Here is a 224,273-nt window from a genome sequence, read left to right on the forward strand (position 1 = left end):
TTATAATGCCATCTATAAAAATTAAATTTCTTACCCCGAATGAAGCCATGCAACCTCAATTCATGACGCTTTCACCATCATGTTTAACTGTAGGACGTAAATTTTTAGGATCCAAAGCAGTATTAGGCTTTCCCCATACAGTACGATGGCTGTCACTGCCAAAAATGTTGAGTTTTCTTTCATTACTAAATATAGCTTTCATCCGAAGGTTATTGATCTTCACTTGATGAGTTTTTGCAAACTTCAAATGCTTTTTCTGAATTTGCAATCTGATGAACGGTTTCTCTCTAACAATGCGACATTTATATCCAGCTTGACTAATGGCGTTTCGTGCAGTTTCAGCACTAACACTTCTGCCTATGATTTGAAAAGTTTCTGCAACAAACTGGAAGAACCATATGGTCGCAGCAATCTAAAGGAAAGTGTTAAAAAAGTTTGGATTTGGATTGAAATTCCATTTTCCAGCAGGACAACGAGCCCAAACAGAATGCACGTAACGTCAAAATGTGGTGTCTTTTTCATTGAAAACAGCAGTTACACACACCACCACAGTACCCCGACATCAATGCCATTGAATATTCATGGGCCATACTAAAAAGTGGATCAAAAACTCGAAATTAGAAACAAACCCATTTAAAACAAGTGTTGCAAGAAGAATGTAATAAAATATCTTCAGATACCACCAAAAATTAGTCGAATCGGTACCATGACGTTTAGAGGCCATTATAAGAGCCAAAACTAAATATTGACATGTTCTTTCTATACGAGATATTGCAAAAATTTCATTAGTGTATTCTCAATCTTTTGAGACAAAATTCTGCGCGTGTTTATTTAAAATGCTTCTGAAACTTTTTAATTTAGAAGTTTTTCCTTGATTTTTCTTTATTTTTACTGTAAATTAAACCATTTGTTATGTGTAAAAATAAAAACATGTTTGCTCTTCCCGGTAATGTGTTATTTATAGTGAAAGTTGGATTTATCAAGTAAACTTAAGGTGTACTCTCAATTTTTTGAGCCACTGTATATATATGGATGATTCTTAACTGCTGAAGGAAAGGCAGAAATATTACAACTCAACTAATCAAAAGACTTTTCGAAACCGAAACTAAAGTCGGCGCTTACTTGAACGTATTGTAAACTTCGAGAAACGTTGGAATGCAAGTTGAATTGCAAATTTTGAACGGTAAGTTTTAATAGAAACTTTAATAATTTTTTAAGATGTTCTGGTATTTTTTAAAATAAAATAACGTCATAATTCTATATTTCTCTTGTGATCTATAAGTTATGATTAATTTTTAAATGTAATTACTAATGAAGTCTCTTTATTTTCATGTGTAGTAGTTAAATAATTAATGATTTAGAATATTCTATATAAAATATCAATCTATATTATGTAAAGTTCACGAATTCTATCATGATCAGTTCAAGAAGTTAAATCTTTACCTAAATCTGATGGCAGATGAGCAATTAAGAACTGAGATGTGGTATAACAAAGAACAATATATATATATATAAACAATGAATTCAAATTTTTATTTAAAATGATTATAATAATAATCTTAGTTTATATTGGACTAATTTTATTAGGAGATATTGAATTATTTCTATTTTAAATGAGTTGAATATATTACTTTTTTAATTGGATTATTTTAAATAAAAAGTTACTTTTTAAGGAATTATTTATACATATTGCATCTTCCTCCTTCACTTAATGATATTCATTTGATTACCTTAATTGTCATAACCATATGATTAACTTATTGTCTTAGAGATTTCTAATAATGATTTCTCTTTATTTGGATAAGTGATAAGCAGAAGAAATTAAGTAATTTGTTTCTAATCTGATATATATCCCTTATTAAAATAAACTTGGAAGAGGGATCTTAATGTTAATCTTGGTGTTATATTTTTAAACATATGATGAAGTACGTTCAAATATCATATCACTCCTTCTATTTTTTATTTATTTATTTTTCTCTCATATTTACTTATTTTGTTAATATTCAGCTAACGATAGCTCAGTTTCTGCTTATTTCAATTTTCCATTTATATTAAGAGGAATTGTAAAAGTATTATCATATGCATGTTAGAAATCTTTTTCTTACTCATAGTACAGATTCATAACATAAGATCTAAAGAAAGTTATTAACATTAAAGATTTCACATCCTTCACAGTGCTAATTTGTGGATTTTTTTAAAAAGAATTTCTGAAGTTGTATCATTTCCATGTCTTATCGTATCAATTTATGTACTCTAATATTTATTGCCAATGAGGGTAGTTAAAAATAGTTAACCATATAAGCAGTCTAAAAAGACCATTGATCGTATTTTCTAATTATATTGACAAAAAGTAAAAACAATTATTTCTTTCCTGTCTGGACTAAGTGTTAAAGTGGAATAAGTGTTTCATTTATTCTAAATATTAATGATATGATATGGTAAGCATTGGTTAAATTTTATATACTAATGCTTAAACTATTGCATTATGTAGATGGTGGTTGACTGAAACAAATAATCATTATTCAATTTAGAAATAATTCATAATTATTCTAGTATTAAACATTTTCTTCCATTTTCAAAATGAATTGAGTTAAAACAGTACATCAAATAATTTGTAATCCTTTCATGCACCTCAATTTTATGAAATTTAATGAATTTCTATTATTTATCTGTTGTTAACCAGTTTTCTTTTGTCCTCTCCAAATTAATTTTTTACAGGTAAAAAAAATTAGAAAAATTAAAAATTGTGTTTGATATAACAAATGATAAATAGATTTTTGATTATGATCAAATTTTTGCATATTATCTGAAAAATTAAATATTCTAAAACGGTCATTGTGAATTAATTTCTGAAGATTTTATTTATTTGTATTTTGTCTACTTTTTGGATTTAATCAAACACAATTGCTTCTTTATCATTTGTTTGATAGGATATTTGACTGTTTAATTGTTGACAGTAAATTTTTCAATATTTAATTATATTAAAAAATAATAAACATTTATATGTTACTTGTTATATTATATTTCAAAATAATATTTTTTATTCCTTCTAGGTTTTCAAAAGAGCCAAATATTTGAATACCATGAAAGTACAAGAAATATATGAGAATATCAATCTAAAACTTTTCCACAGCTTACTATCAATGTATTCTTGAATATGAAGTGAAAGTTTTCATTATATGGAAGTCAAGAATAATTATAGTTTGCCTTCTCATATAGTTGCACATTTAATGATTTAAATTGCCAAACACTTTTCCTAAATATGAATATGCAGCGACTTAATTCATCTTTTGATGTTGTTTTGCAGTATAGACAGGAAATAGATAAGCTTTCTGAAGTATGCATAACAAAACTTTATTCCGAAATAGAAAAGAAGAAGAACATATTGATGGAACCAAAATATTCTAAATATTTGGAACAACATATATATAATTTGTCATTACAGTTAAAACAGTTTGAAAAAGTTATTAGTAGTTTAAAAGCTCGACTATCTTCTGTTTGTACCTCAGGGCTTGCAGATGCCATTCAGTGCTCAGGAAAGATTCAAAATGAACTTTTGTATGAATGCAAATTATTTGAAAATTTCTTTCAAGCTTATGCATTTTGTGATGATGTAATACATTATTTAAAAGACAATGGAGTGACTATCATTGTTGCAGACAGTTCCTTTTGTTTTAACATGGTTTTACCACCTTTAATCCAAGTTATGTTCCCACAAAAATCTGTCATATCTTGTGAAAATTGTGATATTTTGAAACTGAGACTTAGTAATTGGTTATCTAATTTTTTGGGAGAAAAAATTAATACAAATTTATTTAATGAAAAAGAACTTGCTAATGACATGTTGTGTCTTAGTGAAAAACAATTGCTTAATTACTTTGTAGATAGTAGATTTGTTGTTAAGCAAGCAGTTGTTATTTTTAATGTTCCCTTGGTGAGATCAATTGAATCTGATCTTTTGCTTTCATATCTTCGAGATATGATTGTGGCCAATAAAGGTTCAAGATTGATTTTATTAATATCACCTCATGCAGATTTAAAGAATTATAAAAAATATTTCTCTAAAATAAGAAGTGGTGTTCAGGTATTGAAAACACCTTGCATTTCTTTTCCTGTCAAAACTGTTTGGAAAAAGAACTCTTTAACTCCTTCAGAAGACTATGTTTCTGAGGTTAATCATACTATCACGAGTATCCTTGCACTGCATGATTTTGGTGACATTTTAGCATTTCTTCCAGATTTTAATGATTTGAAACAAGCTGAGGAAATGCTGAGGAAACAATTAAAAAAATTTCATTATAATGATGTAGAGTATTTTTTAATTTATGAAAATGCCTCTTATAATTTATACAATAATCTCTTGTTTAGTTCAAAAAGAAAAGTTTTTCTTACAACTGACTGTTCTGAGGCAACTATTTATCCATCTGTGAAATTCATTGTTGATAGTGGCATTAGAAAATCTATGTTTTATGACTATTCATTAAAAAAGGAGGCTTTAAAAAATACTTTTATTTCCTGCCCAAAAGCTAAGCTGCGAAAAAATATGGCAGGGAAATTTGATAGTGGAATTTGTTATAGAATCTATAACAAGGAGAATTATATCATGGATATGCCAAAAAAAGATTGCCCAGAAATGTTAAGACTGAATCCCACCAATACTTTAATTAAAATAATCCAATATAGATCTGGCAAAACCTTGCAGTTTGTAGAATTCTTTCCAAATCATATTTTACATGATGTAGTAAATGATCTACAAAAGTATGAGGCCGTTAAAGGTAATAGTTTAACTCCAATGGGAAAAGATATGGGTAAGCTACCTTTTCAGTTAAAATATTCAAAATTAATTCTATTAGCTTTGAAAAAAGGATTTGCTTTTGAATCAGTGGTGCTTGTTGCATTCTTCTGCAATAAACAAAGAATTTTTTTCCGTACTGGAAATGAAATGCAGCAAAAATTGATTGATGCTATGAAACTTCAATTAACTGTAAATGAGAGTGATACCTTTTTGTATCTTTCCATTTATAAGGGCTGGATAGAAAATAATTTAAGCTCTGATTGGTGTAAAAAACATTTTATTAATCCAATTACCATGAAAAAAATACATTCTTTTGTGATAGAAATTTGTAATATTGTATATAATTGCCTTGGAAAAAAAATTATTTTGGAGTTTTCAGACTTTCAAAATTATTATTTGGACTTTACTGAAATCCTGTTTGAATGTTTTTATTCTGATTTATGTGTTTATACAGGCCATTTAAAAAGTGGTTATAGAATTTTATCATCTTCTCTCTTAGCTTCTATTCATCCAGAATCGGTGATTTATCAAACTGAAAGTAAGCCACAGTTTATTCTTTATGATAAAATGATTTGTAACAAGACAGTCATGTTATTTCATATTACAGTTGTGCCTATTGATATAATTATGAAGGCACTAATGAATGGTATGCTACCATATAAAAATGAAGACTTATTTGATGCAACACTAACATGCAGGACAATTGAGCCTGTTGGAGAAGAACTGATGAATGATTTGTTGCTTGGCCCAGATGGAAAAAAGCTGAGAAAAATTGAAGAAAGCATTAAAAAGGAATGTGGTAGTGATTTGATTTTTTTAGAAGTGTCTATAAATAAAGGATGTGTTTATGTTTATGCATTACCAGATTACATTGATTTTGCCCAGTGTTTAGTTCAGGATATTTTGAAAAGTAAATTTGATGGTATATTAAGTGAGAATCAGTTGGAAATTTTGGAACTTAAATATAATCAAAATAAAATTTGTTTTGAAATAAATTGGTCTAAAGGCGGTATAGCTACAAATCTGTATCAAAAATCTCAAGCTGAAATATTGAATACTTTTTATCAAGATCAGACTGACATAGACATTTTAGATAATATCACTGATGTCCAATATTATCCTTATCAATTATTTATTGCTTGGATAAGGCGTCCTTGTTCTGGAAAAGGTTATGTTAATTTTAATTCTGCAGAACATTTCAGGATTGCACGTAAATTAGCTTTGAGAAGGATTAGAATTTTTGGATGTGATATATTCATTCAAGCTAGTAACAAAAGGGAAAACCAGTTATACATTACAGGTTTGCCACCTGAAACAAATGCTAAAAAGTTAAAACAAGAACTACAGCTTTTAATACCTGATTCCTTGATTGATAGCATTGAATTAGAATATAAGCCTCCATTTACAATGACAGAGGATGATATAATTGCATTAAGATCAATGATAACTGATGTATGTAAAGAATTTACTGTTCTTGGTGATTTTGATGTGACTGTTCCAAAGCCAAATCCCAAAGATCTTGATATGATACTCTATATTGATATGCTTGATAATGAAGCATTGACTTTGATAGCTGAGGTATTGTCTGGCATTGTTGTAAAAAATAAGAAATTCTTATCTAAAATTCTTTATAACCTTGTTGTTAAATGCAATAAAGAACTTTGTAAAGTTCTAAAGCATGCTTTCATTGCTGAATTGGAACAGGTCAAACAGTATATTAAAAATTTTTCTGAAAATGATGATAATTTAGAAATTGGTTTCAGTATTGATTTAGAGAGTGAAGAGAAAGCATTGATTAAATTATCATCAAATAATAATGAAATATTGTCTTTTTTGCATAGGAAAGTTAATGATTTATTAGCAGGAGATATGTTAAGTTCAGAAACAATCAAGGATTTAGAAAATATTTTTTTCTATGGTGGGCAAGTATGGCTTAAGAATTTAGAACAAGCTGAAAATGTACATATTGTGGTAGATAATAAAATGAAAACACTTACTTTATATGGATCTCATGCTGCCTGCGATAAAGCTAAATACCAAATTGCCCTGTTTCTTGAAGATGCTGAAAACCATGCGATGCAGACTATTTCTCTAACTACAGAATTAAATAGTAGTATGTTATTAAAAGCAATCATCAAAAGATATGGTGTGAATTTGGATAATTTTATTCAATCTTGTGATCTACATTCAGCTACCTTGGATATTAAAGCACATCTGCTACTTGTTCGAGGCAGTGCAAAAAGTATTGAAAAAGTAAGCATTAAAATTTCTGTACAGGAATGATAGATTATTAGAAAAAAAAAGATATTAGATAAAAACAAACATTAAATAATAATTTGATGCATTTCAAATAGTTTATTATCTTTTTATTATATAACCCTTACATTCACATTTGCTAATAATTTCATAAGCAATTCCAAAAATGTAATTAAAAAAAAATCCTATTTCATTAGATTATTTCTTATAGAGTTCTTCAAAAGGACTATAGTGTAACTGCTAAGCTTAACTAATTGTTTTGAGGTTTTATTGGAATTTTGTGTTTATAGTTGTGGCACATTTTAAAAAAATTGATATAGGCAATATCTTTTTATTTAAATTTCCAAATATTAAATTGGTCAAAAGTATACATGCATATTAACAGCTAAAGGATAGACCAAATTCTACTGAACATACAAAGGGTCCATGCATGAAAGCATTTAAACATTAAGCTAGCCATTACCATCTTGAACAAAATACAAGTGTTGTGCTGGGCTTACCTCCCTCCTTATAATTTGTCTTAAAGAAAAAATGGCATAAAATGAATTGAGACAGATTAAGCCCTCGACATGCCATTCAAAAGTTTTTCTGTGTTTAAGTATTACTGTGGCAATTTTTTATATTATTAAAAGTATGAAAAAAATATCCATCTGCTTCTAAATATATTCTGGCTTGTTGAATATATCTGAAATGCTGTCCGTCAAGTTTCCTTCTGCTTAGAAATTTTTTTAATATTAAGAAAATTGGGAAAACTTTTAATTTGAATTACATTTGTTTAGGAAACGAGTTAAAGTATTATGGCAGGATTTCTCAAACTATTGCAAAAGTGTAATAATCATCGCTAAAAATATATTACATTTTTTGTGAGGGGAGGGGAGGGTTATAATTTTTATTCAAAAAATTAAAAAGATAGTCCAACTGTATATAAATGGGTGTCTCTTTTCATGCTTTATTTAAATTTTTATTATTATGATAAATATCCCTCCTCTTTAATTGGTATTAATCATAGTGGCCTCACTTGTCGTATGGTATTACAACTGTGGGGTAATGATTTTTCTGAAATTTAGAAAATGAATGTTGGATAAGAGACATATTTTTTATTTTGGAAAGAAACACATCAGCTTTTAGATATTTCATATGAAAAAAAACTCATGAAAGAGTTAAAAAAAAAAAAGATAATATGCAAATTTTAATTTACATAAAAAGATGGAACTTCTTAAAAAGTTATTAAATTTTTAATGCATTTCAAAACATTTTTGCAAAATTAGAATTTCAGTCATGCATTTAATTAAACGTAAATATAGAACATTTATTCGTTTTAAATATGACTTATGTTTGAAATAAATGAATATAAAGTCTGTCATATTAAATTTTGCTACAATGAAACAGGCTTAGTTATTAAATTTATATATATAAGAATTTGAATTTAAATTTATATTTATAAGAATATATCTTATTTGCTGTCATGTATTTATTACCCACTATTTACATCAGTATAAATTATATTTTCATTATAATGTAAAAATTTCATTTATGAACATAACTGAGTAATATGTTTCATATTTTAATTATAAAACTCCATTATATGTTAGTTATTTATTTGAAAATAATTTTATGTATATAATATGTTATATAATCTTGATTCATTTTGCAAAAGTTTAAATTCTTATTATATTCAATTTTCAAAAAGTTTAATATCTTATTATAGGATGATAAGATGGAAGAAATTAAATGGTACAATAGCAACGTTGCCTCTAGTACCAGACCTGAGTAGGAGAATGAATATTCATGAATTTGAATGGACTTTGATTAGCTGCCTAGCTTTTCAATAAACACTGTTCTAAAATGAATTATCAGTAGAATCTCCAGTGAATTTCTGATCCAGAAATTTTACTAGTATTTTAGGTAGTAAAAAAAAAAAAAAAAAAAAATACACTTTGTATAGTATCTACACTATCAGTATTTAAGTATATCAGTATCAGTATAGTATCTAGACTATCAGTATTTAAGGATATTTCTCTCATAAAGTAAAATAATCTTGGAATGATATAACAGTTCGTAATAAATTTGGGGAAAATATCAACATTTTACAAATTTAGATATCTTGATTTGTAAATAAAAGAAGGAAAGAAAAAAAAAATGAGACTCTATGCTTACATTCTGGCTACAATATGCCTGGTGATAAACAAGCAATAGTAACATGAATTTGATATTTGAAATAAAAGAAGTTATCTCAATGATACATTCAGATTTTTTTCAGTTGTAATTAAATGCTTTGTTATTTACTTTCTCTACATATTTTTAAAATTGAATACCTTCTTTTAAATAAATATCCCCAATGTGTATTGTAAACAGTATTTTTTAATAGTTCTTATGTTGAATATTTTCATAACTCTGATTTCCACAAAATAATGCTAATCAAAACTTTGTTGGAAATAGGTTTCTTCATCTCTACTAGGTTCTTACCTGTCATTCTTACAATGCTGAATACTTCACCTTATAAATCATAAATTTTTTGATAAGCACTTCAGTCTGAAGATTCAAATAGAGGATAGAGAGATTAATGTGTTGCATGTTGTATTTCTTTCTTAGAGTAATTATTTAATGAATGTTTCTTTATGTATGTAATTACAATTTTTCCACCAGTATTTGTGGAACAGTGGTAATCTTCCTGCTTTCAATAAAAAATCACATGCTTTTTTACATGTTTCATAAAGAAATATTTTCTCATTTCAAAGGATGTGTTATCAATATATATTAAAAATATATTCTGTTATATTAATAAAAATAAAAATAAGTAAGGAGAAGCTTGTCACTGGTTATTATATGAATTAAATGATGATAAAAATGTTTTTATTATAAAATCTTCCATAGTGAGAAATACCTAATGTTCTTAGAAATACCTGTACCTTTTCACAGACTTAGTTAACTGATATTTTTAAATTTGTAACAAGTGTAACTATGAATATTTTTTTATGAAACTCATAATAGGAATACATTCAAATATTTTTCTTTTAAAAGGCAGAAGAGTGTATTAAGGCATTATCTAATGAATTAGATATAGTCATCCCTGATGTGGAACAGTCGCATGAAATCTGCCCAGTTTGTGTCTGTCCAGCATATAATTTAACTTTTCGTCTTGAACACTGTGGGCATTTATATTGTCTTGAATGCATACAAGCTCTAGTTGAACAAGCACAGTTTCCTCTTCGTTGTTGTGCTGAAGTAAGGATCAATTTTTTCTTTTCATTTTTTTATGTATAGTGGTCATGATGTCTATTATAAAGATTTGTAAACTTGAATCAATTGATTTGAAATTTATTTAGTTTCAAAGTGTGGAATTCTCTTTTAATTCTTTAAGTACTTCCAAATACCATTCAGCTTTCAGCTTCATTTGAAAACATTTCAAACAATTAATAATGACTGACTTATATAGATAATTATTATAAAAATCACCTTATGTAACTCCTCTTTAAAAGTTGTGGGAAAACTTTAAGATAAAATTAAAAAGAACATTAAGCTTCTTTTTAATTTGCAAATTATCATCCAGTTTTTAAATCAGTCATATATGACTTGTATAAATTTTTCAAATAATAAGGGGCTTCATTTGCTAGTTCTCATGTTTTTTAAATTACATTTTACATTGAGTCAAAGCAAAATTATAGGTCATGTCAATATTAAGTAGAATGATTTATATTTCAAAGTACAATGTTCAGAAATGATTTATTCAATATATAGTTTTTACTTAATTTCATAATTTTTTATGTGCACTCAAAATAATGCACATAAATGTGCACATAAAATTTAATTCTGTATCTCAATCGTTGAACTTGAAGCAAGAAGTTTAGAAATTTTTAGTAATAAATGCCGCCTTTCCCTATTTCTAATAGAGTTACTATTAGTAAATGCAAACAACTTTAATTAACCATATTCGTATTCTAAGGACAAACGGTTAACCAATTAATTGTTCACTCTGTAACTCTATTTTCTTCATTTTAAACAATCATAAATGCAGAGATAAATGCTCCGATTTGAACTACTTGAACTGTATCATTTGTTTAGATCAAGACAGGAAAAAAAAAAGTATTTGGAGCAGAAACTTCTTTTTTTTATTATTAAAATTTATAAGCACTAGTATCAATTTATGCCTGTACTCACAATTTTTTTTAAACTAGTTTACTTAACAATAGGTCGAAAACAGAAGCTATCAAATGAAATACTTAATATTTTGTGTCTTCTCAAAAATTAAAATTTCGAAATAAGAAGCTCATAAAATTCCAAATTGTTAGAATGGTTCAATGACTGTATCCTAACAAATTTTATGCTTTACTGCACTGGATGATTATGCTGATTATGTCCCTGCTAATTTATTTTTATGTGTATGCCAACCAATAACTTGTTGTGATTCAGTAATAGGTGATTTATATTGTCTGATGGTAATGTTAGATATCTTGTGTAGTTAGATTCACATAATTTTGCCTCCCAAGAAATATATTTATCTTTATTAAGTTACAAAATTATATTATAAATTTAATTATATTAAGTTACAATTTTTTTTTATTTTGGTGTTATAGAAATTATCAATAAATGGAAAATCCTCTACTAATTTTTCTAATTATAGTCTTTTTTAAAAGCATTGCAGATATGAACTGCTTAAATTAATCAAAATCACAGTATAACTTAGTTCATGGGTTTAAATTCTTTGATTTTAAAGGTTCTATCATTTACAAGATACATATTTTAAAGACTACAAGATCTTTTATTTTACTTTATTTTCAAATAAAATATTTTATAAAATTCCCTTTTAAAAAAAAAAAAGATATTATTTATTTGCCTTTTTTTAATTCCTAGAATTGCTCTAAAGACATAGTCGTAAAAGATATCAGGAAAATTCTGAAAGATGATTCTGTTAAGATCAAGACTTTACTTGAAAAATCCATGAAGGATTATCTTGAAAGGAACCGAGAGAATATTTTTTATTGTCCAGCCCCTGACTGTTCAATGTTTTTTTATAAAAAGGAATTATCAGATAAAGTGAACTGCCCTCTTTGTAAAAATGACATTTGTACCAAGTAAGTATCTAAATTTTAAAAGAAATGATTTTAATGTGAATTTTAATGTTTTAATCAATTTCATTTTTATTTTAAATGCATGCTAAAATTCGATGCATTGATTATTCCGAAAAAAATTATCTGTTCTCAATTTATAATGGTGAAAAATAAATAAATTGAGCAAATTTATTAACTCATATTGAACTTTAAATTTCAAGTGAGACTATTGAGTTTTAAAATCTAATAATAAGAGTTAGTTAGTGAAAGTAAGTTTATGCAAATAATAAATATTTTGTAAGATTTCAAATTTTGATTTAGTTGAAAGTAAGAGGAAGTCATGTCTTAAAATAGGGTGATACAATATACATATGTTTAACCCTTTCTAGGGCCGTGGGAAGTATGCTTCCCACCAAATTTTTCAATCTTTGTATGAAATTATGTAGGTTGGCATAAGTTCTGTCAAATTTTTTTAGTAAGTCAAAAACTTAGATACTTCAGTTCTTTATCTCAGACAAAATGATGTGTCTTGATTTGTTACTTAATTATTAATTAACCAAATTAATTAATCAAATTAAATTTATCTAATCAGCAAGCTAAATGAATCCTTTTTCTTTTTCTAATTTCAAGCCTAAAAATATTTTAACATAATATGACTAGAAAAAAATTGCCATTTAAAGGGTTAAACCAGTAGAGATGTTACATTTTATAGACATTTTTAAATGCTTGTATGATTTCAATATATAGAAGATGGAGATTTCTTGGCTGAAGAAGAAAGAAATCTCAATTCTAAATCATTTTGATTTTGAATCTTTTTAATCAGGAAATGTTTCATTTCATATTATACATAAGCATTGTTTGGGATGAAAATATTTCATGTCAATTTTTAGTTTAGTAATACAATAATATAAGAATTATTTTCGTGTGTTTTGTAATTTAGATTTTTATAGCATAAATTAAGCTTTGAATTTTACTATCAGTTATTTAGGTTTATTAAAGTATTTTCAAGATTTGCTCATAATCATTGTCCAGAAGAAAAGAAAAAATAACACGTCTGTAAAGAGAGAGAGAAAAGAAAATTCTAGCTTTTTGAATATATTATTAAATCAGTTTCGTTGATTTAGCATTGTAAATTTGTTTGTGATAAAGATAAAATGAGCAATTTTAAAGACTGGAAAGCAATTTTAATTTTTATGTTAAATAGTTTACCTGAAAAAAAAATGTTGCACATAAAATTTTTCTATTAGCCTTTAATGTGAGGCTTTTTTTTTTTTTAATTACGTGGTAACAATATCAGTCATTAGTAATTTCTGAACACTTTATTTAATTAGAAATAAAATAGATATTTTAACTGGATAATGATTTTAAAATATAAGACAATTTCTCTAAAAGCCATACAATATCTCCACTCCAGTTGTGACCCATAGCTGTTTTCAAAACTATTAGAGATGGCTACAAACTTCCCATTAAAATGATGCTTTATATGATATAAAGATTTAAATTTTATGTTGTTTGAATCAATAAAGATTTTGCCATCTAGAAAAATCTAAATTTCAGTTCAATCATCCGACCTTATTAGTCATGTTTAGTAAAATTTTTTGGATACTAATATTTTCTTTTTTTAAAATTCATTCTTCATTTATTAAAACTGACAAATTTGTGAAGCTTTGAATTTCAATATTTGAAAACAATAAGCTTGGGGGAAATGATATTCAAAGCTATATAATTTGGTCAATTTTAGCTACAGAACAGTGCTAATTTTTAATTTAAGATGTTAAAGTATCAAAAGCATTAGATTAATAAGACAAGGTATTGTATGAAAATTAAAATCTCATAATTTTTTAGATCTACATTCATTGACAAATAGTATAAATTATAATTCTTTACTTGATTCTGAGCATTTCTCTGCTACTAGCATGTGTTTTTTTTTCAATAATAGATAATTATTAGATAGAATGGAAACTAGATATGTACTATAGGGTGAAATAAAAATGGACTTAAATTTTTTTAATATATATTTTAGTTTGGTAATAGGGTGAAAAATCTGCCTTTTACAGATTTATTTCAATTTTTTTAAAAAAAATTTGGTTGCAATATTACACAAAGTGCTGCTAAAAGCTTGAAATTTGTAAAAAAATTGAAATAAATAAATAAAAAAATGGACAATTTTAAAAAGGGCTTTTAAAATTTTTTCTTAGATTTTAATTTGGTAATAGTGGAGAAAAGTTAATTTATAAGTTAAAATTTTTTTTAAAAAATTCGGGTTGCAATACAACAATATCACAAGGTGCAGCAAAGAGCTTAAAGTTTGTAAAAAATTGAAAAATTATAAACTTTTATAAAATATTTTTATGAATTTTTCATTTATATTATATTACAAAAGATGATTTTAAATACATATATAAGTGTCACAATTGGAAAAATTATTAATTAGAAAGTATAATGATAATAAAAATATTTTTTATGTCAAATTTTGTGTTTCTTCTGTATTTTTAACGATTATAACTTAATGATTACAAATGTTACAGCTGCAAAATGTTTGTTGCTACTCCATCGCCTCATTAAACTGTTTTTTTCTTAAATTAAATTCGGGCATATTCATATGTGAATCAATTTTTGCTCTTATGTATCCTCCTCTTGCGATTGAACCACAGATATTTTGAGCCGATTTGGTCACCAGTTTCACAGCTCTTTCCACTGCTTTCATGTGACAAGAATAGCGTGGAAAGTAGATAATCGAGTTCCCTATATTATTTGGTTCAGCTTCAAATGCCTTCTGTATAAAGTCTTTGAGAGAGTCACTCGAAACATGTTTTAGCAAGGGGGGTTCAGTTATGTCATTTTCAAGCTATGAGATAATGTCGATATAATCCTTTGAATTGAAGTTTATTTTGGGGACTTTAAACTTCCTGACTCTGTCTTTATTTACTGTTCTTGCTTTTAAATCAAGACGTAAACCAAGTTTTCTTTTAATTTTACTTTCCTCATTTATCATGGACAAAAGCATATTTTCTGAAGCCTATTTCTACCTATACTAGTACCTATTTCTTTGAATAATCTGGTTTATAACCTTCTTCAGATCATCATAGTGTGAATATGAGACAAGATTAAAAAGATGTTTGGAACCATAAGTACATGAAGGTTTTAACTTAATATTAAACCCCACAGTTACCAGGGAACCCCACCCCTAGTAATTTTATCTCTTCTTGTCTCATATCTGTTTGGTTCTGTTGGATCTGCTTGGTTTGTCTTTTTTTTTAAAGAACACTATTGTTCTTCGCCATAGTCATTGTCGCAAGTAATCGGTTCTGCTATCTAGTATTTTTTGTCCTTGATTAAAATTAACTATTCTCTGTAGTTCTTTACTCTTTCTTGCTTCTTTCTTTCTCATAGTGCTTGTGGTAGCAATATCAATATTACCTATAACTATTTTCCTGTTAGAGCATTGATCGTTTAGAATCTTTCTTTTTTTCCCCCCATAACTTGATATTTTTTTCTTCTTTTATTCAAGTCAGCAATATCAAATAAACTTCTAGCTTCTTCTCTAAATTCTGTGAGGTTGGAATCAAACGTATCTTAACATTTTCTGCTTTTAGACTTTAATAAATTCCTGTATTTAGCATGATAAGCTTTTATTATTTGTGAAATTCTTTTGCTAAAAGCAATGTGAATAGAGGATCTGGACCATATTTGTTCTATTATGGGAACTAATGTGTCACATATTTCACTTACAGAAGGATCTTTCTCTGAAGCAATTTTGAGGTTATGCCTAATATAACAGTAACACTAAATCCGTAATTAGTGAGTTCAACTTCAAACAAATCACCAAATTTCTCAAAAATAGAACACTCCTATATTGTCTTTACTAATTTAGACAGAGCCATTTTAACTCACAACAAAGCACACAAACTAAGTTACGTTAATCAGTTAAATAAATAGACTCGGTGGAGACGCCAACTCAACTGCAATTCGGCAAAGCTCCTGATTTGAAACCAGCCCTGTCCTTATCACTGGACACAGACAAATCTCTGCCTTACCTCAATAATAACTGCTCTGGCGATGACTCAATGCCATGTCATTGCAATAATAAAACTGTTTTTATGCTTTTATTCATATGACAATGCCTATTTGAAGCCTTTTATTTCATAATTGTGGCGCACAAAAATCCTTAAAAAGTTGCATAAAAGTAGTTTTATGAAACTGTAACGTCCTTGCGGCACCTCGAGATGTACTTTAATAAAGTTCATGATTTTTATTTATCTTATCTATACCAAAAGGCAACTTTTCCACGCCATTACAAATTAAAAATCGAAAATGGATTTTTTCATTCCACCCTAATTTACAATCATTTAGTATATGTTTCATTCAATTAAGAGGTTAAAAGTTAGTATATAAGTATTCTTATAGTGATTTTCTACTTTTTGTATGTATGTTTTCTGCTAATTTATGTAGCTGAGGCATTTAGAAATTGTAAAGTTTTAAAAATAGTTTGGTTAAAAAAACAAAACAAAAAAAAAACTTTAATTTCAGCTACATTATTTGAATAAAGAAAAAAAAAATTAAGTATAATAAAATTCACTGTTGCATGTATGAGAAAACAAATTTATGTTTCTTTAACTAAAGTTTTTAAAATTTATTTTTATTTAAGGTGCAATGTCATATATCACGGAGGATATACTTGTGATATGTATCAGAATTCAAAGAAAGACCCAGACTATTCATTTAAGGTATTAAATGTCTTTTTTTATCTCTTCTTTTTTTCTAAAATAAAATGTTTAATTGGATGAGTTTTAAAATTTCATTTTGAAATAACATTTTTTATACATGTAATTTATTTTCAATTTTTTTAAATATATGGAGATAGAATTACAAATACTTTGTTAATGGAATTGCATTTTAATTGCATAATTCAATAATTATGGAAAAGTAAGACATTCTTAATTAAAGTAACTTGTTTAGGGAGAAAAAAAAAACTGATTTCACCTGAAACTGTCAAACCACAACAACATTTAGTTCATTGAATTTATAATTTAAAATTTTATCAGATAAGTTTGTTTCTATTGCTAAGTTTTCACTCATGTTGATAAAATAGTTTTTCTGAAAAAAAAAAAAATCTTAAATCTAAAAGATAAGAGGGGGAAAAAAATTGAAATCAAATTAAAGTGTAAAATTTGCTAGTTTAACGTATCTTTATCATTACTCAGTCAGTTTATAGAGCACTGTAATATTTTGATAAATTATTTCACATTTTTCATTTCATTTTACCATTTATTTCACAAACATGAATGCATGATGAAATAAAAAATGCAGCCGAGAGGTTATAAAATAATGAATTGTGCCAAACGTTGAGAAGTGAAATAATATGATGAAATGAATAATAAAATGAACAAGTTTATACTAAAAGTGCTCAATATATTAAAAGTATTGTAAAATTATTGCATAAGAGAAAATTAACCAATCTCAAAAATGATAAGATTCAGTAAAGCTGAAATAAATATTTATAATTAAATGTGTTTTATCTGAGTTCAGTTTAAAAAAAGTATGTAGTAGGTCTGAAACTACTATATGGCCCATGATCTAGGGACCCAGAGCAAGGAGAAAAATATTGATTTTTATTTTAAATACTTAAACCTTTTAAACCAATATTTATGTTTTCAAATGGAGAAATTATTTATTAATTAGAAACAGAAATATTTCTAATAAATAAAAAATGACACTTCTGAATGCATCGATGATTAACCCTTATGTTGTCAACTCTACCACCAGATGACATTCCTATATAGATGAGACTAGAGATTTGTTAAAATGTATTAGAAAGACAATGGCACTCACGAATATGGTCTAATAGAATCCTGTAGTTAAATGTTCTAAATGAACATAACTACAGGATCTATAAACATAACTACAGGATTCTATAACATAAAGTATAAAATGGCTAATCAAAGACTTAAATCAATGTTTTTTTTTAATCAAGAGGATAAATTAATGATTAAATGTAATATTAATGTCTATATTATTGCAGGAGAGTTTCCAGCAATTGTGTAGTACTGGCCACCTTTGGCGACCATCGGTTTGCGAGTATTAATGATCACTAAAATTTTCAATTAAATATTTTGTCACTTGATCTCTTAATAGCTTTTTCTGCAGAATATTTTAAGCTTCAGATTTTGATAGTTATATAATTCAGTCATAATATTATGTGGGCTTTAAGCAGTTCTGTTCATTGTATTACTTATATCTCTTTAATTTTCTGTCAGTGCCCATAAAATTTCACCTTTAAATTAGAGTGGAAATGTTAAACTGCAAGTGATATAAAAGCACTTTTTACTGAAACCAACCATATCTTTTTTTTAAAATATGAAAATTGAAAGCAAAGTCGATCGGCATTAAAGTTGTATGTGCACTCCAAATAATTTTTGTAATTTATATTATAATTTAAAGAATTATTTTTGTATTAATAAATGTACTTATGAAAAAATTATGAAGTTTTAATTTTACACAGTCCATTTATTCTAAGGAATCATATTCTGCTAAATACAACTTTCAAATAAATAAGTAAACGTTTCTATTTTCTGCAATCAAATCTGACCGATTTATGAAGTTTTTATGTATCAATTTTAGAACAATCCACTTTTTCATAATTATAGGCCAATTACTGTTTAAAAACCTTGGCCGAAGATTGGTGTATCTTCTTTATACTACTTATGCCATTAAAATGGTTTAAAATCGCTAGTTTTTATAGAAGATTGATATTAAAATTTCTTAAATTAGTCTATGTTAGTGATAAATTTAGTTGATTGAATTTTTATTTTAGAATATTTTGTTAAATATAATTCAAAAGGCAAAGGACCTATGTAAAAATTTAAAATTTGAAAAAATAAATTTTCTGCTATAATATTTACAGAAGTTATAGCCGAAAAACGCCGAAATTTTGCTTAATTTTTAATTAATGAAAATTCTAATTAAAAATTTAAGAAAATCACTCCAAAGTGCACTTTTTCAGCCTCCTAGGTGTACACATGCCAAATTTGGTAGCTGTAAGTTGAACGGTCTGAACGCCAACAGACACACAAACATTTAGTTTTATTATAAGTATACATTAAGAAATTTGAATGTAAAATTTTTTGAAAACTTTCTGTTTGATTAAACAATATGAAATTTCTTTAATTATTGAGAAAATGATCAACTATAATTAAAATAAATAGATAGTTAAGATTGAAGAAAAAGTGAAGCTGAATTAATATCTGTTGCTTCTAGGTTCACAAATTCCTGGGTATACCCTGGTATATGGTACTTCTCTTGGATTCTAATAGCAATATGTTGATAATAAAATAACATAAAAACTTTATACTTTCACTTACACATAAAACTTATAACTTTAATACTTTCTTAGATATGTTAAAGATAACTTGTACTTAGTGTAAAGATAACTTAGTAGGACTGCTTAAAGCCTTCTTAAGCTTTAAACATTAAAAGTTTAAAAAATTGTGGAACATTTTTTTACATGTATATTATATGAGCAACTTTTTGAATTTGGAAGATCATGATAAGGTAAATAAAACTTGATGATTTCTTCTCTAGAATTAGATATGTGTTTACCATAGGTTGATAATTTCCATACTAGAATAAAGCATATGACAGCACTGCTTTTTGCATATGCAAAGTGGGTTTTTGGTGAATTTAAGCCTCAAAATAGAAATAAACATTATTATGTGTAGATTTTGATTACTTAAGCTCATTTTTCTGCAAATAGAAGCAAAATAAAAACACTTGAAGGTATTTTTAGTTGCTTTAAAGGCTGTTAAAAATTATGTAGAAAGATATTAATATCTTTCTTGATAACTTTGTGTGATTTTTTTAGTATCGTATTCCTTTTTCTAGTGCTTACTACAATTTAGGATTATTAAAATGTTTAGTGAAATTAAAATTTTTGATAATTACACTTACAAGTAAATGATTCACAGAAAAAGAAATGGCTATTATGTTTCACATCACTCTTGTAAATCAGAAGCACCCTTTCAGTAAATAGTTATTTGTCTTAAATCACGATAAATTTATTTTTTAGGTATGGCAAAAATCTACTGTGCAATGTAAGCAATGTCCAAGATGCAAAACTGCTATTGAAAAAATTGCTGGATGTAACCGTATGACATGTAGTTCTTGTAATGGAACATTCTGTTGGATATGTTTGCAAGCATTTGCCAGTGATAATGAAGTTTATAATCACATACATTCTGTTCATAGAGGAATGTTATTTATTTAAAATAATATTTAATAGTCATATCTGAAAAGTTATTAAAATAATAATAAATGATACCTTGCCGAAAGCCTTTTATAATGAATTATTTTTTCATAAATTTTAAAGCTTTATAAAGAATAATTCATTATGAATTAGTCATGTGAATTATGACATGAAAATCTGATTAATCCACATGCATGTCTATGTTCATACAATAGTTAAATATAAATATATAGCTTACAAATAATTCTGAACTTGCATATATTGGAACAATTTTTCTTAATTTGTTATTCAGCATAATTATATTAATTTTTAAAAAAATTGAGCGATTTGATAAATTTGTCTTTCAGGTGTGGCAGAAAACTACTACTCAGTGTAAGCAATGTCCAAAATGCAAAACAGCAATTGAAAAAATTGCTGGATGCAACCACATGACCTGTGTTTCTTGCAAGGGATCTTTTGATTGGGTGCGTCAAGGAATTGCACCCTCAAAATGAGTTTTATTTTTTTAAACGTTCTCATACTTGCATAAAATAGCATTGAGTGTACATGAAAAGAATTCCAATTTTATTAGTGCATATGTAAATTCTTCAACTTGATTCTACTCATCGATTATTAATTATATTTGTTTCTGATTGCATAAAATTTCTAATAAGGGATTAGATTTTGAAATTACCAAGTATTAATCCTTTTAATATGATCTTATAATTAAAATGATTAAATGTACTAATTTTTTTTATTGTTTTAGAACAAGTTTTATCTTAACTTTTAGCTTTATAATTGAAAATTTCTGCGATTCACAATTTTTGATGACAATATGTTATTTTGTGATTTTATATGTATTTAAGTGCAGAAAAAAAAAAAGTCATTGTATATGTTTATTTTAATAAGATTGATGCTCCTTACTATGGCTATTTTTATTGTGTGTGTGTGTAATATATGAGTTCCAATTTGCATATAATACAGAAATCTATGGATAATAAAAAAATTACCAATATTATATTATATATATAAATGCTTTTCCAATAGGGCCTTTATTTTAAAATAAAATTAGCAAAAATTCTTGATGAAAGCTTAAGGAGATACACCAGGGTTAAGTTATTTCAAATTATAAGAAAATAATATACCACTATTTTTCAAGAATTATACGAAAATTAGGATTTTTAAAAAATCTGTTAATATCATCGCTAATGAGCAATAATAATCACTTCTATTTTCTCACACTCACAAATATTATGAAAAATAATATTGGGCTTTGCACCCAATATTATTCAAAATAAAACAATCGGAAATAAACAAAAATTTCAATGAGACTCATTTATTCTATTTATATATATATAAAAAAGAACCAGTTGGAAAATATATAATCAATATACATGATTTACAGAAAGTCATATGAACATGATAAACTTCATAAATAACATTTAACTGAAAATCACTTGTACAGTTCACATTATTCATCTGGCAAACACAAAAATCACTTCCGGAACATGAAATGGAAACAATATGCAAAATAAATTACTGGAAACAATATCATAAAATTACTGTGTAATGTTATTTTTAAATGGAACATTTTACTGCTTCCTATATCTCTGTATTTTAATATTAATAGCAACAATCTTGAATTTCATTGATTTATTACTGATTGATTTGGAAAAAAATCTTGGGAAATTGGTTCTTCTATAAACAAAATTTTATAACTTGCCATATTAAATGTTTTTCAATTGTTAATGAAACAGAAGAATTTTTTTTAAAAAATATGTAACCAATGTTCATAATAGCAAAAGAAGGTTATGGAAATAATTTCAAATAAAAAGGCCATTCTAGAATAATGACTTAAAAAGAGCTAAAGTCGCTAATATAGAAGGAAATTAACAGTAGAAAAATTTTAACCTTCAAAGCAACACAAGTTTAATAAATTAAAAAATAACATGCAAAACAAAACTGATTGACAACACACAAAGGAAAAGCTTTTCATTATTTCAACTTAAAAAGCAGTTCACAACAACAAATGTGACTGGTCCTGTCACATTTTACTTATTATGTACAAGAATTTACAAATATTATGTACATAAATATAAAGCTCTAAATGTTTCGTGATTTAAAACTACATATTTTCAAACATTCACAATAATTACAAGCATTAAAATAAAAGAATACATATTTTATAATGATCTATATTAAAAAAAAATCAAAGAAAAATTGCTGTCATCTTAGTTAAAATCAGAAGTGCAAAGATAATAAAATGAATAAAAAGGAAATTAGGTTAGAAGTATTTACAGTTAACAATGTTGATACTGATGTACTAAAAATATACATTATTGCTCGTTTTCTTCTAACAATTTGCATAGTTATTCATTTGGTCAATTTGTACAGCCTTCTGTTTCCATTTTAATAAAAAAAAGTAACATTAAAATAAATTTAGTCCATAATAATTTAAGAAAATATGCAATTATTTGTATGAGAATAAGGAAATAAATATTCTCCTCTCCCCCCCTTTTTTTTACTTCCCATTATGCATGATATATATGTTATATTAATAGGATTTGAGAAATTCCCCTTATCATGGAATTCATCTGCTACTTCAATAATACCCTGTTAGATAATTCTGCACATCTACTTTTTGGCTTTACTCTATAAATGATAGATGGTTTATTGCTAATGAAAGAATAGATAACCACATTGGTAGTATAAAAAAAATCACAGATCCTATCCTTCTGTGGCTTCAAAATGGGGACAAACACTTAAATGTTTTAATCAGAATATCTATTTTGAAGGAGATATTTTATCCAGACTTTAAACTGTCATTTAAAACATTAATTCATATTATTAAATAATAATAAAAAACTGAAATTAGAATTATCTAATTTATGTATATAAAAAATGCTAAAATCTGTTCAACTTTTGTGAAACAAGATTATCATAAATCCCACATATATATATGTTTGGCATCATTCTTTTTGGAATTTATCACTTGCAGAGAGCAATCTGTAAGTGACAAATAATAATAATAAAAAAAAAATAAGTAAGGTCTTAAAAACCTTATTTATTTTTCTCTGTTTTATAGTTTTATTTAGGTTAACAGGGGCCACAAAAGTTCAACTACAGCCAAACAGTTTTATTGAGAAGAGTTGTGAAAACATAGGCAGACAGAACAACTCTAGTCATTAAAATTTATTACATAAATCTGTACTATTTTTTTAGAATTTTCTCAAAAAGAATAAAAAAACTTAAAAATGATAAAAGTATGATTAAATTAAACATTAAAAAGCTGCTAATTTTTATGTACTGTAAAAAATTTTAATAGAATTTTACCTTAATTTTTTTTAATGTGATAAATACATAACAATTAGGATTTAAGATTTCCTATTATTATGAGAAGTTACTGCAGTAGCAAGTCATTACATAAATATTACTTGCAAAGAATTGGATAAAAGTTGATTAATCTCAAAGTAATTTTCATCTTTGAAGTTTAATTTTTGCATTTAATCTCTTCTCAAATAAGCATTTTTTAAAAAATTGCTTGAAAATTAACATAAGTTAATTAAAGTTACCATAACTTGGGAAGATATTTAAACGTAACATAAATAACTATGCATAATTTTATTTTGTTAACAGATTTTATTTTGGAAAAAAATAAACAGATTTTCTAAATGTTAATTATGCATAACATTCTTTATATTAACAGCTATGTATAAAAAAAGTAGACTCCATGAGCAGGTTTAATTACACTTATGTAATAGATATTGATTTTTGTAATTATTATTTTCATATTTGGGATTTTGGAAGAGTATGAACATATAACCTCGTTTTATAATCGGCAAGAAATACTAGCCCCAAAGTTGTTAATTGCTTATGTTTTAGCCGGGAATGACACGAAACCATTCATATCATTTATTATTCTTAAGTATAAAACTTCGACAAAGATGTAATAATTTTCTCCTCTCAAGTAAGTACTTAGTATTGCTTTTAATATTATTGCAGTGAGTAAAACGTTTAAGAGTACTTTTTATAAGAAACATTTTGTAATATTTGGAACTATGAAATATCCATCAAAAAGCAGCATCTTACTAGAATTATCTTTTCTTTTTTTTTTGTGAATTCTTTATGAACAAATAATGAAAACAATTATTCCAAAGTAAATATTCAAACACAAATTTTGTTTTTATATATAACTTTGGAAAAAACATTTTAACTTCATTTATCAAAGCATTTTCTCCTTAACATTATATTCTGAAAAATCACAGCTTAATAAAAGGCAGTCTCATCTAATTCATTTTAAAATTGATAAACCTGGATAATTTATATAAGCTCGAGATTTTATTTCTTGAAAATCTCAAACAGTTTTCATTATTTAATCAATATGTACAGTAATTGGCAAAATTTTGGAAAGCTGCTGATTTCAGCTATGGAATATTATTAGATTTTACTTCTAGAGTGCAATACATGTGAATAAACTGCCATTTCAGATTTAAAAACAGAATAACAAAACAATACAAAAATAGTTTTAAATATTAAGATGCATATGTGAGTTTTAAAAAAATTATTTGACAGGCATATAAAACTGCAATTTTTCTTTGCCATCTATAGCACTTGCAGTAGAATATTTTTTTTTAAATGAGCATTTTCATTGTGCTTTAAATATTTGCCGCCACTCTATATAGCTACAAGAATAAAAACTATTTACAAGTAACCTAAAACTACTCTGCATATATTACAGGTATTTTATAGGCATTAAAATTTTTGGGCTTGTCATGCGTCGTCTCAATTTGCAAGAATCAGCACTATTGGTATTATCTAAAATGTTGGATGAATAATTTAAGTTTTTCAAAGCTACTTTGAAGTTCTTGCCTTTTACAATCTAGAAGGTGCTTTTCTTTGAGGAGTTCCTATAAAAGGTAAAAACAGTAGAGTTAAGAAACAATAATTAAATAAAGTAGAAAACATTTTGTTGCATTTATTAAAATTTTATATAATTAAAAAAACGAATAAAAATTTAAGTTCTCTTCTGTAAAATTTCTTACAAAACTATAGATATATGTAAAATATTCCTTGAATGAATGGATCATTTCTTTTTGTATTAGGCATAATATAACTTATTTAATACAAAACAAATTTTATTAGTTAGTAATTAAATTTCAAACTTCACATCAAATATTTATTAAATTGTATACCTTAAAATATAGAAAGATTTAGTTACAGATATGTTTGCTCATGCTTTCTGCAGAAAATGTAACACAACTTATCTCATTATAATTATATGTCTGTTTTAACTACAACATTACTGAATGGTTAAAATATATACAAATTTCTTTAAAAAAAAAAAAAAAAAAAAAAAAAAAAAGAAATTCAAAAATTTAATGAGAAATTCTACAAATATCATGCTTTTGCAGATAGTTGTTTCTATAAGCACTACAATTTCAATAAAGGAAAGTGAAATTATGGAAAATACAATAAATATTATAAGGATTAAAATTTATATCTCATGTAAATCTTAAAGTTTAGAATAACTATTTTAACATTAAAAATTTACATCATGATAACAAAGAACCAAATTTTCTCATATTTTAATAACATTTTTTTTTAAATAACAAGAAAAGAACTCTTTTAATGAGAACATGTTAAAACTGATGTATGACCTTTACCTCTGTTTTCTTTCGAAGGCACTCTACTTCAAGATTTGATTTTTCATTTAAGGCTTTTAACTTTTGGCAGCTTTCAGTTAGAAATTTTTTCTCTACATTTTGCTCTAGAAATAAAATAAAAACATAATTGCATACATTTTTTCCTCCACTTATGAGTTTAAAAATAAAACAAAGATGCAACTTTTCATTTTATATATATTGACAAATTGCTAACAGTAAATTTGAAAGTATGTTAGGAAACAAATAATTATTTCATTTTCATAATTTTCAGACATATTGCCAAAATAAACTTATAGTCCATAATTTATTGCTAAATTTCATTTATTTCTTTCACTTGACCTAGGCAGCAAATTATTAAATATTATCACAAATATAATAATATGTATAACACTATTTGTATCTCAAATAAATTTGACAATGTAAGAACTTCAAAAGCTAGATATATTGGTAAATTTATTATGTGTTGCAATATTAGATACTTCAGAAAAAAAGTTGAATAAATGAATATTTATTTTTCCTTTTATTTAAAATAAAGAAAGAAGTCTCTTCCTGAATAATCCAAAATTTATCAGAAAAATAATTTAAAATAAGAAGGAAATTAAATCCCTAATAAAAGAGATGAGCATTTTGATTATTAAATATGAAATTAGAATTTTCATGTTATCTCTTCTAATAATAAAGATAGACAAATGTATGTTTTCTTGAATGTTGGCAATTAAAAAAAATGTTTTAATTTTCAATTATAGATTACACTGCTGCCCTGAAATACAAACCGTTATTATTACAGCATCAACTATTTAATCACATGATTTTCTTCCATGAGTGAAAAGAAGAAGGATTTTGTTTAATATATATTTACATTTACATGATGAATAAAAAAGTGAAATACCACAAATCATAAAAGATAAATATATAGGATAATCATGTTTTTAATAGTAATATGATGTCATGAAATTGGTTTTCAATAGCACATTGAACAAAACATATACAAGATTATTAAAATAACAAGTCTTTGAAAATTCAATGCTTAAAAATAGTTTGCTGATGGAATAATGGATATGAAGTTATGTTTAAGAGATTTATCTAAAATCAAATGCAGCAAGCCAGCTGGTCACCAAAGTGGCAATTTATTAATAATATTAGAAACAGCCAGAATAGCAAAACCAAAAAAATATGCATTATATATTTTAAGAAATTAGATCAAATATTAGACATAAAGACATGTTTTAAGACAAATTTTGTGCAAATGAACAAAATAGAAAAAGCTAAAATATTTTCTTGTATGTGTAATTTGTGGTCATATGGCAGAAGAAAAGCATGAAGGATCTACTCTAAAGATGACAGTTTGAGAGAGGTTCTCCCATTCACTGCATTCCAATGCATCAGCAACACGTATTTAATTTCCATATTAGGGGAGTTATGAACATGAATCTCCCATTTCTTAAACATCTCTCATTTAGTTCCAATTTTGAAACCCCCACCCCACCCAAAAAAATTATCTTTCATGAGGAGCAATACTAACATATTATCCTATGTATTTATAGCTTCTCAAACTTATTCAAATATTAACATTTATAACTGTTTACTTAAAAAAAAAACAATCAATATATAAATGAAACAGAGCTTTTATTTATTTAACAAAAAAGTTAAAACAATTTTTGGAAATACAAATATTTAAAAACATTCTAAAATACAGAATATATGATAATTATCTTTCAAATATAAGAGTAATTAAAATATTTTAAATATAGAAATGATTGTACTTTATTAAATATAAATAAAATTTTACTTTTTTAGAATTATGAAATTATATTTTTCTTATTAAAAAGTAATAAAATAGGCAAGAACAAATAATTGCCGAATTCTTAAAATTTATTGAATCTTATTGAAAAAAAAATATTTATTTTTAATATTTTTACTAATTAAACAATTTACCAGATATATGGCACTCATATGACTCCATTATAGCTTCAATTCCAGGCCATCGGAGAGGAGGCTTGCATTCGAGATAAAACCAATCTGACTTTTCAGATGTTGCACTAACAGGAGATTTTTGGAATGAAGATTCTAAAGGAACAATAGAAGGGACACTCTTCTTTTCAGCTGAAAAAATTAAAATAAGCATTAACACTACATGGATATTAGCTAACTATTTAAATATTTGATAAAAAATAGTATTATTTAAGGTATTAGATAAAAATATATGCATTGCCATATCAACCAAGACTGAAAAACAAATTCTATAATTTAAAATAAAATTGAAAAAAGAATTAGACTACAGACTTCTATAAATGATTTAAAAGAAGTTGATAAAACAAGTGATATCTCTCTACAAGAAATAGAGACTATAAGTTTCATCATTTCATTTTCATTTGTGAAACATTTGATAATCTGAAAGTAAATTATATTATGAAAGGAGTCTCTCATTATCACTTAGATTGTGCTTTGCTGCTTTCTTGATCTACTTTTTAAATAAAATTACATTTAGACCTGCCATTAGGTTCTTTCTAAGGTTAGTAATTTTCATACATTATCCATGAAGTACCTGTTTACATTATCCTTAAAGTAAAATATATAACACTGTTGAACGTCTCATGATCACAACTTTTAATACCCATTTTTGTTTCTCAGTCCCAAATTTGCCAGTTGGAGGAGTATCTATTTTAACCTCTTGGGTCATTGTATATTATTTAATGAATTTTTAATTGCTCTTTTGAAAGATTAAAAGCAATTGATAAATTATTTATGATAAATAAATTGTACTTCAAGGCAAAAATATTTAATTGCATGGAAAATTTCAAAATATTCAAATGCTGTTTGTACATAATTAAGATTATAAAATATATTTTATGTCATCCACTCATAACTGTTAACTGTGTTGTTACAGACTATAATTAATCCAGCTTATGAGACAAGTAAATTAGATTTTTTTAAAAGTAACATTAAAATTTTTAGAAAGCTCAACAGAGAGAAAACAGAATTTTTAGTTATTGCCTTCTTAATTTGGAACACAGGTATAGTTATAAATTCTGTAAGTTAATGATTTGAATACCTAGTTGCATCTGAGTTGTTTGCAGCACAGAATTATGGAACTCTTGAACAAAATCCTTGTTCACTTGCCGAACACGGGGATCCTTCGCTGCCACAATAGAAGGACTTTTGTTTTGAGCTGCTTCAGAAGCATGAGGTACCACTTGACAGGTGGGGATAAGAGGAGGAACTGGAAGTGGTACTGGGGAAAAAAAAAAAACAAAAAAAAAAAAAAAAACAGGATTTAAAATTTAAAGGAGGCAATGATAAAAAAAAAAATCATATCAATCACTCAATAGAAGAAAAAAATTTAGCAACAAACAAAAGAAATAGTCAAAAGCAACAGAGAAAACTGTTAGCAACTCTACAGCCAAGCTAAATAGGCTTTATATAAAAGTGGTATTAGTTTTATGTAGATCATGGGGAAGAGAGCAGTTCATTATTGGTATAAAAAATTAGTTGGAGGAAACTGGTAGAGTATCAATGTTATCTCCTTAAAAAAATTTTTTTTAAAGAATAAATTTCTATTTTACAATAAGACATTATATTCTCAGTACATTCTACTACTATATTTAAAAAAAAAAAAATAAATAAATAAATAAAATCCAGAATTATATTTTATTATGGAAGAATGAATAGAAATAGCACTAACTATGAAGAAAATATTCTGAAATATATTAGTAATATACTTTAAAGAAAATGTTAAAAGTTTTTTTAATATTTACTCTAAAGTAACTGAACTGCTAAATTCAACTATGCATTTTCACTATTGTTCCACTACAAAGATGAAAATGCGGATTACTTCAATATCTTTATTGCTGCATATCTTCTAAACTTTAGAATAGTTCCCACTTAAATAAATTCGTCATTCAAGGGGGGGGGGAATCACACGAGACAAAATCAGATGATTAAGATGGTAATGGAAACATTGGAATGTGATGTTTTGACAAGCAATTCAGAACTAGGATGGACTTGTGAATCAGTATTTATAATCTCATCTATAGCACTAATAAGTTAGCCTGTTTTATGACATAAAGTTTTGAGTTCTGCAATTTGAACGGGATAAAACATGTTTAAATTAGTTGATTCATGTTTATTTCTTATTAGTATCTATATGATTCCTGAGACACTGTGTTTGTCAATAATTATTTTTTTCCCTTCAAATATTCATTAGCAAAACAGATAACACTTAATGATTTTAGTAGAAATAAACCAATTTATAATTAATTTAAAACAAACAAGTGAAGATATTAAACAAATTAGGCAGATATTTACATATTTTGGGAAATATTTACCTGTTCTCATAGGAGGTTTAAGAAATGAGGACAACCTTTGCATAGATGCAACAGCAGACTTTGCTTCTTTCAAGGAAGGCTCATTTTTATGCAAACTTACTCTTTCAGGAACAGCAAACCTGGATAAACTCTCATCCGGATTAACATTAGGTTTCTTAGCAGCATCTTGTTTCACATCATCTAATATGTTACAGCCTACAAATAAAGAAATAAAAATAATGCTTTCTAAAGTATGTAAAGCACCATTTACAGGTTTCTCACTTTTAAATTATTTCCATTTATCTATTAATTCCTCACAACTCAATTTGTAACCATTTGATCAATTGTTTTTTATATTTATATAATTAAAAGCTTTAATTATTTGCCATTTTCCACACTGGTTTCAAATATCACTTTTAAAGAGTATATAAACTATGATATTGACATTGGGATTATTCACAACTTCTCAAAAAATAAGAGAAAAATTGTATGATGTTAATTTAAGTAATAATAAAGTTATTACATCTTCCTTAAAAGAGGCAAAGGACGCTTAAAAAATTTTGAATTTATTTTGTTTGACAAATAAAATTCTATAAATTTAATTTGATTCATAATATCAAAACTGTTACTCATATACAATCAATGTATCAGATATAAAAGATTTGTTTCAATTAATCACCTAACAATATGTATACAAACTGCATAAAATAAGAAATGCAAATTAAGCAATAAAGATATGACTATGCTCACTTTATTATATTCAAATCACAAGTATTCAATTTTAAAATTTTATTACTGTTTTCAATATTATTTAATAAAGTACTAGCACTATTTTAATAAGTTTGAAATCAAAGCTTACTGCTTTTTAGATTATATACCCTTTCATTTTCATATTACTTTAAATTAGACCCTTTAAAGACTTACAAAATTGCTTTATGGTAATTGCTAAACAATCAAAATAAACAACAAAAATACCCTTGTTTTTTAAAATCCAATATTGATTTCTCTAAGAGATTTTACAAAATATCATGAAACATTTGCTTCAATTTCATTCAAGATAGGATGTACTTGCTTATTGTTATTTCATAGAAGACAAATAATACTAACATTTTTAATATTAGAGAAAATTGATACTGAATTATGCATAACACTTTTGTTATGCATAATTCAGTATCAGGTCACACGCTTCAATATCAGTTTATGCACACTTTTGTTATAACACAGTTTTTCACTGACAACTTTTCTATTTTTTTTTTCATTAGCTTAACCTTTTGTATTGCAGTTTCCTGAAAACTATTGTTAAACAGACCTTGTAATTTTGAATTATGATATCATAACATCAGCCATGCATTGAATTCCTTTGCAAACTTAAAAGATTTATTTGATTGAGATTCAAACAACCAGAAGCCTTGAGAAAAAGGCTTCAGAAACCAATAGAACACAATACAAACATAAAAGGTAATCATAAAAAGATTTGACTGAAGTAAAATTGACAGAAAAAGAGGTTGAAAGAGTTAACTTGCATTACAACATAAAAGAAAAAAAAAAAAATCAGTTGCATGGCAAAAATGTACACAACAGTTTAAATAAAAACAAAATATATTTACCACGTTTACGTAAGTGTGATCCTTGCAACTCAATACATCGCTGGCTAGGAGGTAGAAGTCCATACCTTCGAAGTTTTTCATCTTCCACAATTTTTATTATATTTTCTCGTTCTAATAAAATAAAAATTAAGAGGTAAAACTTATTAAGAATTACTATTTAATGAAAAAATTATTTAATATTGTATAATAACTGATAATCAAAGAAAACCAACTTAATATACATAAAAAAAAACTTTTATTTTCTAAATGGTAATAATCAGTATAAATAATTCTGCTTTTACCATGAATATAAAATAATTTTCATTTTATCAATCAATAGTATTTTTATACAAATCAATAATAATTTAAAGTTATTCAAAAACTAAATTTTAGTTACAATACTTAAAAAATAATTTAATCTAAAAATTTATTAAAATCATAGTAAATCAAAAGTTATTGTAGATTTAAGTTACAGTGAACTAAAATTTGTAAAAACAAAGAATTCCAAAAGCACAAATATATAATAATGTGAGGTTATATTGTTCTCAGGTTAACTTGAGATAAAACAGAAAAAAATACAATATTTTTTTAACAAATACAGAATAATACATACCTTCTTTTTCATCTGGAGGTAAATATTTTAAATCTAATGCTCTTAAAAATTCAGTTTTTGCTTGAAAATCTTCAGAATAGCATAATCGACTGGACAGTTCAGCCAAATGAGCAGAATCATATTCTATTATTTCCTCTTTTTTAACAGAAGAATCTTCAACTGGACTCAAACTCCTTTCTCTGAGTGCTCTGTGACGCCTAATCCGCTTCTTAAGTTCAAGTGCTGCAATCACACAAATAAGTTATACATAAAAAAAAAAAAAAAAAAAAAAAAATCAAAGTTGAAAAATTGAAAATTTTGACTTACCTTGTCTTTTAGAATCAGTAACCAACCCAAAGTAAAACAAGAATTCTGATTTCTAAAAAAGATTTTATATTTAAGAAAAAGCTCCTAATTTTAAAATACAATAATATGTATATAAAATGCTATAGCCAATGAAAATTGAAACAGCTTAAAACTGTACAATTAATAATTATGTTCTATAAAACAGTCTTGAACATAGTCTTAGAGTGCTTATAAATGAACGTGATAAATTAGAACATGCTTTCATTTAACACAGCAATATTTGATATTTTAAACAGCAAAATATATTTAAAATACAAGCAATTTAATTTCATAAAGCTCTTTCTACAGTTCTATGATAAATAAAAACACAAACAATATAAATCATCAGACATTCAATCACCTTTAATTTTATATATTCTGCTAATTTTTGTCATATATCAAAGAGTAATATTGATGCAATTTTTCAAAGAAGTGAAGTAAATAAAAGATACACATTTGTCTTAGCTTTATTATTTGTACTTATTTTCTTAAAAATAAAACAAATAAAAATAAAATTTGGCTAGATTCAGAATAGATAAATTTATAAAAGATAGCGTAAAAACTCAAAATCTTTACAAAAGAAGGGGAACTAAATGAAAATATCTGCATACGGTAAAATTACATTTAACAAAATATATTTACTTTTGGAAAAAAAAAAAAAAAAAGAGAGAGAGAGAGAGAGGTTGGTTGGTTGGTTTATTCGGGTTTAATGGTGCAAGAGCCAAAGGTAGGCTATACAGCGCCAATCGTATGGTTTGAGATGATATCACGTGAGAAATTTAAAATTACATTAAAGACCAGGTCAGTAAAACAGCACCAATCAAAACATGAGAGACAAGTTAAGCAAAATAAGTTTTAATCTATATAAAATGATAAAATCCAATAGCTTTTAAAAAGTTAAAAATATACAGATGGGGAGGTTCTCCCACTAATTCTCGTATGTTAAGTGAAGTTGAGTTAAAATATTTAATGCAATGAGAATTAAAATCGGGGCACTCAGCTAGGATATGCGAAAAAAGTTTATTTTTAAAAAAAATGCAGCATAGATAAATTTCATAAGCTTTCCTTCCTATTAGATAAAAATTTTAAAATACATAATCATCTCATTTATCACATACAATATTTCATTATAAGAATAATATAGCTTATAAAAAAATAAATATTTTCCATCCTGCAGATAAATAAATTACAAATAACTTAAAATGTAAATGTTAGAAAGGTGTGGCTTTAAATAAATTGGTGGTCATGAAATATTAATCTTTTTCCTCAACAGTCAATCTTTAATTTCGGGTATTATGACTATACTTTTTATATTTTATTTACTAGAATGGTATAACAGTTGTATTAGATAATGATTTCATTCTCCCATGAAGCTAATATATCAGCCTTTCTCTCCTAACTATATAACAGATAGCTTTAAAGTCCTGTACCTCACTTTATCCACCCCTTTATGTATTATATATAAATTTATAATAGATGATAAGGGAAGAGAGTTTTTATCTTTCAATGGCACTGTTCATGCGAATGTCACTTAACGCCAAATTTGACAATGTTAAAATTACGGCAACCCCTTTACCCGCCCTTCCGGTCGAGTCTTTCAGGAGTTCATTAGAACGTTGACCCGCATCGGCTCCCCAGTCCCCGCAGAAGCTGTAAACAACTTCAGTTTGTAAGGCTTAACAAAGCCAACCGCAATGCAATACCGCAATCAGCCATGTATTATATGATCTACTCACCGCAAAAGGAGTGTATATAGTGTAAATAAAGAAGTTTAAGCAAAAGTACAGTCCACTGCTCACTTCGAATCACCAGGCACAAAAAAAGATATAAATATTTTTTCTTTGCAAAAATTCCTATTTCATAAAAATCAATTTCCTCTCATCAGAATATAAAATATACAAATGATGTATACTGACACAGAGTTATGCTTAAATTACTGGTTTGCAAGTAGTAGTTAAAAAATAGGATTTACATGCAACACGCTTTAATTAAAAGATACCCCCCACCCCCCAAAAATTGCTGGAAATTCCTGAAAATATATGAAAGAGAGGGGTAAAAAAACCAGACAAGGCATCATTAACCTAAATTTAACATAATGAACAATAACGGCAATTCTATTATTGAAAAGTTGCATAATTCTATATTTCTGATAATGCAAAAGAATGAATGGCACATATTTTTATCCATGAAAAACATGTGCTTTTGATAAATTAATAATGTATTTTAAAACTTACTTTTGGATCAGATTCAATCTTTATAGGGGGCCCTTTTCTAATAGTTAACAATTCTTTTAGCTTATCAGATTCTTCCTCATCAGATTCTATTCCTGGTTCATCACTCTCTTCTTCAATCACTCCATCTTTTCTCAGTTTTCTCAACCTGGCTTCTCTGGCATCTAAAACACTCACTATCCTTTCAACAGGCTCACTGAAAACATGCACTTCGTTTTCATGAGAAGACACATCCTGATTTTTCAGAACCCTTGTGAGCAGAGGTTCTTTTGCCTTGTATGTTGGTGGATAACCATTAGAGTCTCCCTGATATAAATAAGGATGTTCACTGAGCATGTAAGGTGGCATTTTACCACTTGAAGAATCAGTATTTAAGCTCTCATGTGATTTTTCATTGCTGGGGACTTTGGAAGGAATTGTATAAGGTTCTTGAGCAGAAAATGGTTTCTTGTTTTCAGATTCCAACTTGATTGGATTTTCCCACTGATTAGATTCAGTATTTAGAGAAAAATAGCTGTTATTGTTACAAACAATATTGTCTCTGGCAAATATGCCATTGATTTGGGAATCGATAACTGAACCAAGACTCAGAGTGCGAGTTTCAACTAAATTTGGCTTTAGATTGTCCCGTTCAATGAAGTAAGGATGTGTTTTTGAGTGAGTAGAAACTGGAATACTAGGTTCTGAGTTCTCCATATGAATGGGCGGCTTTTTCTCATTTTCCTAACAAAGGAAAACAATTTCTAAATATAAATTACACAAACATCAGTCACTAAAACAATATGTATATTATATTTTAACAAGGATTTTCAAAATGAATTGTCTCAAATATAATTACTTGAAATATTAAAAATATTCTAGAATTATTGCATAAAAGAAAAATAATTGATCAAGGATTATTTTAAAAATGAAGAAATCTATATAAATAACATTTATAATATCAAATTCTTTCAATTTTAATCTTATAGATACATAAACTGGCTGATAATTACAATACCAATTAAAAAATTTTTCTTTTTCATAAAAATGGTGTATCTCTATAAACATTGATTATATAATCTGCATACAACCACGTTCTATCAAATATGTATATATCGAGAGTTTGCAAAAATACAGGTCAAGATATTTTTGTCAAACAGATTGTCAATGAACAAATGAATTCAAAATTTCATACACTATGAATATAGTAAAATATTTGCCTAAGAATAAGAAATGGGTTTTAAGATTATGTACTTTCTTTATATATGGATATGTATATTTAGATTTTTAGTAAAAACTTTAGAAACATTTATTGGACAAAAATTATTCTTACACCTTTTTAAAAAGCAATATATTATCTTTTAAATGAAACCAACTTCATTACCATAAGATTTTTCAAAAATTTTAACGAACTTTCTAAAATTTAGTTTAAATGCAATTTGTAAGAATTAAATTCAAACCAAATAACTGCTTGATCAAATAGGGAAATTACCGATACTTAATAACTAGGCAACAGTGAGATTCTAAATTACCTTTATATATTTTTTTATTTATTTTAAAAATATTTTTGAATCACTTTTTCATGGTTTTAAAGGAATTGTGAAGTTTATTTAATTATATTAAGAAATTACAAATGTTTAAATCTCCTGGCATCTTCTACTTTAAGAAAAAGTTTCGTATTTTTCCGTGATATTTTCCAAAAATATTACCTGAAAAAAACATTAATTGATAGTATATTAAAGTTTAAAAAAAGATAGTTTTCAGATATATATAAATGTCATTTTCACAAGATCTGTTTCTCTCCTTTTAATAAAGCCTTCAAAATTAATTTTATACAAAGTATGAAATATTATTATTTTGTTTAAGAGCACAAAAAAAAAAAAAAAAAGAAAGCATAACAATTTATATCAGGAATATCTTTTGATTTAATTAATTTTCATGTTTTTTTATTAATGGAAAATTAGCTATTTAATGAATTGTCTCACAACTTTCTTAAAATTTAATGAATGAGAGAATTTTTTTTTAAATATATGTAAAATTAACTTATGGAGCAAATTTTAAAATCAATTGGTTTAATTGTTATTCTCCTTTTAATTATTACAACATGTCAGACAATATAAGAATTTTATGTACGATAATATTTAAACAAAAATAGTTTTTTCATTAAAAAAATATATATAACATACCATTTGCTCCAAGCATATCAGCTAGCATTATAAACAAGAATATGTTAAATTTAACTTAACCAAAAAATTATAAAGTTTTGGATTTCAAGGACATTTGTTAATAATATATCAAGCTTATGAATCCTTATTAACATCATATTCTTAATTGTCACATATTACAATATTTTGACCTATGTAATATAAAAGAGATAAACTAAAAAATTATTGGAAAGATAAAATGACAAAAGGTTCAATCTAATAAAATTCATATCTTATATGAAAATACAAGATAATTACTATATGTCACTTAAAAATTTCATTCAATTAGGAAAGATAACTGAAATTCAGAAAACATATCCATAATTAGATTTACCATATTTATTTGATAATGCATTCTATATGAAGAAGAAGAAGTATCGTTTTCCTTTCTATAATTCATTTCCCTAATATGATTTGTGTTTCTTAGATGCATATTTCCATTTATGGCATTACTTCCAGGCCTAGACATTCTAGAACTATATTCATCTTTTGGAGGCAAATTGTTTTCCATGTGAGCAATAGATGTGGCTAAATTTAAAGGAGTTGTAGATGTTGAGGTAGGCGGAGACATACTTCTTCCATATTCACGAGGGGTACCATGAGTAATTGATCCCATATGACCTATAAATAAATTTAACCATATATATTATAATTAAATTTTATTTGATTCAAATTTTCAGATCTGCATAGAATTTAAAAAATTTATATTAGTAATAGGTGAGATTATATTTGAATGAATTATATGTTTATTGCACATTATTAATTCTTTCCAAAAAACTAAGGCAAATATAGCAAAGACGATTAATATCACTATAAAAAATTATTTCATAATATCAAGATTTTATTTATCTTATCTCAACAAATCAACAATAATATACACCCTCTTCATTACTATAAACTGCAGTCAATATATGTCAAATATTGTGCCAGTTTAGTTGTGGAATTAATTGATTATTTACACATTATTTTACAGAAAAGTGTAAAATAATGTACATTTAGATGACATACATGCTTATATTTGTCATGTGATTCATGAAAAGATTGAAACAATTCAATACACAGAGTTACCATAACCACTCTAATCATGGGAAAATAGTTAATTTCTAAATTACTAGATAGTCATAAAAAATGGGAAAAAATGGTGTTAGAATCAATATATGTATTGCTAAAAAATTATGAAGTCTAAATTTATATACAGTCCACAGGTCTAATAACACTTAAAAAAAAAAAAAATTCTATTATCATCACAGATATCTATACTCTGCAAGCATCTAAAGAAAATGGACTGAAAAATTAATTTTATGTTCACAATGTAAATGAGATGTGCAGCAATATGAGTCTATCAGGAATGAAAGTATTGGGGATTACTCAAGTCCCTTCAGGGGTGGTGGTGAAATTTATATCATTCTATCTCCTTGTGAGAAAAGTTAAGGCAGAAAAACTTCTTCAAGTGTAAAATAATTTATTTAACTCACATCTTTTATGTTTTATTTTTGTAGTACATTGCTCCTAGAAAAGGTAAAAAGCTATGAATTAAATAGCATTGACATTAACAATTGAAAGTTGCTATAAGATAATTTTAACTTTGTGATTAATAAAGCAGATAATTGACATTAAGGAAAAACTTCCATTCAGGCAGACAAAAAATAATAACAATAATAATAAAATGGCAGAAGGAAAAACTGAAAATGAATCAACTTAAATAATATTTTAAAAAAAAATAAAAATAACTGCCACTTTTGTAATTTTTTTTTTTACATTTATCTATTAACATTTTATTGATCTTTTTAAAAACTGGACTTATTAAGAAATAAACTATTAAAAAGGCATTTTTTGCCACAATAATATTTCCATACAGGAAATCTGTGCCATGTAAATCTGGTGAATAAGGCAAATTGTACTAAAATGTTGGGAAAATGAAATAACCTATTATTATAGTATCATTTAAATAATAAAATATTTGTATAATTAAAAATGGCAAATTGGGTCATATTTATTTTTTGTTTTCTGATTTATAGCCTGAATATTTTTCATGATTTGCATTTAACAAGAACAAATTCTGAATAAAATTTCTAATAACTAAATTTTATTCTTTCAATTATCATTTAAGTTAATCAAACTGATTGCTATTTTACTTCCTATTTGTCTCACATTGCTTGAAACAAAAATTTATATATTACAGCTTGATAAATAATAATAATAAACATCGTTCATAAAACATTTTTTTTTACTTCTTAGTTACTTTAAACTGGAAAACAATGAGCTTTAAAAAAAAGCCTTTACAAATTATAGAATTCTTAACTCATACGAAGATTTTTGATGCTCCTTGTATTTAAAAACATAAAATTTTTACCTTTATTAAAACACTAACCTTTTTCCTCATTTGATGATTCTAATCTACTGGAAGAATGGTGTGTATTTAAAGGACTTTGTCGTATGAGATTTCGTTCTTTTCGCATGTATTCTATTTCACGTTCTCTTGATTCTCCTTCTTCACGTTCTGCGTATCTTTCATGCTGATATATAATTTCACGTCTTCTAAACATGCTGCTGTCTTTTGATTCTTCTTCATCCGTATTATATCTTAAATAATAAATTAATTATGAGTGATAACAGCATTATTACAAAGTTCAAACATGTTCTCTTCAAAAGCAACTTTTTTTTTAATGAATTTGAAAAATTTTCACTTTTACACATCAAGATAGATAATTAACTAAAAAAAAATAAGACTTTCGAATTAACTTTTCTGTTTTAATGCAACACCACAGTAACGAACATATTAAATCAAGTTAGCTATGAAAATTTTTTCTATCAAGACTGATGGCAGAAAAATATTTAAACAATGAAGTTTTAATCTATCTTAAAAAACGGTTATTATACTTGGTCATGTTGAATTTCGATTTACTCAAACGCTGTCCAATAATCGAAAAGCAAATTCTCAATTCAAATTTAAGCCCACAAATTTTGGAATCAAAGGCTTTTAAAGCATCTTTTCCCATTAAAAAAAAGAACAATGAAGAATGGTAAGAATTTTTAGAGAATAAGTGAATTTTACAAAATTTATTGCTCTAAATAAATTCTTGAAGTGTCAAATTTTAATAAAATGTAGAGAACAGATATATTTGAAATAATTAAATGATATCATACATTTTAATCTCAGGCTATTTGTGACATGAAATATATATCTATGTTGTTAATACTTATTTCATTCAAAACACGCCTGATAATTTCAAGTTAAAATTTGCAACATCAAATGGGAAAAGGTTATTTCAAATTGTATAAAAAGTGAAAAACTAGACTTTTAGAAAGTATATTTAGTAAAAAAAGTCTAAAGAGTTACAAATGAAGAGTAATATATGAATATCATATAAATATAGAAGAAAATAAATCATAATAATCACACTTATAACAAAAAACACTAATAAGAGACATCTTGTATATAAAATAAATGAAAAATAATGGGAAAATAAAGTAGAACCTTGATTATTAAAACCTATATGATTCCATGCCCCTCTAAGCTGTGCTATACTAAATGAGTGAACTCTACATTTTTTTAAAATAAAATTAACACATTTTACAGAAAGGGTATCAACGTTGTTATTAGTGTTGAGGTTTTCAATGTAAAAGCTTGTAAAAAATCATTATTAACAGGCTATCAGGAAATTATTTGAAAATAAAATAAAAATTCAGTTTAATTCTTAAACATTTCAATGGCAAAGTAAAAAAATTCTATGCATTTTCATAAAGAAAAAAAAAGGGGGGGCACTCTAAACATGTTTTACATTTGAGGGCAGGTTATTCTTAAAAAACCACAGAGAAAATATTAAGTAAACTACAACAAAATTATAATAACATATAATAACATACACAAATCCTTTCATCAATGATTGATTTTTGAATAAGTTAAAATAGCACTTGTGGACTTTTTTTTACACTGCCAAATAAACAATTTTGTAAAACCTCATAAAAAGAAATCACAATTATGAACTGAGTTTTAAACTGTTTGAAATAATTACAATCATTATTAGTCCAGATAATAAAAAATTCATAATATACTAAACTTTAAAAATGAAATCAATAACTGTAAAAATATCCAGATAAAAAAATAAAATTGCAACATACTTTAAATTTTTGACCAGAAAGTAATGATTGCTTTGATATCAGTCCTGATGTAAAACATTCACAAAATGCTAACAATATATCCAAAAAACTAATAATATATATTTTTCTTTCCAACATTTTTGTACTAGTAAAATAGTTGAAAAATGCACATTAGTTCGCAATTAAACAACTTACCTAGAGGTAGAGTACGAGGAACTATTTGATGATACAGGCCTCATTGATTGGGAAATCAATTCAGGAGGATACTGATTAGGAGGATAAAGAGGAGCTCTAGGATGAGGAATCATGTTAGTGGGAGGAGGATAAGGCATTGAAGATGGGCGAAGCAATCCATAACGTTCCATATACATTGATTCTTCTAACCTACTGAAGTCAGTTGAGATTTAGTAAGAAATTTAGCACACATAGCATGTAACAAAGTTTGAATGTTACTTTTAGTTGGCTGTGAAAATTGAAACTAATTATTATTCTCCAAGATATACAAATGCTACAAATAAATCGAAAACTTTTTCTTAAAACTACAGATAATCATTTTTTTAAAAATTGTAGTTTTAAGTAAATGAACAACTTTTCTTATATTCGTTTTTTCCCAGGGCTGTTATACTTTTCTCCCTCAAAACTCTTTTTTTTTTAGATGTTAATTTTTTTAAAGAAAGACAGCGTGTAAACTTCAATTAAGTATTAATTAATCATAATTAAAACAAAAATTAACTGAAAAGTTATTTTATAAGTTCTTATGACCCTTTCAGATAGATATGCCGAAGGATATTAATAGTGCTGAGGATCACAACCCACCATTAAAAAAAAGTTAGATTTAGACAAAGCGTAGGGAAGTGCCTCAATAATATATCTGGAACTAAATAGGAAAAATATAACAAAACGATACACGGAGTTGAAACGCAGGAAATCTAATATCAATAAGCAATGTATTAAAAAAAAAAAAAAAATGACAAATGAATGCTAACTTTAAAATTTGTTCTTTTAACACTATGAATGCATTTCATGTACTACATATTAAGAATAGACTAATAAGATCGTATTGTCTCATTAACAACACATAAAATTGAGCAATATCTGTGCTAATAATAAAAGGGTATGTCTGGAGGTGCTTTTTCCTGTCTGTCGGTATTCTGCAGGCCAAAATATTTGACTGAAAGTTATTGAATTTTTACAAATAAACTTTGGAAAGTGGGAATATGCATTTACTAAACTCTAATTAAATAAAAACTAAGCAAATGTTTTTTTGGGAGGGGAGAGGGTTCCTTTGCAATAATTTGACAGTCGAATTGGTTAATGCCTCTTACCAAATTTCCACAGCACAGGAAATGAGAGGACATCCTACATTGACTAATTTAGCATGCATAAGGCTCATGGTGGATATTTGATGGAACTGGGACTCAAATCATGACTTTAGAGTCTCACAGCCAACATGCCATCCAATTCAATTAATTTTTAAATGATATTCAAATGATGCAATTTTCTCGCAACATACAGAGTAATATATTTTAGCAGGCGATTAACACATATCAAACCTTATTTATGTCCTTCATTCAAGTCATAAAGTTCAAAATCTAATAATTAATGTAGTTGAATCATACAATTTCCATATAATATGCACTGAATTTCAATAATAACAATAAAGAACACAAGAATTTTTAAAATATGGATACTAAACAGGAAAACAAATAATGGTTTAATATAATGTAAATAGTACATAAATTTAATACAAATAGTCATAAAGGACAATATTTTTACTTAAGTGTTTAACAGATAATGTTAAAGATTAGCATACAAGTGTATTAAATTTCTACAATTTAGAAATGTTTTTTAACACTTTTATGCAATGTTTTTTTTTATTATTATTATTATTTATTGGTGTCTCGATAGCTAAGATATTCTATATAAAGAACTAAAACCCAGTGAATATTCTTAAAATAAAGCTGATTTGAAACAATTTGTCTAAAATATGTACTGTAATGCATACCATTAATATGCATATTTTTTAATAAAAATGATCAATTCTTACATATTTACTGTAATAATGCAAGATAAATTTTATGTAATATAAAAAAATAATTACCATGAAAATGCAGGAAAATAAATTTAATTTTTAAAGCAACAGAATAGCGAGTTTTTATGCAAGAGTATAAAAGTAGTAAAATTCAATACCTATAAGACTGTGGTGGCATTCTAGATGACTGTAAAATAGAAGGATGGTACGCATAACCACTCATTGAACTTGGAGGGGGTGAAGGATTGTATCCTTGAGGTGGAGTGGGCCTGCGTTCTTCGGAATTTCTATATGGTTGAAAACCTCGTGACAAGCTGTGATCTTGCCTCAAACTAAAACAAAGCAAAAGAACAATTTATTGATTGAAATTTTAAAATTCTGAAAGAGTCATGTATAATCCAATATTGATTTTACAATAAAATGCAAGAGCAGCTTTTCATCAATATGTTAGCAGTGCATAAATATTGGCATAGATTCTCATAGTTTTCCGTTAGTGTAGCAGCTAATGGTAACTTTGGTGTTTTGACAGATTTCCAATAAGGTAGATTAGGCAGCTGATTAAGGCTATTATGTTAAGAGAGGGATGCAAACAGGTCAATTAAAAAAACTATTTCCATAATTGCCAAATAAATAATTTTGAAAAAAATTACAATTTTTATGAATGATAAAAAAAATCTGGATAATATTAACCTTTTATCAAATATAACTGACCATGTTCTCAAATGTTTCATTCACTTTATTACAATATTTATAAAATCAATCATATTACTAAAACCAAACTACCTGCTTCAATAATATTGTTTACAAATGTAGACACCAGGTAATTTGCAGCCATAATAAATAATTTTATTAAAAAAAAATACAGCAACAAAATCACAAAAAGTAATTTTTTTTAAATACTAACCTAAAATAAATTAATAACATTGGACCTAGGACCATAAAATACCCAAATCTATTACTGAGCAATTTTAAGTTATGAATCAGAAATTTTCAGATACATGGTTGTTGTTTTTGTAGAATGTAGCATGCATGTTGGTTGTTGTACAATTAAAGGAAAAGGGGCACTTTCTGTGTACTTTTTTAGTCAAATCAGCAGAAAAGTATCAATGAATCAATTTGTAACAAAGCAGAAAAGTCAAATAATTCAACTAATACCGAGTCAAATTTTTCCTTCAATTTTTTTTCTGCTATAAAATATATGAAATCAGTAATTTAACTCATTTATTTGAAATGAGCATGTTTCAGAGAATAGTACTCGCACACATACTGTTCATAATTCACAAGAGAGTAGTATATAAAAAAAACGCACTTGCTGTTTGTAAATAAACAGATTTTGCCATCTTTTGCAAAGGTTAAATCTCTCATTTAACTCTGCTTCTATATATACAAAAGGAAACAAAACACACAAAGAATAATTAAGATTTAATACAGAGAAATTTGGTTCAATACAATTAATTACTGAATTTTGATAAAATATTTCATGCAAATATGGTTTCTTTAGTAATTTGTGTTATAACTATATTACTGAGAAGTAGGTATCATCAAAACGTTCACAATGCAAATATTTAATTTAAAAGTCATTAGTAAAGCTCATTGCCACTTCATACTGATATAAAGACAGGTTTACATTAAGTCAGTTATAAGATCCCAGTAAGATCATACATGTGTGGACAGGAGACTCATGTGCTAAAAGAACAGATAATAGCTAGGGATTGTCTCAAAGGGACAATTACTTACTGATCTACAAATTTTTTACATGTGTAATCTTACAATAATCTTGTAACCAGTTTAACTTAAGTAAAAAAAAAACTACTTAATAGCCAGCTAATATTGTAACAATGACGTGAAATGGCAGCTTTTGTTATCAAAAGAAAAAAGTGATTCTGTAAGTGAGGTAAAAACTCTTTGTGAAGGTAAATACACATCAGTAAGCACACACAAATTAAAAAGATAAATAATGAATGGAATATATTCAATGTTCTGTATAATTTAAAAAACCTTATTGATGTAAAATATACATATTCAAGTTTTTGATTTAAAAAAAAATAGTTAATTGATAAAGATTCATTATATACCTAGGTGGCAAATTAGGTGGTCCTAAATGCTTATTTCCTGAAGTCATATCACTTCGCTTATCATTTGACGAACTTATTAACTTGGAATTCTCCATCTTTAGACTCACTGGTTCAACAATACTTCCATTTCGATGAGTGTTTGAATAACGTCCCAAATCTAAAGCCTAAAAAGATAGGAGAAATATAATAAGAAAAAACTGAACAAACAAAATTCAAAGTAATAAATATTTAAAATCTAACATGAATTCAATAAGCACATTAAAACATTAGCATATTAAGCACCCTTTATTCATGTGACAGCAATTGTCATCAAGTATAAATGTTACCACCAAATGATTATCATAATTAATTCAACAACTGCTAAAATGTGACTTATAGTTAAAGATAATATACTCTGAAATAATGGGAAAATCCATATGATATTACCAGTAAAATAGTCCTCAATAAAACCCTGGGATGTTTAAAAACAAATGGCAAATATTGTTTCCACTCTATTAATTGATATTCTTCTGAGGATGAAAATCCAAAATTTAAAATGAAAATTGTTCCAAATGCATTCAAAGCAAATTTTTTTAATAACCATTGGATGTGAAGTAGTACATATTACAGGTACATTCGCTGACATAATACCACGTTTCTCAAAAAATGAGTATCTAATTGAAAAATAAGCCTTAAAATGATTTTTCAGGGTGTTTGTAATATAAATCTTCATTATGATCATCAACTTACGGTTACCATAATTATTGCAAAATGACCAGTCAAAGAGCAAATATACCAAACATGCTCACTCGGTAAGTAACTAACATGACTGACAAATTAGAACCATCAACATTCAATGAATTTTTAAAAGAAAAATCTCCATCTTTCAGTAAGATAAGAGAAGAAGATACCGCTATTCAGTCAAGATTATTTAAAGATTTCCAGTTTAAGAATTTTACAGCTTTCTATTAAGAAAAGTGGTTGGATCAAATGGACTGAAAATGGTGCTAATTTCCATCATTAGGTGGACAAGGAAAATGTTAAAATAAATAAATGTGGATTATATTGGGAACCATTTTTCCGTGAGTTGGAAAAAAATAATCTGTGAATAAATTGTTGACAGAAAAGCAAAATGTTAATAACAGTCCTATACAGCGGCTGTTATTTAAACATTTATCCTTGATTTAGCAACTCAGTCAGATAAAATGTCAGAACAATTCAAAGTATCATAACACTTGATGAATGTGCTTCATGCAGTAAAATAAGCTGAGAATTTTTCCAGTGAATAAATATATATTCATGAAAAAATAAGACATTTCCTGTAACTTAAGCCTTTAGATATTGTTTGGAGCAAAAATTAATATAAAACTGGATATTATTTTTGGTTACATCAGATTAGGTTCGGTTAGTCGTATTAACATCTCATCTAAAAGCAATACTTGTGCTATTTTGGGATGGACCTTGTAATTTTGAACTCAGGTTAGATGGCACGGACAACTGAGTTGGCACCACCTTTTAACTTCCACATCACACCATCGGGAGGGCATTTGGTGTAGACGGATTTAGCATGCACCAGAACCGCTAACATGGCGATTCTTTGATGGAAGCGGATCTCGAACCTGGAACCCTCCAGTACTGGGCTCGAGATCTTACCACCAGGCCACTGCCGTCCTAGGCGTTTACTTTTGGAGAAACATAGTAGTCACACAGAAACTTCTACTGATTGTTACCTTGAATTATCACTAACTGCAGTGTCCTGAATACAGACATCCTATACCATTAGTGAATGATGATTGAACATAGCAAATTGCATTCCGATTAGCTAGGAAAAAAAATATTCAGTGGCTCAGCTTACCTTCCCATGTGAGCTTTGTGATGGCGTAACGGATGGTGATGGAGATCCATGTCCAGGCGGGTTGGGATTATGACTGTTCATGTACATCGGCATTGGAGGATGCTGACGATTGTGGATGGATTGTTGGTTGGATGAAGGAGTGGATGCTGGAGAAATAGGAGATAAATCTTTTTCTGCGAAGAAAAGTACAACAGAAAATTATTATTTATCAGATAAATTTAATTCTTTAATAAACAAGAGTACCATTGCATATGTGTTTCATTTAAACTTATTTATAATTTTTTTAAAGTTGAGCTTAGAGTTTATTTTTCAGCTAAATGCTGCAATAAAGTTAGTTATATGCCAGACTTAATAAATAAACATTTGAAGACATCGACATACAAAATTATCAGTATTAGTAAGGATTACTCAGAATCTGTTCCAACTTCATAAAGTTTTCTTAAAGCATTCAGAAACTGAAGTGGAATGCATTTATTCATTCCATTATCTCTAAAGATGTAAAGAAAAAACGCGTTTTTTAAAAATATTTTTTAATTAGTGATGAATCGACATACATAAATCAGAGGGAGGGTCTCCCCAAAACTATCTCTAATAAACTTGTCAGAATGCCTTGCATTGCACTGGCGTACAATAGTTATACAATATTACTTTTACAATACTTATACAATAATACTTTTGGCGTGAATTTAGCATTTTTACTGAATCTATCGTGTCATTCATTTCGAGTTATTTGGCGATTAATCGCTGGCATGCATTAATAGTATTGGAAAATTGAATTTGAGCTTAGACATATTTTTCTCTACCGATTAAAATAAAAACTTGACACAAAACTGCATTTGTAGCAACAAAATTCTACACCAAATTTGATATATTTAAGTCATTCTGTTTTTAAAGTATCGCGTTTACATGTTTCTGAAAGTGCAGACCGACAGACAGTCAACCCTTTGTTAGTTTTGTCTCAAACTTTGATTGGTGTACATTATAATGTGTATACCGGATAATGTTAAATGTGTGTACTGAATTTTATCTATCTAGCACCTTCGTTTTATAATTATAATGTTAACTTATATTCGAACAGTCGGACAGACAGGCTTCATCTCAACGGATTATACACAATTTTTTATAGATATCCACAAATTTGGTATAAAGAGCATACACTCATTTTGAAACCGTCTAGTTCAAAGCATTTTTTAGTTGTCTTTATCACAGATAGACGAACCGTTTCCAAAAATGTGTTTTTCGAACTCGGGCAGATCTAAAACGAAGAGATTCATCAAAGTCTCGAGTTCGTATATATATATATATACTACATTTCATGTTATATTAACCTTTTACCCTACAGCTGCAAATAATGAGTCAGAGGACAATATATTGAAGTGATGGTGATAAACCAACACAAATATTCACCTGCAATGGGATCAACTGCTTGCTTTGCCAGTTTTCTGAGAGCAGCAGCAAAACTTGAAGTTCGTGTGGCATTGAGTGCTGGATTAATGCTGTTCGTAAATGGAGAGAATCCAGCAGCTGCATGAGGACCGCTTTGGTGAACTGGAGACATGACATTACGAACTGCAGATTTTGATACACCGTAGGGTGCTGGAACTGATAAATGCGAGGACGAAGGCTTCAGACCATGAGGAATACCTAGGAAAAAAATAATAAAGATATAATTTTATTAAATTATATCTTTCTAATATAATTAAAGATTATAACTAGAAGCCCTTTTCAGTGTGAAAAATTAGTGTTTAAAAGAAATGAATTCAATGAATTTTTTATATCAACTATAGTCATTATTTTCAAAAGTTAGCAAAGTTTAACATTATATTAACACATGAAAATCAGAGAATTTAATATTCAATGTTCAATATTTAATAATTTGAACATTGAATATGAATGAATTTAATCTTATATTCAATATTTAATATTCAAGTTTCGAATTCTTAACAAACAAACATATCCTATGATATTGTACCATAATTACGTATTGGAAATATAGTACGATACTAAAGCGTACTTTTTATTAGTAAAGAATTAAACGCTTTGTTTATTTTGAAACTCCGCATACCAAACAGTCCATGATATCATATAGCATTTTAAGTTGAATGTCTACATATTAATAAAACATTGTGCCTATGTGTGGGTAATTTTTATATGAATTCAGTTTTAGTTTAATCTTGATGAGATTTTACATATGAAATGAAATGTAATTTGGTAAATCTGGTTGTTTTAAAGCTAGAGAAACACCATTGTTGATTGGACACTGAACTTACTTTTGAACTTCTCAAAATTCAAAAGTAAATTCACTAAAAGTTAAGAAAGATTCTGATGGTTTTTCTGCTATATCTTCTGAAAACATTATTTTACAAAATTGATTTTTACACCATCTTAAAAATTAGCTTCTTATTGGAGCCAATTTCATTTCCGTACAATTTGTCTCCAAATTTAAATAAATTTTTAAAATTGAATCTTATATATACTACTTCTAAGAAATTTTTTATTGTTGTGATGATATTCAATCTAATTTTGTAGTTTTATGAAATGATTCAATCACGTGTTTGGCTAAGACTAATAATAATTTATTGCTTTATTTGGATTTAATTAAGTAGAAGGATTTTCATTTCATAGAATATATATGTATATATAATTTTCGTATGCAGTAAATTGAAGTAAATGCATTTTATCTAATTTGAATATTTCAGTCTTATAAAATAACAATAAGTGAAATTTTATATAAATACATTCAATATTATAAATTTAACCAGTAGAGGAAGCCAATATTCTGGCAGAACAAGCTGTTGTCAAAGTCGTCTATGTTTCAGAAAAATAATATTAATTAATACTTTTTTTTATAATACAGTTCAGTTATTAGTCTCTCAAAACATTTTGACAAACAAAAAGCTAACAAACACTATATGTCCAGCTAACAAGACTATTTGTAAAAATATATTATTACAATTATGTGTTTATGTTTTTTCATATACATTTTTAAAGAAGTATTTCATATTTGAGGAGAAAAAATATATGACAAATATTAAACAATGGCGATGTTTTTCATCAGAATTGCCGAAACTTTTGAAAACCAGAAATGATTTGATTATTTTTAAATTATTATTATTATTATTATTTATTTTTTTGAATCTTAATTACAAGCAAAAATTAATCTGAAATACTAAAATTTAATCAATATCTCTGCAAATTTAAATGTTTTAACTTCATTACGAACATTTAATCGTATATGAAAATTAAATATAATACGTAAGATGAAAAATACGTAATACGAAAAATAATCCACAAGTATTTGGATATAATCTAATATTGCTGCAATTGACCATCTTACTGTACTACGCATTAGACAAAAAAAAAAAAAAAAAAAAAACATTTAAAGTTCAATAAATATAAGAAATACTTAAACGATACTATTCAGAATTGAATTGTCATTTCAAAGATAGATGGGTGTGTGATTGCCTGTTTCCAAACATTTAAGAATGTCTCATTCAAGATTTCTGTTTCCACAGTAATTACCGACTGATTCGCTGGTATAACGTTTGGTTTGGCAGCTACCAGAAGGGCTACTTTGGTACAGACTTTGACATTTTAAATCGTAGCAATTTACTAAGTATCAAATTTTAGATGGATATGGTAAAACAAACTTTGGGTGATTTTTAATTGAATCTTTACAATAGATTTTGTTAATACAACAGAATAAAATGTTCTTGCTTTTTGGTAACATTTAGCCGCGAAAGAATATAGAGACCAAACAAGGCAGCATTTTATAAATAAATTATAAACAATCAATATCTTTACAATGGATTTTGTTACTATAACAGAATAAAATGTTTTTGCTTTTTGGTAATATTCAGCAGCGAAGGAATATAGAGATTATACAAGGCAGCATTTTATAAATAAATTATAAACAAGTTCAGAATGAAATAATGATATTTTGATAATGAACTTAAATATATATTCGGCTTCTAATCTCTAATAATAAATTAAAATCAGTTTTAAACAGATGTTTCATATAAATAATAATAAAGATTTGAGTATGCTTTTCTTTAATGTTCAAAGAAATCCGAGTGAATATTAATTTTTTTTTTAATAACCTTTTGCATTTAACGTTCCGATTTTCAAAAAAAGCGTCAAAATGACAATGTTATGTCCCAAAAGTTTAAACTCACGATAAAACATAGTAATCTGCATTTGAAATTATAATTATTCAACAATTACAAATCAATCAAATTTATATTCAGGTTCCTTCTCTCTTATCTCCATTACCTCGCATCAACAAATAAATAAATATTCCATAATTCGAATCAAATTTCACTTACACACAAATTAGTATATAAAGATATATTAAGCGACTACAAACAATTCCAGATGACGTTAAAAATTTTCATCAAGTTTTCGCCTGAAATACTCCAATAACAAAAAATACAAAGTTAAAACATTGACTAAACTTCATAGCACCTTGAACCTGAAATTACCATGGTTCAACAACTGCAAACCAACAAAGTATTAACTCAGATTCTCCCTATCTCTTCCCCCTCTATCGACAATAAATTAAAAATCGGTGCCAAGCGTTACACAACTCTAGCCAAATGTTTCATACAACAACAACAAAAAAGTAAGCAAATATTTTTTTCGTGGATGCAATGGGATGACGAATGCTCTCAGCAAAAATCCCAGTCGCGAGGCCCTAAAGCGAAACGTTACATCGCTGCGCTTTTCCCGCAGAAAATGTCAAGAAGAACGCGAATGATTAACGATACGTGCATCCTGTAAGCGGTTCAGTTGATGGGCGACCTGTACGGCATTCATTATCTTTCAGCAAATATAAAGGAAAGGAGAGGAAGACGAGCTTAAAAGACCATAATTCTTAGCGGAACAGATTGAAGGCGATTGCGATCAGAGCGCAATGCCTCCTCCACCTCCAGCGAAAGCGGTTGGGTGCTTCGATAAGTATGTTAAGAGGATCAACGGGCTAACATTGAGACAAACAAAGATGGTGAAGACTTCATCTGCTGCTCACCACCGTTGGTTCGGAGATGAACGAGGTTTCTCTTCAACAGAAATTCATCAGAGGTCTTTTATAAAAAAAATCGAAAAATTAAAGTGCATGCAACGTCAGAAGTTTAAATTAAGTTTTCCGCTAAACGAAATTCAGTTTAGTTACATTAAACATGTCTGCTTTGATTCCATACTGAAGTTGACATATCGAGGCCATAACACATTTGGTCTGAATATATAAACTTCAGGCTTGTTTATATATTTAAAGTGGGCTAATAGAGCCGCAGCCCAGGATGCCATTAAGACACAGATGTACAAAAATGTATTCATTATAATTTTGAATATGTCAAAAGCATGAATATGATTAGATCTTGTAATTAGGTAGCCACTAATTTTGTTGTCTTGTAAAAACACACATATCAGATCAAAAAAAAAAAAAAAAAAAAAAAAAAAAATCGGGCAGGAACTACCAAAGAGAAAATTCTAAACTGTAAGTGCAATAGAAGTTGCAATAAAATAGGAAAGCTAGTTTACAAACTCCTATTTTGAAAACGTACCAATTTGCACATTTGTAAGGTATTAAATAAGAAAATGTTTTTTTTCCTCAACTATTTTATTCGACAAGGTTTTTTTTTTTTTTATTAGCCCATGGAATGATTCAATTGTTCTCAGACGGCCTAGGTAAAAGCCAATGAGTTTGGATTCTGTCGAAATTGTGAACAATAAAAGGGCGATGTCTGTAACGCACTCACTTTTTTCACTTTCTGTAATGCAATTTAGCTTTAATGTTTAAGGTCTACTTAATTTAATACTTATATAAAGAAGAAGAAATAGGTTTGATAAGATATATGAAAGGTAAGATGTAAAGTATAGCATATAAGATTAATGCTATAACGCCACTTGGAACTCTAGGATAAGAGTTTTTCAGTACCTCTGGAATTCTAACCGTTTACTTCTTGTTTTAGAGCACCACGAGGGCTATGCTTTTTATTGGACGTCGCAATTTCGAACCACAGTCAGATGACAACACCCGAGACAGCACATATTTTTCAAATTTCCAAATCAAACTAAAGACATTTGAACTGAGATGGAAGATCTTTAAAAAAGTGAGGTTCCGACTTTGGAAAAGAAGAGCAGTACCAGATTCGAAATCTGATTTCACTAAAAATCCATGTATGTGGACATGCTGCATGTTGTAATTTCACGGCGAAGATCACGCGTCCTCTAGTTGGAGTAATGTGGAGAGCAGATGCTGGCTTAGGTGCCAAGGTCATCATTAAATCATAGCTTAAAATTACACGTGAATATATTTTGATACCTTCAATTAGTCATGTTCCATTTGCTGATACTTGTTTCGACCTCTTATAAAATTAAAAAAATGTATCCAACAATCGTGTAATGGTTTCCACTAATATTTCAATGAGTTAGAATGAGTATTCTCAAACTGCATGCCATGATTTTTTTCGGTGGATAAGCACAAAGAGAAGATTAGCAAAATTTCAATTAGCACAAAGAGAGGATTTAAAAAATGTTCCCTATTAGGGACATGAAAAGTCTGATAGTTTTTTCATAAAAGTTTTCAACATTAGTAGGATTTTTTACAGATATTTATACAATTAAAGTAGGCATATCAACAGTAAGGCATTCTTCCAAGAATATGTTCTGAATTAATTTAAAATGCTTGCAATGGAATCGAACTGAATCTTTTACAATTAATCTAATACTAAATATTCTTTTTTTTTTTGATAGAAGAATCAAGGTTAACAAATAAGTCAAGAATAACAACTGAATAAACATTTAGGCTTTTTAAAAGACGGGTTAAATTTTTTCCCTTAAATTAAAGCACAGATATTCGCAAGTATAAGCACATCTAGAAAAAGCAAATGTATGGAAGTAAAGTTCCAAATGACACAATGTTGCGTTTTAACACTAATCACGGAAACCACCAGGTCATTCCAATTTCTACCTCCATCCAAGGAAAAGCTGTTGAACTCTGTAACAAACTTGAATTATCAAAGAGCAATTCAAGACCATCATAGGTCGCCAAATTTGATTAGAAGTAACAAAATTGATAATAAAATTAGCATTAAACAATCAATTGATGATGAGTTTTGGCTTTTGAATATCTGCGTGAAAAATTACAATTAGATAACATAAATCAAGACATTACAGCCCGCTTTCAACAGTTGATAACCAAAGATAATTTGTAATTAACGTGACATTTCTTACGCCAAAACTATCATAATCATGAAGATTAAATCTATATTTTGAAGACTTTTCTAAAATCCACTCTTCCTCCTTGAAATTGCTATTTTGGCCAAAAAAAGTGCCCACTTCCACTCCACCGAAGATAAATATGATTAAAAAAAAAAAAAAAAAAAAAAAAAAAAACATTATTTTGGCAAACGCGAAATTCAACATATCTCAATATGCTTTTTTCTTAACTAACTTTCTCACAAAAACAGTCTAGATGAATCAGATGCAGTGAAAATTTTCGCCATGTTATAACTCAAGTATTACACTTGTGGCTTGTAATTAGTATTCAAACTAACATGAAAGCTAATCACATTTTGCACGACTTCAAATTAATTTTGAAGCTCCTCAATAACTGTCAAGATTTTATAACAAGAAAAACTTTCGATAAGAATAAGATCATAAAAGCATATGTAAAAAAAAAAAAAAAAAAAAAAAAAAAAAAGCAATCAAAATTAAGTACAATTTGACATGAAAATCAAATTTAAACAGACATTTTCATAAGGAATTATTTCCATATTTGGAAGCACAGAAAACCTTAAATTATTTCGGTGGAAGGGCAGGCCGGGTAACAAATAAACCGGACAGGCCGGAGTTTTATAAATGCTCATTTCCTATCCCACCATATCAATAAAGACACTGTCAATTACCCCTTATTCATTTTTCCCCCCAGAAATTTTAGAGCAGTTCAACATTTCACAAATGTCTATAATATATTGTACTCACTATATTTCAGAACCGTATTAGAGAAAAAGGAAGTTCAAGAAATATTATGCCTATTTTTGTTACAAATTTTAATGTTTAAATTAAATGTAAGAAACATAAAATTTATATTGTACTATATGCATGCATACATTAAAAAAAATAATTAAACATTAATGCAAAATGAAAGGCTTGGTTCTATTAAAATTTATTTAACTGTTTACTGATAAATGAACAGTAAAATAAGCTTAAAGAAATAAGTTAAAGAGATAAATGACAAAGATAAATGTAATGAAAAAAGTCAAAATTAACAATCTTAATTTTTTTAAACAAGTCTAAAGTCATGGTAATATAAATTATTCCGTTTACCAACATGGATATTTTTTTTAAGTCGAATAACACGAAGACGGATAGATAATGAAGTTATTAAACTTGTTTCTTTAATGAAAATAGAGCAAGAAGAGATATAGTGAAATCGATTATTTTTGCCATTTCACCTCTTTTTTTATATTATAGTTTTAAAAATAAACCTGTATTTCTATAAAAACTGATTTTTTTAAAGTTTTCTTTTTCATCAATCAATAGAGACCCCGTTTATTTGCTCCCTGATAGCCTTTAACATGCTTGCCATATGCCCTATTAGTTTCAGAAAATTCTGATTTAAATCAATTAGGCGTTAAAAAAGCAAACTGTTTTTAACATTTGGTTGATCAACATATTGATTCGATTTTTCAGAAAACCAGTTTCTTGTAATGTTTTCGCAGTTATAAATAACCGTAAGAATGTTTTCCTTGCCGGACGGGAATGGTCAGAGGCTTTTTCTGGGAGCTTCGACCTGATTTTGCCATTCTCAAAGGTAACGAAGGGTAACTCTTCCAAGATAAACGATCCTGCAAACCTGCCCTAAATATTTTTATTGAACTAGATCATTAGAAACGGATATTTTTATATTAAACTGAACCTTCAGCTGGTCAAATAATTGATAAAGATTCTCTGATATCCTGATTTGGTCCGATCATTAAATTTGAACTAAGTAGAAAAGAGAGGACAACATTGCGCAATAGTTTATCAGGAAAGCGGCACGTTTGTTTATTCATGGTGATTCATTTTGTATCTTTCCATCTATTTTTCATGCAATTTCTAATTATATCGGAAATCCTTATCATTCACTTTGATCAACAATAACCGTACTCACCTTTCACATACATTTATTCATCACCACGGACGAGTTAACTCATTATTTATTTGATTTATAAATAACATTATTGGTAATAATTCAGTTAGAGGAAAACTCTGTCATGCACTGTTAGACCCAGTAAAAGGTTCTGAATGTGATCATAATATGTTTAAAATACGAGAACATTCAAAAGATTTTAATTTTTAAACTCTAATGAGTTGCCTTTGGCGACCAGTGGTTCGACCAGAATACTATTAGCATCATATTAACGGCTCAGTTATTGATGATGGGGGCTGCGTCAAGATTTTATTTAGCAATATTTCTTGAAAATGGAGGGCAGGGGGAGGTGAGTTTTTCCGAGTTAAGCAACGAAGGAAGTAAAATAAATAAATAATAATAAAATCTGAAAAACGCACTCGGAGGGGGTGGAGGAAGGCGGAGAATAAAATTTTCAATTTCTGGACAAACACTTTTTCAAATCACGGTAAGATCACGATTTTTAATCGAAAACACATCATCTTCGCCAATTTTACGTATAATTCCATGAAATTTTTTCTAGAGATTTTGTTAAATCACAACGTAAATTTTTCTGACTGGTCTTTTTGGGCGATCTTTAGTTTTTGAATTATTTTTAAAATTTACTTGTTTCTCCACTAGGAACGACTTAACCTGTCTGAATAAATTCAACATAGCCAATTTATTATAAGTATACACTACTTCATTAGCTATACGAGATTCCATTTTGAATTTAAATGACTTAACCCTCTGACCACGTAATTTTTAAAAATCACTAATTAGATTAATTCAGACAAAGTGAACTGATACTGTATATTACACGATAGTAATGTGATATAATAAAAATCCGTAACTGTAAAAAACAAACACTCTAAATTGCGAAAAACGCAAGATGCAATAAAAAAAATGGACCGATTGTCAAGCCGCGGAAATCGCGGGATAAGCAGCTAGAGGGTTAAGAGGAACTTTATAAATTAAGCAATATAAACTCTGCATATGAAATAGGAATTCTTTAAGATGTACGTACACACTAGAAGATTTTTTTAAAAATTTTAACTTTAAAAATCCAGTTTTTTTCACAGGAGGTCATAAATATATGTTTAAACTCATTTCAGTGAGAAAAAAACCATATTACACTAATTATTAATTAATTAAATAATATTTAATGAGCTAATTAACCTATTTTTTGGAACATGATATCTTAAATTCTAATTTGTACAGACACACAATTCTTGTTGGAAATTATGCCTAATATTAGTCTTTATGTTGTCTGTATCAATCAAGTTATAAAAATATTTAGTTTTTTAATAAACAATTTTTTCATCAACGATGAATAGAAAAAGCGAGATTTTTTCTGCAATTTTAACTTTTAAACAGCTATTAAAAATTTATTTCTATAAATATAACTTTGATGGAGGCACAAAACATTCGCTATTTCATACAGATTATTTTGATATATAAATAACTGTATTTGGTTCATTTCTTCTTGAGTTATGATTGTTTGAAAGAAGCAACATAGTGGAAAAATATCATTCTTCATAAAATGTTTTAAAAACACTGTAACTAGAGTTTTTAATGAAGTCACCTCAAGAAAAATAATTATAACTCGAGAAAAATTTCGAATATTGACAACATCTTGGTATCGTTTAAAAGCTAAAGGATCAGAGAACATTATTAAACAATAAAAAAATATTCGATATTTTGAACGATTTTCGAAATTTCAAGTGTGTACATACACCTTAAATTGTTTTAGCTATTGTATTTTAACTTTAAAACGTGTAGATATGTGTACTAAGTCATTTATTTGCGATATAATCATTAGTAGCTTTATACATAATGTCATCCTGAAATGGCATTGTTAATAAATTTGATCGACATTTAGTGAGAGCGATAGTGAACTGGCATTTCACGCACGCGCTGCATGTCTTAATCATTTGCTTAAATAAATTATATTAAGAGAACAGTTCTAGAAATTCAGGTGAATAAAATTTCACTGCATTACCTCAACTTTTTTAACCGAGATTCTTCACAACAGATTCTTCTTTATGCAGCGATGGAAAAAAAATATGGAAATTATACCAAAAGAAAAATATTATTTAATTTCTTTTTTTAAGCAGAGAGGGTTATAGGTAAAAAGTTCGTGAAACATCGAGTTTTAACACTCATTTCAACATTAAAATTTATCGTTGGAAATAATAGGAAAATTTAATATCTAGATAAAAAAAAAAAAAAAAGGAAATGGCACTAATGGTTTAATAATAGTTTTGAGTAGATCATCTATGAGATAAGGATTTTTGAAATTTCAATTTTCTGAAACCTTTTTCATTCATACAAAAAGTCAAATACAAGCATTTTATAGTCTTTGAATAGAAAAACAAGTATATTTGACTTGCCAAATTTAAATGAATTTTTAAAAGTTTACTTTAAAAGCAAACATTTTTCCTGACATTCATGTTTTCCAGAACTTATTCAAAGCATTTTTACTAAACAATATAAAAAGAAACTTTTAATATGAAAATCACGAACATAAAAAAGGGATGTTTTGGTTTCAGTGAAATATATACTGATTTCAGCTAAGATTCGCAATTATTTATTTTTAACGGAATTTTTATTCATAAACGAATATTTTATAAATAATTTCAGTAATTTATGTAAGAGAACTAAAATAAATAAATTCTTTACAAGTTGTTTCATGGCAATGCATGAAGTTCGGAAGGAAAGAAAACAGCGTCTTTGAAAGACAAGGTTAAGATACTAAAGAAGTGGAAAACAGCAAAGATAACGTGATGTAAGTTTCGGACAAGTATTCTTTTATTTCATACAGAAGCAGTTCATCAAAGAAGATTTTTAAAATTTTTGCAATTGCTTTTTCTTCTAAAAGTTTAGCGCTGTAATTTTTCAGATTACAATTCTGATACGATCCAATGGTAATTTCAAAGACTATTTTCTGGTAGGAAGGGGTACATTTTTTATTCCATTGTAATATACATATTCATAATGCATGACACTATTTTCATTACAGCAATCTTCCATTCCCACTGATTTTCAATTTTTTTCGAAAACTTATTTTTAAATACAGCCAATTTACACAGCATGCAAATAATAATACTAATAAATTATTTAATAATAAATTGTCATAGCATGACGAAAAATATTGAATTCGTAATGGAAAGTGAACTAAAATTCCGCATTGTATCATTATTTATTTAGCAAATAGCTCATTTAAAAAAAATGATGGATTAAAGTAAAAAATTGTACCATGAAGAATTCTTCTGTCCAAGACAGCTTCTCCTATATTTATGACCATAAAACTAAATTGCAAAATTAAATGTAATTTCAGTTTGTATTTCGGTTTACAGTATCTAAGCTAACAATGAAGGAAAATGTAAACGTATGTGTGAAAAGGGGGGCTCTACTGGATAGATCGTCTGTTCCAGAACTACCAAATTTGAAGCAACTATACTTGGATAAGAGCAAGTGCACAACTTGGAGCAATATTTTAAAATTTTAATTAATTAATAATAAAGCGATATTTTGACACTTTTCTGCGATAACTTCAAAAAATATTGTTACTCCAAAATTATTTCTATACCTAATAAAATTCAAAAAAATATACCAATTCTTTGCGATGATGGTAATTTCATTTTAGTAGAGTGTTTTCGATAATTAAAAAAAATTAAACAATTTTTATGCAAAATTTGTTGTAATGGCTTTGCATAATTACAGAAAAATTCAAAACTTTTTAATTGTTTAATCAAATATTTAAACGCTTCTTTTTTTTTCTTTCCGAAATTAAAAAGGTAATGATTAAAATTCTGTTTACATTATCAGGCTACCATTGTGGCGATCAAATGATTCGCTAGCAGCACTGGTTATGTTTGATTTCAATTAATTCTTTTATAAACAACTAGATACTTATAGTTTCTTCAGCAAAATATATTGAAATTTCAAACTGATACAGGAATTTAAGTAGCATTATTTTACTATTACTGTCAACACATATATCTTTTTAAAGAAATGAAGTGAAATGTCAACATTGAACGAAAACTGCAATTATTGTCATTGTCTAACATTTAATACCCAATAAAGTACATATTCATAACTTGAACTTCTGTGTTTTATGAAATATTTTCATGATTATTTTGAATCAATATCGAAATATATAAATTCGTCTAATGACCAATCAGTTTATACAAATGTAGTAGAGGAGACCCTGTATTATATCCAGATTAGGGCAATCTTAAACTTTTGATAATGAATTTTAAAAATCTTTTTCTCTTTATTTTCTACTTTGATGTTTTCCCCCAAATGATTTTTAAATCAGTGGATGGAATGATATTCAAATAACACCCATCCACCCCACCCCCCCCAAAAAAGGACTTTCGCTAGAATTATTTAAACAAATTTTTAAAAATTAACGAGGTTCATGCGTTCCATTAGTAATAAAAGGGTTAATTTGTGCCACGTGAATAATCAAGTCTGCAGCGAAAAATAATAAAAGTCATGGCAAAATACCATATTTATGCCCCCCTCTCTGTTCTTGCTTCGCTTTGAAATATTTTAATAATTAAACATTTCACTGCGTGTTAACTTTTCGTAAATACTTTTTATTTACATTGGATTTCATCTAATGTCCTTCTCTTCTCTTCACAAGCAGGTGACTTGCATTAAAATTTAGAATATATGGCGACTTAAGTAAAATCGCAGCCTTAGAACATCAAAAGTCAACAACACTGCCCCCCCCCAAGGAAAACTTTGACAGAAATTCCTATTAAAAAAAAAAAAATCCCCAAAAAACCAGAAGAATTTTTATATTCAAACAAAAACGATGGCCAAAACCACTTTCTTCAAAATACTTTTCGAAGACAAAAAGTAATCATAAGGAAAATGAAAACTAATCTCGGCAGGCTCTAACTCAACGTAAACCCAGAAATCAAAGCAAACTATTCATTCAAAAGATAGACATAGAACACTGTGGAAAAGAGTGAGTGAGAAGGAGGGGGGGGGGGGGGAGAAGAAAAGAAAAGAAAGAAATCTCCACTCGCGTGAGAAAGGTATACATTAATGGAAAACGTTTTCTTTCTTTTTCGCTGGTTGCTTACGTTCCGTGCTCGGCAGAGCATGCAGTGAGCACCACGGTCATTATGCCCGTCCTATGTTACAGAAAGACTAAGAAAGTCGACAAAAATAACATTTCCTATTTTCTTAGGAGAAGATTTTCATCAACCGTGACAATGCTTTTAAACTGGAGTTTTTCCACAGGTTTCCAGTTTTTCTAGTCGGGCGAGATAAGGTTTAGAGGATGGTTCATTTATTTCAATGTTTTTCGAATGCGAGTTGATGGCATCAATTTTGTCACTTAGAAGGGATGCACTTGAACTGCATTAAACTCCCTCCTAACACCTCCTCTGCCGTACCAAAATCATCTTTGCAGTACAATATATTACTTTTAAAGAGGACACTGAATAACAAAACGAAAAAAAAAAAAAAAAAGCGTAGAACATGTTACAGTTAATCCTTTTAATACCAGTTTTTTTCTTTTCAAAAATTAAGATAATTTAGGGCTCTAATGGGTCAAATAAAGTATAAATAGCTATATTCTGTTAAAAAAAATTAACTATAAGTGCAATTTTGGAGGTGGAATATATGTGCCCCAGTAGTCTTTTTAAATGTGACGCGTCCCATTGGGGTTGAGGTGACCATATAAAATACAGTGGGGGAAAATTGCACTAACATACGAATGCAATTACAGAAAACCATTAGGTCATGCACTTCGATAAATTTCCCTCTCCCTTAGAGTGATTTAAAAATCTCAGTGGGACATACACGTTCCGGTGGGGTGCAAAGGGTTAAATAAAATTAATTTTCAGTTTGAAGGTTGAATGAGAATTTTAAATATCAAAATAACCAAATTAAAATAAACTGTCGATACTAATGATCGAAACATACTTTTATGTGAAAATAATTATTAATTTGAGATACTACAATGTAATCCAAGCAAGTAGTATTTAAAGTAACAGGCATTTTACAAATTCCTATTTGGAGTTAATTTTATTTTAAAATCTTTCCAGAACTTAATTCAAATTATTTTGATTTAATTTAATTTAATACCTTTACGAACGAATTTATATAATAAATTACACATAAAATATCTAACATTCCGTGATTCCATGCACAGATCAAGAGAGTCAAAAAGGGTATTAATTTTTTAAACAATTTATACAAATTGTTTTGTTTTGAGGTGACTGGAGTACACTATAAAGAACTGAGTAATTTTTTTTTTTTCATGTTTAAAAAAATTCTTGAAACGTAAGATTTTTTAAAATGTTTTTTTAATTCAATTTTATTAATTTTGGCTTGAATGGAATGAACAATAAAATTAAGGATCCGATTTCGGATATCTCCTTATGCGAATTTAATGCGGGTATTATTTTCTTTTTTTAATGTTTTCGTCTAATGTGAAATAAAAACGCTCCATTTTATATACAGACATAAGGAAAGTTTGTCTGAGTTGTCATATATACTAAGAAGGCTGATCATCAAGTGAACTTGCAAAACTTTAAAACATTCATAAGAATAATTTTTACTTTCTCGTATACGAGATATACAAAGGGAAAGTCAGCCATCGGACTCTCCGACCCGCCACGAAGGCGCACGGATTTAAACCATAAAACTGAATGACCGGACCGCCGCAACAGCAACACTGGCGGGAACTGTGGTTGAGTCCTAAGGGCCATCACCGGCCACGATACAACCCTCCCCGAAGGAAGTACGTCCCGTCATCGATGGGAGGAGTCAGATCCCCTATCTATTTGTGTACCCTCCAGGGTGGTGAGATCCAACCACCATGCCGGAAGCATCTCATCCTCATTACGAGGTGCCCCCCCCGGGGGTCTTATACAAAGGAAAAGTATTCTACGCATAAAAAAAAATTCAAGTCGAGATTTTGAAGAATATTCACTTTTAGACATCCCTAAGTCAGAAAAATATATTTTTGCAATTAGGTCTGTCTATCACAATAACTCAAAAAAACTTTTTAGATAGAAGAATGACATTTCGTATACGGTCTTTACATCAAATTCGTAGATTTCAATCAATTTTTAAATGAAATCCATTCAAGAGAAGTCTATCTGTCCGAATATAAGTTAGCACGGCAACTGCAAAACGAAGAGAGCAAGATGGATAAAATTTGGCACATAGATTTAACAATTAAAGTGAATATTATAATATATATATATATATATATATATATATATATATATATATGATCTTAAATCAAACTTGTCGAAGGGCTGACGGTCTGTCAGTCTGTACTTTCACAATCATGTAAATATGACAACTTAAAAATGCAATAATTTAAATACCGAAATTTGGTATATGGTTTGTGACCGTAACTGCAGTTCTGTACAAAATTTTGGCTTTAATCGGACAGAAAAAAAAAAAAAAAAAAGTGCCCTAAATACAGTTTTGTTTTTCTGGTGCTTTCGTAGCAATAACCTTCCAGCGATTAATCGACAAAGATCTCACTTTAAATAGGTTCTTTCGTAAAACCGTTGTTCGCCAATGGCATAGAATTTATATTACACAAATATATTTATTGAAGAATATGTATGAAAGTTTCGGAGAGTCCACTTCCACTGGTTTGATATTTAAACGATACTCGATCATAATATGAATAAATTCTAGTACCTGCTCTAATAAATCAAATAAAAGAAAAAAAAATCTTAAAAATATCAGGAGAAAAAAAAATCTAGAATCCTCGATCCCTTCTTAGATAATTCCTGCCGCATTTTTTGATAATTGGTCCCTGTCACATCATCGCTACTTATTGAAGCGAATCTACTGGGGGTCGCGGCTTACAATTTACGAATCCCTGGTCTAAAACATAGTACAAAATAGTTTCTATACCAACGGCGATTTTCAAATTAAATCTGTCCTCAAGCACTCAAGTTGAGAAGTGCTCAGCCACCGGCACTTAATAAAACAATCTAACTAAAGCATGGGGTCAGAGTTCACAGTTAGGAAGATTTGGTTTACACCCAACTAAAAATGCTTCGAATAGCCCCTAACGGCAATCACGCAGCGACAACTAAAAAAACAACAAAAAAAAGAGACACATCATTAACATTAAACAGCGCTAATATTAAAGCCTCGCGTATATCCAAAGCAGTCCAGAACAGGTATCCACTTTCTATTAAAAGCCATCTTTTAACATCAGGGTTCAAATAGAGACAGAGGCGACGACTATTATCCTGACCCGGGGTGGCGTGCCCCCGTTTTCAGAGAGAACCCGTCGTCGTTAAAAACAAGCAAATATAATAATAAGTCTCTCAGAAAAGGAGACGGCACTGCGGAGGAAGGGAGGTTTTCATCCGTCACGAAGAGAGCACAAGGTCGGGGTTAAAGGTGAGAGCGGGGGCAAAGTAAAAAAGAAAGAAAAAGTAGGCTCTTCTTTTGATGGAAAGCAACGGCAGCTGTTTCCACAGCAGCAGGAAGCCGAGGAGGTGGATGGATGAATGAATGAATGGAGGTTACGGCGTGGTGCGCACAGGGTTTGTGTGTGTAAAATCACATAGAAATGTGTTAGGTGAAAGTGGCAGGAAGTTGAGATTCGTCATAAATGGTGGAGATTGGAAATGTGGCGAGGATCTGGGTAGTGAAAATCATTCAAAAATTTATTAGGGTGTCCCATAAGTTTCTTTCCTATTTCTAATATGAAATGAAACACAATATTTACTGTTTAAGATATTAATTATTTTGTTACATAAGAACCTTTTGCTCTATTACTTTCTTCCATCTCTCAGGAAGCCTCATTCCGTCATCTTTCCAAAATTGTTGTGTTTTGGACAAGAAATAATCCTCTAGATGCACTTTTATTTCGATGATGGATTTAAAGTGCTTATCGCGAAGAGAATTTAAGGACAGAAAAAAGTAATTATCAGATGGAGCGAGATCTGGAGAGTATGCAGAATGCGGTAAAACATCCCAACCAAACTGTAACAGCTTCACTCTTACGACTAATGCGATACGCGGTCTCGCGTTGTCACGATGAAAAGCAACGCATCGTGGGTTCATTAATTCTGGCCGTTTTTTGTTACGAGGAAGGAGCTCGTAGAAAATTACGCCTTTCCAATCCCACCAAATGGACAAAGTAACTTTTCTGGGGTGTAGTCACGGCTTTGCGACAGTTGAAACCCTTTTGTCCTTACACCAAGTGCGTTTTTTATGCACATTTTCATATAAAATCCAAGTTTCGTCTCCAGTGACAAGCCTAGGATCCTAAAAAAGGATCCTTTTGCGCGATGAAAAAGAAACTTTTGAGACACCCTAATATTTGTTCGCTTTTCATAACATCGGTTGATTCCTTGCCCAGACTTTGATGATCTCATAAGATTAAAAATAAAAGCCATTTTTTTAATACTATCTCATCCTATTATCGCAATTAGTGTATGATAACTTTTTGTTGTTCCGAGAAATTGTAACTGATATCGAATGATCGCTTACAGCTGTTTTTTTCTTTCACATTTCTAACTGCTAGAAAAATCGATTAGTACGCATGTCGAAATTCTATGTAAACAGGAAAAGCGATCTTAATAGAAGTTCAGAATTAATCTGCGCTCTTATTATTATTATTATAAGCATTACGTGGAAGTAGAGATTAAAAATAAATATCGAAGCCTGTCCATTTAGCATTATTAAATAGCAGAATATTTTAGTATACGGAACAGTAGCGTATAGTTGCCCAAGGCGCCATGTGGACAAATTATTAGAATTTTTATGCCATTTTTTTAAAGAGAAATATTTAAAGGGAGTGGAAAACGGCAGGCCCTGGGAGCCACTTACCTTTGTTATGCAACTGCATTTGGCATTATATGTAAAAAATTTTGGTTAATACTTGTAGAAGTTAAAGACCAATTTTTTTAAATATTACACTTATTATTTACAAATAGTGACAAACAAAAGTTTTTAAATACACACAGAAAAGGTAAAACAAAATAAAAAATACATTTAATGAATAAATCAGCCATTGCTTTAAAGACCATTATTATGCATTTAAAGTACTGGCTAACAGGTTCATTCAGTGCTTTTTTTAAAATAAGGATTTATAAAAATGGATGAATAATGTGATTCATAGATTGAAATATTATAACATCCAGACCATTTACATTAAAATAAAAATGAACAATATAGCAAAAACATCTGCGAACGCGTAACGCAAAAATCGTTTCCGAGATAAGCCACCAAAGACTGGATCACTAAGATCTAAATGGATAAGTAAAAAATGAGTATATTTACAAAAATATTTCGGGATTATTATAGTTCTAGCAGCTTTCAATTTAAGCAATCATTGCTATACAATGCCAAAAATTTTACTTTCAAATGTAAATAAAATTTTCAAGAATTTAAAATTATAAACATAATTTCAAAGGAAAATTTGAATATATCAAAACGATTTATCTGAAATCAAATATAACCAATATATCAGGCAAACCAGCTGGCACACTTGAAGCGATTAATAACAAATAAAAGTAAAAATTTCAAACTGTGAAAAGTAACCCATTTTGGTTACATAACATATAATATCACATCGTTGAACAAACACATGGAGGATGTACTTGAAGGGGAGGAGGAAAAAAAAAAAAAAAACACTGCTCAATTCTGGAAAAGAAATGCTCTCAAGTATATTGGCAAAATTACCAACAAAGAAATTCTAAGACAATTTTGCTATTTAACATGCGACTGTAAAGAAGAAAGTTATGGCAGGGAGATTTAAGTTTAAAGATAAGTGGAATATATGCCGAGAATTTTGTTAACTAGTAGTGGCCATGTTTACATGTGCCAAAATCGAAGTAGAAAATTCTATTAAAATTTGAAGGCTTTTCTTCTGATTCTTAAGCTGATTAACTGCTGCATACAAATATTAAAGAATGTTAAAACCGATAGTCCTTTCAGAGGATCTAAACTTATTCACTTGAAAAGCAATGTAGACGAGGCAAAGAAGCCATGCAAAAATGTAAGCTATTCCTTAACTGCAGTAAAAATAGTTGCGCACAAAATGAATTTGTAGTTGACGAAAAGGCCATAAAGACTGACACGAAATGACTGTATCCAAAATAGTAAAAGGTTACGATATTCATGTGTCTTAGTACCTTGACTGTTAGTGGCACGAAAGCAATGTCAAAATGAGAAGAATGTTCTGATTGGTATAGAACATATTTTTTTTACCCTTTATACGAGTATCGGCGAATTAAAAGGATGCCTTCACACTACCAGTGGTTGTATGATGCATTCAGTTGTCTCTTTTTAAATGCCTAGGTGACAGACGTCTACTTTTCTATACCAAATATCGGTTGGATTACCGGATATTCATACATTGTATGCGGTCTGCTTTTAAACGCGACAACACGCATTCTTTGTGAAAGTTTGACTATTCATTCAGAGCCATGACAATAATGGCAAAGAGTTGTGAGATATGGTGTTACTCAATTGTATGCGGTCCCTCTGACAATAAGAATATTAATGAGATATGGCGATGATAAAGTGACTAACGCGTTGAGCGCCATGCCACCTATATCTGAGTTCTGGCAAAAGTTCACATTCAGTGTAGAATTTGACGCGAGTTGAACACACCTATGTTTCGTTTATATCTTTTTGTTTTATCACGTTGTTCACCATGTGGATCGCCTGTGATTTCACCTACTGGCTAATTATTCTTGTTTCTAATATAATTAAGAAATAATAAAACAGTAGAAATCATATTAGATGGTGGTTCGAATCACAGGCATGATTTATGGCAACGACAATATTAAATTTGATTGAAACACGTTGGAAGTTCCAAAGCTAGGCGATTAATTTTTATATGGAGGTAGACGGCAATTTTGCATCTTCTCTATGCGTTGCACTTGTTTTGATATTTTTTAAACTTCTCGATCTACAAAAGTACAGTTTAACGTAATAGTGTACTTCCCCTATATTGCTACAATAGTCTACGATAAATCTCTCAGTCTCTGATACCCTACGTTTAAAGGAACTGGATAACTCCTCGTTTATTCACTTTGGTGCAAACTTCTAATGGAGTGGCTATGAGCCTTCAACAGAAGAACAAGCGCAAGTAAGATCACACTTTCATAGCATTATCACAACAGTAAAGCAATAAAATAAGCAAGGGCAGAAGTCAGGGTGCGCAATGCAAGAAAAGTTATGGCGGAAAGTGTAAATAATTTTTGATTTATCTTCGTAGTTGAAGTAGAATGCTGTCTAAGAATCGTCATTTAATGCCTAATACAATTGGGATGGCATGTATTTATTTCAGTGCAATTCTGCATATCTTTAAAAAACGGATGTGTCGCTTCATCATTTTTTGATAAGGAAATCAGCAATTTGGAAATTTGAAGGAAATTTAACAAGAGTTATGAATAACGGTAATCTACTGACCAAGCAACCTAGAGCTAGAATAATAAAAACCATATTGTAAACTATAAGAAATTTAAGGATAGGTAACATACTTTATGTATTTGGTTCTTTACTGTTGTATTTTGGAAATTAAAAATCACAATGTTATAAGAATGTAGCCGAAGCTAATCAACCCCACACTCTTGAATGGTTCTTGAAACAAGAATGTCTTTAATGTTTTGCTTGTATTTAAAGACGAGTATGAATTTAAAGAATGAATCTAAATTGCAAATGGAAACAATCTTGACGTTCTAAAGCATGTTTGCTGAATATATATATATATATATATATATATATATATATATATATATATATATATATATATATATATATATATATATATATATATATATATATATATGGTGTACGGTCTATTTAAAATTTTAAAAAATATTTAAATCATAAAAAAAAATGTTCTTGTTGAAAAGGTGTAGCTTTTACATTCAGTTTTTTTTTTTAATATTATTGTTGTTTTAATTTTTCTTTGTATCTTACAATTGTACACAAGAAAGCTCTTCTTGCAATTCCATATGTATTTTAAAAATCTTGAATATTAAGGACATCAGCTGAATTTCAAATTAACCACTGAATAAAACCACTTTATTCCACTGAAATGAGAAATAATACAAGCTAGTAAAAATTTAAAAGTAGTATACACACTTCGTAAGCTTTCGTTTGCATCCGATGGTCAAGAATTTAAATGATTTAATTATATGACAGAAAAAACAATGCTATTGAGATGATTTGTTTCAATTTCTTTTTGACCGCACAGGTGACACAAAATGCAAAAGTGGCATCGTCATATAAATTGTACGATTTAGCAAATTGGAAATGATTAAATCAGACATTCAACTTGAATACCATGTTTTTTTAGAAGCATTTCTCATTCCATTAAATTAGATTAATGCATTTATTTTATTAAAGAAATGCCTCATTTCGCTGAACAAAGCTTAATTAAATTATAAAAATATTAGACAAAAATTTTAAGATCCCAATTAGAGCACAACTTTTAATAAATTCAACCGATGCACACAAAACTCACAGATAATAAGGTGTTTACGAGATTCAAATTACTAGAATCCGGGATTATACTTATTATAGGGATTTTTGAAGATACCATTAGAATAGAGCCCATTAAATAAAACCCACATAAGTATAAAAGAAAAAAAAAATGTAATAAGCTAAAAATGTGTAATAAAAATAAATCAAATCTGAATCAAAAGTACTTTACAAAATTTTTAATCTGATAAACATTAAATAAAAGACTGAAATAATAAAAAGAAAACGATTTCCAAGCGCTTAACATTTGAAAAAAAACACCGAAGTAAATGTTTTATATTTCACTTCAATATGAGAAATAAGTTTCTTGTGTACATTTTTATAATGTTAATCAAAGTTTGTTAAATTGAGCTCTGCCTCTGATTTCTTTATTGTCCTTTCATAAAATGTCTTATCACTGCTTGGCGTGGTTATTTTTAACCCTCTCCAAACGATGAACAGAATTTAAATTCATTATCAATGCTATACATTCATTCACCATTAAAGCGTCATTAAAGCTATCTAAAAAAAGTTCATGACACTTAAAAAATTATTTCAGTATCTGCTACTCCTGTACACTCTCTATGGATCTCCAAGCCTCTGCCTGAATACTAAACTCCTGCTCAATTCGCAAAGGGCACTCCCCGACTCACTGCCACCAACCAGACCTACAAAAACGATTGCTAATCTGCCGTACACATAAAGAACGAACGAAAAAAGGAAAAAAAAAAAAAAAAAAAGGCGAAGGGTAGATAAAGCGAAAACTGGATAAACAGGGCAATAATATATGTCAGGAACCACGGTCATGCCGCCGATAATGCCCAGCATCGAGCGACAGAGAGCGTGCATATCCTACCGGATGATCCTTTCGGCAAGGTTATAAACCGTGGATCACTAGTTAGAGTGATAAGAGTTGAAAAAATACGGATGGTTGGTTGACTGGCTGGAAGATAGCAGGCAGCACCGCATCCAGAACAGCTAAAGCGAGGGCATTCGTAATCTAATGGGGGGAGAGAAATGGAGAAAAGAATATATAAAAAAAGAGGTATGCACCATATGATGTTATCTACAATATTGCTGACACAACGGCCGGTCACTGACTGCAATGTCGCAGTCTCTTAGCTTTTATCAAAGTGAGTCCGCACGTGACGACAGGGTTATGCGCAGTACACTTTGGAGAAAATTCTGTTGGAAATCTGATCAGTTGTGTTGCTGAATGTTGTTGGTTCACCAGAATCATTCATTCTTTTAGTTTCGATTTCTTGTGCCTGGCGATTTGAGTTTAATCTTTCTGTTGATAACTTCTGAACGTGGATCTGACAAATTTTTTTTTTACTTTCATCCATGGTAAGATACAATGAAAAACACTGTAATCACACAACAATTCAACCTTGAGATTTAGAGAATCTTCTGGTTCTAAAAACATTTTTGACATTGTATTAGCCTGTTAGTCTGTAACATGATAGTCTATAAACGAGACAAAATAGAGGAATCAAATAAGTAGTTTTAACATTAAAATTACATTTTTTTAATGAAATTTTGGACAAAATCTGTCAACAGGCACATAATTAGATTAAATTTTGCCTTCTAAGCCACTTAGGCGATTGATGGAACTATCGGAGATCCCATCTCTGAACTTATAAAAAATAACTGGTTTTATTGCTTTTAATTTAATATCTGTATAAATAATTTTTAAGAATCAAATATTAAGATAGACCAAAATTAAACAATTCATAGAAAATCACCTTCAAAAGAGCTGGTTTCTATACGCTAAGACTAAAAGAATAAAAATGTGTGTTGTATTTAATTTTTAAAAAATAATTTTTAAAAAGATTACAAATTTTTTAACGCATTTTAAATTAACAAAAACAAATCTTATCAGGACTACTGAACTGTGAATCATTTTTTAATTGAAAAAAAAAAAATAGAACAAAACCATTTGAAATCGAATTTTAAAACGTCTTAAGCATTACGGTCTGAGATTTAATTTTATTTTAATATTTATATATTCGACTGTCCTTGTAAATGAAATAAAAGCATATAATTCGGATAATCTGAAATTATCTCTAAGCCTCGGGGGCCTCTAAAAAAATTACCTATTTTGCCTATTTCATAAACCTGAACATGCACAGTCTGGTCTGTCCAAATATATAAGAATACAATAACTCAAAATGTAATGAGCTAAATGAGTGTATTTTATTATATGATTTTAAACCAAAATCGAATATATATGTCTAATTTCAAATCAAATCTATCAAAGAGTTGGCTATTTATCAACCAGTTGATTCGTTTGTATCAGAAAGTAATAACTCAAAAATGCAATAAGCTTAATGAATGAATTTCAATATAAGGTTTTGAACCGAAATTATAAGCCAATATCAAATTTTGAACGTAATTAGACGAAAAGAAGAAATTCCAAAATGCACATTTGATTCTCTGTATTATACTACAAAGTTCAACAGAGAAAGTGCCTATTGTATAAACACACGAGAAAGTCGATGTAATAACACTTGTACTCTTTTTTTGGTTTAATCTCATTTTAAAAATGGAAACTCATTACATATAAGGAAACTCATATATAGATAATGATGCGAAAGAAGCAGCAAGAATAATTAGAAACTTAGATAATTAAGTGAATTCATTGTCATGCACAGCACATTGAAATCGCTGTTCTTATCTAATTTTGGAATCCACTGCGCATCTAATAGTGCGAAATATGACATCACAATAGAGCATAAGACAACCTCCAGTTAAGGACATTTGTAATTATGTTGTGTGACGTTAGTTGAATAGCCTCCAAGGAAATCCAGTCTAATTCTAATAAACTAAAACTTTAACCTAGTGTAAATGCTAGTAGTAAGCGGGGGGTACATAGGCGGCAGAGTTGAGTTGTTTTCCTCCTGTTGCTTCCGCCTTCCCCGCCATCTGGGTTGAGCTGTTTTCCTCCTGCTGCTCCCCCCTTTCCCCTTTCCTTCCCCTCTGAGTTGAGTTGTTAATGTGCTACTGCCCAGTTGAGTTGTAATTTGCTGATGTGAACTGAAGTGAGCAGAAGATGAGTGACGTCATCCAAATGCCCAGTCTAGAAAGTTTCAAAGTTCCTTCGTTGCAATTAGATCAATTACAAGTAATAGTAATTAGTTATAATTAATTAAGATTACTTGCAATTGATCTAATTGCAACGAAGGAACTTTGAAACTTTCTAGACTGGGCATTTGGATGACGTCACTCATCTTCTGCTCACTTCAGTTCACATCAGCAAATTACAACTCAACTGGGCAGTAGCACATTAACAACTCAACTCAGAGGGGAAGGAAAGGGGAAAGGGGGGAGCAGCAGGAGGAAAACAGCTCAACCCAGATGGCGGGGAAGGCGGAAGCAACAGGAGGAAAACAACTCAACTCTGCCGCCTATGTACCCCCCGCTTACTACTAATGCTTCCTTAATTTCATAAATTGCCTTTTGAAAGTTTTAATAAAAATTACGTCGAAATTTATTTCTAAACAACAGGAATCTTCATCCCTTTCATGTATTTTTTAATATTACATCTTTTTTTAAGATGTATTAAGATATTCTGCTACAAGAAACTTTTGCACATTCTGTAAAGAACAGAATCATTTATGATGAATTTACGTCACAAGAATCATATTTATTTTGTTCAAAATTATGCAAAGTATTTTTTTATTATTCAACATTAAATATCTACTTCATGAAATAAACGACAAGTGAATGTATCGAATTAGTAAATCTTTCACTATTTTAATTCATTTGCGACATGACAAAAAGTTACAATCTAATGCTGATGTGTTTTGAGCAATAAGAAATTTGGTAATGGAAACAATTATAGTGAATAAGGCGCCAAACACATTTTGTTAAAAAACTGCAGGAAATTGATTCCTTTTTAAATAAGAATTTAAATGTCATTCGAAAATTAACTTAGGACATTATTTAATCAGATAATCATAAGAAATCAATAGAAATATTTCTCCGACTTTCTCGTTTCTCGACACGTTACGTTTAGTTTTGTAAAGTTTTAACATACTAAATCAAGTGTAACTTTAAAACTCTTCTCACAAAGTCCATAATCTCATAGAAATAAATGGTTCTGGTGTCTGGATGGATGCTTAAAAGGCAAAACAGGCAATTACCTAGAGCGCCTCTACAGTTTTACAGAGAGAAAAAGAAAGCTCTCGATGTTTTTCAGAAATATTTAAAAGTTATTTAATTTATGCTTTTATTTAATTATAGAGAAAATGAGCGAAATCGAACTTATTCCAATTAAAATTAATTTTGAAGCATTATTTAAGTAACATTCTTAACCCTTTCGCCATTCTCTCCTGTCCGCGAGAATTTGTTTTTCTTCTGTTTTTCGCCGCATTAGAACTAACAAGAAATAAAAACTCAAACAAGTAAACATTTACAAAGCATTTTAAACGTTTAAAAGCTTTAAAGTGTAAAAAAAACCGCTGGCACTACGGTCGCCTTGCAGAAGTTTCACTTGAACGCGCTAGTCGCGTTACGAACGACTAAGAAGTTAATTAGTTATCATTAGCAAGTTTTATGTTATTTTATAACTCTAAAAAAATGTAATCCTTCATAACTTCCAAAAAAATGTTATATCCTATTATTAAATATTATTTACAATATATTAGGAAAAATTGTCATTTTTTTTATTATTTTGCTTTTAAATTAATTTTGAAATTTAACTGAACATTTTTTATAAGCGTCAACTTTTCAGAAGCTTTATCTACAATGAAGCGTTTTGCTATATCATTTTGTCAAAATTTGCTACTTAAAACTACTTATATAAAAAATAAATTAAAATAAAAAGAAAATTGATTTTTAAAGTTAAAAGGGGAAAAGTGATGAAGACGATTTAATCTGGCCCTGGTCATCAATACAGTGTTGCAAATTTGAGTTCATATAAAAAAGACTAATAGACAGTCTACTTGTGGATTTAATATATCTGCAATTTAGGTGTAAGAATAATATATTAAAATGTATTTATCCATTTTTTTTTTTTTTTTTTTTTTTTTTTTTTTTTGCATTTTTGAACTATTATATTCATAAACTGAGCGATATAATTCCTTTTATTAATAATGAAAAGGGAATCAGGATAATGGGCATTTGAAGATTACAACTATGTTTACACTTTTTCATTGCATATTTCGCATACGAGAAAAACATTTCGGACACGAATCATTACTCAAATTGAAAGTTCCTCCGTTCATTCATTTGATTAATCATTAATCAATGCTTATTTATTCATTTAATTAATCAATAATCAATGCCCATTCATTCATCTAATTAATCAATAATCAATGCTTATTCATTCATCTAATTAATCAATAATCAATGCCCATTCATTCATCTAATTAATCAATAATCAATGCCCATTCATTCATCTAATTAATCAATAATCAATGCCCATTCATTCATCTAATCATTATTCAAACCAATGTTCACTCAAATTCTACTTCAACGTTGAAATGTCTTCGGAAGATGTCAGAAATTTAGATTTCATCTTTTTAAGAATTTATTCATTTGTTGATTTATATACTAAACTATTTGGAGCTAAGTGGGTTAAAAACTATTACAACTTTTTGCTTAGCTTTTTATACATGGTGAGATATATTTGAACTCATTTCGAAAAGTTAAAGTTACTCATAATCATATATTTTAATATTTTATTTAAAGCTCTTCATTTAGTTCGTAATGCTATGCACCAACAGTAAATACGCAAATAAATGTGAACAAAATTATACAAATCAAAATGCATCATTAAGTTATATGTGTTGCTGTGATTACGGTTGATGCATCGTGTGATGCAGTGAATTTTTGTCATTCATAACGGTAGGTGTTGTTTTGCTTTGAATCAAAAATTTATTTTATAATAGGAAAAACATGTTATTCAATGTTTTATATTAATTTTGAAGCTGTGATGCGGTGGAATTATATATACCCCACCCTGTAAAAAAGGATTTATAGAAATGTTAATATCATTTTTTTTTCTTATTTTGTGTAACGTTCTATGTTAAATAATTAATATGAATGTTTGTTTTTCATTTCTATCTATTATATAAAATAATTTTATGTAAACATAGCATTTTATTCGCTCTGTGATTGGTAGATAATGAGTCACCTGATCCATGACATTTTTGGTTTATTTTTTACCCTATTATTTGCAATATTTACTGAAAATTATTGTTACGTCATTATATCGTCATTTAAATCGCACTTGACAGTGAAATGGTCAGAAAAAAAAAAGTAAAGCTTTAACCAACGCCAAATGAGTTTAAAATGATATTATTTGTTAATTCTGCTTTTAAACACACCTTTGTGGCAACACTAATAAATAAGTTTCCAGTTTGCATACTTTTTTCGAGTAACAGAAAGTTTTCGTCACTCGAATGAATGTTTGAATATGTAAGCAATACACATGTTAATCCTGCATTGTTTGCCTGAATAGTAATGGGGCCTCCAGAGATATCAGAGGAAGTAAAAATACAAAGAAAGACCGAGTGAAAATCTGGCAATTTGAAAAGAAAAGCTGATTGTGAAATTGGTAAGTTTGGGACAAAATATGGAATACTGGTTCAGTATTTAGATATCGGAGATAAAAGCAAAAAACTCACTGTGGGTCTTTGAGTTTTGAATCTGAAGTAGACCGATCGGAAAAAGTATATTCTCATCATGGAAAGATTAAGTTCCGGCATTGAACGAATGGCCAATAGAGTTTAAAAACTTGCTAACAGAAACTGATGAACGTCGAGTACAATAGCGGAAAACATCGGGCTTGGGGGGAGATAGCGAGCCATCCCCTAGTTTATATTAATTAAAAAAAAATTCTGTACAACTAAGGTATTATTTTTTTAAAAATCATGACCTCAAAAAGAGTGAAACAAGATAATAGATATATTTTACCACAAATAGAAATTCACAAAATTAATATCCACAACAGTCGAGAAACTTCGAGAGATAATGACATCAACAGGAAGTGGAAATGAACGGTTAAATTCAATCATTAACAAGAACAAAAACGAGCCAAGTAGTATGCCAGGTGTTTAAATGCTCCGTTACATTTATGATGAAAGCCACACGCAGAAACAACTGTCTATGATCAACACAACACATTTAAGTCACCTGTGCTAACAACTAACTAATGGAAAGCAACTCAGCCTTGAATTAGATGAATTTGAGTATGCAGGAGGCCACTTTGCAAACTCGCAGATGTGCACCCAACTGCGCATAGCTGATCATATTAGTAGAGTATTCCTGAAAGTGGCAATTATTTGACATGACAGAGCAACCTTACTTTTATGTGGTTACATGGCTCACAATGACGTAAATTCTAAACAAATATGAACGCCTTTTTAAGAAAAGCACATGCGTTAAATCCTTAATCAGATATCACATGGTCAGACTTATGAACTTGTTGATTTGGCATTTAATGAATGCCTTATAAAAAACAATATTATATCTCAATCTCTACTAATAAAAAAAGGAAATGTATGGCTGTGTTTTGTGTTGGCACTGTACAGAACAAAGCATTTGACATACAGATAAAAACATTTGCCCAAATATATCTTGAAAATTCGGAATGTGTATCTCGGGCAATACTTTTTGAAATTTTAATTAAAAGTTGAGTAACGTTTAGAGGGCTCTCTGCGAAAACTCTCGAAAATACAATTGCAAAAAACTGATTTGTACAACATTTTAAAAGCTGTCACTTTAATGATACAAGATTATTTGCCGTGTAAATTTTTTTCAGGATTTTTTTCCCCTTTAAAAAGTATTTCTTGCATAATTTTCAACAATGCATTTCATTATTGCAAAGAAATTCAAATCGTCTGCATTGCTTTATCAAATATTTAATCAATTAAATTTATTCTTTCTTAAAAATTGAAAAGATTCTGCAAATTATTTTCGCAGTTTACATGAAGAATCAGAAAGTGAGAGATAAAGAAATAATTTAGAAATTTCTGTTTTTAATGCTACTATGGTGCCACATTTTAGTTAATTATATTAACATCCATTTTAAGTAGCACTAAAGCTATTTTACCACACTAAAGCTAACATCCTATTATGTAGCAAATAATTTTGAGCCACAGCCATATGACGAGGATGACACCTGAGTTGACACACCAATGGTTGGAAATTTTATTCCGAAGGATTTAACATGCACTAGATTTGCTTACACAGCATTTCTTCAGTGGAATCTAACTCGACTGCCAAAACCTTACACTTTCCAAAATGCGAAAGAAATTATAAGTTATATAATTAAATGTATCTTTGAATCTCACAAATTAATGTTGCAATTTCCCTTTTTAATTTTCCAATTTACACGGGCAAAAAAAGTAGCGAATATCCCACTCCCCTCTTTTCTTAGGTGGGGGACGTAAAAAAAAAGTTTTATAACTTTTTTTTTTTTTTTTGCAGAAGCTTTGAGATGTTATCTATGAAACCATATAAAGTGGAATATGGCTAATTCGACTGAATTTCCTATTTAGCATAATAACAGCCGCATTCAATTTTGATTAATTCGAAAGTTTTGGATAATTCGAATTTTTATTTGGATCCTGTCAGCTTCGAATTATCCACGCTTTTTAACATGAAGTCTCTCAAGTAAAAGAGCGAAAAGCAGCTTTAAAGCTTCATAGAAGAGCATTGAATGGATATATATATGCTATATCCATAGTTAGTAAATATGACTTTATTATAAAATCAGTACAATTAAAATCGTATTAATGGTAATAACAGTAAGAAGCTACAATGAGATTCTGAGTTAATCCAGTGAAATAGTCGATGTAAAATAATGAATATTTCAAAACTACAAATACAAATTATCAATCTTCATTTCGAAAATACTTTTAAAAAAACAAAATATGTCGAGAAGCAGTAAGCACAAAAATCATTCAATTTGCCTCAAAGAGTTTGAAAAATATTAAAAAATGATAAATATTGCTTAAGAATAGTTTAAAGAAATTCTCATAAGTACCTTTAACTTCAAAGACACAAAACGGGAAACACGAATACTTGTTTCAGATATAAATGAAACCACCTGCCTATTTCTATTCACGCTGAAAACATCGGAAAACGCCGCAGATGGGCAAACGAAATAATTAGCACAAAAACCGGTTACATAATGAGAGGGTGACAGTCCAGAATATTTCATAGATGTTGCAAGGAAAGCCCATATTTTAAAAGATTTCTTAGATCTATGCTTTTCACTATATTTTTTTATCTGTGTAACTACATTACTAATACTTCCATGCAGACTATTTTCATAACACAATGTCAGTTTCATATTATTAGCAAGATCAAATATGTTTTATGAAATGCAAATTAATTAAAACTTGAATAAATAAATAAATAATGGTATATAATTATAAACAAAGGTATTTACTGTTTTATATCCTGAGGCGACCATTTTTCGAAGATTCTAATGGATGATACACGAGAGAATGTGCGCATTTCCGGAATTTACTTTATAGTTTAAAGTAAACAATAGTCCGAGTTTATTTTAGTGTTAAATGTAAACATCCCCTCCTTTCATCTTTCCTCTCAACCCTATTTTGTCGAATTAAACTCATCCTAACGCATGCGCAAAAGCACGAAGATTTTAGAATTCGTTGGCACACAATATAATAAATATTTAACATTTAAAAAAAATGTTTCACATAATTCTTTAAATAATTAAACATATTCCACATTTCAAATGCAGTTAACAGCAGTACAATACAGTCACCAGCATATAATTCCATACACTGTTAATTTAATTCATTTAACAGATAAAATCATTTTTGATGACATGATACAAGTTTATTCTACCATTTTGGAACTAAAAACATTTAAAATTCTTAAGCAGAAAATAATTAAAAACAAAGCAAAATTATTTATTAAATGTTCATAAAAGTTTTAATTAGCATAATCTGTGTACCAAAGAGCAGAAAAACTATGCATGCCGCCTTTAGTGCAGAGAAAATGATGATTGCTTTAAAACTCTGAGTTACACATTTAATTGAATTTCATAATATTTCTTAATCGCATGTTGCAAGATTTTTGCTTTTTATAATGCACGGGAAATAAAAATACGTGTCTGCGATACACTAATTAAAATTTTAATTTCGAGGATAATTTTAATTAAAACATTAATTGCACAGTTAAAAAACTCAGCAATAAAATTCGATCTTCAAGACGAAAAGTAATAAATACATAGTTTTAAATAACCAGTAATTAACTTTTAAAAAACTTAATTGAAAAAAAAAAGAGGCAATGATGGTAGTGATGCAAACAAGAATTAATATACAACAATGGTTGATATACTAAGCCAATAATTAGAAAATCAAAATATGCAAGAAATTACTGGAGGGAAGAAAGAACATTGGCATTAACAACCACTACTTAAATTAGAAACTTGCAGCAGATAACAAACGATGCGAGCAGCTTTGGATAAATAAAATTGCTTAAAGATCGGTCCAAATGACAATCAAAATCAATCCATTACTAATGTGTAGTAGTTCATCCGTAAACATAACGACTTGCACTCACTTAGTTTCAACACTTACTTTTGAAAGTAAAAGATGGCGAAATAAAAAAATAAATAAAATAAATAAACAAGCAAAAATAGTTTCCCATAGGAAACAGCAACCTCTTTAACTTCGCTAAAACCTCCTCCTCCATCCCAAACCCGTAATAAAGTTTTCTACATCGAAAGAGACACCGCAATAAGAAAATGTTAGAAAAGCAGCGTGCATTAAATGCGGCCAGGAGCGCTTTAAAAGCAATTTTATGCCTCAGTTACTTTGCGGGAGTTAAAAATCGTCCAACCTGAAACGAGAATTTCCACTCACCTGAATGTAGATACATGGTGTCGGTGTTGTAACAAAAAACTGTTTCCAGGTTCTTGGTCAATTCCTCTTAAAATAAAATCGCATGTGATAAGGTAATCCAATGATCAAATAACTGGCATATATATCCACATGTTAGATAGCAAGTAGTTTATTGCAAATCACATACCATAAGTAAGGCCATGAGTCAATCCATTAGTTACAATATATGGAGAAAGAATTAAGACACATTGAAAATGAAGCAGAAACACACTCTTCTATTATGATGCTAACCAAATTGAAACGTCCTGAAGATAAAATGTAACAACATGAGCAAAGATAGGTTATAACCGTTTGATAATAATATCATCCACATGAGCAAATTATCACGGCTAGTTTTAGTTAAATTAGGTTCATTTGATTAATTCATTCCAAATGATTAATGGTTCAACAGTCGACCGAACAGGATCCAATCTTGAAAATAAATAGCCAAGCACACCGTTCTAAATCAGCGGAACAACGCAAGGTTCATTCGATCACGGTCCAGCCACCGGTTCTACACAAAATAAAACAACTCTTTCCTTATTGCAGGTGATGGTTCATTAATCTATTCTCGACCTTACAGCAGCATCCGGGCATTCTCGCTCGATAACAATGCACAAAAACAATAACGAACGGCACAGACCAGCAGCGCGACAAAAACGGCACGTTCCGTCATCTCTTGCAGAGAAACTGCTTATGAAACTTCCCAGCAGGTCCATACGTCTGTCTGCATTGCTGGGCTCCCTTCGACAGCTGGTAGGTCTTGGTTTGCGAAGAAGGGGGGGGGCAGTGGAGATCCGATGCAGGGGGGGGGCAGGTAACGACCCCACGAGAGACTTCCCCAAGAGACGAATTTCATTCATTCTTGATGGTTTTCTTTTTCTTTTTTCCATTACTTTTTTTTTTTTCCTTCTCTTTTCCATCCGCAAGCAAGCTCAGGGGTCGTGAAAGGTATATGTTACAGGAAACGCTTAACCTCGTCACCGCCACTGCTGGTTCGATAGAACCAGCTGTCGGGGAACTTCCACCGGAACGTTTTGGATCAACGTAAACAGTGCACCGACTCGGGTGGTGTGAAGGAATATACAGCATCTGCGGTGACTTGTGGAAAGAATCCCCTGCTCCGCCCCCTCAGTAGAATCGGAGCTCTCGAATGATTTTGAAATAACACACATGTTGGTAAACAAACTGTACTGAAGTGATTATTTTTCTTAGACGCAAATGAGGATCACCTTCGACGAAGAGCCAGACCACACGGTATGATTTGATTTATCATACCAGATTTGATCTTATACAGTAAATTCTCGAACAAGTAAATATGGCCAATTCACTTTATTTTCGCCTACTAAGAAATTTTAGAGTAAACAAATATATATAAAAAAAAATAATCGTGTGTAATCTGTAAGGCTATTTTACCAATCCTGATTAAAGCTGCTTTCTCTCATTGACTTCAGAAATTACAAATAATATTATGAAACACTTCGACAATGAAATTAATTTGATTACGGCTTCAACAGAATTAATTCTTAGATAATTATTGTTTTAAGATCTAATGTACCACCAGTTAACAGTGAAAAGAAGGTAGACATAATTTCTCAACAAATATTTCGCCATAATGAAACCTTAGATATTTCGATTTCGTAATCTCAAGCTACAACGAAGTGGCTTGATTTAATTAATTCAAATTAAATTGATTTTTATCTAATAAGTTAAATCAGTTGCTCTTTTTAAATCAATCTTGATCCTAAAATATTTTAATATAACCTTAACCCGGGGGAAAAAAGCTTTTTAATGGTTTAAAATTTGCTTTCGTCTTTCACGCGTTTTTTTTTTAAATAAAAATATTATATAAAAAATCAGGAGTGTTTGATTATATAAGTGAATTCGATTATGAATAGATTCGATTAAGTCATATTAATTGTGAATATTATTTAATTTTTTCTGAATTTTATAATAGTTACAAAATGATTTTTAATTTCAACGGTCATAACAAGCACACAAAAAAATAATAAATAAATAAATAAAAAATAAAAGCACGTATCATTTCCAGTAGATGAAAATGCAATGCGCTTGTAAATACAAGAGGGGGGGGGGATAAAATTATCGACTTTTTAAAATTGTCTATAGAAAAGTATCTTTTATTGATTTTTAGAGTTTTAGGATTAAACGGATTTTTCGTTAAACATGTAATCAATGAAAAATTTAAAATGGTAATAGTAAAGCTTATTTAAGGACTACTATACACTTTTAAATTCTTTTTCAAATATTTGAATCCTGGGAAATAAAATGTTTGAATTATTCATTTGGAATAATTTTAATAATTACTTTAAAGTTAATGTCTCTTTAAATAATAATTAACAAAACATAAACTATTAAATGAAATCAGTTATTCTACAAGCATTAGCAACATCTAAAACGAATATGATTCATTGTTCTGATATGTTTCATGTCCGGGTAATTATTTAAAATATGAATCATACATTAAAATATTCATTTATAAGTATACGTATGAAGACATGATTTTTGAAGATAAAATAAGTTTTTAATTGAATCTAATTTGTTTTCAATTTAATAATGATACACTCGTAGGAAATTATATCCCAAACATTAAAAATAATAATACAAATTTCTTCCTCTTTAAAAATTATTTTCAATACGAAAGTTGAAATGAGAAATTTCACAGCAAAATTAGGATTTCTGAAAGTTGTTCATTCGGCATTGGAATTACAATAATCACCAACGAATTAATTTTTAACAAATCAAAAAATATTAGTTCAATTTTTTTAGAAGTATTATTAAAGAAGTATTTTTTTAGAACTATTATTAAAGACTATAGAAAAAGAACAAAGATTGGCAAAAAAAATCAAATATTATTAAAATAACAAATTAATAAACACAATCAAAACTCGAATAGAAAATTAACATTCTAATTAGTAATAGTTCATAGTTTCTCACAAACAATATATTTTCAACTGAATTAAATTTTTTTAAAAAAATTCTTCACAGAGGGAAAATTCTATTGGTAGTTAATTAAAAGAAAGTAATAAGAAAATAAACTTCTTCTAGAAAAATAACGGAACACTGAAAAATTTTATTACGAAAAACAGAACTTTAAGCCAAACACTAAATTGATGTGAATTTATCCAAATATTAAATTTAATAAATTTCAAAGATTTAAAATTATTATTGAAAATACACTGCTACGATTTTAAATTATTTTCTCTAATGTTAATAAAATTATTGCATTCTATACTATTAATTCAAAAATTACAAGGATTTATAAGTAAAAATATTATCTATGATTCTTAATTTCAAACATTTAATATTTTCGGCCGTAAAATTTTCTACTGATTTAATGAAATAACTAATAAAAACGGAAGAAAAAAAACAGTCCAAAAGTATGCAAAAAACGTAGAAAGAGAGAGACACTAAAAATTAAACGGGAAAGAAAAAAAATATTCGCGCATATTTTAATAAGAGCTTTCAATGTTTAAACAGCTATAAAAGAAAAAAGATAATTTTTAGTTGAACGATAACTACCCCAAACTATCATTTAAAAAAGCAATATTTTGAAGACTATAATTTTGAAGGTTAACTATTTTACTGCGGCAGTAATTTGCATGAGTTCAACGTCACGAACTTATAAACATTATCATCTTAAAAGTTTTTATATTATTTTTTAAAATGTGAAAAAACTGCTCTAAAAGTAATTACTTTAATGACAGTTTATGCTAAGAAATCCAATATTATAAAAAATTCCATTATTACAATCATAAAAGTATTTTCTGTCTCAAAAACAAAAACAAAGCGACGAGCTTGAAATTAGAAATCAAGGCGAGGTTAAAAATTTGTTTTTCATATTTTAAATATAAACAAGCACACTCAAACACAAAAATCACAAACAAATAATATATACATATATGAATTTATACTCAGAAGTGCACAGATGATTTTAATTTCCTGATAATACCATCTGATTTAAAACTATAAAAGCGCATGAGTAAAATAATGATTAAATTCACTGACGATAATTTAACGAACAAGAATAATAATAATAAAAAAAAAAGAATACAAAAACATTTTTATAAACAGAAAAATGAACTGATAATGCTTTGGAAAAAAAATATTGCAAACGATATTTTAATTAAAAACATTTTTTTTAAAGATGGTTGGCATCAAGCGAATAATATTGGCAAAAGATAAGTTCAAGCAAAGCAACCAACGTAACAATAGCATTCAAATCATATGTAAGAGGAGGGGGATATGAAGATGAAAGAGGGACAATGCCACGTGAGCGCTGAGTGACCTATGCCCTCTCTCACGTCAGTTCAGAACGGCAGAAAGGAAAGAGAGGGATAGAGATGGCTAAAATATAACAAACTAAAAAAAAAAAAAAAAAAAAGGAATGGTTTTGTGTTTATACATAAAGCGGTGAGTGGAAGTTGGATCTGGATAGCAAGCATCATACATTACAGACAGAAGAAGAAAAAAAAAAGTTATACAACAGCATCAGAAAAAAAATAAGCGATGAAAACAGGAACAAAAAAGTAGCAAGACTAGTGTAGGGGGTCAACGGGAACTGTGAACCGCAAAAACCACTTACGGTGTTTGACCGTCTATTTTTCCTTTCTATTGTCTACCCTTTAATGCAGTAAGTGACCTCCGACTTCACCCCACATTCTTTTCTTTTTTCTTTTTTTTTTTTTTTTCTTTCTTTTACTCTTTCCCCTTTAACAGTTTAGACGCAACGACATTCCTTATCTTTTTTTTTTTTTTTTTTTTTTTTTTTTTAAGCTATAGGAATGAAGAATGGGTTAAATATTTGGTGTAGATATATTATCTTTTATTTCGAAAAAGCTGGATTAAAATGTTATGCAAATACTGCTTCCTTTAAGAAAAATATATTTACTAAAATGGCAAATATTTGTTACGCAAAATAAATGAAATTCGCCATTAATCGTTTTACGAATTTAATAGTAAATTTATTAATATTTTGAAGTCAAAAATCCCTGTTAAATATGCGCGAAATTTATATTCATTAAACCTGTAAACAATGCTATATCTATATGCATAATACTTATGGATAAATCATTACTAGTAGGTACAGTATCTATAAGATAAAACGTTTTATTCATAGATATTACATCTGCTGGCAATTGCATGCCATCCATTAAAAAACACACAAATGCCTCTTTTATTTATTTCTTAGTAATGACTATTTACTTGTTAAAAATAAAATAAATGAAAACTGGGATAATCGATGACGAATTAAATCCAGGAAGAAATATTTAGAAATTCATTTCTCGGGGACCCCCTTTTTTAAATCTCTAACTTCCTATATCGGACTTTTTTATTGGTCTTAATTATTTGTATCTGGTATTTTATCTTTTCTTGTACTTATATTATTTACTTTAATCTTGTGCTTTTATACTTTAAATTATTCGTTTAAAAGCAGTATTATGATTTTTATTTCTGACAAAATATTTAATTATGGGGTCCTTTAGATAGAGTCGGTTTCAGTATTTGTTATCGAAATTCAAATTTCAAACAATATAATAATAATAATAATAAACAACGATCACAATTGAAATGCTATTATAAGGAAAAATCTATCATATTAACACAATTTTAATGCTAGTTTTAAATTACAAATCGATTTTTTTTTCAAATATAAAATAAAATATATTTACGATAACAAAATAATATAAAACTAGTTAAAGATAATTAATTAGAAATATTAGAATAATGTTTTAACTCGGAAATTTACAAATTATTTAAAAAACCAAACACTTATTAAATTTATATTTATTCAGAGGATCAATGGGTAGGAGGTCATTTAATAAGATTGGATGTCAATCGGGCCACTAAAAAGATCTTTTTGGCTAAGCCATTTGGTACCCGAAAACGAGCGAAACTAAAACTTAGTTGGGTTGACTATCTTGTAAACTGTTAACAAATTACAAAGCCTTAGTCAAGAACAGAACGGCATGGAATGGAATTCTGAGGCCCATCCGGGAGTATCGCAGGTCGAGCCACTAAAAAGATCTTTTTGGCTAAACCATTTGGTACCCGAAAACGAGCGAAACTAAAACTTAGGTGGGTTATCCTGAAAGTTATTAACAATTTAGAAATCCGTAGCCAAGAACAGAACGGAATGGAATGGAATTCTGAGGAAGACCAAGATCCATCCGGGAGTATCGCGCCCATGAAGAAAATGAAGAATATTTTAGCATTTAATAATCCCTGATTTGAATTAATTTGTGTGACGGCCTTTGTAAATTCAATGAAATAAAATTAATATACTCTGAAAATATTATAAAAGAATAAATAGAAATCGCAAGGGCTCCCAGGCAGTTGCCTACTTTGCTTACTTAATAATCCGACCACAAGGATAATCCGAGACATTTAATTCAATTCCTCGACAAAGATTTTAAATCCGAGACATCTACTCAATTGGCTTAAGGACAACAAATCGGCAATTCATTCATAAATCACCCTTCACACAGAGTAAAACCCTTTCCTCCTTAATTAGAGACAAAAAATAATTACTAGAAACACAGTATTTCCCAAAGGGGAACCAAATGGGAACGGATGTCATACACACAGCAATTAGCACAAGCACAACTGTCCCTCTGTCCACGTAACACAAACCGTGCAATAATCTTGAATGCGATTTATAGCCATTAACAAATAAGTGACACACCCTGCTGATAAGAGCGAGTCATAGGTGGCAGATGGCAAGATTCATCACACAATGAGATGCACTTGACATCAAGTCAAGAGTTCGCCACCAAATTGCGACTTCCGCTCCAAACAGATGCCGTCAACGGAAAGAGATCGGAGAGAAGTCCTTGTTGTTATTATTATTTTTTAAGGCTTCATTTACGTGCTTACAAGATGGAGTCTGCATGGTGTTTAATTAAAATAATTTTAACGGAACAGATGTGCGAGTATTTGGTGTTGTAATCGAATAACATAAGTAACATCGCGGAGTGTTTTAGCCAGATTTTCAATCCTCAAAATAGAGGAAATCGCTTTAGATTTTCTTTTTTCTTCTAATACTTATACAAAGCAAGGTTAATAAAAGAAGGTACAGGTCTTTAAAAACTGTTTGATAACATATGATTTACATTTATTAGTACAAATCTACCATAACAGGCAATATCGAAATAATGGAAATATAGAAAAAAAAAATGAAATTTATTAGACACATGGAAAAAAAATCTATAACCTATCCCCACTCCCATACATTCGACACTTTTTATGAATTTTCTACTTTCAACAGATGAATAGTTCTTGTACATAAAGTAAAAATTTAAAAGCCCGAACAAATATTTCGCATAAAAAAAATCATGCATAACTAGTAGATATATTGGATCTTTGAATTCATTCACAAGAAGATAATATTAAATAAGAAGAAAAAAACATTTAATCTATTTTTAAAGAAATGGAAATTTTTTCTCAATTCGATTTTTGTTTTCGATGAATCTCTTTTCTTCTTCAAAGTCAGATTTTTACTTTAAATTCTCTCCAATTTTAAATTTCTTATAACGATATTGATTGGGAAATAGAATATTTTAAGAAGGGAATAAAATTTCAGGCAATAAATAACAAAAGCGGTTGTAAAATAAACAAACAGCAAAAAATATATAAATTTCGACAAGAACGGAGTTAATAATTTTGAAAAACTGCATTATTTAGTTATTAAATATTTTTTTTAGAAAAAGTCTATTCTTTGAGCTATTTTTTTTTTCTAAAATTAACTATGCATAATGGTTTATAGAAAGAAAACGAAGGAGAACTATTCTGTTATATAATAAAATTTCTATACATCGAAATTTTTATACATAGAACTTTTTTTCCCATGATTATTCGATACATATAGACAAATTATATATTGTCCAATTCTCTTTTGTTTGTTATGAGAAAAAAAAATATGAAATCGCAAAAGAGAAAGGATAAAGATGAAAAAGGCACGCAGATCCATTATGTAAAGTGGGAGGGTTGCTGACTTTTATGAATGTCTCTTCAGTAAATTGAATAAAATATTTAGAAAATTTATCATTATACATCACTTGATGTTGTGGTTCTTTTGTATATACATAATGAATTTTTAAAATTCCAGAGCCAAACATATAAAAGAGCAGGCAGCATTGTCATCACATTACCATCTTTACATACGCAGCCCAAATTTGGGGGCTTGCTGCAAAAACTCATCGAAATAAAATTCAAATTCTGCAAAACAAGCTTCTCCGTATGATCACCAACGCACCTTGGTATATCCGTAACGACGTAATTCGAAATGACCTCAAAATAGAAACCGTCGAAGAATACATCACTAAACTTTCCAGGAGCTTCTTCCAAAGGATCAATGATCACCCTAACCCCACCATAGCTCAACAAACCGATTTCGCCCACTGTAACGGCAAATACAACTTTCCTTATGCCACCACCAAATGGTCCCTTCCTCTCAAGCCTCCGTAACATTGTAACCTTGTCCAATTCTCCCCCTGCTTTTCTTACTGCACCAAATCACTTTTTGTTCATTATTCACCTGTTTTTTGCACCCCATCATCGCTCTCATCTCACCTGGTCTCATGACCACACTTAAAATGCTGTTGTAGCCATAATTTCTCAGGGTTTCAAAGTCAGGTACCACAGTCATATTCATACTGAGTAGAAGTGTTTTTCACTGGCACTCAACGAAAAATCCAAATTCAGAGTCATCACATTAAGAAGTAACAACAAATTTCATGAGATAACGTATATGTGAGTTTTAAGACGCTGTTGATTTTGTTTTTCTGGCTTGTCTGAATTTTGTAAAGTTGTGTGAATGTGTTTTAATTTCGAATACTAAGTTTTTCTTAATACTCTTCCAATTATATATAGATTAATATATTAAATTAATTATTTATTCGGTACTTATTTTGACAATCCCCGCCATTGAATTTATTGTCAATTTTGACAAATTCGACAAACTGGCCGCGTTGCCAATTTGTCGAATGGCAAAACTGCATTGACGATTTGGTGCAGTCTGAAAACTGCCAAATAAACCCGGAGACGCAACCATCTTAGCGAAATCCTGACATTTTATATATAATGAGGCATGGAGATCTTAGGGTAATCTGAAAATTGCCTTCTAAATATGGGGGACAAAAATTGACAAGTACTATATAATCTTGCTTATAAAAAATAAGGTCTTGAAAAAAAAAGGCCAATAGACTTCGGTACTACAATAATATTGAAATATACAAACAAACAAGTTCCAGAAGTTCAAGAATTCAAAAAATTTTAATCCCACATAGGTGATATCGATTATAAAAAAGATTCTACTATATGATAAGATGAATTCGTAGAAAACTTCGTTATCGCATTCACAAATCAATGAAACCAATAAGAATGATAATTAAAAAAAATGTTAACTGAAGGTATAAATGTCACAATTATCGAATTAGAGTAAAAAATTAATAGTCGATGTGAACTCAAAAGATTTTATATTGATGTGATCAATTTACACTCAAGCGAAGTGTACGGCACCCATTTTATTACTTTCTACATACAAAGAAATAAAGTATTAAAATTGTCAAACCAGCAGGCGTGATATATCCAAAACTTTCTTGCGCACTCTCTAATAAAGATGTTATCAGAAAGAATGCCTTACATAATATTGGTGTACACTAATTAAGAAATATTAATTTTTAGAGTGAATTTAGAATTTTTACTGAATCTATCGTGGAGAGTTTTTCGCCGATTAATCCCTGGGATGTGGTTAATAGTATCTGAAAACTGGAATTTATGTTTTAGATATTTTTCCAAACAGATTAAAATCAACATTTGACACAAAACCACACTTGTAGTTCATAAAATTCCAAACCAAATCTGATATATTTAAGTCTTTGCGTTTTTGAGCTATCGTTTTTACAAGTTTCTAAAAGTATAGACCGTCAGACGGTCAACCCCTTGTCGTATTTAGCTCAAACTTTGATAAGTGTCTATACTATAGACGTTAAATCTGTGTACCGAATTTTATCTATCTAGCTCTTTTCATTTTGTAGTTATTGGGTTAAATTACATTTGAACCGCCGGACAGACAGACTTCCTCTGAACCGATTTTTGCTTAAAACTTGATAGAAATATACAAATGTGGTATAAAGACCGCATATCAAATTTCAACCCTTTAGCTCAAAGCGTTTTTGAGTTATCTTTGTCACAGACAGACAGACGGACATTTTCCACAAATTTGTTTTTTGAACGCAGAGGGGTTTAAAACGTGGAGATTCAACAAAATCTCGAGTTTATTTTTTGATAATTACAATACTTTCTCTATTACTACATATACGAGAAAGTAAAAATGAGATTTTGATAAATCTCAATCATTTAATATGAGAAACAGTTTACTATGTCTATCTGTCTTTTGAATAAATGAAATAGACATATATCGAGAGCATTTTCTTCAGGACATGAGATATTAGCAAATGTTTTGCCTTTTTTTTGCACGAAAACTTTGGAGGAAATTAACCACTCGGGTACCTTTGAGGCTAAGAATCGTCGTCCGTTTTGCCTAAATCACGGATGACGATTTTAATTCGTCAATAAAACTTTAATTTCACTTTATTTGTTTTTTATGATAATAAATCTAAGAGAGCTTTACCCTCAACGCACTTATATATACTTCTCCGTGTAAAAAATTTCCAAACACAAAAATCCTTTAAAAAGTATCCATGTCCAAAAGGACAATCCGAATAAAATGTACACCAACATAAAATTAAAAATTTCACCTTTTCATCGATATGAATGTCACTTTTATGTAATTTTTCTTTCAACTTTCATTAATTCTTTAGAAAATTTTACGCCGATGATTTTGAAATAAAGAAATTAGTAAGTAAGTAGGTACTTCTTTATAGGACAACATTAAAACTTTGAACTATTCAACTACCGTTTTTTATAAAAATTTCTTATTTCAAAACGTAGTATATTTTATACAAATGGAGTTTCTATATTAGAAACATTGTAAAGGGTGTCCCAAAATTAATGCAAGAGTTGAATTTTCCATCACTCGCGCAGTGGAGTGTTGGCAACCCTACTAAAAATCATTTGATAGCTGATAGTTTAGGATTAGTAAAAATGGAGAGTTATACGATAGAACAACGTGTTAACGCAATGTTTAAATTTAAAAAAAGTTTTTTTTAATTATATTTTTATTGAATCAAAGTACACGGGATAAGGTTATGTATAAAATGACACATAATGCAAATGGCCTCCACAGCTTTGCTGGCATATATGCACACTTTTGTCGAAATTTTAAAATGACTATTTTGCATAAATGTGGCTGAAATTTCGTTGATGCAGCATTGCATTTAATCCTTCAATGCACGCGTGCTTGTGGGCTTATTAGCATAGATTTTTGACTTCAAATAATCCCATAAAAAAAATCTAGTGGTGTTAAATCACACGATCTCGGAGGCCAATTCTCAAAATTTCGAACTGTTGTTGCCAGACTTTCATTACTTGTGAAATACTGTTCAACAATGAAAACACGTAGTTCTAACGTTTAATACTCCATTTTTATTAACCCTAAACTATCAGCTGTCAAATGGTTTTTTAATAGGTTTGCCAACACTTTACTAAACGAATGGTGAATAATTCAAATCTTGCGTTAATTTTAGGACACCCTTTGCATGAAAGGATTTTAATAAAAAGTAAAGTCGGGTATCTCAACTAGTAAGAAACTAATATTAAGATAATATTAAATCATATATCATTTAAACAGAATTTAACAGCAGCTGTAAAAAATGCACAGGGATCAGCTGTTGAAATAAGAGCTTAATTAAGCACGTCGGGACATGGCGGGGTCTAATTTATTCAAAACTGACCCTGTTGCTTCAAACAAAACACATATCTCAGAATCAATAATGAATATTAAATTGTTAGCCACGCATTATATAAGCGTAATTTATTCAAATTGCTTAGAGGAGCAAAAGTCCTGGAGCTGATATCTGTAATCTGGAGCTGCAGGAAAAGACGACAATGTTACAAAAGATAGTTCGTCTAGCACGAGCAAAGAAGATGAACAACTAAAGGGAAAAAAAAAAAAAAAATTCCACTTCGCTGAGAGAGAGGACAGCTGCAAATCTAAAACACCTGGCACAAACGAAAGTCACCAGCAAAGTAACGATAAGGATAATAAACAAACACACATAAATATAAGCTCAGGTAAAAAAGTATCAAAAAAGATCCGTCTGGTTTTAGAAGGAAGAAAACGAATAATAGAGAGGAGATGGAGCAAAGTTTACAAATCTAATAGCATTTAAAATATTTTGACAAATATTAACCTGCCACAGTGGTCTCCCCAAAACTTTCTCGCATACTCACTAATAAATTGGTATATAATAGTTATAAAATACTGCACATAATAATAGATATGAAATATTAACTGTTGGCGTGGATTTAGCATTTTTACTGAATCAATCGCGTCATTCTTGGCGAGTTATTTGGCGATTCCTAGCATGCGTTAATAGTATCCAATAATCGAATTTGTGTTTTTAGACACATTGTTCTCGACCGATTGACACAAAAATTTTATTCAAAATTGCACTTGTAGTCACAAAAATCCATACCAAATTTGTAAAATTTAAGACACTATGTTTTTGAATTATCGAGTTTACATGTTTCTGAAAGTACAGACCGACAGACAGTCACCTCGTAGTTGGATTTGGCACAAAATTTGCCATGTGTCTACACTATAGATATTAAATCGATGTACCAACTCTTATCTATCTAGCTGTGTTCGTTTTGTAATTATTTTGGCAACTTATATTCGAACAGACGAATTTTCTCTGAACAGATTTCACTCAAAATTTGATAGAAATCTGCAAATTTTGTGTAATACCATGTACCAAATTTCAACCGTCTAGCTCAAAGCGTTTTTAAGTTTTGTCACAGACAGACGTTTTCTATTAATGTATTTTTCGACCTCAGGAAGGTCTAAAACGTGGAGATTCGTCAAACTCTGGATTTCGAATTTTTTTACGATTACTAAACTTTTTCTATACTACGTATACAAAAAAGTAAACAATTAAAGAAAATTGTGCATTTAATTGATGTTTGGTTCGTATTGACAAATGCTTCGAATCTTTAAAGAACATTGTGAGTGATTAGCTGCATCTCCAACTGACACTAGAGGGAACAGTTATAACAAGAACATTCCCTACAGATCAACAGCGAAGTCTTGTATAAAAGGATAGGTCTGCCGCTATGCATAAAATACAATTATTCCGTCACAATCCTCTTACGGGTCCGACAAAACCAGCCAGCAACTAGAGAAAACATAGGTATTTTTTCTTTCCTTGCCTCAATTTGAGCGACTGAATTATGCTTGCGTTTAGGCATTGTTAAATCACTTCTATGAAACAAATAGGAACTTAGCAAGAATATATGTCTTAAAATTTTAAAAAAAATGAATTTAAGAAAAATAATGGTATAATAGTCAAAGTTGATACTAATTTTAATGCCTTTATTTTTAAAAAAAATTCATAACAACTGTAAGAAATATTGTGTAAAGATGATATTGATATCATTGAAACGTTAAAATTTTGCATTTTCAAGCAAATGATACAAATGATCAACGAAAGGCTGATATATTAAACAATGCTTATATAAATTAACCAATGCTTAAATAAGTTAATCAATTTACAACCCCCCCCCCCCACACACACACAGAGAGAGAATGGGCAGAAAAAATTATTTCGATAAAAATTTAACCATCATAAAATTTTATATATTTTCAATGGTACTAATTTTATTTTTATATCATTAATTATTCAGATAATTTAACGTAAATCATTTTAAAACAAGAAAATTTATAGATACTTCTTTATTAAGCAACGTTAAGACACTGAACTATTCTACTACTATCTTTAAAATTTCTCTTTTATTTCAATACTTATGCCTTGAAAAGGATTTTTATAATACTTTCTATAAAAGTAGTTACAACATTTATCATATTATTAATCAATTATACCAATTTTAAGGATTTTAACTTCGAACATCGTCGGGTAGACCAACCAGTCACTGTATAAATACCAAACATTAAAAACAGATACTCCAACAGAAAACAAAGTAACTTTAAAATACTACGTTTCGCTTTCTACAGGAAGCTGCAAAATGCGTTTTTCTGTTGTAAAAGAAAACAACGGAGGAGTTAATCTCTCAACTTTCTCGTGATTGTGCGCATTGGGTGCTATGTATACATGCAAGAATTAACAACTAATTTCTAATAGATAATATATTCAAAATAATTATATTAAATTAATTGATAACCGGTTGTTGACCAAATAGTTGATTAGTTGATGAAATATTTTATACTCGATGCTGCTGGCGGTAAACAAAATTCTTGTATTATTAACGTAAAAACTATTCTAGTATAAAATATTATATTATTGTCTATCATCTAAAATCTTAATCGACTGCTTTTCATTAAGATCAATTGAACCAGCCAATTTTTAAAAACCACAGACTGCTAATTTTCTCCATAAGTTAAAAGTTTTAATTATATTAGTACTGCAAATTTTGTTCCTAAATGCTGAAGTATAAGAAGATTGTCGCCGTGTGAGCGATTGACTTGAGCTTAATTTTAAGCTTGATTAAATGATTGCTTTAAGACCTAAAAAAGCATTGCCAAAAAGACATATTGAAAGAAAAGAGAATTAAAAAAAAAATTGCGGTAAAGTAGCCTATCAAAGCAGCGTTAATATATTTCCTTATTTAAAAATCGTCTGCTTTATTTTTTTTAATCACTGAAGAAAATTACCACAGAAATTAAATAAATTGGCTCTGTTTAATAGGTAAAATTTTGCATTAAAAAATACATTTGGGGGATAATTTCAAAGTTACTGTGTGGTAAAAGAAAAAAACGTAAATTTGTTAAATTGTAATTAATTGAATATTTAATCAATTTTTGTACTTCGAATTTTTTCTAATGTCTTTAGAATAATGTGTGCATATAACATCTGGCCGAATTCGGCTCAGTTGTTTAAGAGGAGGCATGGAACATACATATACAGCCACAATAACTTTTATTTACATAAAAGATTTGGCACAGATTCAGAAAGAAGGTGTGAACACTACATATGAAATTTCATTTATCTAAGGCATTGCGTTCCTGTGTTAACGTGTTCAGATACATTTAAGAGTAGAACACCGAAAGATGATCAAACCGCAAACGGATTTCGCCCGAAATTTCATGAAATAAAACAGCTTTGATGATAAAATCAAAGGATAAATTTGATCCATCTAGCTTTTGACGTTTTGAGGTTAGTGTGTTCACATGTACGGCGTGGGCGTCTATGGATGGATTTCGGCAAGAATGTCAGGATCACTGAAATCTACAATTTGGATGTAAAGACATGTCAAATAATACCAATATGTATTGCGACGATTGCGTGCTCAAGGACTTATAAAATTTCAATAATGATATATATATATTTGACGCAGACAGATCTAAAACTAAATAGTTCATGAAAATCTCGATTCGAAATATTTTTTTACAGTTACCGTACTTTTTTTTTCTTTGTTAATTCCAGATAAAAGTAAGAAAAAAAGAAAATATAATGCAAAAAGGTATGTAAAGTAACATATTACTAAACGTTAAACACACACACACGCACGCGCACGCACACACACTTTTTTACTCGTTTATCAATTTCAACCTTTTATCTTTATCTCTAGGAATAATAACAATAATAAATAAATAAAATGTGTTAGCGCTCTACAGGGCAAAACGTTTGATCTGCAGCATCCAAATTAGGTGCAGAAATATTTTTGAGAGTGAAATGCGGATTTCGAGGCGATTTTTTTCTTCTTTCTTTTCTAAAATTTTAATTCATTAAAAATAAGGCAAATTTTCAGCATTTTTTCACGATAATTCTCGAAAATATTACCACGCAGAATTTATTTTAAAACCATACCAAATTTCTTTTCAAACATCATTTTAATGATATTAATTTAATAACTATGCATTTTTGCCACCTAAATTTTAATAACTTTCACCTTTTGCAAAATTTTCAACAATTATTTTTTGCAATAAAATTCAAACCATTTTCATTGCTTCATCATATATTTAATCACGTGATATTTTTTCTATTATTCAAGGAAGAGAAAGAAAGGCTATTTTCTTGGTCAGTTTACATAAGGAATCAGTAAGTGAAAATACAGAACCCTGAAAAAACAACGTATAATCAGAAGATAGTGGATATAGATATTCACATTTTTAACTGCATTAAGACATAAATAAACATATAAGGTGTAAAAAGCTGCTAAAATCACACAGCTACAATATCTCCAACAATTTGATGCTAAAAAAAGTTTATTATAAGAATAATGAACATCAAGTTATAACAAATTTAATTAAAAACAATTTACGGCGAACCAAAGTCACCGAGGGCAGCTGGTTTTGAACAAATATGCTGTTTACTATAAAAAAAAGTTCAGTCTTAGCCATGTTTATCCCTCCTTCCAAAATGATAATTTTAATTCTTTGAACAAATACATATTATTTGAAATTAAATTAACCCACGTATTTTCCATATTTTATGAGAAGAAAAAAATTGCCTACACACAAAGAAGACGGGATTTAAATCATCATGCATTTTTTTAAAACCAAAATAACACACTCGATCAACCCTGTAAAAAACACTTTTTTAAAAAAAGGCTTGTATTTTACTAAGCAAATAATGACAGATTTGAACAAGACAGATCTTGCAGCTCGGACGCTTCGCAATCAGCCACACTCTGTTGGAGGTTAACGTTTTAATCCCATTAAAGCGGTTTACCCTTTCACATGCGGTGCATTTCTGGTGACGTAAATGTCACCACATGACCCAATTATTAAGCACAGCTGCTCAAGCAACACAATTCATCTATTTAATATCGCAACCGTCAGCAAATGATTCTTCGCAGAAACAAGGTTAATGTATGTCCCGATTCTGGGTACACTAAAATAATTATAAGTGAGGAATCTGATGGAAAGGTTCTCAAAGGAGCTCCGCACAGCCCGCAATTCTGGAAAAAAAATTAAGATGGAATATTATATCTGGTATGGGCAAGGGTCGGTATTCGCAGCTTCCAAACCATAAGTGGATTGTACATAAATCTTTGGAGCAAAATCTTTCTCTTAAGGTTATCTTTAAGAGATAATATATCATATTCTATTTCATAGAATTCATATAATATGATCAGTTATTTAATAAAATTTATATAAAGAAAAATGCTTGTATGTCATATATACAAATCTTTAATTTTAGCTAAATCTTGACGAATTTTGGTAAACGCGCTTTTCAAGGTAACAGAAACCTCAAGCATTTTCAAAGTTAATTAAAAATTAAGCAAGTTTTTTTTGGTCTCTGACAGCTAAATCTTGCGAAAATATTATGTAACAAAAATGATTTTATATTATTTTAAAACTCAAATTACAACAATTACAATACTTACAACTTAAGCAATTACGTTTTTTTATGATACTAATTTCGTTTTACGTACAATTTCCCCCTAATTCTAATAATTTCTGAAAATTTAGTTTGATACAATGTGTTATTAAGAAATTCAAACTTACTTCGTTCTTCCATTAAACCATTCAGTCGCAAACGTGTGTCAATGTCAAAACTATGATTTAAAAAAAATATATTATTTGTACATTAACTCCGACACTTTCGCTTTTATTCTGCAGTATTTACACCTTTTAATTTTCACGCAAAGCAATTTGTAGAAGACATATGAAATTAAATTTGTATCAATCATCAATAATAAGATGAAATTTTTTTTTAAAAAAAAGCATTCCATATTAATATTTTAACAGCCAGGTGAGTCAATATTTCAATGAACAAGCTTTAGGCAAATGTGGCTAGTTAAAATTAAACCTGCTAGTCTTTCAGTCATATGTTTAAAAAGCATATTATTCAAATAATTATTCTGATTTTCTCATATGCAAAGCATACTAAGTCAAAGCTTTGCAATCTTCTAACAATTTTACTTCTGAAAAATCTCCACATTTTAAATCTCCGAGACAAAAAAACACTAATTTGGGATTATGACTGAAGGTGAAAACATTCATACAGAAGTTATCAGATAGATACAGATGATATCTTGCACTAATTTTAATACTAGAATTATAAGTTGCTTCAAATATTGGAAGAAATCTATCAATTGCATTTTTGTTAATCAGTCCATCCGTCTATCGATAAATAAGAACCCACGTCAATTTAAAAATGCAAATATTAAATAAATAAAATTTGGCATATTGTCTCCAGAATTGTCGATTAGTGCCAGATTTTGGATCAAACCTCTCAAAAGATGTTTGTGTACCCGTGCGCATGTGAATGTTACAACTCAACCAGCGGGAGTGGACCTCTCAAAGTTATCTCGCATTCTGATAAAAATGTTATACCCCTTCCCTGCCACAAAATTGAAAACCTTGGGTTAGGGTGCGAATTTAGCGTTTTCAGTGAATTCAGAGAATGATCTTTGTTGATAAAATACTAGTACGCGGTTAATACACAAGTACCTGAAAATCGCATTTTAATGTATTTTAAGTGCCTTTTTTTCGACGGAATGAAACAAAAATTGAACACGGAACAATTGCAGTCACGAGATCTCATACCAAATATCATTTATTCCAATGCTTTATATTTTATAAATACCGCGTTCACAAACAGATGCAAGGATTTCCTCCAAAATTTGATAGAAATCTACAAATTTGATACTAAACCCATCACATTTTATCCGTTTATCTCAAAGCATTTTTTGAGTTAGCGTGTTCACAGATAAACGGACGAACAGACAGACAAAATTCCAAAAGCGTGTTTTTCGAACTCAAGGAGATCTAAAAAGTGGTGATTCGTCAAAATCTCGAATTCGAATTTTTTCACGATTACAATATTTCTTCTTTGCATGCTTCGTTTCCGAAAAAGTAAAAACATCACAAAGAAGATAGATGACACTTTGTATATGTTCTTGACACCAAAATTACCGAATTGTATCAAATCCTGTAACATTTGTTGCTCAGTGGGCAGAAATTCGAAACGCATACTCGATTTATGTAACAAAACTAAGCATAAAAGCTTCTGTAAAAGAATGCGAATAAATCAAATGAAGAATATTCATACAATTAAATTAGTATCATACAAAAATAATTTTTAAATTTTAAGATAAAGTAAAATATTTTCGAATGTTATCGAGGGAAAACTCGGAAATTTCTGTGATTTTTAATTAATCGAAACTTTAGTTCAATTGGGTGAATTGTAGTTTAACCCTCTTCTTCGCAATTGGCGATAACGCTCCTTTTAATTTATAAAAAATTACATTAAAACACAGCCACAAGGCGTACACTTTTAACCTCTAATTGCAACGAACATATGTATATTTTCCCAACATTGTAAAACGACACACACACATTTTGTAGAAATGATTACATTATTAGATAAAGAATGTTAAAATCAAGTAAGAATTTTTTTAAAAGTTATTAAATAAAAGCACAGGAAACAGATTGTAAGGAAAATGTAAACTTTCTAATAATTTTTTTTAAAAAATCTTATTAGAAAGTTACTTACTTTAGCTGATTTCATTAAAATTAAGGCAGGGAAATCATTACAAGATTATATTCATTAAAATTCAAATAAATTAAAAAAATCAAACAAGAAACTAAAGAAATTTCCGCTATGCAAATATGATTTTGATTCGTCAGACAATATTTCCAATAAAAATCAACTATTAACATAGTCTTACAAGGCGAATGAGAAACATTTTTTTTTTTTAAACTGTCGATGAGGAAGAAATATAAGGAAGAAATAGGAATTGGAGAGGAAAATGATAAACTGATATGCGAACTTTTAAAATGATTTAATTATGCAAAAGTTCATTCAGAATACTAAAACTGACATGTATGATTTATAATTCTCCATTCAAGGCCTCGATTAGTTAAATAAGTATCATAAGGAAACCGGATTTAACAATAGTTACGAGCTATAATCTTAGTTAACAATAGTTAGGCGCGTGTACTTAGCGAAATTATGCATTATTATCGTGGCTCTTTTATCGGATTTAAACTATTTTTCAGGAAACAATGCTTGAAAAAAAATATTATATTTGAAAAATTATTTTCCCTAAAGAAATAATTTTTCTGAAAAATGTCTAGAATTAATTCCTACTAATAATAAAAGTGAACATGTGTATGTTTTTTTTTGGAAATATTTATTAAAAAATTAAAAATTCTTTCCCACGATTACTTCACAAAATATTATTTCACAAAAATAAACTATACACTGTTTCAAATTTTTTTTTAAAACTGTCTTTTAAATTATATAAATTTAACAGTCGTGCGAATTTTTCCTAAATTTTAGCAGCTTTTGAAAGATTTTTTTTAAACCTAATATTCAAAAATCTATTACGTTATTGCGCTGAAATTCAAATTGTTTTGATTGTTTCATGAAATACTTAATCGCAAGATTTTCTTTTATCGTTGAAAGCTAAAGGAGGATTCTGTTTGATTCCAATGTTGTTTACATAAATAAATGAAGTTACATCATGAAACTTAGAAGAGACATGTAAACTGCATTTATATTTGAATGGTACTATGATGGTATGGGATAGGTCTCCATTAAAAAGGCTTATGTACACAATAAACAGAACTCAAGTAAGACAAAAAATAACATGGCTTTAATGTCACACAATTTGGTGAAATCATGGATATGAAATTACATAAAATCAATATTTCCGGTGAAACAGATAACCGTCTGAGGAGACTAGTTTTAAATAATTCAGAATTCATATATACCTGCATTGATTGTTTAACTCTGATATATATTTAGTACCACAGTTTTTTTTTTTTTAATGTTGCAATGGCATTTTTGATCATATTATTTGTCACAAAATTCATGAAACCGAAATTCATTCGTACATTTTGTATTTTATAGTTCAAAATGTATTCAAGCATTTGAGAAAATGCAAAATAAAATTTGCATCAAATCAAGAAATTAGCAAATGCAAATATAAAGTATGGCATGTAATTCTGACACTAAAACTGTAGTTTTATATCAATTTTTCGATAATTCCTGCTACCCATAAAAAATGTTTAAAATATGACAAATTGTATGAAAGAAATTTTGGAATTGATACTAGCATTAAAATGCTTTTTGTGTCAAATTTTGAACAACTTCCATCAATTTTAAAATATCTTGCTCACAACTCGATTAGATTATTATTATTTAAAATACTAAACAGAAATGGACCATACAAAGTTTTAACATGAGCATTATTATTCGAGTTGAAAATATTTTACATACTTTTAGTTATTGCGTTTATTTACTTATGCGTTACCATTTGTATCCCAGATAAATCCTGAATATAATTCGACAAATTTAATTAAATTAATATCAAATTTTAAAGTAACACACGACTATTTTGTGACGGACCTCATACTTTTTAAAAGCAGTCATTTGACGAGGACGATACTTGACCCTGCACTTCCCACTTCAAACTTCCATGCCACACTAATGTCAGAACATTTCGCCCCGATGGATTTAACCGCATCTGACCCCTTATACAGCAACATTTATTTGCTGAATCAGATTTCAAAATTAGAATCTTCCACATTTCCACCAGGCCATCGCAATCATATGCACTGGCAAAGAATCACTCACGGAAAAGGTTAATTTTGGATGTTTTTCTAGATGCCAATCTAGATAGTATAGCAGCTAAACGAACAGACACTATAACTTTTTTACCATATCGCTGCTCACAGTGCAAAAGTTTGCATATAAAAAATAAAATTTGTTGAATATCTGATTGATGAAATGAAGAGGCAGTAACAAGTTGATTTCATCTAAATTTAATCATCTGAATTTAATTACGACTTTTTGTACTGCGTACAACAACACAAATCAGTACAAAGAAGAGCACAGGCGATTCATATACTTCAATAACATCCATTCAGTTATATCATAAGTAAATCCATCAACATCTTACATTTCTAAATAGAGTCCCGAATTATTTCATTTTTTAGCTATTAATTAGAAACCCATGTTTAAAAAAAGACCGGGCACATTTAAGTACTAACAAAGATACCAAATAAATTTATCGTTAACTTTTTACCAGGCATGCAGTATCATCATCTTAATATGACCAATAAGGATATATCATCATAAGAGAAAAATAATTAATAAGTAAACTAAATTGTACCATTTATTTAAACTAAATTGTACCATTTATTGTACCATTTCTTACTAATTATTTAAATTGTCCATTCGTTTTTCATTAAATTCCTGATCAAACTTTGTCGAATACTCCAACGCTTGCAACCGGGATGGAAATTTAGAAAATCTAGCCACTTTCGTTACATCTAGAGTTAACCTTTTGAAAGTAGTATCATTTATATGCCATTAATGCCATTGCCATTAATTCTTTTCGCGTTTTTTACTAATAATTATATTAATGTTTATTCGTTTTGTATTAGTTTCTTTTATATATTTATTTATGGTCAAATTTTATCCAATACCCCACAGCAACCGTGACTAAAATTCAGAAAACCTGACCAATTTCATTTACAGTTAACCTTCAGCAAATCCTCCTAGACAGACACCTGTTCAAATCAGATTACGTCTCACACTAATACACAGAATAGACACGGCACGAAACCCACAGAGCTGTCAGAAGACATTACAGTTCTCATCATTTATTCATTAAAACGTGCTCATTTATTTATATATTCTTTGCGACTGCTTCAAAAGTAAATAAATCCAATAACCAAATGTTGCACTTCAAACCATTATAATCGATAAACATTAATAAGTTTCTTAAAAAAAGAGAGAGAGACTATGGTTGTATGTCTGTAAAGATCGATGCAGATCGCGTGTTCAGTTTGACCGTCAATCCCTCCCTCCAGGGGTGTGTGGACCCTGACCTCCGATTACACGATGGCAATCTCTCAATTCCGTTTCTTTCAAAAGAAAAGAACGGGAAAAGGGGAATGGTAGAGATACCCAAGTTAGGGCTAGAACCACGCCTTTTTTTTTTTTTTTCCCTGTCGTGACAGTACAATCTAGTAGAGACAGATTGTTGTTTTCATTTTTCCGAAAAATATGTTAAATAGCTAGTACAAGCATCAAAGAAAAGAAAAAAGCAGATGGACGGTACAGTCATTGACCACTCAATTTGACAGAAAGTTATACTGACAGAATTACAATCAACTAAATAGTTTTGAATAACATGCAATGCATTTGAAATTAATTGAAAATTTGAGCAGAATCTTTCTTTAAATATCAATAATCGATATTTATCGAAATTAAACCGATCTAAACGAATTATTTTATTTCTTAAAGCTATTTGTGCGAGAAAAGCCATTCATCAATGATTCGGTTTTTCTTAGCTTTCGAAATATCAACAGAATCCTGATTATATGTGCCTTTATCAACACATGTTTCTATTAAAAGAATCGATTTTTAAAAAGTTTTTTTTTTTTTTTTTTTTTTTAATAAATTCATGGAATGTTTCAGAAAAGAATGTCAAAGCTGACACTGGAGTCGATTTTAAAGATGCGTTGGCTTGAAAAACTCACACACGAACAACCTATCCGGGCGGGTACAAGATCCGTCAATGCGAAGGCTTGTAAAAAGTTGTCTTTAATAAATCAACAAGTAATTTAGAGGGGGGGAAACAAAACACAATTCCTTTTTTGGGCATTTTAACAGTGAAGTGGAAAAATTTCGTGACAAATAACACTGTAATTGTATTGGAAAGTTTCGCGTTGTTGAATGAATTTTGAAATTTTCTTTGATTTTATTGTTTATGAGGGATATTGGAGGAACAATCATATATAGCTTCTCTACGTCAAGCAAATGGTAAAAGAAGTAGATTATATTTTTAAGAAAACACTTATTAAAATATAAAAGTAAAAGAATCATGATAAACCCAAAAATAATGAAGAGGCAAACAAAAAAAAACGGGCAATGTTGTAAAATTTCAGCATTTTAAAGTGAAAAACTATTCTAAATTAGGCAAAACGCTAAAACAGAATTAAAAGTGTTACGCGTAAACAGAAGCATTAAACATAAAATGAAGTTAGAAAATGCTAAATGAAGTAAAAAACGCACATCGTTTAAAAAAATAAAATCTTTCTTTCCATATGCCACATTTAAATAACCACAGGATAAATACAAGGAAAAAGCGAGTAGTAACATTCGTGGATTCACTTATCAAAATGAATAATATTTCAAAAATTCACGTAACAAGTTTTATAATTAATAAAAAATATTATTAAGATATTAAAAAGGTTGGCACTTGACAATTAATTTTTATAATTTCATATGAACTAATTTGGAAAAACCCGTCGAAATAAAAAAAGCCATGATTTAAAATTTAGTCTACATTAATCGAGGTTTTATTGTATTCTCAAATTATATTGTTATAATAAGAGGTAAGCATAGTTGTAGGAAAAATTCTATTATTTGTAATCTGTTTTCCATCTGTGATACAAAGGCAGATGTATTCAAGTGCAGTAAGCCTTTAGTAATAATAATTGTTAAACCAGAGGACGAAAATGATGTAAAAGAATTATTTCTACGCTACAAAAAATCTTAAACAAAAGGAGATGCAACTTTGGCTTGGTTTAGTTTGATTTGATTTGATTCATGCAAACCATGAGCTATTTCTGAACGGACCCCATTCTCCAAACTTCCACTCCACACTAACATAAGAAAGGTTGACATCGGATAATAGATTTAACGAACTCTACATCCATACATATGACGGATCTTCATCGGAAGAAATCGAAACCCTATCACCAGATCACGGCAGCGCAGACATATTTTTGAAGCAATACACTCAACACACGGAATAATGGAAGTGTGATTTATTAACTGCAATAAATCACAAATTCTGTTTTTTTTTTTTCTTCCATCTCAATAACAACATGCACATTATCCCAAAAGGGTATTAAACAGCATTTTTTCATTTTTTACCAGACATTAACACTATTATCTAAATTCTTCCACAAATGACATTATTGGGAAATCAAATTCAAGCAGATCCTTTTTTGCAATACTGCCTTACTGGTAGGTTATTTCTGAGTTTTTCATTTCCTCTTTTTACGTTTTAATTCATACATAAGTGTAATAGCGATATTTATAAACATTATTTCTGATACGGGTATAAATTTTTTAAAAAATTCATAGGAAATGTTTTTTTTTAAGATAAGAAAAGAATTCAAAAAATACATGGTCAAAATCGCAAAAAATCGGTGAAATAATACGTGTAACTAATCCAATTTTCAGTTAAGAAACACTATTAAGCTAAATTCTTTTTCGAAAATTTTATAACTTGTTTTTCAATAATTTTTTATTTCAAATTAAAGCAAAATATTCTCAACACTGATTCTTGGTTTCTGATACACATTCTCTGTGTCTCCAGGGTAATTGTAAACCTAAGGCAGAAAGATCATTCATTAAAAGTACGCAGTTTTTTTCTCTCCTTTATTAAAGGAATATAATATTTCTTGCAAATGGAAGGAAGCTACGACCATCAATTCTAAGTAAATATATCAAAAAAGCTAAAAGAAAGTCGCTGACAATACGCAATCACATAGCATGAAGCACAAACGAATGATTGCATTAATATGAAAAATTTGCCAGCGAATATTTAACACGTGAATGCAGTAATTCCTTGATTTTTGCTGTACACATTTATTTCACCCGATATTTATCGCAGACGAAGCAACGCCAGATCACAATTTTTCTTAGCATTGAAAACTTGGCTTCAACGAAATCGAAAATTCTGACATAAAAAAATCTTGCAATGCGGCAATCTTTGCAAAAGTTCTTTAGAAAAAAAATATAATTATATATAAATATATAAAGACGGCATCACTATAATATTTTATTTTTGAAACAATTTTCTTGGAAAACGAGGAAAATTTTGAAAAATTGCAACATCAAAATCTCATAATTAAGGGAAAATACTTCAAATATTAATATTCTTAAACTGAAATAAATTAACAAAATGAAATAATTAGCATAAGCATTAACGAACTTAGAGCTAAAAATACTCCAATAGATTTTCACCCCTTCCATCCTCCCCTTTTTTTCTCTCACTATCTCTTTCAAAGATTATGTTAATGAGTAACGAAAATTTTTAAATCGTGAAATGCAATACTAATTCAAGCTATTTGATTGTCGCAATCGCTCTCGAAAGAAATTAGTATCGATTTCGGCTGTTTGAAAAATCTGTTAATTATATGAAGGAAGTCATAATACAATGAAATTACATCAGCTATAAATGACCGATTCGTTTTAAAATTAGGGCAATTCAATCTTGCTAAATCAACAACGACGTAATCATTTGCATTCCAAATGGTTATATGATGAATAAGTATGCTCAATTGAATACTTATTTTAAAAATTCTTTTAATGTTCAAATGTTTAGACTGTTAATTAAATAATTTTTTGTAATTAACTTTCAACATTTTCTTTCTTGAATTTTTTTAATTAGCCTAATATAATCATTCATTTTCAAAATCAATATGATCAAGTTATTTTGATATCTAAATAGAACATAAAAAAAAAAAAAAGAAACTAAGAACTTTCGTTCTACCAAAAGAATTAATAGAACAAAAAATTAATGACTAAGACATTATAGAACGAAAAATTAATGATCCATTTAACATTTTAATGTTAATTAAAAACATTAAAAAATCATACCAGTTCTTTATTTCAAAGAGCGAAAAAAATTCTAAATGTTGTCACATGCAATACCATGGGGCAAAAAATGCCCCATGGTATTAATACATAAGATATATTTCAATAATAAAAATGATATGAAAAATACGACGCTAAGCAAATAGTGTAAATAGAATGATAAATAAAAATATATACCATCAGAGTTTGGAAATACTAAAATAATCTTTTAAATATTTATTTTTTTAGATTATTTAAAACATTCTATTTACAACATTTCGTTTTTTTTTAAAAAAAAAAGGCTAATTCCCAATTTTTGTAAGCCTTTAAAAATTATAAATTAAATTCTAGTAACCTAAAAAATTATTAATTAAAATATTAAATCTAGGAATCAATAAAAATTTAAAGAATATATTTTTTAAAAAGAAAAGAAAACGTTAGAAAAGATTACTCATTGCTTTCAAACGATGAATAAAAATGAAAAATGGCATGCAAAATAAATTACAACGATACAGTTTTCGTGCAGGTAATAATTACTTCGAACACCTGATCTGAATAGTTCGCAAGTAAAAAGTCATCAACCACGTGGACAGATATATAAAACTATCATTTAAAAGAAGCATCACTTACCTTGCAAAGCTAGATATTCAAAGTATCCAAATGGCCTAGGAACAAAATTATCTTTGGCTGCGAATAAATTATTAAGAGCCATCTCATATAAATGACTTTAATGAGATAGCGATTCGATAATAATCCTAAATAATACTTGAAAAAAACCCACACGACATAGAATCTACGACACTGAAAGCAACTAGACTAGATTTACTAATAATCTGTCCAACATCTTCAACAGAAATTAGAAAATCAGAGGACTAGGAATTGTTAGAGGCACCTACTATGAAGAGGAACTGGTGTTGTATCAGAGCGTGCAAGATAGACAACAAAACACAGGATTAGATTCGTCGCGACCACATTTGGCGACTTAGCGCCAAGTAAATCGTCCACTTGAAACAATAACAAAAACAATTTAAATGGATGAGAAAGAATACTTTTTTTTTTTTTAAATTTCAATCAGTTGAGAAATCGTCACCGTCTTTTTTTCATCCAGGAAAAAAATAAAAAAATAAACAATCGACAGACCATGAAAAGTAATGTTTATAAGATCGCAGGTGAAAATAAAAACATCTTACTAAACTTTTTGACTTTGTTTTAAGACTTGACAAACATTTTAAAAGTGCATTCTGGAAATAATGAATTAGAACAGCTTTTACTCATAGAAGTTCAATGAATGAAACATGAAAAATGAGTGTTTTAAGGATTATATAATAAAAATAATAAAAAATGATAATAAAATAATGATTATTAAAAAAACAATAAAGGTAGAGTGTATCCAGAAATTAAAAAAAATAAATAAACAACGGGAAATATGATAAATGAAACTAGAATTAAAATAATAATATGTGCTAGGAAATATGGTGCTTATAGCCAATTCAGCCATAACATTAAATCGAATTTATTACATTTACTAGATTTTAAGTTCTCTAGAACTTGTTCCTCTTAACCAAGAAATTCCATTACCTTAAACATGACCTGAAGTTTGAAAGAATTCAAAATTTAGATAAGTTACAATTTCAAGATGTCTAACTATATTCTGATTTTAGCATTTTAAACATACAGAAATTAAAGACACATTTTTTTTTTTTTTTCATTTTTTAAAAATTAGCAATTGAAATATCTTATCCTCCCCCTTGTTATACTTTTGGAAGTATACTTCGTTGTTTCTAGAAGATTTTATCTAAATTAAAATAAAAGTTCTGTAATTTCATGAAACTGATCATTGCACAATCAAACTAGATCAACTGTGTATCCGCAAGCAGTGAGGCTCATGGCTTACCGGCAGAGTTTGACATTGTAAATCTACGGTTTGGAAGATGAAAATTAGTAAAAATCAAGTTTATTTCACAAGTAAAACCGTTAAAAAAACATCCCTTTGAATTAAAAGCAATGGTTACATTAATTAAAAAAAAAAAAACAAGTTCAATTTCAAATAAAATAAGAATTAACAGAAAAAAAATAGAATGTATTCGAATGGGAAACAAAATAAAACAAATTAGACAACAGTTATAAAATTACAAGATAATTTTTCTTATAAAAAATGTTTAGAGTTAAAAAAAAAAAGCACAATATCAAAACATAAAACATCGTTTGCCGAAACATAATTCCATAAACAAAAATCCATTAAAAATACAAGATATATATAAACAAATATTTGAAAACCGCCATGTAAGAGAAACATTACAATTAAAGAAAAATATTTGGTCTTTTAAATAGGATTATTCCAGGAATAGAATATTTTAACAAACTTCAAAATTTCCAAACTACAAATTTTCTGAAGGTAAAATAACTAGAGTAAAAAATGTTATTCCTATAAACAAGGTTCCCAAACATTTGGAAACCTTTTTTAATTCGAAACATTTCAAAAACAAAGCACCAAATAAATTTAGGAAAAGAATGGGAAAAAGATGCACAACATGAAATCGTAGAATAAAAAAAAAGTAAAAAGTAAAAACTTATATATTTATAAACATGTTAAATATACAGCACACTAATATCTTTGTTATTCCCAACTGATCACTGACTTAGAAGAAAGTGAATAATTATGCTTAAAAGAAAATAAATACAGGATACATTTTACACATGCTCCAGAGTTACAACTTATTTCAGAATCTAGCGATGATCGCAATTGAATGATTTTACTCCAAAGACGTGATGAATAAAAAAAGCACTTTTTTTTTTGGAGTTCTCTATTAGGCAGGTTTTTCTTTTAGCAATTTTTTCGTATGTTTTGAGATTTTCATTTTCTTTTTGAATAGTGCGCTTTTATTTTCAATTATGAAATTTTCAAATGATTTTGTATTCTTAATTTTTTTTTATCCTTAAAATCTTAGTGGGATTAGTAGTTAGGGTGGAACAAAAAAATCAATTTTTGATTTCTTAATTTGTAATAGCACAGAAAAGTTGCCTTTTGGTGTAGATAAAATAAATTATAAATCTGAAAAATATTGGAGTAGGTCTTGCGGTGCCGCAAAGACATTAAAGTTTCATTAAATTGAAATTTTTGCTACATTTTAAAGTTTTCTTCTTCTTCTTCTTTTTTTTTTTTAACGAAATAATCAATTTTTGATTTTTAATTTGTAATATAGAGGAAAAGTTGCTTTTTGGTATAGATAAGATAAATAAAAATTAAGAGTATATCTTGAGTTGCCGCAAGGGTGTTAAAATTTCATAAAAACCCACTTTTTGCACGTTTTTAAGGATTTTTGCGTACCTTGCTTATGAAATAAAAAAGCTTTCATTAAGCCTTGTCATATGAATAAAAGTATAAAAACAGTTTTACTATTGTTGTTATTGGGGTAAGGTGGAGATTTGTCTGCATCCGGTGACAAGGACAGAGCTGGTTTCAAATCAGTAGCTTTGCCGAATTCAGTTGTGTTGGCTTCTCCCCTCCGTCTAATGTGCAACTGATTTGCTAGTTTGTGTGCTCTGCTGTGAGTAAAAATGGCTCTGTCTACATAAGTGAAGACATGACAAATATCGGAGTGTTCCATTTTTGGGAAATTTAGTGATTTGCTTGAAGTTGAACTCACTACTGACGAATCTGGTGCTACTGTTAGACATAACCTCAAAATTACTTCACAGAAGGATCCTTCTGTAAGCGAAATATGTTACACTTTAGTTCCCATAATTGAACAAATATGGTCAAGAGCTTCTATTCCCGTTGCTTCTAGCAAAAGAATTGCACAACTGATAAAAGATTATCATGCTAAATGCAGGAATTTATTAAAGTCAAAAGGCAGAAAATGTTCATATAAGTTTAATTTCAACCTCACAGAATTTAGAGAAGAAGCTAGACGTTTATTTGATATTGCTGACTTGTATAAAAGAAAAATAATGCCAGTTATGGAATAAAAGGTTCTAAATGATCAATGCTCTAACAGGAAAATGGTAATAGGTAATATTGATATTGCTACCACAAGCGTTTTGAGGAAAGAAAAAGCATGAAACAGCGAAGAACTACAGAGAATAGTTAATTTAATCAAGAACGGATAAAAAAACACTAGTGAATCAGAAACGATAACTGGCGACAATGACAACGCTGAAGAACAAATGCGTTCTCTACAAAAAGAGGCAAGCCAACTAGATCCATCAAATAGACAAGAAGCGATGAAATTACCAAGTGCCTGTGCGGTTTAATGTTAAGTTAAAACTTTATACAGAAGGCATCTATCTGAAGCTGAACCAAATAGTATAGGGGACTCGATTATCGACTATCCCTGGCTTCCTTGTCACGTTTGGTTTGGTTTGGTTATATTAACGTCCCGTTTGAAGCAAAACTAGGGCTATTTTGGGACGGACCTCGTCATTTTGAACCGCGGTCAGATGACGAGGACGACACCAGAGCTGCCCCCCCCCCTCCACACCAGCGGGAGGACGTTTGGTCATGACGGATTTAACGTGCAACAGACCCCCTTACACGACGGTTCTTCGGTGGAATCGGGTCACGAACCTGAAACCCTACGGTTCCGAAGCCAAGACCTTACTACCAGGCCACCGCGGCCTGGCTTCCTTGTCACATGCAAGCAGATGAAAGAGCTGCGAGATTGGTGGCCGAATCGGCTCAAAATGTCTGTGGTTCAAACGCAAAAGAAGGACACATAAAAACAAAAATTGACTCAAGTGTGAATATGCCAAAATTTAATTTAAAAAAAAACTGTTTAATGTGGCAATGAAGTAGAAACAAACACTTTGCAGCTGTAACATTTGTAATCATTAAGGATACAGAATTAAGAAACGCAAAATTGAACATAATTTTTTTTTCCCAATTGTAATGCTTATATATGTATTTAAAATCATCTCTTGTAACATTATATGAACGGAAAATTCATAAAAATATTGCATCAAAGTTTATAATTTTTTTACAAACTTTAAGCTCTTTTCGGCTCCTCGAAATATTGTTGTATTGCAACCAGAATTTTTTTTTAATTCTTTTTGAAACTAAAATCTAATTTTTCATCACCATTGCCAAATTGAAATCTAAGAAAAAATTTTAAAGGCTCTTTTTAAAAATTTCCAATTCTGAATTTTTTTTTTTACAAATTTAAAGTTCTTTGCGGCACCTCAAGATAATGTAATATTGCAACCAAATTTTTAAATATTGTTTCTGAACCTAAAAGGCAACTTTTCCGCTATATTACCAAATTAAAATCTAAATTCAGGCCATTTTTGTTCCACCCTAGCATCCATATTTAACCACAGACAGTAACAATGAAGAAAGGTAGAGCATTACATTCTTCAGAATAATTTTGTCGCTACACATTTATAAGTCATTTTCAATTAATTTAAACTAGCTTGGGCATATAATGCATATCTTTTCATTAATTTAAAATGCAGAAAAGTTATATCTGAAAATTATCATAAAAATTTAGAAATACTAACATTTTTTTAAAACTTTTAATACAGTGTTTTAATATCTGAATTGAGTTCAGTTTAATTAAGTAAATGTCTGATTCAGAAGCTACATGAAGTATTAGAGCCAGAAATTGCATTAAACTAATTTGAAACATATCTCACCAATTTGATCTGTTATGAGACAGAACCCGAACAAGTACCCCTCCTTTTCAAACTCCCGTTGAATCCTGGCGAAGTTAATTTGTATGGCGTTCTCGAACATGTGACTATTCAGTCCGGAACCGTAACTATGCTTTCTCACTATCGTAGACATTCAATATTGCAAGTTTCTGAACTAACCTGTCGTTATCAAAAACACTAAAAACTTTGAAAATTCACAAAATTTAGTATTAAAGTTCATTTATTTAAAAAAAAAAAAAAATCCAAAACCACTTCAGTTACATTCCTAGTCATGTTTTGTAGTCAAAATAAATGCAGTTATTTTGGCATCGTAGGGGTGAAAATTGTCACGGTTCTGTTCTTCATCATGACTTGTCCTGACCTGTTTGTCCTAATTCAATTGAAGCAATTAGAATAATTTTGACTGCTCTTTAAAAAAAATATATGACAGTAGAAGAAAATTTTAAAAGAAAATTGCGGCTGGCGAAGATGAGGAGAAATGCTTGCAAAAGAATGCTCTCAAACTTAAAATAATTTGCATAAACGAGTTCTTTTTCAGAGCAAAAAGAAAGCGGAATGCAAGGCTGAGAACAAAGAAACAAAAATTCACTTAAATTGCCAAAAACCGAGCGGTAACCCATTTAGCATAAAATGCCATTAAGACTTTTTAAATCTCGAAGTCATAAGACAGAATTTTTTAAAAAAAAGAGCTTCCAAATACTTTGAAAGTATTTATCTTAAAAATTATCGCGGTAAATTTTTCTATTTATATTTATAAAAATTAATTAGATTTTGATAAGTGTAAATAAAGTCAGCGGAAAAATTATGCCTTACCCTTTTCTTACATTGTCTTTATTTTTGTCATAGAGTGAACAGAATCGAACATATACGCATATCTTTTAACCCTTTAAAGGGCCATTTTTTTTCTAGACATATTATGTTAAAATATTTTTAGGCTTGAAATTAGAATAAGAAAAGGGATTCATTTAGCTTATTAGATAAATTTAATTTGATTCATTAATCAATTTGGTTAATTAATAATTAAGTGACAAACCAAGACACATCATTTTGTGTGAGATACAGAACTGAAGCATCTAAGTTTCTGTCTTTCTAAAAAAATTTGTCAGAACTTATGCCAACCTACATAATTTCATACAAAGATTGATAAATTTGGTGGGAAGCATACTTCCCACGGCCTTAGAAAGGGTTAACATAGTTTGAAATCAAAATTCCGATGTATATGTGCGGTTTTGATGACACAGCATATACAAAATTTCACTTACCATATACACTGAAATCACGTTTTGAGTCATTATGATTACAGATTAACAAACAAATATAATTCTTTTTTTTCTTCTTTTTTTTTCAGATTGTTGGTATGCTTGAACAAAGCAGACGAATAGGCAGAGCAACAAGTAATCAACTATCAAATAGATTTGATCTAAAATTTGATAAGGATCGATATGACTAATGATAAAATTGTACGCTAAATTTCATTAATCGGCTTCATTGCGTTTTTGATGGTTGGTTGGTTTATTCGGGTTTAATGGCGCAAGAGCCAAAGGTAGGCTATACTGCGCCAATCGTATGGTTTGAGATGATATTGCGTTTTTGAATAACGGTGTTCACATGCACATAGACAGAGAGATAGAATTCCCGCGAACGGATTTCACTCAAAATATGACATAAGATGCAGCTCCGGTGTAAGAACTACATGAAAAACTTCATTCATCGTTTTTGAAACGGTTGTATTTAAAGAGAAAAAAATATATATAATTTCAGAAATGCCCCCCCCCTTTCAATAATAAAGTTTTCTCCATCATAAAAAGTTAATTTTCAGTAAATTATTTTTTAATAAAAATTTATAAAATATCTGCATTTGTAAATGAGAAAAATAATATACAACTGTAACATGCATGAAATATTTTATACAAAAAACTTCCGAATACATGCAAAATCAATAAATGCAGACACACAAGGGTGTGGCAACATTAAGCGGCGCCCAAAATGCAATCCCCCTCCCCTATCAAAGCTGACTGATGGAATAAATAGCTCTAAAACTCTGTATTTATAATATATCCAAGGGATGGTTTTAGATGTATTTACCGTCACTCACCCTTTAACATCGTTACTTTACAAGCAATACGGATCGACAGATCGAAAAGAAAAAAATATAAGCATTAGTACGCATAAAATCAAAACTGGTTTGTATAAATTTGTTTATCGATTGCAATATTAAATTTGAAACCCACGTGATTTATATAACGCACATCCGCTTTTAAAATCTTTCAAAATATCAAACCTCAAATTAGAAACTGAGTATTCATATAATTGGGCTGAAACGAAATTCGAAAATCTTACTGATCAATATTTATACATATTTCATCATATTCAGTATCATATTTTGTATCATTAAATCAATATTACAAAAAATACGGCAAAGATTTTGGAGTTTCTCACGGTATTATTTTTAAAAATATAAATGAGTTAAATATTCTGTTAAAATAATCAATAAAAATGCAAAAATGCAAAAACACTCATACGAATTTTAATAAATTTAACAAATTTTAAGCTCCCACATCGCTGGTCAAATTATTTTACAAAATTTATTTTAATATTGAAAACTAACCGTTAGAGAATAATGACATTCTTATACAACAGGTTACCGGTTAATGAACAGTTCCAATTACGAAGAAATTGAACACAGTATACTTCACAGAGCAAACATACAAAGTAATAACAAAAAATTATGTTGTTGTTGTTGTTTCTTATGACACTTGCCACGGACAAGCCCGCTGTTCGAAGACAGCCGATTTAAGACTGAGGGAGAACGTCTCTTGTTTTTATAGTAGCGCCAAATAGAGCCAAGAGTACGACTTAGCTACTTACGCATCACTCATTCGCTTGCACAGCCCCTTTTTACAGGAGGGCACATTCACACATCTCACAGATAGAACAACGGAAGAACAACCATGCCCAAACCGGGACTCGAACCCGGGACGCCCAGATCACGGGGAAGACGCGCTACCCCTATACCAGGACGCCGGCACAAAAAATTATACTTTGTATAACCGTATCGTACTACTATCAGCAATCGCCATCCAAAAAGAAGGGAACAAACAGAAACAGGATACAAGAGGATTGTCAGAAACAGTAACGGACTCGACAGATAAACATCATTTTAAACAATTTCTGATATGAGATACTGAATTATTGTGTACATAACCTTTTTTGAAAGTTTCGACTTCGTTTCTGTTCTCTGAATTTTTGCAAATGCTTTACCAAACTTATTAAAATACAAATGATTATGTTGTTGACAAATGTGGATATAAAGAGCAGTGTTCAGCATAGAAACAAAATAAGGTATGTGCATTATTGTAACAACATATATAAACCACTGAAGTAATCTTCCTAAAACTGTCTTGTTTACTCTCAAATAAAGGTGTTATCCCCGCTTCCCTTTATATAAAACTAAGGATTTCGAGCAATATCATGAATAAGATTTTTATTTGCAGATTCTTGTGCATGCACTCTTATTTTGTGTTTCGCGATACGACAAATAATAATAATAATAATAACTTTGCCATTTGGGCATTTTTTTCCAACCGACTAAAATATAAATTTGGCATGAAATTACAAATTTTGTTATAAGCTCATACATCAAATTATACGAGGGCAATTCAGAAACTAACCTCCGGTTGATTGAAAAAAATACACCAAGTTAAGTAAAAATATTTTAATATATACATCTTACAACTACATCTTTGCACTATTTTTCGACATAGTCTCCATAACGATTGAGGCACTTATCGTATCTCTTCACAAGCTTTGAAATTCCTTCTGCATAAAAATCACCCGCTTGTGCCTTGAGCCAGCCTGTGACCGCATCTTTGAGCTCTTCGTCGTCATCAAACCGCTGGGACCCGAGCCATTTCTTCATACGCATGAAGAGGTGATAATCGCTTGGCGCCAGATCTGGGCTGTAAGGTGGATGGTTGAAAACGTCCCACTTGAAGGACTCAAGAAGGGCTGTTGTTCTGCGAGCAGAGTGAGGACGGGCGTTATCGTGCAAAAAAACGATACCGGAAGTCAGCATACCACGGCGTTTGTTCTGTATAGCCCGTCGTAATGTTTTTAGTGTTTCACAGTACACGTCTTGATTAATGGTCGTCCCACGTTCCATGAATTCAACCAACAACACCCCTTTGGCATCCCAAAACACCGTTGCCATCAGTTTTCTGGCAGAAAAATCTTGCCGGGCTTTTTTTGGTTTGGTAGGCGAATCTGAATGTGCCCACATCTTTGATTGTTCTTTTGTCTCAGGGTTCACGTACTTAATCCAGGTTTCGTCACCGGTCACGATTCTGTTTAACAATGGTTCTCCTTCGTCCTCATAACGTGACAGAAAGTCTAATGCAGAGGCCATTCTTTGACTTTTGTGGTGGTCGGTAAGAATTTTGGGCACCCATCGTGCACAGAACTTACGGTAACCCAATCTTGCTGTCACTATCTCGTACAAAAGAGTCTTAGAAATCTGTGGAAAATCAGTAGACAACTCCGCCATTGTGAAACGTCGATTTTCACGAACTTTTGCATCAACTGTCTGAACGAGTTCGTCAGTCACCAAGGATGGTCTACCACTCCTCTCTTCATCATGAACGTTTTCTCGTCCACTTTTAAATAAACGTACCCATTCACGGACAACTCCTTCACTCATAACTTTTGGTCCGTACACGGCACAAAGCTCACGATGAATAGCTGCTGCAGAGTATCCTTTGGCTGTAAAAAACCTTATAACAGCACGCACTTCACATTTGGCGGGATTTTCTATTGCAGCACACATTTCAAACTGCCACAAAAACTAAACTAGCGCAGGTACGATGTTCACTCGACTACGGCTTGATGCCGACTGACCTGCTGAGCGTGTGAATGCACAGATGGCGCGCTACTCCCCCCACTACCCGCACTGTGACCAATCGGAGGTTAGTTTCTGAATTGCCCTCGTATTTAGGTCGTTGCATTCTTGAGTTTCTGTGTGTAAATTCAAACGAAAGAAGAGACAGACAGACAATCAATTCTTCGACGAATCTTGTTCAAAATTTGATATGAATCTATACATTTAAAAGGGAAATCTGAGTACCAAAGTTTACCTTTCAATCTCTTTACGTTAGGTAGTTATCGTGTTCAACTGTTCAATTTTGAGTCAGACTTCCTTAAAATGGATTTCGTTCAAAATTTAATAATATAAATCTACAATGAAATTTAAAGTCCACAACTGAAATTTTATTTGTCTAGCTCAAAGCAGTTCCAAGTTATTGTCCTCACAAACTGACAGGTCTAATTTTTGAAATTGTGTTTTTCGGACTCATAAAGGTCTAAAATGTAAAGATTCGTCAAAAATTGAAGTTCGAATTTTTTTAAAGAGTTTAATATTTTTCTTATTGTATACTCCGCACAAGAAAAAAGGTAAAAAACAGTAAATACAAAAAAAAATGCATTTATTACCAGTAAAAATTTATGTTTGGGGGGGGATCGAATTATTATTAAAAATCTATGAAACATGCATCTGATTTTTATATTTCCGCAAGCTATTATAAGTTGTTTAACTGAAGCATGGATCATTACAAACTATTATATCGTTAAATATTGATACTGCAAAAATGAATGCGAAAAAAAAATTGGCGAATTGGCGAGATGGAAAGCTATCTAACGCCAACCGCACCAAAACCGCCGGCACGAGATGTCGCCGAAAAGGAGCAATCAATGGACTTACTTTAATGAAGCCGCGATGGAAGGGGGGAGGGGCGCACAAGCGTGCGTGAAGTCGAGCGGTGACAGTGGTAGGTGCGCGCGCAGTCATCGAAAACGGCAGCACTCACGCGCGAAGAGCAGGTGTGTCGGTTCCCATTCCCGAAACGAGTTCGGTTATCGCAGGCAATGGAAGAAACGGAAGGTTATCAGTTTGGGGAGAAAAACAAAAAAACGCGACCACTGAAGATCAGGGGGTCGCATATATGCGCTGGGGTTCCCACACACAGCCATCAGATTAACACTTTTCCTCCCTTAAAAAAGTTGGCAATGACGTATGCACGCTCCGAACTTCGCCAGCCGTTGCGTCAGATTAAATATTTGCTTTTATCGAGGGTGATAGGTATCGGCAGAGATATATTAAGAGTAGCGGCAGATTTTAAACAGTGGTTTGAACGATTTAAGATGCACAGAATTATTTAGTAAAATAATGATTCAAATTGTTACTTCCGAGTGAAGTTTTTGCCCGATTATATAATTCTAATTTATTTAAATGATAGATGATTCATTTACCTGATCACAATGTATTTTCAGTAATAGTATTTAACAATTATAGGTTATGAAATTACGACTTTAAAACGCTTAATTTCATTAAAAACACGCAGAAACGTAAGATTTTTTTTTTTATATATACCTGGATAGCTGATTTCAGGCACAGCAACCACGCTTTAGTGTCTAATATTCAGATATAATCAGTGGAAGTGTTTTAACCTCGACTTCTTCACATGCGCAGACAACATGACTTCTTTTCGGTTTTCGTTGAGAAAATCAGAATTCCTGGAAGTACTATGTGACTTGGGGTGGGGAGAGAGGAAACAAGGCACCTAGAAGATCATGGCAAAATCCACAAGCACAAGTCCGGGCTCGACCCGACTTTCACGCGAACTGACTTAACATATCGCATTTTATGTATCGTAATATATTGAAAAAAAAAAAACCTCATGTGAATTTTGGATGCCTTCTTTTAAACAAAATTTTAATACAAATCAACAGTTTTTGTCAGAAAACTGCAAATTTCATTTAAGTTCCGCGCTGCGTTATCGCGTTCAAATTCACGCAGATATACAAACCGACAAATGGTCTCCCTGAAGACGGATTTGCCCGCACATCTACATTTATGATGATAAAACGAAATACCAAATTTCACTTATCCAGATCTTTTGCGTTTTTCGAGCTGTGGTGTTCGTATATAAATGAACAGACAGACATATCTTAGACGCTTTTCTTCAAAATTAGAGAGAAATTCATACATTTAATATTGGGACTATATTTGAAATTTTATCTTTCTAACTCAATGCATTTTTGAGTCACATACTGACAGACGTAATTTTCAAAAATATGTTTTTTGGATTGAGGAAGTTCGAAATGTAAGCGTTAAGATCTCAAAACAGAATATTTTGAAGATCACGATACTTTTTTTTTCTGTATACTACGTATAATAGAAAGAAAATATCTCTTTCCTGTAAGAATACGACATATTTTCACAAAAAATAGAGGTAATAGAGCATCTAGGAACACTTAGGCGATGATAACTAACAGCTTTGGACCACTCCAATTTTAAAGATTAAAAAAAAAAAAAAAGGAATACTTCAACCATTTAGCGAAAAAATTAATTATTTGCCATCTAACAACTTAATTTTAAAATGAGAAACATTTTAATTTGTAATTCTAATTATCAATACGCTGACATTGCAGTCAGCAACCAATGGTTAATACTTATCTATATCGATGCTGTCTATACTTTAATAACTAAAAAAGATTAACATTATACAACAATATGTTTCTTATTTTGAATTTACACAAACCATTAAAATCAGTTTAGTTTAGTTTAGTTTAGTTGTATTAACGTCCCGTTTGAAGCAACACTAGGGCTATTTTGGGACGGACCTGGTCATTTTGAACCGCGGTCAGATGACGAGGACGACACCTGAGCTGGCACCCCCTCTCCACACCAGCGGGAGGACATTTGGTCAGAACGGATTTACCGGGCAACAGACCTCCTTACACGACGGTTCTTCGTTGGAATCGGGACTCGAACCTGAAACACTCCGGTTCCGACCTTACCACCAGGCCACCGCGGCCCACCATTACAATCAGAATAAGGAAAATAGATAAAATAAAAATTAATTTTGTATCCAAACTTTAATTAAAATTAATTAGAAAAACTACAATTGTTTAATTTCTTTGTTAAAAATTGTTACAGCAATTTAAAAATATAATTATTAAATCAATTTTATCCTTTTTTTAAAAAAATTATTCAAAGTTGATTTTTAGAAGGAAAAAAAGTCAGTATAATAAACTATAGCATTTATGGATTAAAAGGTACTGACGAGAGTTATTAATTAAGAGTTTCGCTTCCTGCAGAAAAGAGAAAAAAGTTGAAGAGTCGTAGAACTTTTCTTGAAAGTATATTAAATGATAATATCACTCTGTCAACAAAGAATTAGAACTGCCAGAAAAAGAAAAAAGAAAACTGTAGCGCTAGTTTCAATGTGTTTTGCAGGCTTATATCCCTGTATTTTTTTAAAAAAACTAAATATGAATGTATTTGCTTTATAACAGATATTATACCTTTAAAGAAATACGACTTTTCTCCTTCATAACTAAACAAGTTTTTAATTTTTTCAAGTATTTGTTTCTGTTCCTTACTATGCAATATAAAATTTTCTACAACTCCACATCTCTACTAATAATAAAGATGAATATGTGCGTGCGTTGATGCACTACAGATCTGGTCGGTAGACATAGAATTGCAAAATTGGGCTGAATATACTTGGGGAAATAGAAATTGACCGCTCGTAGGATGTTTTTAAAAATCAATTAAAAAACAAAGCAAAATTTTGACATTTCTCCGCGGTAACATTGCAATAGAAAAGAGAAAATATATATAAGAAAATATTAGATATAAGAAAATATAGATATAAGAAAATATTGCAATAGAAAATCATTTTTCACATAATTGACAAATTCATCTACTTAATGATGCCACTTTAATATAATAGCAGGGCAAAAATTCGCTGGATTATAATAATTTTTAAAAAAAAATTTTTTGACCAAACTTTTATTAATAGATTATACGGTTACTCTAAAATTCAAACCAATTTCATTAATTTATAAAATATTTAATCGCGTGATCTTCTTAAATTGTTGAAAGCAAAGAGTAAAAATATTTTATTTAATATCTATGTAGCTCACATGATGAATCAAAAAATTAAGTTATAATACTGCAAAAATTAGAAAATAAATGAACTGGACAACTAAATTTTTAAGCGTTATGATATACAGATCGTGACTCTTACTAGGATAGTTCATCATATATACAATGAACATATACATATAAGACTATCAAAGTAACAAGGCGTTAATATCTGTTATAATTTGATGCTTTAAAATATTTTCTAGGCTGAACCATGAATAATAAATAATGCATAAAAGATTTAATTGAAAGTAAGCACATTCAAAATTCCCAACGAACCAACTGGTCGCCAAGGCGGCTAGTATGTCAATAAATAAATTTCGAAGGTCGATTACCAAAATTATAAGATAATGATATATAATAATAATATGGCTAATATATTGAACAAATAATTATGCACATTTTTAACAGAAGCGAGTTACAACCGCGACATTATTAGAAGGCATTCCGTAATCATGGATTTTGTTATTCCGCAAAATGTGAATTTCTATAGCATATTTCAAATAATTTGTTCTCATACTAACATATAAACGACAGTGTATGTTTCCTTTATTAATTGTGAGTTATATAACAGCTTAAGTTGTATCGAACATTTTCCGAACGTTTCAAGAGAGTCCAAGAATTTCTTTATCTTTGTATCTATTGTACTGAATATTTTGACAAAATAGCATTGATTAATTCACTTAATTAAAAAATGAATAATAAATGTAAGAACAAAAAAAAAATTGTTACAAAATAATTCTCTTAAAATATAATTATAATAAACAATTCATCAAAAACTCACATTCTTTTTGATTCATTAAATTTACCAAAACTACTTCGCTATTTAAAATCTTATACGAAAACAAAATTCAAATTTTATTCATGTTTACAAGCGCCTTGCATTTAATGTCGTGGGAATCAAGATTTCATTCATTAACACTCATTAGGAATATTGAATTTTCGAAACAGAACACACAATTAATCCTAAATAAAAAAATATTTTACATTGTGTGATTATTTAATTTTTACCAAGTCAAACTGTTTTTTAAACTTAAAAAAATGGTTAATAATTATCACAGAACAAAAAATAAGTAAAACTATTACAAAATAATTTATTTAAATAACAATTTTAATAAATACTTCAATAAAATTCGTTTTCGTATTAATTGATAAAATTAATCAACATCACTTCGCTAAAATAAGCAATACAAAATAATTTATTGCACACTAAAGTGACAAAAAGGCCAAAACTGTTGGTGAAATTCATACTGAAAATTAATAAATATTGGTTTCCGCCTAAGTGTTTAGAATAAATAAAAAAAAAAAAAAAATCACAAATCAATAATAATAGAATAGCGGATATACTGCTACTTTAAAAATAGTGTTACAGATACAAAAATTAAGGCATATTTTTAAAAGGTATATCTTTAAAAAATGAAAAGGCAAGCCGTGTTTTTTACAAACTATATACAGTGTGATTTAAAAGTCCTTGGGCAAACTTTAAGAGTAGGTCATGTGTACAGAAAGAAGTAATTTTCCAACAGACAATGGAATCGTAAAGCAAAGACGATTGATCCAGATTATTTGTCAATGAATTAAGTAAAAAAAAAAAAAAAAAAATGATACACTAGATAAAATATACAACACAAGTTTAATGGAACACAAATTTGGCAAAAGCACAAACAATACAAATACTTAAATAACAATTTCAAGACGTTTATCACTTCGGACAGAAAATCCTTTGAATACTTAAATTTTCTAAAAGTTTGTTGTGGCTACTAAGCTCAATTTGCTCTTGTATCTCTTATTTTGCATATAACTTGTAATAATTTTCATCATGTAAATGAACTTCGTGAAATTGTTTACCATTTGCATTATACTGCATACTTTGTTATATATTTCTTTTAATTAAATAACTATTACAAAGCCACTTTAACAAACGCCTTTGGGCTCTGCGAATCTATTTACAAAATGTCATATTTCAGCGTGTCGGATTTGTTTTTACGGTTTTCTAAGGAATTTTGAATCTCCCTGCTGTTTTTGAGATCAAATGCAATCAATATACAAATTAGAGGGGGGGGGTTCTGGTTTAATATGAAAACATAACTGTCGTGGCTGGTTCGTGAGTGCTTTCAATAAATAGGCAAATAGAAAACTTAACAGATTTATTTCAGATTCGTTCGAGTTACTCTGCTTAGTAACTCCTTCTCCTCCAAGAGCCAACACTCGAATGGCATCACTCTTTTAATTACACTCGCGCTAGTTGCCTAGCGCCATCTATGAACGCTTATTTTCTAACGCTTCAAAATCCAATCACTACAATAACATTGCAATTATAAGAAATGCAGTACTATCAAAAAACTATCAAAAAAATGTAGCGTATAACAAAAAAAAAAAAAAAAAATCAAAGGAAAACTTCTCGATTAAAACAGAATATGGCATCTATTTTCTACAGACTAGTTTTAAAAAAAAAGTGATTCTGTAAAAGACATTTCACTAGTTTTCCAAAACAAAAAACACATTAAAGATGTTTGGTCAATACGAAATTCCGAGCAAACTATAAAAAGAGAAACAAAAAGAATTTTAAAAAACATCTCGGCGTGATGGGGATAACCAGCAACAGATATAATAACTAAAATCGCGCATTCCCTCTCCCCGAAACTACTCTTATAAACAATGACTTTAAAGAGGCATATTATTACACATTTTACATGGCCTTCTCTTGAAAGAAAAACATCCACATCCGCTTTTAACTACTATTCTCTATTCGAAAAACGAGCCTTTGGACCCACCTAAACCCCCATTTCTTATTAAAAAAAGGTCAACATTCGGCTTAATATGTTTTGATTGGATCTTATTTTAAAAATAAAATTTGATAGAATTCCATTCAAACTTCGAAGAATCGTTCAATGTTTATTAAAACCAGAAAGCAATTTAAAAAAAAAAGAATGAAATGGAATTAGAAACATAAACAATAAAATTTAAAAGATGCATAAAATCGAAAAGAATTGATCGCGCAATTTAAGCAATGAGAATTCATTAACTGGGCTTATATAAAAAAAACGAAACAGTAAATAAATTCCTTTATCTAACATAAAACAAAAATATAATAATTCATTTTGATTGATTTTAGAGTGAATCGATAATCAATCAAAAATATTACTCATGTAAAATCCGAAGGCAATACAGGTTCAGTATTTAAAAAGTAGTAATCCCCTAAATGTGAGAATAACTATAACATTGCGACTCAAAGATTTGTAAAGAGTTCTACTTAGTTGCAAACTTGCCATCGATTCTCAGACAGATGAGTGCATTTGCTGAAGAGGAGAAATGTTTGAAGCGTAGAAATTGTAATAAATACGACTGCGTTAACTTTGGCGCATTTTTGCCCTGCTTCTATTATTGATATAACTTCAATCATGTGTTATGAAGAAGTAAAGTGCAATACGCCTAAATCTGGAGTGGATATATGAGCTAAACCGATCACAAAACAATGAAAATGGAATTCATTCCCATGTCTTCACGAAAAACGTATATGCTCATTATTTTATATTATAACAACATATCATTTCTCTTCCTATAGGATATGCAATGGATTCCAAAATTCTATTGGCACATTTGTGATAGTAAGAAATTCACTCCTTTAAAATTATAAAATGCTGTTTTTAGATCGCAGAAAAATTCGAAATCCTTTCTTTTTGTATTAAAATCATCTTGTGGTTCAAATATACCTCGCTAAATTTTGTAGAATTAAATACTCAAATTTGGATTCCATTGCGAATATAAAGTTGCAGTATCCTCTCCAATTATTTCAAAAATTTATTTATCCTTATTCTCACAAAGGTTGTCGACAATTCTTTATAAAAATTCAATTTTCTTATCAAAGCAAAGTAATAATTTTTTAATCACTAACTGCAACTACAATTTTCTTTTCTCCCCTGAAATCTTAATTCTTAAGGGTGTTTGAAGCGTTTTCACCTGAAGACAGCAGGATAATCCTTCAGTACACGTGTCCAAATGACGTATAAGCAAAATAGGGGGATGGGAAACCTGCGTTATGCGTTACAAAGCTGAAATGTCTCCCTTAATTTAAAAAGTAAAAATCAGAAATTACTAGTTTTTCAATATATGTTGTTAATGTTGTCCTGTCCACTCCTTCAATAAATTTCTCTCTCTCATCGGATTTGTTTTTTTAATCATATAGACTCTTTGTTTATAGCATATTATTCAAACAGTTCGGCTACTTCTTTTTTTTTAAGAATCAATTATTATATCAGACAATTTTTTCGGATAATATTTTTCTCTTTCCAGATTTGGATAATTTTTCCAAACAAAATAATGCATATATTTTGAATTAAATTAATGAGCTAGTGACACAGCAATCATTGGAAATAGACATTGGAAACAGATTTTAAATCTTGCTTATTTAATAGTATTAAATAAGCAATTCATCAACAATTTAATAGTATCAAATTGCTAAAAAAATGTATTGTCTGGCTTTGAAAGTAATAATTTTGAGTTTAGATTTATATACATCCTTTCTGGAGCGACACGAAAATATCATACCTACGTTAAGTTTTGGGCAAATGCTAATGAAAAAAAAAAAAAAAATATTTGCAAAATTCAAAAGGGAGCATATTACGAAATAATGAAAGAATAATTTATTGCCACTGTATTTTAATATGCAGTATATGCAGCCACTGTATTTTAGTACACATAATCATTTGCTTTATTAATATATATTTAATTTAGGGATTACAAATGTAATCCTGTAAGCCCAATATAACCTTTTAATCTTAGAGGAATACAGGGAGGAAATAAAAGAGGGGGATTAAAAATTAATAATAAGTCTGTTACTGAATATTAGTTCTAAATGCGAACCATCAATGTCGTTTTTCATTGACTTGAGAATATTAAAACTTTCTAAATAAAGACAAAATTTCAACAGGTTTATATTAAGGGCCAAAAAAATGTAAAATTACAATGTTCTCAATAATAAATAATTCGCAAACTGAAAAGACATGATTTTGTGGTGCTGCCATCTGTTGCACGTTCACTAAAATGATTGACATATTCAATTAATGGAATGATAAAACGTCATCCGTTTTAGTTAAATGAGCGTACTTGCATTTTTTTCAAATGCAAATCACATATAATACTCAGAATATTAGATTTTGTTTAAAAATTTCATAAAAACAAAAATATTTTCAGATAAAAAAAAAGAAGGTAAGGAAAGGTAAAAATAATACCTTAGATTCACACGCAAAAATAACACAAAAACAACACTAACTTCAGCACAGTTTCGCCAAAAAAAAAAAAAAAAAAAAAAAAAAGAATAAATTGTTTTTATAAAAGTTAAACGTAACATTTACAAAGTTCCTTTCTGATATGAAAGATTTGGATTACTTACCTAATTTTTTATCCATTAAACAGGCAATACATACATAAAATTATTTTCATATCAAATATATTCTGAATTAACTTTAATTTTAAAAATATATTTTCTAATCACATTCTTAAGTTCGAAAATTTACATATATAAATATAGAATAAATTAATAATTGTCATATCTTTATAAATCAGTTGTGATTCAATCTACGAATCTGATTAAAATTAAGAGAGAATTTAAATAAAATTTCAATTTAACATCTGGTTAATTTTCACCATTATCTAAAAAAAATAAGACATTTTGTTTTTTAGGAGTTCGTTGCCGTTTTGTTCCAACTAAAAAAAAAATGCATATCCACAGAAATGCTTTAAGGATATAATTTTTCATACACTTTTTTTAAAAGATTTAAAACGTCTAAGATGGTTTAATTTTAGGCTTATAAGTTTAGAATTTTAATTACTCGATGCACAGACAAGTAAATTAAATAGTTAATACAATTTAATCGCACTTACTTGATTCATCTATATGGAGATCATTTTCACCTGGCTGAAGAACAGACATAGAATTTTCTTGCTGAAAATAAATAAAGATATAGTTAAAACTCAACATTAAAATATTTCATATAAAATAAGTTCTAAAAATATCCAACATAGATCAATGCTGGGAAATTAGGATATCATTATAATAAATATATATCAAATGTATTTGAACACCAAAAAGTATTAAAGTATATATATACAAATTTTAATGTAGAAAAAAAAAATTCAAAATTATTTCTTATTATATTTGAGTATAATATGATAACATTCTATGTAGCAGGAATATTTTTTTAAACAAAATTCATCAACTTTTCTTCCAGTCTGATTTCAACATTTCAATCTGATTTTAATACAGAACAAGTATGTTTTGCATTCTACTTTAAAAAAATAATTCGCAAAGGAATTATTTAAAATAAATAAAAAGAAAAAAAATCGTTCAATCCAGAAATTATTTTTATCGATAATTATTTTGGAAATTTCTCAAATTAAAACACAATTTCAAAAATTAAAAGTTTCCAAGTAAATACTCCTTTAAAAATAATTTTATTACTAATCACTTTGTATAAAAGTTTTTTTTAAGCAAAATTTGTTGAATTCAATCTCTTTTTCAAAAAAAAAAAAGATAAATAATGAAAAATATTGGATTATGATATAGTATACTAGCTTACGCTGAAAATAGAGGTTAATGCATCAAATATTCATTTTCAAATTTATTTCGTAAAATAACGAATTGAAAAATCACAAAAACGATTTTTCTATAACGATTGTGTACTATTGTGAATTTCAAATAAGCTATATATTATTTATGTTGCAATACAAAAATAAAATATTTTACAACGCTTTGCTTATGTAACAACCCAATTGTAAAAAATTGTTGCAAATTTTTTCCACGGCCATCATCTAAAAACAAATGTTTTCAAGAATACGACGACCCGACGTGGCGCCATCTATGACTTTAAAAGAGTACTAAGAATTCCACAGAAAAGTGGTTGACAAAATCAAACTGAAATTATTTACGAAGATAAAAGCAACATTTTAAAAATGTTTCATAGAAATTTACAAAAAATAAAATCTGGAATAAAAAATGATTATTATGATATTCCAAATCAGAAAATTAATATCAATAAATGAATAACTGAAATTACATACAAAATTTCGATTCATTTCATTACGAATGATGGAGAAACATTGCTTTATTGCCAGTAAGCTTTACCATACCTCTAATATAATGGTCAGTACTCGAGTACAATGGTACTGACAAATTGTCAATATCCAAAATATCATTCCAAAGACAATTATTCTGCTCACTTCTATTCTACTTCTGGTTTGTGAAGCATATCCACTCTTCGAAAACGATTGATGAAAGCAGACTTTTAAAGATTTTCAGATTATACTTTTAATATATTTTACTATGCATTATAATGTCAGATTAAATCATTAATTAGAAAAAAATCTTCAATATGATCACAGAATGGCAATATTTATATTTATTCCTCTTCGAGTGTAAATTACTTCACAGGATGAAAAAACAACTTCACCAATTACTTCCTTTATTTTTTTATTATTATTATTATTATTATTTTAAGTACTAGGAGTTTTTTCACATCATTTTTGTGGATGGAATTTAGAATTACTTCTTATTTCTATTCACAATGAAGTTTTAACAGAAAAATGTTGGATTTTCATTTAAAAATTATGGTCAATTGCAAAATGTTTTTATTAAAACGTTTGGTACGTAAATGCATAACATCCATCATTCAAAATATAAGAAAATCAATAAATTTCACAATAAAAAAAAAGAAATTTTTTAAAGAGTTGCAGCAAATATGAAGATTTACTGGAGGATGGACGTTCAGTTCCATTTTCTTTTAATGTTTAACCAAATTTTAATTACAGAGATAATTCAAGTTGACAAATTAAGCGGACGGTGGACATAATTAGGCACATTTGCAAATTATTCATTTAAGATTATGAAATTTTTTATCCATATGTATTAAAATATAAATACGTCAAATTTCTTTAAAGAACATTTTTTTAACAAAATATATTATTTTTAAAAAAATATAAAAAATTTAATAATTTCAAAATATTTAAGATGATTTTTTTCTATTATTTTTGCTAATTACCCAATGTAAATTTATTTGGAATAATAAAACTGTGTATGATGTTATAATTACAAAAAATGTTAATTTTTTTTAGAAACTTTTTTATGCAACTTACTGAATTTTCATAGGAATTTTATGTTTTTAAGAACTAAAATTGACTTTTATCTAAAAAAAAAAAAAAAAAAAAACCGTGAAATATAAAATGCATACCCTATTTTCTTTTAATGTTTAGCCGAAATCTTTATTATCAATTCTATTTAATTTCTTAAAAAATTAAGACACTTGGAACATTTTAAAAATATTTAAATCTAATTACAATATCTCGAGAAAAGTCACTGAGATGTATTTTTTTAACTCTAGGCCCTTTAAATATTTATTTCATTGAGTAATACATTTTATAACACTATTTTAGTTAAATATAAGCATATATTTTGGAGATGAAATGATAAAAAATAAAATTTAATGTTTTTCTCCATTTTTGCTTATTTCCATGCCCACTGTCCCCTTAAGGAAAGCGACACGGTGCATCAATATGCGAAATTAAATAATCCTGAATTTATTAATGGAATATTTCAAAGCTATTAATATTTCAAGCATCAGAAATTGAATATTGAATCTATATTTATAATTAAAATAGTTTTTAATTCCTTAGCGAATTTTACAGCGGTGTCGACGAATACATGCAAAAACAACGCTCTGTACCTGCGAAACCGCCATTCTGAACTTTCTAGCACGGTTTACTTCAATTGTCATTGATTGAAAATGGTGCTTCTTATTTAAAGCAGGCTCTTCTGTGTAGATCAAGATATGAATTCATGTACAGCAAAAGATATTTAAGCATTCTGAAGATCTCCACACTCACCCCCAACCCTCTCCAATGAATAAAACAAGAATTTTCTCAACTGAAAAATTCGATCTACATGGAAGGATCTAAACAAGGAAAACAGCTCACTCTAATCACTCAAATAATTTTATACTAAATATCTAGAAAACCAAACTCCGGTCGAAAGTTTTTTTTTTTTTTTTTTACGGAAAAAATATTAAGATACGAATCGCATACTGATGACATATGAATACTTTTCAACCTTACTTACATATGAATTGGTTATTTTAATGGGAAAAAAAATCATGAATGCACTTAGTTCAACATGGTATTCGAAATAACCCGCTCTATTGTAATAGTCATTTTACAGTTTATCTATAATTACTTATATTTTTGAACTTACACTCAATTTTACTTTGGTGAAATCGGGTCCGAGATATCTGTATATGACATTGCCAGTATGAGAGTAGATAGAAAACAGCTCTACTAATTAAATATAAGAAATGGTTTTGTATGTGTGTGTGTGTAAAATCGCATTTTTTTTCAGGAAGGATAAACTTAAAAACCAAAAATATTAAATTGTAGAGGAATGAAGATCATTATGATCCGTTCAGTGGAAGCAAGAGGACGTATGTTTTCGGGAACATTTCTTTAATGATCAATCACATTTCACACAAAACAAACACAAATCACGAAGATAAGACATTCACGCGGACACCTCTTTATCAGAACAGCATCTCATCTCATTATAATTACAATCGCAATGCACTATGGGATGCGCGTACCTAATCAGGCATCGTCATCTATTATCCAAAAGAGAAAGAGTAATACAACTGCTACAAAATATAAATACATAAGTAAAAAAAAATTAAGCAAAAGAGTGACTCAAACCGAGAACCCGCATCATTCATGTTGTTCTGGCCACTATACTGCACTGCCCACACTTTGAAGCGGAAGTAAGTTACATATAATTATTCTAATAGATAGTTATAATTTTTTTTCCCCGGTATGTGTGTGTGTAAAATCGTGTTTTTTCAGGAAAGGCAGGCACCTTTATAGATAAACTTAAACAGCAAAACCTTGTCTAAATGTAAAATTGGATCCAAATCGTTAGAGCCGCTTTCGAAATACACGAAATATATATACTATATAAGAATTGCTGATTTAAAGTAAAGTAATATAAAATACCATGTATAATGCTTTTTATTAAAAGATGGGCTAAAACTTTATGTGTAGAATATTTCATAAACAAAAATACAAAATTTACTAATGTTATGCTCTGTCATATGTTCATAGTAAACACTTCCTTCACATAGACTTTTTTTTCTCTCACACTGAACAATGTTTTCCTCAAATATCACAGTATTACAATGCTTAGTACTATAAATTTAAATATTAAATAAAATTCAAGATACGGGCACAAACAATTTTCTGCTATGTTTTGGACGTGTAAAATAGTTGAGAGCATGCATGCATTCTAAAAAGTATCGCTCATCACTAATCGTGGACAAATATGATCCAAACATGATACAGAACGACAAAAGTTATTAGTGGTTTTAGAATTCACATTCCTATCAAGCAGTTGCATAATCATATCCAAATACACAAGGTCAGACTAATTTTTTTTTAAGGGATTAGTAAGGCGAGATTCCAGGAAGTTTTAAACGCCAAAAATCAAATCTTGAAAGTCCTGTTTTTCTTTGTGTATTTTACATACGAGAAAGTAAAAAAAAAAAGTAATATTAGATATCAATAAAACGTGCATATTGACTATTTGATTGAAAGTTAAGGCTGCTCGAATTTAATTGAATGTCTCATCTGTAAAAAGATTAAAAAAGAAACTGATGACCTCAACCAGCATGCTGGTTGCATGTTTCGCAAAACGGATTCTTTGTGGGTTTTTCTAAATGTGTCAATGCTTTCGACCTAATGGCCTTAAAGATTTCTGACATCACATGGGCTTTGAAAAAAATAAAAGTTTTCGTTTCCTGAAACTTTACATGAATTCGAATAGAATAATTAATTTCTATTAAACATAGATCACAATACAAATCATTTTAATTCTGAGACATTCATCAGTGAAAGGAAAATTTGGCTTTAGTAAATAATGAAATTTTAATTTCTTATTAACGAAATTTTAAAACCGAGAATAACTAATTGAGATTCTCATAAATTATTGCTAGTGCGGGATTTCTGATTAGGCAGCTGCCTAAGACAACTGCGTTAATGGGGGGGGGGGAGGAGAGGTCAAGTTAAAATTACAAAACAATTATTATTGAAAAAAAAAACTGTGAATTAAATAATTAGCATTTTTGTGAAGTAGAAGGGATTAAGTTCCTATCTATTTCAACCTGTTAATTATCACAGTATTTATAAACATTGAGTCTCTGCTTAAATAATATTGTGTACAAACATGGATGCCATCCAATCATGAGTTATAATTTTAAAGAAATTAAAATATATGCATTTTTACAAAATTACTAAAATAAAAATATATGGCCTTTAGTAAAATTTTATCTCGTTGATCAAGTTAAAAATATGCTGAAATGAGACTAGTTTAGTAAACGAAAGCCCTCATAATGTGAACAGTACAGCAAAGCAATTTCGCCATTATTTACTGGCAAATGTTTATTTTATCACAGACCATACTTACTCTGGTAGAAATAGAAATATCACTAAGGGGGGGGGGGGGTTAAGGTTATCTAATTTTAAATAATGGTTAGAGAAAACATAACAACAAAACTGACTAGCATCTCTAAACTTCTATGTTACACCAATTTTGGGGCATTTGATCAAAGATATCAACAGCAGGTCACACACACGATATGAGACTTAGTATCGAACTTGAAATCTTCCGCTTCAAATCGAAATTTTATCATCAGACCATCATTCAGCATAGATTCTTATTCTTTATTAGCCCTTTGTGGTCCATTGATTTTGTTAGAGTTATAGCAGCTAGGTTTAAGTTAATTTACAGAACGAAATAAGCTAAAATTGTATAAATGGAAAAATAACACAACTTTCATTTTAGGCAAACTAAATTTAAAATTTTGGACAGTGAACTTATTCAACCAAAATGTGATACCCAGTAGAACTGGACAGTGGACCGAAAAGGGCTAAATGCTCTAGAAAAGTAAGTTTTTATAGCCTCCAAAATTTACATCTGATACTTACAAATGATATGATTCGACTAAATAAAGCAAATAGCACGCATTATAAATTCGCTAACACTGAATAATTCAGTTGAAAATAAATTTATTTACATTTATTTTCCAATTCAGATACAACAAATATAAAATTATTTTAAAGCGCACCTGAAAAATATGCTTTCCTCTATCTTGTTCAGTTCTTAAGAAAAAGAAAAATAATTTTATGACGAATGTTTTTCTGGTGGTATGTTTAATATATGATATATAATCTTGAATTAAAAAAAAATGCCAAAAATTATCTATGGCGTTACTAAAGAAAAGTTGTTGTAACCGGCAGTACAAGGGGGGTGGGGGGGTGGAACTTTGTCCAGGAAAAAATAAACAAACATGTAATGAGAAATATATATATATATATATATATATATATATATATATATATATATATATTAATGAATATTTTCGCAGACGATAAATTTATCTAAATTCTTTTCTTTCACGCGTCATTAACCTCAAAATATAACCTACGTTACATTCAAAATTAAGCAGATTCCAATGAAATATGCTAAACTCCATTTTCTTTCAAAATATTCCAGTAACATGAACGCTGCTATTTGCGTAACAATAAACTTTGAAATGATGTCGATGTAGCTGATTTCAACGATTAAAATACTTTACAAATGACTCAGTTAAATCCAAGGTTCAAAAAAATAAACAGCACCTGACAAGAAACTTGAAAGATAAAGTCATTTTCTGTTCTTTCCATAAAAATCTTTTAAACGACGAAAAATTAACTCGGTAATTTTTTTTTATATATTTATTTATTTTGCATTAAAGGGATTTTTTTTTCATAAGTTTTACATGATCTATTATTTTTACAGTAAAAATGAAGGACATTATATGTTTATCGAAAATCCGTTTCCGTTCTTATCAACCAAAAGAAATCAAGCACCTACTGGTTATGCGAATCATTCGCTTGCAAAATGGAATTATTTGGGATAAATAGCAACAAATGATGTAATCTTCTTCACAATTGAGATCGTAGCCAGTGGATATAAAAATTTAGATTTTTGTTTAACAAACAGTTTGCGATAATGACAATATTGTTCTACGGGGCATAAATTTCTTAGTTGCGTTTTCAGAAGATTTTCGAGTTAAAATAAATTCATATTGCAAACGAATTTTTGGACGAATAATTTATTACTTAGCTGAATTCAAGAATTTTATTTAAAAAGAATACGAATTTTAATTGATATATTTAGAATTTAGAAAATCGTTTTCTTTTAAGAAGTAAAAATCAACAAATATGAATGCGAGCAGTTTAGAATAATTCGAAGGATTATCTTTTTTACAGAAATGCTATTTTTGATATTAATTGGTTATAAGCAAGTAAACAAATTAGAAAATTTATAAATTTTTAATACTATAAAATGCAATACAGAAATCTATTATTAATCTAAATCTTTAAATTAGAAATATTATTAACGTCACATGCTTTATGCTTAATTTCACTTAATTCATGTTTAACCATAATAGGCACAATTCCGAACAAAAAAATAAATAAATTTTGCAAGTCAAAAAAATAAGGTGAAACAAAATAATGGAGAGGGGGAAGGGGAATTCACAAAAGATCAATTACAAAGACTTGCTACGTGAGTGGAATTCATTTAGGAAAGCTACAGGAAAATCGATTGCCAAACGATTCCCCTGAGGAGAATTTTTCTTTTTGGCAGACGACTTTTTCTAGAAGAAGCGGGAAAGGGGGGAGGTAATAAAAGTGGGAGGGGGGAAAAAAGAAGAAAGATGAACGGGTACAGAATCGATCTCCGCTATCTAGGGATCCAACAGCGTTCGATTTTACCTTGACCTCTTTTCGGAAAAGACGAAAAGCTAACGGTAGTGCTATAAAAACGGACGAGTAACTTTCACCCCGCTTGCAGACCTACCGTTTGACCTTAATTCTAGAATGTTTGGAAAGTGGGAGAGCGTTCAGGCAGTAGGTCACTCTCAGGCGGACTCGTTCGAGCAGGACACGTACAGCCAGCCGTCGGTGACTGGCTTTTGTCCTTCGATATTTCGGCACGCTGGCTACAGTGGATTGTTGTATATATTTAAGGGATTCATTCCATCACGAAAGATTGGAATGTCCAAATTATATGAATGGAATTGCAGTAATTACTCTTTGATTTTCTTTTCACCGTAGATGATTATCTAATTTAATATACATATAGAAAATGTTAATAATCATTGTCGAATTGTAACCAGTAGTACAATGGTACTGAGGGGAGGCAGAGAACATAATTAATATGACGTATAAACAAGGATGGAGCTTAAGACTTGTTTAACGGCATTTTCTATCAGTAAAACTTTCCAATAAAAATCTTACATGCTTTTTTCTACATGCGATGGTATAAGAAGATCGGATTAAATAACGAAAATTGTATTCAATGCAATGCAATAACGTCCAGTCAATCATTAAATATTGACATAAATGGAATTCTAGAAACAGATACTTCCATCTTCAAACAAACACGACTTCATTTTTCCTTTGCCGATTTCATATAAAAATAAGTAGTATTTTATATAGTAGCAGGTATTAAACTCACGGCCAGCAAAGGATATATCTGTAGCCCAACAAGCACAATATAACAAGTTGCCTAGGCGACATTATGGCCTCCAAATTTCCAAAGAATTTTGTGCAAGAACTATTAATGTGCGACAACACGTTAATAACGAAAGCTACATTCACTAATAGAAATTGCTACTGTTATTATATTGATACAACCCTCCCCTCTCCTATCAATAGTAGAGTATCCTAATGTTGATAGTACAGTATTGTGATAGTTTATAACTAATATGCTATCAGTATTCTTATACTTTTGAAGAACTATTTATTAACCAGAATCGTTGAGAGCTTCCTGAGTTGTCCCACCAGGGAGCACTTCAAATAAGCGGATGAAAGATTCTCATTTCCCAGTTGAGCGCAAGAATGGAATAGAGTAAACTACCCACATTTCAATGATGGGTCGTATTAATGTATTAGGGATAAACGTATGCGCTGCTCATAATAAGGGTCCTAATGCGTTCATAAATATCCTTTTAAATTTTGGTGCGATTCGACTATTCAGATTACCCCGGACGCTAGGCAAGGTGAGGGTGATTCCTTATGGTTACAAATAAGAGCAACTATTTCCGTGAATTATAGGAAATAAGTCTCCTGTAAGATCCAGAATTATTGACAGTCAATATAGATTAGTTTTGAATGTAATTACTGTAGATAAGATATCTCTTATAATAGAAAACATGGCAGCAGAGAATATTCACCGCCAGAGGGAAGAATATAACATTTTTTTTTTTTTTTTTTGCAGCCTTATAAATGTAGACCTTATTTAATTGATCAGTGAGCATTTGAGTGTGACTCTTTACTATATAGTCATCTTTCTACAAAGTAAACTATCATATACAGAGACAAGAAGATGATCACTATCTTTAGGTTTAGCATACTCTAATATAAAAGAAGATTTCTGTTAGGGATCGCTATCTATTTCAATTTGATGTCAATGATTAGTTTTGATTTCAGTTTCCGTGAATATTATGTATAAAGATCTCACAGAAGGAAAACAAGGTAAACAAAAAAGAGAATTGTTTGATGGAAAACGAGATAAAGTCAAATGACATTTAAAATAAAGCCAAATGACAAATTTGAGATGCTGTTAACAGAATAGCAGCCTATTTAGACAGGCACATCTTCTAGCTCATACAGATAAAATAAGTGAAAAAATCTTAAATTATGCTGATAATGAGAAGTTAATCACATTATCGATGATTAAGAAAATAATTGTGCATTGATAATTATTATCACAATAATGGATCAAATGCAGTTCTTTAGTAATAAACAGAATGCTCCGATCCATTTGTTAAACGGCCCTACATGACATTACACTAATATGAAAATGTAAGGCTTCGTGTTACCTTACGCAGTATAATGAGGTCGTGTCATTTTTACTCCAATTATGATAAGCAATGAAATTTTAAAAAACAGCAAGGGAGGTCCCCCAAAACTTTCTCGCACTCTCTTTAATAAAGGTGCCGTCACAGATATCGCTTTACATGGCCTTGGCGTACAATAGTTACGAAAAATTAGCCAATAAACGCGAATTTAGCATTTTCTTGACTAGTTTCTTGGCGATTAATCTTTCGCACGCAGTTAAAAATATTCGAAAATCGAATTTGGGTTTTAGACGTTTTTTCCCGATCGCCTGAAACAAAAATTTGACAAAAATATACACTTAAGAGTCACAAATCTCGTATCAAAATTCGATCTATTTAAGACATTGCATTTTTGAGTTATCGCGTTTAGATGTTTCTGAAAGTCAACCTCTTGTTGGAATTGGCGCAAAATTTTATAGATATCTACATTATAAATGTTTAATTCGTGTACCGAATTTTATCTACTCCTCTTCGTTTTGCAGTTATCATGTTAAATAACATTGGAACAGTTGCACTTCCTCCGAATGAATTTTGATCAAAATTTCATAAAAATAAACAAATTTGGTTAAAGATCGTATACCAAATTTCATTCGTTTAGCTCAAAGCGTTTTCGAGTTATCTATCTTTATCACAGACGGACAGGCAAACATTTTCCAAAAATGGGCCTTTCCAACTAAGAAGATTTAAAACATAAAGATTCATCAAAATCTCGAGTTCGAATTTTTTGACGATTACAATATTTTCTCTATATTTCGTATACGAGAAATTAAGAAACTGAGCCGGCACACTCTGTCTGTCATCAAACGGGTATAAATTAACTCCTTTTCCAGAAACTTTAAAATAGCGACATCCTTGCAATATATTCTTTATTCTCAAATACGGAAACTTCCGCGCTTTTGCGCATGCGCCAGGCGTTGGCCTCATCAAAATAGGGGTGAGATGAAAAATGGAGGAGGAGATGTTATCATTTTATAGAGGCAGATAATAAATTCCAATTACCGGCGGAATTAGCAATCATGAAAGCTGTGTATAGTTCGCAAAACTGAACTTGGCCATATGGACAATAAATGCATAAACACTGAATTAAAAAAAAATACATTACGACTCAAAATGAACAAATGGAAAAAAAGATCTGAAAAAAAATGCATTTAATGACACGAAATGGCCTAACTAAAATACCGCAAATGCACACATCTACACTCATGTCCAAAATTAAGGTCACAAAAAGGTTTTTCAAAATAATTCTAAATGGCTACCAGTAAAATTTAAACAAATTATATTTTATATATTGTGAAGGACCGGTAACACGATATTAACCTTTGTTGTGGGAAAAAATGTTGTTTAGCATTAGTTTTTGAGGAACTACTGAAATTAGACCATTTAGGCATCTGGGATTTTTGCCTGTAATTTTGTGAATATTGCATTAAAACAAAAAATTTAACCTGTTTCCGATGGGAATGAGTTCTCACAATTGTTTAGACGATTCCTTGAGATGGAGAGCCGTTGGCAGGCTTGAAGCTGAGCAGTCACAAGCGGAGGTGGCTCGATGGTCACAAGTGGCACCGAAAGTGGTATCCAGGTTGTGGAATCAATTCCAAACAAGTGGTACTGTAACAAGTGGTACTGTACCAGGAAGGCCGGCCAAGGCCGTCTCAGAGCAACGACGCCTGCACAGGATCGCTATTTGGCATTAAGCGCACGACGGCATAGGCTGACAAGGGCTCCTCAACTTGCTCGTGACCTTGCTGCTGCGTCTGGAATAAGAATTTCCAGACAAACAGTATACTGACGTCTTGCAGAAAGGGCCCTTTATGCCCAGCGACCAGTTGAGTGCGTCCCTTTGACTGCATCCAACAGAACAGCCCGGTTGTTGTGGTGCCGAACACATCAGTCATGGGCACAGCAAGAATGGGGGCGCGTTCTTTTCAGTAATGAGTCGAGATTTACCATACAGAGTAACACTCGTCGAATCTTCAACTGGAGAGAGCGAGGAGCTCGCTACATCACTCCTACGTAAAAGAAATAGACAGATTTGGTGGTAGAGGAATCCTTGTCTGGGGTGGCATAATGTTGGTCAGTCGTACACTACTGCACGTCTTCGATGCGGTTACTGTCAATGAACATCACTATAGGAATGAAATCCTTGAAGCCTATGTGAGGTTGTTTTGGGGTGCTTTTGGCCCAGACTTCATGTTTATGGACGATAACACGCGTCCACACAGAGCCCAGATGGTTGAGGATTTTCTTGAGGAAGAAGATATTCGACGTATGGACTAGCCCTCGAGGTCTGCGGATCTCAATCCTATTGAACATGTTTGGGATGGTTTCGGAAGAGCCATTGCACAGCGTAACCCCCCACCTAATACCCTCCAAGAGTTAAAAGCCACGCTTTTGGAAGAATGGGCTTTGTTGCCCCAAGCACCCTCATAAACAGTATGAAAAGCTCGTTGTGAAGCCTGTATAGCAGTGCACGGTGGTCACACTCCAAATTAGACAGGCTTTTCCCGAGATAAATGTGGATTTTGTGCGATAAATGTGGATTATCCTCCCTTTATCTCTGATTCATAATGTGACACTTTTTGATATACCCTGTTTCTTAATTCCCAATTAAAATCTTTTCCATGTTATTATGTGTCTATGTTCTTTCTTCCATTGTAGTGTACCTCTGTGCCAAATTTCGTGGCAACACAGTGAATAGTTTTTCATTTTTCGCAGATTTTATGTTTGTGACCTAATTTTAGACATGAGTGTAATTCATTGCATATTACCCCTATGCGAGATAAAACCCTCCAGAATAGATATCATCGGTTTCCTGAAACGAAAAGCACTCTCAAATAATTTTGTACTCAGCAAATTCAGGAAATATTCTAGAACAAAAATAATGCAAGAACTTACTTAATAAATACATTTTTTAAAAAAATATACAAATGTTAACAATAAATGAAAATCTTTAATTTTAATTAATTTAATATGTATTTTCGATAGCAAAAATCATGATTTCTGTCCTTTTTGTCAATAAATTCAATTACCGTTTATGAGAATATATTCGAAAAAATCAATAACATTTCACACAAAATAAAGGAATTTTTAGGAAAGCATTTCAATGTTATTTTAATTAAATAGGCAGAGGAAAAAAAGAAGATCGGAACTGTTTGTAACAGGATATTTTTATTAACATAAAACAAGTGTGGTCCTCAACCGTTAAGTAGGTCACAAAACCGATACCTGCCATTAAACAATAAAAATGAAATAAATTGTAGATATGCTTTCATTAAATCATATTATAGTGATTATAAATACAAAACAAAATTATTAAACTTATTTAAAAAATGTATTAAGTGGGTGAGGTCCAAAAATTTTAAATTTTAATAATCTTGCTTTTTTTTTAAGGCATGCCGTCGTTTAAATAAAAGATTAAAAAAAATAACTTGCAAACACTTTGTAATACGTTTTATTCTTGATACAAAGATTTTATTTTTAATACGAACAAAGGAGAAAAACAGGAAATAAAACTCTCTACGTGAGGAAATGAACTGCGATGACCCTCGAATAAGGAAACCTGCCTTTTAAAATCGATTTCTTATCTAGAACGCAGGAAACTATCGAAAAAGTTGAAAAGTTCGTAACTGATTAATATAACGCGTACAAATATCAAAAGGCATTTTAAAAAAGGAAAAATGGCACAGTTGCCAACCTTTCACATCAATCAAACAAAGGGAGCGGTCTGCTCGAACTTTTTTCACATATTCTAATAAATGTACTTGCGTAGTGTTAATGCAGTTAATACACAATAACCAGACTATGGGACATATTTTAGACGCCTTTTTTTAAAATCAAAAACTGAAATTAAAATTAGACACAGAATTACAATTGTGGACGAAAAAAATCACATAACAAATGTCATATATTCAAATCATAGAGTTCTTTTTTTTTTTTTTTTCCCTTTACATGCTTGTAAAAATACAGATCGACAGACGATCAACTTCTTGACAGATTTGGTTCCAAATCTGATAGGGATCTCCATTTTGGATTGCTATATGCATGTCAAATTTTACCTGTCTAGCTTTTCTCTTGTAGTTATTAATTTAAATTATATTCGGACAGCCGAACAAACAGACTACCTCTGAATGGATTTGATGGAAATCTAAAATTATAGAGTACAGACCGTATATAAATTTCATCTGTCTAGCTCTAAGCTTATTTAACACACAAACATCTTTTATTTGGTGATCGAGCTCCTCTTTGCTCCAGATGCCAAGATATTTTAACAGTTTTTCATATTTTAATAGAATGTCCTGATTTTGATCTTCATCGTTTAAATTTTTTTAACTACTCATCACTGGACATGCGAACGTTGCTGGGGTAAAATCCTCACAAAAACATTTTTAAGTTTTTAAAAGCAACTGGTTTTTACCACTGCATCTAAAACTCTATTTTAATTTCTATCAAACACATCACCGCATTGTTCTACAGTTCTATCATTGAACTTACTGCACCTTTTACGTTATTATTCGCTCTTTGAGCTTTTATACAATTTTAATTTTCTTATTGACCATATATATGGCGCAGTATAGCCAATTTTGGCTCTTGTGCCATTAAAACTAACAATCCAATCCAATCCTCTAAGCTTATTATATTGTTCACTGACGAATAGACATTATTCCAAAAATGGTTTTCTTCGGATTCAGGTAGGTCTGAAACGTAAAGGTTCGTCAAAATCTCGATTTGAAATTTTTACACTGTGCTTAATCGTTATGCATTTCGTATCGAGAAAAGAAAAGAAAAAAAAATACTGAAAGCATAGATTACATTTCGGAGTCAAATCGTTAAGCAAAACATGAAGTGGTACACAAAATAAAAATAATTCCTAAATACGCATTTCATTTGTCCGTCGATTGGATAAAATTTAAAAGAAAAGAAAAATGTTACGAAAAAGTTCGCTACGCACACATGATGCCCAATACAAAATATTAAACACGCAGGAAAAAGATAAATGCGTACGCACCATCTGTATGCATGTATGCATCGCGTGTAGTACATTGCGAAGAGTCAGTCTAAGCTGAGAAACGAGACAGAGAAAATGTACTTAACCTTTTGCTTGAAATTAAAACTTAATTGATTATTAATTGATAATTTATATATCCCCCCCCCTCTAACTATGGGCTGCTACCAGAACATAACTATATTCATTAATATGTTGCAAAAGGACTTTTCCCAAATTTCCGCTCTGATAAGCACGAACCCGTATTCTACAACGCCGTATTATGCTTATAATATTCCTCAGATCTAATTATTACTGAGTAGAAATTCAGCAAATGGATAACAAAATAAGGATCTATGGAAAAAGTCCTATCCTTAAAAATAGTCAACGAATATCAACCGAAATCTACCGCATACTTCACAAATGATTCATAAAATCATAAGTCGCAGGATTTCAGACAAACAGAAGGTAGTAAATTTAAATTCAGCTGAAAAAAATTTCACAACTTCAACTTATCTCTCTGCCAAGGTCATACCTACTACGCAATTTTTCCAATACTAAATATCTCACATTTTTACACGTAATTATTTTTGTAACATTCAACAGGTGATTTTAGTTGAGACAGACATAATAAACCTTGAATGAATTTCTTACATAATGCAGTCACCGAAAATTTCAACACCGAAAAGTCTCCGTTGATAATAAAATACCATTTTTCCAGAAATAATATTTAATGCGGTAATCGTTTTAAAATCATAAGGAATAAAAAATTTTAAATAAAAAAATGAATTAATTCATTTCATTATGTTACTCTCTTTTTCAATACAACTATTCATTGAAATAAAACTAAATAAATTTTGAATTTTTATTCATATTTTTTTAATATTTTATCAAAAACAGTTTATTTCATAGAAAAATGAAATCTACACATATCTTTGCATCCATGAAAATGTTAATTAGATTTTAATATTTTTTAAAGAGTAAAAACATTTATTAAACAGAAAATTCAAAAACTAAAATCACTCTGTATAACCGATATTCTTAACCTGTATATAAATGTAACTTATATACCATCAATCTGGGCTTTAATTTCAATTTCACCCGATTCAAATTTATCATTGGTGATGGATAAAATGGTTGGAGAGTCAGTGATATGACTTACGTTAAGTGATTCGCGTAATGGATTGAAGGACTTAATTTACCATTTAAGAATTTTAAATTTATCTTCCAATTCAAGTGACATGTCTAATCTTCCAATAAACGGAGCCTTATATTTTACTGTGCCTAAATATTATTCAAAACGTCTCTATAATTCTAACAACGCTCCTTCCAAGTAATGGCATCTAACAATATCAACACATTGTAACACGTTTAAGGATGTAAGGATCTGGCTTTCAGAGTCTAATTTCAGTAACTTTAAGAATTAAACGTTAAAATGCAATATAACGTGAACATCACGCGGCTAAAATAAACGCTTCCTCAGCTCGATTTCCATAAAATCTCCTTTTGAAAATACATAAGTTCGAAATGTCTTTCCGTGCCCTCTTTTCTCTGATTTCTACTTTGCAATGGTAAAAGCGTTGACCATTGGTAATTCATAACGAAACTTCAAAGGCTATTAAAAATTTAAAATACTATTTAATCACGAAAAAATAAAAAAAAAGTTAACTAAGTTAGCTAACTTACTTGCTTTCTAACTAATTAACTAAATTAACAAAAACTCCTTTCATGTTTATTTATCAAAAGTTATATTGCATATACATTAAAGATTTAAAAAATCGTGTTTAATTCAATTTCAAATTGATCGACGGAAACAGTAGTGTAAAAAAAATTATTTTCATTCATATTTATTCGAGGTTATAAATTATTTTTAAGAAACTTTTAAACTTTTTAAAGAAACTTAAAACTATTTCATTCTAAAATAAGGAAAATGAACACATTCATTCCAGTAAATATTTTCTAATCCTAAACCAATAATTTAAATTATTCTAATATATTCAGTTTTTTAAGAATAGTCTGTTAATTTAAATTTGCTTTTTTTTTAATTCCGAAAAATAATAGGTTTTAATCATAATATTATTTTTAATCCATTTATAAACTCAGAATAAATGTTGTTTTAATAACCGTTTCTATTGAAAGCTCCATATCTGATGTTTTAATATGGGATTGTTTAATTCATCAATCTTTTCATAAATACCATGCTTAGAGAAGAAAAGGAAGCATTTTTGAACCTAGAGGGAGCACTTTTGCAATGATTTCATCAACACATAAGATTTAATGGGAGCCGAATTTTTTTTTAATCGCATATAGCCTTGATAAAAACAAAATATATATATGTATATATTTATATTAATACATGATTCCAAACCAATGTAGAGAGATAGAACTAGTTAACTATTTATAGAACTATATCTTTTATTTACGTTTTTCAGCTGTTCGAAATTTAAAAAACAAAAGCAAACGATTATTTTTCTTTCTCTACGAAGACGGAATGCATGTTCAGAAAAAAGCTTTACAGAATTCAGCTTCTTACAGAAGGAACTATTCAATTTATTTCCTCCCTTATCTGCATGGTGTAAAAAAAAGAAATCTCAGTTCTATTTCCAGCAGAAAAATTTTGATGCCACTCTAAACTAGCGAAATAAATGACAAAAAGAAAACATTTGTTCATGATCAGTGGACAAAAACTTGAATTAAATATAGTTATTAAACAAATTTTACTAAAAATCTTTTTAAAGGGATGGTGGATTCTTAACAAGTACTTTTGTGAATTATTGACTTAGAGTTATGAAATTTATTATGCATAAATGCAACAAGTATCTTTTAAAAAAATAACATTTTTTTTTAAAAAAATTATAAGAGGTAAAATTTTCAAAAATTTCAAAATATTCTAAGTGAGCTAATTTTTCACTTTTTCTTTAATTTTTCTTATTTATTATCCTATATAAATTTATTTGTAATAAAATTGTGTATGATTTTGTAACTCCAATTAAATATTAATTTCTAAAAAATAATTTTATGCACACTCACTGGATTTTCATAAGAATTTTATGTTTTTCTGAACTGAAATTAATTTTTAACTATTTAAAAAAACTCAAAACATAAAATGCATACTCTGTTTTCTTCGAATGTTTCATCGAAATCTTTACTATCAATTTTATTTAATTTCCACAAAAATTAAGACATTTGTAACCTTTCAAAGATATTTAAATCCAATAAGAATATCATATTGGGAAAAGTCATTAATATATACCATTCTCTCAACCCTTCAAATATTCATTTTATTAAAAAATACATCTTATAATGTTATTTCAATTGAATATAAACATACATTATAATGATAAAATAATAAAAATAAAATTTTATGCTTTCGCTTATTTTATTGTCTCCTATCCTCTTAACCGAAAGTGATTCTGATAGCAAAAGATTGTTATTTGAAAGCTAAATAAACTCATTAAGAAGTAGGTGAATGTTTCAAGTTAAACTCCATAACTGTCTTTCATGTAATTAAGAAAGAAGTATCTATTTGGAAAAGTTGAAACCTTCCAGTGATTTGACTAAACTCAAATCAAACAATAAGAATAGATAAAGACATTTTTGAAGCATATCATCACAATTTTTAGAAAAAAGTTATATTTTTGAATTTTTTCAGATCCACTAAAGACCTAAAACATATCAGTTAAAATCCCCCCCCCCTAAAAAAATAATCTGTTTACATAATTTATTAGTTTCTAAAATTCCAAAAATGTTTTGGATTTATTTATTTATCAGTCTGTGAACACGATAACTCAAAACATTTTTATCTAGACCAGTGTTTCTCAAATGTGGTATGCGTACCCTAAGGGGTACAATAAGAGTTTGGTGGGAGACAACTGAGGCGAAAATCAACCCCTGGAAAATCATGTGACTCTGTCCAAAATGAAAGAAGGCCCAATCGTCTGTGGTCCACTGTCCTTGTTTGAACTTAGACATGAACTTCAATGTTTTCTTAATGATAGATTTGAGTTGAGAAATTGTTTACATGACTGGAAATGGCTTTGTAAACTAGAATATTTAGCAGATATATTCTCTGTTTTAAATTGTCTCATCGTTACAAGGCAAAGGAATTTCATTGTTTCACATTCAAGATAAAGTGAACGCTACCATCGCAAAACTAAATTTATGGCAAAAGAGAGTTGGTAGTGGAGAAGTAGACTCGTTTCCTTCTTTTCATGAGTTTATAACAAGCTCTGCTACTAAAATTGATGCTGATACTCTGAAATGCATAACACAGCATTTGGTGAGTTTGCAAGTGGGCTTGAAAAACTATTTCCCTGATTTAAACAAAAATATTGAATGGATAAGAGATCCCTTTGACATCGACACAACATCCATGCCAGAAGATTTGACACATGCAGAAGAGCAATTGTTGAAATTGGCTTCAGGCAGATTTTTGAAAATTAAACATAGGGAGAGTACCTTAACATCATTCTGGTTACAAATGCAACATGTGTATCCGGTCTTAACAGAAAAAGTTATTAAATACATCTTGCCTTTTCCAACTTCATATTTATGTGACGTTGCTTTTTCAGCGTTTCTAGAGATTAAGTCGAAAAAAAGGAACAGACTACTGGACGTGGAACCGCATCTGAGATTAAAATTAACAAACAGGGAACCAAATTCTGACGACCTGCCATCTCAGCACAAACCATTTCATCCTTTTCATTGATCCAAATAAATGTTACTTACAATATAGCTTTTATTTATATTGTATTATGAATAATTTTATTTCTCTTTTCTTATTATTTTGTGTGTCACAAAAAAAAAGAAAAAATAAATATATTTTTGATTGTTATTAAAATACATCCCTTTTTTTTTTTTTTTTTTTTTTTGATGAGGGGTACTTAGCGTTACGAAAATTATAGAAGGGGTACACATATGTCAAAAGTTTGGAAAAAACTGATCTAGACTGATGAAATTTGATATATAGTTACTACTCCAAATTTGTAGATTTCTACAAAATTTTGCAAAAATTTTAATCTTAAAGGCAATTTGTCTTTTTTTTTTTTTTTTTTTTTAGCTGTCCGAATATAAATTAAAACTATAACTACAAAATAAAGCCAGATAGATAAATAAAATTTGGTACACGGATTTAACATCTAAAGTGCAGATTCCTATCATATTCATCAAGGGGTAGATAGTTTTTTGGTCTGTTTTCTCATAACTATGTAAACGACGTAACAACAACAACAACATCAAAAAACATCCAAAACACACAATGTGCTCTGACGCTTATCTTACAACAGCATTCCAGAGATTAATGGCGAAAAGAAAGTACTCAAGATCGTGCACTAACAAGCGCCTTCAGAACTATTATTCGTCTATGGCATACGGTTAATAATAGAAAAATATATTTATTACATAGTATACGAGAAGGTTTCGGGGAGACACCTGGAGATTTCATAACCCACAACACCCACTTATATCCTAGATGTGTTTCTCTATACCGAGAAGGTACTATTTAAGATACCTAAGTTCCCCTTGCCTAAATCGACATGCGTCAAAGAAATCCCTATCAGAATCTTATAGTAAAATCACTGAAGGGAAAAATTTCGGTCGCGACTCTGCTCTTATGTCGCGGTGCAGCCTGACGCATCTCTTATATCTTTTTCTCTTGTACAAATTATGACTTCAGTTGTGAAGTAAATCGAAGTTAAAATTTCAAAAGTTTCTTCTTTTCGACCATGCATTTTTAAATTATATTGTAATTACGTTCATGCAAATATGTTTATATTATATTATATTAAAAATTGTCTAAAATTCTAATCAAAAATTCAGATGACTCTTAATTTGGCAACATTAAAAAGACAATTTTGTTTTTAAGTTTTGAAACGGTATAAAATAAATTTTTGCACGATAATATTTTAAGAAGTTATAGCTGAAAAACCCCAACATTCAGCTTACTTTTTAATTAATTAAATTTTAAAAAATTCTCTCCGAGGTGATTATTTCTACTCTACAATGTGTGTATATATATATATATACGATAATTTTATTGTTGTAGACCAAACGGTCTGGACTGCAAAGTGCCAACACACACACAAACACATTCATCTTTATTAGTAGTAAAAATACAGAAGTATAAGAGAAAATTTCAGGCAGAACATTCCCTTTGGTTTTCATAAGTAAGCGCTTTTCTTGTTTTGTTTTCCCTCAGTATAGAAAATGGAGATACAAGCGGACGATTGCCAGTTTGACATAAAGTACCGGCATCTGGAATTTCTTGATACGTGAAAAGTTATCGAATCGAAGAAAAAGAGATTTAAAAATAAATCTATCAAGCTACTTTAATTACGTAACGAACGGTCAAAAAATACTGATACATTTTCCGGGGAGGGAAGGGGGGATACAGATAACATTGATGCATTCTTTTGATACAGTGATGAAGTTCAAAAATAGCTTTCCAGATTGCGAAACTCCAGATAAAGTATCAACGATTTCAAGCCATCAGATAAGATATGTAAAAGAATCAAAAATTCGACTAATACGTTACTAGGGAAAACAGAACTAAGGGAGGGGAACAAAGAGTATTCCAGTTTGTACTTTATAATTGTACGAATTGTATTAGTATCCTTTGTACGAAATCACTAAAATATTCTATTAAGATATTAATTTAAATATTTAGAATTAATTTTAGTTTGTTTGCATTTCGCGTTACCATCTAATAACAATTTTGAACAAATAATTTACTATAAACAGAGATGTAATGCTTCTCCAATTAGCAAAATTGATAAGTGTATGTCTCGTTTTTATTTTATATTTTATCAGATGTATATTTAAATTAGTGGAACTTGGTTCATTCTAATATCTTTCATCGGAATTCTCCAATATTTTGAATCTTTTTTTCTTTTTTTTTTTTGTTCCTGATTTTTTGAATTTCTTTTTAAAAATCCTTCAGAATTCGAATTTATTTTAGATAATACAAAGTCAATAATAAAAATTCCTTTCATTTCTAAAATATTTTAATTAATTAAATACATCTGTATCTTGTATTCCCTGTGACAGTAAATGAAACATTGTAGGTGACTTTATAATGTAATATTTCAGAATAACAATAAAAAAATTATGATGTAAATTTCCCTGTTTATTTAAAATTTTTAATTCGCAAATATTGCATTCGAAGTTTTCAATACTGTTGTTTATCTAAACCACTAATTTTTAATAGTAATTATTATAATTTTGTACCTAAATTTACTGTTTGTTTACTAATTATGTATTATTTATTAATACAGTTAATTAACTACTTATTATTTTATTAATATTTTTATGAATACTTACTATTTTTTATTAATTCGAATTAAAGAAATCTAGAAAAGGCAGCAAGGATTTATTATAAATAAATCATCACTGCCTTAATTCGAAATTTTAAAGAAAATTAATTTTTTGTTGAGGCCTGAAATTCGGTCAGAATCTACTCCATTCGCTATGATTATTGAATACTTAAAATTTTTTAACTTTCTGCGAGTTGTCCAAAATCTAAAATTGAATTTTCAGATTTGACAGATCTCTGTGTTTTAGACTCCCGTAAAACAAAAAACAGAAAAAACAACAGAACATTTTTGGAACTATATGGTTTGGTCTGTCAATACAACGTCCACAAAAGCGGACGAACAACATTAATGTAAGTTGGCATCAGCTATATCTGTGTCACATTTTAGACTAAATTCCTCAATGCATAAACTGTATAAATGTAATGATATTTTAAAATCTAATTTAAATAATTAATTTCCTAATTTTTAGCTTAATTTTAGCCCATATTAAATTCATTCTAAAATATTCTCTTATTTCCTGATCCCATTCCACTCTTTTTTTATTTAATTAATTCAACAGACGTTCTATAAAAATAAAAATTCACACGCTTCGAGTGAAGGGATAAAAAATTGCCAAGCCAAGCAAATTCTTTTAAAAGATCCCTATAATTCCCTTGCCTAATTCGACACGTGTAAAGAAATCCCTATCAAATCTCACAGTATGTATCATCACAGGGATACATCTTACATCAGTTTTTCCTCATTTCGCTCTTGCGTCGTTCTGTGTTGATGTGCTCGTCGCTTCTGCTTGTACATAAATCATGCCCCCCGGGATGGAATAAAGCGAAGTTAAAAAATGTCTCTTCTGTCTTCGGCTACAATTTTGTTTAAAAAAATTATGTTTACATACATATATATAACGTCAGAGCAAATTTTGGTACACGATCTTGCCATCAAAATTGTAGATTTGTATAAAATGTTGGACCAAATCTATCAGAGGTTATAATATCTATTTTAACTGTTTTAACTATTCTAGAATTCGAATTTTTTGATGATTATAATGTATTCTTCGAATACGAGATGGTAAAAAAGACAAATCGAACAATTAAAATTAGACGGAGTTAGTAAATATATAGAAGTTAGAATTTAATAAATATTTCATAATCTATATTTAGCTGCACGAACACAAAATAACTGCAATAATTAAGAATTAGTGAAAAAAAAAAGAAAAAGAAAGAGGAATTTATTATAAGTGAACTCTATAATAACGCATCATCAAAAATAATCAAATAGAGAAATTTGAAACCTTAGAATAAAAAATAACGAAGCAAAATTTTCGGTAATTCGGTTTCCTATTTAGAGCACCTTTCAAATCTGGGAAGCAGCAAACTACCACTATTCTAAATTCAGGAAGAGGCCTAAAAAGGGGTAAAGCGACTTAGCAGGTGTATCATCAGCTGTTTTTAGAATGCGCGAAGTGGCTTAGTCAAAAGTTTTTATAACAGAACAGAACGGATTTCAAGTATAAAGAATCCAAGCTAACAGATGATAGATACTTTTTCAAGGCATGGAATGATTGAAAGAAACAATTATGGTGAATTTAAGCGTATAAATTTTACATTTCTGCATAACAATAACATTCTTTTCAAAACAACTCTCAAGGGCATGCAAGGACTATGTAACAAATACAAAAAAAATGATGAGCGGTACATTATGAGAATAAAGATAAAATATTTCAGATTTTATTTTTCATTTTGTTTAATTGCAAAACAGTTTCACAAATTCTAGAAAATAAAAAAGAAAATTAAACTTAGGAATTTTTTTTTTTTTTTTTCTCGAAATTTTAAATGCTTTACCTAATTTCATCAGGAGAGGATAAAATAAAACCCTAACAAAATATAAAAACGCCTTTAAATGTGCAAAACTGAAAATGGATAACTTCCATAATCTTATCCGTTTATACGAAATCTATAATCTTCAAATACCTTATCGAATCTATCTCAACAAATCAAACTAATTCTTACAAAGGAATTTATGTAAATCAGTGAACTTCTTAGAACTAAATGTGAATTACCTAAAACAATTATGTCCTATAATCTGTATTTCACAAACAATATTTAAAATTAAATATATTACAATGTTTCCTTATAAAAATAGACACGAAACCACTACTTTTGGCAATATGACTTAAGATCACATCAGATTATATCATAAGCTTCTTAAAGCAATCAACATGTGTAACTCGTTCAAGGACATACATCTTTACACAGAGGGAGCGTGGAAGTTTAGAGAATTGGGTGCTGCCCGATCACTGCGCAAAATAATGAGAAGCATCCCATAATAGTGTAGCTTTAATGGAACGTTTAGGCTAATTAAATTTAATCTGTAGACGAATACATGAAAACAAAAATTTTTAGGAATATCCAAACAAATTCGTGGCAAAAATGCAAAGAGCTGGGGGGGGGGTAAATAACTCTTTTCTTTTTATAATTTAAAATCGATCAGTGAGCAATAATTGAAGAGATGAGGTTCTTCAAAGTATATTCGGTCAAGTATATTAAAGTATATTCAAAGTATATAATTTAAAATATTCGAATAATGAATAAATTCGAATAATCTTTACAAATAATAAAAGAGAATATGTGTGTGCGGATATTGGCCCTCTATGGGACAATTTATTAGTTATCAAATCTAGTACAAATTTATATGGAAGGGCAGGAATGTGCACTTCAAAACTATGTGTTTGAAATTACAATTAAAATTTTGAATTAAAAATTGAATGAGAATTTTTGGCGTCTTCCCAGAACTATACAATTTTAAACAATTTTTATACAATTTTAAAAGTTAAAAAATTGCGTATTGCGTGCGTGTGTGTATGTGTTTTTGGTTTCCAACGACAGGTTTCATTGTTGCCAAGAAATTCAAACGTCTTCAATGCTTCATCAGATATTTAAATTGGGCGATTTTCGTCCAAAAGCTAAGGAAGCTCGCTTCAAAAATCACAAAGTGAAATTATATTACCTCAAAAAACAAAGTGAAATCTGAAATAAGCTGCCCAGACATTTGAATTTTTAATGATACTATTACGTCATTAAATTCGATTCTAATAGGAAGATCAAATTAATTGAGCAGGTTTAAAGCTATTAAATAATATGGCTTTGATGTCTGCCACAATTTTGATGCTTACTAATATTTTGTTGAAATAATGATGAATATTAAATTAGCATAAGAAATTGGATTAGAAAGAGCAAAGGTCAATGATAACTAACAAATAATATTTTTGACGTTAAAAATTTCAAATCTCTTTAAAAAAAATTCGACTTTTTTTTTCAATTATCATACTCAATGAAAAAATAAAAATAACTAATCAATAAATGAAAATTTACAATGCAACGAAATTCGTACTCAAAGAGATTTCTCGAGGACGTATTTTATGATGTTTAAATGAAAGCAATAGAAGTAGGAGGTGAACAATAACAAATCCGATTGTTAAGATACTCAATGAGATGTCAATAGAAATATATCAAGCATCAAATGCCAAAATTATCTCACTTTTAACAAATATGGTGCCGCGGTAAAAGGGAAAAATTTAACCCGAATATGACCTTGAATGAGCCCCAACAGTATAAAACATCTAAGAATGATAACGGGGGGAACTGAAACGGATGTCAGTGGCATTCCCCATAGATAGGAAAAGGCTTTTTACAAGCAAGGTCTTCCCATCCCAAGTGCAAACTTGGGACAGCAAGGCACCAGTGTAATCTTCAGCAGCTTGATCGTAGGGTTAAAAAATAGAGGATTAGTTGGGCGTGATACGACGGTCTATAAGAATTTTCAGAAGACAAATATAATGGATTTCTTCACATTTAATGATATCAGAAAAGTACACACGAAGAAGGTTATAAATCCGTGCCCATGCAAGCGAACTACGCAGCAAATCTAATAGAACAATTTCGATTTTTTAGAATTCCATAAATACGGAATAAGTCTACTACAAGGCACTTGAACTTCAATTCAACAAGGTGGAAGTGAACATAAAAAATGCAATAAAAGATCTTTTTTTTTTTTTTTTTCATTTGAGAAATTAGTTTTTGATTTTGTATTTAATTTAATGCACTATGTTTTCATGTAAAAAAAAATCAAATCGTTCAGAATTTAAAAAGTAATTAAATTTAGGAAGTGAATTGCATAATGCAGTCAATGAATGTTTATGTAACAATCAACAAAATTGCCTCATCAATTAAATTTTGGAATCCATCATGCAGAAGAAAAAAAAGGCTATGTCAAACGCAAACAGGAAATTATATACAAGACTTCACATTCTTTAGGTTTGTTGCATGATAATGAAATCATATGAATTGACTTCCCCAAGATGATGAATGGAAGGGGGAATTCAATGTAATATACTATATAAAATCAATCATATTTTTTTGGATATGAATAATAAAAAATTAAATATATATTTTAATTTTTTTAACATTAATAAATTACTTAAATAGTTATAGAAATTAAAAAATTCCCTTACACTTAAAAATTTTATATTTATTTATTGCTTAAAAGAACAGAGTAATCTATTTTTGTTTAAATTTATCTATTAAATGAACTAGACTTCTATATTAAGTCTAACTCTTATTTTCCTCAATACAAAAAATATTTTTAAAAACAGTAATTAAATCAACATATGTATATGTATTTGATATAGAGTATTTGGTGCCTTACAGTATAGTATAGTAAGCTGAGTAAGTACTTAAGATATCTTCCTTTTGATAAATTGGATCAAAAATTTAACACAGGTCAGCAATATCAAAAAAGTAAGACACCAAACTTCATTTAGAGCTATCGCATTTACATAAACATGAATATCATCTGTTTAGCTGGTCAAATTTTTTGAATTATAGTGTTCATATCCACTAAGATCGAAACCTTTCTCAAAAATATATTCTGTCGAAAATTTTGATAAAACTGAATTTTTTTTAATGCATTTCAAATTGCATTCATCCAGCATGTTGCAATATTGAGTTCCCACATTCAAAGGAAATCAGTCAGACAAGTGTAGCTCTAACCCCCCCCCCCCAATTTTGGAAATTTCAAATCAAGGAGATAGATTCATAATATCACATAATTTAATTAGTAAAATCTGTTCTCTAAGAATGCTTACAAGAATGTAACAGGCAAATAATAATCTAAATGGGGTGTAATAAAAAATTGGGTCAGCTATTTTTTTTTCTCTTTATAAATTGAATTAATTAAATTTTGCAATGAGAGTTTTCATTAATAATTGTTTTGAAATAATAAATGTAACTGCATATCTGATACAATAATTATCTTTTAAACAGAAATGCTCATATTTCTAAGATATCTTCAAGATTATTTTTTAATTCACCCAAGTTTAATATCCTTTTTATATTAAATAAACTATTTCCTAAGGTCTGGAAGAATTTTCCATCCTTGGAAAAAGTAAGTTGGAATGTTTTAAAAATTCATTTATTATATAGAAAACTGAACTGAATAAAGTTTAAAAAAAGATTTCAAAAAGCATTATTGGGGGGGGGGGACTCTTCTTGAAGAAAAATGACAAAGAAAGTTTCAAAAAACTTATTTAATAAAAAAAAAATACAGTCCTTGAACAATAAATTACAAATACCTGTAGTAAATAAATTATTGATGACAAATTCAGACTGTAAGTAAATCCAATAAAGACTTTTCCAAAAAACAAAACAAAAAAAGGTAACAGGCAACAAAATGCATGTTCAATTAATGTGTAGGTATTTCTAAACAAATCTAATAGAAAAGCAATAGACTTAGGACAAATTCTATAACATTCCATAAGTGAAGAAAGACAGGATTGAAAAAATCAAAGACTGCACATATGTAATATTAAGATTATATTTAAACTAGAATGATAAAATGCTATATATAATCATTTATTAAATTATAATATGTCTCCAAGAGAAATAAAACAAATTCTCTTAAAAATCTATGAAGTATGAAAAATTACAAAATGAATAGGAGCACTTTTGAATGTTATGCATGCCAGTAATTAATTGCCAAAGATAGCATGACAACAGACTCTTTCATAACTAATGCTCATAAACAGCACATGATTAATATATCTGAACAGGTAACAAAAATAATTTTAAACTGATTATATTTGTTACCCAATCAATTTTCGACACTTTCCATTACTGATATTCTCATTGTCAAGTTGGAATGTTACCACTATTACATTAGCATAAAAGTCATTATTAAGTTTTCACAAATTTTAGACTGCAGCCCTTACTAATGGAGAAGTATATAATTTTTAATTTGCAAGCATTTTAATTCATCATAATACTGATAGACTAAGATTTTATCAATTTTCATATATCTTGAAACCTTTTATAACTAACCATAAGCGAGAATTTGTAAAATTTTTAAATCAAGAAACAAAAGTAAATTTAGCAGAAAATATTCATCAATACAAGTAAAGCTATTCCAGGTAACTGAAGGTCCGAATAGAAAAGCATATGCATGCCACATTTCTCTGTAACAAAAATATCTATACACAACTGAATAAATATTGATACACTGATTTATTAATAAACAATAACAGCAATGAAAGAATGTTAGTGAGTTATTTATAAATGTAGAAAATCATATATGTGTAAGAAATCTAAATGAATTTTTCTAATTTCATTTAGATTTCTTATAGAATTTTGTATATATTCTTATACAAAATTCTATAAGAAATTTTTTATAGAATTTTGTATATATTCTTAAGTTTATGTAGAGTAAGGTTTTTTATAGAATTTTGTATATATTCTTAAGTTTATGTAGAGTAAGGAACACTTTTAAAATTAGAACTTTTGTATGATCCTACAGTAAACCAAGCATTTAAACTCGCATAAAACATGCTAATTTTTTTATCGACATATAGCAAGCTAAGTTTCTGTCAATGGTGCACTAACATAATGATTACTTTTGACAAACTAAAATTTAAGTTATACTAAATTCTATAAAAAAAACCAAGAAATTTGTTATGCTACTAGAAATGTAAATTAATGATATATTTAAACAAATATAAAGAACTAAGTTATATTAACAGTCAATTATGAATTCATCTAAAAAAAACTATTTTAAATTACTATAGTAAACCTTAAGAAATCTTACCAGAATCTGACATCCTCTACTGTTTTCATCATCAGGTGGTGGAGGCAATACAATCCAATTATATTTCCTCATTTCGACAGGAACTTTCATCCTCTCAAAATCTTTCCATTGTGAAGTTATTGACTCAAAGCAAGTTTGACATGTTAAAACACATTCACCATTAAGAACTGTTAATGCACCCAAAGGTCGCTTATGTTCAAGAAGGAATGGAAAGTCCTTTACTGCTATAGAACATACACGTTTTCGGTACGTTGTAATGCCACAAATATAACAGACATAATTATGAGTATTATAACGACGGTGCCATCGATTTTCATCTTCTGGGTTATTTGACATTTCATAAGCAAGCCACTGAGACACCAAGGAATGATAACAAAACATACAAACTAAAGCACTGCCATCACTAGTCAGTTTCTCAGCACCATCAGGAACTGGGTGCTTTGAAAGAAAAGGGAAGAAAGGCACATCTTCAGGTGTCTTTTCCATTCTCATGTCATTTGTTGGCATAGTTCTGATAGGATATGCTAGGTTACTAGTATTCATTTCACCACAAACAAAACAACCAATTGGCACTGAAAGAACTAAAGGCCGAACAAATGGAACATCTAAAGGTCCAGTTATACGAGGTACTGGTTCATCCACACTAGACTTCATTGAGATACCCTTGAGATCTGTTATTTGTGGACTGTTTGCAGAATTAGACATTGCTGATGTAGAAATAGTGATACTTGAGATGGGTAATGTGTTAACAGTTGTAAGTAATGGTTCAACATTTGATGAATGTTTTGCTAAATCTACTTTTAAATCAGGAGAAGACACCTGAATGTGAAGAGCACCGCTAGTTTCACTAACTACGCCATCACTGCCGAAATGTATTGTTCGATCTCTTTCAGATTTGGGAGGAAATATTTCATACTGCCTCTGAGCATGCGGAACACGAGCAGATTCAAACACATCCCACTGATTTTTTAAACTAGAAAAACATTGATTACAAGCAAGGATTCGACCATACTGATCAGCAAAGCATTTAACAAATGATCTAATAGAAGGAAAATACATGCAGTTCTCTCGTGGCACTGTTTCCAAAAAGCATGCGTTTTCGAGACTGAGTGGACTTTCACACAAACTACATGCATTAACAGATGCTTTCTTAATTGACAATTTTTGTTCCTCTTCAACATTTATGGTTTTGGAATGAGTAGGATGTGAAACAGGGTGCAGTGAAGTCACCATACCATGACTGCTAGCAATTTGCAACTTTGAACCAGGTATTTTGTACTGTCGTTGATTGATTGGGATGAAGGCATGTTCAAAAGCATTCCACTGATAGCTTAAGGAAGTATGGCACTGGCTACAGACTTTGACTCTTCCATGATTATCCATGGGAAATGCAGCAGATGGTTTAGGCAAGCTTTTAATAAAAGGAAAGTACATATCACCCGTAGGAATTGAATTGACATAAAACAAAGATTCAGTCACAGTTTCACAAAGGTAACATTCTCTCCTGCTTTCAACAGCGGGTTCTGGAGCATTACCTTCCAAATGCTGCCGAAGTACACTGGTATTATCACATATACTTTCATTATTTAAAGTCTTGTACTTACGTTGATCTTCTGGTGTTTTTGATACTTCATAAACTTGAAATTGACGAAAAAATGACTTGTAACACAACGAACATACAGCAGCTTTACCATTAGACAGTTTATTGGCACCAGGATGTGGCATTAAATTCAAAAGAAAAGAATAATATGGCTCACCATCCCCTTCAGGATATGCACTGATAAATCTTTGAACAGATGTTTGAGAAACCATTCCACAAGTATAACACACAAATGATTTATCTTTTGGTTGAACTTCTTGTTTTGAAATGTCGAATTCAATAGAAGGAATTTTATACACACGTTCATGTTGTGGAGTATTTCTTCTTTGAAAATAATCCCATTGTTGGACCAAACTCAAATGACATTGATTACATACATGAATTCTGCCCTCTGAATCTACAGGTTTAGCTCTTGGTGGTTTGGGATGAGTAGCCAGACTTGGAAAAGTAGGACAATTACGCATAAACTTCACAAACACAATCGTAAGAGCCTTAGTTTCCTGGCCACAAGTGTAACAAACTTCAGAAATCACTCCAGGAGAAGCAGTGCTAGATGATCGAGATGGCGTTCTGGTAGACATACTTAAATCTAAAATATTACTCCCTAAACTTTCTGGTTTTTCAGAACTTTGGTTAGAAAAATTGAAAGCATTGGAATAGCTTGGTGCATTATGTTTAGTTTTTATCACATCTAAATCGGAAGAATGGTGACTTTTGCTCTGTTTTGGCTTGGAACGACTATCAATATCGATAGCAGCATTGGATGACTCGAATAAAGATTCATAGTCTTGTTGCAAATTTAGATCCATTCCAGCAAAAGGGCCACCATCAAGCCTTTTTAACCAGTATAATCTTTTATTGTATGGAGTCTTGGTCTTTTCATAAGTATCCCACTGTTGATTAAGGAAGGAATAACAAACTAAGCAAACTAGAACTCGTCCATCAGATCTCATACTTTCAGCCCCGTCTGGAGGCTGATGAACTTCTAGGAAAGGAAAAAAGGCATTATCACCATAAGGCTTCGAATAAATAACATATTCCGCTCTGGGTCCTGAGCATACGTAACAGCAGCTCAATGGTCGGGGCTCTTGTTTAACTAGCATTTCTCTTAGAGTTGTAGAAGTCATTTTTCTTTCAAAATCTTTTCATGACAAAAAAACAACAAATTATCACATAAAATAAAAATTAGATCGCTCGTGTAATTATTACCGAGCAATCTCGAACGTCTGTAAAAATAAAGCATGAAATTTTTCAGTCACGTCGCTGTCATAGTATTATTATTATTCATGGGCAGTGTGCATACAAAAAAAAGAACTCTCAAAAACATTGCCAACTTTCGACTTGAAAAGTGAAGAGCAGAACTTTCACAATCATTACGAATACAGCACAACCATATTCTAAGCAAAATCCATGCTGGTAGCGTATACGGCTTCTCATTTATACAGAGTAAACACAAACACGAGTTATAAACAACGGAACATACAAACACAACGCCGCCATCTTCCCCAGACAAGTTTACCAGATCATTGGGCTAAGAAGATCTCAAAACTTTTTTTTCTCCTTTAATCCTTATGAGCAAAGCAGAGTCACGTGATAAAGGTAACATTTTTTTTAAACCCTGCATTAAGCATAGGTTGAAAACCAAGACAGCAGAATTTTGTTCCAAGGAAGAGTCTTTCAATAATTTCTGTTTAGCCTGCCTTCTGATATATCTAAACTAGATAGTTTCGTAAACATTGCTAATTTTTGCATCCCTATGAAGAATCATTTTTACAAAAGTTACCGAAAATTCTTATTATTTCCAATTCATCATATTCCCTGTCTTCATTACATTGAACTTGCTTCCAAATTTCTGTCAGCTGATGATAAGTCTACATTCAGAAATTTCGAATCTACTATGTAGATAGATTCAAAAAGTATCCACTTCATCAAACTTGATTTTTGTAACAATTATTTTTCTTTGCTAAATAAACTAGTTACCTTGATGCAACACTAAAAGCATTAAGGAGGATATCTTGATGATAAACTATTAAGACACTGCGACTTCCATATTTTATTTGATGAGTCACCAGCATGAGAAAGATTTAATACAGATTTTATATGAACTATACGCTCATATACGATGAATCTTATAAAAATTCTGCATGTGAGAATGCCTAGTATGATCTCAAGGATAAAGTTTACTTTAATATTATTAAGAAATACTATTGATACATGGACTAGATGGTATTTGAAAGCTTGAATTTTTATTCAAGTGTATATGAAACTTTTCTTTTGGTTTATATTCAATGAATATACGGCTTTAACAGTTTCAAATTAAACTAAATTAATAATAAATTTTAATCTCGGCATGCTGGTAAAAGGAAATGGAACTTCTGTATTAGTCACATGCCAGGGATTAACTGCCGAAAAAAATTAACAAAGATATCATGTTTACTGCAACCAATGATTAGTTACCAAAAATCGCCAAAGATGTCATAATATTCAATTGGCTGTTTTCGCCGATGACCTGAAGTTAAATAAATTTTGTTCATGACATATATTAAGTTCACCGATAACATCAGGGCCGAGTTATTAAATAGGCAAAGTAGACTATTGCCTTCCCTATTAGTATGAAATACCCTGCCACACTGTAACGATATCCTCACAATGTTATCCGGAATTTAAAATATCGAAGAACATAGATGATATATCAGGAAATATCATATGCTAATAGAACAGAGACACAGCAGTTTTAAAGCTCCCAAATCTTTGAGATTTTTTGTGATATTTTTAGAATATCAAAGTTTTTATTTTCGTTTCATTTATGCGCTATGTGCGTTCATTCTATTCATCTATACGCTTTCATTCATTCATACGCTATGTGTTTGAACATGATCAAATCAGAATCAAGTATCTTTCAAATACATTATACAACATTGTGCTTAGAAGTTTTCAAATTCTCTTGAAGATCATTCTGTTGTAAAATTTTCTTATTTAACAAGATGTCTCGAAAGTTAACAGTTTTATAAAATTTTGCAAAAATATTTAGAATGATTTTTAGAAAATCATTTCTAATTTTCTTCAAGGTATTGTTGTCGATGATGCTGAAATCAGGATAATTAAATTGTAAGAATCTCATAAAATATAAATTCAAATATTAGCAATCTTTTGGTAGTCGTTTGAAGAAACTAAGTCGCTTTTTCAAATATCACTTCTTTTAAATAACTCTTTTTATTTACAAATGACAAAATTTTTAATAATGAAAGATAATTCAAAATCAGTATCTGAATAAAAACGAAAATTAAGAGGGTAAAGTAGACGAAAAATCCGTTTTCAATCAAATGCAAAATAAATTACAGTGAATTATTTTGAAACTAAATTAGAGAAATTGTGCTCCTCTCCCTCTTGTTATATTTGTCTTGTCTCCCCTCCTTCGTCGGCAAAGCTCTGCCGTCGCCTCTGTACATTTATTTCAGGAAATATATACATGTTCAATCCAGCTTCATAGCAACACGACTATTTTTGCTATGGAATGGATTGAATTTCGTATTTATTACTGAATGGAAACCAGTTATGTATTCTTCCTCAGTCTAAATTAAAAGTTGGATTCTTACAAAAAAATTAAGAATTTCTGTAAGAATGGCAAAATAACTCTTACTATTAATATTCATTTTACTGTTACAGTTTGTTTCCGTTACATATGTGAGCTAGATATTTATTATTTCCGAGATATGATCATCACTATTTTTGGCATTCGTAATATGTGGTCTGATAAGACAACATGCCTTGAGTGCCATAGAGTGTCAAAAAGTTTATTATATTCGAGAATGATTATTTCCAACAAAACAAAAATAATATTTTACTTATGCATTTAAAAAAGGAAACGTAAATAAAAATATGCCGAATATTTGTAATAATGATTTTTTTTTATACTTGGCAAGGCTTTGGTAGTTTTTCTTTTTTCTTTTTGTTATGATTTATAGCCGTCTATGACGTTTAGTAATGAGAAATCATTTTAAAAAATAAAAATGGCTACTAAATGTTTCTTTGGACTGAAAAAACAACTAAAATCAGTAGAAAATTTAAACTAAGAATTTATAAGACTCTTATTATGCCTGTTCTGTTCTATGCATGGGAAATGTGGACTTTTAACTTGTACACTCAGTGTTCTTTGAACATGTTCGAGAGAAAGATCCTTAGAACTATCTTTGGTCCAGTACTAGAGAGAAGATATTGGCGAATTACATTCAATTTTGAATTATAAAAACTCTATAGGCAATCCAGAGCATTGAGTTGTGATGGCTTGGCCATATCTGGAGAAGCTCTGAAAACAGCGGCCTCAAAATAACAACTTTTAAAAGTCCTATGGGATCAAGGGCCAGAGATGGCTCCAACTAGATGACTGGATGATGTGGGAAAAGACCTGAGTGTTCTGAGGATAAAGAAGTGGAGGGAAGTTATGGGGGACAGAAAGTGCTGGAAAGTGCACGTGGTTGAGGCAGCCAAGGTCTGCAAGGGGCAGTTGTGCTCATGAAAAAGAAGTCATTTTAAACAGAAAATTTGAAGGGCATGAAAAGTACTACACTATTAATAAAGTTGTTAGTAATTTTTTTTTTCTAAATTGATTTTCTATTTATTTGTCTTAAGCACTACAGTAAATTTGCTTAAATCATTCTTATAGGAAAATATATCTAGAAACCAAAATACGATTTTCATATCTTAACAACCAGATTTTCACAGCAAACGACTAATCTCTATCTGTATCTCTACTAATAATACAGATGAAAATGTGTATTCTTGTGCGTTTTGGCGTTTTACAGGACTGATTGTTAGACCTAGAACTACCAAATTTAGTATAGATATACATTTAAAGGCAAAAATATGCAGTTAAAGCTGATTTTTTTGAAACTTTAATTAATTAAAAATTAAAAAGAATTCTGCATATTATCTAGATAACTTTCAAAAATATCAAAGCACAAAAAGTTTTTTACATCATCTTAAAAAATTTTTTTCAATTATACTTATTTTTTGTCGTATAATTTTTTATATTTAATTTTAAATATATATATATATATATTTAGCATATTTTATAACAATTTGTTCCGATGTTGAATGACATCCAAATCGTTTTGTTCTCAGTTGCTACGACAATTTCATTCTGAATTTTTTCCAGTATTGTTGATTTAGATGCAGAGCTCCAATTGATATTATTTATTTTTTTCATGTTGAGTAGATTTCAGAATATAGCATGCTTTTCATTTTTTTATATATATATATTTAAAACTAAGGGTTAGTTTCAGAGTCAAGCAGTGGCTAAAATTTTCTAACATTTAGCCAGTTTTTTCTGACTCTCTTTCCTGCAATATAATTGAACGCCTAAAGATCTAGAAATTAAAGTATATATAAAGTGTGATAGGAGATAACCTCAAATCTTTAGAAAATTTTTAACTTAATTTTGCTTTATCAGGAATGATTATAAGCAACTTTTTGTTTGTATTTTGTAAAATTTGCATATTGTCACTTGTTTCCTTTCTGCATTTATTGATTCACATTCCTAGTATGGATGTTTCAGAATATAATTCATCTTGGCTTATAATTATTGCAGAAGCGTTTCTAAATTTTTTATTATTTCGAAAAATTCGAGATGTATTATTGGCACTAAATGTTAGATACCCATAATCAGCATATATCTTAATGTACGATCCCCAGTTTACATTTACGCAAATGCAATAAAATGTTATTTGTAGATTGTCTAGAGCAGGGTTGGCGAACCTTTATGGATCAACATGCCATTTTTTTCTAAAGAAATATTCAATGAGGTATAGACGTGCCGTTAAATAATTTTGACTTATAGTTATTGGGAAAATAATGAAACTAAATACTAACAACTCAAAACTCTTTCTTTACTACCAAAAAATACATTTTGCGCTGTATAGTAGTAAATGTTTTAGTTATGTGTAATTCAAATTAAAGTAACATTAGCGTGACTTCTGTTGTTGCAGATTAGATGACAAATATATTATGATTGTAAGGTAATACTTTTAGCAGAATGGATGCTGAATTGGGAGTCATCTGCCAAACGCTTTCTAAGCGAATCTTTAATGTTATTCATCTCTGTAAATAATGACTCGCAGACATAAGTAGATGAAAATATGGTTAAAATAGTATGAGACAGCTTCTTCAAACAGTTAAATGTGTCTGGAATCGAATTACATGTTTCAAAAATTCGTTACTGTCGTTTTTATTTAAATGTTTGTTAATCTTTCTGTTTCAATGTATTCCAACTTTTCTCCTCTTTCAATAAATTTTTAAATCCATATTAAACTAGACTGGAAATCAATCAACTGCATTTCAAATTCTTCAATTTCCAACCAATCGAATTGGGACAAATTCAATTTATCAAATGAAATCACATCTGGGTACACAATAAACTTCCGATAATTCTTTGAACCGAGAAAATCTCGCTGAAAATTCCTTGATTAAAGAATCAATTACGGAAATAAATTCTTTAATAACTTTTTCTACGTCTGGTTTCTCTCTTCTAAATTTGATATATAATATTGATATTTTTTTCATGTTTGGGAAGTGATATTTTTGATATTTTTTTTCAAGTTTGTAGTTTCTTATATCGTTTCTGAAAACACGCGGTTTAGCGACAAAACTGCGAATGAGATTCATCACGGTGACAATTTTTTTTTATTTGTGCCTTGAAGTTTTACGGTCAATGGATTGAAATATTGGCATTAACATCAATTTTGAAAGTCACTTAATATCCAATAATTGTAAAAATTGTTCAATTTCCCCCTCATTTTGCAGAAACAGTCTGATTTCTTTCAAGCAGTCAACAAACCTTTGAAGTATGTTCCCGCGGCTCAACCAGCGAAAATTATTATACATTAGTAAGCCATTATACACCGAGTTGACTTCATCCAACAAAGCATCAAACTTTCGTTTATTTAAAGCCTGCGACTAAGGATTGCAATACCGGTATTTTGAGCCATTTGTACAATTTTGTAATACCGGTATTCACAAGTTTAAAAAGCGTTTCTTCGGTATTTACTAGAAATTTCTAAAATTGTCTCCACTATATGTTCAGGGATCGCCAACATAGCAAAATAGTATACGTTTTTGTTTTTATGTCTCCCTAACGCGCGAAATTAATTATTTAATTAACGGCTTAATTAATTGCTTAAATCTAAATTAGTGAAACACGGATTATCCCTGAAAGAAGATATTGTATCCATTACGACTTCTTCTTCTTGCGTACAGCCGAGCACCCCGCCACCACTGAACGTAGCAGTATCGACAGGATTTGTTGTGGCCGACTGCTATCTTGAGCATTGTCCATCCTTGCATTGACCGATTTGTCAAACTGACATTCTCCTCGAGGTAATTGGCCACAAAGTGGTCAATTAATGTCCTTCTTCCTTATCTACAAACTCTCAAATAGTTGGTAAAAAACTGACAATTTTTGACATCATGTCCTTTAGAGCTTTAAGATTACCTCATTATTTATAATTTCATTATTCATTTCTAGTCATTATTTATAATTTTCAGATTTTTTCTTAACTCCGAAATGTCAATACATTCCTTTAAATAGTGGCAAACAGTGCCGATTCCTCCACAAATGCATTTATTTTCCTGCATTCTTCCAAATCTTTGGACATATGCAGGAAATCACCCATGTCCTGATATAATTTGAATATCCATTACGACTGATGGAGCAACAGTTATGAAAAAAAAAAAAAAAAAAAAGTTGGAAAGTTGATTGGTGCAAATCAGCAATTGTGCTATGTTCATGGAATTCACTTAGGAGTAATAGATGTATTATACCAAGAAAATAAAGAACATAACAATCCAAATACTGTGGATATAGAAACTTCGGATTCCAACTTTGAAGAGAGTAAGAGTGTGAGTTATATTGACAATAAAGATAATGACAATGTAATTGTTGAAGAAGATATTGCTAATGAGGATGAAATATTAAACCATCAAGAATTGCTTCCTATAATTTATAAAGTCCGAAAAATTGTTAAGATATTTAAATGTTCCCCTGCAAAAAATTCCATATTACAAAAATATATACTAACTGAAAATAAAACAAAATAAATGTTAATATTAGATTCTAAAACTCATTGGAACAGTTTAATCCTAATAATGGAACGATTTTTGAAACTGTTAAATCCAATCCAAAAAGCAATGATCGACTTAAACATGTAAATTAATTTTTCAGATAGTGAATTCGACTTAATATCCAGAACTGTATCATCTCTACTTCCAATAAAACTGGCTGTTGAGGTATTATGTCGGCGAAAATCTAATTTATTAACAGCCAATGCAACAATAAATTTCATGTTGCAGTCACTAAAAGAACAGCACACGTCATTATCTGAAGAATTAATTATATATTACATAGAAAAATCGCACAGAAGAAAGGCATACCAAAATAAAAAAAAAAAAATGTCTTACGGTATTTACATAATTATAATGATTTTAAAAATAAAAAAACCAATGAATTAAAAGAGACTAACAAATTCAAATCTAATCAAGTTTTAGTAAAATTTCTTAAAATTGTTTACCCACAAACCTATCCACATTCAGAATTCGGTTCAGTTATCGAAGATTATGATGATACTAATGTCGATAGTGAAAATGAATTGTCTCTTGCACAAAAATTAGAATTAGCGATAAATAAAAAAATTTCAACGAACCAAAATACAATATAGAAATCATCTATATCCAAAACCATCCGACGAGAAATCTATTTATTTGAAGATGAGGGATTTAGAGGTAAGTACTTGGAAAAAGTATATCGCGAATTGCTAACAATACCACCAACTAGCGTAGATGCTGAAAGAGCGTTTCCGACAGCTGGTCATTTTTGCACAAAATTACGCTCTAGGCTTAATGACAGTATAATTGATGCATTATGTTTTTAAGATCACATTTGAAAAATTTCTAATAGTACCACAGACTGAATAGTGACATTTAACACTTTTCAAAAATTTGTAATAGTACCACAGACAGAATAGTGACATTTAACACTTTTCAAAAATTTGTAATAGTACCACAGACTGAATAGTGACATTTAACACTTTATTGTGATTTAAATAAATAAGATGTTCCTTTACTTTTTATGTGATTCTTTATATACTGTTATAATTTATAAGTTACAAATTACTTTTTGTGATATTTACATTCTCTAATAAAACTGGCAAATAAAACAAAGGAACACCTGTGTTTTCCCTTTTTTTTTTTTTTTTCTAAAATTTCTAATACCGGTATTAAAACCGGTATCCGGGTATTAAGATCTAAAAAATACCGAATACCGGTATTGAACTTTTGGTCCGATATTGCAATCCCTACCTGCGACAATATGAGGTTGACTATTTTTGTGATTAACGCTATTACATTATCAGAGGATGTTAAACCACTCTTAGCACATAAGACTTGTTGGTGAATAATGCAGTGAAATTCCAGAATTGAATGGTCTATGTCTGTTTCAAATAAACTAATAAGACCCTTTTTTTTTTTTTTTTGCCCACCATATTTGGAATACCATCAGTTGTTACTGAAACAATTCTTTTCAAATTAATTTCTTTCTCAGCACACGATTTTTTAACATTCTTACAAATATCTGTGCCCTTTGTAGTTGTTAGCAACGATTGTTATTGCAATTAATTCTTCTTTAAATGACGTTTCCTACAAAATATCAATCAAAATTAGCTAAACGTGTAGATTTAGTGACGTCAGTAATTTCGTCAAGACATAGCGATGATATAAAAGGAGCGGAGTTAATGTCATCTGTTACATTTCCGGCCAGTTTTAAGATTCTTTCTTTTATTGTGTTTCTTGATAGAGGAATACCTTTGATGCGCTGAGTTATTTTGCCTTTATTATCAAAATCCTCTAAAAGTGAGGACGCGCATGCTAACCAGGTTTCCTTCAAAAACTCTACCTCTTGAAAAGTCTTACTGTGCCAATCAATGACATTTGCAGTCAAGTAACTTGCCGCGCTCATATGACAATTTTTGCTAAAATATTTAATCATAGTCATCGATTGTTTATTTGTCTTTTATTGCAATTGCGGGGAATGGGAATATGCACACAGCGCACCTCGACCGATCACTCGCATTTGATCGAATTTCTTCATAGTGAAGTTTGTTATTTTGAACTTAAAGGCAAACCTTTTTGATCAGTGACGTGCCCAAAATATTGTGTCGTGTGCCGTCAATGGCACGCGTGCCACTGGTTCGCCATCCTTGGCCTAGAGTAATAGTAAAGTGGTCTTCGAGATAATGTTATATATGGAACGAAAGAGAAAGCAAAATAGGAGTTTAGTAAAAACATTTCTTAAATGTGAATTTTCCATTTAGAAAATGTTAGTTGTAGAAGTATTAGAGAACAAGTTAGGGAAATCAAAATAGAATCAGCTATGATCATGAGATGATGACTTCGCATTGTAAAATGTTTATATAAATTGTTTGTACAAGTACTGATATCATATTAGATAATTTTTTTATCTTATTAAAAAATGTCAAGGGTCCTTCATTTTCTCCACATTATGAAAATAAGTTAATCGTTTTACTAAAACAAATGACGCCACGTGGAATGAGAAATAAGACAAAACAATATGCTTTTGATTTTATGTTTGCATTTATTAAATATAAACATTTTATTGCCTGATTCTTGAGTACTTGAATCTTTCATTAGAGCAGCGTTTTTTCAATCATAATTTTCATCTCGCCCCCCCCCCGCTTACAATAAAATGTATACAACAATAATGTATATTTTGTATTCTGTTTTTAAATTATTTTTAATTAATTGACTAAAAAGGAGTAAAAGCGAGCCAACATTGGCGAGAAATCACATCCGGCATTTTGCCAAGCGGGCAGTGAACAGATGAAGCGAATGAAAGTGGGGAAAATTTAAATATTATATTTGAAATGAAAGCCAAACAGGGAGATAACGTTAAAAGAATATGAAATTAGAAGATGGGGTGAGCTAAATTTAGAAACTGGGAATACATTTTTTTGAATAATAAAAGAAATAAAACAGAAGTAGGACTAAACAAAAGAGAAAAAAATAAGTAATGTTTGTGGAAGAGAATCCACACGACCGATGCCGTCTCGAGCATGCGCAGATATTTTCTCATAGGAAAAAGGAAAATGTTCGATAACGCAAATTTCTATTCCAGCCGGTCTCATTCGAGTCGATCCTTCTATCGCTATCGAATATATCACGAATGTGTATGTTATATATGTTTTCGTGTTAATTGCAATTCACCATATTAAATATTTACGGCAGCAGATTCATGAATAAATTTTTAAGTGGAAGTAAGCGAGCATTAGACGACATTCAAGCATCAACAAGCACACAGACGAGCGTGGTTTCGAAAAAAAATCAAGAAAATGTTATCAAGAATACTTAAATTTTGGGTTTACCAGTACTGAAGTAAATAAAGAAGAAAGGCCCCTGTGTATCATTTGCTCAAAAATGTTGGTCGCAGGCAGCATGAAACCTAATAAACTTAAATGACATTTGGAAACGCTTCATAGTGAGTACGTCAACAAACCCTGAGAATACTGTTGCTCGTCGAATTGGTGATATAACTGAAGATGTACAGTGTCAGCTCCTCTGGAAGTTGCGTGACAAATTGTTTCCAATGATGAAGCAACATATAGTAAAAAAGATGCTCATTTAATTGCCTATGTTTGATTTTGTGATAATATGTCAGTGGTAGAAGAACTACTTTTCTGCAAACCAATAGAGCTCAAAACCACGGCCCTCGCATTATTTGCTATTTTAAATGATTTTATGAACTAGGAAAACATAGAATGGAAAAATTGCATCGGAATATGCACCGATGGTGTTCGTTCAATGTCTGGAAGTTTCCAAGGTATAAAGCACTTGTAAAACAAATATCGTCTCAGTGCGTCTGGACATATTGCATGATCCACAGAGAAGCTTTTGCTTCGAAAGAAATGAGTCCTGGTCTGAATATTGTGTTAACTACAGTTGTTACCGTAGCAAATTATATAAAAATGAGACCCCTGAAATCGAGAATCTTTTCTGCACTTTGTAAAGACATGGGTTCAGTACATTCAACGTTACTATTTTATTGCGAGGCAAGATGGTTATCACGTGAGAAATTTTTGCAACGTGTTTATGAATTAAGAGAAGAAATCGCCATTTTCCTAGAAAAAGAAAACAGACCGAAGGCCGAGAATTTTCGCGATAGTTTATTTGTGATGAAATTGAGGTACTTGGTCGACATATTCGAAAAATTAAATAATTTGAATTTTCCACTCCAAGAAGCAAATACGCATATGTTGGATACGAGTGATAAAGTTAATACTTTTTGTAAAAAAATGGAATTGTGGAGCAGAAATTTAAAGCAAAGAAATCCAACAATGTTTGCAAATGTGGATGATTGTACTAAAACTTACAAGACTGAAGAAGAACATGTAAAAGTGGTTTTTGTAACCACTGAAAATCATTTAGCCATGCTGGGAAAGAATTTTAGAAAGTATTTTCTTTCTGACGATAAACTGATAGGAAGTTACGAGTGAGTTAGGGATCCATTTCATAAGACTCCCGAAGGACTCTCAATTAATGAGGAAGAAAAATTCATAGACTTCACGACAAGTGGCGAAACTAAAGGACAATTTAGTAATAAATCACTGTTTGAATTTTGGGCAGGAATAGAGGATGATTTTTCTGCACTAAAAACAAGGGCATTTCGCATTCTATTACCATTTTCAACATCCTACCTTTGTGAAACTGGATTTTCTGCTGTGGCTTCTTTGAAGACAAAATATAGATCTCGGCAGAACTGAGAGTGGCTATTTCTAATATTAAGCCTTCCTTCGAAAAACCTCGCTCTGCAAGACAGGCCCCAGGAAGTCACTAATAATTATTAAATTTGTTTTAATTTAGTATGTTTTGATTAAGCAAATTTTGATTTAGTAAGTTGTTTTACTTTAATAAGTTATTAAATATGTCGAAATGTATTTTGTTGTCAATGTGTATGTGTGCTTTCCTTTCAGTCAGTTAATCAATTTTTTTTAAATAATATTTTCTCTTGTATATTCTCGCACCCCCTCTAGTGTGCTCACGCCCAAATACGGGGGAGGGGCGCCCCACAGGTTGAGAATCGCTGCATTAGAGTATCGATTTCTCCAACATATTTAAGTAAATGTAAAAAGTTTAATAACATATCATCCCGTTTTAAAGCAGCACCTGAGAGAGAGAATTTGTTATGAAATGAATTTTTTTTTAAAAATTTTGAACAAAGGTCAGATGACGAGGACGTTATCTATCGTTTATATAAAATAACACTATCTTATTATTATTATTTGCCTCTTTTAACCCAATGGGAAAACACCTCTCTACATCACTTTGTTTCAGTAGCTGAGAGAAGAATGTTTCTAAATTTCAGTTCTAAGACATTTTCGTAAAACAGGTATATATATATATATATATATATATATATATATATATATATATATATATATATATATATATATATAACCTTGAATATAACCCTCCTGCATGGAAATCATTTAATCATTTGTGTGTGCTCCTCACGTTCAGTTTCATGCATGTGCCTGCTTATATATGATAATAGAGCACACCACTTTCACCCGCACTTTCCTTCTTTTCTTTTTTTTTCAGGTCTAGTAAGTGCACAACATCACTTATTACTTTGGAAAATGATACTAGCTGTATTCGTAATATCACGTTAGAGAAAAAGAAAACTATAGAGATGTATTGATGGTTTGCACTTTTGCACTGAAATCTCTTTGAGTGTCTACACTGACCTCTAAGAGTGAAGTAAGATATCAAGATAAGATTCTTAATACATTGTAAGATGGTATTTTAGTGTTATTAATAATGGTTTTATGCAAATGGAGGGTTATGTAGGCCTCATATTACCATCTTTGTTAATGAGTATTTAAGGGTGATAGATTAGGAAAGAATGTACCTTCGGAACATCTTTAGCCCGACTGAGGCAGACAAGTGCTGCTAAAAGTCTTCATCCCGGAAACATCTATGAGTTTGAAGAATTATTCACGGGATATGATCACTCTTTAAATTCAGCTGACAAACAACTTGATTCTAAACATCCAAAGCCGATTCTAAGAATCGATTTCAATTAAATGAATTCATATTATTTATTGAATACTATGCATTCAACCTTTTGTTAGTTTTACTAGTAAACATTTGTGATACAGAGAAATTAAGAATTTTTAATTGAAGTTTTGTTTAGTAGAATGTGTATTTTGTTCATAAATTGGGTGATAAATAGCTTAGCTAAATTTCATGAATTTAGTTGTTTCTTTTTAAATCTAGAAAGCAGGTTGTCCCTTAACATTTGGAAAAGAATGTATTTTTTCTGTTAATATATGCACAGGATTTCTTGGCCCAGAAAAACAATGGAACGTGAAGATGTTTCAGATGACGAATTCTGTATTATTCTGTCTTATTTCATTTTCTTCCCTAATATAGAATGCTTTATAATTGAATCAACTGAATAAAACCTTGTAAGAAATACAACACCTTTCTTGTTATATGAATAGTTAAATAAATAAGGATGGCAGCTGTCTAGAGCAAAATGGTTAAATATTTTTAAGTAGTTCATTCAGGAAATCATTTTGATGATACGAAGCATAAAACTTTAAATAGCTGTGATATATAATCAATATTAATGTCTGAAAAATATTAAGTCAGTATTAATGTCGGAAAAATATTAGTGATCAAAATTTAAGAACTGTTTTTTATAATTTGGATTCTGGTAGAGAAACTGGAAAACGGTTTTTAACCATTTCATGCTATTAGACAATTAGATATAAAATTTCTTTCAAACTCCGGTGTGGTTATCTATTCCTTTTTCCTGTCTTTAATAATAAATAAGATTATATAACAGGGTTATTCGGATAAGTAGAAAAACTATCATGACGATAAAAGAAGGCAAACAGATAAGTCCCCTTGGGGAGTGAAACCCTAATGGATACATTATCCAGTAAATATTAGTTAAGGTTTAGTAAATATTAGTAAGGTACTCTTTTTTGAATGAATACATTTCAACATCGAAAAAAGACATCTCTGTTGTTTCTGAGTTCTTGTCAGTTCAAAAACAGCATTACATGTTTCTGAACTGACAAGCTGTGAAAATACACTAAAAATCAAAACAAAAAATATTTAGTAATGTATTTATTAAATGTATCAAAATAAATCCATATAGTAAATATAATGTTTACAAATATGAACAGCATTTATGACACTTACTAATAAACATATCGATATCAAAAATATAGGCACAGTTTATAAAATCTTATATCAAAAAGTGTGAACACAATTTCCACAATACTTAGCTATTTACAAAATGCACATATAAATAAATTAAGTAACAAATAAATAAATCTTGTCAAAAAGCTAAGCTGTTTTTTAACAGAGTACAGACAATTGAAAGCTGGTCGCTTAGAATATTATGTGTATATATGTATACAATGTCATTCAAAATACATTTTCTTTTTAAAATATCAGATTGCGAATCTTTCTCATTAGGAAAGTATATTATAATAAAAAACGAGATTACGATGCATATATATCATGAAATAAAAATCCATTTCCTATTAATTTTTATTAATTCATATGAATGCGTTTCTTTTTACCTATAAAATCCACTGAGAGACTTTATAATTACTAAAGATGCTTCAGAATCAGAATTTCAAATATTTTAACATAATTTCAGTATAATATTATTATTTCAAAGAGTTTTTTCAATTGTATTACATAATTTAAATCAAAAAGGAATATATCGTATTCTACCTCGGAATCTTTTAATGACTTTCATCGTTGTGAAAAATAAGAAAATCATAAAATTCGAAACATGCTATAAAATAAAAACCGATGATAATGCAGAAAAACAACAACATTCTTTCATAAGACGAAATATCACTGAAAATAAAAGAAAATAAAAACCTTCATGCATTTTTAGTTCAAATATTAAAAATAATTATATATGCTAATATTTAAAAGACGAAAAACAAAATTCTTCAGTAGAACTTTTGACCAGATAATTATAATTCAATAAATTAGTATCTTAGAAACATCAGATTAACATTATTTAGATTTTGATTCCAGAGCTAGCAAAGGTGTGTCCGTGTCAGATGATCCTTGTATACCTGGGGATGGAAAGTAGTCTACTTTTGGAATCGACAACTCTTTCTCACCAGAAGCAGAAGGCCAATTCAGTCTAACAGCATGAGACACCCTTGGGCCATGTAAACCTTCAAGAGGCAAAGATGAAATTCCAGAGTCTACAAGATGATTATTTGTCCCAACAGGTGCCGGAGGTGAAGGCAAATTTAATCGGAATGCGTGAGATACTGGTGGTGGAGGAGGACCACCAATCAAAGGTTCGGGGTGGGATAATGGTGCGCTATGGTCACCAGGTGGAGGGACTCCCAGGCGAATGGCATGCGATGGAGGAGGCAGACCAGAAGAGGTATGGGGATTGGATTCTGGAGATGACAAACTGTTTGCTGTTTCAGGATATTTAGGGAATCCCTGCTCTGGAATCAGAAGTCTTGTGGAATGAGAGATAGGCGATATAGGACCAGGGCCGTCAGAGGATATTGGCGGATAGGGCGAAGGATTAGAAGTATGTGGATTAGGACCTGACCCATGAGAAACTAGTGGAGAAGGATGAGGTACTGCCGATCCTTGACTGTTCGGCAGAGGGGGATGGATAATCTCTGTAGAATGGGTGTCTACAATGTGAGGAGGACCATTTGGAATAAGTACGTATTTCGGACCTGTGGGACCAGAGCCGCTATTTGATGCATCAAATACTGGTTCAGAAACATGAGAACTCAAGACTTCTGAAGAAGGACCAGAATGCTGTGTAGAATAAGGTGATTCATTATATTCTTGAGAGATAGGCCCATTGGCATATCCTTTGGCTAATGGTGGATTAATATGTTCTTGAGCAATAGGAGTGTTGATAACGGTTTTAGTGGAAGGTGGATAACCCTTAACTGCTGGTGGATTAATGTGTTTCTCAACAATAGGAGCACTGACAACGGTTTTAGTGGATGGTGGATAACCCTTAACTGCTGGTGGATTTACATGTTCCTGAACAATGGGAGCGCTTACAACGGTTTTAGTGGATGGTGGATAACCCTTAATTGCTGGTGGATTAATGTGTTCTTGAACAATGGGAGCACTGACAACGGTTTTAGTGGAAGGTGGATAACCCTTAACTGCTGGTGGATTAATGTGTTCCTGAGCAATAGGAGCACCCACAACGGTTTTAGTGGAAGGGGGATAACCCTTAACTGCTGGTGGATTAATGTGTTCCTGAACAACAGGAGCACTGACAATGGTTTTAGTCGATGGTGGATAACCTTTAACTGCTGGTGGATGAATGTGTTCTTGAAAAATAGGAGCACTGACAACGGTTTTAGTCGATGGGGGATAACCCTTAACTCCTGGCGGATTAATGTGTTCCTGAGCAATAGGAGCACCCACAACGGTTTTAGTGGAAGGGGGATAACCCTTAACTGCTGGTGGATTAATGTGTTCCTGAACAATAGGAGCACTGACAATGGTTTTAGTCGATGGTGGATAACCTTTAACTGCTGGTGGATTAATGTGTTCTTGAACAATAGGAGCACTGACAACGGTTTTAGTCGATGGGGGATAACCCTTAACTCCTGGCGGATTAATGTGTTCCTGAGCAATAGGAGCAGTCACAGCGGTTTTAGTGGAAGGGGGATAACCCTTAACTGCTGGTGGATTTACATATTCCTGAACAATTGGAGCGCTTACAACGGTTTTAGTGGATGGTGGAGGATAACCCTTAACTGCTGGTGGATTAATGTGTTCTTGAACAATGGGAGCACTGACAACGGTTTTAGTGGCAGGTGGATAACCCTTAACTGCTGGTGGATTAATGTGTTCATGAACAATGGGAGCGCTTACAACGGTTTTAGTGGATGGGGGTTTAATCAGCTCTGGAGTGATAGGTGGATTAACGTGTTCCTGCACAACAATCGGATCAATAATTTCTTGAGTAATTAAAGGTTTGATGGGTTCTTGAACAATAGCAGGTTCTATATGTTCCTGACCGATTTTTGGATTAATGTGCTCTTGAATAGCAGGAGGATTAACATATTCTTGAACGATAGGTGTTTCAATTTGTTCCTGGAGTACCGCTGGATATTGTTTCGTAACTGGTAGATTATTTTTTGGAGGATACGGCGATTCCACATAATCACCAGAAATAGGTGAATCAACATATTCTTGACTGATGGGTAGATCGATGTGCTCTTGTCCAACTGGTGAATTATAAGATGGGTGATGAATTTTCGATATTTGTGGTTCACTGTAACCTATTTCACCATTGTAAATAGGGGTATTTTTCTCGTCTGAATCGTAAGGTGAAGGGTAAAATGGTTGAGGATCATGAATTTCTTCTGAATCATAAGGAGATCTTTCATAATTGACTGGACGTTTCTCAAAACTGGCAGGTTGATAAGATTTCCTTGGGGGTCCATAGAAACGCTGTGGATGAGAAATGTATCCTCCTACATGATTATTTCTATAGTTTGTGTCCAAATGGTGGGGATACTGGCGTTTATTGGAAGATTGGCCGGTATTCACATGGACTCGAGAACTTCCTGCAGGATGCGATACTTTATATTCGTAGCCATACTGTCCATTACCCTAAGAGAAAATTTTAAATTAAAAGCATGTAGAAAAAAAAAATCGCAAGGCAAGAATTTCATTGTAACATGAAATAATTAATTTTAAGAAAAACAGTAAGGAATATTTCAATAGTAATAAAATATGTCTTGTATTAAAATCATATACATTATATATAGAGAATTTGATCATATTTTAGAAATACCTTTTATTTTAATTCCAGGCTTTTTCAAATGTTTGGGTTTTTTTTTTAATAAATCCATTATCACGTAAAATAAATATCAAATTTATTACATACGCTTTCAAGAAAAACACTTTCACCGAAATTTTACATTAAATAATAAAAAATGTATCCCATTAGTTCGTATGATAAGAAATTAAAAAGTAGGTTAATGACTTTATTTTCAATGTTACCTAAACGTTTTTCTTTCCACGCAAAATATGAAATTGAAATTTTTTACATCAGTACGTCTAATTTGATTACATTTTAACCAAATTAAGATATTAATAATTGATTCCAAAAATACGGAGGGAAATGAATTAAACAGGCATTTTGTTTTTTAAAAATATGTTTATTTGAATTTATTATTTATTACATACAATTACAATTTACTCTAAAACTCACTATCTGTATCTTTTAATTGATGAATTATAGTGTCACAAAAGATTGCGATTGATTTTTTTTCAGAAATTAATTTTAAAAACAATTCCTTAAAACAGAAATAATTTTAAATTCAGTATACTAAATATTTATTAGACATTTCACTTATATTACATTTTAAATCTAAACAATCCTTTTTTAAGAGTCCCAGTCATCAATAATTTCGACTTTTAATAAATAAATATTAGGGAAAATATAAACTTCCAATTTTCTTCCATATAGATTCCTTAGAGTTTTAAACCTGCCTGATGCCACTGAATTCACCAATTTGCATACGTATAGCTAACCAATTAGAATCCTCTATATTCACTGTTCAAATATCATTCTAAATAAGGGGTTTTTTTTCCTTGACATTTTTGTATATGTAGCATAGAAAAGTATTGCAATCGTCAAAAAATTTGAACTCGAGATTTTCCTAAATCTCTACGTTTTAAACCTCCCTGAATTCGCAAAACGCATTTTTGGAAAATGTCCGTCTGTCTGTCTATAAAAAAGATGTATTGCATTAGTTCGTATGATAAGAAATTAAAAAGTAGGTTAATGACTTTATATATTATATAATTTTTTTATATTATTATATAAAATTATATAACTTTATTATATAAATTATAACCAAATTTCATCCGTCTAGCTGAAAAATGCTTTGAGCTAGACGGATGAAATTTGGGTTACGGTCTTTATACCAAATTTGTAGATTTCTATCAAATTTTGTGCAAAATTCATTCAGACAAAATCTATCCATCCAGCTACTCGAATATAAGTTAACACGATTACAACAAAACGAATAAAGATAGATAGATAAATTCGGTACACATATTTAATGTTTATAGTCTAGAATCCCGTCAAATTTTGAGCCACATCCAAGAAAGGATTATCCGTCTGTCGGTCTGTACTTTCAGAAATATATAAACTCGATACCTCAAAAACGCAATGGTTTAAATACATCAAATTTAGTATCGAATTTTGTGACTACAAGTGTAGTTTTGTGTCAAATTTTTTTCCCAATCGATGGGGGAAAAAAACTCGTTTAAAACAAAATACAATTTTTCGAACACTATTAATCGCATGGCGGATTAATCACCAAAAGCTCGCAAAGGATAACATTATAGATCCAGTAAAAATTGAATTCACGCCGAAGGTTCATATTTCTTTACTATTGTACGCAAGGCGTTCTCTGACACACTCTCTTTATTAGAGAGCATTAGTTTTGGGGAGATTATTCCCTCTGATTACTTTCTGATAGAGAAAGTATTAAAATCTTGAAAAAATTTCGAACTCAAAATGTTGGTGAGTTTCCACGTTTTAGACTTCCTTGAGTTCGAAAAACACATTTTTGGAAAATGTCCGTCTATCTGTCTGTTTGTGACAAAGATAACTCAAAAAGACTTTGAGCTTGATGGGTAAAATTTGATATACGGTCTTAACACCAAATTTGCAGATTTCTATCAAATTTTGAGTAAAATCTGTTCAGTGGAAGTCAATCTGTCCGGTTGTTCGAATATAAATTAACGCGGTAACTTCAAAACGGAGAGAGATAGATGAATAAAATTTGGAACACAGACTTAATGCCCATTGTGTAGACACCTATCAAATTCTGAGCCAAATCCAATAAGGGGTTGACCGTCTGGGACCTGTATTTTTAGAAACATTTATATCCGATAGCTCAAAAGCAGTCTTAAACGTATCAAATTTGGTATGTGATATTTTGATTACAAGCGCACCTCTGTGTCAAATTTTGATTTCAATCGGTTGGGAACTCGTCTAAAACACAAATTCAATTTTCAAATACTATTTACCGCATACCAGGGATTAATCTCCAAAAAATTCTCCAAGAAACACACAACAGATTCAATAAAAATGGTAAATTCGCGCCAAAGGTTAATATTTCGTGCTATTTTATGCTAATGCATGCAAAGCATTCACTAGAATAATACTTTTATTAGAGAGTATGCGAAAAAGTTTAGGGTAGATCATTCTTTTTTTGTTGTAAAATGTACTAAATCGAAATTGACCGAATATCATTAACAGTTGGTTGTCAAAAATGGCTAGTTAGATTTAATTTTGTACTCTTATTATTGTAGCAAAGTGTTAAATTCTTCATATTTTTTCAAGGGAATTATAGGTTGCATAAATAAATAAAAATCGTCAGAGTTCATTTATATTTATTTTGCTTGATTCGGTGCCAACTAAAAATTTCTTTTTGAAAATAAAAAAATCTGACAGTAATATTATTTTTGAATAATACAATATACTAGATTCATAGCAATTAACATGTGCAATTATTATAATATTATCTCAATTTAGCAACTTTTAAATGTAGTTATAAATGAAATAAATTTGGTTCTTGATTTACACGATATTCAAACGTCATGATTTTGATTAAGAAGGCAGGAGTAAATACATTTTAACTTATGTGTACATTTTTTTATGCTCACAATGACCCGCGCCAATATAATATTAGAATCCGCTGCGCATTTTATATGAGGAAAAGAGCAAGAGAACATGCAATTAGGTACTAGATAACGTATGGAGATGATTTTATCGTGTGACTAGTAGAATGTGATTGATTCCTTTACAAAAAGGAAGAAGAAAAACAAGAAAGCGACAATGGTCTCTTCAAAACTTTCTTACATGTTTCCTGATGAGGAACGTTATCTCCTGCCCTACCCTCCACTCCCAGAATTAAATGTTGGACCTAATTCAAGCTTTGAAAACCCCGGTACTCAGATTTTTATTTTTACAACTTTAATTACAAATTAATAACAAGAATTAATTACAAGATTTACAATTTTAATAACAAGATCACATATCAAGTTCTATTATATCTTACCATTGTTTTTTGAACTATCACATTTGTATGTATTCAAATGTTCAGAGAGACAAATGATGGACTTGTTTTAGTGATTAAAAGGGTTTAAAATTTTTATGCGGATCTACGCTTTAGATGCAAAAATTGTGTACCGAATTTTGTTTATTTAGTTTTTTATACTTTTGCTGCTATTATATTCTCTTGCACTCGAACAGAAAAAAAACTTTTAGTGAATGGATTTCATTCAAAATTTGATATATGTCAAATACATTTAGCGTTAAGATCACATACGAAATTTCATCAATCTTCTTCAAAATATTTTTATGTTTACAAATATACGTCATTCCAAAAATATGTTCGGAGATCTGAAATGTAAAGATTCTTAAAATCTCGACGATTGCGATACTTTTAGATACTTTGTAAAAGAGAAAATAAAAATGTGACATAATGTAAAAACGTAAACGTTTTTTAAAAATATAATAACAAAATAATTTAGATAATGTAGTTGTAAATCTTGTAAAAGCTTGTATACTAGAAAAAAAGAGTCAAAATCTACAATTTAAATTGTTTATATTATTAAGTCTAATTTAAAAAATTATTAAATTATTTTTAAAAGTTAAAAATGTATTCTTTATAATTTTTTTAAAAGGGACGCTATATCATATTCTGTTAAAAAGGACGCTATATCATATTCTGTTAAAAAGGACGCTATATTATTCAATGAAAATTCATTGAAAACTGTGTAAAACTGTACCAGAAAAATATTATAATGTACCATTATTGACATCATATGCAATATTGGTACATGCATCATAATTTAAAAATGCCTGATTTAGCAAATCAGTAAGAAAAAATAAAAATACTGGATCTGTTGTGAATAAACGAAGTAGAATACAGAAAAAAAACTATTTCGTTTAATTAATTTTCTTGTTTCAATTTTGAAAATTTCGAATAAAAATTTCATAAAATAAAATTTTTCTTCAATTTTGAAAATTTATTTAAAAATATATTCTCTAATTTTTACTCAAATACATACTAGTCTATTATAAGAATTTTTTAGGATATGACATTACTAATACAAAATATGATATAAATATTTTGAAAATGAAATTTGGATTTAAATTGTATGATTCCCGTTTATATCGCAATTTTCTTGAGAGCCATTCTAACGCTTAAATCTGAATAATCGGGTGCCTAAGAAACTATATTCCCCACACTCAAAAACAGAAAAATCCTGAGGAATGCTTAATAAGTAATTGATAATTTATAAAAGAAAACTATTTAAATTATATTTGTCACGACATATCATTAAATAAGAGGAGATACTCAGATTTTTTATATTACTGTTCTACAGGAGGATGAAATAGGGGGGGGGGGAATAAAATGAATAAAAATAATATTTATGGTAGTAGTCTTAGAAACTCATACTGCTACACAACAATTGATATAATCTAAACACCACGTAAACTTTCCAAAAAACCACATCAAAAGAAAAGCGAATTTGAAGTGAGGAAGCCAGAAAACAAAAGCCCAACGGAAAGTGACTTTAGGCTGCATGATTTATGTAACAACGACAGTCGTTAAAATTCCTCAGCGATTTCTTAATTCGAATAGTTGAGTAATCTGTTTCTTCTTCATCTTCTTTCATGCCTTGTGTTTATGTGTATGTGAGTGTATGCTTTTCCTTTTACATAAAATATTTCATTTCGGCTACGAAACAATATCGCATTAAGGTAAAATGCTCACATGTGACGTCTGATTCTGCGAACGCAGGTAAAGCAAAAAAAAGGAGGGAGAAAGAACAGAACTAGCCTAAGATGAAAAATTCTTTGCTTTTCTGCTGTTTCTTGATTTAACCTCTGGCCATAAGGAAAGGCGTTGGTTGAGTGTGTTAATTACATGCGTAAGTTTTGGTAACTTGTACGGAAACGAGTTCTTTAAAAAAAACAGCAATAAAAGTGGTTTTTCTAAGGAATGATTTGGCTTTTGCGTGATTCATTGATAGGTTGATACTGCGGCCTACTTACGTTATTTCCTATAGTAACAGAAATGTGTTCGATATGGATTATTTTGTTTCTTTAATAAATGACCTATGGTTCGGTCACGGACAAAATCTATATTAAATTGGGTTCAAAAAGGAAAACGGACTTGCTGTTAAAAAGGCGGTTTTAAATTGATAAAATGAGTTTCTCACGTTCTCTTACCTATTAAATTATAACATACATCTCAAAATAATGTAATCTCAGTTATTCTAAGCTAAATTACTTGCTAGAGTAAATAATGTTACAGAATGGTAAGAAACAAAATAGTATAACAAAGTACAGAAGCTAATGATATTACTTAAAACAAACGAGGTTTAATATGCAATCTGTTTCAATATTCATACTAACACACACACACACACACACACACACACACACACACACACACACACACACACACACACACACACACACACACACACACACACACACACACACACACACACACACACACACACACACAAAAGAGTCATACAATACGTGTTTTGTCTCTATAATCTATAATAATTATGGAGGTCGAATTTAGGCATATTAAATGCCAAAGCATAGTTATAAATGTTCAAGTCAGCAGATACCTAAGTTTTGAGTCCGGCTTAAAGTAACTTTAAAAAAACTACTTTATGTTTCGATCCATATTTTTAACCTACATAAACAGAACCAAGATTAGATCCAATCTAAACAGTTATCAATTATTTTCTTTAATTTCTTTTAAAATGTAAAAATGAGAGTAAGGAAAGTATAGTTACATGTTTCGATGTAGATTAAAAATTTAAAAGAGATACAATGTCTGGCTTGTTATTTAATGATATTTCTTTGCTAATTCTTCAGTCGAAGTTTCAAAACTCACTGGCCCAATTTTGACAAACCGTATTATGAGCTAAACTGTTACAAAACAACTGAATTTAAACAAAGCGAATTGGAATATCTTACAATGAACATTCTTTTCTCATAGCCAAAAATAAAAGGTTCAAAAATCTTTCCCTCAACAGTAAAATTAAAAATGTTATTATATGTGTATCTATGCATATCTAGCGTATAGAAATGATTAAACTACTGATTACATCACACTTCTTATGAAACAGAAAAAAGGCATATAAAAGTTAGCCAATGGAAGTAGTATCACTGAAATTTTCGCGTATATTCTCTAATAAAAAAATCGTATCTCCCTTCCTTGCTTAAAATTGTGGATTTTGAGTAAAAACTTGAATGCCTTTCTCGGCATTAGCAAACAATATTTATGCAATATACATATATGATTTGAATCTAACATTTATATTAAATCTATCATGGGAATATGAATTTTGGACACATTTTTACCGGTTGATTGAAACCAAAATTTGACCCAGAATTAAGGTTGCAACCACAAGATAACATACCAAATTTCAATGATTTAAATCATTATGCTTATGAGTTATTGCGTTTACATCATGCCAAAATATACATCAGCAAACGATTAACCCTTCGACAGATTTAGTTCAAAATTTGGCATGATTTTATATTTTAAATGCTAAATCTGTGTACCAAATTTTATCTATTTAGCTATTTGTATTTTGTAGTTAATGATTTCATTTTCATTCTAATAGCCAGACACACAGACTGAACTAATTTCTTTCGAAAATCGATAAAAATCTACAAATTTGGTTGTAAATCCATATAAAAATTTCATTCTTCTTGCTCGAAACGTTTTTGAGTTGCTGTATTCACAGACAGACATAATGTCAAAAATGTATTTTTGGAACTTGGAGAGTTCTAACACATGAATATTTGTCATCTCACAAGTTCGAATTTTTTTACCATTACAATATTTTCTTTGTGCATCGTATATAAGAAAGTAAGAATAGACGTAAACGTTTCAACGCTTTTCTATTCGCACGGTTTCAAGAAATTCGGACTTTCCAAAAAGTCCGGAGAAGATACCGAGTGTATAGAACAAGTTCTGAATATTGAAACTATAATTTGGATTGTTTTCCAGCTATATCAAAAAATGATATCAAGAAAAAGGGCTGCTTATTATGGGAAAAGAAACTTCTAGAAATCTCCCATATCCGACAGCAATTAAAAACAGGTTTGATTAAACACTCCAAATATGTTGGGCATCATAAAAAACCTTTATTCAATGCTTTTTGAAACCAAATGGCAAAACCCAACTAGAAAGTTCTAAGGAATTGCAAAATAAACAGACACCTGTTGGAACTTCTACACATTGCTTTGATAACCTGTATATGCTATCATAAAAACTGCATTTCATTTCTCTTTTTTTTTGTCTAATCATCTGATAGTCAATTAATATTCTTGCTCAAAGTGCTAATGACCATAAAAAGCTGAAAATTCATTATGCTTTTAAGTTGTTACTGTCCCATCTGGTAGCTATAATCTTTGACAACGCCTCTTTTCAATGGGCAATAAAGAAATATCTTTCGTAACAGTAGAGCGGTTTGCGTCAAATTGTTTGGAGATGGACTGACAAGGAAAACGACATTAGAATCTAGAAAGGAATTACAGAATTCACGTGGCCTTATTCCAACCAGCAATGACTTCCAGTCAATAGCACAGATATTGCATGGAAATATGCTGGTTTTCTCAAGGTTAAATGAAAGACAATCATTTATGGTCGACAGAGAAACAAAGTGGTATATTCAAATCTATAATGGAATAAATTCATGCTCACATTATACAGATTAAATGCTCCGTGCTGGTTTTATTTCGAATTCCAATGCGCTTTTTACAACAGTGATATAACAATACTCTATGAGAGAGTGCTAGATGTTAAATGGTATGCATAATTATAGATTAATTGGATATTAACTTATCTATTGCAATACGCGTGTCGGTTAAATGCTCACTATCGTTTAATTTGCATTATGTTCATTTGCAAAATGCATTAAACAAAGTGAGCCAATTTTAGACTGGAATTTTGTTGCTTTTTATAATTAAAGTGATTGTCGTTTTCTGGATGAAATGGGGCTATTAGGGTTTTTGTCCGAGATTGAAAAATATCCCGAGTTATAATCAAATATACCAGATTGTTCCTTAAATTTTATTTATAAGTAATTGATATTAAAAACTGAACTAAATTTAAAGATTTAATAGTTATCAAAAATATTTTCTACAAAAATTGTCCTTCATAGTTTTTATTATACTTTGAATTTTTTCTACCTATTCTGATCAATGTGTATAAATCATTCTTAAGGCAGAAAAACAAAAGCAATAGCAAAATGCAATATTTATGCTTCTTTATTTTCCTTCTTCTTTTTTGAAATTTTTTAAATAATCAAATATTTATTTTGTTTCTGAAGATTTGAAATGTTTTTTATAATTTTAATTAATTTATCTATTTTTAATTTTCTAACTCCTTACTCCCCTCTAAATACTCTCTCGAACTGAAATTAAAAAAAAACCGTCATTAAAAATACTTTAAACTAAATCACTAATAATCCAACTAAACCAATATTAATTTAATCATCACTAAAAATTTAAAATTTAGCTGTATTTCGCTGAAAATCTATAAAGTATAATCGTGAAAAGTTGTAATCCCTTATTCTATTTTAAAATAATTTTACTAATTATATCTTAGCCCATATTATTATAATTAAGGCAAGATCAGATAATGTCAAAATATATTTGAAGTTCAGTCAGGTTTGTAAATAAATGCAGCAGTGTTATGAGAAATTTAATTACCAAAGCCCAAATTGTAAGAACAGTGCTCATTTTTTAAAAGAAAAATTTAATGATCATGTAGTTCCCACAGAGCACAAGTCGAATGATAAATTCAGCAATATCTGAACGAACTGAGCTAAAAATTAACATATCCAGTAAGAAATATTGCCTTTAAAATTTCTCAAGACTGATTTATTTGAATTTTAAGCGACAGCTGGATATTAGTTAAACTTAAACTATGGATCTAAACATCAAATGTGGTAGTATAACCATACAAAGTTCCTCCGCCATGTCTAATTAAAGGCATTTTAATGACTGGATTAAATTTGAATTACCGGATTGCCGCGACAGCATTGCGAGAACTAAGGTTGAGTCCAAAGGGCCATCACCGGCCACGGTACAACCCTTCCCTTGGGAAGGAGGAAGCCGACCCCCATCCTTTCTGTGCACACTCAGGTGGCAAGAATCGACCACCATGCCGGAAGTTTCCAGAGAGAAAAATGGAGAAGTATAAGAAAAATAGAATTTTAAACACTTAACTATAATTTTGAAAATGCTGAATCAAAGCAAATTTTTAAAATGTCCTGACACTTATATAGTAATGAATTCTTCCAGTTTTTGAAGGAGAATGTTAATGAATTTCTTTGGAAAGTTCGGCTGCAGTGCTTTATGGCACAGACTATGATTTATACCATAAAATCAAGGAATAGTCTCGCTTTCGCAGAAGATCCGTAATATGAAATGTAATACATAAGACAATTAGATTAGAGGATTTCTATTCAAATTAATGTAAAGAGATTAGGTGTTTCAATGACTATAAGGAACACCTAATCTCGGTATTACGTATTTCAAATCATGGAGAAACGAATGACGCAAAATAAATAAATACGTAAGCAATGAAAGAAAGGAACTTCGTCTTGCTAAAAGGTGACTTCGTTGAAAAGTCGATTTTTTTGCGAAATTATTAATTTTATTTATTTAATTTTCTTAATGTTTGAACAAGTTCCTTTATAGAGTCTTTAGAATTTTATTTCTAAGTCTGTTTTTCGGAAAGTTACATTGGTTCTTTTATTTACATCTACATACATTTTAATGCCATTTTCCAAAATTCTAATTTTTGATAGAATTTTCTTACAAAAAGTTTCACAAATTAAAATCTGATGCATATTTTATATTCTAATTAGGTATAATAATTTCTTAATAGGTTATGCAGTTCTTAAAATGAAGAATAAGAAATCTATTTATTTAGAAATATTTTATTCTTGTTTTAATGCATTATGATGTGAAAAAAAAATGAAATTTCGTGTTATTTATAAATTGGACCCCAATAATTAAAGAATGGAGAGAAATGCGGTTGAGTTTGTTAAAGAACTAGATAATATATTTCTTAAGTTATCTGCAAAAATTCAAGCAAATCATTTGATAAATCTCTAAACTAGAAGATTTAACTATTTTTGAACGTTTTTCTGAAATTTCTTCCCGAACGTAGTCGCATACCTTTTAAAAGGACCGTATTTTTTTTTCTTAAAACTCACCAATATTAACTAAATTTATATTTATTATGATGATAATTGTAAATATTTATCCAATTTCCTTTCCTTTTATGAAGTTCGATCCATCTACGAATAATGACAACCGTATATATAAAACTAATACAACATTACGTTTATAGTTCTTCGATATGATTCCAAATATTGTGTACTGCTTGTTTGCAACGATATGGTAATTGTAGAACAACCGAAAGGTAGATCCGGATTGAGCAGTCTATCGCTTTAAGAATCTCTAAAACAATTCGGCAACAAATGCTACAAAGTATTTCATCCTTTGAATCAAATAACAATCAAAAAAGGCTTGAATGTGGATAGAGCAACTCCTATTCCCAGAAAAGGAAGGGGAAAAAATCACAAGTTAATACTGAACTATTCCAGGAGTTCTTAACCCTTTATTTACCAAATTAATTTACCATAAATTTTTCAAATTTATTTTTGATCCATTAGTTAAGTTTTTGTATAGAATAAACCCAGGATGAAGAAAAAAAAATTCAATTAATTAAAATAATTTAATTAATTAAATAAAAAATAAATGATTTTTAATGTTATTTTTAGTTGACATTTATTGGAAATACGTTCTCCGTGTTCTTTCAAATACTTTTTAGAAAAACTAGTCATATTGTGAAGATATCAACTGGATATAAACGGTACTTTCAAGTACCGTCGGTAAATAAAAGGTTAAACCGACAGGCTGCTTCATCCATCTTTGTCCACATCAGCAGAACTATCATGTATTTTAACATCAAGTGTCTTATAACTGATCTTATCAGGTATCTTATAACATTGTTTGTAACAAGTTATATGCAATACTGGTTATTATACATTAAAGAGTTGTAAACATTTTAAGTTACTATCTATATTGTATCTCTTTAAATTACATGGCTGTCAATATTTGTAAATATATAGTTGTCATTTATTGAGTTTTCAATCACAGTCATGATACATAACAATTACATTCGTAATTGTTATGCGTTGTGACAGTGATTGAATTATTTTGTAAATATTTCTTTTTAAAAGGAGCTGTTCTTAGTACTCCTTATTATTCATCTTCGGAAGTGTTTTCATTCGTTTCTCCATATTATGAAATGTATATTACTTATATTCGGTATTCTCTTTATTATCACTATTTTTTACATTCCTTCAAATTGAATTTTTTAAATTTTAAGCACCTGATACCAATATAGGCTCAGACATTCTTATAAAATTAAAAGTTTTATGTACATGGTGAAAGGGAAGTCAGCTAAGTACTAAGGAAGTAATACAGTACAACTTAGTACTAAGTACTAAGGAAGCAATGACTCAATTATAAAAGACGCCATGGAGTTTATGCATTTTAGTTATATTAACGTCCCGTTTTTAAAGAAATACTAGGGCTATTTCGGGACGGACCTCGTAGTTTTGAACCATGGTCAAATGACGAGGGCGACAACTGAGCTGGCATCCCCTTCTCTAAATTTTCACATCACACCAGCGGGAGGACGGTTGAATTTAGTGTAGATCAGACCCGTTTACATGACGATTCTTCGGTGGAATCCTCCGGTTTTGAAGCCGAGATCGCACCACCAGTCCAGCGCGGCCCAAGAAGCCATGGAAACAATGCATTAGTACGCTTATGCCATCACTTAAAGCCAAGTATAAGGGAATGGGATAAAAGAATCACACCTTAATCGCTATATATATTTACTAAACAACGGATGGTGGATAAGTGTGAAAAGTATACGATGCTATTGGTACCATATATTCTCTCTGTATCATTACTGCTAAGATACCATTCTCTCATACAATCAAGTTTCAAAATTATAATGCTTGTCCCTGAATGCCCTTGAGCCATGTCAAAAGAAATACGTGGTTGTCATCAGTATAGACTGAAATATATGGAAATTTTAAAATTTGAACTTTACATTTCAAAGAATGATTTAGATTATTTTCCTAAAAAGAATTATATAGGAACAAGATAAAAATACAAGAACATTTCAAAGCGATTATTAGCTATTTCAATCGAGCCTTTCTTAGTTTTTTATGAATACATGCCTGAATATTTCATTAGAGACATGAACAAACACACCATACGAAAAGGTAAATAACGCATTAACCTGTTTCTGACTCACAGACAAAGACCTAACACTAAAACATGTCACCGGCTTTGTTTTCTTTAAAGCAGGCATTCAATAGAACTTGATTGAATAAAGGCAACTGTCAGACACTTAAAAATCGGATTGCTTTCTTGTGCTGCAAGTTATTCATAATAGATTCGGAGGTCACAGTTAATTTCAGAGAATAGAACACGCTCTTAGACTTTTATTTTTATAACTAAAGAGAATTTCAAAGGAAGTTGAGAAGAAAAATTCAGACATCGAAGGTTGTATGCTCAAGGATTTTGTTTCAGAGAAGAAATTCGTTTACACTCTAATTAAAAGTATCGTTTGCATATTTAGGTTTGATAACTACATGCAAACGATAACTATAAGTTCTGGTGATTGAATAATTATATTAAAAATATTTCATTTTGAACTATTAATTTATATTTCGTATTTATTTACTCTTTTATTATAATTGTGATCAAAAGATAATGATGTTTTATAACTGTGTTCTTGATATTTTTTTCCAACTTTGAAAGCAAAGAATAAAAGAGGCGTGTCATCATAAAATGAGGAAAATCCTATTATAATATATTAACATGCTACTCAGATTCAATTTTCATTTAATGATATACGAGCATTTGCAATATCATGGTCATCGAATTATAATTTTACTCCAGGAATAGAAAACTTTAATAGTTGTTAAAAATAGATTTTCCCCTTGATAGTTATTCATTCAGTTTGAAAAATGGCTGAAAGAATTTATTGAGTTTTATAGAACTAGATTGAAATAAATCAGACGTAACCTCATTGGTTCAAGTTAAGTGAGGTATTTGCGAATAATATACGCAAAAGACCAGCGCACTATCTCCCTTAGTTCTGTGGTTGTAATAGGTGTTAAATATTTTATTGATTTAGCACATACTTCTCTTCCAATGCTAAAGGTTTTTAGAATTTTCGAATAATTTTAACTTTTCACAAGAATTTTCGGAAAACAAATTTCTATGATCTTTACTTTCTCGGATAATACAAATCGTATATATAAATTATAAAACACATTCAGTAGTATGCGTATAAAGCTTTCTGTTCATCAAGAAAATTGCTGATTAAATGAAATTTAACCAATTTCCTTTTCAAATTAAAGGTCAGATTATAGGTAAACATAAAAAATAAAAAAATAAAAAAAAATTGTAAGACGCATAACTCAATAAATCGAACGTTTTAGAAACTTCTAAAACACATAAATTTTCATGTTTATCAAAATTTGAAATTTTAATGCCCAACGTTTTCTTTATAGGTCAGTTACAGTTCTCTTTAACTGCTAAATCGAAATAGTTCTTTTTTATTTGCTTTCTCTAAGAAGTTAATATGTTTCCCAAACTCTTAATTTATTTTTAGCCAGCATATAAATCCATTAGACAGATTTTAAAATTTCTTTTAGATTTTTTTTTTTTTGCTTTTTTTTTTAAGTTTATTTTTTAGGTAAAGGGAGGAATTAGAAAATAATTCTAATTTTTAAAAAAATATTTTTTTGCATTTAAAAAATATTTTTAATTCTTATCTACAAAAAAAAATTAATGCCCTTTATCCAATTTTTCGATAATTTTTTCTAAAAAAAACTTAAGAATTTAAAATTCAAAATTTCGGAATATAATTTTATTTCTTCACATTTACTTTAATTTACGGTTATCAACATCATTTAAAATTTATTGAAATATTCAATTTAAATTTAGTTGGGCATTAACGAAATAAAAAAAAGGCATTACATTTAATTACGATTAAGAATTAAAAGATTAAACAGACATTTTTTGCAAATGAAAATCGCGATGAAACATCAGAGCTTCAAAGGTGGCAATCTTTATGTGTCAAACGCGTTTATTTTTTTTTTTCTAGTTATCGCCATTATTTTTTTCAAATAAAGAAATTTAAATTAATGAAATGACTTCTGTAATATAAGAGAGAATAAAATTCTAATAAAATCCGAATTCTGTTTTTTAACATGTTTTTGATTCAAATGAAGGAAAAGTTCTGAAGTTATGACTAAACTGTTTGAACAGCTGATATCACTTACGTCGCTTTGTCTGGTTACAGTTGGCCTGCTGTGAACAGCTGAGAATAAAACGGCGGTTATGAACACAGCCGAACAAACCTAGAATGAGAAAAACATAATATTATTGAATAAGGAGCAAAAAATGATAAGATTTTCATTTATGCGTGCAATATGTATGGTACATTAGGTCAAGGTTTTTTCACTGCACGATTTCTTCTTATTTTGAAAAACAAGGTAACGGAAACGGGTTGGGCTTTAATTTTATATTTTCTTGTCATAATAAAGTAGAATTTAGATAAGAACTAATAAAATTAAATGATTAAATAAAGAAAATAAAATTCAGAGAAACACACTTTTATTAATTAAATAGACTCTCAGAGTAATTTTGTCAGATCTCACCCAACCCACTAGAAGATATACACAGTTTGGTGATGGATGATCTGGAAGCCACGACTGTAATAAGGCGGGAACTAAGGTTGAGTCCTAAAGGCCATCACCGGCCACTGTAAACTCCCTCCTGTAGGAGGCACATTTCGCCTTTGGCAGAGAATAAATCGTTACTATGTTCATCAGGAGGATGAGGACAAACTATGTACTGTAATCTTCTCATCTTTTAAACTTGGAGTGCCCTCGGTGAGGAGACTCTCATAGTAAAATAGTCCTCGGACTAGAGGATGGCCGGATTAACAAAAACTCCGGTTTATTCATAATTCATTTAAAAGACACAATAGCAAAGTATAAGTGTATTTTACAAAATGTCCCAAACTAACAGTTACAAAAATGTACAGACTTGTCTACATATACTTGTCTTTTGAATGATACTAATTTAGTTGTCATTTTAGTTTTTCCTAAAATTTGATTATTATTATTTGCAAAATTTTCTGCAATGCACTTCATTATTGCAATGAATAAATTTCCTTACTTCATCATTGATAATGTAATTTTCTTTCATTGTTGAAAGCTAACGAAAAAAAAAATCTACTTATCTGCACAGTTTTCAGGAGGAATCGGGAATTGAAATTGCATTATCCCAAAGACAAAGCGCGATTTAAAATGGATTGCCCAGATATTTGTTATTAATAGCACCGCGATGTCACGGGACTCACCTCCATTTTTTAATGTGGATGATAAATAAAACAGGTAGAAGTCTGTTAAAATAATATGATTGTATTGTCAATCACAAGTGAATGCTTAAAAGTACTTATTTAAGGGAATAATAAACATCAAGTTATACAGAAGAAATAGATTGCAATTAAGTACAACCAATATTCCTGGCGAAAAAAAATGATCGCCAATAATGGCTATTATGCAATAAATATTACTAAATGTAACTTAAAATAGTTTTATTTATATAACGCCAAAGTCGCTGAATTATTCATACAATGATGCGTTTTCCTTTTCAAGTTTCCCACTCACATTTCCGGAAAAAGAAAGAGCGAAGATGGATTGCCATAATCCAAGGTTACAGAAAGTCTATTGTATATTAAAAAATAGAAAAAATATATATTTTTTAAATCAAGAATCCGAAGGTCAAATCATGAATTATAATAACATATAGGGTTGATATAACCCCTTCAAATAAAATGAAATTTTAATCATATTCATACTGTATTTTAATTTTAAACGGATATTCAAATTTTTTTACTTGAGATATTCAATTTTTAAAAAAAGACATTTCTTTGTAATACTGTTTATAGTCTGACGATACTGCTTAATTCATTGGTGGCAGCGGGGTGGTCGGCTGTGCACAAGAACAAGTATTGTTTATAGAGTCTCACTCACATTTCTACCAGTTTTTTTTATTTCATTCGAATATTTTTGATTAATTTTTAACATTTTTCCCAATTTATCATTGTAATTATTAAGAAATATTACATATAATTTTTCTCAGCTTCACTACTAAATGGAACCTTTTATACAAAATCAAAAGTAAGTTTAAATTAATTATTCAGCTTTATGATAATTATGTTTTGAAATTTTTATAATATTATGCTCTCATTGGAGGCACACAGCTGCACACAATTTCAGAACTCTGGTACATCAAGACGAGTTAACTCAATCAAATACCAATTTACCAGTTTGAAAACTGTAAAATTCCATCCACATAAAACAAATCAAATTAAATAAATACATGTAAAAAAAAGAAAAAAATTGTCTATAATCAGCGACATTTCTTAACTTTACGCAGAAAATTACATGGAGTCACATTGCCCATAACAGATTTAATACATGTAGCTTCATAATTTAAGATATAAAAAGAAATTTATGAAAGTGAGAAATTTTCGTTTTAAATATGTAAAATGTTCAACTTCAACCATGGCTTAATTAATAATTTTTAAACACTTAAAGACATACTTCAAGGTCCAGTTCGAAAATTGTTCTAAATGATGTTGAGTATTTTATTTCATCGTGTTTTTATACGTGAATTTTTATACAGTTCCTTTCTATTAGTCACATTTAGTTAAATATTCTTGACGGATTATTATTTTAAATTTTAAAAAATGTCCCAAAAGTTCAATTTTAACTAAAATTCCTGAAAGTTCCTTCAGAATTCTTTCAATTCGACTAAAACTGAATGAATTGTGAAGCTTTGAATTTCATTATTTTAGGCCATGATTTCTCAACAGAGGTGAGACCATTCCCAGTGAGTGTGTGTGTGTGTGTGGAGGGGGGGGGGTAGCTGATACAGAGGTAACATGGGGAAGGTAGCTGATACAGAGGTAACATATATAATATTTGGTAAGATTAACTATTTTAGAACGTTTTTGGGAGCCGGCGTCCTGGCTTAAGGGTAGCGCATCTTCTCCGAGATATGGGCGTGCCGGGTTCGAGTCACGGTTCGGGCATGGTTGTTCTTCATCTGCATTCACTCTGTGAGGTGCGTGAATGTGCCCTCCTGTAAAAAGGGGTTGTGCAAGTGAATGTGTGTGTGTGTGTCATATTTATGCGAATGAAATGCATGAACGAAATCCGCCCCGTAAAAAGAGTTGTGAAGCATGAGCAGCTAAGATGTATTCTTGGTCCTAGATGTTGCTATTGAAAACAAGGATCACTCTCTCAGATTAAAATCGCTGACTTCGTCAGTGGGCTTGTCTATGACAAGTGCCATAAAAAACAACAAAAGAGTATTTTTGTTCTTGTAAGCTTGTTGATTGCTCCAGAAAAAGTTGGGAACCTCTGCTTTAAACCAATCAGAGATCTTCTCAAAGAAGTATCATGAACTAACTCGCGGATATACCTTGAGGCACTCATTGAAATGATATAAAATTGTGATATACAAAGCTTCATAACTCGTTCAGTTTGGATCGGAGAAAGTTTTTTGTATTTGAAATGTTAATGTGCCAAGAACATATTACTAAATGGGACAAACGGAACAGGAGAACTGTATAAAATTTTAGATTTTATGATTTTCACTTTAACATATTCATTAGAACAACAAATACAAAATGTAATTATTTTTATTATTTAAATCATTTTTCCCTTTGATAGAATATGCATAACTCTAAAGGTTTAAAAAAGTAGTTATAAAATCACGATGATATCTAATTTCATTACACATCATTAGAGTTTAAATTGAATTTTATTCAGCAATAACTGTTGTACCCACGGATTCGCCTGCTTTTAATTGTTCTATAAGTAGGTAAAAAAGAATATTTTTGTCGTGTGACTATTTTAAGCCACATTTTTGAACAGTAGCTTTTGAGGATAAAGACCCCTGAGCACCCAACGGCAGAAGTCTGACTTCTAGCTCAAATGAAGATAGCACACACTCACTCGCTTGCACAACCCCTTTTTACAGGGGGGCTCATTCACGCACCTCACAGAGAGAACACAAGGAAGAGAACAACCAGGACTCGAGGCCGGAACGCCTAGATTACGGGAAAGACGCGCTACCCCTAGGTCAGGACACCGGCGTACGAGAGAAATGCAAAACAATAATAGTTTCACGTTGTTTTATTTTTATATTCAATTCCATAAGAAGTTTTAAAACCATTCAGTTGTAATTACTAGTCTAAATATTTTGAATAAACAACATTTTTAATCACAAATTTGATGCCTAATATAGAGATTGATTGGCGCTAATGAGATGCTACTGTCCGTTGGTAAAACTTTGAATTTCAGATTCATACTGGCTTTTTTAATAAATTAAAGGTTTATTTAAAGGGATCAACAATACCAAGAGAAGGCATCCTACAGGTTCTTTGGTTACAGATAGTAATTCCTTGATTTAATACTTGATGTAATAACAAATTTAGAGCGACTCATAAATTGTTTCTATAAACATAATTTCAGTAAATACTAATTTAGCTTACCGCAACTAACAAAAGCAATCAGTAGGAGTAGTCTCCTCAAAACTTTCTTGCATATTCTTACTTAGAATAGGCGTATATTAGTACTAACCTTTGATGTGAATTTAGAATTTTTACTGAATTTCATCTATCATCCTTGGCGAGTTTTTCGCCGATTAATCCCCGGAGAAAAATAGAATTTGCATTTTAGACGCGTTTTTCTTTGCCGTTTGAAACAAAAATTTGGCAGAAAATTACAAATGTATTAAAAAAAATTCCTTATCAAATTTAATATATTTAAATCATTGCGGTTTTGAATGATCGCATTTACATATTTCTGAAAGTACAGACCGACAGACGGTCACCTCTTTGTTGGATTTGGCTCAAAATTTGACAGATGTCCACACTTTAGATGTTAAATATGAATACCGAATTTTATCCAAAAAATTCTCTTCGAAAGTTTTGTAGTTATCGCAATTGAGCTATTTTTATCCTATTTTACAAAAAATGTGTTTTTCGACTTCATTGAGGTCTAAAACATGAAGATTCATCCAAATCTTGAGTCCGAATTTTATGACGATTACAATCCTTTCCTTCTACTATGTATACGGGAAAATAAAAATGAACCTTTAACGTTGGTAAAAGTACGAATATGATAGATAAGATTAAACAAATTAATATTTCGAAAAAAAAATGGCACTTGTAGAAAATTTGTTTAAGTTAGCTGTGATTGGTATGGTTATATTTATGTCCCCTTTAAATTAACACTAGGGCTATTTTGGGACGGACCTCGTAGTTTTGAACCGCGGTCAGATGACGAGGACGACACCTGAGCTGGCACCCCCCTCTCCACACTACACCGCACCAGCGGCAGGATGTTTGGTCATGACGGATTTAACGTGCAACAGACCCCCTTACACGACGGTTCTTCGGTGAAATCGGGCCACGAACCTGAAACCCTCCGGTTCCGATGCCGAGACCTTACCACTAGGCCACCACGGCCCCACAAATTAGTTCTGAAAAATTTATTAAAATCAAAGAAAAACTGTACATAAGTAAAATTAAGGTTACCGAAAAGCTGATTTTTTTAAATTTTAATTTGCCGTAAAAATAATTTTTGCGTAACAATAGGTTTCGAAGTTATGACGGAAAAGCATAAAATCTTTTTATAGTCATTTCATTCCATTTCGAAGAGTGTAGAAAAAATTTTACGAGTATAATTAAATCATCCAGGTGTAAGGAATATGTGTTTTAAATTTCGTTCAGGTCCATCAAGGGTGTGGAGTTGCATAAGGTACAAACGAACAAACGTACATTCAATTTTGTATAGATAGATATCGATTATTCTACACTAGTAGCCTTTGTCGACCAGTTGATTCATCTGAAATATTGTCTAAATTTAATTTTATTTAAATGGTTTAGTTATAACTCCATGTCCCCTGATTCTATAAAATTGCCAGACAATAAAACTGTATTAATTTTAATTCTCTTTCATATGTTCTGTTCATTGTCATTTAATCCTTTCTAATGAAGACCAGTCCCCTTATATCATAGCGCTATCTTTTAAATTTCGAGATATTGTAACTTTACTTTTTTATTCATCATGTCAATGTCACAGATATTAAACAGAATTCTTTTTCTTTAGCTTTCAACAATGGCAGAAAATCACGCAATATTTGATGAAACAATGAAGAAGGTCTCAATTTCAGGACAATATAATCTATTGTTAGAAATTAGGCAAAAAAATATTTCTAACAAAAATAATTGACAAAAATCACAAAAATTTGCACGATTATTAAATTGTTCTTAAAAAATTATTTTTCTGAATTATAAGATGAAAAAAATGGGCATCAAATATGCAAAATATTCAAAATGTTTTGTGCTATAATGTTTTTAAGTTATAAAGGGAGACATAATTTTTTTGTTCAGTTAAAATTCTAAATAAAATTTAAAAAGAATTGCTTCGAAGTGCTCATTCTCACCCACCAAGGTATATAAATGCCAAATTTGGTAGCTGTAGGTCAAACGGTCTGGCCTGTAGAGCGTCAACACATAAACTCAGGCATACACACAGAGAGACAGACACGCCCCACATACATTTATCTTTATTATAAAACCAGATTTAACTGGGCGTAATAGTGTAACTTGTATCTTTTTTTGTGTTTTCAATTTCGATAGCAAATTAATAATAAATACTTGAAATAGGCAACGCTTTACTTTTCTTAAAGGTTTTCTGAACATTTAGGCTCTTATGAATTCTAGAAGCAATGCTGGAACTTAGTTATTTTTAAGGTTGAATAACATTTCTCCGCAGTTATACTGACAGTTAAAAATGACGTAATATATGATTGAAAAAATCCATGTAACGATGCCGAGCAAATTTGGGGATGTAATTAAAGGTGGGATTAAGGAATAATTGGTGTTAATTTACGAGTTCTCGGAAACGATCTGGCGGTAAGCAGACGATCAGGTTTTTAGCGGAAGCAAATAATTTCGAAATAATATGAATATTTTTTATATTAAAATCGTCTGATCTGAAAATGAAAAGAAAAATTTGCCCAATCACTAAAGAAGGTTGTGTTTCAACAACACAATTAATGACTCTAATATACATCTTTCAATCCGTAAGCATTGTCAGTTGACACCAAAAAAACTTTTTTTTCACCAAAAACTGAAAACTGAAAATGTTAATTTTTAACTCTTTATTATTTCTGTTGATATTTAAACAAGTTGAATAACAGTTTTTATGGAAATCGCAAAGATTAGTTGAGTTAAATTAATTTTATATGCTAATTTTGCATTAATAAATTAAAATGCGTGCTAGATTTTTGTACAAATTGTTTGACAGTTTTCTGGGATAAAGGAAATCTTATCCAAAAGGAAGGACGAATGAAAATAAAAAGAATTACTTCTACGTAAAATGTGAATGCGAGAATAATTAAAGCTTGCACGTTATAAATTATGTTACATAAACTGGAAATTTTAACGGAAAAATTCCCGGAATGTATGGATTATGAAAACATTTTGTTGCAGGCAATAATTAAGAAATAATTTATTGGAAAAGTGTATGTTAATCAGGTTAACTTTCCGCGCGTGATAAGTATTAAGTGATACTCACTTATCAATTCAGATTTTGATTTTACTGCACAGCGTGTAAAAAAGTAAGAGCTTTTTTTTTTTTTTTTTTAATTTTGCTGTTAGAAATATTTATTCATTTTCGCTTAATATTTTTTGACTGTATAATTTCTATTCTGACATGGTAATTTTGGGCCAGATTTAAGATTAATGTATGATCGCCAAAGTTGAATTATTTTGGAGCAATTTATTGCCAAATCTAATCTTGACAATTTTTTATTGAAACCCTAGAAACCTTTTGTTGCCATTTCTGATGGATGAAGTAAATTTAAAAACTATAAATTTCTTCAAATTGTGGCATGATATTGCTTATAGGCTAGCATGCTGTCTGTAGATTATATGATGTGATATGAGTAATAAAAAAATCGTTCAAGTGCTCTATTAAGCAAATTGTTAGAATTTAAAGTTATCACATTTAGCAAGTAATTTTTTTCTTGGGCTATAGCTATTCACTAAGAAATACCTGAAATTTTTATTATATTTTTATTTAAAAATGAACTAAGATTTCAATACTTTTGGTGAATCAACTTCGTGCTACTTTATTACGCAAAAGCTAGTTTTACTTTACTTTAAAATTCAAAAGATTAACATTTCATCGATACCAGTCTTATTTCCACAATTTTTTTCAATTTTAATAAATATTTAAAGATATTTTGAAATGTATTTTACAACAATACTTTATTAGATTTATATTCATGCATGTGACTAGATATTCATTAAATTCTTTTTCGCTTGCCTGTTCTATAATAGAATAAATTTCAAAATTAAATTAACAATAGACGATTCAAGCTTAAAATAGAATTATGTTACTATATTTCAGATTAGAACGAATTTTTTTTTACATTTATTATGATTTAATAGAAGAAAAGGATTTTATAATCAGTCAATGATAATGACAAAAACAGAGAAAAACTAAACGATTCTTCTAGCATAAAAACCAACTTTAACCTATTTTTCGCAGTTTCTGCTTTTAATAATTCCGGCAGTTAAGTGGAAATGTAAAATGAACGTTTTCTCACGAAACCGTCTTTCTCTTTCACAAAAAGCTAAACAATAATGGTCTTTTTTTGTACTCATTGAACTTATTCAAAGACTTAGTACAGAATCATAATACAGCTGAAGATGCCAGGCGATGTACACTATACAGATGATGGGAGTATACACACTTTATACTCTTTATTATTTGTTTAACTGCTGCATGTTTGACATGGAATGTAGCATGGATTGATTACAGATGTATTGTATTATCTCTATCTCTACTAATAATAAAGATGAAGTGTATGTTGATACTCTAAAAACCAGATCCTTTAATTTATAGCTACTAAATTTGGTACACCTTAAAAGGTAAAAATGTACATCTGGGAACGAATTTTAGTAGAAAATTAACCTTGAATTTTTCCCACTGTAATTCCTTAAAATGTCATTGCACGGAAGGAATTTTCAGTTATTTTAAAATTCAAAAAAACTGTCTTTTTACTGATACTAATTTAATAGTCATGCAAAAAATTTCCGGAACTTTTTTACAATTTTTAAAAATATTTTTTTATTGAATTTTTAATAATATATATCGTTGTTGTCCTGAAATTCAAACAGTTCTCATTGTTTCATTCAAATATTTAATCGTGATTTTCTAACATTGTTGAATACTAAAGAAGAAGGATTTTATTTAATATCTCTGTAGTTTACAAGACGTTAATAAAAAAGTGAAGTTACAATATTGAGAAATTTAGAAGAAAGATGAGCCGTACATTAACATTTTAATAGCGCTATGATGTCAAGGATCTGTTCTCCATTAGAAAGGTTCATGTACAATAATAAACAAAACATATCTAAGACAGTTAAAATAAAGTGGATTTAATATCAGACAATTTGGACGAATCATGAACATGAGCATCAATTAAAGAATGTAGCTATTGAAAATGACGATGCAATCAAGCGTTTCGATTGCAAACGGCGCAAAATATCCTTCTTTTCAGAAGTTTTATTTGGTAACCTTAAACTTTGATGTCCGTTGACTAAGATACAATGATTTGAAAATTGAGATTTAAAAATAAAAAGAAGAAAAAGAAAGAAAGAAAGTAAAACCGTAATGAATTCTATGCCCTGTCATTTAGAATCTGCTATTGATATTTTATGATACACTAATGTATCACAATTATCAATTTTTGTTAAATTTCAACGCTTATACCGCATTACAATCCAAATACTTTCATAAAATTCATTTTTTGATATTTTTTTCCTGCTTTTTTAAAAAATTCATAATGTAATTCCTGTAGTTTTACCAAGTTTCACTAGTTCTCCAAATCAAGCACGAGGTAAAAGTTACTGTAGAGAATTAAGCTGTAGAATAGAAATTAAAACACGATTCTTTAATTATCATTAATAATTCATTATAATTTTTAGAATTCACAAGCTTATTTAAAAAATATCAAATTTGAAAACTTACTTTCACAATGAGCTAAATTTTTAAAAATCGTAAAGTTTGAAAAATAAAAAGTTTTTTTTATTAATAAAATACTTTCAATCTACATTAAATCCTCGTTAAAAAAATTCTAAAAGAGAAATTTTTAAATGAAAAAGAAAAGAGAAGAGAGAAAAGAAAAGGAAAAAAAAATTATTTAAGAAAGAAAGTTTTTTAAAAAAGAGAATTTTTTAAAAAAATCTTATTATTAACCAAAATAATTAAATGAATTGATGATACATTTATTTATAAAGTGTTCATAATCAAAATAAAATAAAAAGACAATGAATTAAGCCTTGTTTCCAAACAGCTTGAAGCTGATGTTACAATTTTATCATTTCGTTAAAATCAATTAAAGAAGAGCGACTTACTTTCCAGAGCTTCATGACTCTTCAGAAGTTGCTTTACAGAGCAACCAACTGACATAGAATGCTTTCTGATTTGTAAATCTTGACTCTAAATACAATTTGACCAAACACACACGCATGACCTTCTTGATCTAGATCAGTAAATTGTAAAAGTGAACATGAAGAAAACACTGTAATGGTATTCATTTCATTTCAGGTTTCACTTGGGAGTGGTCAATATGAAGCGAAGGACGATATGGGTTCCGCGACAGAAGGTCAAGTTTCTGATGGAAAAGCTATCCTAATAGCTGGAACAAATAAACAGAACTTTTAAATTGGGAAAATGAATTGCCAACAACGATGAATTAAAGTAAAAAGAAAATATCGTTTGGCATTAAATAATGGAGTGGAATTTTCAATGTCAGGATTATACATATGTCGAATAGGAAATAACTAATAAGTAAACATTGATCAAATTTTTGATTACAAATAGAATTTGGTATCTGCTGTTCAATTAAATTAATAAAATATTAACAATATAATTTATTTACAGATGTTGCAACCAGAGGACGAAGACTGAGAGAAGAAGAGACATTTCAAGTTTTCACAGATATTGTAAATAACAGAAATTTATTTTGCTACATTCGAATTTAACACAGGAAATATTGGTGAAGGGTTTCATTTCTCTAAAATGTTAAAGTATAGTAACAAATTTAAATTTTATTGGAGAAGATCAAATCTGCTTCATGTTAGACATCAAAATTCTGAAATATTTGTATTTATTAAAGTGTTTTGATATGGAATATGATCCATTTACGAAATTTGTTACAGTAATATTTGCGATAAAAGTACGTTTTAGCAAAATTTCTTTCAGATAAATGAAAAAAAAAAAATTCTCAAAATTTCTTTCTGATATTTGAATCAAAAATGAGACCCTAGAACAATTTTAATCAATTCAATGTCATTCGAGAGCATCTGACTACGTAATACATATTTACAATAATTTTTGGTACTGTAATACAAAGATATGAAGAATTAATTCACAGGAAAATACTGCCGAGTTTGTATTTTTAAAAGTATAAATGTTTTTATAAAAAAATCAGTATTTAAAACTAAATTTTCCTTTAATGAAATTAATTAAGAGAATCAAAAATTTGAGAAATTTTGTATTGAAATTATTCCTAAGCACTTATATTCTGTTTAAATAATTAAAATATATAATAATTTTTATAAAAATAAATAATAATGTATTATTATTTATTTTTTTATAATTTTTAAAAATAAATAAATAATAAAATAAAAATCAATTCGAAATTTTAAAAATGAATATGGAAATAAAAACCATCTGGAAAAATAAAATTAGCCTCTTGCTTGAGAGGTATTGTCTAAACCTAATTAAATGTTAGGACCGAAAAAAATCGCATTGATATAGATCAGAGGTTCCCAAACTTTTTTTTCTCGTGGACCACTTTCAAGGTTTTACTATTTTCGGTAGACCCCCTGCTGCTACATTTCTACTGTATTCCCAAAACTCCTAAAAAATATCACCCTAAATTGGGGGTGTTAAGAAGAAAAAAAAAGTAGCACATTTTCTTGTGTCTTATTTATTAAAACAATACTTGTGGTTATACAAAATTATAAACATTTATTATTACACAATCAACAATTGACAAAAAATCAACAATGAACTCTGAAATGTAAATCAACAATAAAAAATAGTCATACTTTTAATGAGGCGGATGTACTTGATGAATTGACAGCAAATTATCAATATTTGGCTTCAGTTTTGTAAGAAGTAATTTCAAATCTCCCCGTTCTGTGATGTTCAATCTACTCCTTTTTGTTTGTTAACAGGTTGGTAACGGCACTAAAACTTCTTTCGACAAGATATGACGAAGGAAACGCTATCAAAAATTTTCTCGCAATTTCCCACAGCCCAGGATATTTTTCGGGGATTTCTGCCTGCAGCCAAAATGTTTGATAGCTTTTTTTAAATTTCACCTTCAGTTCCTCGTTGGTGCTGAGCTCAAGTAGCTCCTCTTGTAATACCACATTCGCCTCTTCCGTTTCATCAAATGGGGTTATGATCCATGGTGGTATTTCCCTCGTCAGAATATCTCCAAATCTATTTTTGAAGTCATCATGCAGGGTATTTTAATGTTGAGCGTATGTCTGAATATCCTCATCAAGACATTCTATTTGTGACAAGTGCGGAAACTGGGAGAATTCACGACGACTAATGTTTTGCTTCATTGATTTCAATTTACCAAAAAAAGCCGAAATTACACCCTTTGTTTTTATTAAATTAAGGCTGTCCCCTTGTAACTGCAAGTTAACGTCATTGAATTTTATGAACAAATCTGTTAAGTACGCAATGTCCGCTTTATATTTGATCAGATTTTCTTTTAAATCTGGTGCTTTAGTTTCCAGACACTCTATCACTGATTCGAAAAGTGAGTAAAATCTCGATAAGCATGCACCTTTCGACAACCAGCGTACTTCAGTATGCAACAGCAGTCGTTGGAAATCTTCATCATTTTCATCGCACAATAGTGCAAATAAACGGGTATTCAAAGCATTGCTTCTTATTTTATTAACTGCGTTCATCACAAATTGAAGCGATTGGTGCAATCTATCACTCAAATTTTTCGCTACAAGGTGTTGTCGGTGGATGACACAGTGAATTGCAATTAGTCCTGGTATTATTCTTTTAAGAGGGCTTATAAACCCACGATATCGCCCGAACATGGCAGGAGCTCCATCTGCTGCCACCGAAATAATGTTTGTAAATGGAATAGATTTTTCTGTAAAAAAAATCACTCAGGACATTAAATATCGATTCGCCTTTAGTGTCCGACTAGCATAGCGCAAGTCGCATTTCATCCCTTTGCAGGTCTAAACAAACATCCCGGACGAGCGGGCGCACGGGCGGCACTTTGCAAGTCTCGACATGTGGTGTACACTTGTACTATTATCTATTGTTCTATTCAATTCTGTGTATGAACTGAGTCTCGAATATTTTTGAATACCTGCGTAGTGAATGATGCTACCTGCCTACGTTGATAAGTAAATCCAAGCCAAAATTTTTGTTCTTTATTATGAAAACCAGAAAATTTTTCGTGGACCCCCACTTACAACTTGTGAATACCTGTTTTCTTTTCACGTCTACGTGGACCCCCGTGTGGTCTCCTATGGACCCCTGGTGGTCCACCTGGACCACTTTGGGAACCTATGATATAGATTAACAAATAAAAAAATAATTAAAAGTAGCTTCTAAAACACTTTTATAAGTATATTTAATTTCGGAAAAACATTTAAAAATAATTTTCTCCTTTTCAATCTCGAGATTTAATTAATAAATGAAATGATAATCAATTTTTGAAAATAATACAGTATTTATTGACATTGAAAGCCTGTAGATGTGCAAATCTCCGAAACGCTAGCACATCAAAAAATAATAGAAAAATTGATTTAAAAAGTTTATATTTTACTAACATGAAAATAAAAGTGTTTAAAAAGAAAGAAGCAGAAGTAAAAGATGTTATGAAACAAAACATTGCATTTGAACATGTTAATTTGCAAGTTTTGATTAAAATCTAATTTCCCCTAAACAAATCAAAGAAACTTAATCAAACTGGTCCACTTAACTTTCATAAAATGATTCAGCCTGTATCACAGAAAATAAATTAATTAGTTCATCCTTTTATTCATTGCTTTACTTCCTCCGGTTCTTCGCCCACGACTTTATCATGTTTTTTTTTTTCCAATTCATTTTCTCATTCTAAATTGTGCAATCTAAACTACTTACCAAATGATCAATCCTAAGCGTGTGAAAAGCTATGAAAAACTGAACATTTAAAATAATAATTATAATATTCTAAACATGTTATCGGAGATTCATTTTCAAACAATAGACAATAAAGATTAGATGCTAGCGTTTGTACTGAAGCTTATAATTTAGGTTTCAAAACAACACACCCATTTTTAGAATAACTTTGAGGTAAATAGTTGCCCTCGTTTTTGTTCTTAGGATTAATTTTCTTAGAAGATTATATTGTTGATTTCTCTTATTTGAAATCGCGATTTAGGCTGCAAAGGAAAAACATATCGTGTTTCTTGTACGTGATAGTAAAGTAAAATTAGAATGCTACGTGCCGATTAATTTTAAAAATTTCCATATTTTGATTATGGTGAAATTTTAATGTTAGATTCGAATGCAAATAATTAATTGATCATTTATTTGCAAATGATAATTTTTTTCCAGAAAAAAAACTGTTTTAATTCATTTTATTATCATTCATAAATTAAAAGAGTTTAAGTAATATGTCATTCGCAGTGATTTTTAATGCTAATAATTATTTATTAATAGCAATAGAATTAATTTATGCAATTCGCAATCCCATGAGGAATATAATTGCGCATGTCGTCTGATTTCATTTTGGCTTATGCTGAATCGTGACGTCACAGAATCAGAATATCGTATACCGAACTTAATATGCATCAAATGAGCTTAAATTGACTCATTATATTCGTAATTATTAATATTGTTTTTGTATAAATATAATCATAAATTATTTTCTTTCAAAAATGAACACTGTGTATGTAAACAAATGGAATCAGCCAAGGGTGAAATGTATTAAATGCATTTAATTTTGAAATTTATGTATTAAATGCTTTAAAAAACTCTAATACCATGATAAATTTAAAGGATATTCTAATATCTAATCCGAAGCATAATACTTTAAATCTAATTCGTCTATCTATATGTTATTTTTAGAACTTACTTTTAACTATACAGCAATCATGACGCGGTGTTAATAAATTTATTTAATATCTTTGTAACGATCATGATTATAAGTCTAGTAACTAAAATAAAAAAAAATTGTTGTAAATTTGTCAAAAATATTTTTCAAAAATTCTTAAAATTAAAAAAAATATATAAAAATTTTTTAATTGAAGAAAAATAGTTAAAATTTGTAAGGAAATTAAATTTGTATCAATCAAAGCTTATTTTAAAATGTGTAAAAGTTATCTCTGTATAGTAATATGTTCCGAAGTTATCGAAGAAAACATTAAAATTTCTATAAGCTTTTAATTAAAAATAGAATTAAAATATTGAACAGTCCTTCAGTAATAAACAGCTACTACGCAAGAAGTAACTATGCCGAATGTGATAGCTCTAGATCTAATGGTCAGGCTCTGTAAAGAGTTTTGTATGTTTTTTTTTTTAATAATCCTTACGCAACTTACAAATAGTGTGCCAGCTTATGAACATTACTATGTTAAAAAAGGAATCACTATAGTATTATTTAGTTGTTTTGTTCTCATTACATGTTTTAAAAATGTCCACTCTATTAGGGTTGATTATTTTATAATCGGATTTTTTTTAAGAAGGAAAAATCAATCGATTTTAAAAATCAGCATAATCTTCAAAAGCAGCTTTTAGCATTTTGTTCTCGAGATTCTTTTATCTTATCTAAAACGCATACCGAGAAACCGCAAGTTGTAAATCAATAACTGAAAAATGCTAAGAAAAAAAATCGAAAAAAAAAATAAAATTCAAAGATTCGTACGGTATCAGATTAACAAAAAAAAAAAAAAAAAAAAAAAGAAGAAGAAGAAAAAAGATAGCTTAGTATTGAAAAAAAATTATGTTTTAACTTTATTATTAGATCTTTTAAAATTTTAAATTGACTTGTTTCTAACTTAGTAAAAGACATTCAATAACAACTGGACTCGGTGGTTTCATCATCTCGTCAACTTACAATTTTAAGACGCAGTGAATTTTTTAAATTCTAATCGCCCACATTAAAACTAGATAAATTTTTAAAATAATGATTCCAAATGTATGTTTGTAGTATTTAAAATTAAGTCCGATATGAAGAAGTTTATAAAAACATAAGTAGTTTTAGTTTTTTTATATCTTTAAAGGAAGAGAATAATTTTAATTTCAAAAAAAAAAAAAAAACATTTAAAACTTTAGACTGTCTAGGTACAAATTTTAATTCTTCAATTGTTCGTACACCAAATATACAAAGAGAAAGTATTATAATCATCTTTGAGATTTTGCTGAATTTCCATAATTCAAACATCAACGAAGACGAAAAACTTATTTTTAAAATTAAGAAATTAACACTTATACGGTGTCCAGTGTATTTTGTTTTACCGCCATATTCTATGTTTTTTATGATATTATTTTATACATTGCAAAAAGCGAAAAAAAAAGTTCTTTAGCAGTTAATTTTTTTAAAAAAAAATTACCTAATTAATCTTTTTCGCTTAAATGGAATTATAATATGGATATTTTAATATGGAATTATTTACATAAGTATTAATTTAGGGAAAATTTGATACATTTTTATTCAATCCAGGGCAAAGAACCTGAAATGAAAATGGTTCCAATTAATCCTTTTACTTCAATCAAGTCACTCATGATTTTCAGATGTATGATATATTCTTATCACATCAATCATTCTTATCACATGATTTTAAGTAACATTTCCCGCTTTAACTAATATTAAAAATATTCTATCCAATATCTTATTATTTACTTAACTGTGTTTTAGTGATTGATTTATAAATTTTATTTTTGTCCATTAGATTTCAGGATATTCCACTGAGTATGTCATATCGTACTGAATAGAATGGATAATGAGATAAACGACCTCGGAAAACAATCAATAATCGGACTATTTATTCCCTGCAGAGATTTCTCTTCATTAAATGTTCTGAAGATTGCAGATTTCGAACTTGAACTAACTGGACCAATTAATTTATTGTAGGGTCGAGAAGAATCGAACTTTCGAAAACCGTCCTTCACCCAACTCCCATCCTTTGGCAGTTGGCAATACTTCTAAGAAACTGGAGAAACGTTGACCTTTTTTTTAATAAACCTTTTAAAACACAATTAATCAAGTCACATAAAAATCGTTCCGTGATTATGATCATGAAAATGTTTAAGGAAATAAATAAAGTTCATTACTCCCTGACGTTTGTTTGCGCAAACACTGTTGCCAACTTTGACCTTTCTTAGTGGCATCGAATAAATAGACATTAATGGCATTAAGAAAGAGGCAGCCGATTTTTCCTTATTTTTCTCATTCGTCAGAATATTTATATAATGTGAATGTCTTACATTCTATTTGAACTGTGCATCGGGGGATAGATATAGATATAGATATAGCAGATTAACGTAAAAGAGGGAGAAATTAATTATCCCTGGTCTTATATACCATGAGATTTTGATAGGGATTTCGCTACACGCGCCGATTTAGACAAGGGAAACACAGGGATCTTTTAGAAGAATTTGTTTAAGTCAGAAATACTTTATCCTTTCACTCAGAGTGTTGGAACTTGTCGTTTTTTAGTCGATTCAGCAATTTTTTAGAACTCATGTTGAAATAGAAAAGGTGGAAGGGGATCAGGAAACAAGAGAATATTTTAGACTGAAGTTAATATGGACTAATAGTGTATCCCTTGTAAATCTGATCCAGCATATAGTTAATCAATTCACGGTTTCTCCATCGGTATTTTTCTTTCTTTTTAAAACCGCTTTTATCAGAGGTTGTGTTTGAAAATAAATTTCCATGTTTAATTTCATGTACTAAAATTTATTATGTTTTTGACGATTTTGTATTACTTTATAGTAATCCTGGGGAATATGCAAGGAACTGGTTTCTGGATTGAATAGATACTGGATAGTTCCACTCCGAAATCACGATCGTTCGGTAGAAATGAATGTCCTGACAATAAAAATTTATGATCAATGATATTTATTTCGTTGTCACTGGACAGAATAATCGGTGATGGAAGTAAACATATTATTATTGACACATAAAATTAAGATATACTTTTTATTATTTATAAAATACTGAACAACCACCGATTTTCAATATCAAAAAGTAGATAAACAGAAACACCCTAGATTTCAGACATGATGTCAAACGGCCCCATTTGCTTCACCATACAGCAATTGGAGCTAAATTTTGCCGTAATATATTCCACAAATATAATTTCAATTTAAGATGGACTTGCACCACTTTCTTAATAAACAGATTTTCAATACTGTTAAGAGCTAAAACTTCCATCTCCAAAATACTAGAATTTAAATATTTTTTTACTATAAATCTTTTACTCATAAAAAGATTATAACAAGTTTTATCCATTACTGCCATTATCTTCATTTTTTTCTAAAATGGACTTAAAACGCTTCGAGCTGGGCAGCTAAAATTTGGTATACGGTCTTAACGTCAAAAATGTAGGTCTATCTCAAATTTTTAGCCAAATTCGTTTAGAGGAAATCCATCTGCCGGTTGTTTGAATATAAACTCAATTCGATAACTACAAAACGAAGAAAGCACGACGCATAAAATTTGGCACACATACTTAATATCCATTGTATATCTATACCTGCCCCTACATATCTGTATTGATACTATCAAATTTTGTGGCAAATCTAACAAGGAGTTGACCATCTGTCTGTCTGTACTTCCAGATACATGCAAACGCAATTACTCAAAAATGCAGTGCCTTAAATTATCAAATTTGTTATGTAATTTTGTAATTTCAAGCTATAATTCATAGGGCAGAGATATAAGGCCTTAATTGTAGAGTATGCAAGAAAGTTTCGCTGAGACCACTCAAGCTGGTTGAATTATTACGCTCACATACACGCGATCAAACAGGTAAAACGCGTTAAATAACCTATCGACTGGAATTATTGCAATTTTTGAAAAATTGATACGAACAGAATAGAGAGACAAACGATTTTTATACAATTGCCATATTTTTCTAGTAAAAATATATTAAAATTTGTTTGACAATTGCATTGATTTTGAAAAAAAAATTCAATTAGTTTATTAAACATCGTTTGATTTTTTAATAAATTTTATTAATGAATAAATAATTAACAAATCAAAGCATTCCATAATAATTTGAAATGAGAAATGTAAAAACCTAAGTTTTTTATTTCTAATCGAAAAAATAAGAAACTTTTATTTTTAGTGATAATTTATGTTAATCCTCTTTCGTTTGATTTGGGCGTATAATCATTTTTAACTCAAAATATTTATTAGCTTAATTATTAAAACTACATCATGTGGTTAAAATGCTTAATAATTTGATTTTTTAAATTATATTTTTTGCCATAGTATCTATTAATATTTCTCATGATTTCTGAAGTCGTTAACATAAAATATGTCTGTAGAAGTTAGTGGGTTGGAAACTCTACTTTTATTCAATGATATACTGATACTCAGTAAAAGACACATGAGATTCGGATGAAAAATTTATTTGAACAAAAAGAAAATGAATACTTCTTGAATGAAACACAATGGACGTGATACTTATACAGATGACATTCCAAATGGTTGCACTTACAACGATAAGTATTATTTGAAAACGGATTCTAAAACCCTCCATGCTTTTGCGTATTTGTTAGAATGAGTTTAATTCGACAAAATAGGGGTAAGAAGAAAGATGAAAGGAGGAGATGTTTACATTTAACAATAAATTGAATTCCTGAAATGCGAATATCCTACCGCATCTCACACCTTAGTGAGATAGAATCGACGAAAAGTGGTCGTCTCAGGATATTGAAACGAACAATATATACATATGAAGGATAAAAACTAGGTTAAACAAACCTAAGAATAGTAGTGGATTGATTTATAGAATTCGAACAGGTCATCACAGATTTAAGGAGAAGTACTAATTCGATTTAATATGACTATTTAAAAACTGATGAATGTAATAACAAATATATAACAAAAGGCCGTAATAATAAGCAATAATTGCTTCGAATATGCAATTGGTAATTGTCTTTGCTTCCGATATATTTATATTAGGTGATTTGGCTAGTTTGTGTTAAATAAACATTCGGCATGTAATTCGAAATAGATTTAATTTTTTAAATAATTTCAAAATTATGAACTTCTCTCTTTCCAAAATTTCTCTTACAGATCAAATAACATTTTTATTCCATTAGTTCCGAATATTGCTTCACAAAAAAAGTTTTTAATATTAATTATCTAATTCTAAATGTAATATAATTTCTCATTTCCTTTCTAATTTCACTAAACCAAATTAAATTATCGAAGATGATAACTGAGTTATCATGATTTTCTGGGCTCTCCTTTTCTAAGTCGAAATAAATGCAGTTTTTCTGTTATCTTTATACAAAAGCAAAGAATGACTTCTAATTTTTTTTGAAAAAGATGTTTGTTAAAAAAAAAAAAAAAAAAAGAGAGAGAGAGATCCAAAATGAATTTTTTTATTATTATATTATGAGCTAAGTACAAATCGTGTCGTATTATTTAAATAAATAATAAAATTCTTTTTAATTATTGCAAAAATCTGTTATAGAATGTAAAATATAAATATTTGTAATACGAAAATTTGCGCCATTGTTTCCAAACTTGCCGCCTTTAGCGACTAACTGAATCACTGGAAATGATGATAATGTTTAATTTCAATGAAATCGCATATGCATAACTTAATGTCTATGATTAACGAAGTATTTTTACGCACCAAATATGATTGGCATTGAAATCATTTTATTGTAATAGTTTTGCACCTGTTCAGTTTCTTGTATACATGAACCTACGTAATGGAGTCAAGTCCATCATAGTGACATTAAAAACATGATTGTGTGTGTAATCTATCGTCCAAATGCACACTGTCTCTTTTAATATTGTAACTTCACTTCCTTATACTTCAAGTAAACTGAGCTTATAATAAGCATAATTTTTCTTTCTCAGGTTTCAACAATGGAAGAAAATCACATGAGAATATATTTAATTAAAAAATGAAAACAGTTTAAGTTCATAACAATTATATAAAATACATTGTGGACAATATTGCATAAATATATTTTGAAAAAATAGTCAAAATTCAATAAAATGTTGCATGACAATTAAATTAATGACATTAAAAAATTTTAAAAATCAATTTTAAAATGGTGTAAAAGTCATTCCTTGCTTCCACAATAATATTTTTTAATGTTATCATAGAAACCCCAAAATAGGCTTAATTAGTCATTAAATAAATTTTTAACTAAAATAGCATTTTGTGCATTCATTTCTATCTTCTAAAGTGCATTTGTGCCTTTTCAGCTCTAAGTCAAATCAAACAGTCTAATCTGCAGAGCTTCAACACACACTCACACATTCGCCTTTATTATTGATAGATATAATTAAATAAATCAATAACTGCCATTCTTTTTATATATATATATATAAAGTACGAGTCATATTATGGTTGTTTCCTTATCGATTTTTCAGGTTACGAAAGGGCCTTTCGAATGAAAGCAAGAAAGAATTATTTTTGTCTACCAGTATCATTCAGAGCTGAGTGATTTGCTCTACTTTATGAAATAAGTAAATGAAAAAAATTAAAATAAGAGGCTGTGATTCGAGAAACCTGAAGTCGAAATGTCACTTAAAAGATAAACACAACACTTGTTATCAAACGCCACGACATTTTAAAGAAAGTCAATTAAATCCGATCTAGTACACCGTCTGTCAGATATAAATATGTTGTCGGTCGGATGTTCCAGACTGTGATAAAATAAGCATTATTAGCTTATAATAAGATGAACTTTTTAATGACTTTACAACATCTATTGAGCCAATTTTTTTAAAAAAATAGATACGATTTTGTAATTCTGTCTGTCTTTTCCTTCAAATGCAAACATGAACGAAACGCAAAATGAATTAGAAGAATGAAGTGTGACTCGTGGTCTTTTTACCAAAGTTACAGATCAATGTCAAATTTTGGATCAGATCCATGAGCGAAAAAAGTACTTTTTCAATATGTACACTCTATTATACTATGAAGTTAAACAAAATACAACCACATTTACAAAACTGTTTTAAAAGAATATGTTGTAATATATTTACATGGAGAATATTTCATACGTCGTTGTTATTTCTAATGGCTCTTGTCCAAGGCAAGCCCACTGACTTTAAGAAGTCATTTGTGGGTTTAAGTCAAGGATACGTCTCTAGTTTTTTTCAGTAGTGCCATCTAGGGCCAAGAGAACAACTTAGTTACAGACACGTCACAATCCTTTTTACGGGGCGGACTTCATTCATGCATTGCATTCACTCATCCACAGATCGTAATTTAGAGCTGAATCAGAGAACGATCACTCCTGATCCAGTACCCCCAGTGGTAATACTCTGGACATGGAGGACTTTGTAACCACGACAGATTTATACGCATATCAGCCACCACACACGCGGAGAATCTTCGGCCGAAGGTGTTTGAACTCGCAACCCAAGGGACGCGACTCCAACGCCCTACAAACCAGGCTATCCCGGCCTCAGACGCTTTTACCTATAGCATTCGTTTAAATGCAGGTTATCAAGCCATCAATAAAATAATGTATGAAAATTAAAATAGAATCTTTTTAATCTAACGCATATGGACCGGACATTTATCGGATTATAGAAGGTGTCTGGACTATCGAAAATCCTACAGACATCACTAAATTATCTTTCCTAATAATAAATATGAATGTGTGCGTGCGTGAGTGTTGACGCTCTATAAACGAGATCTTTGACCTACAGCTATGGAATTTAGCCCAAGCATACCTTAGAAGATGGGAATGTGCACTTCGGAACGATATATATATTTTTGTATTTTAATTATAATTTCATTTAATTAAAAATTAAGTAAATTTTCGGTGTTTTTCCACGACAACTTTTGAAAATATTACTGTACAAAAGTAAAATTAACAGTTAAAATTTAAAAAAATTGACTTTTTGTTGACATTAATTTAAAATTCGCGCAAATTTTTCCTGAATTTTGGAGATTTTTTTTAAACATTTTTTTCGTCTAATTTCCAACAATAGATTACATGATTGCCCTTTAGCTCAAATTTCTTTCATAATTTCCTCAAATATGCAATCAAGTGCTATTATTTCCATTGTTGAAAGCTAAAGAAAAATGTTTCTATTCAATATCTATGTAATTTACGAGATGAATAAAAAAAATAAAATCACAATAGGCGGAATTCAGAAAATAGATAAACTGAACATATGTGTTTTTAATAGCGCTATGATATTATGGGACTGACCTCTATTAGATAGATTTATGTACACGATGAATAGAACATATGCAAATTTATTGAAATAACATTGTTTTAATATCTATTAATTTCATAGAATCATGGGCATGAAATTATTTCTAAACGCTTCAACTAGAATAAAATATAACCAATATTCCCAGCCAACAAACTGGTCGCCAAAGGCGGTTAGTACAGTAATAAATTTTTCTACATGTAGGAAACGATCTAATAATGTGTTAAGAAGGAAAAAATATTATGTTAAAGTATTGAGAAGAAGCACGTTAAACGGACAAATCACATAATGGCAAAATGAAGGCTTCCAATTTTAACAAGAACCTCACCACCAAATAACACGAACCAAATGGTGCATTCAACTAATGGGAGTATCGGATTAAAGAGTGTCGGATTAGAGAGAGTCTACTGTATTTATTTGTTTTTTGATATTTTCAGCAGCAAACATTAAAGTTACGAAATACAAAAAATGCAATAGTGACAAACCATCACCGAAACAAAGAGATTTTAATACGTATGGATAATTGTATTTGATTGACAAGGTCCTTAATTGTCGTCTGATATGTTGATTGTCTGTAGGGATTGCAATACCGGACCAAAATTTCAATACCGGTATTCGGTATTTTTTAAATCTTAATACTGGGATAACGGTTTTAATACCGGTATTAGAAATTTTAGATAAAGAAAGAAAGCACAGGTGTTTCTTTGTTTTATTTGCCAGTTTTATTAGAAAGGGTAAATATCACAAAAAATAATTTGTAACTTATAAATTCTAACAGTATATAAAGAATCACAAAAAAGTAAAGGAACAACTTATTTATTTAAATCACAAAAAAATTGTAAATATTACTATTCAGTCTGTGATACTAATAAAAATTTTTGAACTGTGATTTTAAAAAACATAATGCATCAAATGTACTCTCATGAAGCCTGAAAAGTAATTTTGTGCAAAATTTACTAGCTGTCGAAAACGCTCTTTCGGCATCTACGCTGGTTCGTGGTACTGTTAGCAATGCGCGATATACTTTTTCCAAGTATTTACCTCTAAATCCCTCATCTTCAAATAAATAGATTTCTCGTCTGATGGTTTTGGATATAGCTGATTTCTGTATTGTATTTTGGTTCGTTGAAATTTTCTTATTTATCGCCACTTCTAATTTTTTCTCAAGAGACAATTCCTTTTCGCTATCGACATTAGTGACATCATAATCTTCGATAACTAAACCGAATTCTTTTGAATGTGGATAGCTTTGTGGGTAAAAAATTTTAAGAAAATTTACTATAAGCATAATCAGATTGGAATTGGTTCTCTTCTTTTCTTCTTTTTCATTTTCATTTTTAAAATCATTATAATTATGTAAATATCATAAGACATTTTCTATTTCGATATGCCTTTCTTCTGTGCGATTTCTCAATGAAATATATAATCTTCAGATAGTGATGTGTGCTGTTAGGAGTAAACGGTTCCAACGTGTTTTAAAATCTAATATTAACATATATTCTGCTTTATTTTCAGTTAGTATGTATTTTAGTAATATGTCATCTTTTATAGGGGAACGTTTAAATATCTTAACAATTTTTCGAACTTTATAAATTATAGGAAGCAATTCTTGATGGGTTAATATTTCATCCTCATTAGCAATATCTTCTTCAACAATTACATTGTCATTATCTTCATTGTCAATATCACTTTCACTCTTACTCTCTTCAAAGTTGGAATCCGAAGTTTCTATATCCACAGTATTTGGATTCTTCTGTTCTTTATTTTTTTTGGCATAATACATCTATTACTCCTAACTGAATTCCATGAGCATAGCACAATTGCTGATTTCCACCAATCAACTTTCCAACTTTTTTCATAACTGTTACTCCATCAGTCATTATGGATACAATTTCTTCTTTCAGGGATAATCCATGTTTCGCTAATGTAGATTTAAGCAATTAATTAATCCATTAATTAGTTAATTAATTTCGCCCATTAGGGAGACATAAAAACAAAAACGTATACTATTTTGCTATGTTGGCGATCCCTGAACATATAGTGGAGACAATTTTAAAAATTTCTAGTAAATACCGAAAAACCGGTATTTAAACTTATGAATACCGGTATTACAAAATTGTACAAATGGCTCAAAATACCGGTATTCGGTATCCCGGTATACCGGTATTTCAATCCCTAATTGTCTGTGAATGTTAAATACAGAATTATGAATCGAGTCAAACTGATTGAATATGCTTTCACTGGCGTCAGCCATTGAATGTGTCATTCATATATTTCTTCATTACTGCCTAAATGAATTAAATGCATTCAGGAAAAGGACGCCATTCCTCTGATTTCGTAGAAAAGTTTTCTCCTTAATAAAAATGTAAAAATAATAACTAAGATTTAAAAAAAATTAGAGACTATTACGTAGGAGAGAAAATAACATATAACAGAATTTTTCATCTTCTGCGTAGTATAAATGAAATACTTTATAATGATTACAAATAAATCGGGGGCATGATGAAACGACGTTTAAAAGTATAGTCATATCACCGCCCGAAGGCACACGGATAAATAATACTGATTCACCGGACCGCCGCAACAGTAACATTGGCGGGAACTGTGGTTGAGTCATAAGGGGCATCACCGGTCACGGTACACCCTTTCCCGAAAGAAGTACGTCCCGTCATCGATGGGAGGAACCAGATCCTCCACCTATTTATGTACCCACCAGGTTAGCGAGATCCAACCATCATACCGGAAGCATCTCATCCTCATTTCGAAGTGCCCCACCGGAAGTACTTACTTTACTTACTTACTTTACATTACTTTACAGTACTTACTTTACATTAATACTTTTTATAAAAATATAAAAAGTATTTTACTGTATCTTAATATGCAGCAATGGCGTATTAAATGGGGGATAGAGGTTCCATGAAAACTAAATAGTAAAAGTGGCAATGAGACCACTTTTTTTAATGTCGGATTTAATGAGGGGTCGAAAAAATAGTGCATGCCCTGTATACCATTTATCAATGCTGCACTACTGTTCCTGAACAAATGCAAAATAACACCACTATGTCTCGGGTGCTACTGAAATAAAATTTTTATTTGTAATTAGCTGCATTCGCATCAGCCGTGTGAACAAGCCAGCTTTATACATTGCCTTTTCCCACTTTCTCGCATACGTAACATAGAAAAAGTATAGTAATCTTCAAAAGGAAAAATCAAACTCAAGATTTTGACGAATCTCCAGCTTTTAGACCTCCTTGAATTCAAAAAGCGCATTCTTGGAAATGTCCATTTGTCTGTCTGTGACAAAGATAGTTCAAAAACGATTTAATTGAAATTTGGTATAAGATCTTTACACTAAATTTGCAGATTTTTTTAAATCAAATTTCGAGTAAAATCTGTTCAGAGGAAGGTCGTCTGTCTAACTGTTCGAAAGTTAACACTATAATTACAAAACGAAGAGAGCTAGGTTGATAAGATTCTGATGCACAAATTTAACATCTATAATGTAGACACCTGTCAAATTTTGAGCCAAATGAAACAGCGGGATGATTTTCTGTCGTTCTTTTCTTTCAAAAACATGTAAACGCTATAATTCAAAAACTGAGCGACTTAAATAAATAAGATTTCGTATGGCTGCAAGTGTAGTTTTGTGTCAAATCTTTGCCTCAATCTGAGGAGAAAAACGTGTCTAAAACACAAGTTAGAGTTTTGGATATTATTAACAGCATGCCAGGAATTAATCGCCAAAACATTCGCCAAGGATGAGAAGATAGAGTATGCAAGAAAGTTTACTTCCGCTGCTTTTTTTTTTCAGCAAAATTGATTTTCCTGACTATTAATATGGAATGCCTTTATTTAAAATTTCACCTTGTTTTATATATATATATATATACTAGCCGCCTTTGGCGACCAGCCGGTTCGCCAATCTTAATGTTCGTTAAAATTTTAATAATTAAATATTTTATGCAATTTCTACTTTAATAGCTTCTTCATCAAAATATTTTAAAACTTCAAATTTTGATTATCATATAATTCATTCATAATATTATAAAGGCCTTCAGTCATAACGTAATATGTATCTCTCTCATTTTCTGTTAGCACCCGTAGAATTTATGCTTTAAATTAAAGTGGAAAGAATTAATCTTCAATTAATACAATAATATTTTTTACTTAAACAAAGCATTTTTTTTATAATCTGATTACTGAAAATAGAGTCACTCAGCGTTTAAACTTTATGGGCACTAAAGAATATCTTTTTTAATTTATGTAATATGTCAAGAGTTGGTCAACAAAATTTTCTTAGATTCATCATGAGCAGATCGATTCATTAACAATGTTTAAATTTAAATGCATCAAATACTAAGAAAATAAAACGAATCGTTTAAAATAAACGGTTGAAAACAGGTTTTAAAAAAACTACTTAAAAAATGATGTACTTAAAACTATAAGCATATACAAAAAATATATAACTAACATAAATACAATTTACTTACAAAAGCATGCAACTAACCCAAAAATAATTTAAATCATCCATTGATAACGGTTGTCATGGCAACAATCAGAACAGAATGCGCATGCGTGAATTTTCTTCGCCGGTTACATAACGCAAATACGTGATTTTTTCTACGCCAGTTGGGGTAACACTATGTGGATTAGAAATTTTTAATTTCCTTTATTCTGTGTTATTTTAATTCAAAAGTACTTCAGAATGAATCTGAAAAATCGATTCATTAACAATGTTTAACTTTAAATGCATCAAACATTAAGAAAATAAACAGAACCGATGAAATAATCCGCCGAAAAATTTTAACCCTAGCCTCATTACTGTTGGGAGAAAAAAAAAACTGAAGCCTTTCTCGTTTGGCGGTGGGGAAAATGGAAGATTTTTTTGGCGGAAAAGTTGGCGGTGGGGAAAATGGAAGATTTTTTTGTCGGGAAAGTTAGTTTTCAATTAATAATTAAAATTCTAATTAAAAATTCGAAAAAAGGAACCCCAGGTGCACATTCCCAACCTCCAAGGTATACATGTACCAAATTTGGTAGCTGTATGTCAAACGGTCTGGCCTGTAGAGCGCCAACACACACACACACACATTGAGCTTTATTATAAGTATAGATATATAATATTGAAAAATATGAATTTAATAAAATAAGTTTGCTACAAGTTATTGCACGTAAAAATTTAAAAGTGTATTTACTACGAAATAAAAGTGAAAATGAAAACTCTACTTCGATGATAATATCCAAAGAAAGCAATTTGTTATCTTAATATAAACATTTTTAAACCCAACGATGGAAAAAGGAAATTAGTTTGAATTTCATCATAACTGTAAAACGCATTGTTGCAGATTGTGTATCAAACAAAAATTTTTAATCAGTGGGAGGGAAAATGTTGGTCTCCCAAAAACTTTCTCGCATACTCTCTAATAAACTTGTCATGCCGGAGAGTGCTGTGCATAACACTGGTGTACAATAGTTACGAAATATTAACTTTTGGCGTGAATTTAACTTTTTTACTGAATCCATCGTGCCATCCTTGGTGAATTACTTGGCGATGAATCCCGCGCATGTGTTAATAGTATCCAAAAATCAAATTTGTGCTTTAGACACGTTTTTCACACCCGATTGAAACAAAAATTTGACAGAAAATTGCACTTGTAATCATAAAATTACATATTAAACTTGATATATTTAAATCATTGCGTTTTTGAACTATCGCGTTTACATATTTCTGAAAATACAGACAGACAGACAATCCATTGTTGGATCTAGCTGAAGGTTTGATAGGTGTTTACACCATAGATGTCAAATCTGTGTACCGAATCTTATCTATCTAGCTCTCTTCGTTTTGTAGTTATCGTGTTGACTTATAGTCGAACAGCCGGACAAATGAACTTCCTTTGAACAGATTTTACTCAAAATTCGATAGAAATCTACAAATTTGGTATAAAGACCAAATGCCAAAATTCAACCGTCTAATTCAAAGCGTTTTTGAGATGTGTTTTTCTACTGAGGGAGGTTTAAAACGTGGTGAATCCTCAAAATCTCAAGTACGAAATTTTTGACGATTGCTATCTTTTTTTATACTCCGTATAAGAGAAAGTAAAAAGCATCAAACTTAAAGAAAAAGTAGCAAGGAAATAAAATTGATGTAATTAAGAAGGAAATTTTTAAGAGTTTCACAATAGTGTAAAAACCAACTTTTGTGAAATAATATTTTGGAAATTATAACTAAAAACACACACAAAAATACTTAATATTTATTTAATACGTATTTTAATTAACTTTCTGATTTTGAAAAACTTTGGGTGTGATCTATATGTTATTTTGAAGAACATAACTCTAAACTACATCAAAATCAGACAAAAACTGCAGATTTATTGTATAAACATCCATCTTTTTATATATAGATGTATTGCAAAATTCGGAAAAAGCTATTTTTTAGTCGCATCTAGTCGTTATTTTTTATATTAAATAAACTTTAAAAATATTTTGATATTTAGTCTTTAAATCTCACCAATAGATTTGTTTTAAGCCATACAAAATAGAGACGCTAAAAGAAATGAACATATTTGTATTTGTAATGAACATATTTGTACAATATTTATTTGAAAATAATTTACGTGATCTAATATATAATTTTATCAATTTTTTTAATAGCTGGACATAACCAATAATTTTTTTCAATAACTTACTATAAATTTCAATAATATATATATTTTTTAATTTTCATTTCATACTCTGTCTGCGCATGACACTTATATTTCAGAATATTTGACGTATAATGTTAAACATCATTTGACTCTGTTAATATGATTTTCTAAGAGCCTCTCTGTGTACAAATTTTTTTGTGTCTATTCTTTTTGATAAGACATAAATGTCAGTCTAGGGCTTTCACTTATGTTTTGGGTTCTTTCCAATGTACCTGCACACTTAAGAAAAAAATAAATTTGTAGGAAAAAAAGAAAAAAAAACTTTTTTTTTTTTTAAATCTCTAATGAGGTTCTATCCGTTTCGTGTCTGTCTCTTTATACGGAAATCAAATCCATCTTGATATTTTTTTTAGGAAGAACTTATGAGAATATTATAATTCGCAAATTTCTAAAATTTCTAGAAGAATTTCTTTTTTTACTTTTTGTATATGAAGTATAGAGAAAGTATAGTAATCGTCAATAAATTCGTACTCGAGATTTTGATAAATCTCCACGTTTTAGACCTCCCTGAATTTGAAAAAATTGGAAAATGTCCGTCTGTCTATCTGTAACAAAGAAAACTCAAACAAGCTTTGAGCTAGACAAATGAAATTTGGTACACAGGCTTAACACCAAATTTGTAGATTTCTATCAAATTTTGAGTAAAATCTGTTCAGAGGAAGTCTGACTGGCGTTCGAATACAACGAAACGAAGAGAGCTAGATAGATAAGATTTACATACATTTAACATTTTTAGTATAAACACCTACCAAATTTCGAACGAAATCCAACTACTGTCGTTGGTACTTTGATTGGTACGTCTGTCTTTCTGTGCTCAGAAACAAGTAAAGGCAATGAACTAAGTATATTAAATTTGGTACGCGATTTTGACTTTAAGTGTAGTTTTATATAAAATTTTTGTTTCAATCGGTTAGGAAGAACGCATCTGAAACTCAAATTCGATTTTCGGATACTTTTGACCACATGACAGGGATTAATCGCCAAAACATTCGCCAAGGATTGCACGATACATTCATTTAAAATGCTAAATTCACGCCAATGGTTAATATTTCGCCAATATTGTACGCCAATGCCATACAAAGCGTAGATAACCAGCATTACATCTTTATTAGAGAGTAGGCGAGAAAATTTTGGGAAGATCAATCTCGCTATTTTGCTTAACAAAATATCTCTGGATTATCAAATTTATTTAAACTAGAACAGAGTTACCTTAAAATAACATTAAAATTATTATTTTTATATAAACTAATCTATACATTATTATTCAAATATTTAGTAAAATAACCACTGCTAATATGATGTATGACTTTTATAACATTATATTGAGTATATGTTTCCTGTGCATATTCTCAAACAAGTTAAGATATAACAACAATAAAAGTAATTTAATAAATTATTTTAAAAGAATACGACGAAAAGGACGATTTCGAAGGTGTACTTGGACTTGAGACTTATAATCATCAACACCAAATTTATTTCCAACTATCAAAACATTATTTTAATATAAAAAAAAGAGATTGCCAAATGAACAATGAATAGAAAATTATCTTTAAAGGGAGTATATACAGTCTTCCCATTAACATACTAGAGC

The 224,273-nt window shown here is 29.6% G+C and overlaps 3 protein-coding genes across 5 annotated transcripts; 1 reads left to right on the forward strand and 2 right to left on the reverse strand.

Annotated features, from left to right (window-relative positions):
• The first annotated feature begins 1,099 nt into the window (after positions 1 to 1,099).
• LOC129972642 (uncharacterized) lies at positions 1,100 to 21,151 on the forward strand. Of its 2 annotated transcripts, none has more exons than XM_056086853.1 (6): positions 1,100 to 1,183; positions 3,054 to 7,048; positions 10,073 to 10,276; positions 11,903 to 12,123; positions 16,748 to 16,826; positions 20,689 to 21,151. In XM_056086853.1, exons 2-6 carry the CDS (start codon positions 3,263 to 3,265, stop codon positions 20,833 to 20,835), a joined length of 4,437 nt encoding a protein of 1,478 aa, XP_055942828.1. In that variant the 5' UTR covers positions 1,100 to 1,183; positions 3,054 to 3,262; the 3' UTR covers positions 20,836 to 21,151. The 2 variants fall into 2 exon arrangements, with proteins under 2 accessions (XP_055942828.1, XP_055942827.1); XM_056086852.1 differs by having other exon boundaries at positions 20,165 to 20,822.
• Positions 21,152 to 21,640: 489 nt separating this feature from the next.
• On the reverse strand, positions 21,641 to 160,614 carry LOC129972643 (uncharacterized). Of its 2 annotated transcripts, none has more exons than XM_056086855.1 (18): positions 157,516 to 160,614; positions 128,006 to 128,066; positions 48,674 to 48,910; positions 47,267 to 47,439; positions 45,433 to 45,596; positions 43,516 to 43,689; positions 41,521 to 41,709; positions 39,596 to 39,807; positions 37,559 to 37,845; positions 35,045 to 35,764; positions 32,793 to 32,844; positions 32,487 to 32,708; positions 31,895 to 32,005; positions 30,309 to 30,503; positions 29,036 to 29,215; positions 27,919 to 28,086; positions 25,984 to 26,087; positions 21,641 to 25,227 (listed from the first exon to the last, which is right to left on the reverse strand). In XM_056086855.1, exons 1-18 carry the CDS (start codon positions 160,240 to 160,242, stop codon positions 25,132 to 25,134), a joined length of 6,072 nt encoding a protein of 2,023 aa, XP_055942830.1. In that variant the 5' UTR covers positions 160,243 to 160,614; the 3' UTR covers positions 21,641 to 25,131. The 2 variants fall into 2 exon arrangements, with proteins under 2 accessions (XP_055942830.1, XP_055942829.1); XM_056086854.1 differs by having other exon boundaries at positions 41,521 to 41,712.
• A 13,826-nt stretch (positions 160,615 to 174,440) lies between these two features.
• Positions 174,441 to 203,065, reverse strand: LOC129972121 (uncharacterized). Its single transcript, XM_056086118.1, has 3 exons — positions 202,915 to 203,065; positions 192,680 to 192,757; positions 174,441 to 177,832 (listed from the first exon to the last, which is right to left on the reverse strand). Exons 1-3 carry the CDS (start codon positions 202,927 to 202,929, stop codon positions 175,226 to 175,228), a joined length of 2,700 nt encoding a protein of 899 aa, XP_055942093.1. The 5' UTR covers positions 202,930 to 203,065; the 3' UTR covers positions 174,441 to 175,225.
• Positions 203,066 to 224,273: the final 21,208 nt, after the last annotated feature.

The sequence above is a fragment of the Argiope bruennichi genome, chromosome 6, assembly GCF_947563725.1.
Source record: "Argiope bruennichi chromosome 6, qqArgBrue1.1, whole genome shotgun sequence".
Taxonomy (NCBI): Eukaryota; Metazoa; Arthropoda; class Arachnida; order Araneae; family Araneidae; genus Argiope; species Argiope bruennichi.

Bases quoted from the DNA above. Each gene is read 5' to 3' on its own strand.
- LOC129972642 (XM_056086852.1), top strand. From the start codon at position 3,263: ATGAATATGCAGCGACTTAATTCATCTTTTGATGTTGTTTTGCAGTAT. The intron at 7,049-10,072 runs GTAAGCATTAAA...TTCTTTTAAAAG, and splicing joins GTGCAAAAAGTATTGAAAAA to GCAGAAGAGTGTATTAAGGC. The intron at 16,827-20,164 runs GTATTAAATGTC...TTTATTTTTTAG, and splicing joins ACCCAGACTATTCATTTAAG to GTATGGCAAAAATCTACTGT.
- LOC129972643 (XM_056086854.1), bottom strand. From the start codon at position 160,242: ATGACTTCTACAACTCTAAGAGAAATGCTAGTTAAACAAGAGCCCCGA. The intron at 43,690-45,432 runs GTATATAATGAA...GCTTTGTTTTAG, and splicing joins CCACCTAATTTGCCACCTAG to TTTGAGGCAAGATCACAGCT. The intron at 32,709-32,792 runs GTAAGTCAAAAT...GTGTGATTGCAG, and splicing joins TACTGATTCTAAAAGACAAG to CACTTGAACTTAAGAAGCGG.
- LOC129972121 (XM_056086118.1), bottom strand. The intron at 177,833-192,679 runs GTAAGTGATATC...ATTTTCTCTTAG, and splicing joins CTGTAACCAGACAAAGCGAC to GGTAATGGACAGTATGGCTA.